The sequence below is a fragment of the Dryas octopetala genome, chromosome 9 (genome assembly GCF_963921425.1).
Source record: "Dryas octopetala chromosome 9, drDryOcto1.1, whole genome shotgun sequence".
Taxonomy (NCBI): domain Eukaryota; kingdom Viridiplantae; phylum Streptophyta; class Magnoliopsida; order Rosales; family Rosaceae; genus Dryas; species Dryas octopetala.
The window spans coordinates 17,789,865-18,029,226 of record NC_141374.1 but is presented as its reverse complement, the minus strand read 5'-3'; the positions used below and the strand labels follow the sequence as shown (position 1 = coordinate 18,029,226).

Here is a 239,362-nt window from a genome sequence, read left to right as displayed (position 1 = left end):
AAATTGAGATTCACTGTAAAATGTATGGATCATTGTTGTATTTAACCCTAATAATAAAAAAACTTTATGACAAACAAAAAATTGTTGGTCTCAAAAGTCTAATTGATATATATAGAACATATATAAACATGTAATTTGCACATTGATAGTGACACAATAATCATGATCAACATATATAGTCAATAATAATCAGAAATGTGTACAGTGGCAAGCTACCTTATTCCATATCAATTAGGACCGTTAATGTCCTTATAATTAGGTTTCATTTATTCTATAATATTAATCACATACCATATTAAATCATAATATTATCTTTTACTTTATCTCCAAGTTATCTAACAACAAACACAACTACCCCTTCCCATGATCATGCTGATCGGGTCCATCAAACAAATATGTATACTAAAAAGATGTTGACATGTCCTAAAAACGAGAACTCATATGAAATCACCCAACCACAAAAAAAAAAAAAAAAAAAAAAAAGAGAGAGAGAGAACTCATAAGTGTTTTCATTAATATTAGATTTTTGTTCATTATCCATTAAACCTTTAGTCCTATACAAAGAGATAATTATCTATTAGCGAGATTGGGTGATATTTAAAACCAATTGATTTTTAAAATGTTTGTGATATTTAAAATTAATACTAGATTGGGTCTTCATTTATAGCAAATAACTGAATAAGTGTCATATTGATGCAGAAAAAGAAAATAAAAGAAAATGCTGCTGAGCTACACCATGCTTGCTTTGTTTACTTTGAAAAAGATTATATCTTTAATGATTTCACCTTATAAAAGGGAGGGGGTTCCCCGTGGAATGTGAAACTTCCTAAGTGGACCCCACAGTTCTCTCCCTACCGGCTATTGAATCTGACAACATTTTTGACCGTTACATTAGATTATTCAAAATTTTCAAAAGCAATCACCTTAACAACCCTCCATTGATTGCTTCTTCCACACCTAATAACCCCAAAAATTCAAATCAAATCAATACTTTATGTGGAGTGCAACAAGCAGAATCTTGAGTGTAAGTAGTAACTAGCTTCAAAAAACTGACATTACCTACCGTTCATTTCCCTCCATCCAACGGCTCAAGACCCTCGCAAAGTAAATACACAAACCACAATCTTGATCTTCCCTCTCTTTCCCATTTCCACTGTGCACATATTCATTTTTCAGCAGAGGCTTTCAATTGAGTTTCACAGCAAACGTTTCAAACTTTCAGGCATTTCGAGCAGCTTATTCAAGTGGGCCGGTGTGAACATTTTCTGGGCATGTTTGGATAGTGAGAAAATCATCATAGAATGACTGTGTCAACTCGGTCCCAGACCATCAACAAAGGGCAAAATGAGCCAAACCCAGATGAGAGAGGCAAACCCAGGTCAGATCAAGAACAGAGCCGTGCGAATCTTCCGCTGAGAAACCCACACCATGGATTGAAAGAAAAGATGAAAGCTTTAACTCTCCTATATGAGCAGCAAAAACAAGCCTCAGCAGCTCTCAGGAACCAGTCTTCGAAACCCGATCAGGAGCTGCGGTTCACAACTCACCCAAGCGTCGAGCTTCTTGGTTCTTGTAAAAAAGAAGAGAAAGAATCGAAGCCGAACCAGGTGATGAGAGAGAACAACAACACAATGCACAATTCCACCATTACAAGAACTTATGTGCTTCCTCAGCCTCCAATCCACGACGCTAAGGAGAATGTGGTGGCTGGCAATGATCGCAATGATCGAATTCTCAGCTTTACTTCGTGCCCAAGAAAGGCCAGGGCTTCGACCACAGTGGCACGGAGGCTGTCATTGGGAGGAGGTCACGTGCCGCCGCAGCCGGAGACTAAAGTGACGGAGGGCACCAAAAATGTTCAAGAATCCGAGACTGTTTCGGAGAAACCCACAATAAGTGCGAGTCAGAGTCGGATTCTTGTGTTTGTGAGGCTTAGACCTATGGCCAAGAGGGAGAAGGAAGCGGGTTCGCGATGCTGTGTTAGAATTGTGAATAGGCGTGACGTTTATCTGACGGAGTTCGCGAACGAGAACGATTACTTGAGGCTCAAGAGGCTTCGTGGACGCCATTTCACCTTTGATGCTTCTTTCCCAGATACCACTTCTCAACAAGAAGTTTATTCCACTACGTGAGTTTAGGTTTATTAGATATCAATGATTTATTGGACCTTTTTATATAATTGTTATTTTTGGTTTTGTTTTGCATTGTTTATTTGTTTCTGCTGGAAAAGATTAGATCTTTGCACATAAACTGTTGTATGTTGCCTGAGACTTCAGCTTAAATTGTGTGTTCAAATTCTTCATTGCCATCTTAATTGTGATTGTTTTGTTTTGTTTTTCCTTCCTTGCTTGTTTGTTTGCCGAGGAAAAGTAAGGTTCTTGTTGTGTTTGGTTCACAAGAAATGGAAAACATAATACAACTATGTTAATGGAGTGTTAATTTTAACTTTCAATAGAGCTGTGGGTTTGGTTTCCTCGGTTTGTGAATAAATAAGTCGTTTTTTCCATGAAATTTCTCAGCAACCAAATAGAAAGAGCAATCATGCTGTGAAAGAAATGCTGCTGTTGTTTTTCTTTTTCTTTCTTTGTCTCAGTAGAGCTGAAATTTTCATCTCTGTGCGAATCATTGTGTGGTTTTGACTAACATTCACTTATTAATGAGAAAATTTTAACAGAAAAGGTCCCATCTGATTTTTCAGCACAGCAGAGCTTGTGGAAGCAGTTCTGCAAGGGAGGAATGGGTCTGTATTCTGCTATGGTGCCACGGGAGCTGGAAAAACATACACAATGCTAGGTACGCTGGAGAATCCGGGAGTGATGGTTTTGGCAATCAAGGACCTCTTCACCAAGATAAGGCAGAGGAGCTGTGATGGAAACCATGTGGTTCATCTGTCCTATCTTGAGGTTTATAATGAAACTGTCAGGGATTTGCTCTCCCCCGGAAGGCCTCTGGTCCTTAGAGAAGATAAACAGGTCTGCCTCCTTTCATGTATTTGACATTACTTTGCTTACAACAATTCACAATAAAAGCAAAATAAGACCAAATTTTCTGAAGAGTTATAATGCCATATATAGTATGTTTTAGAAATAGAAGTTAAACACTACCATGATTTTACCAACTTAGAAAAATGTGACTGGCTATCCAGAAATGGAAAGGTTTATCTCCAAAATTTACCAGTGTTTGTCAAAATGTGTTGAGTAAGTATAAGAGCAGTGTAGCTACTACTTTGAAACTAGCTTCATCATTTCGCCCAATCAATCATAGAAACATATATTTTATGTACCTTTTTTTCTAGATTAAGAGGTAGCTGAAAATCCTACAATCCATTTATTCTATGGTAAAACTTCTGATATATGGAAAGTTTACTTTTTAACACCAGTTAATTAAGTTACACTTTTAGTTAGAAATTAAAACTATTTTATTTAGTTTTGTTTTATAAAAATCTTAATGATATCTGTGAAAAAAATATTCGTTCAAATGTATTACAGGGGATGGTGGCAGCCGGTCTTACGCAATACAGAGCTTATTCCACTGATGAAGTAATTTTCTTACTCCCTTTTCTGGTGATTTGATACATTAGATAGTTTGTTTGGAAGGTAATGTAATATTTGGTCTTTCTTTGGGTTTGTGGCAGGTGATGGCATTGCTTCAGCAGGGGAACCAAAACCGAACTACTGAACCAACTCGCGCTAATGAAACTTCTTCGCGCTCCCATGCTATTTTGCAGGTAACAATAGAGAGTTATCAAAACTTACAAATTCATGACTCAATTTCTTTCTTTCTAATTTGCTCTCCTTCTATATCCAGGTTGTGGTTGAATACCGGGTCAAAGATGCTTCTATGAATGTTGTCAACCGAGTAGGAAAGCTCTCACTTATTGATCTTGCCGGGTCAGAGAGAGCCCTTGCCACGGATCAGAGAACAGTTAGATCTCTTGAGGGTGCCAATATAAATCGGTCACTCCTAGCACTGAGCAGCTGCATCAATGCACTTGTGGAGGGAAAGAAACACATACCTTACCGGAATTCAAAGTTGACCCAACTTCTCAAGGATTCTTTAGGAGGAGCTTGTAACACAGTGATGATTGCAAATATCAGCCCATGTAATCTCTCATTTGGCGAAACCCAAAACACCCTTCATTGGGCTGATCGAGCAAAGGAAATTAGGACCAAGGTCAATCCTCCTAACCTATCAATCTTTAACTTACTTTGTTTCATTGTATGTTTTAAATGTACTCATCCAATTTTGGAAGTGTCATAAGTTATGTGCAATTTTTCTGTCCTTGCATTGTGTATTATTATAGCCCCCTCTAAGAGAGTTGTTTCAGTATTTTGCAAGTTTTATTGAAATTTATTTTAAGTGTTGAAGTTCTGACTATTTGGGACTCATGGCATTATGTTGTGTGTCTTCCAATTAGCAGGCATTGGTTTCTATCTTCCTCAAAATTTCATGCTTCATTTCTTTCAGTTCCAAAAATTATGCTAAATTTCCATGCCAAGTCACTATGACAATTCTAAATAATATTTCTTTCCTTGCCGTCTTACACAATTGCAGGCATGTGAGGTAACCGAGGAAATATTGCAAGTGCCGGAATTTGAAACCGATCAGGCCAAGCTATTACTTGAACTACAGAAAGAGAATCGTGAACTGAGAGTACAACTGGCACGTCAGCAACAGAAGCTATTAGTTCTCCAAGCACAATCCTTGGCTGCAAATGGCTCTCCAACCCCTTCTTCAGTTACATCTCTCTTGACTCCTCCAACTTCTGCCCAACCAAATGACAAGCGGAAACCCAGATCATCTTTTTTGACTGGGAATTGTTTTACACCAGAATCCAAGAAAAAAGGGGGTGAGGAAGCAGTTAGAGACCTTCGCCGGACTGTAAAGGCATTAGAGGCAGAAATCGAGAGGATGAAGAAAGATCATACTTCACAGCTAAAGAAGAAGGATGATCTCATTCGTGAGTTTTCACGGAAAAGTGAAAAAACACCAGTAGTAGTGGGGAGAGAAGGGACAAATAGGGTAGTCACAAGGGCTAGCTTGAGACCAAAGGAACCAAGCACTGGTGAGTTGAAGAGCCCAAGTCACCGGTTTAGGTCACCAGTCCCAACAGCTAAAAAACGAAGCTATTGGGACATAACAACTGCAAACAGCCCATCAGTTGCTACACTAAATGGAAGAAAAACTCGAAGCCATGTCATTTCTGAACCTGCTGCTGCTCCCTCCATGCTTCTTCAGGTAATCTAATTGTTCTCGTTGTCTTTCTTTCACTTTTTTTTGAAAATATGTGTATGGTAGTAGAAAATAATCACACACGCATGTGAAACTTCTGTAAAATAGTTTTGAAGAACTCCTCACTAAAATCTCCTCCCCCTGAAAATCTTAAGGCATCCTCCCCCTGAAAATCTTTTATGTATGTGTGAGTTTCTTTGTTCATCAACTGATGCAGCTTGCATATCCATGTTTCTGGTTTGTGATATTTTTTGGACCACACATCATCAATTGCACCATTCAGCCAGGTTTTGCAAGACAAAAGCCCGAGCATTTGAAGTAACACAGGATGAAGATTGAAGAGGAAGAAAAAGAGAAAAAGCGACTGAGAGCTGTCTGGAAAATGGAAAGATTATGGCATTTTTGCTAAAGTGTTTCCTATCAACATTTTCTCTGCCCGAGCTGGTAGTTCCACATGGAAGAAAGATTTATTACTTGCAAGGTGGTGCTGCTGCTGAAGTGCTGTAGTGCTGTTACAGTGTTACTTGTACGTCATGTGATCAACCAACCCTCACAATGGAATCTGAGTTGTTTATTGCGTTATTCTTTCCTCATACAATTTCTTCTGTGGAGTCAGCAGAACATATTTCATTATTTCAATTTTCTTTTCAGTATTATGCATTATTTATTCGAAGCTCACTAATTAGTGGCATTTAGAGATCAATACAGACAAATTAATATCTATGTTTGTTCTTCTCTTAAGAATTTAGAAGTGGGTTCTTATTTATTTCCTCCTAGTATTTTGGAAAGTGGTCTATTACTTCAAAATCATGTAATTTGATTTGCTGTATATATCATAAAAATGGCGCAAGTCCTGATTTAGGGGTTCTATATGTTTTTATTCCAAATTGAGGGTATTGCCAAAAACAAGAGGCATGCATATACACCACCAGTTACATTACATCAGCTACTGATTCAACCAAATGAAAAACACCAGCTATTATTCTTTCTTTCTTTTTTTGGGCCATAACAACACACCAGCTATTCTACAGTGCATAAAATATGTTCTGCATCTCTTTTTTTTTTTTTGGCCACTATATGTTCTGCATCTCTAACAAACTAATACAATATACTTAGTAATAAACCCCAACAGGCTGGCACAACGCAACCATTGTTCTTCTAAAAGCTTAACATAGTATAAGCTGCAAGATAGCTCCAAATTTACCTTCAGGATTTATATGAATGACACAGAAATGAAGGCAAACTGATATTTACAGATGCCGGGCCTTTTGCTAGTGAAACAAACAGACCGACTCCAGCCTTACATACTTCATTGAATTTTTGATGAATACATTCCCACCATCTTCAAGGCAACAATGAAAAATTTCCCAGAAATTTTAGTGTATGAAAGTCTCAAGATTATCAAGACTAGAACTATGAAGTCTGTGATGATGATCCAACCCCATGGGCCATGGTGTATGAAATATCAAATAAGCTCACTCACTACTCTCACTAGTCACCACTACAGCACCACTTGCTCAAAAGCTAATCCACTTCTAGTCCGGCCCTGCAGTCTGCCTATATTATTAACCCCATTAACTTCTACTTTAAGGTATCAGATATTGCTTCCTCTTGTCCAATTAAGGAAAAGATTTATGGCTACTAAGAAAAAGTCTATCTGTGTTTCAGGCCCTGGACATAATAAGTGTCTGAGCACCTCTTCCAGCACGGGGCTCAAGTCTTTAACCTGGTCCCGCCTAAGAAGAGCAGCTGATCAAATATGTTATATGTATATAAAATGAGCTTTAACTTGGTAGTCAATGAATTCCTAAGGCCTTCTACAATAGTGATTTTCAAATACCTAATACCCAAATTAATTTTAGGTATCAAAAAGTGTAAAAATATAGATTTTGAGAATCACCAATACAATGGTGTTGAAGCTCAATATTAATATTTAACTCATTTATTTGTTGGTGGGGCAGCCATTTAATTTGGTGATGAGCAAGCCATTTAATAGTTTTTATTTGTTAGTGGGTCAACCATTTAATTTGGTTTTAGGTATAGTTTATACCCAAAACTGGGGATAGTTTTTGGGTCTCAAAAAATTATGGAGATCACATTCAGGCCCATTGTGGCTAAACTATACCTATTTTATACCCAAAAAATTAATTTGGAGATCAGATTCAAATTGCATTGTGGAATGCCTTAACTAAGCCAATAATGACGTGATGATTTTAGTTAATGTAAAATAATTAATGACTACTATTCAAGCAGCATAAATTATAATGTTAAAGTGACCACCAGCATGTTTTCTTCCAAATCCTGCATTTCCTTCTTCCACATACTGTAATTGGAAACCTTCCCAAATTGTCTGAGCAACTCATTTTCAACATCATTAATGTTTTTCTAAACTGGATCAAGACCTTGGACTTTCCCATAACTTTTCTACTGCTGCATTACTGTTTTGGAAGCTTCGACTAACACTCTAGTTAGCAAATGTGCTTCTCTTCTAGTATTTATCATTAATATAGACTTCTTTTTAGTAAGATATCATTAAAATAGGCATTTCATTAAACCTTTTTTCTTCCTTAGAAATATGATTGTTGTTCCCTTCATGCTTTTGATGCTATGCATCTGATAGTGTTGCTGGTTACATCAAATAAGTTTTCAGCATAGGTACATACAGTTATACTTTTCTTGACAATGCAAAGCCTCATGTTTCAGATTTCTCATTTACATTGAGAGACGCATATCCACCAACATGGTTACATGTACCTTTCCTACTCACAAAGACAAGGTACAGAGTTGGCCTACAATTATTGACAACACACAACTTGGGAGTTGGGATATGTATAATCATTGTACTCCTCATTAAATACAGGCTTCAAAGGCATGCACTACTACAGCTCTGGGCAACACGCAATTATTTAATGACCTACAGACAAAAATTCAATGCTCCACCATGTGTGTAGTGTTAGATTTTTCAACTTCAATCCTCCCATGTGTGTATGTGTAAGTTTCTTTTTTTGGGGTTTTATAATTATTATATGTACCTAGGTGCTAAGGAGTTTATAATAAGGTTGTATTTATTGGAATAATAATTGTATAAATCAGTGGCCTAACTTTATGTCCAGCCACCAACTTTTGAATCCTTTGAAGATTGATGAGTGGATAATCAAAATGAACCTCGATTTCTGTGATAAGATAATACTTGAGCTGTAACACATACCCTTTTACATGCCCTCTGGGCCTCTCCTTCCCCTTTTTTTCATTGCAGCTGCAGAGAGAAGAAAAAAAAGGCATACTTGAAAGCCTTGAAACTAGGAAAGAGAGCTAGACACTGACCAAATTAGCCTTCTAAGAATGTAATCTGCATTTTTTTTCTTGGGTTTAAGGATGTCATTTCATATACTCATTGAAATCCAGAATTGATGGTGGCTTATAGTTTGTGGCATAAATAAATATGAAAAGTCACATACTGAAGAGAATGTAACAGTGTGATTTAAATTCAGCAGGGAATCAAATGGCCAGGTGGAAAAGCAGTCAAAGATTATATTCAGAAAAAAATTAAAGAAACAAAAGGAAAAAGCAGTCTATCATAAGAAAGGCCAAATTCTGCTGTCAGGAATTGGATTTGGGTTTTCCTTTTATATTTTGCTTTTGATGACTTCTATGATTACTTTAGTAAGTTTATATTGGGATCATTTCTCACACAAAATTATATATCAAAAGCAATGATTGGAAATTGGAATAGCCTATACTTTTAGACCAAATGCTGAAATTTTATGGGAGGAATGTGTTTGAATGAACATTACTGCAAAAGGATCCAAGCTAAACAGGGAAAAGAAATTAATAGTAAAGCACAAAAGAGACACCAAACCTATCATTGAAGCTATCCCACAAAGGAGAGAGAGAGAGAGAAAGAGAGAGAGAGAGAGAGAGAGAGAGAGAGAGAGAGAGAGAGAGAGAGAGAGAGAGAGAGAGAGAGAGAGAGAGAGAGGAAAAAGAAAATTGCATCTTACATATTGATTTCATATATAATTACTAAAAAACATTCTCGGTTATGCAGGGAAGGCCTTCCAGATAGCAAAGAAATCAATATTACTGGCCTACTCTACATGTATGACATTTGAGTAATATGGCTAGTCAAGAAAACAGAATCATATAACCATCTGAGCCAAGTCAATTCTGAAAGTTAAATGTAGAAGGCACTTGAGGAGGAATGGACACATTTAATGGAGTCCAAGTGCAACCTACTCCAGGTTTAGATGAAACATCATCAAACAATAATAGTATGATGGATATTCAGACAAAATCCTACGAAAAATGGATTTACAAACTGATAAATAAATAAACAATATATATTTTATAACAAGGTCCCTCCTTTTGTTCTTGTCACTCTTGAAGAGAAATCCAATTTGAACATTTTTTCTTAGGGAAAAAACAAATTCGATATTAACTTGAGGTTGAGCAATATTAGCAAAGAAGAGGAAATGAACAAAAATGCAAAGACAGACAACCATGATTGCATTAGCATCCTTGTCTCATCATCACTTAATTAAGGATTGGAAAAAGATATACATATACTGTATACACCTTCATGACCCCACCTACCATCATGTTATAATGTATTGCCCATTTGCCCCCCACCTAAACTAACAAAATATGAAAATACAGTAAGCCCACTAACCATTTTCTCCAGATATTCCAAAAGAAAAAAAAAAAAAGTAAGGAAAAAAAAAGGGAAACCACTTGGAGAGAACTAGGCCTCCAATTTCTTGATTGAAGAGGTAAACAAGTATCATCATCAGCTTACTCTTCAAAAATTGAAGCACATAGTTGGTAGACCTTTGTGTAGCTGCTTAATTAGACTCGAAGCAAGTAGATACTAAGTTCAGGAGCTCCATTGCTATCTGGGTTCATCATGTAGAAAGCCTCAGAGTCTCTAGACCCAACAATTCTCTCAAACTTAGCTCTCATGTACATGAGTTCATCACCATCGGACCCAGCTTCAGCTTCATTCCCAGGCAAGACACCAGCACCCATTGAAATGGGCTCCACAGCTTTCAAGACCTTCCACTCCTTAGGCCCACATTCTCTTCTGGTAGCAAACCCATACTTCTTGCCATTGCAGTAAGTCCTCCACACAGGCTCTTCTAGCAATCTCAGAGGTGCTGCTCCTGCTTTCTTTTTTTCTTCTTTCTGATCTTTGTCACACTCCAAGGCAATTCTAACAAGCCCAGATGCCATTTCTCGGACCAGCCCACTGATTGGTGTGGCAAGCTCGATCAAGAAGGCTGGGTGTGAGGTTGGGTCCCTCTGGAATGCAAAATGTACATGCCCACGCCTAGAGCCAAAAAGGGTACCTACCACTCGGGGTCCAAGGCCGAGTGGTAGGCTCGAACGGTTCTTACCAAAGGCGGTAAGAACCGATCGGAACCTGGAAACTGCTGCTGCAGGCAGTTTCCTCCTTGGCAGTTGAGGCGCAGCCACATGTTGTGGTTTGTCATGCTGCTCTTTGTTCTCTTGCTGATCAGTTGTTTTTGAGGAAGAGGAGGATTTAAAGCTTGGAATTGGAACTGCATCATGATCATTTTCTTCATTACCAACCTTGTTGGTCCAGTGGAAGTGTCTCTTGGAGGAGGAGTCTTGCAAGCTCCTTGCCATGATCACTGCCTTCATATGAGAGAAAGCAATCAATGGGAGAGGGAAGTCCTTAAAGAAGGTGGGTAGAGAGAGAGTGATTCTGGTCTCTTCTCTTTTATTGATATGTGGGGCTTTCATTAGTTCTTTGTTTCTAGCCCTTTGGTGTAGCCCAAGAGAATCCTGACAAAAGAAACATTGGCTGCCCCACCAACTGAATTGGGAAATGAATGTGTGAGAGAGAGAGAGAGGAGTGATTTATTTTGAATAGAAAAGAAGGGAATCTGAGGAGACAATGTGTTTGTTATTTCACTTTCCAGTGGGGTAGGCAGGGATGAGGGAAAGGATTTTGCTTGACTGACTCTTTTTTGACTTAAATCCCCAAAACGGTAAAGAGATGGCAATCAAAGCCCACAAAACCAAAGCCATCACTATTCACACTAGACATGCTCACACAGGTCACAGGTCACAAGTCACAACACAGCCTTCCATGCCCATGTCGTCTTCTAGTGCAGAGAGGTGCACTACCGGGTTGATGTTTTTGTTGGGGGTCTCAACTCTCAACTCAAGCCCCTGAATCCTCATGCCCTATGTTGGGTGCAGAGTATACATTTCACCTACCTGCGAACTGACACCTCAATGTTTGTGGGGACCCCTACCAAGCCCTTTGCTTCATTAATCCATTTAAACAAATTGAAGCATCATTCTCTTAGTGAGAATGACTGAATGAGAGACCCACAAAACGACTAGTTCCACCAAGGTTATCTTATCCCGAGTAGAATCTATTTGGCACTTTGCCTAAATGACCACCAACATCAACATAGACTTGTAAACCCCTCAACGTGGCCTTACCACATCAGTTGGTAATTGGTATGAGTTCTATGAGTAATCATTTTTTGAGAGAAAATCATTTGCATTATGACACAACTCTCCACTGGGTGCAACGAAAGCATAAGAACAAGCTTGACGATCACCTTTCGAATGCTGTCAATAAGCATTTTCCATGTTTTTGCGAAAGCAAACAAAAAGCACAGATACAATACAGTCACCATGCTAAGCAAAAGGGAAGAGCGCGCACACACACACCTCTATCAATACCGAGAAACAGCACCAAAAGAACGCAACACAGCTCTTTTTCCAAAATATAACTAGATAAACCAAATAATTACATACAGTTCTAACACAAGGATTTGGACAAACTCGTACTAATTACATTAACTTATAGACATGGATCCAAAAGAGAATACAACTTAAAGTGCATGAGCAAACTAGTCAATGATTTTGTACATATTATAAGCGATATTAGAAGCACAAATGGACGAGTAATGGATGCTTGCCTACCGTTCAAGAAAAATAAAGATCCTAAAGTTAGCTATCTAAACTTTGGTCAGGGTCTGGTTGCTTGGGCGCAGTGGCTCCACCATTCATTCTGGCACGCGCCTCTGCAAACATCCTCTGCTGCTCAGCCAAGGCTTCTTCCTCTGTCATCTCTGCTCCGTTGCCCCATTTGACACTTTTTGATATGTCATGCTGGAAGGAATTTCCACTCTCATCAGTATATAGTTCACCATTACTTGACAATTTAATGACAGATGCATGCAGTAGTTGTAAGTGTGTTTGTGTGTGTGCATGTGTGCGCACATGTGAGAAAAGAGGGAGGGAGCGAGAGAGGTCGTTGTAAGAAGGAAAAATTAACAGTGCCTCAAGTACAATGGTTCTGTAAAACTGGCAGTTAAACCAACTACACAAAGGGTCAATCCGTAATTGTCACGGTTTCACCAAACTGCTGTTGTCCAGTTTTAACTTCAGTCTTGCAAAACTTGTATGGGCATAAAAAGGACAATGTGATGAACAATTACCACAGTCTCAAGCTTGTGCTGTTCATATGCTGCATAAACTTCTTCAATGTATTCACTAAACCCAAGAACCTGATAACAGAATAGAAGGAATGTCATTGCTCCTTGACGGAGAGACTAGCAGAATAGAAATGCATTGCTAGCTTTGATAAGTATAACGGGTTCAAGTTCTTTAAAATCAGAAAATGTTCAGATAAGTTGATTAGCACACAGGACCACACAAAAAACAAGAACTAAATTTAAACTTTAAAAAATATGTTCATATGGGTTGGTCAAAAACCTGTAAAGCCTTAAGTACATGCTCAGGTGCTATTGTTCTTTTCTCCTCTCTGCTACAAACTTCATTAGACTCCGATGAGATGAGATTTATAAACTCTGCAAAGGCATGAAAGAGTCTCAATTACTTGATAAAACACTTGCATGGAAACAAAGGCACAATGAAAATCATAAAGTTATGGAGCAACTGTTTCAATGTGGTGATAAATGCTTTAAATAGACTTGCAACTCACTTCTTCAAGGCAGTCTCAGAAGGGAGGGAGGGAGGGAGAGAGAAGGGGAGCACTTTGTATGTTCTTCCTCATTACCCTTGACTTGCAAACTCTTAATTATGTCACTCAAAGTTCAAAATTCATTCAACAACCCAAACTCAGAAAATAACCCTTAAACCTACTCGCTACTAGTGTTGTAGGTTAAAAATTCCTTTTTCCACAAGTCAAGATGTCTAAATTAATTTCCCTCAAACCCTAATGGTGGGAGCATAGTCTAGGCAGTAGCCACACTCTCCTCCAAATTTCCAAGTTCAAATCTCCCTCGGCCAAATGTCATAATGAATATAAAAAAACCCCTCAAAATCCTAAAAAGAACTTTTTTTTTTTGTTCGAACTTATTCCACTGAAACATGTCTATTCTAATAAACCTCACTATTGAATCCCCAATGCATCTTGATGTGTATTCATTGAAATTATTAGGTTTGACATGCAGGTAAGGCTTTGAACTAAGCAGAAACCAAGATACAAACATTAGTTGCTTTACCATTATAACAAAACTTAATCCAAATTGAACTAACACAGAAAAATAACAATATACCAGTACGGTTTACACACACACAACACATTTGAATAGCTGTCAATGTATGTGACCATGTGTATACATATGTACAAATGAAAAACGTAAACTAAAGATAAACTATTAAGTCCCAAAAAAAAAACTAAACTCCAAACTATTTATTTATTCTCACCTACACAACACTCGATCAGAAGATCTTGAGCATCTCTTGCAACACGTACATCTGGAGGCAACATCTCCTTAATGATTTTCGTCATAGTTGCTGAAAAACAAAAACCATAAATTTCATCATTAAGTATTCAAACTCTTCAAAGTGAACAAATAAAATATGTCATTTAGGCACTGACACTCTGATTTGAAATGAGGGGTAAAAGGTTATAATGATGTATAATTAGACACAGTGAGCAAAAAACTAGCTTTCACTTTACTCAGTGCCTTGGTGCAACTATTCTGCACAACTACATACACAGAATACATATAGGTGTAGGTTGTGATTCAACATAAATTAGCACAAAAAAGAAAGCTGACTATTCTCCATGAGGAAACGGTTCAAGCACCCAGCATAATGACTGACCTAAACACATAGTTTCAGCTCCTCCTAGTTCGGAAGCAGTGCCCATAACCAACGAGCAAACCCTGCATATTTACTTACATCCAGCTGAAATTACTCCGCAAACCCATCTAATTCAGTAAACAATTAGTCTACACCTTTTGTTCTGATTCTTTGTTTCTACAGTGATGCTCGCTATTAACTATTAAATGAATAAGCCCCTTGAAGTTTTTCATTCAATTTACAGAATTTAGTCAAATATTAATTTAAAAAAACTTAAAAAAATTAATTTACATAACCAACGTCACAAAGCAAAGTACAGCGGTAATCTCACTGAATAATCACTTATGAATTCATTAACAGTGATAACACCCCAAACCCTATGGCAACCGATTTTTCCAATCGTTCATACTAAGAAAATAGCTGAATCTCACCGACTAAAAGATAACAATAAATTACAAAAAAAAAAAAAAAATCATGGAATCGATAACCTAACAACAATAACCTTACAAATTATAACAAAAAATATATAAAATATGAATCTACCTTTTGGAAGCGAAGCGTCTTCCTTCGACTTCCCGATGATGTCCATCGGCTCCATCTTTAACCTGCGTAAACCGTAACAAGCCCAAAAATCAATATATACATATATGTATAACTATGAGAACTGTATAGATCGAAGAAAATATTATAGATCTGAAGCTTCTCGAGGAAATCGAGATTGGACTCACCGGGTTACTGAGTCGAATCGGGGACCGAGCGTGAATCTGAGCGTCTAGACGACGATTCAACCGATTGACGATCCGAGTTGCAGGAAGATCAGGAGGAGGGACATGGTTGATATATGGATTTATCAGACGAGGACTTTGTTCATTGGTTCTTCAGGATAAGAGGGCCAGATCTCGCTCGCAGGCGATTAGGGCAAACAATCCCCCTAAAGCGCGTTGATTTACGACTTCACCACGCGCTCATTTGACGCGTTGTTGAGGCGTTTCGACATCCGTGTTGTAACGGTCAAGTGGTTGGGGGGTGCAGTGCACGTGAGATAGGGGCGCGTCCTCGGACGTTAAGTTCGGACGGTTCTTTTAATAATGGGCGAGATGTGAGTTAGTGAAAGTTCTAGTTTCCATCTCCCAAGCGTTCGATGAAAAGAGAGCCAATGGCGTGTAGACCAATTGAGAAACACTCAAACAAGGGTGTGTTGTATTTACAAACTGTATTTTAAACTGGGCTAGGCCCGTTAGCATTGGCATCGGAGCAAGACTGAGTCAGGTTTGTCAATACCATTTCCTCAGCGCCGGCCCAAAACTTTAGGAGGCCCTATGCTTATGCTACAACCAAAGCCTTTTTATATATTTCTAAAAATAAACATTAAAATAATCATTGAACCAAGAGTGTCAAGCATTCAATATATATATATATTTATATATATATGGGAACTCCAAGGTGTTGGAGGAGTTGGTTCGGAGGTGTAGCTGTAAATCCAGGCATCCGAGTTTGAGTTTCCAGTTCAACCCTTGGAGCCAGGCAGCAAAGGAGGTAAAATCTCTTATGAATCCCATAGGCCCGGCATGGATTGTCTGCCTTTGACCGGCCCAAGGGACTAGTTTTGTGTGCGAAAGCTGGCCCATGACACAGTCGGTTACCAAAAAAAAAAATATATATATATATAGGGGGCTTCAAGTGAATCCCAATGTGGGGCCCACTTCACATTGTATTTCAATGATTCGAACAGTTTATTTTTAAGTCTATATTCAAAAATCATACTTGCAAAATATTAAGCAAATCGAAAACTATTAAGCTATCAAACTTTGATTAAATAAATAGATGAACAACATATTTTCAATAAACACTAGAAATGGTGATCATTTAATCAACGGTCAAATAGTTTCCAATAAACCTAATTTTTTGCAAGCACGATTCTTCAATGGAGACTAAAAAAGTAGACGGTTTCGATGATTATCGAAATACAATGTGGAGTGAGGTTCATGAAGGATACCACAAATAAGCCTAAATGTGAGATCTCACACCTGAATGGGCCTGTATATATAGATATATATATATATACATAACCATTTTGTTAAGGTACATTTTAATTTAAACATAATGAAAGTATGGCTTGTGAGACCCATTTTGCATTATAATTCGATGATCAAAACCTTCTATTTTCAAAGTATTTACACAAGAATAATCCTTGCAAAAAATTAAACAAATCGAAAATCATTTAACCATTTGGTCAAAGGACCATCATTTCAAGTATTTATGAAATCACTATGTTTATCTATTTGTTCAATCACAATTTGATGTCTTAATAGTTTATGATTTATCAAATTTTTTGCAAAAATGATTCTTATATAAAGACTTATAAATTAAATGACTTCAATCATCAAATTATAATATTGAGTAAATCCTACAAGTCATGTCTCATTATCATTAAAATAAAATATAGGGGATATATATATATACGCTACAGAAAATCTACGGTAAGACACTTAGTCCTTAAAGAACACTTCCATGTAAGTTTTTCTTCCGGAGATCATTGTCATTAAAAAGTGAGCTTGCTTCACATAACGGTCAAGCAAAACCCAAAATACAAAGGACATAAAATACCTTACAAGGCTCGGTCTATATAACCCAAAGTAACAAAACTCCACGTAGACACTGGTTACACATTTAGCAAAATAAAATAATGGAGACCCATTGGATGAGCTTGTACAGTGAAAAAAAAGTCTTAACAAAAACCTTTTTAATTGAAAAAAGACCAAAGCCCAAAATTAAGGGTGAGTTCGGTAAGCTAACCGTACCGAAACACCAATACCGAGTGTCGACTGATAGGGGCGGAGAGGGAGGTTTTGGGCTCCGACACCGTACCGACGGTGGACGATTACCGAGTACTTTGGTGTCGGACGGTACCCAGTCGGTACTCTACTGTATCGGTGGATGTGGGTTAGTGGTGGTTGTGGCTGTGGCTGTGGGTTAGTGGTGGTGGTAGTTGTGGTTGTGGGATGTTGGTGGTTGTGGTTGAGCTTTCAAGTCGGAGCTTGCAGCTTGCAGGAAGAAAGAAGAAGCTGCACTAAAAACTAGAGAAGCAAAAAGAAAAAGAAAAAGCATGGCTATGGTTGAGCTTGCAAGTCGGAGCTCTCAGGCCGGAGCTCGCAGCTCCAGGAAGAAGAAGAAGAAGAAGAAGCTGCACCAAAAACCAGAGAAGCAAAAAAGAAGAAGAAAAAAAAAAAAAAGCAAACTCAGAGCCGTATCGGTATGTCGGTACTTCGACGGTTTGAGATTTCTAAAACCGCCACCGCCACCGAAAAATGTAGGCTCGGAGAAGAACCACTGCCATGGGTTCGGCATACCGCATTTTCGGTTGTTTTTCGGCTCGGTGTCAAACAGTTCTCGGTAATTTTCGATTTCGCAGTACAAAAACCCAGCCCTATCCAAAATGGCCAAAACATAACAAGAAATAAGGCGTATTTGCTTATTTACGTAATGGCCATAAAATTTTTATTGGAGGCCCTAAAATGTGTTACGAATGCACTGCCCACACACCCAGAGCATATCTTAATAGCAGCATAATGGTTATACATAATAATTTAATTGATTTATTTTGTTGTATATGAATCCCTTAAGTTTGATCATCTTTTTCTGGTTACAATGTTGATTTTGATCTCTTAGAGCATCTTAAATCATTCTTCTATATTTTTCTCTAATTTGAGAATAAGTTAGGAAAAAAAAGTTAAATTTGGAGAAGGTCTCTCCAATGCTAAAATTGAAATTTTCCCTAAATATTTTTTTTTTATTTGGGTTTTTAGTTTAAAATATGACTATTGGAGATTTGGGGAGCCTCACCCATTTATCTTGATTTAGGAAAAATTTTAAGGAAATCACAAATTTGAAGAAATTTGTTAAGAAATGACTGGAGTTGTGTTTTATAACAATTTTTTCCCAAATTTAAAATTGAGGAAGTGTATTGGGAATGCTCTTACCAAATATCCCTAAACATTGTATTTTTGATCCAATCCAGCAGAAATACACTCTCAATACTTCGGCCCAAATATCGGGCCTCAAAGGATTGGGCTGACGAGCCTAAAAGCACATACAAGGCCCGACCCATGCTCAGTGGGTAGGCCGCCGAGTCCATTCCTCATGGGGTAACATTCATTCTCTCGTTTTCTTCTACCTTGCTCTCCCCGGAGGGCTTTTGCGTTGCTTGTTCTGCATTATTTCTGCAACAATACTCTGGAAACCCTAATTTTGGATTACAAAGCATTGCCCTTAATTTTCAAGACTTTTAAGTAATTAATTGAAAAATGGATTCGGACGAAGAAGATTTCTTGTTCTACGGAACACCGATAGAGCGTGAGGAAGACATCAACAGCCGCAAGAAGAAGGCCGTTGCCGAGGCCTCTGGTAACCTGCGTACTCTCGTTCCCTGGAAGCAAGAGGTATTTGCTCGCGTATTACTTTTTCCATTTCCCTCCTATTTCTTTTCTATCGTTTGTTTGGTTCGTGAGAAAGCTCGACACAGTGAAAGAAATCGAGAAATATGAGCGTTATGTTTTTGGAGTATGGCACTTGAGCTTTAGTATCACTTATGTTGAGCTTAGAAGTGGTGCTATGTCTTATTGAAGGGTTGGTTTCATAGGAAAATGAGATTAGGAAGAGTTTGGCATTGGTAATTCAAATACTCTGTTTGGTTAATGAGAAAGTCTGAGAAGGAATTTGAAATTATGGACTTATTTTGGAGAATGGAGTGCAGATTGAAATGGCATGTTTTCCCTTTCGTCGTTTAACATTAAAGTCGATAATTGGCTCAATACGTGCATTGCAATACTTCCAAGTAACCCACGTGGGATGTGGAATCATGCTATTTTGATGTGAACTTAATTTAAAGATCTCTAATGGCACATATAAATAGTAATTTACATGGAATTCAACCTTCATCAACTTTTCAATGGTTCTGCTCATTGATTGATAATAGGGATGGTATAATGGTATGTGTCTGATGATGTTTAAACGGGCAATTTTGGTTCACTATTCTGTTGATTTTTTGGTCTCCAGGTTAGAGATGAAGAAGGCAGACGAAGATTTCATGGGGCCTTTAGCGGAGGGTTTTCTGCTGGCTATTTCAATACAGTGGGCTCAAAAGAGGGTATTGCTACACTTTCCTTTTGAACTAGCTTGTGTTATTTCTTCCCTAAGAATCTTCAAGGGTAGCTAATGGTTTAAGCCATGTGAAACAAATGTGCAGGGTGGACACCACAATCCTTTGTGTCATCTAGGAAGAACAGAGCCGAAGTAAAAAAGCAGGACATTTTGAACTTTTTAGATGAAGATGAAAAAGCCGTATGTTTTATTTTCGTTTTCACCTGGATACTAGTTTTATTTCAAACAATTTTAGTTATATCTTTCAACTCTGTGAATATGTTACAAAATTGTCAATGTTGGCATTTTTTAATTGGTCAATTACATTTGTATATTTATTACGTGTTTAGATTTTAGAAGATCTAGTGGTCGGAAAAATCATACAACCTTTTCAAACTTTATGTGGTGTATTTCAAAATCTTAAATGGTGGTGAATGTATGAACAAAACTTACAAATTGAAAAGTGTGATTTGAAATTACAATTCTTGGGGAAACTTCCTTTTACTTTTGTGTCTCTTGTTATAAAGAAGTCAAGTGAACTGTGATTTGTATAAAAATCATCTTCAGTATGTTTTGCTCACTGCATATTTGTTTGAACAATGTTATATATTTCTCATACATTCATTTAGCAAAATAGTCTTCACATTTTGCGTCAAATGAGATTATGAAGTTATTGTGTCAGTAACTATGATTTTACTTAGAGATTCTAATTCAGCTTTGTAATTTTCCTCCTTATCACATTTAGGAACTGGAAGGTCAATCTTTAGGGACATCTTTGCAGTTTGATACATTCGGATTTACAACTGCAGAACATGCTCGGAAACAAGCTGAGAAGGAACAACAGAAAAGGTTTAGTGTTGATCATTTGTAATTCTGGGTTGATTACTATTCATGTCAAATTGTCAACTGAGTTGATGAATGATGACTAATAATACAATTTCATTTGGATGAAAATAATAAGGTTCTGCATGCTACTCTTCCTTGCAGCCTAACTTTAGGGTTGCATTGTAGTGATTTAGTTGCATTGCAGAACAAAATTAACTTTTATAAAGTTCTGTGGAGTCTTAACCTCCAGTCCCCCACTCTCTCCTGGAAATTTTGTGTTGAGAGTAGAATAATAAATGTTTTTTTAATTAGTTTTTCTGGTTAGAGGAATAAGATCTATTACCAAGTTCTCAACTGGGGCAAATAGTTGAACTCGGCATGCTTCTAGTGACAAATAATATTAAGATGCTTTTTTGTTGACCATTCTTAACTTTTTTTTTATGGAGATGTGATGTGCAGTATCTTATATTATGTGACGGAAAAAGATGTTGGATCTTGAATTGCATGTCAAACTAAAAAATACCTTAAGAAATTATATTTGTTTTTAGCACCTCTATACAGGCTCCACAGGCTTTTGCAGTATAGCAACTATGTTCTTTTTACTTTAGGTGGCTCATATGGTGAAGTTTTGCACTGCATTGTTCTTACATTTGTTTTCATGTTTGTAGCATTGAAACTCTTCTTCCTTGAATATCATGCATGGTTTTCTAACTTTTATCTCCTGTTCTCCATGTATTATAGGCCATCAGCTATTCCTGGACCTGTTCCTGATGAATTACTACTTCCGGCCACAGATTCTATAGGTTTGTTTTGGTACTTTTGGATTAGTAATTATTCAAATAGTGTTTTTTTTTTTTTTTTGGAGTTGGACATCTTTTAGCCTTTCTTTGCTGTTTTTGATTAGGTGTAAAGTTGCTGCTGAAGATGGGATGGCGGCATGGTCGCTCAATTAAGGATTCACATGCTAATTCAGCATACGGTATGTGTTGCAAATTCTAATTCAAATTCAAGATTGTTTTCAAATTAATTGCTCTTGCTTCTTTTCTGACATGTATTAATCTCTTGTTCATTAATATGAGGGGGCCTTTATTTTTTAACCTAGATCTTAGAACAGTCGTATGAGGTGCCATGCTGTAACCTTAGATATGGCATATCTGGCATATGTATAGCATGTATGGAATTAGCAGAATTTATCTTAGAAAACAATATTAGTATGTTTTATTAGCTCGCTTTGGTATCTGGCTGACCAGATTGTTTCGCTGTTGGTTTTTATGTTGATATTACACTCTTACTTTTACTTCTTAAAACATTATTCAATATGCCATTGTCCTCAAACGTTATTGCTTAACTGTAACAGTTTATTAATGGCAGAGGTGGTTGTCAACTTAGTTTTTCTCTTTAGTGTTCGAGTGGGAGGGATGGGACATGAGATAACTGGCTTCAGTTAAATAATGTCAAAAAATGTCAAAACATATGAAGATGTCAAAAAATGTTAAATTTCCATGATATATCCGGAGCACTTCCGTGGTGGGTTATTGCAAGCCTTGGCTCATTTTAGAGAAGCTTTCATGGAAACTTCAAGAAGTATTCTCCCAGTATAGGACGCATGTTTCCTCTATTGACTAACTCTAACTTTAGAAGTTTTCATGAAAAGAAATATTTACTCGTTTAGGAGTCCTATTTTTAATTTTTGAAGTTTGACTTTATAATTTACAAATATTTCATGATGGAACCTTCACATGAGCTTTTGTTAGGCTGTAAGTCCACACCACGCCAATTATGCAGTTCCATATGATTTCTCTTAGTTGAGGGTTTTATGTCATGTCTTAAACTTACTTCATGTCTTTACTTACAGATGCACGAAGGGAAGCTCGAAAAGCTTTCTTAGCATTTTCTTCCAACGATGCAAAAACATTGCTTGCAGACTCTGAGCCTGCTCATGGTGAACTTGAGAATTATATTGAGCAGCCTGCCAGTGATGATGTCCAATCTTCACAAAGCACACCTGTAAGTAAATTTTATTTTTCTTCTTCTTCCCCCTTGTAGTTTCATCCATATCTTTTCCCACCTTATATACTTACATTGGTGATCATATCTGCACTCAGTGTTTTTTAAATTTTAGTAAATCGAGTAGATATCTTCAGTTCTGGATGGATCTTCAGAAACTATATGTTTGATAGCAATAAAGCTTGTGGCTCACATCTTTCTCTTCAGGTTTATGTACTCTACCCAAAGCAGGACCTCTATGGATTAGGTTTTGATCCTTATAAGCATGCTCCTGAGTTTAGAGGTATTTTTTATTTTTTTTTCAAAGCAAACTGGGTGTCTGTGATTACTAGCTATCCAACATATCCTAACAACTATTCTTTCTTAATTGTTTATTTTCAGAGAAGAAAAGGTCACGCGTGTCTGAGAATAGGGGTCTTGGATATAAAAGTTCTCTTTCAATGAACAATAATCTTTTTGGTTTCAAGTGTAAGATTTATGATTCATTTAGTGGGCATTCGTTTTTGGCTTTATCATTTAAGGCTCTGTCCTCCTTTCATTGTTTATTTTATTTTATTTTATTGCATAGATTGTTGTCTCAACGTATGGTTGATTTGGCTTGTTATTCATCAGCAGGAAAGGTTGCTCCTGGTTTTGGAATTGGAGCACTTGAAGAACTTGATGCTGAAGATGAGGATGTCTATGCCTCTGGTTAGTGTTGGTGTCATGAATAATCAAATATAGGCAGTAATTTATAGGTGTTACAGAGGCGCATGGATTCATTGCATAAAATCACTCTACTGTCTTTCCCTATTATGCTTTGTGGAAGAAACTGCTCTGATGTGATTAATGGAGTGAATCAGTGCTTTCTCTTCCCTTTCAATTGGACCACATATTGCCTAGTTAGTTGAAATTTTTTTCTTGTTATGTGGTCTTTCCTTCAGTTCTTTTCTATACCTTCCCCCCACCTCCAATTTTGTAGGATATTATTTCTGAGAAGCTGCTTTTAATTTGTAGGCTTTTATGTAGTGAAGTTTCTCAAGTATATTATGACATGCTGGTTTAGATTATTTATTTATTTGTTTATTTCTTGTCTGGATAAGAAATAGTTCAACCCCCACCCCCCCAACCCTCCTGACAAAATCCACTATTGAAACTGATGCTTGGGGTAAATAGTTATAATTTTATTGTGATTAGATCTATCGGTGGAATTCATTTTCAGGCCTTTGATATGATGCAAACAGATTTAACCGTATGGCTGGCTGACACCTTTCATTTCAGCCTTCCTTATTGATGCTCTAGTTTTTTCAGTTGAAACTTACTGTTGACATATGATTCTTTGTTGATGCTCTAGGTTTTTCAATTGTACTTGTTCAGGTTATGACTTTGAGGAGACTTATATTGAAGATATTGATGAGCCTTCAAGATCAATCACGGATAGTAAGAAAAAGTCTGTTCGAAAGGAACCGGGTGTTCTCTCTGGATTTAGACTTGCATCAGATTCTGACTACCAGCTTGAAAGGTAATTGGAGGTTTTAGTTTTATGGTGCATACAAGTTCCCACTTATTTTTATTAGTTTATATACATGTGATATGCTGAAAATTTGAGCCTCCTGCATGTTTCTGGATGAGTCCATTCCAAAATAAAACTATGCTTTAAATAAATAAAAATATTCTTATTTCTCTATTTGTCCTATTCTTGCTGAATATATAACAGCTAACTATTACTCTGGGATTTGCCCCAGATTTGATCCTCCTGTAGTTCCAAAGGATTTTGTACCCCACCATAAATTTCCTGGGCCTCTTGAGACTGGCTACAAACTTGGAGATCCTGGTCCCCCAGAAGTCCCTCCTCCTGAGGATAATAATCTGAAACTCTTAATTGATGGGGTTGCAACTTTAGTAGCTCGATGTGGTAAACTATTTGAGGATCTCTCCAGAGAGAAAAATCAATCAAATCCATTGTTTAGTTTTCTTGTTGGAGGGAATGGCCATGATTATTACGCAAGGAAGCTGTGGGAGGAGCAACAGAAGCGAGGTGATCAAACTAAGCAGCAGTTGGGTGGTAGAATGTCTCCAAGCATGCAGAAGATGACAGCAGAGAGTCGTGGAAAAATTTTAGGGGAAAGGCCTTTGGAACGGAGCTCTAAAGATTCAAGTTCATCCATTGCTTCTGCAGATGCAATTCATCTTCAATATAATCTTTCAGATACATTTACTGAACCTGCATTATACGTGAGTACCATACATCTTGCTTCTCTGCTTTCTCAAATGTTTATGTTAACAAGCTATCTAAAAATTGCTTCGAGAAGTATGGCTTAACAAAAGTGGATTCTTCCGTCTGGGTCCGCTCCATTCCCCCCTTCCCTAGTCACACCTAAGATGGGATAGGTTGTTTATATTTCTCTAGAGAGTGGAAGTTGTAGATTTTCTTACTTTGTTTTATGTGTTGAATCTAGAGTGAGATGCTGGAAGTTGCAAAACCCTTCAAAGATGATCCTGCAAAGCAAGAAAGGTTTGAGCGGTTTCTCAAGGAAAAGTACGAAGGAGGGCTTCGATCTACTGAGTCTGGTGGATCAAGTCATATGTCAGAAGCAGCTCGTGCTCGTGAGAGATTGGACTTTGAGGCTACAGCTGAGGCAATACAGAAAGGGAAATGGAGTAAAGAAGGCAAACTCTCCACATCACAGTTATCTGCTGGAGGGGTGCAGTTTACTTATGGGGGATTAGTGGTATGGTTTCACTGGTGTAATTTTTGGTTTTGAGTTTGTATATGTGGATTCAGATTGGTTTCTTAATTTTTGAAAACAGCAAGCTAAAGATACTCAAGCTGAAGATACAATCACAAAGGAAGTTCGCTTAATACGGACAGAATATCAATGGCGTCCTTCACCTATTTTATGCAAACGCTTTGATCTCATTGATCCTTACATGGGGAAGGTAGTCATATACTTTCTTTTTAACTCCTGTTCTGTTTCATTATCTGCATTATCCACTTGGTAAATTCTTTCTCTCTCTCTCTCTCAACTCAAAATGGAGCCATGAAATACATTTCTTCATCATTCAGTTGATCCATTAGAAAAGCTGTACATAGTGCACAATTTTTTCCTCAACATCATACCTTAAATATGTTATTCCACTTGCAGCCACCACCAGCTCCACGGATGAAGACCAAAATGGAAAATCTCATTTTCACATCAGATTCTGTAAAAGCCACAAAAGAAGAAGAAAATGTAATTGTAAAGAGAGACTCATTCCTTGTGCCTCAATCTGACACCCAAGGAATACGCAAAGAAGTAGGTGACGAGGAAAGTGGAGTTGAGGTTGAAAATGTTGAGAGGCCAGTTGACCTTTACAAGGTATTCTAAACCCAACTTGTTATGGTTATTTTTAAAGTACTCCCCATAAATGGAGGTGCACTTCTTAGTTCATTTCTTGCTTAGTGCAGAGCTGCATGTATAAATCACACCAAAAGAAATTGCCTTATATTACCTATTATGTTGTAATTGGAAAATTCATCACTCTTCACCAATAATAGAGCTACATATTTGCCAGTTCTCATATACCTGTCAGACATGTGTGTGGTTTCTTTAATGCTTTGCTTATAAACACACAAAACCAAAAGTTACTTTTTTACATGTAATATGCTACATGCCTCATGACAATCTTCATTTCCGTGCAGGCTATCTTTTCTGATGATTCAGATGATGAAGAGAATACCTCTATTCGCAACGAAGTGGGTAATCTGGAGAAGAAGGTTGAAGCAGCTAATACAACATTAAACCGTTTGATCGCAGGTGACTTTTTGGAATCCTTGGGTAAAGAACTTGGCCTAGAGGTTCCCCCTGAGCTGCCCTCCTCAACAAACAAAGCCAGGAACTCTGCTCCTCCCAAAGATACCGCCAATGCCAGTTCAGGAAATTCCAATGTCCTGCCATTTGAAAATAAGCCTTCCACTCTTGAAGTTCCTCACAGCCAGCAGATTTCTCAAGATGGTACATGTGAAAAAAATGAACCTGTTAATGGTAGCTTGAAGGGTAGCTCAGCCAGAAGTAATAGCAAATACACGGAGATTGGTTCTTTTGGGAATCAACTTGATAAAAATACTTTGGAACAAACACCTCATGAGGATAGGAATGCTAAAACACCCTCAAGGAGGCACCAGAATTTGAGCAGCAGTTCATCATCAGAAGATGAAAGGAGTAAAAAGTGCTCTAGTAGACATCGGCATAGACGCAGTGATTCAGATAGTGATTCATCCAGTGGTCATCAAGACCGTGACCGTTCTAGGTCTAAAAGGAGAAAGAAAGGATCTTCTCGAGAAAAGAGCTGTAGTAGCAGAAAACACTCAAAACATCATAAGCATAGAAGCAGAGATTCCCTTAGTAGATCTGATTATGGCCATGAGAAGGAACGTTCAGAAACCAAGAGAGATAAGCACAAGAGGAGGGGCTGAACACGACTTTCTACTTAATATTGCAACTATAGTTGCCGCGGAAGAATCGCAAAATTTACAGAAGGAACATCATTAAGCTGGAATGTCAGTTTGCATAGGATTCGGGATGATGATGACTGGGTGAGAGCCTATGTTGTATTGCTCAGTTGATGGGAGAACCTTTGTTTTCTTGCTCCATTTCGAGGTTTTTCATTGAAATTAGATTTTGGTTGATGGCGAGTAGGATGCATCTTGCATTATCCGTACATCCACGATTGAAATCTTAAAGACTAAGAGGGAGGGATGCCAATAGGAACAGCTTGGGAGAAATACCAATATGATTATATGCTTGAAATATTACTGCAGTTTGATGTAAAGTTCGGACGTAATATATGTACAGTTAATGCCTTGGTGGGAATATATATTTACCACTAGGAGAAATTTTTGTTCCGTCACTCGGTTTAGAATTCCAGTTCCGATGCTTGCTTTCCTTATCAAGAGGTAGTTGTATAAGATTCCACAATCGTTTGGGCTGGATTGGGCTGATCCATTAAAACAGGGTAATAGGCCGTTCCTTGAGAGCCGTTGAATGAACGACATGTCGGGTTGATTGGGTAATGGTATGTCAAAACAATCTTTGTACAATAAGCTTTTTTTTAATTTCAAAATAGGTCATGCAATTATGCAATAAAATTCATACTCAGAAGTCTCAGAGTAAAAAGAAAGACGAGATTATTACTTGCTTTCTAGGACATGGGCAATTTCAGAGAAAACAGGGGGAAAAAAAAAGGGGTTTTGTCATAGAACCCCATTTATCCATGATACTTGGTATACGTCCACATAAAATAGACAGCAATACCTGATATTTTGACTTTTTCATTGAGACTGTACCACCTGTGAGTCAAACTAAACTGCTAAACTTTGATTAACAAAAAGAAAACAAAGACACTGGTGGACTTTAGATGGATTCAATTAATAACAAAGGAAGATGATCCTCTCATTCTCCTTTTTCTCATATTTTTATCTAGGAGGAAATTACCAATTTAGTCCATTTATTTGTTCTAAAGTCTCATCTTGGTCCACAAATTTTTTTTTTGGCCAACTTAATCCACTAACTGTTTGACGTTTGCCAACATAGTCCATTCCGTCAAAATTTCAATAACAGCCGTCAAATTTAGGGGCAAAATGGTGAATTTATATCCTTAAATGTACCATTGGTCCACTTACTTTCACGTTTTTCCCAAGTTGGTCCACTTTTTTTTTGACATTTACCTACTTGGTCCATTCTATCAATTTTGTTATAAATTCTGTTAAAATGAAGGACAAAATTGTCTTTTCATATTCGATAAATTTTTAATTCTATTTCTAATTTTAAAAATATTAGAACTAAAAAAAAAACCAATAATTAGATTTAAAAAATAAAAAACAAAGAAAAAACATCCATACCCTTAGATCGATCAACAAAGAAAAATAACAGCCCCCACAAATTTTTTTTCTTTTTTCTTGTTCTTTTTCTTTCTTCTTCTTGTTCTTCTTTTTCTTCTTCAATTCACACACAAAATCCAAAATTATGCAGTAAACCCAAAGTCCATTTAATTGCGGTAAACAAAGTTGCATACACCCAAAATCCATTAGCAATAAACCCAAATTCTTCTTGTTGTTTGATCACACCCATAGCCATTTCTTTTCCCTAATTCTTCTTCTTCTTCTTCCTTGATCACACCCATAGCCATTACTTTTTTTTTTCACCTTCTTTCTTATTCTACAACTTCCCATGATCTTCACTCATGCCCAACTATAAAAATAATTTAAAAAAAAAAACAAAAATAAAAGAAGAACAAGAAGCCTAGGTTCCACCCACAACCCGTAGCCCTTCCTCCCTCCCCACCATCTCCACCCTCACCTGCAGAAAACAAAAAAAAAATTGGAAAAAAAGAATATATAGGAAAAAAACAACAGAAAAAATCAAACCCACCATCACCTCCCCTCTCCAACCTATGCCCAGCCCATACCCACCACCCACAACCCTCTATCCACCATCGGCAACTCACCCACCCACCACCCACCACCCTCCACCCTTTCCTCCCTCTCACTGACCTTCTGCCCGGCCCTACCACCACACCTAGCCAGTGACCCCCTCTTCCCCCTCTCCTATTTTTTTTTCTCTCTCTTTCTCTCTATTTTCCCCTCTCTCTGAATGTGCAAATCCAGCTTCGTCTTCTTCATTTGCAGCCAAATCCATTTTCGATATGCCCTTTTTGCCAATCGTCGACTTCACCCCATCTCGATCTGCCTCTGCTTCTGCCATTGGAGCCTCGGGCGATGACACTAGGAGCTTCTACTTCCGCCATTGGAGATGAGAAAATGAGGTTTAGGGAAGGAAGATGGGTGGCTGGGGTTTGTGGGTTTGGCCGGGGATTTACGATGGGTTTTTTTTCTTTGTTTTTTGTTTTTTAAATTTAATTATTGGGTTTTTTTTTTAGTTCTAATATTTTTAAAATTAGAAATAGAATTACAAATTTATTAAATATGAAAAGACAATTTTGTCCTTCATTTTAACAGAATTTATAACAAAATTGATAGAATGGACCAAGTAGGTAAATGTCGAAAAGAAAGTGGACCAACTTGGGAAAAACGTGAAAGTAAGTGGACCAATAGTACATTTAAGGATATGAATTCACCATTTTGCCCCTAAATTTGACGGCCGTTATTGAAATTTTGACGGAATGGACTATGTTGGCAAACGTCAAACAGTTAGTGGATTAAGTTGGCCAAAAAAAAAAATCGTGGACCAAGATGAGACTTTAGAACAAATAAATGGACTAAATTGGTAATTTCCCCTTTTATCTAGTATCATTAATTCAAGATGATGTAGAATCCAACATATAATTTTTTTTTTTTTTCTGAATGAGTTGTGTTCCGTAGATTGCTTAAATTGATTTTTTTTTCCTTTCAATTAAATTAAATGTAAACTATTTAAAACACCCTATTTTGATATACATTAATTCAAAACCTCCAATCTTTATTAAACTATTTCAAAACCCCCTATTAACACTTAATATCTCTGTAAACCCCCTAGTCAACTTCTAATAAGAAACGTTTGACTTTAATTTTTTTAATTATACCAGGTTTACCCCTGTTTTGTTTTCCTACATCAACAACATTAATTACCTCACCGTTTTTTTAGTTACCCCTGTTCTTGCGCTTGCGATGTTCATCGTGAGCTTGAATCTTCATCATGAGCTTGAATCTTCATCATCGTGAGCTTGAATCTTCATCATATGCGATTCTCTTCGTGCGATTCGTGAGCTTGAGATCGGATTCTGCGGGGTTTAAGGAAAGAGAGAAATGAGGTTTTTTTTTTTTTTTTTGGAGATTTTCATCCAGGTCTTTTAATTTGAATGCCCATATTCTAACCCAACATTTTAATTACTAGACTCAATTTACTCTTTACACCCATATTTATTTTAAAAAATATTAAAAATTATTAATACACCCAACATCATTTTCTAAACTACCCTTACTAAAACCCAATAAGTAAACCCAACATAACACTCATCAATTCTATTTAATATACCCAACAAACACTCATCCATTAACCAAAAAAAAAAAAACACATCTCTATGCTACGGTTTCAGAAATCCTTCAAGCTCTTTTGTACCACTTCAATCAATTGCCAGACTGAAGCAAGGAATCCTAGAGTTAACAAAGCTTCGTTTAGGAGACCAACGAAAGTGACAATATCGACTTGAATCAAAGAGAGGCAGAAACGCTCCAAGAACAAAAGATTACGGCTTGCTAGTGGCCATTGGAAACTAATTCGCAAGGTTCTGAAAGAAAGGTCCCTAAGGCAAATCAAAAAGAAGAGGAAAGCAAGTCACAGGTGGTTGACCATAGAGAGAAGAGTCATTAATTAGTTTTTGAATTTTTTCATTAAATATTTGCCCTAAATAGTCAATTTACATTAAAGTAAAATTATAAATTAATAAATTATTAAATTGTTGGGGTTACTAATTAAAAAGTTAGGTCCGAATAGCGGCATCCTTTTAATTTTATAATTTATTGACTAAAATCTTATGACTTTTAAAATTATAACTAAAATTCAATAATATTGTAACTATTTCATGTTACATAATATTGGTATATTATATATATATATTTTTTTTTTCACACATACCAGACACTGAACACTTAGTAGTCATTTTCGAGTTTTCGGTAGTGTATTGAAGCACATGTTTGTCGGCTTTATATTACGTTTTAATTCTGAGATGTTGGACTCTACCTAAAATTCTAGAGTTAAAATCTAACATGCAGTCTCTACAAACCCTATTATATGGTATGAGGTGAACTTGTATCCTATACCTTAAAAAAAATAATGACATTTTTTTGACAGCGCAATGGTCAAAAAGCTTTATTTAAAAAAAAAAACAAGAATTTTATTTTAAAAAGAAAAAAAAGTCATGATTTTTTTTATATAAGAAATGTTAATTTTTTCTTTTTTTTTTGGCCGGAAAAGGAGAAATGAGATTGAGGAACAAAAAAGGAGAGAATTCATTAATAAAAATATAAAATGAGGATTAGAGCATGTGATCTGGTCTCGTTTGACTTGTCCACCACGCGGCCTCAACCTCCTCTTCAGTCCTCACTCCTCATCGATTCATCATTGACCAAAAAAAAAAAACTCGTCCTCATCACGTTTTTAATGTTATTCTAGGAACTTTACTCTCCCTCTCTCTTCCCTGGTAGGCTGGTACGTCATGTGTTAGCAACCCTCCACTTTCCTTAATTCCTTACATTATGGATATTACATATTTATTTATTAAAAAAAGCCTTGAAAGGAATATTTTTGGTGCCAATAATGTGTTTTCCGAGTTGTATATTCTTTATAGCCAAAGCTATTTATTGACCTTCTAGAAGACTTGGTCCGTACTCAAAGTTTTTACTCGCTTATAATTCAAATGAACTTCTTTCTTGGACGTGTCTTTTTTATATTTTGGCAAGTTGATGAAAAGCTCTATTTTCTTTTTTGTCCAAGATAAAAAGCCTGTTGAAGACTTGAAGTTTTCAATATTGTTCGACAATTGAGATATTTTTTAACGGGTTGAGATCATTCATTGATTTCTTCCTTCTCAAACTATTATTAAACAAGTGTGGTGCCAATTCCACGTTCAAGGTTTGGTGCTTCTAGTTCTAGCTACAAGTCAAAGCTGGGAAGGTAGTCATCTCTTTTGCTCTTACTTAAGAGAAAAAGAAACAAAGAAACAAAGAAAAAAACAACTGTAACAGTGTTCACTCTTAAAAATCTCCAAAGTGCACTACTTTGAGAATTTGGATTACAGGCTTCAGTTTCAAAGATCTTGTTTTGCGCTAATTGTTTTTTAGGACATATATATTTTGGGTCCAGGTTTTTTATTTCATTTTTCCAGATTATTTTATTTTTTGGTTGGTTCATCTTGGCCTTTCTGGGATATATAGTTGTTACTGGGCAGATTGAGCTCTGGATTGGGTCTCTTACTGAGATTAGTTAGTTCTCACCAGCTGGTCTTTGGTTCTAGAAGTTGAAGGCACTGAAGGTGAAAAACTGGTTCTTGAGAAGTGGGTTCCTTTTGGAGTAGCAAATTGTTCAACATAGTGGGATTGTATGTGTTTGTAAAATAGCTGCAGAAAATGGCTGGTGGAAGAAGAAAAAAGCAACATTTTGGTAGAATCCACGCCTTCTCATGTGGGAAAGCATCATTCAATGGTGAGCATTCGCGGATTGGAGGCCCTGGATTCTCAAGGGTAGTCTACTGCAATGGTCCTGACAGCTTGGAGGCCTCTGCTCACAATTATGAAGGAAATTATGTTAGAACCACAAAGTATACTCTTGCTACATTCTTACCCAAGGCTGTGTTTGAGCAATTCAGACGGGTTGCCAATATATATTTCCTCATGTGTGCAATATTGTCTTTTACACCACTGTCTCCTTACTCGGCTGTCAGCAATGTCGTCCCTCTTGTCGTTGTGATTGGAGTTACAATGGGGAAAGAAGCTCTTGAAGATTTTCGGCGCAAAAAACAGGTAAACTTACTTATAATCAAGACCATGTTTGCTGCATTTTCCTGGTTCGGCTGCACCGGTAGATTTACTTAAACATAATATGCATATTGGATTACTTAACATATATGCTAGAGGTTCGTGTGAAGACATCGTTGAAAAATTGATAGTTTATTTCATCCTTGTAATTCTAATTTCCATATTTAACTATATTTAGTGATATTCATAACCAAGGTCTGTAATCTAGTTTCTGAAACTGTTAACAGGATATTGAGGTGAACAACAGAAAAGTTAAGGTGCATCGTGGTGATGGCAATTTTGATAATACGAAGTGGAGGGATTTGAAAGTTGGGGATATAGTGAAGGTGGGAAAGGACGAATTTTTTCCTGCTGATCTTATCTTACTTTCATCAAGCTATGATGAAGCACTTTGCTATGTGGAGACCATGAACCTTGATGGGGAAACTAATTTGAAACTAAAACAAGCAGTGGAAGGAACTTCTAATCTGCATGAAGACTCAGGCTTTGGAGATTTCAAGGCTGTAATCAGATGTGAAGACCCAAATGCAAATTTGTACTCATTTGTAGGCAGTCTGGAGATTGGAGAGCAACCATACCCTCTTACACCTCAGCAGCTTCTGCTTAGGGACTCCAAGCTACGAAACACAGATTTTATATATGGGGTGGTTATCTTCACAGGTCATGATACAAAAGTTATGCAAAACTCAACAGATCCACCGTCCAAGAGAAGCAAAGTTGAGAAAAGGATGGATAAGATTGTCTACTTCTTGTTTTTCCTCTTAGTTGTGATGTCTTGTGTTGGAGCAATTTTCTTTGGAGTTGCAACTAGGAAAGACCTGCAAAATGGGAAAATGATAAGATGGTACCTTAGACCAGATGATACCACAATTTACTATGATCCAGCAAGGGCACCAGTTGCAGCAATTTTGCAATTTTTAACTGCTGTTATGTTGTACAGTTATTTGATTCCCATTTCCTTGTATGTGTCAATAGAAATTGTCAAGGTTCTTCAATGCATTTTCATCAACCAGGATCTGCACATGTACTATGAGGAAACTGACAAGCCAGCCCAAACCCGTACTTCAAACTTGAATGAAGAACTTGGCCAAGTTGATACTATACTTTCAGATAAAACGGGAACATTAACTTGCAACTCAATGGAATTTATCAAGTGTTCTATTGCTGGGACTGCTTTTGGGCGCGGAGTTACAGAAGTCGAGAGAGCTTTGTCCAGGAGTAAAGGCTCATCATTGTCTGAAGAGGTTACAGAAGATGAGGGCCATGTTGAAGATTTGACTGAAGACAAGCCATCGATAAAAGGCTTTAATTTTATGGATGAAAGGATCATGAATGGAAATTGGGTTAAAGAGCCTCGTGCAGATGTAATCCAGAAGTTTCTACAGTTACTAGCAGTCTGTCATACTGCAATACCTGACATTGAGGAAGAAACTGGAAAAGTGTCATATGAAGCTGAATCACCTGATGAGGCAGCTTTTTTGATTGCAGCAAGAGAGTTTGGGTTTGAATTTTATGGAAGGAATCAAACAAGCATTTCGCTGCACGAGTTAGATCCCATTTATGGAAGATTAGTTGAAAGGTATGCTTCTTGCCCTTGGTCTTTGACTATTTTTTAATATTTATGAAATAATTGAACTATTTCAAAATCTCTGTTATAACAAGTTTGGTTAATTTACTGCACTTTTAGCTTCTTGGTATCTGTTCTCAAGCTATTGTTGAAAATTTTGCCAAATATAGATTCTAAGTGCATGCAATTTCATTTTTTCAGAACATATAAACTTTTGAGTATATTGGAGTTTAGTAGCTCAAGAAAGCGGATGTCTGTGATTGTAAGAAATGAGGAGGGAAAGATACTATTGCTTAGTAAAGGTGCTGACAGGTTAGTAAAGTTATTCCTTTCTGTATGTGCTGACAGGTTTGTAAAATTCATTTCAAATGTTGATTAAACTTAAACAAACATTGATATTTAATTTGTATATTCAACAAGCAGTGTCATGTTTGAAAGACTTTCAAAGGATGGAAGAGAGTTTGAAGAAAAGACTAGGGAGCACATTAATGAGTATGCTGATGCTGGTTTGAGAACCTTGGTACTTGCATATCGTGAACTTGATGAAGAAGAATATGTTGAATTTAACAGAGAATATACTGAGGCCAAGAACTTGGTAAGTTCAGATCGGGAGGAAATTGTCGAGGAAGTGGCAGAGAAGATTGAGAGGGATTTGATTCTTCTTGGTGCTACTGCAGTTGAAGACAAACTTCAAAATGGGGTGAGTTTTAAGACATTACAGTGACAAAATGACTCAGATACCTGTGGAATGAAATACCTCCCCTTTTTCTCCCTAAAAGTTCATATCACATACCGTACAATTGTGTAAAATCCTTGTTGAAGAGCAAAAATATTACTGCATAATTGGAATTTCTTTTTATTACTACATTTCTTTTCCTCATGTTCAGTAGTGGATAAATTGAATGACTTGGTTAGAGATTTGTATAATATTTAAGACTAAATTCGTTTTCTCTCTGCTGAATAGGTTCCTGAATGCATTGACAAGCTTGCTCAGGCTGGAATTAAAATATGGGTTTTGACTGGAGATAAAATGGAGACAGCAATTAATATTGGGTATGATTAGTAAGTGACTTTGTATTAGTAGATGGATTTCAGCATACAACCATTTCTAACCATATACTTTTTCATGTTTTATTTCTCCTTCCAGATTTGCCTGTAGTTTGCTTAGACAAGGAATGAAACAAATAGTAATAAGCTCCGAGACTCCAGAAGTTAAAGCATTAGAGAAGGTGGAGGATAAGTCAGTGGTTGCCAAGGTAAACTAAATTTCTTATGCGATATGTATATATATATATATATATGTATGTATGTATATATTTTCCTTTTTGTTGTGCACCAAAGGTAGTTGATAGGAAGAGCCTGTGTAGGGCTATAAAATTTTAATCTCTTGGCTGATAAAATGTCACGGTATGAGAGTCTTATGGGACCTTGCTGTTTCTTTAGGCATTGAAGGAAAGTGTTGTCCATCAAATAAGTGAGGCAAAGGCATTGATTGCAGCACCCAGTGAGAACTCGGAGGCATTGGCTTTGATCATTGATGGGAATTCACTCGCTTATGCCTTAGAGAATGATGTCAAGGAACTCTTTCTAGAGCTTGCCATTGGCTGTGCATCTGTTATATGCTGCCGTTCGTCACCCAAGCAGAAAGCACTTGTAAGTTTTCCCCCTCCGCATTTTTTAATTTGATATAAACAGAGAGCACTTGTTAGTTATAATTCTTACAATAAGTACAACAAACTTAAAGGATGAAGCCTAACATCATTCGCTTACTTCTATGATTTCAAAAAATATTAAGTCCTAAAGAGTTGCTACTAAAAATAATGCAGGTTACAAGATTGGTAAAAAATAGAACTGGTAGCACAACTCTGGCAATTGGTGATGGGGCAAATGATGTCGGAATGCTTCAAGAAGCAGATATTGGAGTTGGTATCAGTGGTGTTGAAGGAATGCAGGTAACTCTTAACAAATTGCACTAATTGTTTCTGTTGCATTATGAGCGATGAATTACTCCTATTTGGAAATTTGCTTCGCTTTGTGAATTCTCAGTTATTCCTTGTGCCAACTGCTTTCCAAAATTTCAGGCAGTCATGTCAAGTGACATTGCAATTGCACAGTTCCGTTTTTTGGAACGCCTGCTACTCGTACATGGACATTGGTGTTACAGAAGAATCGCCTCAATGGTAAATTCTTATCTTTAAAAGATTCAAATCATTAGATTTTTTATGGAACATTTTGTATTAGTCTAATATATTTAGAAAATGTTGTGGATTTCTGACATCAGCATGAACTTTGATACATAAATATAATAAAATAGACGTGTGAAAATATTCCCCTCCAGAACCTGTCAGAGTATGATAATTCCTTGAACATGTGTAATCCAGAACCTGTCAGACATGTGTAACCCAAAACCTGCCAGTCATGTGTAACCCAGATATTGAAATGCCTGACATACTTCTTTTCTTGTTTGACAGATATGCTATTTCTTTTACAAAAACATTGCTTTTGGCTTCACCATCTTCTTCTTTGAGATCTATGCTTCATTCTCGGGTCAAGCTGCATATAATGATTGGTATCTGTCACTGTATAATGTCTTCTTCACATCACTTCCTGTAATTGCTTTGGGAGTGTTTGACCAGGATGTCTCAGCCAAGTTCTGTCTCAAGGTATGTAGGCTTTTGTTTTCTTCAGACCCAAAAAGATAAATAGAGAATACTTCATAGCATAGCAGTATAATTCACATAAGAAATAATTGGTTAAAATTGGATAAGTCCAAAACATAATACCATATGACCCTATGATGTATTTTAGTCTCTCTTGGTTTCATGTTGCAGTTCCCACTATTGTACCAAGAAGGTGCACAAAATGTCTTATTTAGCTGGCTCCGGATACTTGGATGGGCATTGAATGGGGTAGTGACTGCTACCCTAATCTTCTTCTTCTGCATCCTGGCAATGGATACTCAAGCCTTTCGTAGAGGTGGGCAAGTTATCGGCTTCGAAGTCTTTGGGGCCACAATGTACTCGTGCATCGTATGGGTTGTGAACTGTCAGATGGCGCTATCCATCAATTACTTCACTTATATACAACATCTCTTCATCTGGGGTGGCATTGTCTTCTGGTATATATTCCAGTTGGCATATGGAGCCATGGACCCCTACATATCAACCACCGCCTATAAGGTCTTCATTGAAGCCTGTGCACCAGCTCCATTTTATTGGCTTCTCACCCTCTTTGTTCTAGTCTCTTCCCTCCTACCATATTTCACTTACGCTGCCATCCAAATGCGGTTTTTCCCCATGTATCATCAGATGATACAGTGGATAAGAACAGATGGGCAGTCAGATGACCCTGAGTTCTGTCATATGGTGAGACAGAGATCCATAAGACCTACAACAGTAGGTTACACAGCCCGCATTGAAGCAACATCTAAACGCTTTGAAGGGAGTCAGAGGGGCATTAACTAATGCACATGTTAATTCCCACATTCTTATCGTAAAATAGTGTACATTATTTCCGAATTGAGATGATACAGTGGCACTCATGTCCTTCCCAGTTTTTGCTTAGGGTAGTTCGGTTTGTAGAATCTCCAACACAGTAGTTTTGATGTTCATGTAGAGAATAGAATGGTCAAATTAGTGTATCATGTCGATGTATCAAAAGTACCATAACTTTAATTCAATTCAATAAGATTTTTTTCTTCTTTTGTAAGGATAATAATAGTGGCATTGTCTGTTTTCCTTCATGTACTTCCATTATCAAAATTTCAGATATAACACAGACAGTATCCCAACACCTATTAGTCAAAAGCTGACATTCGTTCATTTGTTCAGACAGGGCTAGTGAAGAAGCTATCTGAGAACTGAAATGCCACAACCACCATAACTATTGATCCCAATTCTGCTCATCCCAGCATGCATAGTCTGTCCAATGCCATTGTCATTGAGCAGATTCTATTCTGAAAGTCATTTTTCTTTGGGCATCTTTGCAAATCCATGAAAGGCAACTTAAAACACACAAGTCAATTAAGGTTAAAACATAGATTAGATTAGAGCATCAATGTTTCTGCATTCTGTTTCTCTACAATAATGAAATATGATTGGATTTTTTTGCTAAGCAAAAAATGATAGCATTTAATGGTTTCAGGAGCCATTTCTCATTTTTTTTTTCCCCTCCAATTTACACATATATAGTTTTGTTCACTTTTGATTCTAGGCTCTACCCAATTATGCTTTGAACAGATTATTTCAGTAAAGAGAAGGATAATAAGAACCTCTCCTCATACCCCAGAAAAATTATGATTGACAAGGGACTCTTCTTCAATGATTTGTATATATAAAACTAATAGCAACAAAATTCTCCCATGATATGCATTGAACAAAAAAGGAAGAAAAGTACACATATTAAAATCTATATGGCCCCCAAAAGAAAAAAAAAAGTCTACAATCTAAATTAGTGAAGCAGATCAGAAAATCTTTGTTTTCTTTTGGTGATGCAATAGAGATATGAACTGATGAACATGTTATCTAGCATACACCATCATCAGCCCCAGGTCATGAAGGAGCAAGGCCTAGATAACCTGAGGCTGACTTTGCCATTATAGTGGCAAATTCATTAAAGCTAATGACACCATCACCATCTGTATCAGCCTCTTTGATCATCTCTGTGAGCTCCTTGTACGTTAGGGGTTGACCCATTTTGGCCATGGACCCTGCTAGCTCTGCTGCAGTTATGTAGCCATTGCCATCTCGGTCGAACGAGCGAAACACCTCCAGAAGTTGCTCTTGGTTTACCAATATCTCTTCATTCAAGTCAGGCAATATGGCACTGACCAACTCATCAAATTCCACAGAGCCATTGCCATTTGCATCCATGTTGGCCAGCAAGACATGGATTTGGTCCCCTGAGGGCTTGAGTCCCAGGGACCGGAGCAGCGCGGCGAGCTCTAGAATGGTGAGGCTGCCGTCTGAGTCCATGTCAAATCTTGCAAAGATGTCCCTTAATTGATTGAGTTGGTCAACTGGGAGTGCAGGCATTAGTGCTGCTATTATTATTATATCACAGCAATGAAAATACACAACGTATGCAGAGAATGAAAACAGAGATATTGTAAATAACACAATGATAACAATGGTGTTAGGAGGACTAGGAGGAGATGGTGGTGGTGGTGGTGGTGGTGGTAGTTGTTTCAGAGGAGGAGGTGTTTGTGGTTTTGTGTTTTGTGTTTTGGAAGGTCATTGTGAAATGTGAAGTTGAAGGCCAAATTTGGTTTGTGGAGACAACTAAGGACAGGAAAGCAAGTCGGTGGTTATTGTTTTTTGCCTTTTTTTGTCACATACATGAAATGGAATGGAAGGCTCTCTTTTCATGTGTGCTTTCTAGGAAGGTAGCTAAATTTTGGCATTTTGACTTCCATATGTTCTGGCATTGTCTACCGCAGTTGATTGGGGTTAGAATTAATTTTTTTTTTCCTTTTCCTATGGACAGCTCAGTTGAGATGGCTTGGTCTCTAAACGGTGAACATTGACAAGAAATTAGCTTTAGAGAGAACATTCCCATTTTTCAATTATCCAAATCCCATCTTAAATTTTGACTGATGACCAAACCAAATTAGCATAATCAATTAATCATCGTATCCTTCATTTTAGTCTTACTTGAAGTTCCTCTGAAGTCACGCCTATGATGCTGTAATTTGATATATGCTTAAGGAGAGGATGGAAATTAATGGATTTTACAAATAATAATGTCATCATTTTTGCTCACTAAATTTGGATATGAAATGATGTTTTAGTGCAACAAAATAGTATTCTAACTTTTTTTTTTTTTCCAATTTACATAAAATTCATACATTGGATATAAAAAAAAAAAAAAAATTAAACCTAAGAGTCTCGACTGTTTTTCCGTCGTTAGGGAAGAAAAAAAATTGGGATCCTAGCGGTACGTATATACCAAAGCAAACATGTCTGCAGTACTATCATGTCCGGCCCATTAATCTCGAACTGCAAAGCTTAATTACGACTGCAGATTAATTGCATAATGATCGATCAAGCCTATGGGGGAAGGAACAGGAACCTCACTGCCTTCTTTAGCTTTGGCAATATCATTTATTTCTTGGCGAAAACCCATCACCTTAATTTTGGGTCGAAATTCGACATCAGGATGATGACCAGCCATGCACTGCCTGCTTTTGCGGATCAACCACCCCAAACCCAAACAGCTTCTTCTTCTATCCCTGATACTCTGAAACGGCGTCGTCGCAGGCTGATCCCGGGTGATGAACATCCGGCCCAAAACGCATGAAAGAATTGCAAGGATTGTTAGGACAGAGATGACTGCAAGGAATGGGCCAATGGAACCAAAAGAAGAAGAGTTAGAAGTATGCCCTGGTACTGCTTCTGGATTACTACTCAAGGTTTGATCTCCTGATCCTGGCTGCTGCTGATCAGCCAATGTTTGTGATGTTGTTTCCATGGCTCTAGCTGTTTGTGTCTTGGAAGCAAAAACAACTTCATTAAATGGAGATATAAAAGCATTAATAAAGCAAGTGTTGGCATGCATGAGTGGAACACAACATGGAAAGGGCTAAAGCAATGGCTTTACTTTTTCTTTTACTTTCAGGATATACATACTTTGCTTTGCTTATTCATGGCCTCATGAGAAAAAAGCAGATTTTTTCTCATTTATTTAATATTGAGATTCTTATGTATGTTAAGTGAATCACATGTGATTAGTTTAGTCTATCTTTCTCTCTATGAGGAAAAAAACAAAAGCCAAAAGGAGAAAGATTTTTTCCTTTATCATTTTGTATGCTCTAATTCTCTTTATTCAAAAATCTTAGATAAGGTTAATCTTAATGCAAATTTTTTTTTAAAATTTATTAGATATAATCGATGATCATTTGGTATAATATATGATATTCAATCTTTTTTTGTCAAAATATGTTTTGAGTTTAAAATTTATAGACGTGAGTTAATTAATCTAAAAATTAGAAAATATTTATTAAATAAAACAATACACATCTTCATAAGACTCACCAATACGAATGAAATGGCCTCATGAAAATTTTGTGTTGGATTCGATTTAATTCAATCCAGGTGACTCCAACTAGATGGCATAATGTTATTTCTCTAATTCTCTTCAGTCTTCACCAAATGTATCGAGTTCGAATTCCAATCTCAAAAGAAAAAGAGAAAAAGACTCCAAATATTAGTTTAGATTGAGGCCCAATTCTTGGGAAAGACAAAATTAGGCTTGATTTAGCTCGATCCATTGGATGCTCTTGGGCTGGAGCCCATGCTCTGTGCTAGATTCAATCCACATGGACGATCAGTGCTGAAACAGCTGTGGGTCCCATGAAGGCTATGATTGGTTCAACAGTAATCGATGGTCGGGATCATTCGCATGAGGTTATGTGTAATTGAGACCAATTTTGCTCCCCTTCTTTAAATAATTAGGGTGTATGTTACTTTCCATCTTAAATTATTACATTTATTTAAAAAATTAACGTATTATATATTTATATATATATATATATATATTTTTTTTTACACAAAACTCTCTCTCACACATTCTCTCTTCAATAATGTTAATTGTCCCACATTTTTTTTTCCACATTTGTATCCCACTTGATGTGTCATTACTTTACTGAAAGGGTATTTTTTTTTTTTTCTTAGGTTTTATTTTTTAATTTTTAGTATCCAATGTATGAATGCCATGTAAGATGGTATGAAATTGTGGTATAAAAATGTAATAAGTGTAGCATTACTGTTCTCTCTTTCTCTTTCCCCCCGACTCATCTCTCTCCTCTCGCGTCTCTCATCTCTCTCATCTCGTGACAATTCCAGCTGATGCTTTCTTTTCAGTTTTGTACACTTGGATCTTGACCAAGCTTTTGTCTTACGTTTTGTGAGTGTAAATTTGAAGATAGAATATTGGTATGCAAGGAGTGAAATTTCAAAAATTTCGGCGAAATTTCATCGAAATTTTCGTTTTTTGGGGGTCCCGAAATTTTATACCATATCCGTTAATTTTCGTTAACTTTTCGGCGAAATTTTGAAGCAGTTTCACGTGCAATTTTGTAAAATGTCGGCGAAATTTCGCGACTGTCTCTACCCTTCGGTCGTCCACATCACCTTGGCGCCGAGAAAGTCGTCTTCGATGGTATGGCTGTTGAGGACGAGCTTGAAGACGATCTCGTTGTGCATTTTGCCGGTGACGAGGTGGGGGAGGAGGCGAGCGACGACGCGAGGTTGGCCGAGGAAGGAGGGATGAGGCGAGGGGGCTGGCTGGGGAAGGAGGGAGGAGGCAAGCCGCAGGCACGGGTGGCGCAAGGAGTGGGTTTTGATCGCAGGAGGTGGGCGCAGATCACTGGGCGTCTGGGCAAGGAGGGAGAAGGAAGGGAAGAGTGGAAGACCACTGGGCGTCTGAGCACTGGGGGAAGAAGAGGAAAAGGAAAAAAAAAAAAAGAGAAAAGAAAGGAAAAGAAAAAAAATAGAAAAAAAAAGAAGAGAAAAGAAAAAAAAAAAAGGAAAGAAAAAAAAAAGAAGAGAAAAAGGAAAGATTTTGTTTTTTTTAAGGTAGATTGAGATTTAGAGTCTTTAGACAATTGGAAAAAAAAAAAAAAGGTTTGAGATTTTTTGGGGTTTGATCTGGTCATTTTGGTGTTTCGTTTAGTTGTAACTTATAAACATAAATTATAAAAAAAAAAAATTTATCTCCTTATCACGAAGTTTCATTTTTTTAATGTTTTGGTTTTCCAATTTTGATAATTTGTAAAATTGAAATTTTAGGTAAACAGTTGTCGCCGCCGCTGCTGCCGCCATCAGATTGGTTCTATTTTAACATAATTCGGCTTAATTTAACTATTGAAGACCATTTCTAAGTCCCTTTGAGCAAACTTGTTACTTTCCGTTGCAGCATTGGTGAGTTATTCGTGTAATTTTATTATGTAATTATTAATTAGTGAAGTATTTTTTAACAGTAATGTCTCCGGCGCATATTATATTCATCACATATCACATGAAAATCTACTATATTATTTGATTTCTTTAATGTTTTTTAACAATGTAGTAAATAATATGTTAAATAAACATATGGTCAAGTTTTATTCAAAATTTTCATATTTTGATAGCAATTTTCGTCGTTTTTGTCTAATTTTATCGAAATTGAAATTTTAATCGAAATTTTCATCGAAAATTTCTTCAAAACCGAAATTTTACTCCTTGTTGGTATGTCATTAATTAATAAAAAAAAAAACTTCCTTTCCAAATTGATTTGTAGAACTAATGATCCGGATTTTGCTCAAAGCCTTTTTGTTTCTGGAATTGTTATGCTATGGTGTTTTCCTATTTGGGTATCCTATTCTGCAGTACATAGATGGAATCCTGTCTGGGTGCTCTTCGTTAACTATGTGCTGTCACGAAAGGGCAGAATGATACATACATACATATAGAGGCAGGGGAGATCGAGAGAGATGAGAGAGGCGAGAAGAGAGAGAATGTGTGTAAAAAAAATAAAAAATAATTAAATATATAATATATAATATGTTAACTCAGTTAATTTTTTAAATAAATGTCATAATTTAAGATGAAAAGTTGAAGAAAATGAGCAAAATTACTATATTTTAAATTATTTATTTTTGAATTTTTGGATATGCGTACGAAAATGGAATATAATAAAACGATATCCGATTCCGAATCCGATATGGTCATTTCGCAATCAACTGAGCTGGTTCTCAGACGACACGTCGTACCCGTACATCCTTTTGTCATCATAGCCTCATAGGTGGAAGGATTGCATTCGTCGCTAACACATCATCGGGGCTAAGATGATAAATTCATATAAAATCCATAAAAGCATAAACCGAGAATGCCCTTTGAAAAGTCGCTGTACGACTGTCCGTGTGTGACTTTACAAAGCAGAGAGAGAGAGAGAAATGTGAGCAATGATCGGTGATTCTTGAGATTCCTGGTTTAATCTGTTTATTTCTCTCTTTATAAATACATGCGTGAGCTTATGTGTGTGTATGTGTGTTATATATAATCATAATGCCATGAGATCTATTATTTCTTAGATCTGTGGTGGTTGATATGTTGTGCTGGATCTTTGGCTCTACTCATCTCTGATTTTTGTTGTTCTGGTTTTTGTTTTCTCTTATGAAATAATTGTGATGGGTATTTTTGTATATATTGTATGGGGTGGAGTCACTGGAGGCAGCGGTTCATCGATCTCTTCCTGGAGATTTGTTGTGAAAACACAAAGCATGAATCGGTCGATAAACCTCTGCATCCAGCGCTCACTCTCTCATTGTTATGTATATATGATCTTTTGTTACTATAACTAAACTTGCTCTGTTTGGTTTCTGAGAAAGTGTGGGAAAGCAATGGGAAAAATGAAATCTTGTATGAGCTTCGAATCGGGACCCTAAAAGGTAAAGAAACAGAATTTCTGAGTGTCTTATTTGTTCTCTGTTTTAGCAGCTACCAGAATGGTGGGTGACTTGTCTTTATTGTTTAGTTTATTTGCTATTGGTAGGTTTTTTTTTTTTTTTTTTTTTTTTTTTTTTTTTTTTTTTGTAGCAGCTTTTGTAGTTGACTGCAGGGAATCAAATGGGCAGCATATCATTTAATTGTTTTTGCTTTTTTTCCTTGATTTCTCAACTTGAACGCAGATGATTAGTCACATGCTTTTGTTACTGTTGTTATTGTCTATTTTTGTTGTGGGTTCATAGTTTTGCTTGCACTGGATGTTGAGTTTTTGGCACATTTATCTCGGGATGATTGAGTTTTTGGACTATAGGTCTACCTATCATGATGAACTTGTGTGTGTGTGTGGTTCTATGTGCCAGTATTGCCGATGTATTATGAGTATTGTGTTCATCATGATGATTTTGATAACATAGACTAACAATAATAACGTTGTAGTTTCAATTTCTGCATCTAGTAGTCAAATATTATCAAACAGATATGCTTCTCTCATCTTTGTTAACATTTGGTGTGAATTAGTTAGTGAGATTTCCTTTTTGAGGATAGAAATTTATCCACGAATAACTTGTTCTTTCCCTTTAGCTAGAATACTATGTGCCCTGTTAGATTCTCGTTCTTTCCCTTTTGCTATAGAATGATGTGTATCCTGTTATGTTCTTCAAACATTTTGCTTCCCTTTAAATTTTAATGCACTGATACATATGCTTATTTTGTTGTATTGTTTCCTAATTATGTATGCATGGATCATTAGAGAAAATCTTTTCTATTCACTGTAACTTTAATCTTATGTATTTAATACTTCCCTGACTCTTGTTCTTTTCTCGTTTAGTTAAAGAGAGCCGATGCATGGGCTGTAGACAATGGGAATTTTTCTTTTCCTTGTGGTTCTGGAACTTTGGTAGTCATGGTAATTAATTGGCTTCCAATTATTTGTCATTTTCTTGAGCAAATGGGCTAAAAGTTTGAACTTGTTTCTTTCTCTTTTAAGGGAAAAAGTGTCTTCGAAAGAAAGTTTCCAATTGGACAGTGTCATAACTGCATGAAAGTGAGAGGAAGTTGCAGTTATGGAGAACCCCAGTTGGTAGAGAATCTTCTATGCTTGATGTTACCTCTAGAATTTGTATCAAATTCCTTTGTACCAAAGATAGAATTTTAGTCCAATAAAGCAGAAACATCAGATTGTGGAAATTTGGGTAGAGTAGGACAATGTTAGTAAGCTGTGGATATTCTATTTGGTTCCCTTTACTGACTATTGTTCGCTTGTAATTCTAATGAAAATGGTGCCATTTTTGGTGAGAGAATATGTTCTAACATCTCTTGGTTCATTGTATGTATCTAGTTTTCCATCTGAGGAATAACATATCCTAATTTGGCTTGTAATTAATGCCCTGTTGTTTCTTCTTGCTTGTATTCAAAAGATTCGAGATGTAGATGCCCTTGGTTTGAGTGTTTGACAATCAGCCTCAGTAATTGTGGGATCTTGACTTACAAATGAGTGGCGATTTTTTGGTACCATCTATAAGTGGTAATTTTTTTGGTACAAATGAGTGGTAATTTTTTGCTTAGCCATGAAAGTGGTAGTTAGTTAACGAGGAGCAAAAGCTTTTTTGTACTTTCAGTTGACGCTTGTTATGTTTTAAATCTCAAGTATGTCCAATCGCTTGTAAATATTCGTGATAAATATAAGGATTTATAAAAGCACATTTGTATATAAATTAATATCTTGTATGGTAAGACTTGAGAGTAAATTTTTTATGTAATGGATGTATATATATACTGGTTGGGCCTATTTATTTCATCTTTCATTTTGTGAAATGAGTTTCATCTTGTGAAATGAGTTTCATCTTGTGAAATAAGGGAGATAGAGATAATGAATTATAGTTTTTATGGAAGAGAGTTAGAGACCTTTGTACCCAATAACATCAAACCTAATATAAAGATTTGATTTCTGAATTATTCAATATAGGGGCTATTGTTTGGTCTGTCATTACATCACTTCGTCCCCACAAAGGATGCTTTAATTTGACATATAGTTCTTGTGATAATGAAAATGACATTGACGATGGCAATGAATATTAATTATGACGATGGTGGGGGCTTTGACCATGTGGCTAATGTGTGCCATTGAAAGTGACCACCATGACATGTGGATTATTATGACAACGATTGCGAATTTGTCATGTATATGGTAGAAATAAGGGGCACTTACATGCACAGAGAATCGGTTGTATTATGCAACTAGTTTGTATCTTAGGCTATTCTATAAACAGAATATACTCCTGTATATCATGTGTTTCATGCATGAATTGGACATTTCAAATGTGGGAACCTCACATCATTAATTACAAATACAAAGAAAATTGTACCCAACGGGCAATTATCACATACAGACAGTATGATTATAAACTCATTCTTAACTCTTGGATCTTAAGGAGCTCACTTTTTCATTACCAGAACATAGATTTTTCTACCGTTACATCAATTAATTTGACTTATGCTTCTTTTCACAAGCCATCAAGTTGAGACAAGAAGGTTAAAAAGTTAGGTACCTATAGGCATTCGATAGCCAAAGTTGACGACAAGCTAAACTTTGTCCCATTATTCGATCAAAAAAAAAAAAACTTTGTCCTCATTTGTTCATTTAGTTTGCAAATCCTGATCTAGCTGATCATCACAGATCATATGCAATAGTATACTTCACTCACTAGATTATAAAGTGGAAAATGAAGAAATAGAAAGCAGCACTATTTACAAAAGATAAAAGGGAAGAAAAATAGAGAAAATTAAAATAAGAAGGGTCAAATTTATGCAATGGATAGATTGCTAAGCTAAAAGCTCATTGAGTAACCAGATGTAATCAAACCAGATTTTCATGGACTGAAAAGGCAAGGCTTGCTTACTTATGCCTTTTTTGTTTTTTGTTTTGAATGGTTTACGATGCTTGGACCAATTCTTTGTAAAAATTTTCTCTTTAAATTATTATTTGAATTATATGAAAATGATCTAGTAGATACTAGCTCATGAACATAGATTGTTTAGTAAAAAAAATAGAAGGTAGATTGTTGACCAATTTATTGAGAACTAAAGCTTTTAGTGATTGTTTAACATGATATGACTCAAAAATGTCATCTTTATTTCATACTTATCATTTATCATGTTAATCTGTAAGGTGAGATGTACTACAACACATGAGGACTTGATATATATTGTTAACTCATTTTCGAGAAAGTTATAATTAACTTGATATACATTATTGACTCATTTTTGAGAGAATTATGAATAGTTTAACATATATTGTTGACTCATTTATTAATCATTAACTGCTTAAGACTAACAATTGAATGAGTATGCATGCCCTTCAATCCTTCTGGTCATCTATCTACTTCACAGTCCAATTTTTAATATTTGTACCCAAAAATGATGAAGAAGAGGAAGAGGACTCTTTTATTTTATTGAAGTCTTGTCTCTCTTCACGCCTACACTAATTAATTACCTTCTCTATTTGCTACATACACGAGGCGCCTTTTGCGCTAACAATTGAATAATTGATATTTGATACCATAATGTGTGAGGCTCTAAGTCACCAAGAAACCTTTTGTTTTTGTCCTTTTCTTGCTTTGATGATTCGACCGTGTCCTTGTTGCGTAACATGTTAAAACTAGCTTTACATAGCTACAAGTACAAAAATGCTAATCCACATCTTCTCTGTATAAAGCTGGTTTTCTCACATATATAGTATTGAACACAGTACTGTCTATATGATATTATCACACATATTTTATACAAAATTCATGTTATTCTTAATCACATGAAATGAGCTAGCGATATCTGAAGGCAAGTTTTTCCTTAATTTGAAAATGGCAGCACAAAGCAGATATTATTTATTTTCCGAACCTGAAAAAGGAAACGGAATTTAATTAATTACAAGGAGTGCCTAGCTATAATTATTTTCTTGTTTTTCATATTTATCACAAATAAAATAGCGACCCTTTAACAACCCGGCCATTTGCATATAGCTTGCTTGGATATTTCAGCACACACCAAATTGATTGACTAAGCCTCTTGATAACCTTTTTCTTCAAGCTCCTGTTGACATTGAGAAGTAGTAGTAGCACTGAAAGAAGGAGCTACAACAACAGAAGAATAAACCTTACAACTACCAAATGACACCTTATTTCTATCCTGATGATCATGATCTTGATCTTGACGATCAGAACTTGATGAAGAACAAACTATAGTTTCTTCAACGAGCACTGTACTATCAAAATGAATTGAATCAAACTCTTTACACGACGAAGAAGACGATGATCTTGCATAATTAACTGCATGGCTATTGTTCTTCATTACTGCATGTTGAAGCAGCTGATAAAGCCTTGGATTCTTTCTCAATATGCTGCAATTTTCCTCATGGGTGTTGATGAACATTCCCTCATCACATGGAAAATTGGTCTTTGCATTCCTTCCTCTTAGAAGCCTTGCAGCCTTATCATAAGCCAATGCAGCCTCCTCTGCCATATCAAAAGTCCCCAACCACAACCTCAGCTTCTGTGATGAGTCCTTGATCTCAGCAACCCATCTTCCTGATGGCCTCTGTCTAACTCCCAAAAACCTTCTTCCATTGTTGTTCACTTTCTTTGGAAGCTGCTTCATGGTCATGGTTGTACTACTGCTTTCTTCTTTATTTTCCTGGAAAGTTTCTGTTTGGATGGGTGGGGATGGTGAGGTGTGTCTGTGATTTTTACAGAGGTTTTGGGGTTGATGATGATCAGCTGGGACTAATTTTGTGCTCTCTAAGTTGTCCATGAGAGTAGGAGATGAGAAGGGTTGGTTTGGGCATCTGTATTATTATAGAATATAGTGACTAGCGCGCTAGTATAAGAATGATTGTCTGATCTGGGTTTGTTTGTTTAAGAAGAAATAGCATGTATAAACAATCAATAATACAGGGACTACGAGAAAAATTCAGATTCTCATCAAGGAGAAACAAATGACACATATATATATATATATTTATATAAACATATTGATAAGTTAGTTTAGATAACGTCAAGAGAAGTGTTGATAAGCATTAATATTTTGTCTCTTTTAATTACTATATATTATAAAAGAGATTGAGTGTAGTGTATGGAAAGGCATGGATGAACGGTATATATATGTACTTCAGCATGTATTTGAAGATTTGAAAAGTAGATACCTGTAAATATATATTGGCCATCTGTTTGTACTTTATTTGACATACCAGACCAGCCTCTGTAGCTAATTTTTTATTAATTGATACGAGATTATAAAGGATGAGGGTGTCTTAAATCTTCTACTTAATAATTAACACAAGATTATAAGTTTTATTTATAAATTAGAACAATATTCTTTTATCCAAGTGTGAATCTCGATTACACATTTAATATTAATTTAAATTTCTAATTTGACAATATAAAATTTATCTAATAAGAGAATATTTTTTATATAAGCTAGAACATTTTCCATGATGGAGAACTTGAAAATAGGTCAAATCTTCTTGAGCTAGCTAAATATATATAGGGCCAAGTGAAGCACTAGCTAGCATGTTCCCTAGGGTTTGGCACAGCAGAAAAGGGTATTTTTTTTGGCACAGCAGAAAACGTTGAACAGATGATTTGGAATTCTCCGTCGTGTATGGGGAAGATCCATACAATAATTGATATATATGGGTCCAAATTAACTACACCATGCACATACAGGGGTAGATTAGTAATTTGACAACCTACTGCCGGGGTGATGATCTGGGATGGAATATTAGCAGAAGTAGTTGCAGATATGTCCAAATTGCAATGAGGTGTCATCAGGAGCTATGTTCGAATGATAATATTATTAAATTGCTCATTGTTTACCCCCAATTAATACTCCAAGTGGTATACCGCCAATTGCTTGGAAACAAAATTCACACCTCAAAAGCCCAAAAACAAACAGAGAACCACAGTGTTTTCTTTCTAACTTTATATTCACCTTCACGGTACTTCCAATTTAAAAGAACTAAAGTTTGGCATTTGTCACATAGTGCAAGTCTTTTTTAAGTCCTTAATGCAGAACATGCTCTCTGCTTTTTTGGTTTTACTTTCTATTCAATATTTGAATATATACATATCCCTGCAGAATTCTTGTCTTCTGAAAATTATCAGAACTTTTAAGCTTTTTTCTGTTGGATTCTTCATCATGCACTTTCTCATAGATGACCCCTTTATCATAAACTTGCTCTCTCTATAGCTTTCTCTCTGGTTTTTGCCCTGGTTCGTTTGGATTTGTAGACATGGTTTTTGTTGGATTCTCTTCATATAATTTCTCATAGTTACATTTTCCTATTTGCGCAGTTGGTAAAGCATCGAAACTTTCTGCCACAAAACTCTAATAATCTCAAGGTTCTCAATTAGATTTCGCATAAATTTTTTGCTATAATTAACTTAAAAGAAATTAGCTAGCTAGCCCAACCTAATCCTCCCAACTTGACACTAGCCTGCTCTAACCCTTTGTCCTGTTTTCATTCCCACCCTGTATGAGAACTAAAGAAGACCGTTGCTAATTAGCATACACTTCCATACAAAACTTATTTTATAAACATGGTAGTTGAAAGTGGCCAAAAAAAAAACATGGTAGTTGAGATGACATAATGCTACCTATATGATATCACACTAGTACCATACATGTCACACCAATTTATAAACAATTTTTGGGAAATTCTTTGTACTTTAGTCTCACATGTGAAAGTTCCTAATTAAGCTACATAGCCTACATGCATATAGACTGTCCGTTGTGGGTATGTGAGAGTGTCGGATTCGTTCGTTTTCTAAAAGTTTTATACATATTTGGAGTGTCTGGCAACCATGTCCAATTGCCCATGCCAATGTTGTGTCAGACAGTACACAGGTATGCCAAGTTGAAGAAGTTAAAGGGTCAATGTAACAAAGAAAATTTGATTATGTCACTGTGCGCTTAATACTTGCGAACTTCTTGATCCTAACACTCTTCAATCTTATGTTGCTTATGAAAGATTAGCTCTCATTTTGCATGGACCAAATGCTTGGGCAAACTTTTCTGCAGCAGAGGAAGGCTGCTCTGCATATGTATTCAGTTAAGAAAGACAGCTCTTGCTTGTTTAGGAAAGCTTTTTTTTTTTTTTTGGGGTGAAAGTAGGAAACTATTTAGCTGATGCAGCTACAAGAGTAAGATTACATAGTGGCTCTTGTCAAGAAAAGAAGCATCCTAAAATAGTGGCTCAAGTTTCTCCAGAGTATATAAAGGCTGCTTCTTTTGTCATTATATAAAAATGTGATCAGTTATAAACTTATAAAGAGCCCACAATGGATTAATTGGTGTGGGTAGCTCTATTAAATTAAAAATTAATGATGCCACATAGGACACCACAAGCCAATCATAGAAGGCCATTTTATCAATGGCCAAAAATTCCTTATCTTGGTCACTTATTTCTCATCACAAAAAATTATTCTGATCTATCAAAGACACTCAACTTCTGCCACTGAGAGGTGGCAAAGATGGCAGTGGAGATGGCCATCAGAGCCTCAGTCACTCCAAGACCTCATCTGCCTCCTTCTCCTTCACTATCACCCACACCCAAATCTTCTCTCAAACCCCAATTCAGACCCACCTCTGTATCACTACCAACCTCAACGACCATCTCTCTCTTGGCCCTCTTCACCTCTCCCTTTGAAGCCAAGGCTTTTAGCCTCTCCAAGGATCAGATAGTCTCTTCCCTTACTGAAGTAAGCACATTTATACATGCCCATTTGAAATGACAGCTGAGACAATGGAGTTTTAGTTGTTTTCCTTGATCTGGATTGAAACCCATTCTTAAGTTTCTCTTTTTTTAATGAACTGGTAGGTGGAGCAGACAATTGATCAAGTTCAGCAAGTGGGTTCGACTGTTTTGGATGGCACAGAGCGGGTTCTTGGAGCTATTTTCAATGCAGTGAAGCCCGGGATAGATGTGGCATTGCCAATTGCGAAGCAGGCTGGAGAACAGGCGCTGAAGATAGCTTCTCCTGCAATTTCTGAGGTTTCAAAGAAAGCCCAAGAAGCAATCCAAAGCTCAGGGTTTGATACACAGCCTGTTCTCAGTGCTGCAAAGGTTTTTACTTTGCTCCAAATTTCAAGCCAGTTAGTTGTGCAGTGTACATTGGCTAGGCACTCCATGGCTGCAATAATCAGCACACAATTTAAGTGAAATTAAGCCCAATATAATGCTTCATTTCAGTGCATAACTACATGCCATAGTAAGGAACTTGTTAATTTTGTGGATAATTTGTTTTGCCTTGAGATAAGTGGTTATTGTTCTTTGAATTGGGTGTTCAATTTCAATTACCTGACAACTAGAATAGTAATGAGAAAGAGTGTTCATTATAAAACTTAAATTGTTGTAAATGTAGATGTTTTGGGTTCACAATGTCAGTGAATGTTTTGTGAAATAAAATGGAGTTGGATTGGGTTTACTATGCAATGGACTCATTCATCGTTAGTGGAACATCCAATCACTTTCATATACTTTTATGTGGGGAAATTGAGATTGTAAATCCTTGAATAATGGAAAATGGATAATTATAAGGTGGATTTGTGTACTACACACCCTGTTTTCTAAAACTTAATACATTGATTGAATGATAAATTTGGTCTCAGACGGTAGCTGATGCAGCAGGGCAGACCACCAAAGTAATTGAAGAGGCCAAGCCCATTGCTTCATCAACTGTTCAGACCATCTCTTCAGCAGATCCTGTTGTGATTGCTGGAACTGCTGGAGTATTATTCCTCACATACCTCCTTCTTCCTCCCATCTGGTCTGCTATCTCTTTTAATCTCCGAGGTTACAAAGGTACATAAGCTTATTATGATATGGTATTGCTTCATGTCTGTAGAACTATAAACATATTTGAAACAAGAATAAACAATGATTTCTCCTGCTTTAATAGCATATAGAACTGCATAGTGATCAATTTGAAATTCAAGTACTGAATTTTAGAAGATATGAAGTGGGTAGAAGATTGCAAGTTTCGGGTTCTGCCTTCACATTTTATTGTTTTATCATCTCTTATGATACTAAATGCATGTAATGTGAAGATGTATTAAGGATGGACTAATGTGCACTGCATGGTTGTGTTATACTGTAGGTGCGCTTACTCCTGCTCAAACCCTTGATCTCATATCTGCAAAGAATTACCTTATGATCGATATTCGACCAGAGAAAGACAAGGACAAGGCTGGCATTCCCCGCCTACCATCTAGTGCCAAAAGCAAAATGATTGCTATTCCGTGAGCAATTTCACCTCCTTGATCAACTCTTTTGTACCTTTTGTGATCTGCATGCTAACGATGAATTCTGTTGTCTCCCTTTTTTCAGCTTGGAAGAACTACCAAGCAAATTGAAAGGCCTTGTCAGAAATGTGAAGAAAGTAGAGGCTGAGATAGTAGCTTTGAAAATTGCTTACCTCAAGAGAGTTAACAAAGGCTCCAAAATCGTGATCTTGGACTCGTGAGTTCTTTCATTGCCCACATTTATTATTACTACCTGATTTAGGTTCTTCATTATCCTTTTCCTTAATCAGATTCATGACGTTATTGTGTTATTGGTTTTGTTTCATGTACATGTATAGGTACTCGGATTCAGGAAAAATAGTTGCAAGGGCACTAACTAGTCTAGGCTTTAAGAACATCTGGATTGTAGCAGATGGGTTCTCTGGAGGCAAGGGATGGTTACAGAGTCGTTTAGGGACCGATTCTTACAATTTATCTTTTGCTGAGGTCCTTTCACCATCAAGAGTCATCAGAAGTTTTGGTACTACCAGCACAGCAGCAGCTCAGTCTGGTCGAAAGCTTCTTCCTGGATCTGAGTAACTTGCATTTGTTTTCTTTTTCTGAACTTTACATTGCTTGTAAAATGCTCATATTAATGTGCATACTTGGTTTAGAGTAGAGTCCTATGAAAAATCATTTCATGTAAATTGGTATATTTAGTAATTCATTTTTGTAATTCAAGGAAGGAGAGGCAAGGGATCATCCTATGCTCCATCTTATAAACAAAGTGCCTTCAACTATAGAATTTGTATGCCTGTAGACTGCAGTCAAAGCCTAAGTTGTGATCTATACTTGTCCAACAAAAAAATGTATTTGACCAACCAACTCAATGTTGTTCTCTATTAATTTGTGAGAAATGCTATTCACTTTCTCCACCGACATTGTTTTTATTATTTTCATTCCGTAAAGTAAATTTATGTTCAGAACTATTCAATTTTTAGATCATTTTACCAAATTTTCTCTGCAAAAAAATCAAATCGGATATCATTTGTTTATGTAACTATTACCAAATATATATAAAATTTTGGTAACAGTTTGACGATTTTTGATTTAATTAACTTTATAGAGATAATTTTTAAAGAACGTTTTAAAAAATGAATGATTTTAATCGTAAAAATACAATATGAAACAAAAATAATTCGTATAATGCTAAAAAGATGCGTACAAGCATCCTAAACCATGACGTGTTGGATAAGACCGCAGCATGGCATTACCTGTCACGGTGTGCCCATAAAACGCAGAAATTTCAGAAAGAAACGACAAAGTTAAAAAATACAAAATACAAAAAACAAAAAACAAAAAACAAAAACGAAAACAAAAACGAAAACAAAAACGAAAAATGAACCAACTACCTAGTACCTACCACTCTACCAGCCAAACCAAGCCGAAGCCGTTATCTTCCCTCGCATTCCCCAGCAAATCAAGCTCAGTAGCTCTCAATCTCTCTTATACATACACACAAATATAATATATACACTCCCTCTCTCTCTCGCTAATTATTGGCAACGACGGCCGGAGAGTAATGGCGTATAGAAGCCTAGACCGTATTACGGTCTCCGACATCGAAGCTCTGGGGATCGAATCAGAGGTCGCGAAGAGACTCCAAGGAAGTCTTACTGAAATCATCGCTGATTACGGAGCTACCACTCCGGACACGTGGCGCAACATCACTACGCATATCCTCAGCCCGGACCTTCCCTTCTCCTTCCACCAGATGTTGTACTATGGCTGCTATACAGACTTCGGACCCGACCCGCCCGCTTGGCTACCCCACCCGTAAGCTCTCTAGCTCCCGCTCTTTTAAAACCCTCTTGTGGTTTCTCCATTCAGAGTTGTTTGGATACTTGGTTTGACTGGGATTACGTTCTTTAAGGGAGTGCTTGTTTCCTTGGAAATTGGAATTGTCATTGTCATTTATGTGTGTGTTTATTTATGGCTGTTATGGATATGAATTTCCGAAATTGCATCTCTTGTTGTGTGGTAAGGGAGACTGCAATTTTAACAAATGTTGGCCAGCTACTGGAGAGGAGGGGAAAAGAGTTCTTGGGTTGTAGATATAAGGACCCCATTTCCAGCTTTTCTGATTTTCAGGAATTTTCGGTGTCAAACCCAGAGGTAGTAAAGTTGCTTATTTGTTTGGAAAATGAAAATTAAAAAAAAAATTAAATCAATTTTTTATATATCTGATTCCTGTCTTTTATTGGTCAGGTTTATTGGAAAACTGTACTAGATGAGATGAGTGCATTGTTTGACAAACCTCCCCAATGTATTCTACGTGAGAATCTGTCTGGAGATGGGCATTTGTCAGTTCCGGGAGGTCAATGGCTTCCTGGAGCGTTTGTGAATCCTGCAAAGAATTGCTTGAGTTTAAATTGTAAGAGGAGCTTGCATGATACAATGGTGATATGGCGCAACGAAGGAAACGATGATCTGCCTTTGAATAAGATGACACTTAAAGAATTGCGTGCAGAGGTTTGGTATGCTACTTCTGATCCTTTAAGCTTTGGCCTGTTGAAGTTATTTGCTATTTCTGATCCTTTAAAATATATATATATTATTTATTTGCAACTATTGCTAGAATTTATATGAATATATATGTATTTATGTGAACATAATAAGAGATTTTTCTTGCTGCTATAATTTGTAGGTTAGTTGCACATGCACTAAAAGCACTGGGTTTGGAGAAAGGATCTGCAATCGCAATTGATATGCCCATGCATGTGTATTCCGTAATTATCTACCTGGCTATTGTTCTGGCAGGTTATGTGGTTGTATCAATTGCTGATAGTTTTGCTCCTCCCGAAATATCAACAAGACTTAAAATATCGGAGGCAAAAGCCATATTTACCCAGGTTTGTACCCTTTTACTGGATAACCTAAAACATTGCAGGTTACATTTCAATTTTGAATGATTTATATGAAATTGTTAGTGAACTAGTACTATTTTTCATTTGTTTTTTTGGTGATTAGGATGTAATAGTTCGTGGTGAGAAGAGTCTGCCCTTGTATAGGTGAAGTACTCTAGCTATGATAGCTTTAATTGTGCAGTAAAATTATGCTGTAAAATTGTGCTTTTGTTTCCTACAGTGTGTCTCACATTATAGCTTTAATTGTGCAGTAAAATTGTGGAAGCTCAATCTCCTATGGCAATTGTTATCCTTGCAAGGGGTTCCAATTCTAGCATAAAATTGCGTGATGGTGATATTTCTTGGCATGATTTTCTAGAAACAGTAGAAGGATTCAAGTATGCACTCTTCTTTTTTTATCAGTAGCTAATTTAGTGAAGTTATTTCCTTTCTCATTTTTATCTATAGCTTGTTTTTAAGCATCATGTATTTTCCTTTAAAGAACCTGATTATCAGTGAGGCTGTGATGTCAATATGTTCGTATTTCTATCAATCCTGCAGAGAAGATGAATTTGCTGCGGTAGAACAACCTATAGAAGCATTTACAAATATCCTCTTCTCATCTGGAACTACTGGTAATTTGAATGTTGAAGCTCAACTTGAAGCTTTTTCTTTAGTAATCTCATGTTGTTTGACCTGGCTGCATTTGGTTAAAGAGTAGAAAAGAGGAAACCTTATCAACCAATTCCTAGCTTACCAAATTGTCACCACCTTCAAAACTTGCCAGAGGTTATATGACGTCCAGCAAAGTCTTAATTGGGTTTGATCTTTGCTGTAGGGGAGCCAAAGGCAATTCCCTGGACCCATGCAACTCCTTTCAAAGCTGCTGCTGATGCCTGGTGCCACATGGACATCCGTAAAGGTGATGTTGTCGCTTGGCCCACAAATCTTGGGTGGATGATGGGTCCTTGGCTGGTATATGCATCACTATTAAATGGAGCCTCCATTGCCCTATATAATGGATCTCCTCTTGGATCTGGTTTTTCCAAGTTTGTTCAGGTAGTTCTATTATATGCTGTGCAAAAACAAAAAATTGTAGGCTTCATAGAAAAATGTGCATTTATGATAAAATATTGTCATTATTTGTATATAAGTTTCTAGAATTTGTTGTTATTCATATTTATATTCAAATAGGCCTTGCCATTTGCTATGTCTACAGTCAGTGGGATAATTTTGCAATACAGTTTCACATGAGAATACTCTTGATCCTACTATTTATATCATTTTGATTGCTAATATTTGATTGCCAATTGTTACTGCCATTCCTCTACCTCATAAGCCAAGTGTCAGGGACTAGAGTTAGCAGCTTGTTAACTCTTTAAGTAGTTTGATCCTAAATAAAAACACCACAAGAACTTTGAAACAAATGTTTTGGAACAGGTAGGCTGTCTAAGTAACAATCGTTGCTACATGTTTATAATGCACATAAATTTTGACATTTAGGATCTTTAAGTTGTAAATGTTTTCTTACAGCTGAAATTCTTGCAATCTTTCTAGGATGCCAAAGTAACAATGCTTGGCGTAATCCCAAGTATTGTTCGGACGTGGAAAAGTACAAATTTAGTTTCTGGCCATGATTGGTCTGCTATTCGGTAAGTTTTTATTGTCTTTCTTGGTGTCTTGCTACTGATGTTGATTGTTTCAAGCCATAATTTTTTCTCTTTCCTTCACCCTGAAATCTGGAAGTTGCTTTGGCTCCACTGGTGAAGCATCAAATGTAGATGAATACCTATGGCTGATGGGGAGGGCTCACTACAAGCCTATAATTGAGTATTGTGGTGGTACAGAGATTGGTGGTGGTTTTGTTTCTGGGTCATTGTTGCAGGCTCAGTCGTTGGCTGCTTTTAGCACACCAGCTATGGGCTGCAGTTTGTTTATTCTTGGCAATGATGGTGTTCCTATTGTAAGCACCAAAGGACCTCTGACATTATGCTGTACAAGTGTCACCTTAATTTTTGTCAACTATTCAGTTTTGCATGTTCATATGAGTAATTGAGTAATTTCTTATGATATTTCCCCCTGTTCTGGAATTTCTTTTTGGCTAAAGTTAATTAAATTAATCTTCTATCTTCTTTTGCAGCCACAAAATGAACCAGGGGTTGGTGAATTGGCGCTTGGTCCCCTCATGTTTGGAGCTTCTAGTACATTGCTGAATGCTGATCATTATGATATTTATTTTAAGGGCATGCCATTTTGGAACGGGAAGGTAAACAACTTTCTTCTCCACTTTCATACTAGTATACCATCTACCCCTATAAGCCTCTTTCACTCAACTGCTACACTATACTCGACGGTGGCTCCATACCCTTAATGGTCGGGCAGTTCAAGAAATCAGGTCTTTCGAGGCTTCTTTTTCTTGGGTTGCCCATACCAAGGGGAGGTGAACCAGAAGAGGCAGGCAGCCCTCGTTATCAAATTTTCTATTTGACTTTCCGAAATGCAGGTTTTAAGGAGACATGGGGATGTGTTTGAGCGGACATCTAGAGGTTACTATCATGCACATGGTCGTGCAGATGATACAATGAATCTTGGAGGCATCAAGGTAGGCAATTTACTTTTGGAAACAAAACACATGATGGATTTCAATGTTAGGCAGATGCATGCACAGGAAATCTATCCTTCTGCCTGGAATAGGGAGATAGCATAGTTCTGAATTTCTGTTGACGAATAAGAGTATTCTGTATATGATATTATATAGAGTATGCATCCCCAGTTCATTAACCTTCTCACTATTGCTTCAATGTAAACAACGTACTCATTAACTTAATAACTTGCAAGTATACACAACCTCGTCCTAAATGAACTCATTGATTTTAATCAAGGTTGGTTCGCTCTAATGCACTCCATTTTGTTTGGGCAGGTTAGTTCCGTTGAGATTGAACGAATCTGTAATGCAGTTGATAGCAATGTCCTTGAGACGGCTGCCATTGGGGTGCCGCCTACTGGAGGCGGACCTGAGCTGCTGGTAATTGCAGTTGTATTTAAGAATTCAGATAACCCAACTGCAGATTTGAATCAGTTGAGAACATCCTTCAATTCAGCTGTGCAGAAGAAACTAAATCCCCTGTTCAAGGTATTAATTAATGTTCTGTTCACAATTACCTTTCTTTTAGAACAAGCTTTACACTTTGATATATACATATGATATGCTACTTTTTCCTTGGCTGTGCAGGTCTCTAGAGTTGTGCATTTCCCATCTCTTCCAAGGACAGCAACAAATAAGGTCATGAGAAGGATTTTGCGGCAGCAGCTTGCTCGGCTTGACAAAACTGCTAAGCTATGACAGAAATGTTATTTAATAAAGGCAATGCCAAGCACTAATCTTGATGTACAAGGAATGTTTCGGCCTTTTGATGTTTTTGTACAATAATAAATCTTTTACAGCATTGTCACAATTTGTCACTGAGGTTAATCGTTGATGGAAAGGATAAAATTGTTACAATTTACCAGCAGCACCACTCACTATTTTACCTTCATATTCACTATTTTACAATTGTAGAAACGATTGTTATTTGTGTAAAAAATATATATTAAGCACCAAAAGACTTCAGGTGAAAATAAATATTAAGCCGTTTGACAAAAGGAAAAATAGAAAAGAAAAAAACTTTTTGCTTATGAGCCTAAAAGGCATCAGAAAGAAAAAACAGACTGACAAAAAGACAACTACTGTAATTAAATTTGTTTTTTTATTTCCTAGTTCCTACATTATATTTAATATTTTAAAAAATAAAACAGAAAACCATGTAAAGGAGGGGTGCGTTATGCGCATTGTAGTACAAGATAAAATAGATTGGTTCGCCTGGTTCGGTTGAAAAACACCAAGGCAATAGATATTGTTTTTTCTCTTTGGCACCAGCCATCCCTGGCCTGCTTGACTTACAGCTCCAGAAGCTATTTTCATGGCTTCCAACATTCATTCCGATTAGGGTTTTCACTGCACACACAGTTCCTCAAAAATCATGGCCTCCCTTTCGGTCTCGGCCCCTAATTTCGCAAACCCTTTCCTCGGCCAAAAACTGTACTCTCTCTCTCTCTCTCTCTCTCTCTCTCTCTCTCTCTCTCTCTCTATATATATATCTATCTAGCTATCTGTCTATCTCTATGTGCAGACACGCATGTATATGTGTGTGATTATATTTATTGGCTTTTTTCTGTTTTTCTTACAGTACTTTCCGTGAAAATACAAAGAAGCTGCGAACATCTTGCTCTGTTTTACGAAGCCCTAGATGTGCTACTGATACATCTTATGGAGGTATTCATTTCAATTATATGTAATACGTTCGTTATGTATTTATGTATGTACGCAAGTGGATTGGGTTTATATACCCCAAATGAAAATTAGCTCTGTTTTGGTTGTACGGATAATAAATATTTTGAGGGAAATTGTTGTTATTGGGGCTGCAATTGTATTGTGGGTATGTACCTATGAATATATACATGTTGCCTGCATTAGCTGTTTGGACACCCAATATTTAGACTGTAGGACTCAGCATCTTGTAGTATCCAATTGTGCTAATTGACATTTAATTGATGGCATGTGCTCTTGAACATCAAGGACCAAGTAGTAGTGTCACTCTGCTCTTTTTCATCCCTCTTGTGAGTCATAACATGGGTTCGATTATGTATAATTTAAAACGCAAGCCCAGAGACTAAAAATGGTCTTGATTATGCCCTAGTCATAAAATTTATGTTGGATATTCCTTTGATGATTGGATATGTAGTATTAGTAGTTTCTTATGTCTACCTTGAAAGTTCCTCCTGCATAAGTAAATGCTAATGAGGTCAATATTGAGTAATTTCTCCTCCCCTCCATTCATTTCTTTTTGGCTCTATAGGTAATGTTCCAAGATTCCCTCGAATCAGTGTTTGGGATCCTTACAAACGTCTTGGTGTAAACTATGATGCTTCTGAGGAAGAAATTTGGGGATCACGCAATTTTCTCTTGCAACAGTATGCTGGAAATGAGAGAAGCGAAGAATCAATTGAATCCGCTTTTGAGAAAATATTGATGGCCAGCTTCAAACAGAGGAAGAAAACAAAAATTAATTTGAAGACCAGGTTGAAAAAGAAAGTAGAGGAGTCTCCACCTTGGGTTAAGAATTTGCTCGATTTTGTGGAACTTCCACCGATTGAAGTTATTTTTAGAAGATTGTTTCTCTTTGCGTTCATGGGTGGCTGGAGTATTATGAATTCAGCTGAAGGTGGACCTGCTTTTCAGGTATGTTCTGAATTTTATGTTATTGATTACTAATGTTCTTACCCAACCTTAAATTAGAAGAATTGCTATATAATTATATATTTAAAAAACTATTTGAAAACTCATCAATAGGGTGAAGTGATGAACATAAAATGAACTGGGCCAAAATTTAAATTTGTTTTATTTGTGACTGACTCGTACATATGAGGAGTGTTCATACTTCATATATCCATGGGATACTACCTTTCTGGTTAGACATGGATATATAACCTTTGGACCTTTCATGAGACATCTTAAACATGTTCCATACTGTCTTCATGTGATGTCTCCAAATGGATGAATAGAAAATAGCAGTGGCAGTCTCTTTGGGAACCATGGCTTTGCTGACACAAGAAGCATTAGGCTTTGAGATAGACCTTTCTGCACTTGGCAAACGCCTACATTCCATTCTAGGCTGAAGTCCAACATTGGAATATTAGGTTGTCTTTTCTGTGTTTTCTAGAGAGAGCAATCCTTATTTACCCCTGAGAGTGTCTTTCTCCTGTAAATAATAAGTGAACCTTAAATAAATGCACCCTTCCTCAATGTTACAGTTTGGGAATTCTGAATATAGATTGCAAAGTTGCAGCTCCTTATTTTCCTTATTAAATGAAATATTTGTTACTACAGGTGGCAATCTCCTTGGCAGCTTGCATATACTTCCTCAATGAGAAGACAAAGAGCTTGGCTAGAGCTTCCATTTTTGGGTAAGTTTGCAGTGAATGGTGACAGTAGCTGTTGCTCTCTGCTTTTCTCCCCCTCCTTACTTTCTCTTACTTACATATTTGCTCAAAATTGCAGATTTGGAGCGCTTGTTGCTGGCTGGGTTTGTGGTTCGATTTTGGTCCCAAACATTCCATCAGTGCTATTGCACCCAACTTGGACACTTGAACTTGTAACGTCACTAGTAGTATATGTGTTCCTGTTTCTGGCTTGCACTTTTCTCAAGTAAAACTCCAACAATATGTTTTGTCATCATTTAGAATTTACATTCTAGTTAACGTTGCGAACTGAACCAAGTCTTATGTTTCCATATTAATTGAAATATGAGATTCGCCACTCTACTATTCGTATTCTTTATCTATTGAGACTCGAGAGCTCCAAATTAAGTTAGGACAGTTTGCCATCCCAATTCCCCACTCCTAAGTGAATGCTTTCGCGACATTCGTTTCCTCAAAGGCTCTCTCACTCACGTTAACATTGTTCTTTTTGGATGGTGACTGGATTCCTTGATGTCGATGTTAATTTTTTTTTTTCCTTTCCATTTTCCTATTTTTCCACCTATTGTTTTCAACTTTTTCTTCACTAAAATTTGAAAGAGAAATCACGACACTGCTGTATGAGCTTAAAATATCTTAGTAGAAAGCCCAACTTTTGTCCTTGCGAGAGGTTCTGAGGTTCTGGTTGGACTGGCAAAGCCCAACTTGAGGTAAAGCCCATTAAGCCCACAATTAAATGGGTTTTTATAGCTAGCTCCATATGCACCATAATTAAATGTAAGATGTGGGGATTAACAGAGAAAAGTACGTAATTACAGAAAATTGCAAATTAATAAATAAACAACTTCAATCTAAATAAACAATATACACCGCTAAGAACAAGATAAAAGAAAAGAAAGCTAGATAATCATCAATTAATTAAATAAAAGAAGTCTTAGCTAGTGGATGGGGATGAAGATGGATGATGAATGATCAAGGGTTGCCTCTAGGTCCTCTATATTTATCGTAGTTGTCCCGAATAATGAAGCGATGATTGTTTTTGGTAGCGCAGCAGCCAATGCAGTAGATGATGGTGACGAGTCCGAGAACGCAGCAGTTGGCTATGGCCAGATGCCTCCACTCCTTGCGAATGTTGGCCAGCAATCCTGCTTTGCACGAGTTGCAGTCGTAGCATAGCTGCCGCTGCTCATTGCTCCATTTCTTGCAGTCCAAGTCTGCTACTGCGCCTCCTGATTTTGGGACTTCCCACAACGTTGCGTTCTTGTAATTAAATCCACAGTACGATGGTGGCTTGCAGCAACCGGACTGCACCACAACATCAGATCAATCAGTTAATAATTAACACACCAAATTAACCATAATTAACCCAACAAAACGATTAGTTTATACTTTATATACATATATATCTCTTTAATTTCACACAATAATAATGTGAATTAATTAGTACGTACGTAGTATATATATACATCTAAAAATAGACAAATCTCATAATAATAATGCATGCAGACATGAGACATTATATATATAGGCATGCCGCTCAAAATTTTTAAACGACATTTACTTTTAATTTTTTATAAAGGCTTAATTACGAAAAATAAAAAAATAAAAAAATCTGCATGTATTTAGGCTAATACGACAAATATAGTAATTAATATAGATCTAATTAATTTAGTGTGCAAGTCAAACTTTGTAACCTACAACTACAAGTATAGTACTGCAGACACAGACTGGCAAAAAGATCACTGGCAATAATAATCCAAAAACAATACGGAAACTCATGCATATAAAAAGAACTTGAATTCCAGTAGAGAAGAAAAAAACCAGAGAAATGAATTAACCTGTATTGGATTCAAGTTCTTCTTGTAAAAATCGGCCTGTGTCTGATGAACGTCGTTGCCGAGGCTACGGCAGACCTGCGCGTCAAGCAAGCAACTCTTGATCTGATCCCAGTTCTTCCCATTCACCACGTAACGCTGCAACCAGTGGTGGAAGTCCCCGATCTTGTACTCCTTGAACCTTCGCCCCGACACGGCCTGACCCAAACCCTTGTTCGTCACGAACAGCGCGAACAGTGTGAACACGATGAGCCCGATGATCAGCAGAAACATCACAGCCAAGTAAATGTACAGAAGACTGTTGTGCCCGCGGAAAGAGCCGGCCAGGCCGAGAAGGGAGACCAGGAAGAAGAATATTCCGACGATTAAGAGAGGATTCTGGAGCGCTTTCTGGCACTCGCTCCCGCCATGGACGTGGATGTAGATCGACGCGCCGATGGAGGCGAGTCCGACCAGGAGGAACAGGGAGTTCAGGACACCGATCACGGTGTTGCTTACGCGCAACATCAAGCCGGAGAGAGATTGATATCAATGTTGGGGCTTTTTTGTGGTTGAGAATCAAAACCCTAAAGTTTGTTTTGCAGAGCAGTTGTGAAAATCAGAGGAAGAGACTGTTTTATAGAACAAGTTTATAACTACGTAAACGGTTGCTGCATTGGTTTTTGAATCCTTCTGTGAATATGGGTCTGGGTTTCCTATTTATTTACGGAACTGGGGATTCTCGCGGTTTTATTTGGGTACGTGTCGTGGAGAGAGTGGCACACGTCTTGTTGACCGTTGGACTTGGAAGGTGAAAGTACCATAGTGGCCCTGGTGGCCGATTTGCATACGACGTGGGTAACTGAGTCATACACACGTAGTGAACGCCTTTTGTTTAGTGGGAAGCGGTTGGTTTGGTTGACGGGACTGAACCAACATATGCATGACGTACCCATCCATTCGTAACGTGGAATTTCATCGTTACATGGATTAATTTAGCACAGCATGTAGTTAGTTGATAATTACAGTCTTTTTATTTTTAATTTTTTGTAGTAATTCTAATTCAGTTGGAAAAACTTGATGTATTAGGGTTGGATCCGGTTACTTTCTTACAGGATGTCTCATTATTAATACATGGCTAGATATTGTATTGGATTTGCTTGCTTAATTAATTTTTTTTGTTGGATAAGTGTTGAAGAGAAAATTCCGAATGTAATTATACAATTTCATTCCTAATATAAGTACTCTTGTACTACTGCTTGTTAGTTTATTCCTAATGAATTTTGATTTCAATTTATATGCTAGCTTTTATATCAATCCATCACTAGAAGGAAGCACTAATTGTGCAACAACTAGAAGCTAGGGAAGGTTCCATATTAGGAATTTGAATGCTTTTTTAATCTTTAAATATAGTGAATTTACTTTTATCGGTAGATCGATCTAGACTTTACATTTGTGAATGTCGGCAAATTTATCTAATTTATCTTAATGACATACGTACAAGTTCTTATTATATATAAACTCTTAGGATGAAAAGAGAGTGGGTTGAAGAGGGAAAGTGATGATTACTTGATTAGAGGTAGTGAGAAGGGCTGGAGATAAGAGTGATTAATTTGGTATTGAGAGAGGGAGCGGATTAGAAGTGAACCAAAGAAGTCAAACAAAATACAGATATATTGATCAAGGCCCATATCCCACTCACCCGAGCCCAAAATGACCTTGGCCCAACCTAAACACAGATCTTTCCCAAACAAAGAGCACCCATCTCGGCCCACCCAAACCTTAACATATAAAGTTGATGGTGGTTGCAGTTCCCGAACAGTGGGACCCACATATTTAAAATAGTTAAAAGGGCCCCACAGGCAGGCAACCAGAGCATATATAAAAACACACATGACACAGCTACCTACTTAAGTGGCTGCTGCTTGAGTCTCAACGTCTCTCCAAGTCCAACAAGACTACCAACCAACAACAACAACAACAACAACTACACAAACACACATACACTCTTTATATTCATCGCCCCGCGGCGGACTTTCCCACTCTTTCTCACACTCTCTCTCCCCCTTTATATTTCTCAACGCCAAACTTTCTCTCCCTCCAAACACTCCCCTCTCTCTGTTTGTTTCAAAAATCAAAAAAGCATGGCCTTAGCTACTCATCCCACCACCAACCTCCTCCAAAACCCCTTCCTTTCCTCAAAGCCCCAAACAAGGCCCCAACTTTCCAGCTCGATCCCATGCCCGAGACGCCGTCGTTCTCTCTCCGCCCAATGCTCCGTCGCCGTCGCTCCGTCGGCGGCCACCAAGGCTTCCAAGGAGTACCGGGTTAAGTCGGTGAAGGCGAGGCAGATCATTGACAGTAGAGGCAATCCGACGGTGGAGGTTGATCTGATCACCGACGATCTGTACCGATCTGCCGTGCCCAGTGGGGCCTCCACTGGAATCTACGAGGCCTTGGAGCTCAGAGATGGCGATAAGGCCGTTTATGGAGGCAAAGGTGTGCTCAATGCTGTGAAGAACATCAATGAGATTTTGGGTCCCCAGCTCATTGGCGTCGATGTCAGGTTAAATTTGTTTCATTCGTGTTGTTTAGTTATTATTATAATTTTTTTTGGTAATTATTGTGTCACTATGCAATGAAAGAAGTGTCTTTCACTGTCTTTGTTATTGTAGGAATGGACTATGAATTTAAGATGGTTTAATAATAGACGGTAGGAAGCATTTTACTAATTTGGGCATGTAAAAGAATGCTTATATGATGGTTCCTATGAAAATTATAGGTGTGAAATTTAGGAGAGACAGTTTTAAGTGAAATTTTAGTACTTGTGAGCTTCTGTTTTTGGAGTTATCAATGATGAGGACTTGTGAATTGTATATTGGGTGTATATTGGTTATGAAGTTCTGACATGTTTGCTCTGTTTTTTTTTTTTTTTTAAAGAAACCAAAATGACGTTGATGCGGTTATGTTGGAAATTGATGGAACCCCAAACAAGTCAAAACTGGGGGCCAATGCCATATTGGGAGTATCTCTCAGCGTGTGTAGAGCAGGTGCAGGAGCAAAGGGAGTGCCATTGTACAAGCACATCCAGGAAGTGTCGGGAACAAAAGAGCTGGTTATGCCTGTTCCAGCTTTTAATGTGATCAATGGAGGCAGCCATGCTGGAAATAATCTGGCCATGCAAGAATTTATGATCTTGCCTGTAGGTGCAACCTCGTTCGCCGAGGCACTCTGCATGGGTAGTGAAGGTTAGAAAATCAATTCTATTTTTACATAAGTTATCTTTTTATAAAATGCAGTGTATTTTTCTTAAATTCATTTCAAAAACCATGCACTTGCTTTACTTCAATGGTTGATTGTGATTTGTGAATGAATTTCGGAATACACTACACTGGGTAAAGTTCAATATGTTATTCATTTTCCACAACATGGTTTAGGGTCATGAAGCATCTAGGGTTATATGCAGCAGAAGCGACTTGAATTGTTATCAACATATAGTCATTCTTTAGTATGTTTCCAGCTTCGTTTTTTTTTTTTCCCCATAGTTGGGTTTTCAAACTATTCGGCTTTGCTTGAAACAGTTTATCATATACTAAAGGGAATTATTAAGGCAAAATATGGACAAGATGCTTGCAATGTTGGAGATGAGGGAGGATTTGCTCCCAATGTACAGGACAATAGGGAAGGACTGGTTTTGCTCATTGATGCCATTGAAAAGGCTGGTTACACAGGCAAGGTAGGACCACAGTAGTGTCTGACATTATTCATCTCTTGCAAATTAATCTATACTAATGTGTTATGTGGATTCAAAAAAATGATACAGATCAAAATAGGAATGGATGTTGCAGCTTCGGAGTTTCTCACTAAAGATGGGAAATACGATCTTAACTTTAAGAAACAACCAAATGATGGGGCCCATGTGCTCTCACCTCCGAACCTTGGCGAGCTGTACAAGGAGTTTATAAGAGATTTCCCTATTGTGTCCATTGAAGATCCATTTGACCAAGATGATTGGAGCTCGTGGGCTTCACTTCAATCTTCAGTTGATATCCAACTTGTAGGAGATGACTTGTTGGTCACAAATCCAAAGAAAATTGCTGAAGCCATTCAGAAGAAGGCATGCAATGCTTTACTTTTAAAGGCAAGCATCTTTAACTGCATTTTAAATTCATTTGTTTTTCCATGCAATGGCAGCAACCATGTGGGTTGATTAACAAGATTGAGCTCGTTATCTTCCCTTGAATTGCAGGTTAACCAGATTGGCACTATAACTGAATCTATTCAGGCAGCATTTGACTCGAAAGCTGCGGGTTGGGGTGTGATGGTCAGCCACCGGAGTGGGGAAACTGAGGATAACTTTATTGCTGATCTTTCTGTTGGCTTGGCTAGTGGACAGGTTTATTAGCTAATTTCAACAACCCTGCTCTCCAGCATTTCATTTTGTTGGTGCTAGGAAGTTAATTATTGCATTTTCTTTTGTGTAGATAAAGACAGGAGCTCCCTGCCGAAGTGAGCGGTTGGCCAAGTATAATCAGGTAAACTGGAACATTTGTTTTTCCAAATGTGAACAATGCATTAAAATGTAAAATCAAAGTGGTGGAAATAATCTTTTTATCTAGCCTGTAATCTCTTTATTTCTGTTCCGATTTGGTTGCAGCTTCTGCGCATTGAAGAGGAAATTGGTAATGTGCGTTATGCTGGCGAAGCTTTCAGATCCCCTTAAGGGAAGAAATTTTTACATGTTTTAGGAATACATTCATCATTCATCGGGTTATCTGAGCTTCCACCCAACTAGGACTTTTGGGAAAATCTATAGAAATTTTGATAAAGCTTGTCAAGTTTGATGCCATCAGATAGTTCCTTATGCTGAATGCTTGGCTCAAGACACCAAGCGTCTTCATCTTCAGTAGAAACATGTGTAGTCAATAAAGTGCTGCTTTCAATTCTCTTCTGGAGTTTATATGAAACTGGTCAAATGCGACTGTCACCCAGTTCAAGTTTGTAGTTCATTTGTGATATTGTAATGCAATGTACTGTGTAGTTTGGACTATATATATTTCACCTCGTTATTTAATATTTTATTCTACTCGGCCAATCCTACAATGTTTTAAGGTAAGACATCAATTAGTTTATGTGTTTTCCAATTCCCAAATCTTGTGTTTTTGGGTGTGGATGTATGCATGTTTGCACGTCACAACATGAACTCTATGCCTGAAATAATAGGTAAGTACCACAATAACGTACCATTAAAAGCATAATAGCAAATTGTTGGTAATGTGCTTCTCCATTGAACTGTGGCACAACATGAACTCTACTTTATTAGTGGCTAATATAAGACATAAAAAGATGACACCACTGCCAATCAAAATCGTTGGGTGCATTCATAACAAACATTGCAACTATTGCAACTTTCGCAACTTTGTGAGTTAGTTAATGAAGAACGCCACACAAGTAAGAAGGAAAGTTATTCGTGCGGATGACTTGATATTATGATCAAACGACGAGCCTTTTTTCTTTCAGTTCATTTGTTGGTGAAAGAGAAACCTGGGAGGATCATTCTTAAAGCAGTTTTTATGCAAGCCTGAAGCGCTTAGTTAGCTCTCTGTTTAGGCTTCTGTAGTCAACCAAACTGAGATGCTTTCTAGGGTCCACAGCTGAACCAAACACAATAAGAAGCACAGGCTCATTTAATTATCGTTACTGATGACTGATGAGGGTTAAACCTGAATAGCTGGGCCGGTGTAATTTCCCTGGCGCATATAGAGATCTGGTGATTCTATCTCAGCAAGCCATGCATATTCCTCTTCTTTATCATCCTCTATCTTAGTTCCATTTACTGCGGCTGCAGTGTAATGTGTTCATCAGACCACTCTAATTATCAGTTTGTTTCACAAGGAGAGAAAACTATAAATAGAAATCAAAAGTTACTTACAGAAGGTAGTATATGGGTAGTCACGGTAGTAGGTACACTTTCTGCCTGCATCTTCTCTGTAAGGGGGAGTGAGAATGTCAAGAACAGCACAAGGGGTTACTGCGGTGAAAGAATGCAGATTTCCCCCACTCTTTGGGTACAAAACTGATGTTTCGCATGGTGCCGTTAAAACCTTGTCAACTGTCAGCCTTGCCAATCTTACTGTCTCAAGAGAGCAATTCCATCAGTTGTCCCATATTTTGACACTCAAAATATGAAAATTAAGGACAAGGAATACTGTATTCATAAGGGCATGAGTGTTACCAACCTCTCTGGTAATCAACTAGAGTGTCATCAATCTAACACAAATCTAGCTTCTTAAAATCACTAAAATAGCCATTCTATTCGACTAAACCATATAATCATATGAATATTTTTAATTGCTATTGGTTTTTTTTCCCCTAAATGTGTGTGTGTGTGTGTGTAAAACAACAGTGGCCAATCATATTATGAGACCAATACAATAATTGGAAAATTTTGATAATTCCAACAATAGAGGGACAATGTAAAGACAAATTCCAGCAAGCAGGCCAACTGTTTGAACTATGAAATCAGAAAGATTCCTAGAGTAAACAACTAATCATACTAGACAATCAGAAAAGATAGTAGAAAACTCTGATCATAATGTACATATCTGAGAAAGAAAAACCGTTGAACAAGTGCGTGAGTGTAAGCCTAAGGAAACTACAGAAGAGCAATATGACAAAGTGAAGCATATACTGTTGTAGTAAGCCTATTCACAAGCTGAGAATCATATGAGAAAGCAGACCTGGAAAGTAATTTGATCCCTTGCTTTCCTGGGCAGGCTCGACCCAATCATAAGCTCTCACATGCAAAGAGCCATAGAGAATTTTGCTAAAAACAGTCATCCCAGGATGGTCATGGAGTGGAATGACTGAGGAAGTAGGAAAACAGAATATGCACATCTGCATAAAATCATTTAATGATCAATGAGTATAATTTTCAGAGAGCTTTGGACATAAAAGAATCTCAATTCTTTATCTAAATTTTAGTAATAACTTATTTGAAGGCGGTTCAAACAGTCATTATTTGGGGGAGGGGGGAGAGAAAGGCTTACAGAATTTTCATTTGGAGCAGAAAAGATGGTAGAGCTTACTGTAAAAATATGTTTTTTTGGCTAAATGCATACCGTAAAACTATCACATTCATATATATCCAAGTACGTAATTGGTTGAGCCCATCGAGTAATTCTATTTAGTTGGTCAAGTCCAAAAAAACCATGCCCTCGATCATCATCCAGGTTTTCCTCTTTAAGCCCCACATCAGCAGGATACACTGTGTCTGTGAATTCCAACCAAGATCAGAAACATAAAGACAAGATATTGTCAGATTGTATATCCTTAAAGTATATGAATGATGAAAAATATATTTGAGCATACAAGTACACTTCTAGGTATCAGGAAGGAGCTGAAAGTTATAGTCTTTGTTTTTAGAGCAGAAAGCATGCTTCCAAAAGCAATAATGCATGTATTATATGATTAAAACATGCCCAGCGGACCAACCTTAAAACTTCCAGTCTCACATATTTCATTCTAAATCACTTCACTATTAAATTATATGTTAATGCAGGTTATTCAATTAAAAGGTTATATCCCTTCAAACCAAAACCAAGTAAAACAAGCAGTAAAACATAGAAATGCTAATTTTTAATTGTACTAACTACGAAGCATAGTCAGCTCTATCCTAACAATTTAACGAAACCCAATAACTATATCACTCAGCTCTTCAATCACACCACCGAAAACATGCAAACCCATTTCAAGTTTCAACATAATTTGCGAAACCCATATGCAGAATTGAGGCAAGCTTTTCATACATACACTTTTTGAGAATCACAAATTAGAAGAAACCATTTAAAAATGAATAGGAAAAATTAAACTAATAGAGAATTACCCAACAGAGAAGAGAGCTTATTGATAGCTTGAGAATGAGGGGGAGGAGGCCCTGATGGCGTGAGGGCCTTTCTGCAGAGTTCGTAGAGAGCCTGAACTTTGGAGCTCTTCCTCGCCATATTTGTGTGGCTGCGAAGCACAGTAAATTTGGCCCTGTTTTGTAAAAAGAACCGAAATTTATCAGATGCTTTTTGAAATTTTGGAAACATTTTGGTGGCCACTGAGAAATTAGACAAAATTATTTTTAGAGTGACAAAGTTAGAGCCTTGGATTTGTTCAACTCCTCAAGTTCAGTTCAATAGTTGTCAACCATTCTTTCCGGTATCTCTATTGACGACCGTCCGATCTAGATTAGACAGTCATCATCAACCATCAAATTATGGTCTGTTGACGTGGCACAATTTAATTGGTCCACCTACCCCATCGATTCTCTATTAAATTACACTGCTTTTATATTTCACTTTCAAAATTCAAGTCCTCCCCACTCCAGTCCAGACCTGTCAAAGTCCGCGAATTCACAGGGACATTTTGCGCGGGAAAATCCCCAATGCAAATGTGAAATTCGAGCAACTGAGCCTAAATCCGACAGAGCTTGAGTGGGGTGAGAATGGAAGGCAGTGAAAGCGAGGCATTATTCGATTCACTGAACCTAAATCCGCAGCTTTTCATCAACGGGGTCATCAACACCGTCGACGATTTGGCCGACGAAGCTTTCAATTACTTCCACCAGTAACTCTCTCTCTCTCTCTCTCTCTCTCTCTCTCTCTCTCTCTCTCTCTCTCTCTCTCTCTCTCTAACAACGTTCATATATTTTTAATTTGAAAATTTTATTTTTCTGATGATTTTCCTCCAGAGAAGCATCAACCTATCTAAAAATCGAGGGCACTGAGAGAGCCGAAGATCTATCCAAGGTTTAATTCCGTTCCTCTTTTTTCATTTTTTTTTTTTGGTTTAATTTTCATCATTTCAGTTTATCCCCTAATTCTAGGGTTTGCCCCTTATACAAATTTCATGAATTGCTGTGTGTTTGTGGATACATTTGTATAACATTTTTTGGGGTTGGTCCATATTATTAGTAAAATTGGTTTTTAGCTTTTTTTTTCCTAATTTTAAATTATTTTAGTGCTTGATGAATTGCATTGGATGATTACCTTAAGGTCAAATAACACAAACCATTTTGGCATAGAAGTTCAAAGAAAAGAAATGGTTGAGGATTAGAATTGTTCTCACTCTAACTTAACAAGGAAGGTGCAATGTATTCTTTTTAAATCCTTGCTGGGATCTAGATATTAATTTATCTTTTTGGTTCTTGTTCTTTAGGGCATTGATCTCATTCGAAAAATGGTTCAATCAAATCTTGATAAGCGGCTGGCTATGTGGGAGCAGTACTGCCTTAACCACTGTTTTGTAGTTCCTGAGGGGTTCGTGCTGCCCAAAAATGTATGTTTTTCTCAGTTTACTGATGTTTTTAGTCATCCTCGCTTTGCAAGATTGATGCTTTCAATTCAGTTTTCTCCACACTCCCATTGTAAGAGGAATAATTTGTATGTGGGTACTGTGTTGCAGAGTGTGTAGATTAGAAGAAATAAAGTGTGAAAGCACTATGCTGCTTGATGATTTAAGAACTAATTACTTTTCCATTCTATAAATCCTGTATAATATAATTATTAAAATCACTTTTTAGGATGAATCGCCTGTCGACAGTACTATATGTCAAAATGCAGTCTGTGATCCAGATCTGGATGCCCAGTTGGATTTGCTGAGGAGCAACCTTACTAAGGTAAATGCAAAACTACAAGTTGCAAGAATCTTCTGTTTGCATGAAATTGTAAATGTCTTGATTCTTGATAACTTATCTTTTAATGGAAGCATGATTACAGGTTGGTAAGGAGTCTGCTGCACTGAACCGAGAGCTCCAATCATTAGAACGACAGTCTGCTTCCAGTGACCGCTTTTCTGCGCTTGTCAATGAGACATTGCAATTATATGATCAAAACTCTTTTCATGAGATGTTCCAAGGTAAAAAACTGAGCAGGCCCTCCAAATATGTTTTCTTTAATTTTAGAGGGCTTTAGCATCCATTTGTAACGCTCAATATTAGCAAACTTGGATTCAGCTTTATGAAGGTATTTCTTTTCATATATTTTGTTGAATATCTTAAAAGACAAAACTTTGAGTAGCTTATTGTTTTATACAGAGATGGTGAAAACAGCCTCAGAACTTCGGATGAAAATAGGGAAGCTGAAGGCTGGAAAGAAGGAAGAAACCAAATGCAACAAAACAGATAGGATTTACAACCCACATAGAGATTCCTCTATGGCAGATTGTGGCAAGGGTAACAGTTATAGAATGTTCATGTTCACTTAGTGATCTTGCAAGTTGAATTAATTTGCAGTGTGTTGAATTTCTATGTTTGTTAAAAGACAATGTATTTTGCAGGCTTCTCTGATGCGAAGTTGGAAGATCTTCAAGAATTTGTGGCCAATATGAAACCATGTGAACTTTAGGCATGATTCCGTCAGTCTTGCAAATTGCAATACGCAAGTTGTGCTCTTAGGTAGTTGCGGGTCTTTTCCCATTCTATTCAGTCAAATTGACATTGTGGTTTTCTATTTAAATGATTAAAGTTTGATCTATCATCTCCTCTAGGCATCCCTATGGGGTTTTTTGAGAACCTAGTTAGTAAGTTCAATGTATTAGACAAATTATTATACGACTGCTGAAATTTGTACTTGGCACAAATTTTTATTTCATCAGCTACTGACATTTAAATTTACAAAACCAACATGCATGCATGAGGCCCTTCACATTGGAGGACTATAGCTACCATCAGAAGTACCCACATAGCTAGGGTCCTCCACCACCAGTTATTTCAAAACCAACATGCATGCATGTCAATATGTCACTGATTTGTTTGATGAAGAGCTATAAGAGTCTATTTACCAATTAAGGTATGCCCAGAATCGCGAGTATAGACTATAGTTGCCTGACCATTCTGTTCACCCCACTCCTTGGGGTTGAAGTACTTCTAGACTCACGAAGCTCAAGAGCTCCTACGGCAGCCCGGCCTTCATATCTATATATTTACTTATTTAGTTCCTAAACTCCAAATCGTTTGTTCATTAAAACAATACGACTCATGCTCAGAAGAGGCTCAATAGATCGTTGTAAGAAATAGCAAGGTGAGCGATCAATATGATAACTGCACTGGGTAAGCGATCGATAATTAAGGTAATCGCGTAAGTTATTCAAAACAAGCTTTTTCAACAACACATTCAGAGGACGAATGAGATGGGAGAGAATAAACCGCTGTAGGGTCACCAAAGATGGATCGTATGAGGTCTTCAAATAAATAAATATACACACAGACAGAGATGTTTAGTAAAAGAATGACAAATAATATGTAATAGATATTTAGTAAAAGAATGACAAATAATATGCAACACATAGGTAGAGCCAAAAAAAAAAAAAAAAAAAGAGATATGATTTGATTCTCATTTCACTTCTTTTTCCTTGTACAAATTCGAAGAAATGATGATGATGATGATCAATCAATCGAGCACAACCAGGTTTTGATACCCTGGACCAGAGATGTCAGCTTCCATTGTAAGATCGGGGCGAACTTCCCCATCATTATCCAAGAACAAGTTGAGCAAATTCTTTGCATGTTTATGAGTTATATTATGTGGACAAAACAAAAAGGGTGTGCATGTAGCTAGTATATATATGTATAGTTACTTATATATTATATGTGCACCCAACAACATCAACCTTGCTACCAAGCAATGATTAGCCACACACACTTTGACCATCAACTATGAATATTTGATAGCTTATTATACCTCTTGCTGAAGCAACATCAAGTTAATTTCCCAGTTCAACAAACCAAATGAAATTTGCTAAATTCTGTTCATTTGCAAAAGCCTATAAGGTGAGAAGGTCATGTGTGTTGGGTTAAAGGTACTTTGTGTGGATTTCACAATATATATGCTTTTGGCTTGGAATTTGTATCCACCCTACAGATAGTTACCATGTGCCTTCCCACATAACAACATAAACACAATTAGCCTGACTATTGGGACTCCAGAGCTAAATCATGCATATGAACCACTCATGCTAGATTAGGTTGTGAAAACTTGACTTTTGTTTCTAATTTTGCATTCAATATATATATATATATATATCTCTCTCTCTCTCTCTTCCCAACCTTGGGGCCTAATTCAATATAGGGTGAGTGCTTATAGATATGCATGCGTGTTTCTATATAGTCAGTTGGTTAAAATAATAATAAAAAAAATTTTCTTCAAATACGTCAAGAATCAAGATATCATCACTTTTGACTTGTGTATAGGAAAATTATTTAGAAATAGCATTTGATTTATTAAAAAATATAACAAAAATTTGTATTTGGCCTTACAAAATTTCCAAGTCCTATAATTTATTCATCAAGTAGTGAACACAGGTGTATTTACAGTTTCATTAAGTGGGTTCACAAATTCTTAGAATTTGTCGTTTGAGAATATATAAATAAGTTTGTAGTTTGCATTTTCCTTTTGTGTCTTTCAAAAGAGTAGAAGGATATGGAATAAGATAATTGTCTTTTGAAAGTATGAAAAGCTATCAAATTTGTGTAGCCTCAAAGTCTAAGGTGAATACAAAAACAAAGCCTTTCTTCAAGAAAGTTTTACTTTTGCACATTTACTTAAAACGTTCAAGATATTTGCAATCAAAAACTTTTTTTTTTTTCCCTAACAAGATGGAGCTCAACATCGTTAACAAGAACTAACTATTAATCTAGTAATATTTTGAGAGAGAGGCTTTAGTTCAAATTCCCCTCATCAAATAATTATCTTAAAACTATTATCAACATAATATATAGCAGGTCAGCCCATAAGGCAAGGATCAATCCATGGGCCGTAAGCAACTGAACCAAATCTGGGAAAAACTAAGGCCCAATCTTGACTCTCATAAGAGGGTCAAGTTGGGCTGGCTCATTGACGGACCTCTCCCAGGACGATGCGGTTAGGCTCAGTTCACCCCGAGAACCGTGCACCGTGCCAAAAGTGTTTTTTCGATGCGGTTTGATGCTGTGAACCGGAAAAAATGGAGAAAAACCAAACCAAATCAGACCATTGCAGGGACGGTTTGGTTCGGTGCAACATGCACGGTTTTGGGCCCAAAGGTTTGGGCCTAAGCCCAATTATTTTGTTGGTACTCACATTTGGTTTTTGAACTTTTTGGCCACACAATTGGGTTTTTGAATTACCATTCTACCAATTAAACAAATACAAATACAACTTTGAACTTTGATTAACCTGCTTAGTACTTAAAATTTTAAAATAAATACAACATGCTTAAGTTATAATTTATAACATATATAAGATTATATATAACTACTATAAAGTAATGAGTATAGTATATATATAACTATATACTACTATAGTTTATACTAGTATACTACTATAACTATATATTACTTATATAATTATATATAAATATATAACTACTGTAGTATGTATACAACTATATACTAAGTTAACAACTATATACTAAGTTACTAACTATATAGTTATTATATATAACTAACTATACTAAGTTTATATATAATTATATATATATATATAACATTATTATATAGACTATAGACTATAGAATATATAGAAATTGAATATACTAATTTTATTATATAAGATATAACTAAAATTGTATACTAAAACATTATTATATATATAATATTAAACTTATAGGGTTATATAAAATATATTTTAGGGTCTAAAATAAAAATGTATAAAATGTGTACAAAAATGTATAAAATGTGCATAAAAATATATAATTATATTTTTTAAAACTTACACGGTGCGGTTCGGGTTGGTTCGGGCAAAGTGAGCATGAAACCGGAACCGAAACCGTCCATATACGGTTTGGTTCGGTTTTCTTTACGGTGTTGACTTTTTTTGTCAACTCGGTGTATTTTCGGTTTTTATTCGGTTGGTTTGTTTTGGTCCACCGGTTATTATGCCCACCCCTACCTGGGGGTTAATTTCACAATTATGAAAAGTTTTGGGTAGATTTGCACTTTAGATTCCTTTACCAATTTTTTTTTTTTTTGGCTAAATTTTACCAAACACTATTGGAGGAGGGAGCGAACAACAGAAAACCGAAAAGCAAAGAAGAAGAAAGTAGCAGCTAGATCTGAGAAGGGCAAACAAAAACAGTTATATACAGCGGTAACTTGCATTTCAATCTTCCGTTTTTTTTTTTTTTTTCTTTTGAATTTTTCATCGTGTGTTCGGGATATTATTGGTGAGAGGGCAGATATGAAATGATTTGGAGTCTGATTATCATTGTACGTTATGGGACTCATAAAGAGCTTCCTACACGTGATCGATCTCATATATAAATATAGAATTAGCTTAATTATGATGGAGAATAAATTGAAAATTAATTCAATATCCTCTCCTTATATTATTATTGTTAACCGATCGAGTTAACTTGTAAAGCCTGCTGCATCAATTGATTCAATTCTTGGGATACCACCTGAAAATGCATGTGTTTGCCAATCAACTGGTGTTTGGAAGTTCTGGGGAGTTTCTGGATTTTGACAAAAATGAGCCCACTTCTAGGAGTGGAGGAAAAGCCACTGCAGTTCAACAAATAAGGAAGGTTGGTCTATATAGCCTTTAATTAGTTCGATGTTTTGCTTGCAAAGCTTATATATTAAACTGGTTTTCCAGGCTCATAATTACAAGAAAGTAATCATGATTAGGGATGGTGCGACTGATCTTGAGGTAAGTAAATTACTCAAACGCTATCTCACAACAAGATTTGTTTTGTGTTTGCTGTGGTTCACATACTAGCATGCAGCCATGCATGTGTATACAACTAAATGATAATCATGCATGCTCAACGGGCCTTGATTGAAACATGAAGAATTCTGTATCCTAAAACAACCTGATAAGTAGACTGATCCAATATTCTGGGGCAAAAGAAAGGAAGAGCCAAGAATCAGGATTCTTTCATGTTCTGTCAATTGAATGCAACTTTTTTAGGATGGTTGTCAAAATTGAAGTGTCATGTACATTTCTCTGATATCTAATTAATTAAGCATGATTTTTTTTTTGGCCAAGATATCTAAGCATGATTAATGTAATAATCTTTTCTTTAAGCTGACACATGAAGTTCTCCATCCAATATCGTTTCTCTCTATATCCAGGCCCGTCAACCTGGAGGTGCGGACTTGTTCATTTGTTATGCTGGTGTTTAACTTCGAGAGGCTGTTGCGAAAAAAGGCTGATGGCTAGTTTTTAATTTCGAAGACTTGATAAGTTCCTTGGAAGAGCCTGTACTCCTTTGAGCCCTAGTCATTCTTTATTTTGTGCTATTGTTTCTCTATTGGGCTGCCTGCATTGCTGCATTATATAGTTACATTATTCTTATTTTTCCAAGGTTGTGTATAAAACTCATAAGAAGATGAATAAGGAGTTTGATTCCAATCCATTGTTCATCCTTATTCATAAAGCAGAGGAGTAAAAATAATACTTTTTATGAAATTAAGGGTATTTATGTTATATTAAAATAGTCAATTTAGCAAAAATTAAAAAATTTAAATTTGTAAATAATAAATAAGATAACGGTGATTAACTGCTGCGAAATAGCCGCCCAAAAAAAACATGGAAACAAACGCCTGCTCTGTCAGCAGCCTCAAACCACGAGTCACCTTTCGTACTTACCACCTGTCTGTCACCTACCACTTGTCTTGAATCACGTACCACAATCTGCACAACTAATCGACGATTTTTTTTTGGTCAAATAACTAATCGACGATTAAGGACGAAAAAATCGACGATATCGGCTATATTTCGGCCGAGATATCGGTTTTTCTGAGTGTCGATATTTAATTGACCTGTAAGATGTTTCTTTCACGATGTCGGCGAGATATCGGCAATTTTGGCAAGATATCGGTGATTTCAGGGAGTTATCAGCGATTTTCGCTAGCTATTAGTTTACTGGAAGGCGGTGCGAGGCAGCTGCAATATTGCGAAGAAGACTACCTAATCAGTTTTTGTAAAATTTGGCCAAACGGTGCAGTTTTGAAGTGTTATTCTCTTTACTTATTGGCCCGAACTCATAAAGGCCCAGTATCTTAAAATACCCAACGTATTGAAGTACTAGTAGGTTTTTAATAATTTATTGCCTCAGCCTAAGCCCACGTGATAGTTAAAATTTCTAACTAAAATAGTAAAATCATATTCATTTTGTCTTTTTTTTTTTTTGGGCCAAATATTCATTTTGTCCAAGTTTGAAAAACTACCACTACTAAAAATAAAATACTGATAATACAATAATAAGTAAAATCTGAGTTTAAATACTGAAACACTTACAGTAAAAGACTAAAAATGTTACAAAAAGGTATAAAGGTATTGTATAGTGTATATTATATTTATAATTTAACAGTTTTATATTTGAATTGATGATAGATTCAATATTTTTTAGAATTTATTTAAAAATTATATGTTTTCATTAACTTATACAAATATGTTTTTATATCAATATATATGTAGATATATTTATAAATTAGAAAATTAAGATTAAATATCAAATCTCAATAATTTTTTGGTATAGCATGAAGACTATATAATATTTCAATTGAACTATCAAGGTTAAATATAGTTTTTTAGATTAGGTCACAAATATGTTGACCCCTTTGATTTGAGCGTTTTCCATTTGACATTTTTATCCTTTGACCCACATATGATGAGTGTTAGTTAAAATTTATAAGATTTTGACAAAATTGCCCTTGAGGCTTTTATATTATCTTGAAAATTTATTAATGTAATCTCAACTTCACATTTAGTTGTGACTGTATGACACTCACAACTTCAAATTTAGTTGTGACTGAACGACAATCACATTTAAGTTGTGAAACAGTCACAGTTAAGTTGTGACTTAATTAAATATTTTTTAGAAAAATTATACTACAATATTGTATAAATAGAGGTCAAAACAATATTTTTACTCAAAATAATATATAGTATAGTGGTGTGAGTTGTCTCTTTCAATTTGTCAAGACAGTCACAATTAAGTTGTGACTGAATTGATTTTTTTTTTAATACAATATAGTATAAATTAATGTAATATTTATGATGCAATATTATTTTTATTTTTTCATTGTAGTGGCATGTGATGTAATATTTATAAATTATAATACCTTTTACTTTATAAATTTGTTTGACTTTTCAACTAGTACCTAATCTAAAATGCTATTTAATTTTGGTAGCTAAACTAAAACGTTATTGAAATTTAGTAGTTAAAATCAATTGACCTTTTATAAATTTGAGTACCGGTATTTTTAACCTCGAGTACAACCAATCGAATATAGATTGTTGAATAATTTTAGCCTTTTAGGAGATGAGATTTAACCAAAGAAATAAGTGACAAATATATATATATGTATATATATTAAAATTATAAGTGCCGCTATTCGGACCCAATTTTTTGTTTTCTATCCTTAACACTTTAATAAAAATATAGAAAATTATGATTAAATATTAAATCCCAATAATTTTTTGGTATAGCATGAAGACCATATAATATTTCAATTGAACTACCAAATTTAAATGTAGTTTTTAGATTAGGTCACAAATATGTTGGCCCCTTTGATTTGAGCCTTTTCCATTTGACATTTTTATCCTTTGGCCCACATATGATGAGTGTTAGTTAAAATTTATAAGGTTTTGACAAAATTGCCCTTGATGCTTATATATTATTTTGAAAATTTGCTAATGTAATCTCAATTTCACATTTAGTTGTGATTGTATGACATTCACAACTTCAAATTTAGTTGTGACTAAACGACAGTCACATCTAAGTTATGAGATAGTCACAGTTAAGTTGTGACTTGATTGAATTTTTTTAGAGAAATTATACTACAATATAGTATAAATAGAGGTCAAAACAATACTTTTACTCAAAATAATATATAGTATAGTGGTGTGAGTTGTTTTTTTTTAATTTACCAAGACAGTCACAATTAAATTGTGACTGGATTGATTTTTTTATTTTTTATAATACAATATAGTATAAATTAATGTAATATTTGTGATGTAATATTATTTTTATTTTTTATTGTAGTGGCATGCGATGTAATATTTGTAAATTCTAATACTTTTTATTTTATTAATTTGTTTGACTTTTCAACTAGTACCTAATCTAAAATGCTATTTAATTTTGGTACCTAAACTAAAAAGTTATTAAAATTTAGTAGTTAAAATCAATGGACCTATAAAAATATAATTTTCAATTATACTCTAATGTAAATTGACCTTCAAGGACTTAAAAATTAAATTAAATTAAATTGAACTTATACCCCACATTTCTTAATACCCAACATCAATTCTATATCGTCACTCAACTCTCTATCAAAACCCTAAACACACTATAACATTCTCCATATTGATGCAAATAAGTTTAATATTGACGAATAAATGGTTAAATTGTGATTTGAAAGTCTTTAAATAAAGTATTTTCATCATTCATTTGAGTTTTAATAGACTAAGGGCTCGTTTAGCACTGATTCTTATAAACACTTTTATTTAGTAGCGCTTATGTTAAGAAGTACATATGAATTTTTATAAAACTTCTAAGTTGTTCATGCAAAAGCACTTGAAAGCGCTTATTGAGGCGTCAGGTGCTTCTCAAAAAACCCCTTAAAAGTGCTTTTATAACTCAGAAGCATTTCTATTTATTTTTGTCAAATGCAACCAAAAGTGTTTTTACTAATTTGAAAGCGCTTTTGACAATTCTAAAAGCAGTATCAAACGGGCTTTAAGTGCTCATTTTCAAAAACTGAAATCGCAACATATTCAACACATTAGAGCTGAACATGTTATGAGTTGTTCGGCAATAAAGCACTGAACATAGTGTTGTCCGTTCGGCCATAGGCTACCGAACACCTCTAAATTTTTTTGAAAAAAAGGTGTTCGGTGGTTGCTAACCGAACATCCTTCTACCCATTCGGTTGTGCGCCGCCAAACATCCTTCTATCCGTTCGGTTGTTTGCCGCCGTACATACTTATACTTGTTCGGTTAACTAGTGTTAAACAAAATTTGAATTATTTTTTCAAAACTCTCTCATTTGCATTCAAGTTTAATGTTAAATAACTCGAATTCAAACTATTGTAGTCCAAGGATAAATTTTTTGATGTAGAGGGTAATGGATGTTGGGTGGTTAGGTATTGGCGTTGGATGCCGGGTGGTGGTGATGGTGTTGGGTGTGTCATTTGGTATAAAGAGCAAAAATATATTAAGTTTGTTTGTTGAGTTTTAGTAAGGGTATTTTTGAAAAAAATATTGGGTGTACTACTAAGGTTTTAAACTTTTTAAAGTAAAGATAGGTGTAAAGAATGTGTTAAGGCTACAAATAAAAAAGTTATCTTTATCCCTTTTTTTAAGAGATGCCATATTACTACAATATAGAGATAAGTAAATTTTTTCCTTACTTAATATTTTTATTTTTATATGCTATTTACTTGAAGCCCTTGCGATCTGTTTAGACTTTTCTAGTTTTCTCATATTTTTTTGGACATATTTTGCCATTTTTGAACCTTTGATTTTACAAAAATATGACTTTAATGTTATTCATAGAGAATTCAGGGAGTTGTTTAAAAAAAATCAAGTGCTAATTAATATTGGGACGTTGTTTTCTATTGCATTTAATATAGTTTTTATAAGGGAAAAATTTACAAACAGGACATATACTTTAATGGTTGTTTCATTTCAGAACATTAATTTTGTTTTGTGTTAATGAAAGACACATACTTTCATTTGATGTCAATTAAGGACTATATTTTTTTTCAGTTTTTATCTCAACTTTAGCCCGATGTTAGACCTATCAAAACTCACCAAATTCAAAAAAATTATACTGGGTTTAAAAATATGCATCCCCTCTTTACAACCATATAAAGACCACCCAAATCGGATCTCTATAATTCCATATAATCGGCTCCAAAGTAGGATACTCGAAACTGTCCGATTTTTCAAATTTTTTCTCAAAGGTCCGATTGGATAATTTCGGGTACTCTACTTTTGAGCCAATTATTTGGAGTTATAGATGCCCAATTTGAGTAATCTTTATATGATTAGAAAAATGAGATGCATAACTTTAAATTAAGGATAAATTTATTAGATTTGATAGAGTTTTGATTGGTTTAATGTCAGACAAAAATTGAGATAAAAATTAAAAATAATATGATTTTTAATTAATACAAAATAAAAATATATCTTTTATTAACATAAATCAAACTTAATGTCGTAAAATAAAATAACTATCAAAATATCTCTTGTTCGTAAATTTTTCTCTTAGATCAATTGCATCAACGGCGTTCATCTGAATGTGATTCGACCTGGGCAATTGGATCAATATAACCATTGCTTGTGAATGTGATGCGACCTCTTTTGACGTGTAGCGCATGATATTAGCATAAGCCATTCTTCACGTGGGCTTCGGGGGTTCCACTTTTTTAGAGTTAATTACACTTACACATTCTGAGATTTATCATCTTTTCACATATACCCCCTGGAGTTTCAATAATTACACATACACCCCCTGAGGTTTCAAAACTATTACATATAACCCCTATAGTGAGACGAAAAATAATGAGAAATTATGAAAAAAAATATGCTAAGGGATAAAACGGCCTTATAAGATTACTCATGGTGTAAAGTCCAATCTCAATACAAATTTTTTTTTTTGTTTATTATTTTTTTTTTTTGTAGAGAGTTAGTTATATGCAATAGTTTTAAAACCTCAGGGGATATATGTGTAATTATTAAAATCCCAGAGAGTGTATGTGAAAAAACGATAAACCTCAGGGTGTAAGTGTAATTAACTCACTTTTTTAATCTATCTGCTAATTTTAGGTTTTTGCGCCCCTTTTAATTTTTTTTTAATAGAATTACCTTCATTTATTTAGATTTAAGGGTTACCAGCCATTGCGTGTAAGGTTCTTCACGTGGGCAAGCAAAAAACAAAAAACAATTAGCTGTTCTTCACGTGGGCTCAGGTCCCACTTGTATGTTCAGTCAAATCCTCTATCTATACACCTTGGATTGATCTAAGGGCTACCAGCCATTGCGTGTGTTGCTTGATAATCCAAGGTGGCAAGACTCAGAAAGTTTCTAGACATTATAAACATTTTTTTTTTTTGGACTATAACCATTAGCCCAACTACAATTGAATTAGGCCCAACAAGAAACCCTAAACATAATTACAAAAAACACCTTATACACTTATATAAGAAGATATTTTTCAGAACTGAAGGGATTGTCAACCACTTAAAACTCAAAGTACGGTTCTCTGAACTAGAAGCTCTAGACCTAACTGAACTAGGTCAGATCTCGGAGCGCATCCAAGGAGGATTGGTCAAATAAAAGTAGGCTCCTTCAAGCAAGGCTAGGGCGAGGAGGAGGTCCGACCTGATGGTTTAAGGTGTTGTTGAGAGGTTATCTCTTCAAGGAAAGATTATATGGCCTTATAGATCTCAGCACATGCACCAAGGAGAAGAGTTGTCAGATCTGAGCACATCATCCGTCTATCAATCCATCCATCAAGATGGAAGAGTTTTCAAGCAAAACAGAAAGAAAGCTTCGACTTTGGGCAGAGAGAGAGAGAAAGGCCATCAGATCTCAGATCCATCGAGAACGGAGAGTTATCAAGCAAAACAGAAAGCGAGCTTTGGCGAGGAGGTCCGACCTGATGGTTTTTTGGTGTTGTTGAGAGGTTAAGTCTGGCCTCAAAGATCTCAGCATATGCACCAAGGAGAAGAGTTGTCAGATCTGAGGCTCTTAGCACATCATCCTTCTATCATCCATCAAGATGGAAGAGTTGTCAAGCAAAACAGAAAGCGAGCTTTGGCGAGAGGAGGAGGTCCGACCTGATTGTTTTTTGGTGTTGTTGAGAGTTTCGAAACAGAAAGAAAAGCTTCGACTTTGGTTGGAGAGAGAGAGTCCATCAGATCTCAGATCCATCGAAGCAAAACATAAAGTGTGCTTTGGCTGGGTAGAGCATCAGATCCCAGCATGCATCAAGTAATCAACTACCCCCGTCAACCAAGTCTAGGCATGGTGACTCCATCAGATGGAGTTATTGTGAGTACCCGCCTAATCGGGAGGCAACGGGAGGACAGAAAGACAACTTAGGCCTGGATCCGGAGGACGGAAAGATGAACTCAGGCCTGGAAATTGAAGAACAGAGGGCGTTCATTTGAATTCAATCCAATATGAGAGGGTCAGCCCGGCCCAGCTGAATCTAGGCCGTTCAGTGCACAACCCAGCAGGTAGGCACAACATTCCCTTCATCTTGGGCCCAGTTTAACCAGCCCAACCCTCCCACCCGATCCTCTCCAAGCAAAAAAACCCACCCTTACTAACGCCCCGTTCATCTTGGGCCCTGTTGACCCAGCCCAACCCTCCCATCCCCTCTTCACTCTCTAGCCTCAAAACCCACCCTTACTATCGCCCCGTTCATCTTGTGCCTCGTTTACCCATCCCAACCCTCCAACCCGACCCACTCCTCAAAAACCCTAACTATAAAAATGCTTTTTCACTCTACCGCATGTAGGAGTCGAAAAAGGAAGCCGCAGATAACATTTTCTGATGAGAATCCTTTTGATGGTTTGGGCAACCCTGATACGCACTCTGGGGATGCAAAGGTTAGCTCACCAGAAGTAAGCCTAGATGACGAAACTAGCAAATTTCGCCCCTACCGCGGAGATGACGGCGACGACGGTGGTTCTGCTGCCGCATACTGAAGCTAGGGTATTAAATTTTTTTCTTTTTTATCTGGTGTTTGGTTGGTTTTTTTGATGATTATATTGTTTGGAAAATAAAGTAGGGAATGAGAATATGGTTAACATATTTCATGCTTAGTTGTTTCATAATATACCAATTCTATTTACCTTGCCTACATTTCTGTCATTTCGTCACTCTCCATGATGCAGAGCCTTGCACAGTGTGATGTCACAGTGTTTGTTAAGATCAGAAGACTAGAAGAAGTTTGTGTTCTCTGTTTATGTCTTGAGACATAAGTCAATGAATTGGTTGTTACATTGCATATGAGATGATGTAGTGAGAAGATTAGGTTAATTGTGTAGTCAATTTTAAGATTATTGTACCCAATCCATAATACACACCCATTGTTTTTGTAAGCTGTTCAAGGAGCCTTTTTGTTCTAGGTAGTGTTCTCGCTGTTAATATTTGGTCTGTCATGATATTTTTTTATTGGTTTGGTCTGTTGCGTATTTGTTACCCATCTGTAGTCATTTCGTATTTGATCTAATATTTGGTCTGTTTATTTTAAGGTTATTGCATAATCCATCCATTTTATTGTAATCTGTTCATGTTGCCATTTCATTCTAGGTAGTGTTCTTTTGCAGTTGATATTTGGAATCTATAGTTGTCAACTCTTGGAATTGGTATTTTATTTGTTGATTATTTGTGGGTAGTGTTGTCACTGTTAATATTTGGTTTGTCATGATATCTTTTTATTGGTTTGGTCCGTTGCGTATTTGTTACCCTTCTGTAGTCGTATACGTATTTGATCTAATATTTGGTCTATTAATTTTAAGGTTATTGCATAATCCATCCATTTTATTGTAATCTGTTCATGGAGCCATTTCATTCTAGGTAGTGTTCTTTTGCAGTTGGTGTTTGGAATCTATAGTTGTCAACTCTTAGAATTGGTATTTTATTTGTAATCATGTATTAAATTTCAGGTGATCAATTGCTCACGCAGGACATTGGGAATGCTAATCGGTGGATAAAGTCTGTTGCTCTGTTTTTTTGTTGTAGTTGGTTTAATGTTTATTTTGGATCTTGTTGCTAATATTGGATATTTTGGAGTGTTAGCATTTTGTTGACTAAATGGCTTTGTTGCTAATATTGGATATTTTGGAGTGTTAGCATTATGTTGACTATATGGCTGTGTCCATGGTCTTTGTTGGTTATGGTTTACTCGACATGAAGTTAACAAAAAGCGAGTTATTTGACTTTATGATCATGATATTACTTGCATTTAAATATTTAGTTGGTTTAATGTTTATTTAGGATCTTGTTGCTAGTGTTTGCCTTGTGTTCACTATTGTGGCTACGAGTACATGTTCTTTTTTGTTATGGTTTACTATTCAAAAAGCGTGTGATTTGACGTCGATGATTATGAAGTCGTTAGTATAAAGAGATACCATAGAAAAGCCAACCACCCATATCTTACAAAAAGTGTCGCTGAACATGGTGGTTGCCGTTTGGTTATTTTTAAATATTTTTGGTTGGCTTTGTGAAGTGCGATTTTATTTAAAGATATAGAGAATCCAACCCATTTCTTTCAAAGAATAGTGGGTAAAACATGTTGATTTTGCTTTTTTTTGTGTGGCTTTGCAAATGGCGATTATATCTAAGAGATGACATAAAACCCAACCCATTTCTTTTTAAGATTGTACCTACCTTGGAAAGCATGTAATAAATTTATGAGTGAAAAACCGAAATGTTATTTTTGAGGTGTTAGCGACCTACCCGCCAAAAGTGTAGAAATAAGGTTTATAAACATTCATTAGTCTGTTTGGAACTTAAACTTTTTCAAGTGTTTTTATTTTATGAAATTCAGTCAATATTCGATCATATTTTTTTACGTCTTAGAATTGTTCTTATTAAAAAAAAATCAGAAATTGTTTCTATTTGATTGAAAGGTTGTTTCAAGTGATTATCAAATCACTATAGTTGGCAATTAATTCATTTATTATTAAACTTCTTAATGATTTTTGCTTGATCTAATTTTTTTTAAAGATGAATTTTACATAGACTTAAAAACTAAATAAGTTGGATTATCAAATTATAGTATGGAGTGAAAAAGTACCATATTATGTTAATCTTTTATATATAAAAAGGTAGGAGGGTGAGTAAAGTTAAATTTTCAAATGAATAATGCTATATTTACCACATTTTTATACCATATTTTTATACCATCTTACGTGTCATTATTTTACTGGACAAAATTTTTCTTTTTCTTTTTGGATTTTTGTTTTTATTTTTTACTGTCCAATGCATGAATGCCATGTAAGTTGCCACATAAGGTGGTATGAAATTATGGTATAAAAATGTGGGATGTCTAGCACTACTGTTTTCAAATATCCAAAAATGCCCACTTAAAAAAATAGGTATTAATAATATTATTTATTAATTAAGAACAAAAAAGTAAAATAGATATAATTTAAATTTAAAAAGAAATGTAAAATTACATTTATTTTTAGCAACCCATTTTTAGGACAAAATAAACTTAAAAAAATTTTAATTGCATGTTAGAAAAGTCAATTGGCAAGTATACCTAATCGGAAGGTCCTCTAACATTCATAGAAATTTTTCCCATATATAGAGTTTCGGCAAGTGATCTAGTTATGTGTCCAAGTACAAGATAGGCGGAAACATGCCATACAATACAACAAGATTGGAAAAAAAAAAAAAATAAGATTATAAGTCTTTAATAGAGTGAAAAATTACATTATTTGTTGGTATAAATTCAATTTAGACACATAACTATATATGTCATTTCAACGGGGTCTACGAATTTTAAAATATTTTAAATATACACCAAATTTATTATCTAAATTAAAAAATAGACTTTCGTCCATCGATTTGTTGAGAGATCAATTAAATGCTAGCTTAGCTTTTGCTGACAAGGATTAATTGGCGACGTAGCGTCAACTCAGCATACCTTTCTCGCCAAATGAGCGACACATGTCCACCTAACACAGGCTTACACACCCATCACCTATTTCCTGTTCGTCGAACGCTCTCTTGACTATTTAGTCTCCCAAAAATATCACGTTTTTTCCCAAATTTGAATATAAATTCATCACATGTGTTCGACGAGTGAGAAAGAGATGATGAGTTTGTGGGCCCTTGTCAGGGGTTAGGTGGACATGTGTCACTGTGTCATTCATTTGGTGAGAAATGTTTGCTGAGATGGCGCTACGTCATCAAATAATTCTGGTCAGCAAAAACCAGGCTGACATTTAATTGATCTCTCAACGAATCAATAGACGGAAGTTCATTTTTCAATTTAAATAGTAGATCGGGTGTATATTTGAAATATTTTAAAGTTCGTAGATCCCGTTGAAATAACATATATAATTATGTGTCTAAATTGAATTTATACCATATTTGTTTGAGATGGACTTATATGTCTTGGGGATATCAACCAATAATGCTACTCTTACCATCTTTTTGTACCATAATTTTATACCATCTGATGTGGCTGCTTAGGTGGACAACCACATCACCAAATACAATTCACATTTTTATTCTTTTTATTAATTTTCAATTATTAAAATAAACTAAAGAAAACTGAATTTCAGTTTAACACAAATTCACGATTGACGTCGTTTCTTCTCCCTTCCCACCTGCGCTCCCCTTCTCCGTCGCTTTGCCCACCCGTGCTCTCTGGTGGGCAAACATCGATGGTCCAGTGGGGCACCTATCACTTGGTTAGTTTGGTCTATAATTGATTTTTTTATAAGTTTTTTTGTATTCTTTTCGGATCTCTGGTGTTGTAAACTAATCTCCTTTGTTGGTGCTTTTTTAATTTTATTTGATGACTGCGATTCTTTTTTGTCTCTGTCGTTGCTAATCATTTCGGTCGGATCACCTCTATGCTTTCATTTGTGTATGTCAATTGTTCATTGGTGGTATTGCAGACATACTTACGTATTTAATTAATGTTCAATTGAGTTAGGAGGGAAGACATTGATTACTCTTCCTACTAAGAAAGCAAAGTGGAGGCCAGGCGAGCATCTTTATTCATTTGCTATTCAGAGAACAAATTAGATTTAATTCATGGATTTCTGTTCTAAGATGTTCTAAAAAAGGTGAAATTAACTTATTGGTTAGGCAAAACATGTAGACGAATTAATTTGCTGGAGGATTATTATAATTATGTCTTTTTTTTATTAATCGGCCAGCAACAATTTTATTGATGATATATAAAATGCAAAAGGGAATACAGAGCATCCATAGAACAGGTGATTATAATCAGATTTTCAGTATATGTTTTGGTATGAAAGATTATTGTTTTTTCTATTATTCTTTTGAAGTAGAACCAGAGAACAAAACAAAAGATTATAATCAGGTTTTTTAGTTTTTCTAGTCGCACAAGATTTGTATTATTTAGTTAAGATTAAAGAACTACTAACTTACTCGATCTTTTGTTTGGTTTAAGTGTTTAAACAATGACAATGGGCACCGAGAAATCCCCTAAAGAATCAAAGGACACTCACATGAATATCAATGGTCCAAATTATCAAGGTAATTTGTTTACTGTGAAAAGAATTTGGAATTTTGTTTATAGTTCTCTTGAAAATTATGTCAATTTAATTTATAGAATTTTCAACTTTATGATTTGGCATGCACGTACTCTTGAAAATGAATTGTTATTATGTTTACATATATAGCATGTTGAATGATTTTAGGAAAGGGAGTATGTTCAAATAATTCTGCAAGTTTGGACATCATTCAAGAAGATGACATGGCTGAAATTCAATCTAATATGGTTAAAATAGAAAATAATGGGGATAAAATAGAAAATGATGAGACTGCAATGGAGGATATAATGAATGCAGAAGAAAAAATACAGGAGCCTTATGTTGGAAAGATGTTTAATAGTAGTGATGAGGTGTTTGAATATTATAAAGAATATGGAAGACAATCTGGGTTCGCAGTGATAAGGAGATCATCAACGAAGGGAGATGATGGTGAAGTGAAATATATTACTTTTTCATGTGCTCGATCAGGCAATTCAGAAAGTAGTTCAAGTAATATTCTAAAGCCACGTCCAAGTATAAAGAATAATTGTGAGGCTAAGATTAGAACAGGTTTAAGCTTGGGTGGGAGATGGCGTGTAAACTCTATCAAGCTTGATCATAATCATGAGTTAATTCCAGATAAATCTCGTTATTGGAGGTGCAATCGGGAGATAAGCTCACATGTAAGAAGGAAGCTTGAAGTGAATGATAGAGCTGGAATAAGGTTAAACAAAAATTATAATTCAGTTGTTGTTGAAGTGGGGGGCCATGAGAATATGTCATTTTTGGAAAAGGATTGTAGAAACTATATTGAAAAGGTTAGGAGATTACGGCTTGGGGAAGGAGATGCTACTGCAATTCAGAACTATTTTATAAATATGCAAGCTCATAATGCAAATTTCTTCTATGCAATTGATTTAGATGACGATGGTCGTTTAAGAAATGTGTTTTGGGCAGATGCAAGGAGTAGGGCGGCATATGAGGAATTTGGAGACGTTGTTACATTTGACACAACTTATTTGACCAATAAGTATGACATGCCATTTGCTCCATTTGTGGGAGTCAATCATCATGGTCTATCGATTTTGCTCGGATGTGGCTTGATTTCACATGAAGATACTAACACCTTTATTTGGTTGTTTCAATCTTGGCTGGCATGTATGTCTGGGCGTGCTCCAATTGGAATAATTACAGATCAAGCCAAAGCCATGAAAAAAGCGATTGAGTTTGTCTTTCCTAAAACTAGACATCGTTGGTGCTTATGGCATATAATGAAGAAGATTCCTGAAAAATTAAAAAGTTACAAGCAATATGAGTCTATTAGATTTGACTTGCAAAATATTGTATATGACTCAATGACTCATGATGAGTTTGAAGAACGTTGGTGTGAGATGGTTGAAAAATATAAGTTACACAACAATGATTGGTTAAATAGTATATATAATGAGAGGTATTGTTGGGTGCCAAGATTTGTGAAAAACAGTTTTTGGGCAGGAATGTCTACCACACAACGTAGTGAGAGTATGAATGCTTTTTTTGATGGCTATGTAAATTCTAAAACTACTTTAAAACAGTTTGTGGAGCAATATGAGAATGCATTGAGGAGTAAGGTGGAAAAAGAGACTCATGCAGATTTCAAGTCTTCCTCTTCACGTGTTCATTGTGCTACCCATTATGAGATGGAAAAGCAAGCTCAAGATGTTTACACAATTTCAAAATTTAAGGAGTTTCAGCATGAATTAACAAGTAAGATGTATTGTGATTTGGTTTCAGTTAAAGTTGATGGCCCAATTTTGGAGTATGAAATATCTGAAGATATCTTGATCGGGGACAGAAAAAAAAGTATTAATTTCAAGGTTTGTTTTAGTGAATGTGACAAGGAAGTTAAGTGCAATTGTTGCATGTTTGAGTTTAAAGGTATATTATGCAGACATGCAATTTATGTTTTAATTCGCCATAAGATACACTTAATTCCGGATAAATATATCATGCGAAGATGGAGGAAGGATGTGATGAGATATCACACAAGGGTTAAAATCAATTATGATGATTGGAATGCTACACCTGAAGCACATCGATCTGATAAGATGCAAAAGGTTTTTAATGACATAAAGGAATTAGCAAATGATTCGGATGATAAATGCATGATTGTGATAAATTGGATGCATAAAATAAAGGAGGAAATATGCAAACATGAAGAAGTTTGTACAGGCAGTCAACCAACTCCTGAGTCGCCTGTTCACATTCCGAATCCAAGTCAACGTATACTTACTCCATTAGCAGTTAGACGAAAAGGTCGTCCACCGTTTAAAAGGAAGCAATCTACAATAGAGAAAGTTATTAAAAGAAAACAAAGAAGTGAAAAGAAGAACAAAGCTAATAAAAACAATATTGACGAAGGAGAAGGAATGAATAAGGTAAATAAAATGACAATTTCTATCTTTTACATATAAAGCCAATAAAATGTTACATCTTGTGCTTGTATTGTTTTTTGTAGGATTTTCAACCGATGCAAAGTGATTCCATTTGTCATGTACATGGTCCAGTTCCCACTTTCAAAACTGGTTATGTAGTCGGAACACAAGAGAGTAATATTGTTGTGAAGGTATGGCATGAATATATTGTTCTTGTTTGTCTAAGTTAAAATCATTTTTTTATAATTACTTACACACTTTTTAATTCAGGATTCTCAAGTACCACAAGGTATTCATGTTGACATGGGTCACAAACAATATCCTACAGGTCGTGGTTGTAATGTGAGTTATGAAATTTGATTGTTATTGCCCTATTTCATTTTTATTTTTTTTGAAGTATTTATTTATTTACTAAACATATATATATATATGTTGTAGGAAAATATGAACATGTCATTGGGGGTCACTCAAGGTGGTCATGCAAACGACCTGTACAGTGGATATGAGAGAGGAAATTTAACTTGTCCTACTCTCCAGGAAAATCAATTTCAGGTAATATTAAGATGCTTGTTTTTAAAAATTTTGGTGTTCTTTTTATTTATTTACATGTTATATTACAATGCTCTGTTTATGATTTTCCTTTTTAATTTTTTTCTTAGGGTCACCAGCATCAATATTGGGATGAAGGTTACAGTATAGACAATATGCCTAGCTCTAGTTCGAGGCGAAAGGATGACCAAGAACTTAACTGATAGATGGAAGCAAAAAGTTTTGTTTGAGTTGTAACATTTTCTTACAATGCTCTTTCTTTGAGACCTCAGATAAAAAGGAATTATTTTAAACTGAGTGTTTATGGAGCATAAATTTCTTATTTAGTTTGGTCTAGTCAAATATCTACAGTTTCAGATTTTTGTTTCATGTATCAAACGAAATTCACGGTTTAGTAAAATGGAATAATTTGAAATGAAATTTTGATATGTATGCAAGCTGATCTCTTTATAATTTTAGTCCTTTGAGATTTCCTTGGTTGTTTATTTGTGTATCAATGAAGACGAGAGGTTTGGAAGGACCTGTTCCAATTTTTATTAGCTAAGCGTGCACCATGGTAAACAAACTTTGTGCTTCTGCAAGGCAATTTGCCTTCAAAGTGGGTACCTCTCTGGCATCTTTGAGATTTAGCTGGTAACTCACAAGTATGTATGCTACATTATTGTCTGACTGTTTCACAGTGGATTCACCTTATCAATCATCATTCCCTCATATTGATTAATGATAAATGCAAGGAAATCTTTTGAAACTACTGGGGCACATGGAGAACAAGTTGACAAGAAATTGAAAGATAAACCACTTTAATTATAAAATTTGTCTTCAATATGTTACAAACTTACAATATGATCCGATGGTATAAGGAAAAGCAAAAAAAACTGAAACATAAAGAAAATGAAATTAAAAGCATTTGAACCTCCAGTAATCATACGTAAAGTGGCTCATTAGACCTCAGAAAAGTCTCAGACCCAAAAAGAAAGAAAGACATCAAGAAATTCATGGTACATACTACATAGCCAGTGCCTTGTGAGTCAGTTGTGACCACTGATTGGAATTGGTGTCAATTGTTCTTGCGAGAAGGCGCTTATGGCTGGTATTTTTCATAAATTCTCATAATTAATTTCCTTCACATTAATGTGGAAGTTCATGGCTAGCCAGGCTTGCATTGAACAACATCCATCAACCCTTCTACATGTTTCAGGGGCTCTCACAATCATGGTAAGCTTTCCCAACAATTAGACCTTGTAAATTGTTGTGCCAACATATCTGGAGCAGTAATGAAAAAGTTAGAAGCCTAGAATGAGAGGATAGATACCTTTTGACATATATAGTTGGTGATGAATGAACTATGATGACCATTTGGATACTAAACTTCATTGCTTATCAGATAATCTAGTGCAAATATTAAAATTGCTGAATTGAATGATGAACATCAAGTTTCAACATTATCATACCATTTAAGCTCACTGACCAAAGAGGCAACAAGCTTAGCAACTATTCCTTAGAAAAATTGATAGTCTCTCTACTCTAAAAATATGCGATTCTTTATGTGTTTCTAGAAAAGCCTAACAAAGATGTATAATTTACACATAAGACTGCATATACACTTAGATTCCTATTAGCAAAAAACCACAATAGAAGAAGAAATCTATTAGGCAGAACATCTTAGAATAGAAATCCATGAATTAAATCTAATTTGTTCTCTGAATAGCAAATGAATAAAGATGCTCGCCTGGCCTCCACTTTGCTTTCTTAGTAGGAAGAGTAATCAATGTCTTCCCTCCTAACTCAATTGAACATTAATTAAATACGTAAGTATGTCTGCAATACCACCAATGAACAATTGACATACACAAATGAAAGCATAGAGGTGATCCGACCGAAATGATTAGCAACGACAGAGATAAAAAAGACTCGCAGTCATCAAATAAAATTAAAAAAGCACCAACAAAGGAGATTAGTTTACAACACCAGAGATCCGAAAAGAATACAAAAAAATTTATTAAAAAATCAATTATAGACCAAACTAACCAAGTGATAGGCGCCCCACTGGACCATCGATGTTTGCCCACCAGAGAGCACGAGTGGGCAAAGCGACGGAGAAGGGGAGCGCAGGTGAGAAGGGAGAAGAAACGACGTCAATCGTGGATTTGTGTTAAACTGAAATTCAGTTTTCTTTGGTTTATTTTAATAATTGAAAATTAATAAAAAGAATAAAAATGTGAATTGTATTTGGTGATGTGGTTGTCCACCTAAGCAGCCACATCAGATGGTATAAAATTATGGTACAAAAAGATGGTAAAAGTAGCATTATTGGGATATCAACATGTGGTATGGTATATGGATCCTCCCATCTCTCTCTATCTCTCTTCTCTCTCTCTTTTTCTTTTTTTCTCTCTCTCATGGTACAACACTGTCAACACATATATAGTATTTTTCGGAATAATGCTATACTTACCACATTCTTATACCACATTTTTATACCATCTGACGTGTCATTACTTTATTGGACAAACTTTTTCTTTTCTTTTTTGGGTTTTTGTTTTTATTTTTTAGTATCCAATGTATGAATGCCATGTAAGTTGCCACATAAGGTGGTATAAAATTATGGTATAAAAATGTGGTATATGTAGCACTACTCTATTTTTCGAGATAAGTAAGTTTTATTCTATTTGCGAGAGATAATATTCTATTCTTTATAATATTATTGCGAGAGATAATATTTTAAATATCGCAAATGTTAAACCAATTTCATTTTTTTTTTTTTTGAGAAAACCAATTTCACATTTTAAATAGAGTTATCATTTCTTTTTCTTTCTTTTATTTTTCTATAGAGACGATAGCAACACGCCAACACTTACTAGAATTTGTATTTTTCTTAAAAAAACTTCGTTTATTTGTGGGGTTGTTTGGCAAAAAAACAGTTGTGGGGTTGTATACCTTTGTGGATAACAGGGCAACGAGCGTTGTTACTCTGAGGAATCCAATTCTTCAAGATTCAGCAAAATCGTCTTGGAAAGTTGGGTTTCTCGTAGATTTGCTTTACAGATTCTCTTAAGCTTATTTTACTTTTTATTTTTTCGTTTGCCATCTCTCTTATCAATCGTCTAGCTCAGCCACTTTCACATTCTTGGCAATGGTTATTATTCAAATGAGTTTGAGTTGCTGATGGGTTTTTGTGGCCAAGAGACTGCTTTCAAATGGGAATAGCTTAGATTTTCGATATCTATGCAGCAGTGGTCTTTTTACTGCGGTTGTGGCCAGGGGTGGATCTACAATGGGGTCAATGGGGTCACTTGACCCCATGAACCCAGAAATGCTAAGCTTAAGGAAAAATCTTGACCCTATGAATGAAGCTTGGGTGTTGGTGGCAGCCATGGCTGGTAAGGGCAAGATTGCAGATTTGCAGGAAGAACCAGAACAGAGGAAGCAGGGAGCAGGGGCGACCGCCATGGCTGGTAGGGGCAAGATTGCAGATGGATTCAGACCAGACCTCCTGCGCACAATGACAAAAATGAAGAAACTCGATCACCCAGACCAGACCATCGCCCCAACTTGCTTGAACTGCTGAAGGCGACACGCCGACGCCCCTGCACAGCTGCGCGCCTGTCGCCGTCGCCCCTGCTCCCTCACCGTCGCCCGTCGCCCCCTGCTCCGCTGCTCGCTCAGTCACTCGCATCCGCCCCTGCTGCCTCTACTCTCTGCCTCTTAATCTTGCCCCCACAAGAGTTGAGTTCTGGATCCGCCACTGGTTGTGGCTGCGTGAAGCAGTTTTCTGAGGAAATGGGTTCTTCTTTGATGGGTTTAGTGTATGTCGGTTGCTATCAAGTGGGTAGAGTTCAGATTTTTGGCATTCCTTGGAAAATGGTTCGTTTTTCCAATATGCTGCTTTTCTTGTAGCTCGTGGTTGATTTCTTTTGTGAGTTTGAGGAATTTAGCTCTGCAATCGTTTCTTGCTGCATAAAATTTGAGGCTTTTGCATAGGAAATTATGAGAGTTGACAGAGGAAATTCTGTTTTGTTGAATTGGGCAGCGTGTTATGCTTCTACATAATTGGCTTTTAGTTCAAGTTTGCATTTCTATGATCAATTACTGGCTTTACTTCCCTGAATTGAAAGGGTTTCTGATTCCTAAGTTCAAAGATCTTTTTTCCTTCAAATTTTGCTTAATGAAAGGAAGAGGAAAGCTTGCAAGGTGGAATCCAGCTGGCGCTTTCTCCGTGGAAGTGAGAGCAGATATGGATTTGTGGGTTGTTGCAGCAGTGCCGGAGCTGGATATTTGACTAAAGTATTGGCAGAAGTAAATCTTGAGATGCAAATCTTGAGAAATCGGAGTCCCCAAGCTATTCCTTTCGCAGATAGGCACAGAGAAAGAAAGTGGTTTTGGGACAGAGGTGGTTTCTCCAAGTGGGTATGATGATGAAAAGCTGGGAAGCTTGGTGAATTACCAAGACTGCAATGAAATAAATCACCAGTATGCTCAGCAAACAGAAATGAAATTGGGGATGGACGTAGGCTAAGTAATGATATTGATGACAATACTGGTGCCCTATTGCCTAAATCTTTGAATGGAGAAAGGGATTCTTTTCATGTTCCTCTGAGGAACAGAAGCCCTTTTAGAACTGAGCGGTCATATGGGCATGATGTGAAGCCGCTAAGTTCCTTAGAGAGTTGCCTTACGGCTCAATTATATAAAGAACATGCTGAAATGGAAGAGTATATGCTTACCCTTCCATCACCAGCCACTCCAAGTATGAGGCCATTGTGTATGACTGATGGAAGCCAAATAATCAGCAGGGCAATGGTGATCATGTCAGTGCACAGATTGGAATTGAGGAAAATAAGCTGCATAAGGAAGCCTTTAAAAAAAAACAAATGAAAATGTCTGAGGGTGCCTCCACTACCAAAACTTTGTTATTTGGATCTCCCGAAGAAGATGAAAATTAAGACAGGAAAAGGGTGGAATGGAAGATTAAGTGGTCACATTAAAATGGTCAATGGAAAACACATCCATTCTGAAGGTGATACTCTTCTCATATTTTGGGCTAATTTTATTTTTGGTATAATTCTCAATATTATCCAGATGTTTCTAGACTAGAAATTCCACTTCCTAAGAGGAACATGTATGTTTGTTTTAGAGGCTATTCAAGTCTGTCTCTTTGCTTAAAACTTTTTGCGTCCTGTCCTTGCCTCTGCATTTTCTATTTCTTAGAAGGTATGTTATATCTTGAAAGCAGGGAAAATCAAGTTATGTATACTGTTATACAGGAAGGGGGTACATATTCTCCAACACTAAGTGTTATGCTTGTTCTTTATTAAGTTGCCAAGTCCAAGACACTAATAAACAGGTCCTAAAAGCATATCTGACTAAACCCAACTATTATGAAAAGTTCTTGGGTAGATTTTTACTTTAATATTCCTTTACCAAACATTGTTTGTTTTTTTTGTTTTGCTAAAATTTACCATACATCATAGGGAGCGAGCAACAGAAAACCAAAAAGCAAAGAGAAAGCAGCAGGTAGATCTGAGAGAAGGGAAAACAAAAACAATTGTATACAGCGGTAACTTGCATTTCAATCTTCTGTTTTTTTTACTTCTTTTGAATTTTTCATTTTGTGTTCTTCTCGATTTTTGTTTGGTATCCCTTTGCAAGTTTCATTCATGAATATTTAAGTTTGAGACTTCTTATGACATTTTGCTTTCAGACAGATTTGTCTGAGACAGATATAAATGGAAGGGTTGCTGGGTTTGTCACGAATCACCCCAATTCGTACTCATTTTAGGCAAAATCACCTTCCTTCTGTTCAAACACTCTCATTGCAATTTACGAAAAGTTTGTATAGAAATAGAAGTCAAGTTGGGTTGGAACAAAATTCCAAATTATTTAACCCAGTTGCTGCTTCAATTCAACCATTAGAAGATTCCTACACATTGAGCCACTTTGACAACAGGCTACCGCCCAAAGGTAATCTGATTGATTGAATCTAGGAATTTGTATCTGCATCTGCATCCGTGGTTTAAAATTGGTCTTAGGAAAAAGATGGGTTTACTGTGAATTTAGTATGGTATTTTGATTCATTGGAGCTTAAAACCTAGTTTTGTAAAATAGATTTATATTTAGTTGGTAGAAAGTATGGCACTATTGCTTGTTGAGCATCAAACTGATGCACAGAAATGACGTATGGAGTTGATGTTCAAAGACTAAAAGAACAGTTTCCCCACCTAGGCATAAGAGTATGAGCTTATGGATTGGGTTGTTGAAACTAAAAAAAAATAAAAAAAAATAGAAAGAAGATAAATAAAGATAAGTCTTGAAACTTTCAGAACCATATGGACTTGGTTGATGGTTTTATTTTAATGCTTATAGAGGTCCTTGATGTATGGAGAAGTGCTGATGCGGTGTGCTTCGATGTGGATATCATGGTTTGCCTTGATGAGGGCATTGATGAACTTGCAGAGTTTTGTGGAGCTGGAAAGGCTGTTGCAATGGACTGCTAGGTTGGAGTCAGTTATTGGAATTGCTTTCGTTTTTCATTGTAGATTTTTTAGCTCTAATTGCAGTTCGCATTCTTGCCAGGGCAATGTATGGTTCAGTACTTTTTGAGGATGCTTTGGCTGCCAGACTAAATTTGTTCAATCCTTCCCGTTCTCAAGTCCAAGATTTTCTTGAAAAGAGGCCCCCAAGGTAGGAGTGCTTCGTTTACTGTCCCTGAATTCTGAAGTCTCAGGGCCAAGATTTTGGAGTACCTCTTTCAATCAAAGCCATTGAGTAATGGTTATTATTATAATGGCCTGATTTCCTGATATAATGGTTCTTCTACACAGTTGAGCCAAAATAATGATCTTCCAATATTTATATATGCTTTCCTTTAAGGGATATTGGTGAGAGGGCAGATATGAAATGATTTGGAGTCTGATTATCATTGTTATGGGACTCATAAAGAGCTTCCTACACGTGATCTCACATATAAATATAGAATTAGCTTATGATGGAGAATAAATTGAAAATTCAATATTCTCTCCTTATATTATTATTGTTAACCGAGTTAACTTCTTCTAAAGCCTGCTGCATCAATTCTTGGGATACCACCTGAAAATGTGTTTGCCAATCAACTTCTGTTTAGAAGTTCTGGGGAGTTTCTGGGTTTTGACAAAAATGAGTACACTTCTAGGAGTGGAGGAAAAGCCACTGCAGTTCAACAAATAATATGGAAGGTTGGACTATAGCTTTTTGTTCGATGTTTTAGTTGCCAAGTGTGTTGCTTGCAAAGCTTATATATTAAACTGGTTTTCCAGGCTCATAGTTACAAGAAAGTAATCATGATTGGGAATGGTGCGACTGATCTTGAGGTTAGTAAATTACTCAAATGCTATCTCACAATAAGATTTGTTTTGTGTTTGCTGTGGTTCACACACTAGCATGCAGCCATGTATATACAACTAATTGATAATCATGCTCAACGGGCCTTGATTGAAATGAAGAATTCTGTATCCTAAAACAACCTGATAAGTAGATTGATCCAATATTCTGGGGCAAAAGAAAGGAAGAGCCAAGAATCAGGATTCTTTCATGTTCTGTCAATTGAAGTCAACTTTTTTAGGATGGTTGTCAAAATTGAAGTGTCATGTACATTTCTCTGATATCTAAGCATGATTTTTTTTTTTTGGCCAAGATATCTAAGCATGATTAATGTAATAATCTTTTCTTTAAGCTGACACATGAAGTTCTCCATCCAATATCGTTTTCTCTATATCCAGGCCCGTCAACCTGGAGGTGCGGACTTGTTCATTTGTTATGCTGGTGTTTAACTTCGAGAGGCTGTTTCGAAAAAAGGCTGATGGCTAGTTTTTAATTTCGAAGACTTGATAAGTTCCTTGGAAGAGCCTGTACTCCTTTGAGCCCTAGTCATTCTTTATTTTGTGCTATTGTTTCTCTTTTGGGCTGCCTGCATTGCTGCATTATATAGTTACATTATTCTTATTTTTACAAGGTTGTGTATAAAACTCATAAGAAGATGAATAAGGAGTTTGATTCCAATCTATTGTTCATCCTTATTCATAAAGGAGAGGAGTAGATTGTTTGCTTGTAAGTATATCTAATTGATTGACAATCTTAGATAGCTGGAAACAATGAGTCACTGAGTATATCAGACAGAGTCACAGACGTGAGACGACCAAATTTTAATTTTTAGCCACTGTGAGACGTCCAATTACAGTTATTGATATACTTAGTATTACAATCTAAGACAAAATCTAATATGGAATAATCTTAGGCCCCGTTTGTTTGACCGGAATGTTATAATGAGAATGTAAATTGTATTCCATTTCTGACTATCCTGGAATGAAATGGTTTTATAAATTCCTATTCTAGTGTTTAGCATAAGTTAGGAATTAAGACAAAGGAATTGAAACCCTACACCAAATTTTTAACAATTTTCCTGGAATACCCATTTTTTCTTTAAAAGCCAAAAAAAAATATTGAAAGAAATTATAATCCATCTTTCTGTTTTTTAGTTTCAAAAAATATCATTCTTATATATGTATATATACAAGAATGCTCTAAAACTAACTAGTTAGTAAGTTAATACAAAACTAACCACCCTGTTGGGCCCACTGCACAATGTAATTTCAAAATCCAAACCGTTTATTTTGTAGGCCATACTTTAAAGATCATTCATGTAAAAAATCTTCAAAATCGGAAGTCATTTAGCTATTTGATTATAATAACAACTATTTCTATGCTTTTATCGAAAATACTGATCGTCTATTTATTTGATCTCAATTAGATGACTACATGATTTTCGATTTAGTTGATTTTTTGCAATGATGATCTTTGAAGTATGGCCTAAATAATTGATGGTTCGGATTATGAAATTACTGATGTGGTGGGCCCAAAAGCATGGTTAGCTTCGTATTAACTTGCTAACTGGTTAGCTTTAGAGCACTCCTCTGTATATATATATATATATACATATATACATATATACATGCTCCTTCTATTGAGGTATACATCAACTTATTTATGTTGAGGTATATCATATTAGGGTCCACATGAGTCGTTTTGCATTGATCTGAACTGTTTATTTTTAACATCTCCATTGATAGATCATCCTTGCAAAAAATTAGCCAAATTGGAAATCATTTGACTATCTAACTTTAATCAAATAAATGGACGAACCAAATATTTTCGATGAAATTGTTCATTTGTTTTATCAAAGTTAGATAGGCAAATGATTTCCGATTTGACTAATTTTTTGCAAGGAAGATCTATCAATGAAAATGATCCTTGCGAACGGTTCGGATCGACATAAAACGACTCGTGTGGGCCTCAATAAGGTCATACCTCAATAGAAGGAGCCTCTATATATATATATCGTTTTATGTCGATCTGAACCGTTCGCAAGGATCATCTTCATTGATAGATCTTCTTTACAAAAAATTAGTCAAATCGGAAATCATTTGTCTATCTAACTTTGATTAAACAAATGAACGGTTTCATCGAAAATATTTAGTTCGTCTATTTATTTGATCAAAGTTAGATAGGCAAATGATTTTCAATTTGACTAAGTTTTTGCAAGGATGATCTATCAATGGAGATGTAAAAAATAAACGGTTTAGATCAACGCAAAACGACTCGTGTGTGCCTTAATAGGGTCATACCTCAACATAAATAAGTTGAGGTATACCTCAATAGAAGAAGGCTCTATATATATATATAGGCTCAATTTTGTGTCGATTCAAACCGTTCAATTTTTACATATCCATTGATAGATCATCCATGCAAAAAATTAGCCAAAATGAAAATCATTTGTCTATCTAACTTTGATAAAATAAATAGACGAACTAAATATTTTCGATGAAACCGTTCATTTGTTTAATCAAAATTAGATAGGCAAATGATTTCCGATTTGGCTAATTTTTTGCAAGGAGAATCTATCAATGAAGATGATCCTTGCGAACGGTTCGGATCAACACAAAACGACTTGTATGGAACCCAACAAAGTCATACCTCAATAGAAGGAGCCTCTATATATATATTAATACAATATATTCATGATTGTTTGTCTCTGCAACTTTTTCTGCGTTCTTTTTTAGTAGCCAATCAGACTAAGAAATTTTTTGAAAGGTTTCTCAATGAAACATTGTCCGACAATTACAAATTATATATCAATACAATTTTGTCACAATTAGAAATAATGAGAATGTAAATTGTATTCCATTTCTGATATAATGAGAATGTAAATTGATATAATGAGAATGTAAATTGAAAGATACATGTATTTTTTTTTTAATAAATGATATATCATTACTGAAAAATGAAAGGAAAATTTTTAAAAAAATTGGATAATTATATTTTTAGACAATTACAATACATAAATGTACACAAGTATTAGACCATAGCGGCGCTTCAAATGAGGTATATCCCATATTAGCCATAATGAGGTATGTTTTGTGAGACTAACTTTATATTGTAATTCAATGATGGAAGCTTTATATTTTATAAGTCTTTATTGAAGAATCATCTTGACGCAGCGTAACACGCAAATAAAGGAGACTAGGAAAAAACAGCGTTAACCCTAAGAAAGAATTTGGAGTCCACCAAAGAAATGAGAGAAATCTCAAGATTTTCTGATTGAAAAATGATAATAATAAATAATACAAACAACCAAAAAGGTTGTTTAAATACGTTCAGAACCCTAGACGTTCGAAATTCAAAACGGAAATAAAAATGGAAATAAAGTGCAATTTAGGAAATTTATTCAAAAATACTAAATTGTTTATTTGAAGCCCTAAACGAAGGAATTTGGCCAAAATAAGCCCTCGGTTAGAATCGTTATATCATGGGCCCATTTCTGACACTGGGCCGAGCTGAAGTTTGTTCCTTTTCTTGGCCTTCTTGCAGTCGAGTTGTTGCATGAACTGTTCTGCCATTTGTTCTACATCACATCTCTTATAAAAATTAGACAAATCGAAAACTGTTTAATCATTTGGTAAATGGTCATCATTTCAAGTGTTTATTAAAATCACTATATTCGTCTATTTATTCGATCAAAATTTAATTTTTTACATGGATAATTTTTGAATAGAGACTTAATAAATAGAATGTTTGGTGAAACTAATAGGTCCCACATGTTATATCTCACGACCAAAATGAGGTAAATTTGGCCCTCATTGGACAATTATATCAATGTAATTCCTCATTTTTTTTTGGCCCGGAATGTAATTCCGTATTTTAATTGTCTAATATTATACACTATTTTGTAATCGTAAATAATACTATAATAGATACTATGACTAATTTTCTTGGTCAATTGATATTTTACATAAGAGAATACCATTCAACGCAACTCAATTGGTTTTTTTGGGTCGGAGCCTTTCTTTCTGATTCTGCGTTCTAGGGATTCCAAACCTGAAACAAAACCAAGCAACAATGGAGAAAAATGAGGGCACAAAGGATATTTACATCAAAGACCATGAAAATGGCACACTCAAAGTCACCTTGTTCAACGAAGATGGGACGTTTAAAGTCACATCTTTCTCTATCTGCTACGACGACGATGAAGAGGATGGTACATCTTAATTCCTCTCTAATTCTCCTTTGTTTATTAGGCTGCTCAGAAATTGTGAGAAATTATTTATTTATTTTTTTTAATTTTCTTTTAAGTTTTAGGTATGATTAGGAGATTTTGGATGAAAGTTTGATTGGCTTAGTCTGAGTGTACCACCGTACCGGTCTATATCATCTATATGCCACATTTTTTTTTGTCATGAGAACTTATTCCATGCTTGAGCCTCTGCATTGTTTTTTGCAGCAATAGATTTGCAAGAAGGTTGGGCGGCGGTGGAATCTGCTTTAGAAGAGCATGGTATTTCATGTGAACTGAATTCCGTATGTCATGTAAACTTAATGCTGTTTTTTAAAAGTCACTCTTATGTTGAATTTGTAAATATGAGTTTGATTGATCTTTGTGAAATCAACTCTATTTTTGATCAGTGGATTATTTCAAATTATGCATGTGTGATTTTATATATGCACATATATGTTAAATTGTTGTATTTATAATTATGTTCAGGATGACTTTTCCATGACCATCTCAACAACCAAAAAGACTAGATCCTTTGTAAGGGCTGAGCATCTTGTTAAACTCTTGTCTGTAGGTTTTCCTCCAGATCGGGTAAGATTTTTCTTTTTTACTTGAAAAACTCCAAGTATATATTTTTTCATGGAACTGATTTTTTATTTGAGCTATCTTGTATTAATCTTCTGATTTAAGTGCAGAACGTTTTGATTACAGGCAATACAAATACTGAATGGCAAAATGCAATGTGAAGTCATCGAGGCTTACCCTCCTAAAGATGGCCGGGCTTGCGGAGAATGTGGGACTTGCGAAGAATGTGAGAACAAGGAGGTAGGTATTGATTAAAATTCCTTCCACCTGTTCTTCAAACAAATGTAAGTTATGAACCTTTTATCATTTATGTTTCTGGAAGCATTCTCTGTAGTTGTGATGCAGCTAGGATGTTTTCAGTTCAAGCTTCAGCAATGTAACTGCATTGTGATTAATTAGAGCTTTTGTTTGATGTTAGAAAGGTTTAGCCTTTAGAGTTGGTTAGGGTTTAGTACTTTAGTGATAGCCTGGGTGTCCTACTACCTGTTCCATGAAGAGTCAGACCCAATCCCTCTTTCTAATGCTGGAGATTGCAAAAGCTCACTGTTTAATTAGCTTGTGCTAATCTCGACTATTGTGTGCAGTACGAATTTTGTGAATGGGTGGATCGCTTAGCAGGCCCCGAGGATTCCATCATAAAGGTGCATAAAGTGATCTGAATCATGTTTTGCTGCTTTTATTCTTTTTGCTGGTTGCTTCTCTGATTTTTCACTATATATAATTGGGAAGCAGGCACTTCGTAGAGTGACAGAATGTGATATTGTGGTTTCTGTAAGTGTTACTGTTTTTTTGTGATTTTGGTGGTTGTATTCTACATTTCTTTTTCTGGTCCTCCAACCTCCAGGTGAAGTGAGAATTACAAATTTAATGATTTTCAAGTTGCCTGTAAATGAATAGGGACCCAAGGTGTCTGTTATTGGTCCAGTTCAAGGAATAAAGACAGTCAGGAATATTGTGGTGGGCTGTATTAAGGATAAACGGTCTCCTCGATCTGAGGTCGCGACGCTTCTAAATAATCAAGCGGTGAATACTTTTGATGCATTGCATGTCTGAGTTGATATATATCATATATACATTGCATGCATGAGGTAGACGTAAGAAGTTAAGTCTTTTGCTTTGTAAGGTATTGCTGAGCTGATACTTTTCTTATGTGGGCATACAGCATCTTAAAGAAACTGTCGAGAAGCTAGAAAACCAAACTGGAATTACATCTATCATGGAGGTTGGTTGTTAGCTAACTACCCTTGTTTGTTGCTTCTGGTATTTGAAACTTGTTCACTGTTTTAAGCTTATACAACAGTAATTGGCATCTTGAACTTTTGATTATTAAACCGTACTGTAAGAGATAACTTTATGATTGTGGGCTATTAAATATTGGTGTGCTTTTTATTGGTTGTGCTCAATTAGGCAGTGCGGTTCATGAAAACCCAAATTATTTTTTGTGAACGTATTTATACAAAGTTTATGGAAGCACTGCACCGGATACAAGATACAGATGTGCTAGAGATGATTGCAGACAAGTTCAGGTCTTCAGTAAGTAACTATTTTACATATAGGCTATATTCATGCAATGCCCAATGGGCTTCTTGGGGTTTTTTGCCCCCTACATATTCAAACTGATAGTTTGTGTGAATTTTTTGGAGAAAAGAGATAGAACCATGATCTTGCTAATGCCTTCTGAATGGAACGTTGTGCTACAATCTATTGCTTACTAAAAGAGGCTGTGCATTTTCGATTTGCCTGTAGGAAAATTGCATAGTTCCTTTCAGCTATATGTCTATTACTAGTCTCAATAGAAGGATGATTTATTTGCTGTTAATGAGCAAATTCTTATGAGCATGATTTCTATAGGATTCTCCTGAAGTGCATGGTGATGCATCAGAGACGCTTTGTGCTATAACAAGGTTTGCTCCACCTGGACTTTCTACTAAAATCTCCAGCCCAAGGTAGCATTTGTTTTCTTCTTACATGTACTAAAAATTCTTATTCACTCATTTCTGCTCTAGCTTCTGTGCTGAAGTTCGTATGTACATGTATGTTATGCAGTTTTATACGAAGATTATTTCGACATGCTTTGGAGGACTCACGACCAAAATCTGTTCTCATTAACTCTTTGTCAGTATGCATCTCTTTGTTAGACCCAAGGAAGATAAAATTCGGAACGTGCGAATATAGGTATGGACGTCAAATTACTCATGGATCTAGAGTTACTGCTAATCCCGAGACTATTGTGTGCATGCTGGAGAGCCTAGGTAAAAAATTTATCTCCTTAATTTGGTGCATGGTACTTGCATTAAGTTAAGTTGGTGTTAATTCTGGACATCCATATTAATTAAAAAAAAAAAAAATCTGGTTGCATAATTTTAGTCGTTGGATGTTTGTTGATTATGCACAGAACAATTGAGCTGCTAACCTAACATCTAACCTCTACAAGCTAGCGAACTATGAAGGACAAAATTTTGTTCTTTGAAGGAGAATAAAAACTAAATACTGATAATCAGGCTACTATCCTGCAGGTAATTTGCTGAAGATTTTGGATGTTCCTTCGGTGGACAATGTGTTGTTAACTACATATGGCAAATTACAGCCACCTATTGGGAAACATCGTGTAAAGATATTAGAGTTCATTTCAGTATTACTGACGGTTGGCAGTGAAGCTGTTGAGAAGGAACTGATTTGTCTTGGAGCAGTACAAAGAATTTTAGACTTATTTTTTAAGTAGGTTCAGAGTTTTAATTTCTTGTTTTATAAAAAGTGAAATGATACAATTAAATACATGTTTATTCCCCAATTTTGTTCTGAGTATTCCAGGTACCCATTTAACAACTGTGCACATCACCAGATAGAGAACATAATAGTATCATGTTTGGAAAGCAAGAGTGCTACTCTTGTACAACATCTTCTTTGCGAGTGTGATCTAGTTGGAAAAATACTTCAAGCAGAAAAGAATTTCACATTGGCAGCTCATTCAAACAAGCCAACAATTCCTGCTGAGGGTAGATCCCCACCTAGGATAGGGAATATTGGACATTTAACACGCATATCCAACAAAATCATTCAACTGGGAAATAGCAATAGCGAGATTCAGACGTATCTGCAGGTTTTTATTTCTATTTTTTCACATTTATATATGTTTCTTTGTCTTTTAAGTTTAGTATTTATGAAATAAATATTTACAAGTGAATTCAAGTATTCGTTTATGGATTGAAGCCCAGTCTTCAAGATGTTTGTTTGAGTGGTCAGCTGACTCTTTCCACTTCTTGTCTTCTGGTGTTGATTCTTTGCATCCTCTACTCTTCTTTTTATTAATTTTACTCAATTATAAAAAGGTATAATATTCTTGGAAATTTTGTTGGTGTTTTCGCACTGTTGTTGAAGTTAGAAAAATCATGGAACTTAAATCTTTTGTTTGTTTGTTTTTTTTCTTCAGTAAACTACTTCTTACATTTTAACTTCAACTCCATTTTAATACTAGTTCAATTTGATTTCCTGTAGGGTTTATAAATTTATCCATCCCCATTTTTTGTTGTTGCTTTTGTATGTTTATGCAGTTATTACCAACTAAATGTGATTATCTTAACAGAATAGTACAAAACATGCTGCTATCATGTGATGAGAGGGATGTACACATAGGGTGTATACACCCTGTGGAAGTTTCTTTTCCAAGAAAAAGGTGTATAGCCTACTGTTTGCACTGTTCAGTCATTTTTAGAGTTCTAATTCTTTTGACAGGAAAACTGTGAGTGGACTGTTTGGCATACAAGTATTCTATCAAAGCGGAACCCAGTGGAGAATGTCTGGGCATGTGGGTATGTTTTTCCCCTAAAAGTAGTTGGTTTGCTTCTCTCACACAGAGTTGATTTCCAATTGAATATTCTTAGTCAAAAACTAGAAAAAGAATGAAAAACTTGGTTGATCTAAGTTGTCAAAATTTCGCATAACTAATCTATCAATTGGCCTCCTTCACAAATTAATTGGGCTTAGGCAGAAATGAATGGGATCCTGCACACATCAAAATATATGCTTGCTTTCTTTTATGGTGAAATATTACCTTGGTAAACAGCCCTCTTTTTCTTTGTTTTGTTATTAGAAACAAGAGTTCATTAATTAAAATGAAAAAGTTTAATGGTCTCTGTATACAGAAAACACATTACAACTAACAAAAATATAATGAAAACATAGTAAATAGCACTGATCACCCAAGATAACAACAGCCCTCCAATCTGAAAAAAAGTTGATGAAAAGGTATTTCGTGAAATTGTGAAAATACTGAAGCCCACAGTAATGCCCTTTGTCCCATAAAATTCCACCTCCTCTTCACTAGAGGTATCAAATTTGTTACTTCATCTGTCCAACGAAACTATTAAAAACACAACAATCCTTTGAATCTTATTGACTTATTTGTCGGTCTGTTTTATTCTTATTTATGTTGTTTTACTAATCTTATGCGTCCAGCTATCTAATCATGGTGTAATCAATTGTAACAGAGGACCAAACAGTGGCAAACGCAAAAGAAAAGAAGCAATTCGAAGTAGCAGCCCACCCCATTCCATCGAGTCCTCACCCCCATCCTCCCCACTCCCAAGGCCAAGCCTGGACCTGCGACCAACTATAATCATTACAGGAACGGACTTTGGATGGCATGTTAAAGTATATGGACCAGAAGAAGAAGACAATAATTAAGTGGACGCTTTTTCATATTTGAGTTTGTGTACTTTGCTTATGTCTTGAGACGCAAGTCAATGAGTTGGATATTGCATTGCATATGAGACAATAATCTGTAATGCACCCATTCAATGAGCCATTCCGTTAAATGTGAAGTCAATTTGTAACTGCATATTAATTTCTCTTACAGTGACGGCCATTGTTGCCTCAAAAATCTAATATCACATCTTTCAGTGTGAACTAAGTATACGGTTTGAGACGAGTGGGACTAGATACACATGTGCTCAGCGCACTAACACAACAGCGCTAATTTGCTTAAGCTCAAGCTTGGACTAGCCAAACTTTAAATTGGCCTCGTTTGGTATGGCTCATCTGTAGGACGAGCTGAGCTTCGACCTGGATTATTATAAAAGTAGGTCCAATTTTGGAGTGGACTAAAACCATATAGAAATTTAGATTTGTATTTGTACTTAAATTTAATTTTTTAGGCTAAGGTCCAAAAAATTAACTTTTAAAAAATTTTGACTTATTATCTAGTTTTTATGTTTTATAATTTAAAGTAATAAAAGAAAATATCCGTTTAAATTATACAAATATAAAAAAAATACATTAACCCACAAAATCGAAAAATAATCAAACAAGTAAAAAAAAAGCATATATATGTATATTTTAATTGTAATAATACCTAGGTTTATGTATATATATAGGTACATTTTAATTGTACCAATACCTAGGTTGATATATATATATATATTCGATTAGATGTGCACTTGATTTGAACGCTTGGTTTCAGCCACTGATCGCTCTGCCATGCTGCTTCATTTCCCGAGAAAGGTAAATCCCCATCTTTTCACCTCATTCCCTTCTAGGGTATAGAATGAGCTTGGTGGAGGCGTTGTGTTACGATTTAGCTCTGAGATTTTGAGCGCCCAAAATTCTAGAGTTAAACCATAACATAAACACCGACAACCATCGATCAATTGGTACAATTGAAATGTACCCATAAAATTTTTTTTTTCCTTATTTGATTATTTTCTATTTTTTAGGATGATGCATTTTTATTAGATTAATATAATTTAAATCCTACAATTAATTTTAGAATAATATGATAATATTATAATATTAAGATAATATAAAACTAGAATAATATTATGATAATATTAAGATTTAAATATTATTAATTTTAGAATAATATTAGACATTTTTGAAATTAAAAAAATCTAGACAATATTTTTGGACCTCAGTCAAAAATTAAAAAACATTAAGGTATTAGTCTAAGAGAGGAAATAAAATTAGACCGGCCTGTAAATGGCTCTTATTATAATATATAAAGGGATTAAAGGTCATATATTCTCACAAGTTGTGCTGGTTTGCACATACCAACTAGTAAACAAAAGATGAATCAAAGCCATAAATGTGATCTAGTTCAGCAACATATTATATAGGGTAATGGAAAAGGATTTATAGCATCTTATTTTTGACACAAGTTTTCAATGGGGCCTATTTCATATAGGAGTTTAACAATCTGAACCATTTATTTTGTAGGTCTCTATTAAAATATCATTTTTCCAAAAAATTAGGTAAATCGGAAACCATTTACCTACAAAGATTAAATGTTAAACATTTCAAGTGTTTATTTTGTTAACCACTTAATCTTTGTAAGTAAACGGTTTCTAATTTATCTAATTTTTTTGCAAAGATGATCATTTAATGAAGACTTAAAAAATAGACAGTTTGGATCATTGAAATCCTATATGGAATGGGCCTCATTGAAAACTTGTGTTAAAATTTGTATCAAAAATAGGATGCTATGGATCTGCCCCCTGGGGTAATAAGGGTTAATAATACATTATGTCTATTTTAGTAATTATAAACAGTCACATCAATTTTACATTAAAATTTAACAAACACTTTGATACTGTTTTTTGCACTCACATCACTTTTGAAAATATAGTTTATCAAACACTCAATTGCTTTACTTTACAGCTGACTTTACTTCACATCTGTTTTACTTCACAACAGTTTTTTCTCACAACAATACTAAACTAAGTCTAAGGGGGCACTTCAAATGAGGTATACCTCATTTTAGCCATAATGAGATATGTCTTGTGGTACTCACTTTACATTGTAATTCAATGATGAGAACTGTGTATTTTCTAAGTCTCTATTGAAGGATAATTTCTTATAAAAATTAAACAAATCAAAAACTGTTTAAGCATTTGGTTAATGATTATCATTTTAAGTGTTTATTGAAACCATTATGTTTGTTTATTTATTCGATCACAATTAGATGACTTAATGGTTTCCGATTAATCTAATTTTTTGTAGTGATTCTTGAATGGAGTGAGGAAAGCAAATTGGGGGTGACAATTTTTTTTTGGACTATTTACAAAAAGTCAATAAAATATTTCAAAATTACAAATAGGTCAATAAATATTTCTTAAATCTCAAAATAGTTACCATTGACTAAAATAAATTAAATAAAATTATACATTATACAAAAAATGACATAACAAATACTAGAAATTACAGTCACTGCCAATACCATAGAAGTTCCAAAAAATTACAAAAAAGTCAAAACTAATCAAAAGCTGACACGTGTTCAAATAAAAACAATGGATTAGGGCAAAAAGATAAAACAAACTTAAAGAAAAATTAGTAATAGGCTGGGGCTGTATTGATCAAAATATAATTTATGATTGACTAAAATATAATAGAAAATTTAGTATTCAACGTTTTGTAATTTTGAAAGATTTCATTACTCATTTGTAATTATATTTTTTCGGTCGGAGGGGTAGCCTTTTTTTCTGTTTCTACGTTCTATGGATTCCAAACCTGAAACAAAACCAAGCGACAATGGAGAACACCAAGGATATATACATCGAAGACGATGAAAACGGCACACTTGAAGTTACCTTGTTCAACGATGATGGCACGCTTAGAGTCACCTCTTTCTCTATCTACTACGATGAAGATGAAGAGGATGGTACACCTTAATTCTTCTCTAGTTCTAATTCTCCTTTGTTTGTTAGGCTGCTCAGAAATTGTGGCAAACTATATATATATATATATATATATATATATTTTTTTTTTTTTTTTAAGTTTAGGTGAAATTAATCTATATCATCCTTCTGCCATATTTTCAATTTTTCATGAGAACTTATTCCATTATTGAGATTTTTTAAATTGTTATTATCGTAATTATTTAAAAGAACAAATCGCTAATTTCTGCATTTATTTTGTTTTTGCAAAAATAGGTTTGCAAAAAGGTTGGCCGGCTGTGGAATCTGCTCTAGAAGAACATGGTATTTCATGTGAATTGAATTTGGTATGTCATGCTAAATATAATGTTGTTTTTTCAATTGAAAACTCTCTTATGTTGAATTTGTAAATATGAATTTGTGAAATCCACTCTATATTTTGACCAGTGGATTATTTCAGATGATGCATGTGTGATTTGATGATATGTGCACATATTAAATTTGTATTTCTAATTATATATGGTCAGGATGAGCGTTCCATGACAGTCTCAACAACCAAAAGGACTAAATCCTTTATAAGGGCTAAGCATCTTCTTAAACTCTTGTCTGTAAGGTTTCCTCCACATCGGGTACATTCAAATGGCAGATCCTTTGTTATTGCTTTTTTATCTGTTGTGTATAAGCTATGAGCTATCTAAAGTTAAATTGATTTGGTGCTGAACATTTTGATTACAGGCAATCACTACTAGGAAGTACCCCATTAGATATCACTACATAGATATCAGTTTTAACAAAATTGATATAGTAGAAGTTTTTTATATCAGTTAGATTTTTAGTTTTTTAAAACTGATTTCTAAATACATTTATATATCGCCACATTTTTAAATCTGATATCTAATTTTTCGGTATAAGTTATTATTCTGTAAAAACCGATATCTAAATCCTTACTGATATCTTTGTTTCAGCTAAAAAAAATAAAATAAAAATTTGAAGACTATTACTTAAATTTTTGGACTAATTTCCAAATACTTGAACCCGATACCCTCCTCTCTCAAACACAAACACTCTCAAACTTTACTCACCCCAAGCTCTCTCTCTCTCACACCCTCACTGATCGAGACCACACTCACCACCCTCGTTCTCTTCAACCTCCGAATCCAATCGCAGAGACAGAGATCGACATAGACAGATGGAGAGAGAGAAGAATAGCCATGGACGATAGCTGTGCGGTGTGCGGTCTGCTCCCCCTGCGTCGCTCGCCTTCGCTTCATCTGCCAAGACCGCCGATGCTGCATCTTCAAGTCCGAGCCAGCGAAAGAGAAAGAGAGAGCGCGCGGGAGGGAGGGAGAGAGAGAGAGAGCGCGCGCGACAAGGAAGGTCAGGTTAGGGTTTTGAAAATCTCAGAAATTGATGGATTGATTGCACAAGGTTAATGAGCAGTGGGTAAATTGAAGAAATTTTATGCCCTAGTTTTCGCTTTTCTTTACTTATAATCCTCCAATTTTGTTTAAGCTACAGCCGAATTAAAAACTATTAAGTTTCTATTCTAATAGCACTCTTTCTTCTTGCTCATATAGTAATTTGGGCCAGAATTACCTTAGTGGTTCAATACCACGTGAATGGAATTCTACAGAGTTGGAAATTCTGTAAGTGCCTTCTAGACTTATGCTTGATGTTGCCAATAAATTCTCATGTCAATAGTTGAACTAATGTAATGTCCCAGAGCAGGGTTCTCAGTGTGAACAACTTATCAGGACCTATCCCTGGCTATTTGGGAAGCATAACTACTCTCCGAGCCTTGTATGTTTTGAATCTTTCTTACATTGCTTTGATCTTGATGTACCAATTGGTTTGGGTTGGCTGTGACCTTCACTAGGCTACGCTTTCAGGGCCTTGGAGAGCAACTTATTAATTCATGCCTGTAAGATTCACTGAATTGTCACTTGATAAACTTTCTTCCGTGTTCCCAATATCATATGAATCAATGACTTCTAATTTTACCTTTTTTTCCTCTCTTGCAGAGATCTTAGCTTCAACAGACTGGAAGGGAGCATTCCAAATCTTGCAAATATAATGAAATTGGCCACAATGTAAGGAATGTAAATTCATAATGGTAGCTAGCTCACATAGGGATATATAGGGGCCTTTCCCTTGGTTTCTACATGTATCACAATCAAATTTTGAAGTTTTCCTATTGATTCTAATATGGCAGCCTAGTTTTGGATAGTGAGACATTCTAACCAAATGAGAATATGAGTACAATATTTTTTCATGTACCAAGAAAAAAAGAGAATATGGTTACAATTAGGATTCATCTAGACTCTCTCCCTAGGAATCATAGCTGTACCAAGGATGGGCCTATAGTTTCCACACTTGAGAGCTTGGATGGTGCATTGTGACATTAAATTATTTTTTGGAATTTTAAATTTCCCCTCTTTCTGTGTAACCTTTTGAATCAGTATTTATATAGATAAATGTTTATTCACGTCTGTTTATATTGCTCACTGATCAGATATCTGACACGTAACTTGCTTAGTGGGCTTCCAGAGTGGATAAAAAATAGAGACAGTCGCTAGTATGTTTCTTCATCCTAAAACCTTACACATATTTTCTGCTTCAGCTTTTTCATTTACTCGGATCGTATGCATACTATTGTCATTTACTTGGAATTCCTGTTAATGTGGAACTTCATGTTTGTGTGCAGCAATATAGATCTTTCTTACAATAATTTTTCTGGGAGCTCTGTTCCAACAACTTGTCGAGAGACCTTGTAAGAGTTGACTCTTTCTCTATTTCCTCTTCTTTTTCTTAACCTTCTTGAGATAAACTTACTTTACTTTCTTTGACTAACTAGATATATGAAAGTAACTAGTTTTGTTGTTTCATCAGCAATTTGTTCAGAAGTTTTTCCAGACAGAACAACACGTAAGCTTCTAACTTAATGAATTATATTCCACTTTTCACTTCTCCTCATTAATTTTGCATGAGCTAATGCCTTTTTTTTTTTTGTTTTTTTTTTTTTGTATAATGTAGTATACTTAGCAATTGCCTCAGTTCATGTTCAAAAGGTAATTAAATCTGTTGTAGAATCAAACCTCAGTGTACACTTTTGTGCCCATATAATATGAAAGGGCTATAAAATATTGTCTTAAGTTAATTTGTCTTATACTTTTTGTATGCTGTTTCATTGATTGTCCCATTGGTAAGTGCTGCTATGCATTGCATTGGAGTAATCTGGTCTTCTGTTGTGCTCTCATTGATTTTGTTGCATGGCACAGAGCACTATGCAGGCAATCCACTTTCAGCTATTGCATGCCCCACCTTTTGTCATCAACTTTTCTGGCGACTTGAAATATGGTATGCTTCACAATGAAAACGTATATATAAACATTTTTGGCTTAACATGTTGGCCAGTATATGCAAATGAAGCTCTTGTTTTATTCTGATACCTTTTGCAAGTCAATTGGAAAGTCTAAATGTTATGCTTTGTATCTTGATTCATTTTATAATTATATTTATAGCAACTCTTGAAGAATGTGATAATCTAGCCTAATCCAGGATTATTCATTTTCTGTCCAGTGGTTGAAGAGTTTGACCTTTCTGAGGGAGAGATCAGAAGTATAGCAGATTTGGAAGTACAACTTGGCCACAGGCAGGTTTGGATGGCTTCTTCCATACATAAGGGGGAAGAAGAAGGTAAGTTCCTGCTACTTAGCCTTGAGTCCTGGACTGCGTATAAGGTGTCATCTCATTTTGAGACTTCACCTGCATCATATAGCGTCATATTGCCTCATCATTGACAGTTGTTTGTTTTTGAAAGTGTCATATGGCTATAAGTGCTTCTTGGTTGTGTTATGCAACTACTACTTCTATAAAACTGGCACATGGTTCCAGTTTGGTGCCACTGAGGCTTGCAACTTAACTAAAAGTTGTTGCTTTTTATTCAAGTAATGTCATTGCAATGTCATCGTGAACATTAACTTTTTATTCAACTTAACTAAAAGTTGTTCCCAGTATTCGTTGCATCTTAATTGTGGTGGAAAACCAACTACCATTGGACGCATCAAGTATGATGGAGATGAAACCTCAGGAGGTGCAGCAAAATTTGTTCAGAGCTCAGCAAATTGGGGATTTAGTAGTACTGGTGATTTTTCGGATATTTGGAGTTCTACCAAAGACTATATAGCGAATAATATTTCCACACTCAAAATGAACAACTCTGAACTGTACAGAACTGCCCGACTTTCTCCTCTTTCTCTCACATATTATGCCCGTTGCTTAGCAAATGGAAATTACACTGTGAAACTACACTTTGCGGAAATAGTCCTCAGAGACAACAGGTCTTATTATGGTGTTGGAAGACGAATGTTTGATGTTTATATCCAGGTAGTAATTTTTATGTTCACCATGGATGAGATAAATTGGAAATTTTATGTTTACTTACTTTTTCCCTTTTAAATCATTTGGATAAATTTAACTGTTCTCCAGTTTTTTTATTTTGTCTCGCAAAACATAACCACCTATCCACGTAGACTTTCTTCCTCTAATTTCCTTATATATTTCGTGATCATTCCCCTTCTTTCTTATTTTTCCACTCAAATAATTAATTATAGTTATTTATTACAGGAAAAACGGGTATTGAAGGATTTTGATATTGAAAATGAAGCACAAGGGGTTGATAAGGAAGAAATTCAGGTATTTAAAGCAGTTGTTACTGTTAAGACTTTAGAGATCCGCTTTCAGTGGGCTGGGAAAGGGACAACTAATGTTCCAACAAGAGGAACATATGGTTCTCTTATATCAGCTATCTCTGTGGAGTCTGGTAAGTAAGTTATAAGTTTTCTTTTTATACTATGCTATAGTAATACATGGTTTTCTTATGACCACTGTTCTTGGATCTTATTTCACTTCTAGATTTCAAGCCGCCTGATGATAGCAAAAAGAAGATATTCATTGTGATTGGAGTTGTTTTAGCGTTATGCCTTATTTTAATGACTTTTGGCATTCTTTGGTTGAAAGGCTGTTTGGGAAGCAAGTCATCTAGGGAACAAGGTACAGTTAACCTGTTTGGTTTAAAGGGGCTTAATGTCGATCCTTGATGTAAACCTGTTATAAATAGAAATTCATTTTTTGTTCTACAACTAGTGCTGCACTAGTTACCCCACTTACTCCTTTCTTTTCTAAGAACTCTTCATAAACTATTTCTTATTTGAATTGTCTCTTCTAGTTGCTTAATCTTTCCTAGTGTTATTCTTTCCAATGTTGTTTAACAAGCCAAAAGGCCACCAAACTCCCAGTTAAGAAGCAGTTCAATATACTAACCTTGTAACATGCATGGACAGATCTGAAAGGATTAGATCTGCAAACTGGTTTCTTTAGATATAAACAAATTAAAGCTGCCACTAACAACTTTGATGCTGCAAACAAGCTTGGGGAAGGCGGCTTTGGAGCTGTTTACAAGGTATGCTATAACTCCTTTTTGTTTCCCTATATTTGTAAGTACTTTTCTTCTTGTTTTTGTTTTTGTTTTTTCTATGCTTTGGTCTATGGTACTTATGGATGCCCACATTCATCAAATGTATTATATTACAAATTGCAGGGCGAATTATTAGATGGTACTATAATCGCAGTTAAGAAACTTTCTTCAAAATCAAAGCAAGGAAATCGTGAATTTGTGAATGAGATAGGCATGATTTCTGCTTTACAGCACCCAAATCTTGTTAAACTGTACGGATGTTGCATTGAAGGAAATCAGTTATTGTTGGTGTATGAATACATGGAGAACAACAGCCTTGCACATACTTTGTTTGGTAAGATCTTCAACACATATGTTCAGTACATGCAAAAGTACAAGTGGAAACTCGATTTCATTTTTTGGGACTATTCTCCACTCGACATGGTCATCTAGCTTTGTCTACATTTGATCAGGAAAATGAATTTAATTATTTAGAATCACATTGTTTGGCTAGGGGAATGATTTGTCTACATGGTCATCGTTTGGACCTTTTGTTTAGGGGAATGATTTTTAATATGTGATGTAATGGAGATGGCAGGCTGATAGGTCTAGTATGTTTTGGTCAACAAGTTTGGAACACTTGAGTATTTTATGGTATGTAATGGTTGACTTACAATATATAAATATGCAATTGGTTGTGGTTAGAAGTTTTTTTAGTGTTGCTAGCTGCTTTGGTCCTATGACAATTTTCAACTATGTGTGGATAATGTGCCAATGTGATGAGTTCTTTTAATAATTGCAGGCTTTTGAGGAAGTTGAGCTCCCTAGGCTAAAGAAAGAGACCCCAAGTATTACACTCTCAATAAAAGGACATGATATGGAAACTGTGGAAGTAATCTTCAGAATTTTATGGACTAAGGAATATTACTGTATAGTTAGGTAACTTTTATCTATGTAAATGAATCCTTTTAATTTTGCTTATATTAAATCTGTATTGGTTTTGGATAATAATTATCTATTAGTCATAGGTGTGCATAATTTAGAACTAGTCATATATGCCTTGTATTTTGTGTAGATTTTTGAAGTTGCTTAGGGGGTTATATATGGATTATGGTTATCCCTACTTGTAGAGGGATTTGTAATTCTTTTTTGTTAACTTGAATATGGGTTGAAATTGGATGTTGGAAATGTATGAGAATGTTGGATGAAATTTATGGAAGCATTTAAATTGCACAAATTGGCAGGAAAAATTAATATCTAACAACCCATTTTATTTTATTTTTTTTAATTCAAAAACATTTACAATATCAGTTAAACACTGATATCTAATGTATATTAAATCTGATATTTATACAGGTATATACATCGAAATAACAAATAACACCGATATATAATGTTATTTTTATTTCACATTCTAACTCAAATATGATGTTTAAGAGACTTATAATATCTAAAACAACGAACAAACAGATATCTAATGTGTACATATATATCGGTTTTAGTTACAAATTCGATGTGTTAAAAATATTATATATCGCTTTGATAAAAAAAGTGATGTAACAACCTACCAAATATAGCTTTTTATGAGTTTATAATATCGAAAAATATAACCAAACAGATATGTAATATACCTTTTAATGTCAGTTCTTGAAAAAATAATGATATTGAAAGTATATTACATATCGGAATCCGTTCATTTAGAAATCGAAAACTTGAAAAATCGATATATATTATTTATTAACAATATCGGATATTTAACAAATAGGATGTCTAATTTGATATAGACATCGGCCCAAAACTGATATTGAAAATAGGGTACATTAGATATCACGTCTGCCCTTATCGGTCGCAAACCTAATAGACATCGGTGTTCCACTGATATCTAATGGGGTACTTCCTAGTAGTGAATAAATATACTGAATGACAAAATGCAATGTGAAGTCATCGAGGCTTACCCTCCTAAAGATGGCCGGGCTTGCGGAGAATGTGGGACTTGCGAAGAATGTGAGAACAAGGAGGTAGGTATTGATTAAAATTCCTTCCACCTGTCAATTTTTCTTCAAGCAAATGTAAGTTATGAACCTTTTATCATTTATGTTTCTGGAAGCATTCTCTGTAGTTGTGATGCAGCTAGGATATTTTCAGTTCAGGCTTCAGCAATGTCTGGGTGTCCCACTACCTATTCCATGAAGAGTCAGACCCAATACCTCTTTCTAATGCTGGAGATTGCAAAAGCTCACTGTTTAGCTTGTTCTAATCTCTACTATTGTGTGCAGGAGGAATTTAATAAATGGGTGGATAGCCTCATAGGCCCTGGGGGATCCACCATAAAGGTGCATTAAGCCCACAATTAAATGGGCTTTTATAGCTAGCTCCATATGGACCGTATTTAAATGTAAGACGTTGGGATTAACAGAGAAAAGTACGTAATTACAGAAAATTGCAAATTAATAAATAAACAACTTCAATCTAAATAAACAATATACAACGCTAAGAACAAGATAAAAGAAAAGAAAACTAGATAATCATCAATTAATTAAATAAAAGAAGTCTTAGCTAGTGGATGGGGATGAAGATGGATGATGAATGATCAAGGGTTGCCTCTAGGCCCTCTATATTGTCTTTAAGCTGACACATGAAGTTCTCCATCCAATATCGTTTTTGGCATAGAAGTTCAAAGAAAAGAAATGGTTGAGGATTATAATTGTTCTCACTCTAACTTAACAAGGAAGGTGCAATGTATTCTTTTTAAATCCTTGCTCGGATCTAGATATTAATTTACTTTTTTGGTTCTTGTTCTTTAGGGCATTGATCTCATTCGAAAAATGGTTCAATCAAATCTTGATAAGCGGCTGGCTATGTGGGAGCAGTACTGCCTTAACCACTGTTTTGTAGTTCCTGAGGGGTTCGTGCTGCCCAAAAATGTATGTTTTTCTCAGATTACTGATGTTTTTAGTCATCCTCGCTTTGCAAGATTGATGCTTTCAATTCAGTTTTCTCCACACTCCCATTGTAAGAGGAATAATTTGTATGTGCGTACTGTGTTGCAGAGTGTGTAGATTAGAAGAAATAAAGTGTGAAAGCACTATGCTGCTTGATGATTTAAGAACTAATTACTTTTCCATTCTATAAATCCTGTATAATATAATTATTAAAATCACTTTTTAGGATGAATCGCCTGTCGACAGTACTATATGTCAAAATGCAGTCTGTGATCCAGATCTGGATGCCCAGTTGGATTTGCTGAGGAGCAACCTTACTAAGGTAAATGCAAAACTACAAGTTGCAAGAATCTTCTGTTTGCATGAAATTGTAAATGTCTTGATTCTTGATAACTTATCTTTTAATGGAAGCATGATTACAGGTTGGTAAGGAGTCTGCTGCACTGAACCGAGAGCTCCAATCATTAGAACGACAGTCTGCTTCCAGTGATCGCTTTTCTGCGCTTGTCAATGAGACATTGCAATTATATGACCAAAACTCTTTTCATGAGATGTTCCAAGGTAAAAAACTGAACAGGCCCTCCAAATAGGTTTTCTTTAATTTTAGAGGGCTTTAGCATCCATTTGTAACGCTCAATATTAGCAAACTTGGATTCAGCTTTATGAAGGTATTTCTTTTCATATATTTTGTTGAATATCTTAAAAGACAAAACTTTGAGTAGCTTATTGTTTTATACAGAGATGGTGAAAACAGCCTCAGAACTTCGGATGAAAATAGGGAAGCTGAAGGCTGGAAAGAAGGAAGAAACCAAATGCAACAAAACAGATAGGATTTACAACCCACACAGAGATTCCTCTATGGCAGATTGTGGCAAGGGTAACAGTTATAGAATGTTCATGTTCAATTAGTGATCTTGCAAGTTAAATTAATCTGCGGTGTGTTGAATTTCTATGTTTGTTAAAAGACAATGTATTTTGCAGGCTTCTCTGATGTGAAGTTGGAAGATCTTCAAGAATTTGTAGCCAATATGAAACCATGTGAACTTTAGGTATGATTCCGTCAGTCTTGCAATACACAAGTTGTGCTCTTAGGTAGTTGCGGGTCTTTTCCCATTCTATTCAGTCAAATTGACATTGTGGTTGTCTATTTAAATGATTAAAGTTTGACCTATCATCTCCTATAGGCATCCCTATGGGGCTTTGCTGAGAACCTAGTTAGTAAGTTCAATGTATTAGACATTATAATTATACGACTGCTGAAATTTGTACTTGGCACAAACTTAGTGCTAGATATACCACATTTTTATATCATAATTTCATACCATCTTATGTGGCAACTTACATGGCATTCATACATTGGATACTAAAAAATAAAAATAAAAACCCAAAAAAGAAAACAAAAACTCTATCCAATAAAATAATGACACGTGAGATGGTATAACAATGTGGTAAGTATAGCATTATTCTGGCACAAATTTTTATTTCATCAGTTACTGACATTTAAATTTACAAAACCAACATGCATGCATGAGGACCTTCACATTGGAGGACTATAGCTACCATCAAAAGTACCCACATAGCTAGGGTCCTCCACCACCAGTTTTTTCAAAACCAACATGCATGTCAATATGTCACTGATTTGTTTGATGAAGAGCTATAAGAGTGTATTTACCAATTAAGGTATGCCCAGAATCGCGAGTATAGACTATAGTTGCCTGACCATTCTGTTCACCCCACTCCTTGGGGTTGAAGTACTTGTAGACTCACGAAGCTCAAGAGCTCCTACAGCAGCCCCGCCTTCATATCTATATATTTAGTTCCTAAACTCCAAATCGTTTGTTCATTAAAACAATACGACTCATGCTCAGAAGAGGCTCAATAGATCGTTGTAAGAAATAGCAAGGTAAGCGATCAATATGATAACTACACTGGGTAAGCGATCGATAATTAAGGTAATCGCGTAAGTTATTCAAAACAAGCTTTTTCAACTACACATTCAGAGGACGAATGAGATGAGAGAGAATAAACCGCTGTCAACAATGTACCTAAGATTGAGAGCGGTGGAGTGGGGATCTTAGAAATTTTTGTTTAAATTTCAAAAGACAACAAAGGTTAATGAGGGTCACCGAAGATGGATCGTATGAGGTCTTCAAATAAATAAATATACACACACAGACAGAGATGTTTAGTAAAAGAATGACAAATGATATGTAACAGATATTTAGTAAAAGAATGGCAAATAATATGCAACAGATAGGTAGAGCCAAAAAAAAAAAAAAAAGGATATGATTTGATTTTCATTTCACTTATTTTTCCTTGTACAAATTGGAAGAACAGAAATTAAGTTCAGGGCCTAGCTTAAAAAGAAGTACAACTAAATCCTATTCATACTTTGTTTTTAAAAAAAACATGAAAGAAGAAGAATTAAGACAGATGAATGATGATGATCAATCAATCGAGCACAATGAGCTTGTGATACTCTGGACCAGAGATGGCAGCTTCCATTGTAAGGTCGGGGCGAACTTCCCCATCATTATCCAAGAACAACTTGAGCAAATTCTTGGAGAAGCCACTGAGCAGCGCCACCCCTGGTTGTGTTTGAGGCGCCGGCGTAGACCTGGAGTCCCTCAGATTCCAAAACACAATCTGTGGCACCACATCCCCATACCCCTTCTCCTTAAACTTCCTCTGTATAGCCTCATAATCAGTCTCCCAGCTATTCTCCGAAGCAGAGTCCCAAGCATTTCTCCCCGAAGCCTCATCAAACTCCATGTCGCTGAACACAAACACCCTCTTTATCATATTCTCTGGCTTCAATTTCCCATTCACCGCCACATTAAGAATCAAATCAAATACCTTTTGAAAATCAGTGTTGCCGCCCCATTCCATTCTCTTCACAAACTCGCACTTGGACTCAAGATCATCGCCTTCAATCAAGTGCAGCTCAGGCCTCTCACTGAAAGTTATGACCTTTCCCTTCCACGGCTCTTCACTCAGTTCAGACACCAACAGCCCCAAAGCCACACACACGTCCATGGGGGTCCCGTCCATGCTTCCTGACACGTCACACACAGCCAAGCAGTTGTTCATCTTCCCTTCCTTCAACATGTCATCCACCATTCTCTTCCACTGAAGCTCAGCCACTTGCCCACCATCCCCATCTTCCAGAGAGTGTATGATCTCATGCGGAAGCAGAGCACCAGCAGCAATTGTGGACTTGCCGGCTTCCACGTCCTCCAAATACTTGTTAAACCTCTCTTGATCGTGCTTCAAGAACTTGTCTTTGTAAAGCTTCATGGCCACAGAGGCCACCCGGTTGTACGGAATCAAACCCCACTGTTGGGCACTCATATAAACCTCAGGCAACTCCAGCACCTTCCTCAACGGCACCAAAACCTCCTTCCTCAGCCGGTCTCGAACTCTGTACGCGTAATGCGCGTCCTCAACGCCCTCATATTCCGGGTACGATTCTCGCGGATAAACCTTCCTCGCAATGCTTTCACATAACAGAGTGGCCCGATCGAACGAGGAGTCGAGCGAAGGGCACCACTTCGCCACCAGGCTTATTTTCTTGAGCTTACTAGACCTCAAGTTCTCCATATCGGACTTCAAGCACTCCGAAAAAAGATCCGAAACCCGCTCGTGCAGGAATCGGTAATCCGGATCAAGCGTATACCTCCCAAGAGCCTTCTTCGCCATCGCAATCCTCGTCTCCAACCTCGCCGCGCTGGCCTTTTCCTTTTCCAATTTTGCCCTCTCCGCTGCCTTCATTACCCGAACCTTTCTCGACTCCTTCCAATAGATTTTCGTTTTGGTTTTCGGGTCACGGGCCACCCTTCCGTCCCTTTTACGTTTCTGTCCAATTTCTCGTGGCCGAGGACCCGCCCTCCTACGCTTCAATCGTCCCATGTCGCCTTTTCTGCTTAACCACTCGCTCTTTTGGTTCTTCCTGACGTCTTGGCCTTCCAGAAGCCGGTACAGAAGCTCCGGCAGGTCCTTGAAGTACCCGAATTCGGCAAAGGACGCGAGGTTGCAGGCAAGGGTTTTGGGGTGGTTCTTGTGGAGCCAAATCGCCGCCGTATAGAAGCCTTCCTTGTCGGACTTTCCGGTGCCACGTACGCCGCGTAGGTTGCAGATGAGCTTGAGGGTGGTTAGGGGGTTGTGGGCCCAGGCCTTGAGGAGCTGTTCGTTGATATAGTCGGCCTTAGTGTCCGGTACCACGTGGAAGAAAAAGTCCAGGCAGGGGTTACCGGAGGAGAGGAAGGTGGCTGAAGAGTTCTCGGTGAATCCCATTGGGGGTCGACTCATTGTTGTGTCATCAAAGAATGGGTCGCTGGAAGCGGGTGCGGGTTTGGGTTGGGGTGGTGGGGCGGGCTGGTTGAGCTCTGGAGGACCAAGAAGACTTGGAGGAGCCATTGTTGTTCAGAGTTAAAAACTTGTGAAGAATTGGGTTTGATTTGAGAAGCGATGAGTGAGAGGGCTTGCAGTGGTTCGATCTGATGGAATAGTGAGGTGTGAAGGGGCGTTACATACTTACATGCTCATTTATATGAGCTCGTTACTTGGGCACCAAGATTCCTTTTTCTTTTACGATTAATGATTTTAATTTTATTCTTGGGTTGGGCTTGGTAATTCCACCGACTATTAGCTAGGAATTATATTTGTTTTCTCTATTTTTTTTGTCGGAATTAAGAATTGTATTTGTAAATTGTAATTGACTCAAAGATTTTTCTCTGCATTTTTTTTTTCTAATTTTTCTTATTTTGTATAAAATTGGCAACCCACCTAGAGATTCATGTATGGCGGATTGTGATTTGTGGCAAGGGTGACAGCTATAGCATGTTCATGTTCAAGTAGTGATCTTCCGAGTTGAATTTAATATTTCTATGTTTGTGTTACAGGATAATATGTATTTTTGCAGGCTTTTCTCATGCGAAATTGGATGATTTCAAGAATTAGTAGCCAATATGAAAACAATGTGAACTCCATGTATGATTCAATCAGTTTTGCAGCTGTGCACAAGTCATGCTTTTAGGTAGTTCCAAATCTTTTCCCATTCTACTCAGTCAAATTGACATTGTTGTTTTTTCAACGGCATAATTTTAGTAACTTTCTGGCTCCACAGTTAGTACCTCTCCTTTTTTTTCCTTGGGGTAAGGGAGATAACAAATTAATCCTACCCCTTACCACTTCTTTAGTATGAACTCTCTGAATGCAAGTAGAATTTGTCTGGAATGGTTTTCAAGCACATTGCAAAAGTTCTCGCTTCTGTTAAATCTAGGAAGCATGCATGTTCATTTCAAGATTGACTGAAAACAACAAACATGAGCAAGATTTCATTTTGATCTGGTTTGCAAGAACATTTTTCCATATATGTAATTATGTACCTAGGAAAGGACTAAGAGCAAGTTCAACATCCTAGTATTAATTTGAATGATCCACTTGCTGCAGCAAGGAAGATCTGCCTCCTCTGTTCTTCTTGCTCTTATGTCCTAATGTAATGTTTGATCGACACCTGTCCTATCAATTATCTTATCTGTATATTAGTTAGCACCTGATCCTAAAAATCCGGAGAAAATGAGAGAAAAATTCATTGACAACATATCAAACTTAAACTATGTGGAATGTTTGCTTCTCTTGACAATGACATAAACAAACTATGTGAAGGATAGAGAAACATCATATTTACTTGTGTTCCCACACACATCTGTATGATTTCATTCTGATAAAACATAGACAACCAAATGGCAGAAATCAACAGAGATGGAGCAAAAACACATGATTTCAATAAAAACAGATCATGCATGAATCATGATTATTGTCAATCCAGCCCAACCAACGTATGATACTCTTTGCCAGAGATGGCTGCTTCCTTGACAAGGTCCGGTACCACCTTTTGTATCCCTTCTCTTTAACTGTGGCAGGCATCCTAGAGCGGAGCTGGTGGAGCATCTCACCATTGATTGAATTTTTGCATCAACACTAAAAAAGATAGAGAGGAAAGACTGTAGGTGGCAAGGTGCAAACAAGTTGTAGTTCAATAAAAATGGAGGTTCTTTGGTGAGTTGAGAGAGAAACAAGAAAAGCAAACCAGAAAAATTTGAAACTGCAGTAAGATGAGTTACAGTTAGTCTGCAACTGAACAGAACAAGACAATGTCATCATATTCAACTCCTACACATGGACAGGTTCCAATTGCAAAACCTAGACGATTTGTATAAGTGGCCCTATATCAGCAAATTTTACAACATTTGACAACCCCAGACAGTATATATCATGGAAATAGTAGAAACCGGAGTGCACTATCAATGGAGGAACAGAACACTAGATACATCAGACCTATGGAAACAGGATATCCAAAAGTCAGGAAACACATTACTTTATTTTTTTCATGAGAGGGTTCTACTACAGATATCAAAGATGATGCCCTCTCGTGAAACTTTAACATCTGAAAAGCTCAGTAATGAAGGAAGGGCAGGCAATTATAGTATTTTCATGGATGTACCATTCATTGAACTAGTGGATTGTGATTGAGGTGTTCATACTAAGAAATTGATATATAAGAAAAATGAAGAAAGGAGACAGCAGAAACACTCATTTTCTGCTGCTTTTTTTTATTTATCCTTTTGACAAGTTCTAAATTCAAGCAATAAAATTTCTTTATGACACCAAGACAGCATAGCCAAAAGCAACATAACCAGATAAAGGTTATGCTTAGTTTCATAGCGGCAGCAATATACTTGAGATAGAATTCACAGAAACCCTGCAATATAGGTCAAATTATAAATTCACTTAACAAGCAATATGTATTTTAAAGATTGAAAATTCTAAGTTACTAAGGAAGGGCTTTTCTATTTTCCAAGTATGATCGGAAAGACCATACAATTAATGATTGCAGCAGCATGGACCTTTACATACAATGAAAAATTATTAAGTATCATCCAATTGCACAAAAGACAATGAAATTGTACCACAGCAGCTATAAATAATCAACATCGAAAGCACCTGATGTCAGTCCGTATGATTTCATTTTAAACAGAAACAGACAACCATAATGAAGAAATCAATAGAGCGAGATGGAGGAAAGACATATGATGTCAATTTCATTTCAATTTCTTTTTCCTTCTACAAAATGGGAAAAGGGAAATAAACTTGAGGTCCTAGCATAAATTTAACTACAACTTATTCCTATTCATACTGTTTTTTTGAATTTGAATTTGAATTTTTACATTAAATAGACAGAAGATGAATATGATGATGATGATCCATCAATCCAGCACAAGCAGCTTCTGATACTCTGGGCCAGAGATGGCAGCTTCCATGGTAAGGTCTGGGCGAATTTCCCCACCATTGTCCAAGAACAAGTTGAGCAAATTCTTGGAGAATCCAGTCAACAGAGCCACCCCTGGTTGTGTTTGAGGCACCGGCGCAGACCTCGAGTGCCTCAGATTCCAAAACACAATCTGTGGCACCGCACTCTCATACCCCATCTCCCTAAACTTCCTCTGTATTGCCTCGTAATCAGTCTCCCAGCTATTCACCGAAGCTTGATCAAACTCCATGTCACTGAACACAAACACCCTCTTTATCATATTCTCTGGCTTCAATTGCCCATTCACCGCCACTTTAAGAATCAAATCAAACACCTTTTGAAAATTTGTTTTCATGCCCCATTGCATTGTCCTCACAAAACTGCACTTGGACCAAAGAGAATCGCCTTGTATCAAGTGCAGCTGAGGATTCTGACTGAAAGTAATGACCTTTTCTTTCCATGGCTCATCACTGAGTTCAGACACCAACAGCCCCAAAGCCACACACACGTCCATGGGGGTCCCGTCCATGCTTCCTGACACGTCACACACAGCCAAGCAGTTGTTCATCTTCCCTTCCTTCAACAAGTCATCGACCATTCGCTTCCACTGAAGCTCAGCCACATCACTACCATCCCAGTTATCCAGAGAGGCTATGATCTCATGCGGAAGCAGAGCACCAGCAGCAATCGTGGACTTTCCGGCTTTCAAGAACTTGTCTTTGTAAAGCTTCATGGCCACAGAGGCCACTCGGTTGTACGGAATCAAACCCCAGTGTTGGGCACCCATATAAACCTCAGGCAACTCCAAGGCCTTCCTCAACGGCACCAAAACCTCCTTCCTCAGCCGGTCTCGGACTCTGTACGCGTAATGGGCCTCCTCGACACCCTCATACTCGGGGTACGATTCTCGCGGGAAAACCTTCCTGGCAATGCTTTCACAGAGCAGAGTGGCGCGATCGAATGACGAGTCGAGCGAAGGGCAGCACTTGGCCGCCAGGCTTATCTTCTTGTGCTGTTCATTAGAACACAAGCTCTCCATATCGGACTTGAAGCACTCCGCGAAAATATCCGAAACACGCTCGTGCAGGAACTGGTAATCCGGGTCACCCGAGGACAACCCGAGCTTTGCCTTGTTCCTATTGATAATCCGAATCTCCTTCGGCTCCCTCCGGTTTACGGTCCTTGCATGTTTCTGGCCCATTCCTACTTTGAGTCCTAGTTTCAGTGTCCGTCCTCGGCGAATCGCGCTCCTCCTACGCAATCTTCCCACGCTTAACCACTCGGTCTTTTGGTTCTTTCCTAGAATCCGGTACAGAATCTCGGGGAGGTCCTTGAAATACCCCAACTCGGCAAAGGAGGCGAGGTTGCAGGCGAGGGTTTTGGGGTGGTGCTGGTGGAGCCACAGCGCATGCAGCAGTGTAGAAGCCTTCCTTGTCGGACTTGCCAGTGCCACGTACGTCCCGTAGGTTGCAGATGAGCTTGAGGGTGGTTAGGGCATCGTGGGCCCAGGCCTTGGGGAGCTGTTCGTTGATATAGTGGGCCGGGCTGTCTGGTACTACGTGGAAGAAGAAGTCGAGGCAGGTGGCTGAAGAGTTTTCGGTGAAGCCCATTGGGGGTCGACTAAATGGGTAAGCGGGTGCGGGTCGGGGTAGGACTGGTACTGGTAGGAGTGGGCGAATCTTTAGGTTTACAGGTGGTGGGGTATGGAAAGCTCTTTGGGGTATATTTAAGGGTGGTGGGTTGTAGTAAGGGATCATTTGGGGTATGTTTAGGGGTGGTGGGTTGTAGTATGTGTAGCTTTGGAGTGGGTTGTAGTAAGCGCTTTGGGTTGGGAGTGGGTTTAGAGTTGGTGGGGCTTTGTAAGCGCTTTGGGGTAGGGGTGGTGGGGGTAGGGGGAAAGCAGGTGCAGGTTGGGGTGGTGGAGCGGGGAGTTTGAGCTCTGGAGGAGCCATCTTTGCTGTGAGTGAGGTTTGAAGGGGAGTCATATGACTCATTTATAGGAGTTCGTTCCTTGTGCAGCAAGGATTTCTGTTTTTTTCTTTTTCTTTTTCGGAATTAATAATGGTTTTGTTACTTGGGCTTGGGCTTGAATCCAACTAATAGAATAGATTAATGTTTTATACAAAGATAGTGAAAACTAGAAACATCGATCAGAACTTCAGATGAAAATAGGAAAGCTCAAGGTCCCAAAGAAGGAAAAAACCAAATGCAATAGAACAGAGGATTGACAACCCACACAGAAATTCATCTACGGCGGGCTGTGGCAAGGGTAACGCTATAAAATTATAATAATAAAGACAATCGATCTTTTTTATAAGCATAATAATAACAATTGTGGAGATTGACTTGTGCATCTTCTATGCTGTCAAGTTCCATGGGACTTTAATTGAAGATTTCAAGACAAATTAGTTATTAATTGCTTCACTGATTTATTGAGGCAGTAAGTGAGAATAAGGTGTAACTACAATGCAACAGTTTGGCTCAAATAGCTGAGTATAGAACACATAAAATTATTTGAGATCTGGAGATCAACATATATGTAGGTTCCACACTAGAATAAAATTCTGATAATATAGTGAGACAAAATATATTCATATAAATAGAGAAGGAAGGAGTTACTAGCCTAAGCTCTAATCTAGTTAAGTTTGTTCAAAATAAAATTAAAAGTAATAGAGATGGAGGAAGCTAGGTAGCACTTAGCACAGCCCATTAAATGATGGTGTAACCCAAACAGCAGGTGCCATGCGCTCACGCTTAGAATATTTATGAGAGTAAATTTGTGTAGTGGTTCCATCATCTAAATTGAAAACTCGGGCCATTTGACATGGACCTGGTGGTACTTTGCGAAAATAATTGTCGATGTAATATATGGAATTTGGTTGACAGCCAAAAATACTCGAAGCCAAAACAGACATCGAATAACTATGATCACTTACGAAAATCGCCTCATCTCCAATGTTTTTTATCTCAACATGTTTCACAATGGATCTGTCTGTTTGGTCGTCGAACACCAACTTATAAACCTTGAAGTAGAAGGTATTAGTAGTCATCTGATATGGTTCAGTTGAAAATTTTCGAACATGCAATATATCTCCCTTGGTTGATTCCACAAGATATGCACGCATACAATTTTTATCCGTATAATCAGTTATACACTCTACCTTTGCTTTGTGCTTCTTATACGTATAATCAGTTGTACACTCTACCTTTGCTTTGTGCTTCCGTTCGCTGCTGTTTTTGGCATTCAACGACACAATTTTTCCCATCTCTCTTACAACTATGTAGGCTTGGTCTTTATAAAAAATAGCATCTAAAACACCTTCATATGAACAATAAACACCTTTATCTATTACACTAATTCGAGTCCAACTCTTTTGTCCTCCTCTAATGAAAGCAAATTCTTTATATTCAGCGAAGAATGCTATGACCACATAATTGTCTGGATTCAAAGTGGGATCGGCAGATAAGATAACCTTGATGTCACCTTCTAGACGATTGAGGCATTTCAGGAGAGGGAGACGAATGGCTACTTGTTTTTGGTAAGGATAGAGGAGAGTTATTCTACATTGAACACATTTAAATTTTTCTACTTTGGCCAACCAACCATGGCCACAGCTACAACAATACCTCGTGGTGATCAAGGTATCACTATAATGAGAGATTGGTAACTGAATGTCGTCGTAAGTTTTATTTTCAGGAATGCTGTGCAATAATCTTTTTTGCTTTTCCTTTCTTCCGTTAGTATTAGCTTCTTCTAATTTAGGAATCATGAGCATGGGAAGTAGCTGACGCCAACGTTGCGTTGAATGGTTATAGTACTTTGTAAGGGAATGCCATTCCTTGCAAACAGCAGCAAATCGAACATGGTCAATGGGTTCCAACAATTTATCCAGGATAAGAAACACAAGAGGTAAAGACCATTGTGAAGTAACAGCCACCATCTTCTTACGGGAGGCCATTATGAAAGAACCATATATGGTAATCCAAAGAGGAGGGGCCTTCTTATATAAACAATCTAGCTAAAACAAATCCTTTAGGAATTAGGAAATCATAATTCCAAAGGAAATCATAATCCCAAAGGAAAAAGAAAAAAGGAAATTATAATCCCAAAATAGACTCATTAACCAAGTACTCAGGGCCAGTCCTCAAGGAGAATACCATTAATTAAACTCATATATAGGTAGTTTTACCAGTGGTTAAACTCCTAAAATTAATTAAACTGCCGCTAAAAGTTCATCAGAAATTAGACATAGATTTGGAAACGGGAGCCTGATTTTGTATAAAAGATGTATCCTCTTCCGTTTCATCTGAATTTACGAAAATATTCTCTAGTCTGATTCAAGTTTCTTTTTTTTTTTTTTTTTTTTTTTTGAGAAGATATTCTCTAGTAGAATATTATAATAACATTATCCTATAAAGATTAATATACATAACAAAGTATACGACTACCGAATACGATATATTTGATTTTTTGGAATTTTTTTTTTTGGTCTGAAACATATTTCATAAAACGAAACAAAAGAGCATTAAAAATAATTTAAATGCACATGATCTCTGAATCTACAAGTGAAGATTAAAAAAAAAAAAACACATAGTTGATCCGCACAGTATGTACGTAGGATTTTTTGAAAAAAAATTTAAAAGTTCCAAACTATTTGAATAAAGAATTGGAATTCCACTAGGAGAAAGCAGGATTCAACTCTCTTTGTTTTTAATTTGGAAATTTTCTTTTCTGATAATACTATTAAAACTGTCATTTAATCTCTGGCACTCCAAAGTCCAAACTCAATATTTTATAATTCTTTCTAAATTCACAATGTGGGTCATATACTATTAACCAATAAACAAACAAAATTATATGAATAAATTAAGGGTGCCAGACCCAACTTTTTAATCTTTAGCCCCTACAATTTAATCAATTATGAATTTACAATTTTGTCTTAATGTAAATTGACTATTAAGGACAAATATTTAATTTAATAATTTTAAAAATAAATAACCTAAGAAGAAATTACAGATTTAGTTCAGTTATTTTATATTTAGTTTAATTTTGATTCACAATCTTTTTTAATTAATTAAATTCTGTTTTGATCCACTAATTGTTCCACTTGTTCAATAAAGGTCTAGATTTGTTTTCTCAAATTTGGCATGTCTTTTACCTTATTAAATCTCACTCAAATTTAGAAAACATTTTAAAGTTATACATTTCTTCTTTACAACCATATAAAGATCATTCAAATTGGAGTTCTAAAACTCAAGATAATTAACCCCAAAGTAGGGTACAAATTTTTCAAACTTCACCCAATCTCAATTTTCTTAGATTCTAATACTCCAAATTTATTTTTATGACTAAGAAATGATGAAATATAACTTATACTTCAGTTATAATTGAAGAAAATACAACCCAAAGAATTTAAAGTCACAAATTTAAATCTTTATTAAACAAATGAAACAATTAAAACAATTAGTGTACCAAAACAGTTATAATTTTAAGACGCACGTCTCATTGGTCATCTAGTGTCTTGTAGTTAGCTGGTAGCCATCTTCCAATTTCAGCAAATTCATGATTATTCGTTAGTTACCATTTTCCCATGGGGTGGTGTGATGTTGCTCCAGCTACTTTTCACATGCCTTTTTTATCTTTCTTTTTGCATATTTAATATGTTTGATGGTGTGCCCACTTGTGAACCTTCTGCAAGCCTTCTGAACCAGTGGAAATTCTAGATATTCTGCTGCTAGATCACAATTTCGTGTGTTATTAGCTTTCTCAAGTCTTTCATGGGATGCATAATTTAGAAAATGACTTTTGTATGTTGCCTGTTCTTTTTCAGAATCCCACAAGCCTGAAAGTGAAGTTGTTTTAATGCAAGAAGATGAAGAACCCAAAGCTTCCTATGAAGAAAGAATGGACGAGCGTGGTGGATGACTGAAGTTAAAGATACAGTGTGCTACTGGGGATAAGGAGCAGATAAGTCCAATTGAAACCATCCATGAAGTTGCTGTCAGAAAGACTTAGCAGGTGTGCTGAAGGCTTGAAGCTGCTTAAAGAACAAGGAAACCTCAAAGAAATAATGGATGAGGCTGGTGGACGGATTGAAGTTAAAAGTATGGATGAGCACGAATACCCTGCCACTGAAGATAAGGAGGGGATAGTTTCCGATGGAACTATCCATGAATTTAGAGTCAGGGGAGCCTTATTATGTGTGCTGAAGCTGCTTAAAGAGCGAGGAGCCCTCAGAGAAGGTATTGAAAGGGATGAAATGGAAGAAACATGCACTAAGAGAAAAAGCAAACTTTTAGGAATTGTAGATGATGAGGAGCCAAAGGAGACCCATGCATTATGTCAAAAAGAGGATGGACAGAAGGATACTCGTCGGATACTCGTCCACCTAATGTCTCTCAGGAAGAGGATATTCGCATTGAGAGAACTGTTGCATTTGGCCAAACTGTAAGTATTCCAGTCCAGTTCCTTTACAGTATATATGTTACATGTTTATATGGTTTAACATTGTTACATTGGAGTGATTAGGGTCGTAAAATTGTATTATGCATAATCGATTGAAAGTATTTTTATGTTTATTCCACATTTCCACGGGCCAAATTGTTTGGGGTTGAACGGGTAGTTCTTTAAAAGCTGTGAATCAAGCAAGAATATTATTTTAGACATAGTGTAGTTTTTCTAGGCTGTGGTGCAGGCAAGAATATATATCTATTATATGTGTGTTTTTTCATCTTTGCTTCATCAATGATTTATGTTATATAATTTCTGCTATATATGTTGACTTATTTCCTTGTTTTCGATCACCAGTTGACACCAGAGGAAGACTTACGGATACTTTCTCATAAGTGTAATGGGAGGGGCTGAAGCCTTTTCAAGTGACTGTGAGGAAGGAGACTGGAGCCGTCTGCCTATTTACTTACAGGCATTGATCTGTATGAGGTTTGTACAAATATCATTAATCTAACATCTCTTATATATAAAAGTAATATGATATCTGAAAACACTAGGAGCTGATACTTTGTCTATTTGAATTCATCAATCAGTTGGAAAGTCAGGCACCAACAAATGACCACCAAAAGGAAAGTCGCGTATGGTTTTTCATATATTCAAGTAGCTCTTCTTGCACCTATATTAAGCTGGCTGTATAAAACTTCAAGGAAATTAAATTGCTCTTTTATAAAGCAAAAAGGAAAATAGAGATCGCGAGTGAAAGACGTAATCTGCTACCGTTACTAGGTCCTTTAGAGCCCATATATATGTTAATGTCATGAGGTATCTTGACCACGTCCCATATATGAGGGTTGAGTTGGGATCTGGTGTGGCTATAGAGGTCGCTCGTAGCATTAACTGAGCCCAACAGCCACACATGGCTGTTAACTGAAAGAAGTCTTGAATTAGCGGTTCTTAAGTAGAAAACAACAAAAAGTTGTTTCATCATTTCAATCAGAAACACAATGACTTGTTAAACAAAAAAGCTTTTTATTTTCGTTGTTTTAAACATTATTATTTTGTATTCGACCAAAGAGAACATTATTATTTTGTCTTGTATGTAACATATCGTAAAGGAACTGGACCGGAGTACTTACAGTTTGGCCAAATTCAACAGTCCTCATCCGCATATATCAACAGTTGAAATTGCCCCATGTGTGTGCTCAAATATAATAAAATGCACAAAAAGTAAAGAACCAATTCAAAATCCTGTTGATGCCAAATTAACATCCCTTCAATCATGTAGCTTCTATTAAGCAATTTTTCTTTAAAAAAATCTCAAGTGGTATCTTGGGTTTTAACTTCATCTTCACTTTCTCCTTGACCATATGATCATTCCTCTTCTCCTCGATCTTCGGACTCCTACTAACCCATGCTAAAACCTCAAAAACGACTTCTGCTTTCTTCTTTATCTTGTTTCTAATAGCAAAAAGCAAAACCCAAACAATTATATAGTCGTGTTACATTACATATGTACGTAATTGTCCGGGAAAAAGGTGTTTACATACAGCTATGTATAAACATAGAAGGACATTATACATTACCACAACTCAATAATATAACTATAAAAAAAAAAAGGCACGTGTACTTGCAAACGTACAAGAATAATATCCATTTGGGCCCGCAAAGATTGGAAATCAAGAGAAAAACAATTATACTTATAAAATAGCTCCCTAGGAAACTGCATGCAAAATCAGGATATAGTTAATGGGTATGCAACTAGAATCCCAGGCCGGCATGACATTTCAATAGAAAATCACAAAATGTCATAAGGTAAAGTTGTAGAACAATCAATTGTCAGATGAATCATTCAGACATAATAGTTGGGAAGATCGAGCAAGAGAAAGGAAACACAACAATATTACTCTCTTCAATTTCTGTGTTATTTGGATGGAAACACAACAATCGGGAATGAAAGAAGCGAAGTAATAGATGGGAAAGGCCGTGAAAGATGGGAAAGGCCGTGAAAACCAGTGAAGAGGTTGCATGGATTTTTGCTTGCTTGGGTCCCAAAACGGGGAACTAACTGCAAACCACGATCTAGTTGAACCAAGGAGACTTGCTTCTTTGTTGAACACGAAAAAGCCATAAGAAACTTGAGTCCCAAGTAAACTTGGAATCCCACTAAACTTGGAAACCGAGTCCTAAATAACTTGGAAAGTTGTCCACCAAAAAAAAACATTATAAGAACGAAGATGAATTCGTGTTGTTCCTTCACAGTCTCCAATTCCATCGTTTCACTGTTTCTATTTGTTCTCTCTTTGGAATCAAATTCACCGTCTTCATGGCGCAGAACTTGGGCGGTGGTGCGGAGGCACATGCCCGATTGAAGCAATACGAGTATCGAGCCAACTCGAGCCTGGTACTGACCACCGACTCTCGCCTACCTGACACTCACGAGCCCAGTGGCGAACCTGAATCCCTCTGGGGCAAGATTGTTCCCAAAAGCTTTGGTGACAGGGCTTACAGGGGAAGACCCTCAGAGCTGGATGACAAGCTTAACAAGTCCAAGAAGAAGAAGAAAGAGCGCGACTCCAATTATGAACCTGCCCTCATATTTGGCCAACGCAAAAGGCGCCGCCTTTGGGAAGAGAGCGTCCTCACTGCCGTGGAGGAGGGAGAAGGTGTTTACCGGCCTAAGACCAAGGAAACCCGGGCTGCCTATGAGGGAATGCTTAGCTTCATTCAGCAACAGTTGGGTGGCCAGCCTCTCAGTATAGTCAGTGGTGCCGCGGATGAGATTTTGGCCATCCTTAAAAACGAGACCTTTAAGAACCCTGAGAAGAAAAAGGAGATCGACAAGTTGTTGAACCCTATACCCAACCAAATGTTTGATCAGTTGGTTTCATTTGGGAGGCTGATCACGGACTACCAAGATGGGGGTGATGCTGCGGCTAATGGGGATGAAGCTCTTGATGATCATGCGGGCGTTGCGGTTCAGTTTGAAGAGAAGGATGATGATGAGGAGGAGGAGGAGAGTGATCTTGATATGGTGCCGGAGGATGAGGAAGAGGATGATGTGGCCGAACCAAACACTTCTGGGGCAATGCCAATGGGCAGTGGGATTGATGATGAGGGTGATGATCAAATTCAGGATGCGAATGAGGGTACAAGCCTTAATGTTCAGGAAATTGATGCTTATTGGCTTCAGAGGAGGATCTCCGAAGCTTATGAGAAACAGATTGATCCACAGCAGTGCCACAAGCTTTCTGAAGAGGTGCTCAAGATACTTGCTGAAGGTGATGACAGGAAAGTTGAAACCAAGCTGTTGTTGCACCTTCAGTTTGACAAATTCAGCCTTATTAAGTTTCTGTTGCCAAACCGGCTGAAGATTGTCTGGTGCACCCGTTTAGCAAGAGCGGAAGGCCAAGATGAGAGGAAGAAAATCGAAGAGGAAATGTTGCGTTTAGGTCCAGATTTGGCAGCACTTTTAGAACAGTTGCATGCCACAAGGGCTAGCGCAAAAGAGAGGCAAAAGTACTTGGAGAAGAGTATTAGAGAAGAGGCTCGCAGGTTGAAGGATGAGACTGGTGGAAACAGGCTTGTTGATAGAGATGCAGAGAGTGGTTGGTTGAAAGGCCAGGCTCAGCTGCTTGATCTTGACAACCTTGCGCAAGAACAAAGTAGACACTTGGTGTCAAAGAAGTGTGAGCTTCCAGATGGGTCTTACAGGCATCCCAACAAGGGATATGAAGAAATTCATGTGCCGGCATTGAAGCCTAGACCATTTGGTCGTGATGAGAAACTTGTAAATATATCTGCCATGCCAGAGTGGGCTCAACCGGCTTTCAAAGGAATGACCCAGTTGAACAGGATACAAAGTAGAGTCTATGAGACTGCCCTTTTTAAAGCGGACAATATCCTCTTATGTGCTCCCACTGGGGCAGGGAAAACTAATGTTGCAGTACTCACTATACTTCATCAGATTGGGCTGAACATGAATAAGAAGGATGGCTCCATAAACCACAGGGATTATAAGATTGTATATGTTGCACCTATGAAAGCTCTGGTCGCTGAAGTTGTTGGAAATTTGTCTAATCGTTTGCAGGACTATGGTGTCACAGTGGGGGAGCTAAGTGGTGACCTGACATTGACTCGCCAACAAATTGAAGAGACTCAAATTATTGTCACAACTCCAGAGAAGTGGGATATCATTACCAGAAAGTCAGGAGATCGTACATATTCGCAGCTTGTGAAACTTCTAATTATTGATGAAATTCATCTTCTTCATGATAATAGAGGTCCTGTTCTTGAAAGTATTGTTGCTAGAACTGTTAGGCAGATTGAGACCACGAAAGAGCATATCCGGTTGGTGGGATTATCTGCTACACTCCCCAACCATGAAGATGTTGCGAAGTTCTTGCGTGTCGATCTTACAAAGGGGCTGTTTCATTTTGACAATAGTTACAGACCTGTCCCTCTTTCTCAACAGTATATCGGAATCTTGGTAAGGAAGCCATTGCAGAGGTTCCAGTTGATGAATGATCTCTGCTATGAAAAGGTGATGGCTAGGGCTGGAAAGCATCAAGTTCTTATCTTTGTCCACTCAAGGAAAGAAACAGCTAAGACAGCTTGTGCTATACGAGATACTGCCCTGGCTAATGACCTCGTTGGTAGGTTTCTGAAAGAAGACAGTGCCAGCCGTGAGATTCTTCGTACTCATACAGATTTGGTCAAGAGCAATGATCTCAAAGATCTTCTGCCATATGGTTTTGCTATTCATCATGCTGGGTTGAACAGGGCTGACCGTCAACTAGTTGAGGAACTTTTTGGTGATGGACATGTACAAGTTTTGGTTTCTACTGCAACACTTGCTTGGGGTGTGAATCTGCCCGCTCACACTGTGATAATCAAAGGGACCCAAATCTATGATCCAGAAAAAGGAGCATGGACTGAACTAAGTCCTCTTGATGTTATGCAGATGTTGGGTCGTGCAGGAAGGCCTCAGTATGATTCACATGGAGAAGGGATAATCATTACTGGTCACAATGAACTACGATGCTATCTTTCTTTGATGAACCAACAACTTCCTATTGAAAGTCAATTTGTGTGCAGATTGGCTGATCAATTGAATGCGGAAATCGTTCTTGGAACTGTTCAAAATGCTAGAGAAGCTTCAGATTGGTTAACATACACTTACCTGTATGTTCGCATGTTACAAGATCCTGCCCTGCATGGTTTGGAAGCTGATGTTCTCACAAGAGATAGTAAGTTGGAGGAGAGGCGAGCTGATTTGGTGAGCATCACTTTACTTTAGCCATTTTCTTTTTTGGTCTTGTCTGGACCATGTTTATTTTCAATCTTATTGTTTTTAGCCATATTAGTACTAATAGTAAATCACCATCGTCTTTAATCACATAGGACAATGAAACAAGTACATGCCAATCAAGCGGGCCTATGAAAGGGGTCACTGATGAGAAAAGAAAGATTAGGGGGCTCTGCCATTTAGTAATGTGAAAAATAGTACTAGTCATAGGAATTTGTTCCATCATATTCTGTTAGATGGTATTTTTGCCGATGTGGGTTGACCAGTTCGATGGTTTTCGGTCTTTGTTATATATGTTTTTTCTAGATTTTTGCTGCTTGTTAAGTTTAATTCAATCTTAGTAGGAGTTTTATTTATTCTGTTCCTGCTGGTTTTATATCTGTTTTCCCTTGGCTGTGAGACTCATTTGGTTCTTTGTCCATGCTGTTCTTATTCCTGTTGATGTATAAACTCTCTTAGCTGATTATTTAACTCATAAGCTACTGTTTCTTTCCTTTTCTTCTTTTACTTAGTCATTAAGTGTTGCTTAAGCACATTGAAATGTAAGGTCCAGATTACATTCTGGAAATGAGCTCATAGGCTTAGATGCTGACATGTGTCACAGCACATGCCAGGCATGTCTGAAAATATCTGCTGTTTGTTTTGTGATATGAATGAAATGCACAGCTGCTGTACCTGTGTGTCGGCATATTCATCAATCAATACATCTCTCTCCCTAAAAATCCAATTCTCCCAAAATAATCCAAAAATAGCAGAGAAATATACTCTGCTTTAATCAACATGGTATCAGAGCGTGAGTTCTGATCGGAGTGTGTTTGGGCGTTTTTTTTTTCTTTTTTCATTTCTGTGGTTAAATTCAGTCTCATATGGCTGAGTCCTCTGGAAACGAGCTACGAGCTCCCATCTTCAACGGCGAGAACTACGAATTCTGGCGGATTCGCATGAGAACGATATTTAAATCTCATGGAATCTGGGATCTTGTTGAAAGAGGCTATGAGACTCCAAAGGTGAAGAAGAAGGTTAATGAAAAGGAGATAGAGGAAGACGATGAACTTCTTCTAGAATCTCTGATGATGAAGGATGCGAAAGCCTTGGGTATCATTCAAGGTGCTGTGTCAATCTCTATCTTCCCCAGAATCGCAAACGAGGAGACTTCGAAAGGGGCCTGGGACGTTCTACAACAAGAATTTCATGGAGATAAGCAGGTTAGATCTGTGAAATTGCAAGGTCTCAGGAGAGATTTCGAATACACTCGTATGAAGGATGATGAATCGTTTACTGCTTATTCTACTAGACTATTTGATATTATTAATCAAATGAAGAGTTTTGGGGAAGAACTACCTCGACAGAGAATTGTACAGAAATTACTCATCAGTCTGACTAAAGAATATGATCCGATGTGTGCTGTTGTTGAGAATACCAGAGATTTGGATACTATTGATGCTCAAGAAGTTGTTGCAATTCTTAAAGGTTTTGAGCAACGGCTTGACAGACATTCTGATGGTACAATAGAAAATGTTTTTGCTAGTATGACAATGGGCTCGAAGGGAGCTAAGAGCAGCTTAATCAGTAATCCAAAGAACAAGAAGAATGTGAAACAAAAGTATAAGCAGACAGACACCAAGGCACAGAATTCAGAAAAGCAGAAAAATGTGAATGAGCAGTCGAAGGAGACTTGTAAAACTTGTGGCAAATTGCATTATGGTGAATGTTGGTTCAAAGGGAAATCAAAATGCAATAAGTGTGGTCGTTTTGGGCATATAGCAAGGGACTGTCATTCACAGCAGAACAAAGGAGGACAGATTGTGAATTATGCTAATCAAGTGGAGGAGACTGCAAACATGTTTTATGCTTGTCACTCGGCCACTGTAGTGAAGAACCTAGGTGTTTGGTACATTGATTCAGGCTGCAGCAACCACATGACCTCACAAGAGTCATTACTGGTTGATGTGGTTAAGAATGTTAAGTGCAGGATTAAAATGGGAACTGGTGAGATTGTTCAAGCTGTTGGAAAAGGCACTTTGCAAGTTGAGACAAAGGGTGGAACCAGATACATTAAAGAGGTGATGTTAGTACCTGGTTTGGATGAGAATTTGTTAAGTGTTGGTCAAATGGTTGAACACGGTTATTGGTTGTTGTTTGGTGATCTTATGGTCGACATATTTGAAGACAGAAATATGGAACAGCTAGTAGCTAGTGTGCCAATGAAAGGAAACAGATGCTTCCCACTGACACTTGATTATGTAAAGCCAATGGTAGCTAACAAAGCCATTGTAGAAGGTTCAGCCTGGAAGTGGCACAGGAGGTTCGGACATTTGAATTTCACAAGTCTGAAAATGCTTCAAGACAAAGAAATGGTACTAGGTTTACCTGAGTTAAGAAAATGTGAGTCAGTTTGTGAGGGGTGTGCAACTGGAAAGGCTCACAGGGAAGCATTTGATAAGGAGAAGGCTTGGAGAGCTTCAAATCCTCTTGAACTAATACATTCAGACGTCTGTGGTCCTATGCAAATCACAACAATTGGAGGAAATAGATATTTCCTGCTATTTATTGATGATTACAGCAGAATGTGTTGGGTGTATTTCTTGAAACATAAGTCTGAAGTGTTTTCAGTTTTCAAGAAGTTTAAAGCTATGGTTGAACTGCAAAGTGGTTATCAAATTAAAAAGCTGAGAAGTGATAGAGGAGGTGAATACACTTCAACAGAATTCACCAAGTTCTGTGAAGTCATTGGACTAGAGAGACAGTTAACAGTAGCTTACTCTCCACAGCAGAATGGAGTAGCTGAGAGGAAAAATAGAACAGTTGTGGAAATGGCTAGGACAATGTTGTACGAAAAGAAGATGCCTCTGAAATTTTGGGGAGAAGCAGTAAATACTGCAGTGTACTTACTCAACAGATGTCCCACTAATGCTCTTACAAATGTTACTCCATTCGAAGCTTTTAGTGGAAGGAAACCAGGAGTGAAACACTTCAAGATCTTTGGTTGCCTCTGTTACACACATGTCCCATCTCAACAAAGGCACAAACTTGAGGAAACTGGTCAGAAGGGAGTGTTTGTTGGATATGGCAGTTGTGAGAAGGGTTATAGGGTCTACAACTTGAAGACTCAGAAAATCATTGTATCAAGAAGTGTGATTTTCGATGAAGAAGCTAGATGGAACTGGGAAACAAGTGAAGAGGTGAACATAACAGTCCCAATTGACATTGAAGAGCATCCCAGAATTACAGAAGCTGAAGAAGAACCTGCCACACCAATTCAACTAGTTCAGTCCCCTCAATCATCTCAAGCTACAAGGTCAGTTTCTAACCTATCTGGTTCAACAACTGGTAGTGTTAGTTCTGATAGATATGATAATACACCTTTAAAATGGAGAAATCTAGAAGAAATTTATGCCCACTGCAACATTAGTACTGTAGAACCCGAGTATTTTAATGAGGCAGCTAGAGAGAAAGTGTGGCAGAAGGCTATGGAGGAAGAAATAGCTATGATTGAGAAGAACTCTACATGGGAATTGGTTAATAGACCTACAGGAAAACCAGTAGTAGGTGTTAAGTGGGTTTATAAGACTAAGTTGAATCTAGATGGTTCAGTACAGAAGCACAAGGCAAGACTTGTTGCTAAAGGCTACTCACAGAAACCTGGGGTTGATTTCAATGAAACTTTTGCTCCAGTTGCAAGACTAGACACTATTAGGACTTTGATTGCATTGGCTGCACAGAAGGGATGGAAGTTGTATCAATTAGATGTCAAGTCTGCATTTTTGAATGGTGTTCTAGAAGAGGAAGTCTATGTTGAGCAACCTGAAGGTTTTGTAGTTAAAAGTCAAGAAGCCAAAGTTTACAGACTTAAGAAGGCTCTCTATGGGTTAAAACAAGCTCCGAGAGCATGGTATGGAGAAATTGATGCCTATTTGATTCACTGTGGCTTTCACAGAAGTAGCAGTGAAGCAACTCTTTATACTCGAACTCAAACAGATCAAGGCACACTCATAGTCTCTATTTATGTAGATGACATAGTGTATACAGGGAGTAGTATGCAGATGATTGAAGAATTTAAGACTGAGATGAAGAACAGATATGAGATGTCCGACTTGGGATTGCTGCATCACTTTCTAGGCATGGGAGTGATCCAAACAGAGAAAGGTATATTCATACATCAAAAGAAATATGCCTTGACTCTGTTGGAAAAATTTGGTCTGAAAGATTGCAAACCTGTTGGAACACCTCTCGCCACAACTGACAAGTTAAGAAAGGAAGATGGAAGTGAGGCTGCAGAAGAAGAGTTGTACAGAAAAATTGTGGGTAGTTTATTATACTTAACAGCCACAAGACCTGATATTATGTATGCTGCTAGTCTACTATCTAGATTTATGCACAATCCAACAAGAAAGCATCTCGGGACAGCAAAGAGAGTGTTGAGGTACATTCAGGGCACAGTAGATTTTGGGATTGAATATAAAGCTGGAGAATCAACTGTGTTAGTTGGATATTGTGACAGTGACTGGGGAGGTTCTGAAGACGACATGAAGAGCACCTCTGGCTATGCCTTTACATTTGGGGAAGGTATATTCTCATGGGCCTCAGTGAAACAACACAGTGTTGCTCTGTCAACTGCAGAAGCAGAATATGTTGCAGCTGCTGAAGCAACAGCTCAAGCCACATGGCTCAGATTTGTACTGCAGGATTTTGGAGAAGAACAAGCAGAAGCAACTACTTTAATGTGTGATAATACTTCAGCGATAGCTATATCAAAAAATCCAGTCTTTCATCAAAGAACCAAGCATATCAAGAGAAAGTTTCATTTTATTAGAGAAGCAATTCAAGATGGAACAATTGATCTAGTCTACTGCAAAAGTGAGGAACAACGGGCAGATATTTTCACTAAGGCTTTGGCAAAGGATCGTTTCTGCTATTTAAGAAACTTACTTGGTGTTAAATCAGCTAAGGGTTTAGAAGGGAGTGTTGATGTATAAACTCTCTTAGCTGATTATTTAACTCATAAGCTACTGTTTCTTTCCTTTTCTTCTTTTACTTAGTCATTAAGTGTTGCTTAAGCACATTGAAATGTAAGGTCCAGATTACATTCTGGAAATGAGCTCATAGGCTTAGATGCTGACATGTGTCACAGCACATGCCAGGCATGTCTGAAAATATCTGCTGTTTGTTTTGTGATATGAATGAAATGCACAGCTGCTGTACCTGTGTGTCGGCATATTCATCAATCAATACATCTCTCTCCCTAAAAATCCAATTCTCCCAAAATAATCCAAAAATAGCAGAGAAATATACTCTGCTTTAATCAACAATTCCTTGATGTTTTACTTCTCGCAGTGTTTATTTGTATTCGTATGTTCTGTATCTGTTATGGATGTCTCATATTGTCTTCAACATCTTGTTTACGCAGATCCATTCCGCTGCAACCATCTTGGACAAGAACAATTTGATTAAGTATGATAGAAAAACTGGATACTTCCAGGTTACAGACTTAGGTCGCATTTCTAGTTATTATTATATAACTCATGGAACAATATCCACTTATAATGAGCATTTGAAGGCAACGATGAGTGATATTGAGCTTTTCCATTTGTTCTCTCTTAGTGAAGAATTTAAGCATGCCACTGTGCGGCAGGATGAAAAAATAGAACTGGCAAAGCTTTTGGATCGTGTTCCCATTCCGGTCAAGGAAGGCCTGGAAGAGCCCAGTGTCAAGATTAATGTTTTGCTGCAAGCATATATTTCACAGCTGAAGCTTGAAGGGCTTTCATTGACATCTGATATGGTTTTCATTACTCAGGTTTGTATTATTATTGTCTTGCTCTTTTCTGATTGTTTGTTTGTTGTTTGAGTTACAGATGGGAGACCACTGCAGCTTGTTCTAGTCCTTGTTTTGATTTTGTTGCTTTTATGTCTGCATAAATTTACACTAATGGTTTGATTTCATTTGTCTCTTTCCTCTCCCCTAATTGGGCAGAGTGCTGGGCGTCTTCTACGAGCTGTTTTTGAGATTGTCTTGAAACGAGGATGGGCTCGACTAGCAGAAAAGGCATTGAACCTGTGTAAAATGGTTAACATGAGGATGTGGAGTGTCCAAACACCCCTTCGCCAATTCAGTGGACTAAGAAATGATATTTTGACGAAGCTGGAGAAGAAGGATTTGGCCTGGGAAAGGTATTATGACCTCTCTTCACAAGAGCTAGGGGAGCTTATACGTATGCCAAAGATGGGAAGAACACTTCATAAGTTCATCCACCAGTTCCCCAAATTGAACCTTGCAGCCCATGTGCAGCCGATTACTCGCACTGTATTGAGGGTTGAGCTCACTATAACACCAGACTTTCAATGGGAGGACAAAGTTCATGGATATGTGGAGCCATTTTGGTTAATTATTGAGGATAATGATGGCCAGTATATTCTTCATCATGAATATTTTCTGCTGAAAAAGCAGTACAGTGAGGAGGATCATACGTTGAACTTTACAGTGCCAATTTATGAACCTCTTCCGCCTCAATACTTCATTCGTGTTGTGTCTGATAGGTGGTTTGGGTCTGAGACTGTTTTACCTGTTACTTTCAGACACCTCATTTTACCTGAAAGGTATCCTCCGCCGACAGAGTTATTGGACTTGCAACCACTTCCTGTGGCTGCATTGAGGAATCCGTTATACGAAGCTCTGTATCAAGATTTTATGCATTTCAATCCTGTCCAGACTCAGGTCTTCACTGTTTTGTATAATTCAGATGACAATGTCTTAGTTGCTGCACCTACAGGGAGTGGGAAGACCATATGTGCAGAGTTTGCCATATTGAGGAATCATCAAATGGGCACTAAATCAGATAGTCATATCCTGCGTGTTGTGTATATTGCCGCTTTTGAAGCTCTTGCTAATGAACGTTATAGTGACTGGGAGGGGAAGTTTGGAAAGGGTCTCAACCTGCGTGTTGAAAAATTAACGGGGGAAACAGCCACTGACTTGAAACGGCTTGAGAGAGGTCATATTATCATAAGCACTCCAGAGATATGGGATGCTTTATCCCGCCGCTGGAAACACAGGAAGCATGTTCAAAAGGTTACTCTTTTTATTGTAGATGAACTTCACTTGATTGGTGGTGAGGGTGGTCCAATCTTGGAGGCAATAGTCTCTAGGATGAGATACATAGCAAGTCAATCTGAGAACAGAATTCGTATTGTGGCTCTGTCAACTTCTCTTGCAAATGCAAAGGACCTTGGAGAATGGATAGGGGCTACCTCTCATGGGCTTTTCAATTTTCCTCCTGGTGTGCGTCCAGTTCCCCTGGAAATACACATCCAGGGGGTGGATTTAACAAATTTTGAAGCCAGGATGCAAGCAATGGAGAAGCCAACATATACTGCAATTGTCCAACATGCTAAGAAAGGAAAACCAGCTCTTGTGTATGTTCCTACAAGGAAACATGTCCGACTAACTGCTCTGAATCTGGTGGCGTACTCAAATGCAGACTGTGGTGAGAAACCGTCATTTTTATTGGGGTCTTTAGAAGATATGGAGTCTGATATTGGAAGACTTAGTGATGAAATATTGCAATGCACTTTGCGCTGTGGCGTGGGCTACTTGCATGAGGGCTTAACCAGTTTGGACCAACAAGTTGTGTCAAAGCTTTTTAAATCTGGGTGGATTCAAGTGTGTGTCATGAGCAGTTCAATGTGTTGGGGAGTACCGTTATCAGCCCATTTGGTAGTTGTGATGGGAACCCAATATTATGATGGCAGGGAAAATGTTCACACTGATTACCCTATTAGTGATCTGTTGCAGATGATGGGTCATGCCAGTCGCCCTCTGCTGGATGATTCTGGGAAATGTGTCATCTTCTGCCACACACCTCGTAAAGAATACTACAAGAAGTTCTTGTACGAAGCATTCCCTGTTGAAAGCCATTTTCACCATTACCTTCATGATAATCTAAATGCGGAAATTGTTGCTGGAATTATTCAGAGCAAGGAAGATGCTGTTGATTACCTTACATGGACCTTCATGTACAGGAGGCTCACACAAAATCCCAACTATTATAATCTCCTAGGAGTTACTCAGCGGCATCTTTCTGAACACCTCTCGGAGCTTGTTGAAACTACACTGAGTGATTTGGAAGCAAGCGAGTGTGTTGCTATCGAGGATGACATGGACCTTTCTCCTTTGAGTCTTGGTATGATAGCTTCATATTATTACATCAGTTATACTACCATAGAGCGTTTCAGTTCTCTCTTAACTTCCAAAACAAAGATGAAGGGCCTTCTAGAGATTCTAACTCAAGCTTCAGAGTATTCACAACTTCCTATACGAACAGGGGAGGAAGAGGCGGTTCAAAGATTAATTAACCACCAGAGGTTTTCCTTTGAGAATCCCAAATGCACAGATCCTCATGTTAAAGCAAATGCTCTGCTTCAAGCCCATTTCTCAAGACAACCTGTGGGTGGGAACCTAAAATTGGACCAGCAAGAGGTGCTCCTTTCTGCAAGTAGGTTGGTTCATGCAATGGTTGATGTCATTTGCAGCAATGGCTGGCTAAGCCTTGCACTCCTAGCAATGGAAGTCAGCCAGATGGTGACTCAGGGAATGTGGGAGCGTGACTCAGTGCTTCTACAGCTTCCTCACTTCACGAAGGAGTTGGCAACGAGATGCCATGAAAATCATGGAAAGAGTATAGAGACGGTATTTGATTTGGCAGAGATGGAGGATGATGAGAGGCGCGAACTACTTAAAATGTCAGATACACAGTTGGTGGATATTAAACGATTTTGCAACCGGTTTCCCAAGATTTATATGAGTTTTGAAGTGCTGGAGAGTGAGAATGTAAGGGCTGGGGAAGATATGATCAGTCTGCAAGTCTCTCTTGAGCGTGACCTTGAAGGGAGGACAGAGGTGGGCCCTATTGATGCTCGGAGGTATCCCAAGGACAAAGAAGAGGGGTGGTGGCTTGTAGTTGGCGATACCAAGAAAAACTCATTGCTTGCCATCAAGAGAGTTCCCCTGCAAAGGAAGTCAAAAGTCAAGCTTGAATTTGCTGCTCCTGCAGACGCCGGAAAGAAGACTTATACTCTTTATTTCATGTCTGATTCATATATGGGATGTGATCAGGAATATGACTTCCATGGTGATACTAATTAAAGAAATGGTAGGTCCTTAAGAAGGCAGTGGTAGATAATAAAAAGTTAGAGATTATTCTTCTAAATATTTTGCTTCTGTTCTTTTTAATTCACTGTTCTATTTTCAGTTCCCACTGTTTCTACAACATGACTCATTCTATTATATTTTTGAGCATACAAGGGTCCTTCTAGTTACTTTGAAGGAACTGAAACTTTCATCACCCTTTAGAGCTAAAAGGTATAGGCTTTCTTTTTAGAGCTGAAAACATGCTTCCAAAAGCAATAATGCATGTATTATATGATTAAAACATGCCCTACCAGACCAACCTTATAAGTTATAACTTCCTGTTTCACATATTTCATTCTAAACCAAAACCAAGCTACACAAGGAGTAAATATAGAAAATGCTACTTTTTAATTGTACAAAAGTATACTCAGCTCTATTAAATTAATGATCAATATTAAAGTTTCAAGTGTCATATGCATATATTGATATAGAATATGCAGGGCATGATATGCATTGATTTTAGGCCTACGGATGCAGGGAATTTAATTTCTGCGAATAATAAGGACCCTGGAATTCAAGAATTGGTCGACAACCATTTATTCACCCTTAATTATTAGACTTTATATATGTTTATGTGAGATACCTATTAATGGTGGCATGTAAAATATATAGCTTGGTCATTAATTCTAGGTAACCTAATGGAACTTTCAAGAAGAAAAGAGGAAGCATAGAGTTAATTAACTTGTTTGGAATGAAGTAATGGATTACATACCTTAAAGTTCAGCAAAAGGGGAAATTTAAAAAAAAGAAATTAAGGAGCTGGGTTTTAGACCCTTCTATCGTCTTAAAAAGAAAGTTGAAGTTCTTATTCATTTGTTTTATTTTGGTCAAGAAATCTTAAATTTATGCGCTGTAATTTCCTCTCCACCCTGCAGGCAACAATAAGGGGGTGTACGTATTGGTCCTATTGGATATGGAATTCGGTGGAATTTTAGCCACTCATCACAGCTTTGAATAAACATTGAGTGCCAATGAAAAAGAAAGATAAATTCTATATATACTAAACGCGCAGATGAGGATTACTGTAGCTAGACTGTAGCTGGAAAATTCTATTTGGCCCTTGGGTTTTTTTTGCTGTGTTGGTGGGGGTTGTAATTTTCGAGGTAAGTTTGGCCTATGTTTGTCTTTTCATCACTTTTTAGTTCCTGCCCTTTGTTTTTCCGTTTTTTTACGTCCCGTGCCATTGCTTTCTTTTTCTTCTGTTTCCCCTCTCAGTCTTTTTTTTTTTTGATCTGCGTGCCATTCTGTGAATACTTGAGTTGGGTCTGCCCTGTTTGGTCATTCACACCACTGGGCTTTTGCCAAAAAGGGTTCGCGTCTCCCTCTCTCTCCTCACTCACTCTGACTTATCTCTTCCCTCTCCCGACACTGTCTCTCTCTCTCTTCCCTCTCAGTCTCTCTCCATCGCCGTCACTGTCTCCGGCGGCGGATGCGGGTGGTCTTTGGCCAATCTTCTTCGTCTCTTCATCCTCTTCCTCCTCATACCCTTCGTTTTCCCCAGAACCCAGCCAACCCGAGAACCCAGTTCATACCAATTTGGGTTCATCGGCGTTGACTCGCCGTTCCCGGTGGTGTCATGAGGCCGGACCACCTGGGCTTCGTTCTCCTCGCCTCGGGGAGTCTCTCTGTGCTACTCACTTGGGCCGACGATGCTTCACGACAGCCTCCAAAGGCCAGCGGCTTTCCCGTTATTCTCCTCTTGGCGTGGGTTTTCTGCTGATGTGTTCGATTCAGACTCCAGAGCAGAAATGAAGGTATACTATTTTGCAACTGGTTTGGTTAGCATCAATCTTCCCTCACATGGCTTGGTATGGTTTTCATGGGTTCAGAGTTCTATGCTTTTTTTATGAGGAATTATTGTTGGGATTTTGTTAGTTATTTTGTTCACTCATTGAGATGTGTAGGGTTGAGAAAAATGGGGTTTCGTTGAGGTGTTGTGACCTTCATGTTTTTTCTGGATTTGCGTTGTATTCTGCCATGTTTATTTGGCAAAACCAGTACATGTTGGATGATGCACAGGTTGTTGAAAAGCGACTTTATAGAAATCTCATTGTTAGAAAAATTTTACAGGGATTTGCTGCTGAAGTACAAGTTTATGTATTTTTCTAATTCTGTAACCACTATGTTAAAAAGCAGACTTTTGAGTATATAATGTGTGTACAGGTAAATTAAAATGCAGACTTTAAGTATATAATAAACAGTGAGCATGAGCACATTAAAATTCACCAATGTTTCTATGATTTGTCAGATCGACTAGCAACACTTCTAGCCAAGGAACGAACACATTCACAAGCCTACATTGGATGCATGAAGAAAGGACCAGTGATCACTTACCCCAAAATGAAATGGTAAATGGGTTTTCATATTATCGTTGCAGAGCTTTAACCTGTGAGATTGATGGTTTATTTTTCCTAATTAATCTGTCCATGATTTATTTTTTTTATGCCATTAACTGATGTTGTGGTTGATTTTATGTTGCTCTATCTTTTTTAATAAATGAGCTCAGTGCCTGATTGATTGAGCTCAATGTAACTATTTTGATCTGGGTTTTTAAATGCAGGCCAGTTCCAGTTTGGTTATTGAGAAAACGAATGATAATAAATAAATAAATGCATATAACATAAATTTTTGAGTTTTTGTTTTAGACTTGGAATCTGGGATAGCTCAAAATTATAATGGGTTGATTTTGCCTCTCAAATTTTTGGAGATATTGATTGTGGAAAAGCTTGGAATACTATTTCTTCGTTATTTACAAGCAGACTGAGAATCAATTCAATTTTCATTACTGAATTTATAGCTTAGTCTCTCACATACAGTGTGGATTTGACTCTATAACTACATTTACATTCTCAATATCTATTTGAGGGTTCAAGTTTCGTCTTCATGAAAATCATGTTATCTTTTGTTGTTAGTCAATGACATGGTACTTTGCAGTTTAATTACTGGGAAGGGAAGCAATCATAGTTAATTATTTCCTGTGCTTTTTCAGGTCTTACTACATAGTCCAACTAAAGTTGAAGATCAGGTGAAAAACATTGTAAGTGGTACTTCTGAAATTATGAACTCTGATACCACAGAAGCACTGAAACACAAAAATGAAGTTGTTCCTGCAAAGGCTGTGCAAAATCCCCGTGAGCGAAGACCAGCCTTGGGTTATTCTATTTTTTTTTTTCCTATAAGAAGCACTTTGTTACATCCATATATGGCATGTCTTAATAAGCACTTTGGGGGAAAAGAAATAGACTGGATTTATTATCTTGATTACATTGTATATTAAATATAAATCACAGCCCTATTTCTCACCTTTGCACATGTCTTCTCTCCTAACCATAAAACAATTAAAGCCTTCTAGGTGTGTGAGAAGTTGTTATTTATGTTTGAGAATTTCACATTTATAGTTTCATGCTTGAAAATGACTTACTCATTTATTATACTGAGTGCATTGTATCAGAGATATGCAAAGCAGTCAAATCTTTTGGTTTTGTTGAAGTTGAAACTCCAGTTCTGCAGGTTTGTCAATAACTTCACAGTTTCATAGTTGCATGGAGTTCTAGCACAGTTGATTTGATAGACTGTTTGGCCATTTTCTGATTAGAAGTAATTTGTTTATTTATTGCCTGAAATAGTTAATTTATGCTTATTTTTATGATTTTATTCTGATGCCATATGTGAATTGCACAAGGATTATATATACCTGAAACTTGGTTTTTAATTAATTTGATCAACTAGGGAGCAGCTGGTGGAGTGGAAGCTAGCCCATTTGTTACGTACATTCACTTGGAAGGGAGCTGTATTTGTGAATAGCGACTGAGCTCCACTTAAAGAGAATGTTGGTGAGTGTTTTTTCTTTTTTATAAAATTCATACATTTCTCAAATTAAAATGAGAGAATGTTGGTGAGTGTTACATACATTTCTCATATTTTCCAGGAGAGCAACAGAGAAGTTTACATAAATAGAGGCAGTTTGTAAAATTTAAATAATATATAAAAATTAATACATCTTAAAAAATGTATGTAACATCTTCAATTAAAAAATGTTTGTACAAAATTTACATTTATGATGTACTGTACATTTAAACAGTTGTTCTCTGTATATATGTATTCATCCATCTTTTTCTTGGGCTGGCCCATTTATTCCGATTTTTTGTGTTATGTATAGCAGCCTCTAAATATCATTAATTGATTCGAACCATCCAATATGAAATCACTGCATCTTAGCTTGCCATGATATGTTAGATATTAATTGAATCATTGGATAATTTAGAAATGTTAATGGTCATGTTGTTGGTGATTTGTGATGGCTGTGATGATTTTGATTGTTGATGAGTTGGCTTGAGTTGCCAAAATAGTTTTCATATTATCTGTCAAAGGCTCACCATTTCTTAAGCTACAGGGACAGAACCGGACAGAAACGGTGAGCTGTCAATTTCTGTTTTTTGTTTCTTTCCCTCTTTTACTTGGTCTTTTGTTGGCAGCAAACAGAGGCCAAGCCAATTAAATTCCAATTGACTATTTGATCGCAACATTTTATTTTAACTGGGTGTTCATTTTGTGAGCTTTTGATTTTCTTGATGTTTAAGATCTGAATTTCATTTGCTATTGATGTCAATGTTTACATACATATTTAGATTTTCATATTGGTGTTGCCCACAAGCAGCTTTGTCTTCAATGTCTGTAATCCTCAGGCTCAAGGTAAAGTCTCCACTTTTTTCTCTCCTCTGATCTTTCTACAATTTGTGTAGATTAATTGGTACTGTCTCTGTTCCTAATTTCTCTTGCTCTTTTAAAACCATTTTAGGAAGCTGTTTTGATCAATTAGGGTGACTAAATCTTCTACTATTTGATAAAGATTTGGATTTAGCAATCTAACAGAAAATTGTGAGATGCCAATTTATGTTTTTTTGTTTCTTTCTCTCTTTTACTTGGCCTTTTCTTGGCCGCCAAACATCGGCCAAGCCAATTAAATTCCAATTGACTATTTGATCCCATGTATTCTTGGGACTTTATAGCATTAAGGGGTCAGAAAACTAACTTCAGTAGTATGGAATGCAGGCATTTCATTAGAGAAGGATGGGAGGAAAAATTCCACACCCGCGGCACCGCACAGGCACATTTACTAGGTATAGATTGATAAGGAAGAAAATATTATAGCCTACTATGTGTTTAGAATTTTTCTTAAACTACTTTTATTGTGGCTGAGTATGCGATGTTTATTTCGCTTACGTCTTGATCTGAAATAATTTGAGTTATTTTTCCATCACAAAATAATATAATAAACTATATTTTCATCTATATATATATATGTCACCAATTTTATATACTCAATCACAATTATCTTTTCACTTTTCTCACCTGCAACAACACACAGGCACAATAAATTGTTTCTCTTATAAATTGCAACACCTCAAAGACATGCTTTATACTTCTTAAAAAATTGCATATACGACTATAAAAATTATGAACCAAACTTTGAAAACTAATTTCCAACTTCCTCTGTTTATACTTCTCATCCTCTATCTCCAGCTTACTGTCCCTCATTTATTGTGAGATCTTACATTAATGTCATTTTTAGCAATAGGTTAACTTCTCCTGTTGTGCAAAGCTTCTTTTCATTGGTTAACTTCTCATTCTCTCTTTCTCTCTCTCCAAATCTTTATGCCTTGGTTGAAAATTCTCTTCTTTTTTTTTTTTTCTTTTTTTTCTTTTTTTTTTCTAAGGCTTCCTTACCTTGCATTATTGTGAGATTTTTAGTTGAACTTTATTTTTATGCATGAATTAACTTCTACTGTTATGTAAAACTACTTTCAATTCGTTAAAGGTGTTCCTTCTGATTCAATGGCTTAAATTGCTAGAATCATTTTTGCCAGCCTCTTTCGATCTTGCATCTTATCAATCTCATTCAAATAAAGTTTTTACATTCATATGTGTTTTTATTACACGTTAAAGAATATGTCTGCACTTTTAAATTACATGGACTGAAATTTTACCATTATACACACTAACAAATTTTTCCATTATACACACTCAAATTTTACATAGACTCAACTATCTGCTTTAGCTCAAACATTGCACAATTTATTTTGTTAATTAAGTGGTTTAATGATACTACTTACATTCATTCATTTATGTTTTACTGTTACTTACTCTATCATCAGTTTCCAAGAGTCAATTCTTAATGTATTATGCAAAAACAAACTATATACTTTGCTGGGCAAATTATTTTTAGGCCAACATTGTTTTCAAAAAAAAGCATGTACTCCACATCATTTTCACAAAATGTGTACGTGGAAACTTTGCATATATTTTTTAATACCACTCGGCCCATTCAATTCCTATTCAAAAATATCATAATGTTAGTTAAAATTAAATTGAATTGATACTACTTTCAACTACCAACTATTGTTCAGTTCAGAGACTAATCTCAACTGATTAAACAGTCTATATGCATTTTACAATTTGACAATTCATATACACATACTCTAATTTTCCACCAATACAGAGAAGCATCCACCTGCAGGAGACACAACAAAGAGGATGATCAGCCCAGCAACACTGAACAAAAATCTTCTCAAACCCATACATCCACCCCTGCAGATCCATAAAACAACTTTTCAACAGTGAATCTTGCTCTTTTGTTATGTATCACATACAATTATATAACCAAGTGTTGTAATATTTTTAGCATGTTTGCTTTATTAAGATATCAACTATCTTAATATGACAACCAGCATAAAAAACATACTATCAACCACCATTTTGTAACTTTAAATGCATCAGCAACATTGATGCTACTGTTTAGAAACATGTTTGTTAAATTTTGTTAATTTAATTGAAGTTAAAACTCCAGTTCTGCAGGTTTGTCAATATCTTCACAATTCCATACTTGCACGGACTTCTAATTTAGAAGTAATTTCTTTATTTATTGCTTGAAATAGTTAATTTCTGTTTATTTTTATGATTGTATTCTGATGCCATATGTGAATTGCACAAGCATAGCTATAACTTGGATAGATAGAATATGAATTTTACAAACCTTAACAACATTTCCAAAATTTTCAACTTAAATTTTATAACGCTCAAACAGATTTTATAATTTTTTCAGACCAGCAGCATCGCGCGGGCAAGAATACTAGTAAATAACTAAAGAAGCTCCCTTGGTAAGTTAGTTGAGCCCAAGATTAACTTTTATAACCAAGCATTAATTTTGGGACATATAGATTGCATAGTAATATTGCTTATATATAGTAGTATGTAATAACATAGTTGTACGTTCACCAAACAAATGGCTACCATATTTGGCCTCAAAAGTATAGGCATGCTGCCAGTGCTTGTCTTTCTCTTCTCTTCTACTTGTATGGTTCTTTCACATCCTTTTCACAAGCTACACTTGCCATCACACGCCAGAGGTCCTGTGTCCCTTGCCTTTGACAAAACTGGTGGAGGACCCTATGTGGGTACTTCGGATGGTAGAGTTCTTAAGTATGAAGGACCTCATGCTGGTTTTGTAAACTTTGCTACCACTTCATTGAGAAGGTAACCTTTTTGTGGAAAGAAAGAAAGAAACCCTCTAAAGCCAAAATGAAAAACATTGTATACAAATCTCACAGTGGAAATTCTATAGCAGGAATTCGATCCATATGCCATTCGAACCCTTTTTTTAGCCCTGAATATGATTACGGGTTCATTTTTTACAAGTAGAGTTTAAATTTATGAATCACCATTCATATAACATACAAATTTCTGTTATAGATGAAATCATCTCACATTGTCAAAACAAAGCTTGAATTGTGTCCACAACTGTGTTTGCTGTTTTTGTTTCAGCTTCACTAAAATGTGCAGAAGGACTAAAAACACAACTGTCTGGAATCTGCAGACTTCGACTGTTACAGCCACTAGGCTGACCAAAACAACTAGGCCAGGTTTTTTGGGCCATGTATGTGGAAGGCCACTAGGCTTGGGTTTTAACAATTTGGGGAACAAACTCTACATTGCTGATGCCTATAAAGGACTCTTAGTCGTACCCCTCCGAAACCACACGAGAAAGACTACAGAGTTTGCAACCAAACTTGCCACCAGTGCAGAGGGGGTGCCATTCGGCTTCCTCAATGCTTTGGATGTCGACCCTACAACTGGAACCGTTTATTTCACGGATGCTAGTTCTGTCTACGGTCCAATGTATATATCTAATCATATATGTGTACTTAATTTGCTATTCCTTGGTTAAGAAAAAAAGGAAGAAGAAAAGGTTCATCCATCTAATATGTTCTTATAAAAATTTGCACTGGCTCATTAACATTATATACTAGAAGCTTCTTCTATGCATATGTATACTGGTTCATTCATCCCCTTATATATAAACTGCTAATAATATGATTTTCATATATTCATCTTGTAGGGATCTTCTTAAGCCAGAGCTTCACTACGATGCAACAGGAAGGTTTCTGAAATATGATCCCAAGACAAAACAAGTGGAAGTGTTGTTAACAGGGCTTTGTTTGGCATTTGGGGTTGCGGTTAGTAAGGATGGTTCATTTGTCCTAGTCTCTGAACACACAGCCAATCGAATCCAGAAGTATTGGCTCAAAGGTCCAAAAGCTAATACAACAGATATGATTGACTTTAGTACCGGACCTCTGGTCAACATAAAGAGAATCGTAACCGGAGATCATTTTTGGGTGGCAGTGAACCCTCGTCGTTACAAGAAAATATGGGAAAATAAGATGTCAACCACATGATGATGAACAGAACGGAGCCTACTGCAGTTCAAATAGATTCAGTTGGAAATGTGATGAAGCAGTTTACTCTTGGGGATCAATACGACCAATCCATCAGTGAAGTTCAAGAGGTCAATGGGGCACGCTATTTAGGATCTCCTTATAAGAATTATGTTGGTGTTTTCAAGATTTAAGAGGTGACCCTGCAGGTTCTACCAAAGTGAAAGGCACACAGCATCAATAGCAGTAGGCAGTAGCAATTAAGTATATGTTGGTGTTTATGATTATAATATATAGTCATTATATATCATGTTGAGTTTTGCTTCCCTAAGTGGCCACCCGCTACATTTGCCTCGTGATGTTAATTTGTTAGGGTCATCAATCATCATGTTCCTATTTTGTATCCATGTATGTTCTGCTCTAATGAGAGTGTCCTTATTTATATGGATGTCGATTGTCAAATTAGGTGACTAATGTTGCTTTAACTAGCTAGCTTCTGCAATTCAATTCCCTAGCATTCTCTAGTAGAAGCTACAGTTGGATTTCCTTTTCAAGAACACAAGCCAAACTTGCTTCTAGCTAGAGGAGGCAAATAGCTTGTTCCATAATCTTTGATTAATCCAGGGCCCACATTTAAAATAGTAATAATAATATTAATAATTACAATTAAATAGAGTGGACTCCACAGTTTGGGGCTGCATGCAGCGCCTTGAGCATGACGATGATGGGGCGTCATCCCTTCCCTTTGGTAAGGGAAGGGACGGTTGCAGCCCCATCCTCCTTCCAACAATTTAAGCTACTTCAAAGGACAAAAACACCAAAAAAATTTCCAGAAGATTCAATCCCCAGAATTTTCAACATTGTGATTTGCCCTCACAGTCTGTCTTTTACCTTTGTTAAGTTATGACTCATAGGCCAATCATATATATTTAACTAAATAGGAGTCCCATTAACGCAATGAAACTTTAAAGAACAACAGAGTAGTTAATTTATAGGTAGCACAGAGTAAATTATTAATAAAAATAAAGGACAAAGTCCAACCCTTCCTAATGTCTTTTAAAGAGCGTTGAACTTTACTCACTTGTTTTATGGGGTACAATTCATTACTTAACTTCTTTTATTTTCGTCTAGAAATGTGAACTAAAATTTATGTGCCGCAATTTCTTCTCTACCAACAGTAGTATTAGATTTTTAACCAATCACTTACCATAACTTCCTTTTTCTGGCCTGAAATCATTTTTCATAACTTGGACTACCGTTTGGTGCTAATGAAAGGGAAAGAAAAGAAGCTCCCTTGGTAAGTTGGTTGAGCCCAAGATTTAATTTTTACAACCAATCGGTAATTTGGAATCTTGAGAAATATTGGTAATTATGTTCCTCCTCATCCCCCTTTGAGAGTGAGATTATGTATAAACACTTCCTATATATACTAGTCTGTATTTATTATAGCTCTTCATTAAAAAAAAAAATGGCTACTATATTTGGCCTCAAAAGTATGTGCATGCTATCAATGCTTGTGTTTCTCTCGGCTTTTACCTCTATGGTTCTTTCAGAGTCCTTTTACAAGCTACCCTTGCCATTACACACTAGAGGTCCTGTGTCCCTTGCCTTTGAAAAAGCTGGTGGAGGACCCTATGTGGGTACATCTGATGGTAGAGTCCTCAAATATGAAGGACCTGGTGTTGGTTTTGTAGATTTTGCTGCCACTACACCTAAAAGGTATTCTTAACATTGTTGTATGAAAAGGAAGCTTTTAATTTCTAGTTTCTAACCACACTGTATTTTTCAGCTTCACTTCAAGGTGTCAAAAGAACCAAAGCATAACTGTTGTTTCAGCTAAAGGAGATATGGACCCTATATGTGGAAGGCCGCTGGGGATGGAGTTTAACAAGTTAGGGAACAAACTTTACATTGCTGATGCCTACAATGGACTCTTAGTTGTGGGATGTAATAGACTCTTTCTAACTCTCGAAAACCACAAGAGAAAGGCTAGAATGGTAGCAACTACACTTGTCACCAGTGCAGAGGGGGTGCCGTTCCGCTTGCTTAATGCTTCGGATGTTGATCCCCAAACTGGAATGGTTTATTTCACAGATGCTAGTTCCGTCTATGAGCTAAGGTATGTATCTTCTTTTTCTGCATACATATTCTGCTATTAACCATAATTTGTTCCAAAATAGAAGAAAAAGCTCATCTTATTATACTTTTATAAAACTTGTATTGTCTCATGCATTTTTATATCTTCATCTTGAAGAGATCTGCTTAAGCCAGTTGCTCGCCACGATGCAACGGGAAGGTTGATGAGATATGACCCGCAGACAAAAGAATTAACAGTGTTGTTAAGAGGGCTTTCTTTGGCAACTGGGACTGCAGTTAGTATGGATGGCTCATTTGTCCTAGTCTCAGAATTCACAGCCAATAGAATCAAGAAGTTTTGGCTCAAAGGTCCAAAAGCTAATACATCAGAAATTATTAACTTCAGTAAGGGGCCTCCGGTTAACATTAAAAGGACCATAAACGGCGACTTTTGGATAGCAGTGAACCGTTTTGAAACTAGGATGAGGCATAACAAGGTAGTCCCCTTCCCTGTGCCTATTGCAGTTCAAATCGATTCAGTTGGGACTGTGCTGAAGAAGGAGGTAAATATTTATAATCAATACAACTATACATCCATCAGTGAAGTTCAAGAGGTCAGTGGGGAACGCTATGTAGGATCTCCGTCTGCGGATTTTGTTGGTGTTTACAAGATATAAGCTGTCCTGGTTCTACCAAAATGAAAGGCACATATATATATATATATATATAGCAGCAGTAGCAACTATATATATGTAAAATAACCAATTACAACTTGCTAAAAGTTGGGTTGTAGAGTTTTCAACTAGATTATATATATTTTGATGTTAAGGTCATCATCTTGGCATGTTGCCTTTTTGCCTATGTTTCAATTTAACTAGCTTCTGCAGTTCAATCCCATAATCATTCTATGAAGAAGTTCATATGGACTTCTTTTTCAAGTACATAAGTCAAACTTGCTTCTACAAGAAACATTGGCTTGTTCTGTTCTTTGTCAAAATCAGGGAACAATTTTTTATTTATTTTTTTATGTCTATTCTTACAAAAACAAAATGATATATATTACAATGAAGATCTAATAGCTTGTGTGTAATATACTTCGCAGAATTAAAACTAGATATCAGATAGTTTGGGTCTTAGTTACTGAGTAACTGCGGCTAACTCCAAGGAGTGAAATAAAATACTTGGGGATGCCAATCATTCAAGCGACACCTATGATACGCACTTTTGGGGTTTGGCCTCTTTCCCATTTCACGCTTCTTCAAAGGCTGAGACTCTTTTTCAGCCTCCAACACCATTTTATGAAACTCAGTTGGTCCACCAGATAGAGCTCTAGCAATTCTCATAGGATGCTTACCCAGAACTCTTTTCTTGTCATTGATTTCTGCAGCCACCCGGTCTGGTACAATGAATGAAATTCCAAACCTACGTGGTATGGTTCTTACACTGCAAAAATTCAGCCTTTTCTCCATAATAGGCTTTGGTGGTATCTGTGGAATACCCAATTGTTGCCTTATGGAACTCTGCTTGGCTGCAAAGACACGAGCCACAGCTCTCGTTGAGTCTCGCTTTCTCCTCCTTTCTTGTTGTTGTGTGTTCCTGTTCTTGTCCATGGTAGTATGGTACAAGTTGGTTCATGGGACTGCGAAATAGAAGCTAGCTCTGTTTGGTCAGATGAATTGCCATTAATATATTTCACAGAGTCCACTTAAAATAACAAGAAAGTTGTTTTAACAATCAAAAGTTGAAACTATGGATTTTCAAAAGCCAATGGTTTCTTTTGTGTGATCCAACTGCTGCTAGTGGTATGTGGGGTTTTGACTTTTGATGCTCATTACATTATTGCTTCATTCTTGTTTGTGTGCTTAAACTAAATAAAGATATTCAAAGTGAATTTAACATGGACATATTCAATGAGAACTTATACATGCTATGCATATCAAACATTCACACTGCTTTGCTTTGATTTTTTTTTTTTTTTTTTAAAGGGACCTACTAAATCACAAAAGGAAATTGAAGAGAAATATAATTAAGTAGAGAAAATAATTAAAATAGTTGATGACTAGCTATCAGGAAAAGTTTGTTAGTATGAAGTATCTTACTTACCTGATCAACTTTGCATATGATGAGTATCAGTATATTGGAGAAATGCATAGAAGGATCAAAGTGAGATAAATATCTGTATAGCAATTGCAAAGATATATAGACACAGAGAAATACAAAAAGTTGGATATATATATTGAAAAAGGGAAGTCTTCTCAAAGAAGCTAGCTAACCATTGACCAAACTTTCTCTTTGGATTAATTAATACTATCATTTATGACTATCATGTATCAGTAATTTGTAATTACATACAGGATAAGAAATATATGTATATATATAATTTGGCAGATTTAATTAAACTGTGTCCAACAATTTGTTAATAATATGTTATGAAAAATAATTAGCCTCCTGTTTCTGTGGGCTATTTCTTGAGGATTTATGGGGTCTTTGGACGAAGACACCTTATCTGGGCCCATAAATAATACCCAATTGTGGCCCTATGAAAACTCCATTTGGCAGCAAAGGCACGTGCCAGAGATCGCGTAGAGTATTGCTTTCTCTTCCTTTCTTGGTGGTGTATACGTGATTCATTGGACTGCAAAACAGAAGCTCTCTTTGGTCTCATGACTCGCCATTTATTTCAAGGAGTGAACATATCAGAAAGAAAATCAAAATCAAAATGTTTGACTTGAGGAGAAAAAACAAAGACTATAGGTTGCATGTCTCACTTAATTTGAGCTTGTTATAAACTTCAACCAATCAAACCCTTGTATTTGATAAGCACCAAGAGGTCCAACACAATCGATTTCTACTCTGTAGATAATTAAAGCACTGCATCTACTACAGGCATACAAATTTTATTGTTGAAGGAACTTTAATTTCTCTTAGAGCATGTGCATTGTTAGGCTAAATGCAAGGCTAAAGGCAAGATTTAGCCCAAAATGTGAAAAAATATCTACATTACTGGGTCAAATGCAAGACAATTCTTGCAATGGGAAGATTTTTTGCTAAATTTGGCCCAAAATCTTGCTATTGCCTTTTGCTTTACCAAGACAAATAGAGCCCACAAGAGAGAAAAGCAACTGATAGTGAAATAGTGGAGTCTACGTGTCGGTGCGCGATTGGAGAGAAGAGAAGATAATGTCTTCTTGTGGGAACAATGATATAATTATTAAACTATATTAATTTATAAATTTTAATTTATATAATATATATGAATATACTTAATAAATTAAATATCTTGTCTTTTGCTTTTAGCCTTTAACAACGTACAAATTTGTGCATTTAGCCAAATGCAATAGCTAAAATCTTGCCTAGCCTTGCCTTTTGCCTTTAACAATGTACATGCTCTTAGGCTGGTGCATAGCATGATATCTTGTCTTTCGTTCCTCCTCGATCTCCCACTCACAAGGATAATTACACCAACGTTGGAAAGGACCAATAACAATTTTCTCGAGTGCAACAGCATTTTTTATTAAGTACATCACATATTGAACAGCATCCTTACGACCACGTACGAGACCCTTTTTTTTCTGCTACCTTGAGATAGTGATGGGGGACTTTGGAAGCGTTCTCGATCTATTTGTTCTGCTCTGTCAGTCAAGAATACAAACTGCACCAAGAAAACAACTTAATTATTAGTTTACATGCAACAAGTTTCACAAAAGGTGTAATCTTGAAAATTTTTATTGATTAATTTGTAAATGACTCTAACCATTAATGGCTAGCACACTGCCAATTGCAAATTAAGTGAGTTCATGTCGTCTTTGTGGAAGTGGGAGTGTGAAAAGGTGCAAATATGTGTCTGGAAATCATTCCAAGTGAAGTGATGGGCAAATAGTACGTGTAAACCCAGATTCATAGACAACATAATGGAACATGTCTAGCTATTACCCGAAAGCTAGATCGAGTTATAATATTCCTCTCTACTTTTCTAACACCTCAAGTAACACTAAATATGGGAACTAGGTACAACAATTACCATTGTGAGAAAAAGAGTACTGAGCGACCAAGTAGTTGGTGAGAACTTAACTAGAAACAATACACTGAGTTACAATCAAAGAAAACGGCTACTACCTTCTAGCAACAATAAAAAACTCATGTTTTGAATGGATAGAATCTGCATATTAAAGCTGGAGAGACAGAGATTTGCTCTTGTACGTTGAGCTATCTTGGAGGAGGAAAGACAACCCTTGTAAAACGTACAACTTCTTAGGCTTTATGATCCTTATATCTCGTGAGCTCTTCTAAACGTACTATATATGATTGTCTGGCCTCCCTTCTAGCTACCAATTGCTCGCTTTCCTCAAAGACAATTGTGGCATTGGAAATTCTCTTGCTTTTATTTACCTCCTTTATAGCATCAGATTCCTCGGGTGTATAAACAATCGTCATGTTCTTCAAGTTGTTAGCATGCTCAAGGATATACCTTACAAACTCGATTGCATCATTACCCCCATGTACATGTATTTTCACCTCCTCAAGCTTATGAACAAAAGCAAGGTTTTGTGATTTCCAATATTCCATATTAAACCTAGAACAACCCTAGAAAGGCAAAAAGGCAAAATGCAACAAGGAAATGATCAATTGAAATTAAGTTTCCAGACAAACAAAAATTACAAGAAATTAATAATTTGCAATATATAAATTAAGGGCAATGCGTCATTATTAACCATATATGGCCAAGATTCCAAAAATGACAAATGGAAAATCACAGAGGGAGGGAGGTAAGACATTTACTTACATTGGCTGCCCAATTAATCGACAAAGCACTCAAATTAGGCATTCCTCTAAAAAGAGAGACAATTGCCGGGACTACGACATCAAGCAAGCCCTTAATATGCATAAAAAAACAACAAACATTCTCAAATATTGCTGGCATGGAACCACCCTGGAACAGGACCTGCAAGTTATAAACACAAAACCGAAATAGATCGAATAAGAAAGAAATTAACCCAAACAATCTCTAAAAAGAGTAATCAAGGACAGTATATATGCAAATATATACCATGGCGATCTCTTGACTTAGACTGAGACCTTTAACCCTGCGCATATTGTGAAGAACCTCAAACACGACCTGAAAGTCATCTACTTGAGGATGCAGATCAAGCACAACTACATCTAAACAATTTGGTATCTCCAGATTTTGGGGAATCAACCAACCCGCCGACCATTCCAAACATTTAAGATTCGGAGCAACAATATCTAGATGAGAGCGGTCTTTATAATCGCTCACGTACTGAAATGTTTCCAAGGAGGAGCTTTGGATGGCAATATTATTTTTTATCCCACGACAACTGAAAAGACATAATTCCTTAATGCATTTGCAGGAACATGAGACCCATTTGAGAAACCCCTCACGTAGCTCAACATTTATCAGTTTCAAGAATACGAGATTAGAGGAAAAAGTAGGGGGAATATTAAGAATTACTGGAATACCCAAGCCCAAGACTAGAACCCTCAAAGATGCACAAAGAAGAACACACGACGGTACTAAAGGAGTCTTGTCACATTCTTCATCTATATCTAAATCAAGATGAAGCACTTCAACATTGCACCTTACTGCATTCTCAACCCATGTGAGCATTTGAAAATGTTCATTCCTACATATGCATGGTGTTCTTCTTTCCCTGTCTTCCCCTACAGAATGACTCTCCCAAAGAACACGAAAGCACTGTATCTTATTATCCCCACGAAGAAACAGAAACCTATCCAGAGAATGCAACAGCCGTATCCGCTTTTCACATGTGGATGCACAAACATAGTCATCGTCATAAAGATCCAAATCCAATGACGGAGTTGATAGATAAAGTTGTCTGCTTCTTTTGGACACACAGCCGAAACGAGTAAGGTCTTTTATAGAAAGGAACGAAAGAATGTGATGGGAAATATCACATGGAAGATTACCAAATATGTCTGTCTCAGTAAAACCTCCTTCACATTCACAACTTGCAGTAGCCATAACACCAGATTGGAAAATCAAAAACTAAACGAAGAGGAGAAATACCTGGGGTCAGTGGGTGAGTGAGGCTGTGAGGCATGGAAAAAGAATGGGACAGCAACAAAACCTAAATGAAGCTTGGAACCCACGAAAACCTTCGAGTGGAGAGCGAGAAGGTGAGGATTTATACAAGGGGTTGGTAGTTGAGGTGGGCTGAAGTTTGGGCTAAAGGTAAGCCCAATTGGGAAAGCCCACATTCCTTTTAATCTGAACACACTGTCACCGGTGGAAATTCTGAAAGGACCCACTATTTACTTCCTAGACCCCACAAACTCACTATTGTTTGCTTTTTAAAACCGCTCATGTGGGGTTAATTTGGTTACATTAATTTGTTAATTTACGAGTTCTTTTCTATTTGGGCTTTCTTTTCTTTCTCCAATGAGGAACCAAATATAGGGTATGTGCTGCCGTGCTGGAATATGAATGATATTGACTTACTAGATTGCAGATGCCCAAATGCTTAGTTTTTGGGCATGTCAGACAAATGGACAATGACATGGATATATAATATGAGATACTTGAAATGGACTTAATGAGCTTGGCCAAAAAAAAAAAAAAGAAATGGACTTAAATGAGAACATTATGTTATTATGTACCATGCCAGTAGAATACAAGGACCCAACTTGAACATAATAGAACTTTTTTTTAGTTAATAACATGAACCAGTTTCATACATATGTGTGTGCATACATATCCGTATCTTGTGATGACCAACTGAAATCCATGTTTCTTCAGCCGTTGAGTTAAGGCCTGAGACTGAGAATACCGCCATAGGATACATGCTGAGACCCGGCATACAATGACATATTAAACTCCTGAACTTCACTGATTCCCTCAGTACCATAAGCTCGAGCAAACGACACCACTGACAAAATCAGACCCTGCTCACTAATTCTAACTCCAAGAGGCAAAATGGGAGGTTTTGGTGGGGGTGGGGGTCCTAATAGAGTGTTCACTGCCACCCAAAACTGCCCTCTGGAATTCCTTCTTATGTTATGTGGTCTTCCCCGAAGTAAACGAAATATATCTGCCCTATTAGCTCTTGGACCGGTGAGCCAAAACCTTATAATCCTGTTAGCCAGTAACTCAGTCACAAGCACAAATGAGCCATCTCTGCTTACTGCCACCCCTGCTGGTACAGAGAGATTTCTTAGCAACACCCTCACTTGTTTGCTTGTTGGGTCGTACTGGAATAGGCTTCCTGAACTGTCTCTGCTGGCAACTAATGCTTGCCAATCTCTGCAAAAACATGTGCAAGATGTTAATCAAATGGCAATCTAGAGTGCATGTGTGTGTCTCAGACATAAATAGAGAGTACCTTAATCTGAAATTAGAGCTAGCTTCTGTGAAATAAATGGTCCCAGTTGTTTGATCCACATCCAAACCCGATAGGAAATTGAAGGGAACACAATCAGCAGCTGTTACAAGTTGTTTTGCAGGCCCTCCATTTGGACCCACAACCATGAGTCCATTGTGAGCATCAGCTACAAAGAGCTCCCCCGTCCGGTAGTAAAAACTCAATCCTAATGGCCTGCCACAAGTGGCCTGAAGTCCTGGATCACTAGTGCCATCACACCTTGCCTTGGTCCTGAACCAGTTTCAAAAAGAATGCAATGACAGTTAAAGTAGGTCTAGATAAGCAAAAATTCTTGCAATGGATGTATGCAAAGTGTTTCTCACATTTTACCCCACAAGTCATGTGAGAGGACATTGTATACATCCATTGTATGCAAGAATTTTTCATAGATATGATCATATGAGCACTTTGCCTAAAACTTTTACCTATTTGGTCAAGTGTATACAAAGTCTCCCTCACATTCACCCTGACGTCGGTCAAGTGAGAGTGACATTGTATGCACCCGTTTTGTCTAAAATATTTACCTATTTGGTCCCGTGTATGCAAAATCTGTGAAACGATCAGTGGTCTGTTGATATTTGAGAATTCTACCATCGGAAACGCCAGTATATGGTCCTCTACCATTCAAATCAAAGGCTAGAGACACAGGCCCCATAAGTGGTGATGGCAGTTGGAGCCTTCTAAAAACATTTGACACAACATTAGAGGGGAAATAGGTGAGAAAGATGAAGATGGAGAGCACGGCTATTTTTCGGTGACAAAACATGATTGCTATGGTTGAATGATGCTCATAACCAAATCATATGAAGTATTTAAAGACAGAACAAACACTTCAATCCTCCCACCTCTCTCTTTTTTCTGTTTTTCTGCCAGAGAAGCTGCGGAAGTTTGAGAAAAAGCAAGAAATTATGCTAGAAAGTGGTGCGAGTTGTTACTTCCGACTCTTTAAATTTGGCCTGCTCTATGCATTAAACTCAATGTTAATGATCACAATTTTCCCCAAAAGTGAATAACATGCAAACAAAGTGATAAAAGTTTGGAAATTTTGGCAGCTACTATAGAGTCTAGACAACTAACAACCTTTTATACACATTTCAGTGCTTGGTGCACATGGACCATGGAGGGACAGCTCTAACCAGACAAGCAAAACTTGAAACATACGTGATATGCATGAACTTCACTTAATTTCTTGTCAAAGCATGCAGAAAGAGTAATTAGTGATATGAATTAAAATACGATGATAACAGTGCCAACCTGAATCGATTTGAATTGCAGAAAGTCTCCTGATATGGTACCTTTTACGTTGACCGGATATTCACTAAAGTTGATGATAATTTCAGTATAAACAAAAAAAATAAAGTTGATTTGCCTATTCTGCTACGCATTTGAGGCAACTTGCTCTCTGCACAATTTATATGGACCCCCCACCAGGGAGACCTTGGCAATCTCTACAGTTATCTCAAAAAAAATAATTTTGAATGCTTAGGTAATTAGCAGAACTGGGCTATGGTGGAAAGATTGCCCTAATAATATATAGTGAAGCATCAGGCACATTCACACAAAGTTTGAAGCCGACTGGGAACCAAACAAGCTTTGGGGATCAGATTATTAATCGGTAAAAATGGAATACCATATCTCTGTTGAATGTTTATGATTTGGCAACAAATATTAGTATATCTTTCAATAACATGTTTTTTGTTCTTTTTTTTGTTCTTAGAAAAGACCAATTCAATACTCAATAATTTCGTAAAAAACCCAAATCAAGGGCACAAAAATGACATTTTCTTCCCCCGTCTAATGGTTCCATAATTTGATTATGTAGGCCTGACACTATTTTCTTCATTTCATCTCTTTTACATCAGTTAGCTGCTAAAATCAGTCTCTGAGAACCTGCAACACAGCTCCATGCGTAGCAAACAAATGTACCTGCAAGTCCAACATAATAGACAGTAAAATGAGCATCAGCAAAGCTCATACAAGCTACCATTTTCCATTTTTGTGTGCGTTTGTGTACAGAAGAGAGAGAGAGAGAGTAAAATCTTCAAATTAAAAGAGTAAGAACACATCGCAAGAGCAACAACAGAAGTGGAAAAGAATAACCTTGGAGATACATTTGCTGTTACAGAATAGGCACTACAAAAGACTCTCTATGTTGAGTTCTACAAAGGAGCAAGGATAAGTGATGTTGAAGTTGTTTAAGACCTGAAAAGTCATGACAATACATTTTAATTAATATGCAAGAAACCGATCTAGAGTAGTATGAGCATTTTGCTTCAAATGGAACAAATATAAACTATATGAACCAATAGTGTGTATATTATGGTACTTTGAGAAACTACATTGCATGAAAAACAGTCAAAAGTTCATTGCTCAACTGATGAATAACCTAAAGCAAGAATCGAAATATTTAAAGGGCAGCGTCTAATCTGTATCTATAATCTTATCACAAAATTAACTGATGATATATATACCTCAGGGTGCACAATGCCAAAAGTTCCAATGTTCTTCTCTTTATGAAAGAAGCTCTCTTTATAAATGATGCTTGCTTGCCTACCCGGAAGAAACTCAGGCTCCTTCAGTAGATGTCAAAATGGTGAGTGCATCATTCATACCAAACTCCAAGCAATTGAAAGAAAACTGCAAGTTAAAGAAAATACTCACATCTGATGGCTCTATCAAGTATTTCTTCTTCAGCTCAGGCTCCTCCTGTAGATTTCAAAATGGTGAGTGCATCATTCATACAAACCTCCTAGCAATTGAAAGAAAACTGAAAGTAAAAGAATATACTCACATCTGATGGTGGCTTTGTCAACTCCTCTCTACTTGTAACAAAAGAACTCCCTGTCACTTCCATAATCCTGTCCACCAGGCCATGAATCAACTGCAGATCAGAAACCAAAGGTAAGAAATAGGTAATTTTTTCACCAATACCCACTTGAACAGTCAAGTCACTGGAGAGAACACTCACATATCTTAGAGCTATCCAATATACCGGTAAAGTAAATTATATACAGTAAATATCATTTATAATAATTGAGAAAAATAAGTGAGACAAAACTGTGTACACCAGGAATTTTTCTATTGTACCTCAAACCCAGAGGTGGTATCACAGTAAAGAGCTGCTAGTTGGCGATGATTTATTGCACCCACATCTTTCTTCTCGTCCAATAGTGTCACATCACCCACTTCGAAGATCTATAATATAGTGAAAATGACATGAAATTTTTAAATAAGCGTATAACAAAAAGAAAAGCATAAATAAATATTATTAAGCATGATGAAATTTTTATTTTTTAATACAGACAGAGAGAGAGAGACAAACAAACAGACAGACATAAAGAGTTGAATAATTTTATACTATGTAGCGTAAGTTATGCAACCATGCTACAACTCTTTCTATAATTTATCAGAAAAAATGAAGAAGTGGCAAACCCCAGTATAATTTTACAATAAAACCTCCTTTAAAAAGATGGAGAAAATATGTAAAAATTCAGGCAAGAGATCAACAATCAATAAATTCCAAAAGAGAAGATATCTTGTAGAAGCAAGATGACATTCTAACATATACCTTTATGGGAACTGGATGTTCCTTGTTCTGGCCAATAGTTTTCAGTAATCCAGGCATCAGACTGGTCCGTACAAGCTCAAAATCAGAGGAGCGAGGATTTCCAACAACCACCGCCTTGGATTTGTCATCTTTACGATTTAACATTGCAAAATTTTCTCTCCATGATCCCAATATAAAAGTCAAGACTTCCGTATACCCATTCATCGCAATCTAAGACAAAAGTTTGAAGCATCAGAAAAGAAGTTAGAATAATATGTATTGCAAAATCACACATCCATTAAGTAAACTATGGATGGGTGTAACTTGAAACTGCTATTTATCAACTGACAATTCTTTGTTCCACACCTCCGATCTGATAAGATCACTGAACTCATTCAAGGATAGTGGCTTCAAAGATGCAGGCTTTCTCTTTGGAATATTATTATATCCATAAGCAATTGCAACATCCTAAACAAGAAAGAACATGCTTTGTCAAGAAAACACGGAAAAGGGTTGGTGTACTAAGCCAGTACGATCACTCTGAATAATTAGAGTTGAACCTCCACAATGTCACAAGGGTGAAGTATGTCACTTCTGGTTGGAGGTACAAATACAGTGATATCACCCTGGTTATTGCCTGATACAGATTGCTCAGCACGCAATTGCATCCGATTCAACAAATCAGTCACCTACATGGCAACATTCTAACTAAATCAGCTATACATAATAGTTCATACTCTAGACAAGTAGTCTTTAAGTAAACTAGCATAACACTCTGGTGGAACAAATATCATATAAATAATATTAATCACATGACAAGGAAAATCAAATGATATCAACCACGTGACAAGGAATATCATGCAATTCATGACAATATTAACCTTAAAAACAATCATTAGGCAATAATAACCTCTTCTGCCTATTAAAGAATAAAGTAGGAATAGGTAAAATGCAGCTATTGATATACCTTTTCCGTCTCCAAAGAGACTCCAATTGTACCATTAATATATGATAGGGAAACATCCATGTTGTAGACTGATAAATCAGGATAGACATATGACTTTTCATCAGAATATATCACTTCAACGGGTTCAATCTCAAACTTTCTTTCACAATATGATGAAAATGCTGTCACCTAAAAAAAATAATAATAATAAAAAGCTTACTCCATCATCCACCAATAAGTGAGAACCAAAAACTAGCAAATAAATGCATCCGAAAATTTCACTTTCTTACTATTGTGTTCAGAACAATCTTGGCCTTCGTCAAATCAGTAGCTGTACATTCTATGAAAACATTCTTCGTCTCTAAAGTGATTGCTGAATGTGCACCATTAATAATTGGGGGTAAAGACAAAACAGTTCTGCGAAAATAAACTTATGGTCACCTATCAATATTTAAAAAGAAATGCAAAGCCTAATATAAAGAGGCAACAAGAATATAATACACATGCACTCATTCAAAACAATCCTTTTTTTTTTTTTTTTTTGATACCCAGAAATCCCCCAAACTAGCTTGGCAGACCCGGGCTTGAAACTGGGGCCTCCTGCCAAACCCTACAATCTTTAGGAGGCAGGAAACTCTAGCAAATAGCTAGCTAGGTACCTGGAGGGGGATTGACCACATGGGAGCAAACCATGGGCCTGATCATTCCAACCAAATCCTCGTTGGTATTCAAAACAATCCTCAAATCGTAACAATAAAAGGATATACACAGAAAGAGTGGAAATTGATAATTCAAAATTACCATAATAATCAATGTATGAGAAAAAAATTATCATACCTTTTGTCATCATATAAAACAGGAAAGACCGGTGAGTTCTCTATTATGTGCAAGAACTTCTTCAGCTTCAAATCTGACTGCAAGAATACAGTGGTAAAAATATGGATCAAGATACAATACTTTCTTAATTTCTTTAAGAGTCTCATAACTACTATCTGATACAAAACAGGAGATTCATGAAAAGATGTGCACAAAGTCACTATTATCACAATGGTTTCTAAAATGACAAATCCTTGTTCGGTCTGGATGACAGAACGATAAACCTTCCCCAGAAAGGGGGGAAAAGGGAAAAATAAAGATGAAAAGAATAAAAAGCACCCGGTTGAGAACTCACTTTGTAATATTCCATCAGCTCATCAGCTCTGAAGTTTTTCACCTAACACAGAAATCAAAATAACATGATATCAGTACTAGAAATATCCAATAATAAGTATCTTCAAACTATACACAGACATAGAGATATTGCAAAATCATATTCATATAAACTACTATATTGGAAATAAGATAAAATGTCCTAGTGAGACAGAACTCATTGAAGCGAAACCATATATTAAAAACAATTTCAGCCTTGACCAAAGTGAACTCATCTTGACATAATAAAAACTTGGGTTGATTATATTACTTGCGCTAACAAATGAAATTCAGATACAACTACCTTCTTTTCGACAAGAAAAAAAAAAACTAGATATAGTTACCTCTTTCAGCGGCACAAAACTTATACTTGAAGGTGGCAAAGCCTGAACATGGAAAGATAAATGTAAGTCACCAGTAACATGTCTTAGTATATGAGAAGTAGAATTTACTAATGGAAGAAGAACATGAAAAATTCTTTGTTAAAACAAAATGTATAGAGAATCTTGAAGAAAAAAAAAAGGGTGATTATCAAATATAAAATCTTCCAAATGCACTGTTCTACCATTGCAGATAAAACCACTGCTAGCCCACCAAACAATTAATATGGGAAACATATGGTTTCTTAGCTAATACACATGCTGTATTATGAGAGATTTGCCCAAGACAGAAATTTCCACCTTTCATTCCTAGATCTGAAAAGTTGAATTCAACATAGAATCTAACACATTGGCATAAATTTAGCAGAAACTTCCCCCTAAATTCGATAGTACATGATCCCAAATACAAAAAAGAATGCTAATTACAATCTGTAGGAAAGATAACAAGTACTACAAAACCCAACCTCATATGTGAAAGGGGCTTGCAATGTATCCAAGTCATGAGTCCCAATGGCGACTAGGGTTCTTCGCCTATAAAGCAAATGATGGATGTAAGAACTTCAGCTGAATAACCACAGGAAAGCTTTGGGAATAAAAGCAAGCATTAACTCTTATCATAATTCCATGCATTCATTCTGATTTGTCATGCTATTCTTACCCTTCTAATATTTAAAAAACTATTCTGGTTTGTTTTGATATTCTTACCGTTATCTAGTTTAAATGACCAATACATACCGTATAAATTACTTTCAAATTTATTACAGAGAAATTGGAGCCTAATTGGCTAACACACTCCTTTACAAAATAAAATGACGAGACGAAAAAAAAATATTCATCAAAGGATCTTCTAGATCGGATGACTTGTCCTATTGCAATGCAGATGTACGGAACAGAAAATGTATACAGTTGGGGCAATGAACAGAATGCCAAACTAAAATTGTTAATCAAAGCTATGAGTTATAAAACATCACCGGCAGATATTTTGATGGAGCTTGTCTTGGAGATCAATAAAGCTGTTATAACTTGTTTGATTGAAAGTTATGCCTCTTAAAACAGCACAAACAACATGAGGGCGAATCAAAGATGTCTGCAAATGAAAAAAACAAAGGCCGTTGTGAACTAAACAGTAGCACTATAAACAAAAGGCACCCATAATAATCCTTTTCAACTCTAAGATATCTACCTCTGGTTTTACATGCATTTTAATCATCGCCTCCTTACTAACGTTCGCCAAGTTATATGTAGGAACCTCCTCTTGCCTATTGAAAACACGGAGCGCTTGGGCAATCCCTTCAAGGCAAAGTAAATCGTATCTGCATATAAATCAAATAGCAAAGTTGTCACTGTTCTCTATATATTGTGTGAAAATTAGATAACAATTATTCATTCCTGCAAGTAGTCCTTGATACTCTATATCGAGCCTACCCCATTAATCAAACAAGAGTAGTATGTTATTTATTACTTTTGGCCTAATGGATTATGTTAATATTAAAATCTCAAACCAACCCATTAAAAGGAATACTTAACCCATAAATAAAAAACGTATTATAACAAAAAATCAAGTTGCAAAACAAACCCAATTGAGTAAACCCTCATTGAAAAAAATAAAAGTAAAAAAAAAATAAAAAATAAAGTCAGTTAAATAGTAGGAATTTAATTCTACATACATTGGAAAAAGAAGATGAAAAAGAAAAGGTACCTATTCGCGGGAACTTCGATTTTGTAAATAATTTCTTCATCATTGTCAGCTTCTTCGTCCTGATGCTTTTCTTTTCTAATAATTGCTTTCTCAGTTGTCTAGAATACGAATTAATCATTAGCAGTTTGGCGTTTTAAAGATATATCAGAGAATATTAGAAAAGAAAGAGAAAGCAAACTACGTACGACGTCGTCTAGCTCGATGCCGAAATTGAAGCATAAATCTTCAAACTCCTTTTGAGCTGTCAGATTCAATTCAACAAGAAAGAGTGACTTCAATTTTTTCAGATAAATACATTGATGAAATTATGAGTAAGACTGGGAAGTTGAGAGCTCACTGTAAGTTCTTCCTAGGGCTTCGAACAGACGATCCCGTCCCACGCTGACTGTAGGCATGGCGGACTCAGACTCTCTCCGATAGCACACACACTGCCACTACGAGAGAGAAACCAAAACCCTACTCTCCGTTTCGATGGTCTTTTTGCAAAGAATAGTTTTAGCGTAAGTATTTTCAGACAAAAGGGTATCTATATATTTACATTCCTAAACCCACAAGGAATTAAAAAATTACAAATAAGGCAACCCAATTACCGACTAATTACACAGTTGAATTCCTTAACACACTAGGGGCATGTTTACTAATATTGAGAATGTGAATAAGAATGATTTTCATTTTTGTGTTTAATAATATTTGAGAATCATTCTCATTCTCATTCTTGTGTTTACTGAACCGTTGGAAATGAAAATAGAATTTTATTCCCCTGTTTACCAAACTTAAAGGAGAAATGGAATGCACGTGGGGCATTCATGATTTTGGGTGAATAAGATTCTTTAGAAGGGTCTGGAATGAGGAAGGGGATCGTAATGAAATTTTCATGTCCAAAATACCCCACATTTTTTATGAAAAACTAAAAATACCTTTTATTTTATCATTTAAAAGGAATATTAAATAGTTGATAGAAATAAATTGTAAAAAATATTAAAATTTTAAGTATAAATAGTTAATAAATGGATTAATAAATAAAAATATTAAAATTGTAAAAAATATAATGGATTAATAAATAGTTGATAGAAATATAAATAGTAACAAAATAAATATTTATCATTTAAGCAATTATGATTAATAAATAGCATCTAAGAAATATAATAGATGTTGTATAAGAGTATTTTAGTAATCAAATTCATTTTGATTCTGATTTTTACTAGTTAATAAACACGTTTATGGATATCAATTTTATTTTCATTTTCATTTATGACGGTTAGTAAATACATTAATGAGAATTGATGATTCTGATTCATGTTATTTCTTCTCATTCTAATTTCTCTTCATTTCAATTTTTGTTCATTCCGATTTCAGTTTAGTAAATATGTCCAAGCTCATGCTAACACTTTTGCTTTTTTTTTTTTTTTGGTCAGTTTAGTAAACATGTCCTAACTCATGCTAACACTTTTGCTTTTACTTTTTTATTTGGGCCGGAGGTTGGGCTGGGCCCAAATAATGTATCCATTCATCAAGCCCATCCCAGAGCCCACAATTCCTTAAACCCTTGTGATAAAAAACCCTAATTTTCAGTAGTGTTGGTGTGGGACTTTGGGAGAGAGTGAAAAACCCTAGTCTCCAGCCAGCGAGAAAGAAGAGGAAGAGAGAGATGGGAAGCGATAGCGAAGTAGAGAAGTCGCAGCAGAAGGAGAGAGAGAGGAAGAAGATTCAGGCTCTTGCTCCCATAGCCAAACCCCTTGCTGGGAAGAAGCTCTGCAAGCGAACGCTCAAGCTTGTTCGGAGAGGTATATACATATAGATTTACATATACATAGAAGTACATGTACAAATATATATATATTTATATGTCTGTAATTACGTATGTATGTGTGTGAAATTTGATGTTTATTGTTGTATTTTGTAGCTGCTGAGCACAAATGCTTGAAGAGAGGAGTGAAGGAAGTAGTCAAAAGCATAAGGCGAGGTCAAAAAGGGTCAGTTTTTTGTCAAGTTCCTCTTTTTATTTTCAATTTTTATTGGGGAAATTCATTTGCTTCTATAAAAGATAGAACGGAAAGAACCCAACTTATATTGATTTTTGTTTGATTATTGAAACACAATCAGATATATGAGTTATCATTAATTCAATTGATCTTCAATTATGAATAGAGTTAGAATGGAGTACAGAAACATGTTTTAATAAGGCATAACTTGATGGTAGGTTGGATGGTTAGCTCATTTAATCTTGACTAATATGACTTGGAGAGCGATAACATTATTAGAATCAGGGAAGTGTTTTGAAGTAGAATCACATACTGAGAGAAGGAACTTAATTTGACAGTCTCGGTGCTATGGATGTAGTGCAATTAATGTAGTAATGTACTCATCAGATGCAGAAGGTGGTCTTAACCTGCTAACTCTAGTTCTTATGTTCCATAGGTCTGAGATTGCCGCAGAAATGGAAGCATTAGTTTATTTGTTTCCTGGGATGAAAAGGATTTAGCATAAAGATTGTGTTGGAGTTACTTTTATAAATTTTTTTAATGATTTTTGTATCCTTGTTTTTCTGTGAGTGCAGAATATGTATTATAGCTGGGAACATTTCTCCTATTGATGTGATCACTCATGTTCCAATCTTATGTGAAGAGGCTGAAATTCCATATGTTTATGTGACATCGAAAGAAGTAAGTTTGCAATGTAAAAAAATTATTGCATGACCATTGTTCTGTCGCCCTACATTGTGGTTGAGACATTTGTTTGTGTGGACACATGTGAGAAACAAAAACCAACAACTAATTAGCCAAACATAATCTAAAGAAACTTTTATTTCACTCATCTTTTTAAGTTCCTTATAATTCTGGGTATTTTCTTTATAAAAGTTTTCAATATTGTTCAATAGGAAAGCATTCGTTTATGTTTAGCTGCACCACTGATTAGAAAACTAGTAACCTTAGTATTGTAAATGTCTTCTTCAGGATCTTGCAAATGCAGGGGCCACCAAGAGGCCGACTTGCTGTGTTCTGGTGACAACCAAGCCTACCAAGGGGGAATTAGCCGCAGAGGAACAAGGAAAACTAAAGGCAGATTATGATCAAGTTGCAGAAGATATTTCTGAACTTCAATCCTCCCTTTTCTGAAGACTGGAAAAAAAATTACTTCCCCTTGTACTGGTTATCTTATGTTAGGTTCTTTTTTTTTTTTTTTTTTTTTCTGCCTCTAAGTGCTGGACGTTGTACTTTGTATTGGCAAATATCAATGTGTTCGATTGTGTAACTATTGAAGTGAAACATTTGGCAGAGTCGGTTTATTTTTGGAACATGACTGTTTTTCTAAATGGTTGTCCCGTGAAGCTTGGACCTTGGGCTTCTTACCATGATGACATGATGTGATGAGCCTTTTTCTCTTTTTGGGTACACGTAAACGGTGATGTTGGAGCAAGATCACCACAAGTTGGCCGGCTAATGGGTTCTGAATTAACCTATAGTTCTCTCAATTTGCAGTGTGGCGTTCAAATTGGATTTTTAGCAATTAGCATTTTCTATGTGACGTTCCCCTCAATTTATACTCTTTCATTTACCCAAATAAAAGATAAATTAAACTCTTTCTGCCAAGTCTAAGGTGACTTACCAAATGCATAGTGCAAAGCCAAGTACCAAATGAAATTAAGAATTGCCAAATCTTCCATTTCTATGCAGATTAAGTAGTATATGTCACATAAGAGCAAATCTGGATCTGACTGGCTCATCTGCAACACTTTCCACTTGTATTTTGAAAGATATCAAAAAGTTGAGTACAACGACAAAAGATATATAATTTTACTCATTTTTAACTTATGTATGCTAAATATTTACAATATGGCCTGACCACACTAGTACAAACCTAGAAATGGATATTTGCCTCCTTCCATCACGAAGGCAGGTTACCCTTATTTGGAACACCAGAAATCCTGTATCTTCCTCCCCCTTGAGGGTTGTATGCTGGGAAGTTAGCTGCTTGCCATGAAATTATTTCTGGGAAGTCAGACTCCTGAAAAGCAAAACACCTAAGCCACCAATTGCCAAAGTAAGAATAAGTGGGACACCAATTGAGTCAATATCAGTCATTCTTCTGTTACTATCTGTTCTTCCTTGGCGACACCTCTCTCCTGAATACTCTCGCAGAAGATTGCTCAAATTGTCTATTTGGTGCATGACCTGACGTTGCCCCCGTGTGATGGCTACTATCTGTTGAGTGGTCCAAATAAGGAAATAAGCATATCAGAAAGGAAGAAGAAAAGAAAATGCAAATCAAAGACCTTTGGCAATCATCCTCTTTTCACCTTTTTCATTGTATGACTTCAAACGGTTAATTGCATTTGTAACAGAAAAAGAAACTCAGAAACAGGACATTGGCAGTTTGGTATGACATCGTGACTTCAGTCCCAAAGAGTGTTACTACCAGATTCATAAGAAATAAACTTCATGCAACATGTTTCTACCAATTATTCAAAATTAAGAGAAAATTCTTAATTTCTCACCAGTCTTCCAAAGGAGGAAAAGTTAACTACAGTTACATGTAAAGATCTCGTGTTCATTGTTGATACACTGCCTTGAAGGTATGTCCACCAGTCATCTTTCCACTAATATCATTGCCTAACCAAATCTTACAAGCTTTTCCTTTCTTTCTTTTTCTTTTTTCTAAAAATAATTTTAGGATTTATATGTAGAAGGGAGGGAAATGTGTGAACATAAACAAAATCGATCTATCACCACAAGTTTATTTATTACAAAATACCTCTTCCATCAGTGGGGACTCCTTGGCCAATTGAGAAGAAGATGAAGAAGTGGGCAGAAGTGATCCTGCCAATGCACCATTACTTAAGCTAGTAACAAAAAGAGAAGTAGGTCCAGATCCATTGCAGGCTTCAGCCTGCAATGCCAAGTTTTGCTGGCTAGCTGAAGCTTTTCTGACTGAGAACTTGGTGTTCAGTTCTTCAACACGAGATGTAAACTCATCCATCCTCTCATTCAGCGTAGAAATTTGTTCTGAAAGTTGAGTAATAATTCCCTGAAATAATACAAGACAAAATTATTGGTGAAAAAAATTTCATATTTAGGTGCCATGCAGACACAGAAAAGGAGCAAATAAGCAGAAGCTAACATTCTAATGATGGGTTAGAGATAGTAATACTACTCTATTAAAAAGGGGGAGGGAGTGGGGGGTACAGTGTCAGCATTCCCTATTTCCCTCTCTCTCTGTTTTCTCAGAAACCCAATACAAGAAGCGGAGTTTCTGCGCAGTGAGAAAACAAAATATCATAGCCATACACGAGGAACCGTTAGCTCACCTGGTTTGAAAGTGCTGCAGGTGATTCCAGTGTTCTTCCATCAAACCTTCCATTGTTAACAGCAAGTCTTGTTAGCTTGGACAGAGTCTTGTCCCTTTGATTTGAGTAAGAGTGTGATATACCACTGCCCAAAATAGAGAATATGATGTTAAAGGCACTAATCAGTGCATAAAAAGCATGATCAGCTGGATTATAGTTTATTGGTTATGAAAAACTAAAACAGTAGTTTGATTCAAACAAGCTAACCAACAAATGGGTGATGATATCCAGTGGCCTTCCTTTTCCTTTTCGTAATTTTGAATTCTTCTTTTACCTCATTTTCCCTTCCCCCCCTTTTCATTTTAATATCCTTTCAATTCTTGGCAAATAGCTGAAAATGAAAAGTACCGGTTGAGATACTTGCTTCTCCTATCTGCTGAGGCTCGGGAAAGGGCTTCTTTAGGGCTTGAAAGAAAATCATCATCTATGCTGAGCTTCGTCTTCAAATCATCTGGCAAGGCCTGTAGATTGATCACATCAGGACCATGTATGAGCAAGACAATGCATGATCAGTTGGAAGAGTCATACCATGACATCATTTACAAGTTTCTCCAGCTGGATTTGTTCGATGTAAGTACGCGGAACATATGAACCATCAAGGCCAAGCTGCTCCCCAACAAATTTAACATATAACCGATCCCTTCCTTGCACCTTCGTACCCAGTTCAGCAAGTTAGTGCTAAGCTTTACGAATTTCACCTAAAAAGCAAATGCTAACAGTCTTGTTTTCCTTTTTGGTAATGTACTAATAGTCCATTTATATTTTACAGACTGATTCATCAAGTATTATTTATATATATATATATATCAATTAGTTTAGTATAAATAAAATAGTCAGCACGCAATTAGGAAATAAAAATGTGTCGCAAACAAAAATGCATAAAATGGCATGATACCTGAACATATTGTCGATTAAGTTGCTCCAACCAATCAGTTTTCACGCAAACCTTATCATCACAGAAGACATGGCTGCTTCTTTTCAGGATGGATGCAATTGTATACCCTAAGGCCATGAGACCTCCAAGAAGACGCACAGTAACTTCAAAAGTTATTCTAGGTGATATTATGAAGGGACTATCTGTAACCCACTCCTGTGAGAGAGAGAGAGAGAGTAGTCAGAAATCCTTCTCTAGAACAAACTATGATATTTAGACACACAATGATCAAAGATGTAAACACCTTTGATATACAAGTAGGCAAGGACACTGGTAGGATCAACTCAAATGCATATATTAGCTTGAAGAATCTTTAGTTTACAGATGTCTAACCTCAAACATGAGATTGTATTTGCCATCCCTGTTCCTCATCCTTAGATACGATTGACATGCTTCAGGATCTTCACCTGGTGGTAAAAGATATATGTCATAAGTTTCTTCTGTGGTTTCTTTGTGATCTTCAGAAATAACAGCCTTGATTTGATCCACTGTCACTGCCTTAGTTGACTGCAACAAAAAAAAAAATGGCCCAGTAAAACAGTCAGAAAAAATAAACAATTTTTTTTAATTGAAGCATACAAACTGACAGAGAAAAAGACCTGAAAATAAAATCTAGTATTCAACCTTTAAAATATATGTAGGGTTCTGAAAACCAGTGAAAGGATTAAACTTGTTGGTGATTTTTATATGTGCTGTCTGGAGATCTGGCTCAATAAAGGCCTTGTACATAGGATACACCTGTATCAAAATTGTAGATGAGAACCACCACCATAAATCCTTTGTATGCCTAATAATTACATGTTATAGAGGCCACTCTGTAAATAAATTCTAACACGGGATAAAGGGGTAACCGTTTCAGATATTTGATGGATAATTTCTTGAGGCTCTTGGCCGGCACGTTGGATGTCCCGTAAAACCCGTTTTACAAGATCAAAGTGAACTCCACCAGTAATAGATACACGAAGATCTAGCAAAGGTCGCAATTTCTCACTTAAGGCATATATGCCCTCAATGATCACAATACGGGAGCTAGGGACCTCTACTGTCCTGGTAGAAGCACAGGCAAGCATATACAGCAGAATCAGAAGACAACCAAAGCTATTAAATTATCTAAAAGGTACTCAAAAGAAGGCCAGACATGATGAGCCTCCTCTAGATTTTAGATTCAATTACGTATCACAACAATAATAACAGAAACAAGTCTCTGCTCCCAAAAAAAAAATTAGTTAGCACAATCATAATTTTATCTTATTTCTTTCATCCCCACCCCTCCTCAATTCAAATGGAATTAGTGAGGATGGCAAGTTAATGTTTTCCACATCATGCAGAGATGCACTACCTGTAACCTGTGCGTGAGCTAGACTTGAAATCATATACTGGAACCTCAACAGGCTTCCCTGCTTTTAAGCCATGTATGTTTTCAAGCAATGTGTCATAATCTGTCAGGCGAGGATCTGTTTCAAAACACAACTATTAGAGTTCAGCCATGACTCCTGTGATCTATAATCAATTATTGTAATGCTTGATAATTTAAAAATAGATGTAGAGATGGCAATGGAGGAAGAAATAGAAGTACACTTTCATGAAAACTATAAACAAGGAAGTGAACAATATTGAAAGATGCAAAACATAATGACATTATTTTATTGTGAATCCTGCCTTCGCCCTTTTGAAGGATATTCCATTAGTAATGAAAAAGGGGTTGAGGGGATCCAAAAGTGTTGGAAGAACGCAGTCTGAACTTCATAGAAGTTCCACAGGGACTCCTTCCTGATGCGGATGACTGCATCCTATTTTTAAAAAAATCAACCGGTGTTATAAAATTCAAAGGCCCTCAACCCATTTTGCAGAGCCTCAGGCATCCAAGCGTCGTTTCCGGCAATGCCCCCCTTAAAATGACAAATATGCTGCCTAGGACTATAAAACAAATTTACTGAAAAGATGTGACATTTCAATAACTGGAGAAATTAACGGTGGTTCCAAGTGAGAGTGCTTGGCTATTAACAATATTTACAGAACAAAGAAAAATTTGAAGGCTGAAAAAGAAAATGCAAGCATTGCAGAGGTTGACACACCAAAATAATTCTAAATCAAGTTAGAGGAACTCTAAATGACCTAGGCGATATGATGAAGATGAGAGTGTTTACCGTCAAAGTTGCCATCAATGATACGACTAGCGTCATTGTAGTTGTCCATTGCAATGACAGCAATGCTGGGCATAAAGCTGAGCACTTTCTCTGTGAAAACAGTCTTACCAGCTCCAGAGGGGCCTGCTACTCCAACCAGTACTATGCCATCATTCTTTTGAGCCAACAACTGGCATGCCCGAATTACTATAAAGAAACCTTTCTCAAATGACAGTACATCTTGAATTGGGGCAATCTCATATCGATCGCAATCCTTCCTTTTAACAAGTTGGACCTGATCTCGCAAAAGACCGGAACGCGGCCTAGGAGATTCAACACCAGAAATTGTATCTTGAGCCATTTAGAGTTGAAAAATGTATAATATTCCCTGTATGCTGCATAAACAAATAGCAAAAGCAACCCTTTTGAATGTGCTTATATAGAGAACAATCAAACAGCAAAGAATTGCACAACTTTACACTGTGAAATTCATTATATGGCTTGGAGGTAGAACTCCATGCTAAAACATCAAGTAGGCATACTAATAACTAAATTGAAATAACAAATTAGCATTCAAGAAACTCCTTCAACCCCCCCACCCCCCCCAAAAAAAAAAAAAAATTTAAAGACCAGCTTGTATCATTCTAACTGTAATAAATGAAAATGGAGATACCCAGAAGAAGAAATCATCAAGAAACAGTGACCCATAAATTACCAAGAGGGCATTTCCCCACAAAGCATAAATAGATATTTTGTTAGATTGATTGAGTCAAAGTCATCAAACCTTTTTCAATGAAAGAAAAAGAAGTCACAGTTGCAACTATTCCTCAGAATTCCTAGAGTTACTTGGAGACGTACTGGCTAGTAGGTTCTGAGAAATTTCATGGGTTCCTATGATTTCTTGATCTTGTCATCTTGTGTGGATGGTTGAAGTAGAGAGAGATGACAGATGGTGGGGGCTGGTTGGTCAAGTACTTCAGTTTGAGAGGTACACACAATAAAAATTCAGATGCAAAAATTCCTCAGAGAGATGGATCATGGATGGCATATATTCGGCTGTAAGTCTGTAACTGTGATTCGTGAAAGTGTTGTTTTCTTTTTTCGTGACAATATGGAGTGGAAGTTATTAAGACGAGAGTCTTGAATGAGTTAGAACATTGTACTGGGCCTCTAAGGGGACCACGGCTGATTTGGACTTTTTTTGTTTTTGGTCAATGTTGATTTGGACTGAACCACTACAAGTTGGCATAGATTGAAAGATTTTTTTTCTATTTTGGCTGAAAAGTGGTAAAGATTTTTTTCAAGTTATCTACTGTGCATAGAAATGTAAGAACTTGTATTTCTCATAGAAATAATTCACCAGAAGGAGGAATTAGTATGTAATATATCAAATAATGTAAGAACTTGGAGGAGAAAGGAGTGTGGGAAGTTTATTTTGAAGTGCAACTAACAATTTTTATTATGAATATAGAGATTTTTTTCTCAATGAGAATCTCAATAACGGATCACATACTACCAAAAATAAAAAGATAAAAGACATATCAATTATTTAAAAAGCCGCAAAGAATAAAGAGATAAAAAATATATTAATCATTCATACAGTATTGAGATATCGTAACGTGTTAAAAAAAATTTATTTTGTTCACATCAAAAAATAATAAAGCTTATCAATCATTCATACAGCATGAGATATCATAAAGGTGTCAAAAAAAATTATTTTGTTACATAAAAAACCAATGAAGCTTAAATTGCATCAAGTGCTTTGTTTGTGTTTTACTTACCATCTTTTATTTTGTTCACATAAAAAAACAATGAAGCTTAAATTGCATCAGGTGCTTTGTTTGTGTTTAACTTACCATCTTGTTATGTTATGTTGTAAATTTTTTATTTTTCTAATTATAATGATCACTGTGTATTTATTGCCTAAGTGCACATACGTTGCTCATTTTTATGCTTTAAATTTGTTTATGGTGAAATATTGGTGAAACATGTACCAAATTTTGCACCATTGAACCTTATCTCATGTCTCGAGAAGCTGAAAACTTGAAAAGATTTCCGTGGGCTTCCGTTTTAGGTTGAACCTGGACCAGTACAGAGTGTGACTTGCCCTGCATATTTTAAGTTGCGGAGATAACCCGATTTGGCCATGGCAGCCTTTCAGTTCTTCTTTGTTTAAGCTCTCTCTCATTGTTTTCTGGACATGCTAACACCCATCACTCATAAGATGAAAACAGCACCACCTGAGAGGCTGAGATAACGTACCACTTTCCCTTTGACACGCAGACACCGCATACAATGCAGGTGTATTTCTTTTTTTTTTTGGTCGAAATGCAGGTGTATTTCTAATCTTTAAATTTAACAGATTCATTTTTTCTATTCTTTATAAATTCTGAGCCATTAAATTTAGACGTACAGTGTGCACTGTGCAGTGTCTTATAGACTTATAGTTGGTCCCTAAAATTACCGACTAAAATAATGGATGTAAATTCTAAATAGTGGTTACGCATTTTCCTTGTTTTTTTTTAGTCAATCAAATCAATGAGCCAAAAAGTTGGAACCCTGACAAGTGACATCTGCAGCTAACAGTACCTACTTTTAGCCCCCACCAGTCCACTATATATGTTAAAGTAGCCCCCACTTGTTCTGTACAAGGCCAGTTCAGAAGGTCTCAGATTCCTTGTCCTTCAGCTCATCTTCTTCAATCAAACAAAAACTACTAGAGTTCTCACTTGTAAGTCTTAGTTTTTGTCAGATAGAGAGGGCAAGCCATGAATATGGAAGGCACGCCGGTTGTCCATGGATACTACATGCCTGCAGAGTGGGAACCCCATTCACAGTGTTGGATGGGATGGCCTGTAAGTACCTCTTCTCATCGATTTGCCTCACGTGCCTTACTGGGTATCATCAATTTTGCATGTTTTTGTGGTAGAATTGGATTATTCTGGCTGATGGGTCTTTGAGAATCTGTGTCTTATGTGCCTATTTTATGTTCTTGATGTTCTTGAAGATTAAATTTTCTGTTATTGCCTAGTTGCATGTCAACCCTGCCAATTTGATATGTTCTTTTGTTTTTTACCCTTTTGTACAGTGTATGTATATCTCTGTAATAATAAAGCTCTTATAACTTATATGTGATAATAAGACCTCTCTGGTATTCTGTGTCTTTCAAATAGGGATATGGCAAACTGCTTAGCTTATGCTCGATCATATTCCTTTATTAAATTAGCTAATCCTCTCATTGTTGTCTATTTGGTTTTTCTGGAATCTTATAGTGCAGCATATGATATATTGATTGGTTGTCAAATTCTAACCCCCTTATGATTTGAATGTCCACGAGCAAATTTGGCCCTCATTAGTGGACACTTCAAGTTGATGTATAATCATGAATTACAAATTACTGGAAGAGTTGGGTTTTTAATATAGATTTTGCCTTCCGTGACATCATATTAGATTACTGATCTCTGAAAAACTTAAGCTATTAGAGAAAAGATAGATTTGTTTCTACATTTCTTATGTAATCCTCAGTTGTAATCCCCTCTATGTCTAGCCTCTCTATTCACTTGGGTGTTGGGACTTACACTGCTCTGTATCCCAATCAAAAACATTTAATTTCCTGCTTCTGTGAGCGAAAAAAATTAGATGGTCATATGAGGTTTAATCTATTTCACCACCATCACCATCACCATCATCCTCATCTTTGTCTCAGTTAAGGGGGTCGACCACATGAATTTTCGTATTGCATTTTTTTTCTGTCTTATGCAGTGTTTTATTATATTTGCTTTTGCTAGTTCTTTTCATGTTAGTCTTGGTTGACCTCTTAGTTTCATACCTTGTATTTTAACTAATCTTCCTTTGATTATAGGTGCATCTAGTGATCTATGTTGTATATGTCCATACCATTTAAGGATAGTTTTTCTTATATGGGTGTCACTCTCAAGATTTCTCTAATACAATAGTTTTTAATCTTATCTTTTCTAGTCACTCCTATCATCAATCTTAGCATTTCTCATTTCATGGATGCATTGTTCTTACTTTTTCTTTAATTCCTAGCATTCTGTCCCCTAAATGTATAATCTACTTAGTCCAGCCTTTTATGACAACCAATCATCATTCTGTCTTATAGGAACGCCTAGATAACTGGAGAGACAATGCAGTGCCTGCTCAACGTGTGTTTGCCAAGGTAGCATCTGCAATCTCAAAGTTTGAGCCTGTGACTGTCTGCGCAAGTGCCACTCAGGTTGGTATTCGTAAGACATGAAAGTCCTTAATCTCTAATAGTCTTTGATACTATTCTCAGCGTATTTAAATTTGAATTCATTACACTTTCAGTGGGCAAATGCACAAAGTCAGCTACCACAAAATGTCAGGGTTATTGAGATGAGTTTGAATGATTCTTGGTTCCGTGATACAGGGCCAACAGTGAGCTTCTTCGTTTGACTTTTTCTTTTTGAAGTTCTGATAAGATTTTCTCTAGTAGGATACTATGATTCTTATGTTAACCTTTAAAACATTTTATTTCTTCTAATATCAATATTATTTTTCTTAGTTTGTCGTTGGAAGAAGTGCATCCTATTCTTGTACCCCAGAGCACCAGGTTGCTGGTATTGATTGGAAATTTAACAGTTGGGGAGGTAGGCTTGATAATTATTCAAAGCTCATGTCCATTATGAAGCGGTAGAATTTTCTATGGATGCCATTGTATAATCATTATTTCAAGCAACAGAACACTAGAATCCTTTCTTGATACATACAAAAGACTTCTAGAACTTTGATGTCTTATGGGTATAATTTCAGCATTTTAATGTTTACTCATGGTCGCATTTTATCATGGACCTATTCTTGGATTTACAGGTATTGATGATGGTTGTTATCGAGATTGGAGTCATGACCTTCTTGTTGCGCGGAAGGTTAGATCATTGTTTGATTGTACATGATCTGTAGCTTTGTTTTATTGAGACACTGCTTAATTATTTTTCTAACACTCATAATCTACTGTTAGATTCTGGCAATCGAGAAGGTTCCAAGGTTTCCGCACTCTATGATTCTTGAAGGTGGAAGCATCCATGTAGATGGAGAAGGTAACTATCTGTAAACTTGTCAGTTAGTATATGAAACTCATTCTCTCTTCCAGTATAGGTGTCATCATTATGATTCAATTGGAACTTGTTTCCTTCCTTCAGGGACTTGCCTCACCACTGAGGAGTGCCTCTTAAATAAAAATAGGAACCCAGATTTGACCAAGGAGCAAATAGAGGATCAACTTAAGACATATCTTGGACTGAGGAAAGTTATTTGGTTGCCTCGTGGATTATATGGTAAGAAGTCTACTTGGTTGCAATCTTACATCGTATTAGATTAATTTTCTTTCATACTGAGATGCTCTTTGCTCTTGATCCTCTTTTCTTTATTGCTCATGCATACACTACTTTAAGAAAACAAACCAGAAACCAGGTAGAATAAATGGATTTCTTTTGTGCACAATTTTCTAACAGTTCATGTTCCCCTTCCTTAATATTCTCTCCACTGCACTTCTAGTTTGTCTGAAGTCGGTTGGTGAACTTTTTTCATTTAGGCTGCTTGCAGTGATGCTCTCTCTCTGTGGACCGATTTATGTTGATGTTGTCAATGTTATTTGAATCAGTACTTTTCCAGAAATGATTTATGTCCACATGTGCATATAGTAGATAGCATTTGGTTCACTTATTAAGTTATTATTATTCAAACCTAAACTATCTATAAAAATGCTTGACAGGAGATGATGATACCAATGGTCACATCGACAATATGTGCTGTTTTGCGAAGCCTGGTGTGGTTTTGCTGTCCTGGACTGATGATGAAGCAGACCCTCAGTATGAACGAGCTGCAGAAGCCTTTTCTGTTTTCTGCAATACTACTGATGCTAATGGTAGGAAGTTAGAAGTAATCAAACTTCATGTACCGGGGCCACTATACATGACAGATGAAGAGGCTGCAGGACTTTTTCAGGTAAACATTGTACAGGACCAGGGTTTGACTTTCATGCTGCTTCAATTAACTCTTCTCTACATACAACTGAAGGCTAATTTAACATCTAAAAATATTGAGCCAGTAATTTAATCTGAGTGTTAAAATGCATGAACTTTTCTTCTTTTACATGCCACTGCTGCCCATATTTATCTCGATGGCATATCTCAAATGAAACTGCAAACAGGCAATGATACAACTATGTAGTCCAACATTGCCACTAATTACTTTTTAATTTTTAAATTTGCCAGCAAATGAATATCAAAATTTTATAGTGCATTGCCAATGTTTCTGCAACAGGACGGTGAAGCTAAATCAAGACTTGCAGGCACGAGACTTGCTGCTTCATACGTAAATTTCTACATTGCCAATGGTGCAGTCATTGTACCACAATTTGGGGACCAGAAATGGGATGATGAGGCTGTTCGCGTCATATCTCAAGCCTTTCCAAACCATGAAGTAAGCTGAATTTAGTTATTCCATTTCACTAGCTCAAAACAAATTTCAATAACTGTTCATAAAGCATTTGTCGACATAGGATTGCAAGTGCAAGGGAAATTAATGTGAAGTAAATACAAAATTGCAGTCATGACCACTTACCATGTCATATAATTTGTAGATTAATATGAATCCATTTTCTTTTATCTTTATTGATTGCATTTCTGCCACTTTTTCTGCTGCTGAACAAGCCTATTTTGATGTTGGATTGGCTCAGGTGGTGAAAATTGAAGGTGCAAGAGAGATTGTTCTAGGGGGTGGAAATATACACTGCATTACTCAGCAACAACCCCGCATTCCGCGTGGTATTGTCAACCATGATTGATTTCATACATAGACAAGTGCAGATAGCATTTGTATGGGATTAAAGCTAAAAGAAAAATTACATGGCTTTCCAATTCCATTTGTTTTGGGTCCAGGGAACTCTCAGAAGTATTAAGGTAATGAAGTGCCTAGAGACCAGAAAGGATTATGGTGCTTATTAATTGTGTTTTGGTGTACTAACTGCTAGACAGATTGAGCAGGTTATCTTTGAAATTCAATTCAAATCCTTTTCACTTTCTTATTAAATCTAAGTATCTGGTTTACCCTACTTACTACTCTAAATTTGGCTAACATCAGTAACTAGTTCCAAAGTGATGTAGTTCTTAAGTGATGTGAACTTCACAATAAATCCATTTGTTACTGGATTTAACAATGATATTCATTGTTGAACTAGACAACTTTGGAAGAACGCAGATTTATCTCCAATTTTTTTGCAATACGGTTGGTTATAACTTATAACTTATATGTTGCCATGATTCAAAATTGTAGTAGTGGACAAAGCGAGCCCACCCCCATTAAGTATTAAATGCTTTAATACCAAATCTCGACATAGGCTGATCAATGGATGGTTGAGAGTTCAGAATCTTCATATCAAGGACTACTACACAACCATTTTATAGTTAGGTTATTTAGGTTATGATTTTTCATAAATCACATATAAAACTATCGTTTTTCTCTAATACAGGACGAGAGATACTCCTGAATGTGAGAGAGCGTTCAAATGTGTTCGAACCTTTTCTCACATCCGATGTTGACCCTCCGCAACTGCATTACTCAAATTCTAAAAATTACTATAAAATTATACTGTTAATGTTGCATTCAATTGCAACGAGCCCAAACTAAATTTAGCTAGATAACCAGCAGCACTGTTGTAGGCTTGTAGCGTCTGAATCTGGAACACGCCCATTAAAGATTAAGTAAAAATCTTTGGCCCATCAAAAGAAAAATTAAAAATAATAATCTTTTGGGGTGTTCGTCTCTGTGTAAACAACTTGAAAATGACCTACTTTAATTTAATTCCCCTTTGAAATTAGTACGCAACATTAACATAGTCACTCTAAAAGGACTTTTGAAAAAGACAAAAAGTCTCAATCCATCTTGGTTCAATTTTAAGTTTTTTTTTTTTTTTTTTTGGGATTTCAAATTACAATTTTTCTATAAATAAAACAACTACTAATTCACTAAACAGTAATTCAAATAATTAAATCATAGCACTGCTTATTGGACAAATTAAGATTAAATAATAAATACAATTATACAACTTATTTTTTTGTATACATAACAGTAAACAATTTTTTTTTTTAATTTAGGTACTAAATAGGAGGAAATGAATTAGTTCAAGGTTAAAAACCTCATTCATTATCCAAATGTCATTCGAATAGAGGTTGTAACTTGTAACACTTAATTAATAATAGAAAAATTGCTTCACACGCTATCAATTTAAAGTGTACATTATACTCTTTAAACTTAGTATTATTTGAATGAACCGCCCACAAACTTCACGAATGAAATTATTATGGATGAAAATTTGTTTCACTTTTTAAAGGTATTTAATTTATATAAAAGAATTTTACAATATTGATGTACGAAATGCCAACTTAAATTAATAAATTGTATGTTATACACTTATACGCAAATAATAGAACTAAGTTAACTAAGAGTCTAAGACGAAAATATTTCTCTTAAATAACCAAAATATTTTGAAATTCGGAATGGTGGTTTTACTTTTACATCTTCACTAAAAAAAACCCCAAAAAATGGAGGGGAAGTGAGAGAGTGAGTAACGAAAAACTGCAGTGATCCATGTGTTTGGCTGACATTTATTATTTGAGAGATCCAACACCAAAACATAACATAAATTAAAATCGAAGGCCACAATCACACTCAAACTCTCTCATTCACCTCATAACACTCATTGACATGAGCTCAGGTATTCACAATCCGTCTTCGCAAACCTGATTTCACTTCTTTCCTTGTTCTTTATTTGAGAGAAGAGAAGAGGAACAAGTACTACGAGATGGGGTGTACATTCTCTGGTTTGGGCGCTCTGTACGACGCCGTAAATGGGGGAGGTGACGTGTGGATCAATGAGAACCGGTTCAAGATCGTGAGGCAGCTCGGGGAAGGTGGCTTCGCCTATGTGTATCTGGTCAAGGAGGTGGTATCAGACTCGACCGCTGGTGGTGGTATCGCCAAGAAATTCAAGGACCCCTCTCATGTCTCTGGTTTGTTTTTTCTCTCCTTCACCTTGATCCAATTTCTGGGATTTTGTTAACTTTGGTTATGCTTATGGGATTGTGGGATCTGGGTCCTTTGGATATGAATCTGAAATGGTAATTTGGTTTAATATGAGTATGGAAGTGATCTGTTTGGAATTTGGTGATCTGGTTACACTGATGTGAATTTTAAAAAAGTTGATGCTTGAAGTTTGATCTATGAGCATAGGAGTGGTTTACTTTGGTAGTTAGTGATCTGGGTAATTAAATATGAATCTGAAATGTGGTTTTGATTCTCTGAGCTGGGAAGCGAGACTGATTCCCATTGAATTTGATAAGTTTGAGTTTAAAATGTTATCGCTTTTCTTTTTTTTTTTGGTAGCAACTTCAATCTTCGAATAGTGCCAGGTGGTAGTGTGCATCAATTTTTTGGTGATATGAATGTGTGATCTATGAATCTTTGTTGAAACTATGACATTGTTTTAATGATTCTTATTTCTCAGAATGTGGTAGCCTTTGTCAAGACGTTCAGGAATCTTGCTCTTGTCTGTGGTTGGGCTCTATAATTTCCTAGGCTTGTTTATGTTTCTTCTCTCAGAATTTGGGATTTATGTTGGGAACATTGTCTTTCAAAAATATTTGTGGGTATTTTATTTTAATCTTTGATAAGTACATACAAAAGTATACTTGCATCACTTACATAAATGCATGTGTGTGTATTTATAATTGTCGATGCATTGAGAATGGCATTCACGTTCTTCCTTTTGTGCATTATTGATGCTCCAGTGACTGGTTTGGGCCAGTTTGCAATTCAGTCATGGCAATGATTTCAGCATGCTTCTACTCTATTCTCTTGCAGATGATGGAACTTATGCTATGAAAAAAGTTCTCATTCAGAATAGTGAACAGTTGGAGTTGGTGAAAGAGGAGATCCGAGTTTCATCACTGTTCAGTCATCCTAATCTACTTCCACTTCTTGATCATGCCATTATTTCAGTTAAGGTTAGGATCTGGAATACGTACTTTCATATGGCTTATAGATTGCTGTAGGTGTTTTCTTCTCATCAAATGTTTACTTCTAAGCTTTCTTAGAACGGATGGTTTCTGGCTGCTGCTTCGGGTCAAGATGCTTTATATAAAACTACTGCCATCGAGCTACATATTTGCCCTAGACTTTTTCTGGAACTACATAAGTGGATACATTTTGTTAAAGGAAAGTAGGAAACATAGGAAAACATTGAAAGTTATTAGTTCGTGAGTTACTATTTATAGTTGTTTTCATTTTCATTGGCATGCAGAATAACATAATGTTCTCAGATTGATTTTGCAAGTTTCAAATCATTACTACCCAGGCTCCTCAATTTTCAGTAGTACTATCCATTTCTCTTACAGTAGCATGTTTTGTGCATGAACTACTAATTTAGGATGGTAGCCTTGTGTTAACTTCCGTTATTTCATGTATCATGTGGTTTTTCTTAATACTCTTCATGCCATTGATTCATTTATAATATTTCCTTTGGTTGGCAGCCTACACAAGAAAGCTCTTGGAACCATGAAGCATACTTGTTATTTCCAGTTCATCTGGATGGAACATTACTGGACAATGCCAAGGCTATGAAAGCTAAAAAGGAATTCTTTTCTACATCAGATGTCCTTCAAATATTCCGGCAGGTGAACGAAGATCTCATCCCTTTTCTAATTTGACACTATTTCTCTTCCAAAGAAGGGACACTTTCTTTCCACAGTTCAGTTTTCTTACTTTTCTGATTCCTCAGTTATAGTGTTTACTGTAAACAACCTTACAATATTCCAACTTTATAAAAAGCAATATATATAAGCTGTTATAAGCCTTCAGCAATGCTACCATGAACTGATGTAACTGTTCATCATGTTCTAGTTGCTTTTCCATGTCCAACAATGATTTACTTTGTAAGTAAGACCGGCTTAGAAGCATCAAAAGCATTTTAACTTAGCAAAATCAATGCCACAGCTTTGTGCAGGACTCAAGCATATGCACAATTTTGATCCACCATATGCACATAATGATATCAAACCTGGCAACGTTCTGATAACTCATAGAAAAGGACAACCACCTCTTGCCATATTGATGGATTTTGGCAGTGCTCGACCTGCAAGAAAAGAAATTCGCTCTCGTACAGAGGCACTGCAGTTGCAGGTTTTTTTCTTTCCATATTTTAGTTTCTAAATAGTTGTTGCCTTTTATTTTCTGTAATAACTGTAAAAATTTTCAGTATGCTTAATGTATACAAGCGAATGTTGCTTATATGTATCTATTAATGTCTTAAAAGATGAAACCTTTGCTTGTTAATTACACTATTTGAGAATGTTCGCAACCAATTATAGGGGCTTGAGGTTTGGATTCTTCTCTTGATGTCAAATTGTTTGAAAGAAAAAACTATTCAAGGATTGATTTTTCATGCTTTTTATATAGGAATGGGCGTCTGAGCATTGTTCAGCACCGTTTCGAGCACCAGAGTTATGGGATTGCCCAAGCCATTCAGACATCGACGAGAGAAGTGATATTTGGTCCTTGGGTTGCACTTTATATGCCATACTGTGAGTACTGGTCCTACCTTTTTCCACTCATTAATTTGTTATTATAGTTCTGATGTTTGAGTATCATATTGATTGCACCTTTCTCACTAGTGAATGTTTTCTGTTACATTGTTCGAGAATCTGTTCGATTGCTTATATGTGTGTGTATAGATACATACATATGTGCATCTGTATCAGGAGACACCAATGGTTTATAGAGCATGCAAGCGCTACAGAGAGATACTGAATGCATATCTTTTTGCTCTCATGTATTAATGGCATGCTGCCATATACTCAATCAGTACCATTATCAGCATCATTATCGTCCTCATCATCATCATCTTAGAAAGTAGACTATCCCATTGAAGCAAAACTGTGCCTTTAGTAAACTGCTATAACTATATTTCCCCAGTACTTTGCCTGATTTTTTTTTTTATTTAGGTATGGAGTATCTCCATTTGAATATGCACTTGGCGAATCTGGAGGAAGCCTACAATTGGCAATAGTCAATGTGCAGATAAAGTGGCCAGCTGGACCTAAGCCTCCATATCCAGAAGCTCTTCACCAGTTTATAACATGGATGCTTCAGCCGCAGGCTGCAGTCCGTCCTCGCATTGACGACATCATAATACACGTGGACAAGTTGATCTCAAAATTCTCGCATTGAGATAATATAGAATGAAATGAAGTTTGTTTGCATGTGTTGACTTTGCACATTTCAGCAAAGCTCCTAAATGTCAGTCATCATGCCATTTCTTTTGTACTTCAGGGTCAATAGGGCAATTGAATTAATAGCAGTTCCTTCTGCAGTATTACATATTACTTTTTGGAGTAGGTTGGCAGTTTGTGCATCGTTTCATTTAAAAATGTGTTATTCTGCCTCAACTGTTTGATTTTGTTATATTTGTAATTTATGAAATTGAGTCTCCTCCTGGCTTGGATTCTTTCAAATAGTTAAAATACAATAATTGTGATACTAAGCCTTCGTCTTTCATTCCAAGAGTTTGTAAAAGTTGGCATCATTTTATAAAGTAGTTCATTGTGTCCACATTAAATTTCAATTTTTATTTTATTGCACTGCAGAGTACGGTAGTACCAATTCTTCATTCATTCCATCCAAATGCCAGCTGAGCTAAGAAAAAGCTCTTGGTTTTCTTTCGCTTCCCTTTTGCTAAGCATATAGGGGCATGCCAATGGAAAGTAGCGGATTTATAATAAGCTGAGTGTATATGGTGCCCTGCCTTTTCATTCTACGGCAGGAGAAATCTTGTCGTTTTGTGAAGAGAACAGGCAAGGAAAAGACAACAATAATCAAAGGGTAGTGCTAGGGAGACATCTCTTTGTACCATCTAATGTATGATCTTTTTAATAAGAGGGTTGCTATTTGCACACCCCTAAATTTCTTTTTGCACACCCTTTCTGAAAAAAAAAAAAAAAAAAATTCAAGAAAAAAGACCATTTGGCCCTTCCCTCACCCACACACCCCCATCCCCATCTCCCCCCCTTGCTCTGTTTTTTTTCCCTCCGCCCGATCACCACCTTCCTCGCACCAGCACCAGCACCACCTTCCTCGCACCAGCAGCACCACATTCCTCGCACCACCACCACCGCGCGCCACCACCTTCCTCGCACCACCACCCAAAACAGCCACCATAACCAGCCCGGCAGCCCCTCCTCGGCTCCTCCCTTTCTCCTCTCTCTCTCTCTCTATCTCTCTCTCTCTCCTTCCCTCTCTCCTCTCACCCAAGCAGACAGCCAAACAAATTTAAAAAAAAAAAAAAATTGCAGCGGGTTCGGCAGACCAGTGCTGAACCCGGTGGTTTCGTTCGACAGGTACCCGCCGAATAGAATAGGATTGTTCGGTGGGTACCTACCGAACGAAACCATTGGGTTCGGCACTGGTCCACCGAACCCGATCCAATTTTTTTTTTTTTTAAGTTTTCTTCTCCGGCGCGCGACGGTGAGCTTGCTGGAGGAAGGGAGGTGGTCGGGGTAGGGGGAAGAAAAAGAAGAGAGGGTGGGGTGGTCGCCGGTGGTGGTAGGCTGCTCGGGGATGGGTGTGTGCCGGAGAGAGGAGAGGTGGGAAGGAAAGGGGGTGTGTACGGGGGGGGGGGGGGAGGAGGGGGGGAGATGGGGATGGGGTGTGTGATTTTTGAGTGTGTTTTTTTTTTTTGTTTAGGAAGGGTGTGCAAAAAGAAAAATTGATGGGGTATAAGGTCTTTTCCTTTAAGGTTTTTTTTTTTTTTTAATAAATGGTGTGCAAAGAGAATAAAAAAGTGTGCAAATAGCAGCACTCTTTAATAAAAGTGAGATCCATCAATACAAGTAGGGCCCACCTCTATTAAAAAGATGGTACACTAATGGTACAAATAGATTATCTCCCTAACATTTCTCATAGAATAATGCTATACTTACCACATTCTTATACCACATTTTTATTTTTTAGTATCCAATGTATGAATGACATGTAAATTGCCACATAAGGTGGTATGAAATTATGATATAAAAATGTGGTATATGTAGCACTACTGTCTCATAATCAAAATTAGTATGTATATATTCAGTAACTATGATTATTAGAATGAGTGCGGTAGTCACCTTCCTCAATTAGTACAAATAAAGGCTCAGTTTAATTACACCGAGCAGTAAATCAATAATAATGTTCATATTACAATATTTTATGATCTAGGGAGATGAAAACTATGGTGGTGTTCAATGCTTGTCCAAAAGAAAAATTAAAAAAGAAAAAGAAGCTTGGACCATGAATAAAGTCCCTCTGCCACATCGCAACTGTGTAACGGATGTCAATAAAATGTGAACATACAGATTGCTTTGCTTTGCTGCTTAAAGGTCCATCTGCATGAATAAAGAAACAAGGCATTATATATAGATCTCATAAAAGGCTTAAAAGGCTGTTAATCATGGTTTCAATATAACCTTATGTATACATAGGCAGCTCACGTTTGACACGATCTTTTTATTGTCAATCATTGTGTTCGTCATCATCACCTTCAGAATCTGCGGTGCACACAAAAATCGTGTAATTAGTGGGGGGAAAAACATATGATGTTAAGAAATGATTTCTTTCAGTAACTTTTCCTTCAAGTTGGTGGCAAAAAGTGAAAAAAGAAAAAAGAAAAACATGGAAAGCTACTTTCCATGATGACATCAATGTGAAAGATGCATACAGCATTTTAATCCAATTGATATTGGCCCAAGGTAAACATATAATAAGCCAATTTACAAGTGAAAACCTTCATTTTAGCCTTGCAATACATAAATAAATTATCCATTTCCTAATTACCCTTTTCCCCTTCATGCATGTTCATGCAAATGTATAGGTATCATCAGTAGAAATTAACTTGTTACCTGATCGAATATCTTCATCAAGTTTCCCTCTTGCGCGAATTTGCCTTATGAGCATCGCAACCATCAACTTCCACCAATAAATATGACAAATGAGCAAGCAAATTAAAAGAGTATTAAACAAGTAATAGCATATAGATCCATCCACCATGTGCTTCTCCTTGTCCAAGGTCAAAAGAGCTTCATAGCTGCCAAATAATTAATTGAAGCAAAAATTAATTTGATTGTTATATGGTTTCTAAATAACAGAAAAAGGGGGAGGGGGGGGGGGGGGGGGGGGGGGGGCGGAAGAAACAGGATCAGGGACGAGATAATACACTAGCCAAGGTGCTCATGTACTAATAATACAAAGAAAATAAAGAAGAAGCTGTTGCTTATTTTCATTTATAATAGAGATAATTCATTTGTATTTGAGTTAGTTTAGAAAAGAAAATACTGAAATGCATTGAGATTTAAGGAGGAAATTCAACAAGTATATGATATATGCTCTCTGCACATTTAACTCACCTGGTACTCCAAATTATCCAGAATGGAAAGTAAATAAGACGTAGTACTGTCCAAGAAAGAGCAAAGCTAACAAAAGAACAGCTGGCAAGCTGTTCATAGCCACAATATTTTGACATTTTTGCAATTTCTACAAACACATCACATCCTTCATGGAGGGCTAAAACAATTGAACCAACACGAGAAAACCTGCAAGGAGGGCAAAACAGATAATTAAGATACATAAAAGATACAGGGCATCTTGTTTAACCAAAATTGAAGAAACCTTTATTTGAGAATCATAAGCATGACCATGGAAAATTCTCTCAGAACCAGATTTCACTATATTTTGCAAATGTATTCATATATATTATACTTCACTAGAGCAAATGGACACCAAGAAACAAGCTGAAACCCTTTAAAACTTACCTGAATATGTAAGACAACACAAGTAAAAGTGTGGTTGCTATATGATGAGCCATTGACACCCAAAAGTCAGAACGCCTTGTTTCCCAAAATACCAAAGCAAAGATGGAGTAAATGTAGAATCCAGCAGAGTACATGTACAGTCCCTTCAATTTTAATCTGACAATCAGGGATAAAAATTGTCAATTATGTCTTGCCAGAAGAAATGCAAAAAGCAATTCTTTGTAGAACAAAATTACACATAAGATCAGACATCAAAGTAGAACAACTCTACTACTCTTTGACATGAGACATTGATTTGTATGACGAGTAAAGGAACAAACTTAGTTTTCTGGTCTGGCCAAATCTGATCGCCAGGCCCTACCCAAAAGTAGCTGGTCTTCGTGAACCAAGGCTCATTGTATGTAACATAAAGGGCCAAAAGCTCTGCAGATGAAAAATAAATAAATTTCCATGCTGACTCTTTGAATTTAGTAACTTTCTTTCGCTTCTCAGGTGTCTCAACAATCTTCAAAGAATCCTCCTTTCCAAACATAAGGCGTCTAGATAATCTCTGCAAAAAAAAAAAAAAAAAAATATGTAATTGGATCTAAATGAGACTAGACACAGAACAGAAAGAAAACTCAACATAATCAAGACACTGCAGACAACTTAAATTGATGAGGGCCACTGTTTTCAAGGGTAACAAATTATAGGCCCTTTCAAAGCATGTAATGTAGATCAACATTATATCAAAGAAAGGCATCAGATGGTGAGCTTTGCATTCCTCATAGTTGGTGCGAATCATGCGACCAGCAATTAGTCGTTTTTGCAATAGAAGAAGTTTCATATCTCAGCATTCCCATATGACTACTCAGTTGGGCATGATATTTATCTTTGCACAAAATTGGAACGTGGATTGCATACGTGTGGTCATTCTAACAGTAACCTTGTATGCCGTTCAAAGGCACAGGACAGAGCCCAGAATAAACACCAACCAAAGCAGAGTGAGTAAGACCACTCCTGTACTATTCTCCATGGAGTTCCCATGAGACCCAATTCTCATCGAACCATTTTCTCCAATAATTTCAACATCATGTGAAATTGGACATCATACAGTTTTTACATTTTCTTACAATTAGAAGGTTGACTTAGCTTCATTCATATAAAGACAGGACAGGTAATCTAATATTTTGCAAGCTTAGAGAATGAATAGGTCATGTAATGCAATCCATCATGGGATCGACAACATATGGATCCCTCAATCAATTATAGAGCATGTAGAACTAGTTCAATACTAAAATGAATTATGTGATTATACAATAAACAAAAACCCAATAAAGTGGTGATAAAGAGCAGCAGAAAAATAATGAAAAGTGCAAGAGTGGTACCTCAAAGACAAAAATGTCAAGGAAGAGCCTAAGTGAAGGGAAAAGGAGAGCAAAGAAGGGAAGGACCAAGAAGTCTTTTACCACTGGGTATGACTCCTCCTCCCAATCCCAGTTGACCCAACCACTGCTTCCAAATACACCCATCTCCATGTCGATGAACCCAACTCCAGAATTTGGAGAGGAGGAAGATCAGTAATAATGCTGGTGGAAGGTGTCGTGTGGAAAACTGGAACTTACGCTTAAGCGATTGACTTTTGGGAAGCAGAAGAAACTTAATGCTGGGCTTTCAACGTTTTTTTACCGTTTTTCATATCCAGGTTGTGAAGATTTGGTATGACCGGTTTTGACTTTTGAGTCCATTCAATCATTCACAACTCCCTTTGTGGATTTGGGCCCCATGGGCCCATTTCAGTATCAATTCAATTGGCCCAAATTATTTTTATTGTGTGTACCCAACTACCCATTTAATCCAAGGTAAAGCCTACGGCCCATGGTTCTTAGAGTAGAGTTGGCTGCTACTTCCCTTTTTAAAGAAGAAATTGACCAAGGGCCAGGCCAGTGGTGATAGTATGTCCTATAATTATATATCATAATAATATTCGATGGAAAATAATTGTTAGACGTGTAATCTAATACGTTATATTGTTAAATTATTAATTTAAATAAATAAAATAATGAATTTTTTAATATAATATATCATCTAAATTAACACTCTTATAACATATTAAATATTTGGTTCCATAAAAATTAGGATCAAAATACTAAAAAGAATAGATGAACATGAAATTAAACCACACCTTGAGGTTGAGGGTATTTAGAATGCAGTCAGTCATATCATGTTTGCATGGGATCTTGACAAGCTAAGCAGCCTAAGCTAAACTAGGTTTTTCATGATTAAGTTGGAGTAATCACACTATGAAACAAAACAATTTAACATTTTTTTTTTTGGAGTGACAGCTAGTACTGTTGGCTGGCATGCTTGCATTTATTAGGGACTACATCAAATTGCTGTAGACCATTTGTAACACCCCCCCTTCACTCCTTCAGTCTATGAGGTCAAAAAGTTTGGATGCTGCAAAAGACATACCAATAATACTATATACTACTAGATAGAAAAGAATATCGATTGACTTCAATGCCACTGTCCCCAAATTGTGTCCACGTGAATTGGGAACACATTTTTAATGCCATAGAAATTAAATGAAATGAATACAAGGTTATAAGTAAAAGAAGAGAATCAGATCTGTTCCTCCTCCAGCTTTGAAAACATTGTCCCATTTCCAAACCATATCTTGAATGCTCACGTGGGAAGACAAGAGAGAAGCAAATCAGGATGTGATCACCCCAAAAAGACAAGCAGCAAGAATAATGCATGGGCCTCACCTCTGTCTCCAATATTATATAATAGGCCATGGAGAAAAATGGAAAGTGGGAAACAGCCAAAAATCATGCTTAAAAGTATTGGGGCAATGTGTGACCAAACCACCTGGACTTAAACTCATAAGTTCGTTTTGTTCGTGCCCTTACCAATCAAAGGAAGGTCCACCACACGAAGTGTCAATTATCATGTTACAGTTTAATGTTTTATATTATGTCCTTTAACTGTTAATTTAAATATTCAAACAATATAATATATCATCTAATAATATAATAAATCAATTTTTTTTTTTATCCCAAATGCTAGAATAGAATGCATGTTCAGGAATGTGAATAGTGCAAACTAGCTCCACTAACAGCAGCAAGGACTATTGAATAGTTGAAGGGTAATTACTTTGCCTTACCAAATACTTGAGGGCTTTGCAAATTCATAATGAGACCAGCTAGCTCAAGCATTGGAACACTGGCAGAAGCGATAGTAATAATTGTAAAATGTAAAAGATGTCCTTTCAAAAAGTTATTACAGAAGTAAATTCTGGAAGATATCTGTCTGATCAAACTACAATTTCAGCCATCAAAACATCTCCTTGAAAAAGCAGGACTCAGCAGTGAGCAATAAATAAGGCAAGTAGCTACATTTCACTACTTAGGCCATCATAAACCATGCTTTTTCTGATCAGCTCCTGATACCAAATTCAATATTGACGGCAACATGCATACATTCATACACACACATATATATATTATCAATATTATATAGACACGAGTCATATGACTAATTAGCTAGCAATAAGCTGGATTGCATATTGTAATAAAGCATTTAGAAGCTAGTAATGAAGCAAATAATTGGGTTGTTGTTTTAGGACCCTTGTTCTTCCCCCAATAACATAAAAGTATTAATCTTGCTTTGGGGAGACAGACATCATCAAATTGGTGGAGAGCAGAGTAGCACAAGCAGACAGAGCTTTGTTCATAACTTTGACAAGTTCCTATCTCATAAGCCTAAACTCCAGTTGGGTCCTATGCAAATTGCATCCTTTATTTACAGGTAAAAATTATTAAAGCTTGCTCATTTTTTGAATGACAAGATAGGGATTTAAAGGATGGGTATGAAAGCTCAATGAGATAGTGAAGAGGTCCTGTTGCATCCTATTATAAGACATATGGGTCTTGTTATATTCTCTCTAGTTGTGTAGCAGCTGTAGCTATAGAGCCCTGAGCCCCAGTCTGTCTTTGCATTTAAAGCTTGGTTTCTTGATAATTATGACATGTGCAGAGAGAAATAAAGATGACTGTATCTTTCTCTTATGAAAGCCAATGAGGCAGTGAACAACCCCATGTCCTTTCAAATTCAAGAAAACTTCTTTGGTATGTATGCCTTGATAAGCTGGGCTATAGCTTCTGCTGCGGGATGGATTTCACTTTCATTGACTGCAAGCTTCTAGCTGTCTCCTGCTCTGCTCAGTAGAAAAGTCAGAGAATTTATGGGTATTTAGATTTCCAGGCGGTGTATGGTTAGAGACTGTGAGAGTTATTGTAGCTAATAGCTAATAGCTATTAAAGATCAGATTGTGGGTTTTGTGTGTAGCTTTCAAAGGTGTGAAATCAGATAGATAAGGCTGGTTTCCTCAGGTGTCTCAATTTAGCTTTTGATCTGTTTGCTATTTAAGATCATTCTAACTCTAACTCTGTTATATATGATCTGCTAGTTGCTACTTAATTTATTCTTGGGTAATATTCTCTCATTCTGTTGTTCTTGGTTGTGTAGTAGTTATGGAGTCTTCTTCCCAAGTATTTGGAGGTCATGCAGAGGAATGTCATAGCAGTGAATCAGGGTGGACAATGTACATTGGTTCCCACATAGATGGTGAAAATGATCCCCATGGACATCATAGTGATGATGGAGAAAATTATGGTCATCATCATCATAAGGATGACAGTGATGATTCTATGGTTTCTGATGCTTCTTCTGCTCCAACTCCAAGTCATCACCAGGGACATGGTCTACGTGGCAAAGGAGAGCGAGGCAAGTTTGAGGAGGAGGATGAGGTCGCATATTGCTTGGACAAAAAGGCTAAGAAACCAAAGGAGAAGCAAAGAGCAGCTGGGAGGAGATCAAAGGAGGCTGAGAAGAAAGAGAAGAAGGCATTAGTTCATGGCAAGAAACGCTAAGGTTAATTGGGATAAATGCAAATTAAAATAGTTATGTTTTTCATGTTCTTCATCAGCTTAAATATTGTTCTGTAGGTAGTTAGGTAGCAATGGGCTGAATTGTATCACATCAGTTAAAAAAAAACTGGGCTACAGTTTAATTATGACTATATATGGTTTTGTTATCAAACTTTTTGGTGTAAGGATAATATAATATATATTCAAGACATAATTGTCAGATTAGCTAGCTACCTAGAACATGCGTGTATGAATCCATGAGTTAATTTGCTCGTGCATATGTCTCTTTGTGGTTTTGTTATTTTTCTGAAACACGCAGTCAGAGATAGAGTACTACGGCTGCATATTGGTTAGATATAAATTAACACTGTATCTTATAGCATGCACCTTAAAGTAATCAAGCTGGTGGAGAAGATGACTAGATGAGTCGTACCACCTTAAATTAATATAGCATTTTTGAACACGCACAGTGTGAATCCAACATAGAAACAAAGTGAGTTAGTGAAAACACCATGCTAAAATTGTTCACATAATTAATGCTATATATATGCAAATTGACATCTTTTTACTTTTAACATTAATTACATATATTGTTGGTCTAAATAAGACCTTATGAGCTTGGATATAATGGATATGAGTTTGTGTGCATTGATGACTAGTAAGAAATGTGCATATTAATTATTAAACATAGTAGGCTCTGACCACCATAGTTTATACTTTATAGTAGTGTCTGACCGAAAAATAGAATATGGTAAGGAAGTTCATACTTCCTAGTATAAGGAACACCATTCATTCACTTGGATCATAGAAGTTGAGGAGGGAATGTTGAGAGACATGCTGTACTGTTTAGTAGTTCAGAATCCAGGCCCAAATTGTTGTATGGTAAGCCCAAACCCACCAACCTCTCAATCATAGGGCTCTGGCCCTTACAGGAGCTTCCCATCTAACAATATCTAATGTAGAGTTATAATATATCAAATATTTTAAGTGATATGACAATCCACATTACTACCAGATCAAGTGCAACCTTAGAGGTAACATGTACATCACCCAATCGTTCATTAGCTTACTAGCTAGCATAAAACTGCAAACCAAAATTAAAATTGCAAATCCGGATCTTGCACCATCATCCTTAGAGCATGGAACCTTGTATCGAGATCAATGTGCGGCACAACAAGTTGACAGTAAGTCCAATCTATTAACTGGAACTGGCTGGCTGTTGTACTACTAGCTGTGGCTTCAGAGAACTCACTTCCACTCTGTATTGCAGCATTTGAAGGGGAAGTCGTGGACTCCGCGGTCTTCTTCCTTTTGTGATTTGGAAAATCTTGGGTTGGTTTCTCAGTTGGGAGAATTTGCCTTCGTTCAAGGGTCCTGACATCATAATCACCATAAAAAATGTCGGTCTCCAACACGATCATAAACCAAAATTAAAACGTGCATGTTATCAACAGAATTTATAGTACCAGAATCGTTTGTAGAACCTCCAAGCAGCCCCATATTAAACATTTCTCCTATCTCAAGCCACAAGGTGCACAGGTGGTGTCAGAAAAAGAAAACAAAAAAGGTATTCACAGGCTTGCCCTTGATTCTTGCAAGCCATTAGTCCATTATTTATGGCATGCTATAGCAAAGGCAAACTCGAAAGGAAACAAACAACAACAGTACTAAAAAGAAATTAACATGTAAATTTGTTCCAACAGAGGCACAAAAGCTAGCAAAGTAGAAATCTTGAAAAGAGAAAATTCAGATTAGCAAAAACTGAAACAAACCCCAATTGATGAAGAGCTGCAGAGAAAGAATGGAAATGTTCTGTAGCCTTGACAAAAGATTTAAGTTGCTGCCTTACCCTAAAAGATTTTAGCTTTACGCTTAATTTGGGTCATACTGTAGCTCTTTAATATATAGACAGGGGTGATGAATGAAGGAGTTGATCAAGTGACAGATACCATCTGGACATCTTTACATTTAAGCCATTTTCTGCTTGAAAAAATAAATAGTGATTATTACTGATACTATGTTTCGAAAAACCAAACGTTTTATGCTAAAATGACTCTCTCACCCGTTTTATCTTCCCAAAAACTGGCTTTCGATAAATAGAAGACAGTCTTTATAAGTTTTAAAATTTAAAAATTATTGTGAAATCCCACCAAAAGGCAATTATTTCAAAATGTAATTAAATGGAGATATGTAGTTGCTATAAGAGTGCTCCGGCTCTCAGCAGCTTCACTACCAATCGTCAGTAATATTGAAATGAACTCTAATATCTTTAAACGATATTTTCCAAGAGGTGACTGTAACTTGTCATATGTAGTTATCATAACATTGTCCACCGAAGAATCATCCAAAGCTTCAGCAAATCACCTGCAGGATAGAAGCCTGATGATTAGTATGTAGCTTTTACTCCTTAAAAATTAAGAACAAATTTTTTTTTTTTTTTTTTAGCCATTAAAGAACAAAATTTTCTCTTTCAAAAATTCCCAAACTACATGGACCCAAATGATCATTTTCCCTTAAGTTTCTAACCCCGTGTTGTTACTTAGAGTTTCTATCACGATTTCATATACATTGAAATAATAAGTGAAAGGACATCATCACTTAACTTAATGCAGGAGTACCATGCACCAAATTAAGGAGATAATTTTACCTAGGCTCTCCAGCATGCCCACAACAGTCTCAGGATTAACAATAACTCTATATGTCCACGACGAATTATACATTGATACTCATGTTCAATTGCTCCCAATGATATCCTCCTTGGATCTAACAAAGAGATGCATACCAACAATGAGTTAACGAGAACATATATATTTTGGTCATGAGTCCTCCAAAGCATGCTGAAATAATCTTCGTATAAAACTGCATAAAATTGCGCGTACATATATTTGAATCCAATACGTACAGAAGCTAGAGCTAGCAGAAATGCGTGTATAAGAATTTCTAGTATATGTAAGAAGAATAAAATGCTACCTTGGGCTGGAGATTTTAGCAGAAAGTCCAGGTGGAGCAAACCTTGTTATAGCACAAAGTGTATCTGATGCATCACCATGCAGTTCAGAAAAATCCTGTAGAAATCAGCATGCATGCTCATTAACAGCATATAAATTATTCCTTCTATTGAAACTAGTAATAGAAAAAACATTTATAGCAGAAAGTAACTATGCAAGGCAATTTTATTAGTTTCAATTTTCTATTGAAAGTAGCTAGCTAGTAATAGAAAAATCATAATTGCATAGCCTTCTTTTAGTAAGCAATAGATTGCGGCACCATCTTCCATTAACAAGGCATTAGCAAGATCATGGTTCTAACTCTCTTCTCCAAAAACTTCACACAAACTATCATTTCGAATATAGCTTATATGTAAAATTACTATCATTTGTTTGAAGAAAAATTGACAGACACCTGCATGCTACAAATAAATGGAAGGAATTTGAATCAATACCTACCTCTTTGATCCCACATTCTTCGCAATCCCCACATTCATTAGGAGGCCGGGTAAGCCTCGATGACTTCACATTGCAATATTATGTCATTCAGTATTTTTCTTGCCTGTAATCAAAACGCTCTGCACTCAAAATCGTCATAAATATCACATCTTAATTAAATTAAGATAAAATTGAGCCTGATTTTCACTAAGATGTAAATATTAATTCTAACAAAAAATTAGATGCATGTGGGTTTAATATTCATACTGCAAGCAATCTTAGTGGCATGACGCTGTTGCGCTAAAGAATTACATTGAAACAACAACCTTAGATAATAATAAGTTTAAACAAAAAAAAATCTCAAGAATGGAATAAGTTGTCATGAAAAATTAAAAGTATGACATAAAGATTGTACCATTCACTCCATAGTAGTAGATAGAGAAAGAGGTGAGTTTAAGCGTGCCATCTTTGTTGAACGAGGTGACTTCAAGCGTGCCATATTCATGGTCTTCGATGTAATTATTTTTTGTCTCCTCATTAATTGTTCGACACCTCCAAGGTGTTGGTGTCCTCATTGTTCTCCAAGGCATTGGTCTCCTTAATATTGTTATCCAAGGTGTTGGTGTTCTCTTTGTTCTCCAAGGTATTGGTGTCCTCACTGTTCTCCATATTGTCGGTTGTTTTTGTTTGATCAGGTTTTGAAACCCGGCCTAGAAACAGAAAAACAAAGAACGTAAGGTTTGACATCGACGCCTTTTATATTAAAGCAAAAAAAAAAACACAAAAAAGAAGGTACGTATGTACGGATGGCAATCGGGCGGGTCTGAGTCGAGTCGTCCACTAGGTAATCCGGTCATCATCGGATATTTAGAGCCTATATTATTTTAAAAAAAATTAATTTTTTTAATAATAACATACTAAATCAACATAAATACATAATATAGTATGAAATAGATGCATGAAACACATTAAAATTCTATTACAATAACACTGAATATATCATAAAAATAACACTATTAAATTTTAAAGACGACAAAAATTAAGATAAAAAATCAAAATATAATTATATAATATACTTTTTTTATTAAATGAGTATGCAAGTTTTTATTAAACCGATATACTGGCGGGGTAGGACGAGACGGGGATGGTATTGCCATACCCACTTAATCAGGACAGATCCCCGCAGAGATTTTCGGAGATGAAAATTTTGCCATCCCTATACATACATTGTGGTTGTCGTGTTTTATGAGTACTATATAAATGTAGCTATCGAGGGAACCAGAAAAAAAAAAAAAAAATTGTACCTATGGGGACACATTTTCGTCTTCTTTTTTTCCTTTCCATTTTAAAATTTTCTTTTTCTATCGCACACATAAAATGAGCAAATCCGAATTGCAGGCAGGTCTCTCCTCTTCAATTCCTATTCAAATTGGCACCCTTCACATTCAAATATGAATCCAATCATTGCAAATAAATTAGTTTAAACATCAACCGTTATTAATTTTACATACGTGAAAACACTACATGCATCATTTGAAAATCAGAAAATTTGATTTGTAAAGAAAGAACAACAAAATAGAGATTCACATTCACAAAAATAGAAAGAGTGAGAAGTGTGGATAGAGATGAGAAACAATCTGGAATAGGAAAACCTGATAATGGAACTGATGGAAAACATAAATTCTTTGGAGGTACTTTTGTAAAATAGTATAATTTACTACTATTTAGTTACAATTTTATCATTGGATGTAAAACAAAAAGAAAAAAGCGTGCGCGAGGATATGACACGTGGACAAGCAAAAAATGGTGACGTGGACAAAGTTAAACCTTGTCATCCTCTTCCCCTTGCCTTCCCCGTCGTGGCTTCTTCAACGTTCATTTGTCTGTTCCCTTTACGAACTTACAGTGAGTGTGAGGAGCGAGGAATGTCGAAGCTGATTCTTCTTCACACTTCCCACCATCTCACCCCAATCCACCGCCGAGTCTTCAACGCCGTCGTTTCGCCCTCTCTCTCTAAGCCACTCATCATTCCCTTCTCGCAATGCCGCTCTCACTTCTCTCCCTCTCGCCCTCTCTCTCTCCGAACCGTCTCGACTCGCGCCTTCGACTCATCCGAGACCAAAGAACAAGAATCCAAGGAAAACGAAACCGAGTCTGGGCCTCAGCAGGCTAAGATTAACAGTGAGACTAGCGTGAAAGGTCCAGACAAGGACTATCCCAGCGGCGATTTTCAGTTTCAGAAGATGAGCGCCTGGAAGAGCTTCATCGTCAAACTTCGTATGCTCATTGCGTTCCCTTGGGAGCGCGTTAGAAAAGGCAGCGTGTTGACCATGAAATTGCGCGGCCAGGTTTGTCCTTCGCTTTTCTATTTTGGTATTTGTATGTTTGTAACTTTGTATGTATGTGAATGTTTGGTGCTGGAGTTGAAAAAGGGTTTGATTTTTTTGGCGTTCAGATATCTGATCAGATAAAGAGTCGATTCTCTAGTGGACTATCACTGCCTCAAATTTGTGAGAATTTGGTGAAAGCAGCCTATGATCCTCGAATTGCTGGTGTCTATCTCGAAATTGAGAGCTTGAATTGTGGATGGGGTAAAGTCGAAGAAATTCGAAGGCATATATTGGATTTCAAGAAATCAGGTACTACTTGTTGTGATTTTGCCTTTGTAAAGTTCTAATCTTTCTGTAGAGATCCAGCAAAGCTTTGCATTTTAACTTGTATAGACTGTTGTAGGTAAGTTCATTGTGGCCTATGTACCTGCTTGTGGAGAGAAAGAATATTACCTTGCTTGTACATGCCAAGAGATATATGCCCCTCCAAGTGCTTATTTTTCTTTGTTTGGTCTTACTGTTCAGGCATCATTCATAAGAGGTAAGCTCCCCTGAAATCCTTTTATCTCTATTTGCAAGAAATCCCTTTAACCAATAACATGTCAAATCTTGAAATATGAATGTTATGGTCTTGGTGATTTGATCATGTGCTTTTTTGTTTTCATAGATGCTTGTAAGAGATACTTGCTAGTTATTACCTTGTCCTGTTTAGCTTTATCTGTGATTTGATCATTCATTAGCTGATGTTGGCCCGGAATGCATATTTGTTTTCAGGTGTTCTTGAGAAAGTTGGAATTGAGCCACAAGTGGAAAGGATTGGTAAATACAAAAGTGCTGGTGATCAACTTGCACGCAAAACAATGTCTGAAGAAAATTGTGAGATGCTGACAGCGTTGCTTGATAACATATATGTGAATTGGCTGGATATTATTTCTTCTACGAGAGGTACTTTGAAATTTGATGTTTGGCCGACCTTCAAGTTATTGAATAACTTATGGACTTTTGAAAAATTTCTACAGGAAAGAAAAGAGAAGATATTGAGAATTTTATTAATGAAGGAGTGTACCAAGTAGAAACGTTGAAAGAAGAGGGATGGATCACAAACATACATTATGATGATGAGGTACGAAATCGTGGTCCCTGTTTGCTTTGGGGTTAATGTTTGATGCATGTTAAGAAAGAATCAGCACATGCTACTGTAGTTCAGAAATTTTAGATACATTGAGAGTGAGAAGGCTGTTTTGATGTGTTCTGGATCCAGATATCTTAATAAGTATTATATTTCCAGCAAGTTAAGAGTGTTTTCTAAGGTTCACATTCCCTCCATGCTCTTCAAATTTGTCAGAGTATATTGAAGTTCTATGGCATGGTAATTACTTAGTCTAAATTTATTTCAATATGCAAAGATACATATTTTAGTGTTCTCAAAGTGGTCTGTTTTGTGATTTGTTACCCACATTTATTATGCTGTCTAAATGTTGGTATGAAAGTCCTCAGTATGGGGAGTGGTTTGTGTCTGTAAAACTTTATTCATCAATATGATAGTATTCAGGTAGCTTTTAAAAATATGTAGCTTTGCAGGTTATTTCAATGTTGAAGGAAAGATTAGGAGTACAAAAAGAAAAAAATCTTCCTATGATTGACTACAGGTAGTTAACTTTTATATAGGTCGTCTTTAATTATTACGATGTTGAGGTCCACTAGGCTCTCTCTGGTTCTGTGTGTGTGTTCATCTCTATTTAATCATATTCTGTTTCTTTATTTTTCATTATTGCAACAGGAAATACTCTAGAGTCCGGAAATGGACTGTTGGCTTATCAGGCGGTAAAGACAAGATAGCCATTATTAGAGCCTCAGGCAGCATTAGTCGTGTACGAGGCTCTTTTAGTCTTCCTGGTTCGGGTATTATTGGGGAACAGTTCATTGAGAAGATTCGTAGTGTGAGAGGTATGGTCTGTCTTATATAAGCTCATTTGCTTAATGTAGTGTCCTCTTTTTTCTTTTAAGTTATGGTCTATCTTATATCTTTTTTCCCACTCCAGAATCAAAAAGATATAAGGCTGCTATCATCCGAATTGACAGCCCTGGAGGTGATGCCCTTGCTTCTGATTTGTAAGTGCTAGTATATTTAGCATAATTTTATGTGTAACAAATCCATTATTGATGCATCAAACTAGGAAAGTTAACAATTTTTAAGCTACTTCTTATCATAATTAATTATTTCCATTTTTTTTTTCAATTTTTTCAATACTTGATATTTGCTCTCTTAAATAAACTTTTGATAAATAGTGTGTGCATATGATTTTGGCATTCTTTGAATCTTATAAAGCCCTTGCTTCTGTCATGATGAATTTATGATGGAAGTTTCGACTTTTAATGCATGGTCTTTGATGCCCGTTTAATGGCATAAATTATAGCTGGCACCTTATAATTAGTGTAATGGGGCAACTCCTGTATATATGCCCTAGTCAAAGAGACACTGACCAGAAAAAAGAAAACCTAGTCAAATAGACAGACTTTTCATCCTAATGAGCAAGGAAATTTTCCTCTACATAGCTTAGAGCTTGGTTTCCAAGCATGGCTTGTAATAGGATCTGGCAGCAGTAAGGGGCTCATATTCAGGGAAACGGATGTACTGCATCCATTTATCCAAATATTTGGAAATTTTCTGCTTATGATGAATGACCCCGATAAAGAAGATGAATATCTTGATAGATTATTAAAAATATGATATCAGAAAACTGAAGCCTTTCCTCTGACATGCTTGGATACATAAGGTGGTGAAGTTATTGTTGTATCACCTACATAAAGCTCTGCATGTTAGATTTTTCCCTCTTAATTTATAGTTTGTTGATATGTTTTCAAGTACTGTCATACAGATGAAAATGTGTGTTTGTCTGTCTATGTGTACTCACAATTAATTGGTTACCCTTTATGATGTGCAGAATGTGGAGGGAAATCAGACTTTTAGCTGCATCAAAACCTGTCATTGCATCAATGTCTGATGTAGCTGCAAGTGGAGGATACTATATGGCAATGGCCGCAGAGACCATTGTTGCAGAAAATCTAACCTTAACTGGTTCCATTGGAGTTGTGACAGGTGAGTGCAACTATGTATACGTATATAAATTAAATAAAAAAATAGATAAAAATTGAAGTTGGTAAAGAGGATTGGGCAGTACCAAAGTGACCTATATCCACGTTGGTCAAAAATACATAAGACACACATCTAAATACATGATAAATATTTGTTATAATTATGTGGATCTTTTTTTATCTATTTGCACTTTTGCAGTTAAAAGCTTTTCTCACCCTTTAGTGGGTATTCAGATAAGACTTTTGGATTATGTAAGTTGTAGTTAGCTTTTGAATTTCTGTTTGTAGGGAAGTTTAACCTGGGAAAACTGTATGAGAAGATTGGCTTCAACAAGGAAATCATATCAAGGGGAAGATATGCAGAGGTTCTTGCAGCCGAACAACGATCCTTCAGGTACTTACTCGGCTTTGTTGCATTGTTAGGTATATGGTTCCTTGTGAATTCGGAAAATAGTGTTCACCATGCTTTATGATTTCATCCTCAAGTTGAAACCTGATATTGGGGGTAGCATTCTCCAAAACATTCCAAAAAAGAAATGAGAAAAGATTTTGGATGCTTCCAGCATTGTATGATTTTGTTTCCTTGTTATGCCAATGCATCAGTAATAAATAAAAAGATAAATTATCCCATAGCATAGGTCCCACATTAGTGTTTTTCTGTGTGATTCTCTCCTATATTCCTACAATGAAAAAAAATTACAAGTGTTCATTTTCTTTCCAAATACAGACCAGATGAAGCCGAACTCTTTGCTAAGTCCGCACAGAATGCATATAAGCAATTTCGGGACAAGGCAGCTTTTTCCAGATCAATGACTGTATGTTGGTTAAATCAATTTTCATTTTGGTTTCAGGCACTTTCTCTTCACTTCTTTTGTACTTGAAATTCTATAAAAATTCCTATCAATCTGTTGGCAGGTAGATAAAATGGAGGAGGTTGCACAAGGGAGGGTTTGGACTGGAAAGGATGCAGCGTCACGGGGCTTAGTTGATGCTATTGGTGGACTTTCTCGGGCTGTCGCAATAGCAAAACTCAGGGCAAATATACCCCAAGACACACAGGTATGGTGATAAAATTCTTATTTCATTGGCTATGAATTATACACTAGTGTTATTAATCTTTGAGTAGTGCTAGTTTACTCCATATCTTTTATTAATTTCCATGATTGTGTTCTGACCTTCTTGTGTTGATTGTTCATACGTATATTATATATGTTCTGCAAATTGTAATTTGTTTAGTGTTTGTGTGTACCTGTTACTACCTTTCTGTAAGAAGTTCTCTAACGAGACAGGGTGTGCTATATATATATGGTGCCAGGTTACACTCGTCGAGCTCGCAAGACCCTCCCCTACACTGCCAGAAATTTTAAGTGGCATAGGGAGTACTCTGGTGGGAGTGGATAGAACGATGAAGGAAGTGATGCAAGACTTGACATTTTCGGATGGAGTTCAAGCCCGGATGGATGGAATCCTGTTTCAGAGACTGGAGGGAGCTTCTCATTCCAACCCCATCTTTGGTTTGATAAAAGATTACCTCAGTTCCCTCTAATACATATAGGGTTAAATTTGCCTTTTGTTGTAAAGTTATATAGAAAGGTTCCTTAAATCATGTGGTGATAGAGGATCGGTCCCTTAATTGTTAGGGAGTGGTGCCTATCTCTTCCATTGTATACCGGCAAGAGGAAGTGAGTCATTTTTCCTTAGAACCCTTTGGTTTTTGAGTCTTCTCTAAGCAACTGTACATGCATATATTCAACTTACATAATAGTATAATACATACTATCACCATGTTATAGTTTCGAACTATACAAATTCAAGAGTTTTGCAACTGACAACTGGTCCAAGGCTTTTGTTAGACCAGAATCCTATTTTTTTTTTTTTGTGGCCGGGACCAGAATCCTTTAAACACGAAGAAATTCAAATAGAAATTACAGTTTACATATAAAGAATCTAAAGCTTGAAGTGCAACTGATAACGAAAAACATAATGATAGGAACGCAAAAAACATAAGGATACAAATGGTTCGAGATTCTAATTTATAACGAGAATATTCCGGCCACAAAAAATGAACTTTCAAATATTACAATTAGGTGATAAAACAAAGCGAACCACGAGCGGTTGGCTCTTATATAACGTTTGACCTGTTCCCATGTATGAACCTTGTCCCCTTGGCCGCTTAATTATTTCGCACGCGGTTTTCTTTGGGGTAATTATTTAATTTGTTGCTAAGTAATTAAGCATAGCGATAATGACAAAATAGGATTGCAAGCCAGGAGAGAGCATAGATGAAGCAGGTAATGCATTTGAACCACACAGGAAATGGTATCGTGATGGTTATGAAGAAGGCAGTGACCCCAAAGAATATGCCACATCCATGAAGCATGTGATGAACTATTTCGGGAGTGAATAAAGTTTCTTACGAAGAAACAAGTAAATGAAAATGCTTATGATTAAATTGGACTTAAAATAAGAGGAGAAAATCTTCTCGTATTGACTAAAATCTCTCTCTAAAAACCACATCTCGGTAGTTCTTTCTCTATCTTCATATTTGGAACAAACTCAGAGAATTTAAAATTGGCATTCTTGAGGTTGGAGCATGATGGAGGCAGCGGCAAACCAGAGAGAAATGGAGGAGGAGGAGGAGGTGTGGGTCAAATGGGTCTGGATTCGGGAGACGACGAGGTCAGAGAAGTTAACAGTAAAATTTTTTTATTTTTATCATGTGTCCCAAAGATTTAACACTGTTAATTCTCTGTTAAGTGTGAGGACACATGTCATTAGATTAGCTAATGACAACTAAGGACTGTTATATGTGACAATTAATAACTTCAACAGTCTTATCACAATTTAGTATAGAAAAAGGCTATTCAATTCAAAATTAATCAATATAGATAATTGAGTCCAAAACTTGAGATATTATCAGCTTAATAACTCCCGAGGGAGAAGTGTATATTGGGTCTAATTTTTTTTTTCTGCCTAATAAGTCCCAAAATAAAAAATATATTGATTGAATTGATTTGAGAGAAAATTGTTGGACATGATAATTATTTTCAATTGGATTGGACCCCAAAATCTAAATAAATTTGAACTTAAGGGTTGTTCCTAAATATGAGATCCTAGACTGGGGGAGGTGGCTTCATCTGCCTAATGGATGGGTCGTCCCTAATCTAACACAGTAATTGACTAATTGATGCATTGAAGTTGTGACAGATCAAATATGTTTGGTTAAGTGAGGGCCCAAGGCCCAAACAATAGCTAAACAACTAACCGAAAAAGCCCAATGGCCATGTACATACATGTTTCTCTGAACACAGGTAGGTCTGTTATCAGATGTAATGAGTTATGGAGTCACATCCATTGGGGTTATTAATTTTTGTTATCGTTTTGACTGTCAGCTGCAAGCCTGCGACAGAAGTGCTAAGACTTTAGACACCTGGCGAGCTACCTTAATTTTAGTCCAGTTTGGCTTTAATCCTTACAACTATTCTTTTCACTGTCACAATTACAGCAATTTTAACTTTGCGCCCCTGTGAATTTGATGGAGGTCTCAAAGTCAACGCGACGTGGTCTGATAGAAATAGCAATTAACAAAATGGACTGTTCTAAAACTTGATTCATTCATTCCCAAAAATATGATGAGGGGTGAAAAACAATAACAACAACATTGACAGAAAAGTTAAGTTGCAGTAGTAGAAGTAGGAGCTTACATGCATTATATATACTCCTCTATTCTATATATTTGACCAATTTCCCATGAACCTTGGGGAGTTAGGTTTTTCTAATAGTAATTTTGTTGCTAATTAATTATTAGCATACAAGTAATTGCAAAGTAGGATTGCAAACCAGGACACTACATAGATGAAGAAGGTAGTACATTTGAACCACAAGGGAAATGGAATTGCAATGGATACGAAGAAGGCGGTGACCCCAAAGAAGATGCCAAATCGGTGAAGCATGGCATGGACTATTTCCGGACACTCGGAGTGAATAAAGTTTCTTACAAAGAAACAAGTAAAAAAAAATATGATGGTGAATGCGAGCAAGAATAAGGTTGGAAAGTGAGGAGAGTGAATTTGGAGGGAAAACAGAGCTATATCAATGGCTGATGCCAAGCAAAACACAACCATTATCTTTGCCCAATCTAAGTTCTGGTATTTAGCTGCTGCTGCTTCTGGTTGAGTTACTTGTTCGTGGTCACGAGTACCATGAAGCCAGCCAATTTTTGTAATAAGTTGAGAGAAAATAGCCTTGAAATCATTTGCAGCAAACTTCATTGTTCTTATTTGGTTGGAGAAAAAAAAAAAACAGAAAAGGAAAAGAGATGTAGAAGTTGTTGTGTGTTTATCGGAAGAATACTTGCTTATATATATGGGAAATTTATGGGAGCCTTTTCCTTTAGTCAAAGTGGAAGATGAGTTTCTTTATCACAAAAAAAATCGGAACATGACTTAGATGAGTTTCTTAATAAATAAAAAAGAGCGGAATTAAAGATGAGTTTGTGAAGAATTGAAGATGTAGTTTCCTCGCATTGTAAAACATATGACTCGCAATTGTAAACAATAAGACAAATGCTTTCACTCCAAAGTATCAAATGCATTCACTACAAAGTCTCCACTGCACACTTGTGTGCTCGTACTATTTTTTAAGATTCTATAAGTCATTTTTTTTTAGGTCCGTTGATTTTAAGTATCAAATTATAATATTTTTTTATTTTAACTATCAAAATATTTATGTCATTTTACTTTAGGTACTAAATTTTATTTTAGGTACCAATTTTAAAAAATATGGTTATATCAAGCTGTGACTGTTTAACAGTCATAACTTTTTTATTGATTTGTTATTTTTTTAATATTTGCAAGGCTTAAATTTTAATGTTTAGTATTTAGTTATATGACTTCATCCCCTAAGCCTAAATCAAAAGTATTAAACTCTTAAAAATTTTGAATTTTTATAAATTTGAAACAGTCACAGTTCAATCACATGAACAGTCGCAGTTCAATCACACGAATAATCACAACTATATAATAAACTGATTTGTGACTTAATCCAAAATGTCTTACTCTAAGTTAATACCTAAACTAAAAAAAAATTAGTGTCTTACTATTTTACTGAAAAATTATTAATATTTGATATTTAATCATAATTTTTTATTCTTTCAGTCGTTCTGTATTTAGCTGATTAGTTTCTTTTTTTCTCTGGGCCTTTGGCCCTCCCTCCCACTAAAAAAAACAAAAGTCTCCAATGCACGTCGGTTGTTTATGGGACGAATGGATGATACTTGATTACTTGGTAACACTCGGGTTGTGTATGTGGGTCCTCCAATTGACATGAACTAATAAAATGCATACTAAGTGTATAAACTCTTGAAGAAATACAAGAGTGCAGGGGATTTGGACGTACGCGATCACTCCTCAATCCTTATGTCACTTTCATTTTTCAGAAGGATTATTATTTACTAGTTTACTTTTGGACGTACTCGATCCCTCCTCAATCCTTATGTCATTTTCATTTTTCAGAAGGATTATTATTTTCTAGTTAGTTTATTTTGTATCACATTACTCCCTAAAATTAATTTTCATGTATCACTTTGTTTATTTTTATTTTTACAAACTTTAAAAATTAATTAAAAATAACTTCGGATTCAAAAAAATACACGAAAAATTTTTATGGACTCCTTTTGACTAATTCTAATTTACTATGGATCAAATTACCAATTTGCCTTATGAGAGTTTCCAGAAAATTTGATAAGTCTAAATTTATTTTTAAAAAATTAAAACAAATTTCCCCCTATAAAAATTTTAAAATTTCCGTTAAGTCTCAGATGAATTCTAAAAAATATTTTGAAAATTACCAAAAACCTGTTTTAGAGAATTCTTTCGAGACTTTACAGAAATTCTAGAATTTATTTTATAGGAAAAGTCTTTTAGGTAGCAAGTGTTCACAAGAGAGGTAGTGTTATTGTTTAGAACACCAACGGTGCAAACCTCGTATTTTTTGGAGTTCGGGAGATTATCCTATGAATTTCCAAAGAGTCTAGAGTATTTTAATTTTTTGGAAATAATCGGATAGAAAATTGGTAATTTAACCCTATAGTAAATTAGTCTAGTCTAGACGAGTCCGTAAGAATTTTTCGTATATTTTTCTGAGTCCAGAGCTATTTTTAATTAGTTTTCAAAGTTTGTAAAAATAGGAAGTGGACAAAGTGATACATAAGAGTTAGTTTCAGGAGGTGAAATAGTAAATAAGTCTTTTCAGAAATAAAAACACATACGTACATTGTTCTAGGCTTATTATTTGGTTTACCCCCTGATAGTAATTCGAATTCTCACATTACCCTCTGATTTTTTTTCTTCTCACTCTACTTCCTAAAACTAATTTTTGTATATCACTTTACACCTTGTTTACTATTTTTCTCTTATTACAAATTTTGAAAATTAATTAAAAATAGCTTTGAACTCAGAAAAATACACGAAAAGTTCATACGGACTCGTCAAAGGCCTAACCCATTTTAGTCACTAAGCTCAATTCACTTGATGGTGTCATGTATTTTGGTGCTTTGAAAAATACCAATTTGCTCATCTTTTTTTTTTCATTACTTATAAGCGTAAAATTATGACGTTGCCATTAATTTAGTTTAAGGTATAGAAATGAAGTGCATAGTATATAAATGAGATTTAAAGTTTAAAAATGAGGTTTATGGTTTAGAATTAAGGTTCCAGAGCTTATGGCTTAGGGTTTAGGTCTCGAATTTTGGGCAGGGCCAAAACCCGAGAACTAAAGCTTAAACCGTTTTGCTGCGTAACAGTCAAATACAAACTAATACAAATCTAAATATGAATAGTAATGTATGTTTATTAATTAATTATAATTCATATTTTTTTCATTTTGGTCAATAATAACTAAATAAAATTATGAAAAAAGCATTTATTAAAATATAATTGTGAAAAGTTTTATTGACTTATTTGTAATTAGTCTAATTAATTAACCTTGTAATTTTCTATGCTTGCAATAATAATATTTTGTTGTAAAGAAATTAAAAGCACGTATTGTATTCATAGTACAACTTTATTTTCTCTCTAAATTCTCCTTAGCACCTCATTTCGTTTGTAAGATTACTTTTTGTTACCTGTTATTTCTTTGGAATTATTTGAACCTTAGACAATTCTACATCTGTTTTCCTTTTGTTTAATCAATTCTACATCTGTTTACAAACTTTAAAGTTTACAAGGACTTTACATAATTTTCCTTTTGTTTAATCAAAAGACTTGTAGAATTGTTTAACAGTTGTAGAATTGGTAAACAAAACCAGAATCGTCTAAGGTTCAAATAATTCCAAAGATGTAGAATTGATTAAACAAAAGGAAAATTATGTAAAGTCCTTGTAAACTTTAAAGTTCGACCAGAATTGCTTAAAAATGAGAACAAAGAAGTTCATATCATTCTATAGAAATAGCAATTAGGGAAATTATTCATAACCACACCTTTGTCTTTTTTAAGACAAAGTGGAATATATTATAACAGCCCAAAAGGCAAGGTTACAAACAAAGATGCCCAAAAAGTCCATCAAACAATAACAAAAGGAAGGCCCAATAAATTAGAGCCCAAACATAAAACACTAGAACTAGATCGAAATACAGAAAAAGACCGCAAGGACGGTCAGAAATTGGACTGCTAGCTTTCCATGCATGAACCCTGGAAGTTCATTTTGCGCGCCGTTTTCTTTTTTGTAATTATATCATCAATTAACGTGTTGCTAATTCAGCATAGAGGTAATTACAAAAGAGGATGACAAGCCAGGAGAGGGCATAGATGAAGCAGGTAATACATGCATGTGAACCATACTGGAAATGGAATTGTGATGGATATGAAGAAGGCGGTGACCCCAAAGAAGATGCCAAATCCATGAAGCATGTGATGAAGTATTGGGGGACTGTTGGAGTGAATAAAGCTTCTTACAAAGAAAGAAGCAAAAGAAAATATGATAGTGAATGCGAGCAAGTATAAGGTTGGAGGGATGAGGTGATGAGAGTGAATTTGGAGGGATAGGAGAGCAATAGCAAAGGATGATGCCAGGCAAAACACAACAAATATCTTTGCCCAATCTAAGTTTTCGTATCTACCTGCTGCTGCTGCTGCTTCTGGTGGAGTCACTTCTTCCTGGTCAGGACCATCATTATGAACCCTCCACCCAATTTTTGTAACAACTTGAAATAAAAATGCCTTGAAATCGTTTGCAGTAAACTTCATTTTTCATGAGAGGTTGGACAAGTAATGAACGTTGTTGTTGTGGGCTTTTAGGGGAAGGAATGCTCTATTCTTATATCCACCTGGTCCACCTCCTCCCAAATGCTTTTGCAAATATGTGGGATTGTCACTGTTGCCGAAGACACTTTTTTCCATCATTGTCTATTCTTGTCTATTTTTAAACAAAAGTTAGGGATAATATATTTACTAAAAAAAATTATATTTTAATTATTTTATTTATATGTTTAAAATTATAAAAAAAACATAACAATTTCCCCACCCACCCCTGACCCCACAGACCCCGCCCCTTTTCTTCATCTTCTTTCTTCTTATTCTTCTTCAAAGGAATGCGAGAGAGGGATCTTCTTTCTTCTTTTTCTTCTTCAAAGGAATGCGAGGGAGGGAGGGAGGGAATTGGTTTGCTGCGTGGGGATATATGTGGGATATATGTGGGTGCGCGGTGCGCCTGCATGTGGTGGTTTTTTTTTTTTTTTAATTAAAAAAATTTTAAACATATAAAATAAAATAATTAAAATATAATTTTTTTGAAGTGATTATATTGTCTTTAACTTTTTTTCATAATTTTAACAGAAATTTATTTTGGTTTCTATTAGATACAAAATAAAAATTTAAGTACTCAATTGGGACAAATAAAAATTTAGATACCACATTAAAATAAGAGTCAAAGTTTAAATACTAAATATGAAAAAAAAAAAAACCCCTTTTATATATATATATATGAATAATGCTATATTTACCACATTTTTATACCATATTTTTATACCATCTTAAGTGTCATTATTTTATTGGACAAAATTTTTCTTTTTCTTTTTGAATTTTTGTTTTTATTTTTTAGTGTCCAATGCATGAATGCCATGTAAGTTGCCACATAAGGTGGTATGAAATTATGGTATATAAATGTGGGATGTCTAGCACTACATATGTCTTAACTTGTGTGGGACGTGCAACACGCAATCACAGATAGCGATAGAAGGGAAAGAAATGCCGATAGGGAAGGATACGCCGAGTTTCCTACTTCACAGCAACTTCCAAGTTCCTATATGTCTATATTTCCTTCTTTATCCCCAAAAAGTTCCAATGCAAAACAAGGGTCGAAGAGTAATTGTAAATGTCATATAGCCGACATAGTTGAGATTTTAAGGGACGGGTGGGTCAATGGTTTATCATTTTTTTGTTATATTTCAATAATACTAGCGACCTTAAATTTATATCTTAAATTTAGATTTCAAATATACATGTAAGTGTTTTATTTGTTATAAAATTAAGGCTTAATTATCGATTTACTACCCAAAACTGTAACTCATTCTCACTTTACCACCTAAAAGTTTTTTTGTCCCAGATTATCACCTGTAACTTACATCCGTGTCTCATTTTACTTTGTTCCGTCAACAATTCCGTTAATGCTGACGATCTGGCCGTTAATACTGACGTAGCGCGCTAGATGTGCGCCATGTGTCACATCTTTTTTTATTTTTCGCATTTTTTTATTTTTATAAACTTTGAAAATTAATTAAAAATAGCTCCGAACTCAGAAAAATACATGAAAAATTTCTACGGACTCGTTTTGACTAGCACGAATTTACTATAAGGTTAAATTACCAATTTGCCCTCTAAAAATTTCCAAAAAAATTAGAAAGTCCAAATTTATTTCTAAAAAATTAAAATAAATTTTCCTATATTAAATAAATTCTAGAATTTTCGTAAACTCTTGGACAAATTCTCAAAAATATTTTGAAAAATTACCAAAAGCCTGTTTTAGAGAATTATTTTGAGACTTTACAGAAATTCTAGAATTTTTCTAGAATTTATTTTATAGGGAATTTTATTTTCCTCTAAGACCGAGAGGTCTTTTGGGTAGCAAGTGTTCACGAGAAAGGTATTGTTAGTTTTTAGAAGACTAACGGTGCAGACCTCATATTTTTTTGAGTTCGGGAGATTATTTTATGAATTTCCAAAGAGTCTAGAGTATTTTAATTTTCTAGAAATAAATTTAGACTTTCCAAATTTTTTGGAAATTTTTAGAGGGAAAATTGGCATTTGACCCCATAGTAAATTAGTACTAGTCAAGACAAGTCAGTAGGAATTTTCTGTATATTTTTCTAAGCTCGGAGCTATTTTTAATTAATTTTCAAAGTTTATAAAAATAGAAAAATCAAAAAAATCAAAAAATACAAAAAAAGATGTGACACATGGCGCACATCCAGCGCGCCACGTCAGCATTAACGGAATTGTTGACGGAACAAGGTAAAATGGGACACGGGTGTAAGTTACAGGTGGTAATCTGGGACAAAAAAACTTTCAGGTGGTAAAGTGGGAATGAGTTATAGTTTTGGTAAATCGATAATTAAGCCTAAAATTAATAATCATTTAGGTGGACCATGTATGAATCAATAAAATAATGACATATCATTTGAAATCTAAAATTGGGATACAAATTTAGGATCTCTAGTACTGTTCTTATTTTTATTTATTTTTTAAATAGTACCCTATGACATTCTAGGGTCTGACCGTCTGATGGAATTCAAATAAAAAAAATTCCAAATCTCCTCTCACACTCATAAAAACCCGTGGTACAAATTGATGAAACCATACGGAATATAACACAAACCTGGCCTAAACAAAGAAAAGGACATCATAATTATGTAATTTCAGATCATAGTGCTTGTTGTATTAATAAACATATATAGTGGTTATTGTATTAGTAATGCTACGATGTGCTGATGGTTTCAAAACCCCCATAAGGCCTAAACACAGTGCTTGTTCTTCACTTTTTTTAATTTTTTTATTCTTACATTATTTTAATCTCTCATCATAATAATAGATTAATATATTATTTTTAAACATTTAACTAGAGTTAAGCATAATTACTACATATGTCATGTGGCAATCACTGAATGTAGTAATGTGGTGAGCATATTTGCACAAGTCAATGACATATAGTAATGTAGTAATGTAGTAATGTAGTAATGTAGTATAGTAATGTAGTATAGTAATATAGTAATGTAGTAATATAGTAATGACATATATAGTAATGTAGTAATATAGTAATGACATATAATTCATCTAATGACATATAGTAATATAGTAATGTAGTAATGTAGTAATGTGGTGAGCATAATTACTACATAAATTACACTTGTTAGCAGCTACAAGTCAATGACATATATTGTCATCATCACCACATTACTACATAAATTACACTTGTTAGCAGCTACAAGTCAATGACATATATTGTCATCAATCATCTTAACAATTAAGAAGCAGTACTTAATAAATCTGTAACAATTAGTAACTTCAACAATCTTATCAAAATTCAGTTTAAAACAAGGCAATTCAAAACTAGAGATATTATCAGCTTAATAACTCCCCAAGAGAGAAGTGTATTGGGTCTAAATGTTTTTTTGTCTACTAAGTCCCAAAATAAAAAATATATTGATTGAATTGATTTGAGAGGAATTGGATTGGACCACAAAATCTAAAATAAATTTGAATTTAACGGTTTTTCCTAAATATGAGATCCTAGGCGTGGGGTGGTTGCTTCATCTCCCTAAGAAAATAACTTACCTGCCCCGGTGTTTAGGGGACAGGTGAGAGAAAGAAAGAGAGAGAGAGAGAGAAAAAAAAAAAAAAAAAAAAAAAAGAAAGAAGAGAGAGAGAGAAGGAGGGATGGGGATGCCAGCTGGTGTAATGGGGGGTGTTGGCAAGTTCTTCTCTCTGCGTAATAGATGGGTTGTCCACTTGTCCCTAATCCAACAGTAAATGGTTGCATTGGAATTGACAGATCAATTTCTTTGGTTAAATCGAGGCCCAAGGCCCAAACAAGAACAAAACAACTACCTGAACAAGCCCAATGGGCCAGTACATATATCCATGTTTCGGAAAACAAGTAACTCTGTCATTAGATGAATTATAGAGTCACATAATCTCTTATCGCTTTCATTACAGTAGTGCTACGACTTTAGGCACCTGGCGACCTACCTATCTCCTTAAATTGTTTTCACAATCACAGCCATTTTTTTTTGGACCATTTATTTTTCGAGTCTTCTCGAAGCAATTACACATCCGTGATCCGTGTATTATACAACATGCATACTATCACAATGCTATAGACTCAAGTCATACAAATTGACCCCTCCCCTATTACTCTTCTCCTACTCTTGCTCTCTCTTTCTCAACACAGAGGAATATAAAGCTTGAACATTATTTGATTCCCGAAAACATGTGGATATGGGGTACGCGAAAAAAGTATGCTAACAATGATACGAGATTCTAACTAATTATAAGGAGAATATTCCTGAAAAAAAAATTGAACTTCTAATTAAGAGAATATATATAATGCTTCAGGGTGAAAAAGCAAAGTAAACGACGGCCACAAATTCAGTAAGAAAGTTGTTGTAGCACTAGTACGTAGACTGTAGGCGAGCTCTTAATCTCATCTCCCTTCCACCACATGGATGACACTTGGCAGCTTTTTTTGTTTTCGTAATTATTCAAATTGTTGCCAATTCGATCAGCATAGAGATAATGACAAAATAGCTAGGATTGCAACTTTGCAAGCCAGTAGAGAGCATAGATGAAGCAGGTAATGCAGTTAAACCACACTTTAGGAAATGGTATTGTGATATATGGTTATGAAGAAGGCTGTGACCCCAAAGAAGACCCCAAACCGATGAAGCATGCTGTGGACTATTCCGGCCGGGACTGTTGGAGTGAATAAAGTTTCTCACAAAGAAACAAGTAAAAGACAATGTGATGGTGAATGCGAGCAAGTATAAGATTGTAGTGTGGTGATGGGATAAAGGGGGGAATTGGAAGGACTGTAGAGCTATATCAATGGCGGAGTCCAAGCAAAACACAAAAAATATCTTTGCCCAATCCAAGTTCTGATATGTACCAGCTGGTGGTGGTTGATTATCAGTCACTTGAGCACGAACCCAGCCTATGAGTTTTGTAACTACTAGAAAGAAAAGTGCCTTGCAAGTTGCAATCATTTGCAGTAAACCTCATTTTTCTGATTTGATGGAGAACATTGAAAAAAAAAGGTATAAGGTTGTTGCGTTGTCTGGCTTACAGGGAGCAAATTAAGAGAGTGGTCATGTAATTTATAGGGTGGTGGTGGAAGGTGAACACCTTTGTGAATGTGAAGGTTTCGCAGCAAGTCCCTAATTATCAATCCGGCTCTCTGCCATGTGTGTATTACTGTATATATGGACACTTCGTCTTGCACAAAATATATAGCTGCATACATGTAACTTTCGAAAACACACATGCCATTGAGGGGTCGACCAATTCTTTTTCCGATCTGCTCCAGAATCAGTAACTCCTGACATGCAATTATGCAGACAACTTTGTTTCTTTTTTTTTTAATTTTACTTCAGCGTCTTCTTTGCAGAGACATTACAACTCCATTTTCTGTATGGTTCAAATAATGTACGTACTAACTGCAGATCGAACTGCTTCATACATGTAGTTTCTGGCGTACAATGATATATGTAGTTTGTAATTAAGAAAGAAATTAATGAAAAAAAGAGCCCATGAAAGTGACAATAACATGAGCGCTATTTATTGTCAACTTCTTTTTTCCCTCTCGATCTGGATATGACTTTGTCAAGATTCAATATTTTTGTCAATTGCTACTTCTCCGGAATCATTTGAACCTGATACAATTCCGATTAAACAAAAGACTTTTATCCCTTTTTCTTTTTCCAGTGAACAAATATTTAGTAATGTGAAAAACAAAGTACACACACAAAAACAGAGGCAAAGGCAAACTAGGTAGGGAGAAAAGTTTCCACATACAAAAGAGGTTTTTGTGGTACTGTGGTTCATGGGCCACTGCTTCAAATGGGTTCATTTTCTGAAGTAATTGGACCGATTTTGTAATGACTGCTTTTAAGTATTTGCGGCGAAGGCCATTTTCTTCACTATGTGGTGGCACAAATATAAGATGGCAGGAAAGAGTGCTAACTGGTGGTTGAGTCACTTGACCTTCTTGGTCATGATGAGGACCACGAACCCAGCCAAATTTCTTAACAAGTTGAAAGAAAAATGCCTTTAAATCATTTGTAGTAAACTTCATTTTTGTTATTTGATGCATGGGAGACAAAGGTCTACTGTTGTTGCATGCTGGCTTACGAGGAGAGAAAGAGTGATGTAATATATAGGGCGCGGTCGGTGCTGTACTCTTAATTAGAAGAGTAGAGCAGCTTCCACGCGCCGCAAATCCCACTCTGGCGCCCGCGTTGTTACTGTGAGAGGAATCAGTCAACTAATCAAAAACTATATATATCTAAAGTAATTAAATCATCATAAAGTCCACTTTTAGACTTCTATTTGCTCTTAGACCTCCTCATTGTTTTATTTTTTAGTTTTCTATTAAAGGATCATCATTTGAGTTATTTACACTTATATCTCTTAAAGTTTATCGTTTTTTCACATATATCATGAGATTTCAAAAATTATACATACACTCCCTAAGGTTTCAAAATTATTGTATATAATTTCCTATAGTAAGACGAAAAATGATGAAAAAGTATACAAAAATACATGTTAAAGGGTGAAATGGCCTAATAAGATTACTCAAGGTGTAAGGTCCAACCTCAATACAAATATCTTCTTTTTTGTTTATTTATTGTTTTCTCTTGTAGGGGGTTATATACAACAGTTTTGAAACCTTAGGGAGTGTGTGTAATTTTTGAAACCCCAGGAATGTATGTGAAAAGACGACAACCTTAAGGGGTGTAAGTATAAATAATTCATCATCCTTGCAACAAATTAGGTAAATCGAAAACCGTTTACCTATAAATATTAAGTGGTCAACAAAATAAACACTTAAAATATTGATCATTTAATCTTTGTAAGTAAATGGTTTCTGATTTACCTAATTTTTTGCAAGGATGATATTTTAATGGAGACCTACAAAATAGACAGTTTAGATCGTTAAACTCCTATATGGAGTGGACTCTTTTAAAAATTTATGTAAAAAATATAATGTCATTGATCTTTCTCCATTAATAAATAAAAGGGAGTCTTACAAAGAATATCAGAGTCTCAGAGATATGAGAATGCGGCCAGAAGAAAAAGAACAAGAAAAAAAAAAAAAGTGCGCTACTAGCCTACTAGTATTAATATTTGTCGAGTTGCCAAATAAATGAACCTTAATTGGCTTATAATTTTACATACATATCGGAAAAACTTGAGGTACAGATGTACGGACTTGCCCATTTGAAGCCTGCCTATGTGGGTGATGTTTTGTTGGAAATTAAGCATAGAAGTAGTTACAAATTATGATTGTGAGCCAGGAGAGTGCATAGACGAGACAGATAGTAGATTTGAACCATACACCTGGAAATGGGATTGTAATCGATATGAAGAATGCGGTCACCCCAAAAAAGAGGCCAAATCGGTGGAGCAGCTGAGCCACTGATGGAAAGGTGGCATGAATAAACTTGCTTACAAAGAAACAAGTGAAGGCAAATAAGATGGCAAGCACGAGAAAGTAGAAGATTAGAGGAAGCTGTGAGTGAATGAGTTGGACAGAGACGAGGGCTATGTTAATGCCTGATCCTAAACAAAACACCACTATTATGTTGGCCCAGTCCAAGTTGTGGTTCTGTGCTGGACCATCAAATGGGCCGATTTTCTCAAGTAATTGGACCGTTTTTGTAATGACTGCGTTTAAAGTATCTGCAATCAACTTCATTTTGTTTCTCTGGATTCAATTTTTGGGAGGGTATGAAAGGAAACAAAAATTGATTCGGAGGTGAATTAAACAAGTGGTAACAGAAGGAAAATAAGAAGAAAAATTAAGCAAATGAAAGTGAGAGAGGATTGATTGAATAATTGATGTGGGGATGGGAAAGAAGAGTGCTTAATTGTTGCCCTTTTATAAGGTGCAGGTCAGTTGAAGAAAGAAAGTGGACTAGGCAACAAGTTTTTAGTAGTGTTTTTGGCCCTTTTGAATTTCCGCTAATGATTCTGGCTAGAAAATGTGGAACTAATAAATTAATAATTAATAATGTTGAAAATAATAATTAAAAAAAATTGAAGTCGTATTGTTGGGTTTGAGAAATGATGTGGACCCTGAACTTGTGTGGGGCTTATGAACTGTGCGCGCCAAGCACACGATTTTCTCAGATGGCGGATGGAGATACTCAGATACATTCCCACTAGGATTGGATGATTAGGATTGGATATGATGACTTACAATTTAGTTGGGAATGATGATTAGGATTGGCTATCCAGAAGACTTTGGGGACCAATTACAGTTGGACACGTACATTGTTTCGTCCAAAAGGCTATGTACGTGACGTGATGAGCCAACGTATGCAAATACGTCAATTCATTTTTTTTATTCCTGGCTGTATTATCTTTCAATTTCTGAAAATTGACAAATATATTAAGCTGCACTTCTTTTTTTTTTTTTTTTGGCCAGGATATTAAACTGCACTTTGTTTATGAGTTCAGTGTAGCAAAAAGAAAAGTGTCACAATATGAAATATCGGCATGAAACTATAACAACATTAAAACTATAAAAAGTGTCACAGTATAGCAAACTTATTTGTCATAGACCAAAAAAAAAAAACAAACTTAATTGTCAAAATTCAGTTGAAAATTAGGCAATTTAATCCAAATTTAATAAAAATATACATAGATAATTTGATTATTAATAAAGTGATAGATCGCAAATACTCAAGAGAACCAAATAAGATGGATCTGGCCTAGAAACATCCAAATATATTGTTATCAAAATATTTGTTATGCATATGAAATGAAGAGATCATATATATATACAACTTAATTTATCAATCCATTCGAATAATTAAAACTCTGATCTATCAAGTACTTTCACTTGTAACTGCAGTAATTCAAGGCAAAGTACGTTTCGCCCTACAAATAATAAAAACTTTAAAGGCTTTTTGTTTGACCAGATGGAATCGTTTAAAAAGCAGGACAATTCACATCATTTAAAAGAGATAGCAATTAACAAAATGGAATACTCTTTCGACCAAAAAACAAAAAAACAAAACAAAATGGAATACTCTAAAACTTGATTCATTCCCAAAAATATGATGAGGCTGAAAAAGACATATATACAAAGGGTAATCCAGAAGAAAAAAACAACGCTCTTATAATTACATTGACCGATTTACCACCATGAACATTGGGGAGTTGAAGGGTGACAGTGAAAGACCATAGCTGTTGAGAATATAAATTCCACATTGGATATTTGAAATATTGTATGATAATATATAAGATTTTATACCTATTAATTAATTCATTATTAATTGATTTTAAATTGTATGCTCTAATCTTATAGCTGCTTGGATTGTTGCTTGTACGTAGTCGCTAAAGACTATGGTCAATAACTTTAGGGCAAGATATATAAGCTTTGTAAATGGAGACATATATTGTCAAGAAAGAGAGATAACTTTGTGAGGTGAAGGAGACAAATAACTTAATGAAAATATAACTTTGTATTGTAAAGGGCTGAGACAGATAGCTTTATATAGGGCTAATTACAAAATACCTCTCCCAAATTTATTGTTATTCTCAATTTTCTGTATAAAATTTCAATTTTTTCAATGTAATTCATATGAATTTTAATTTAAGTCTATGTACTACATTGGCATCCTTCTGTTAAGTTTGACCGTTTGGTCAAATATTAGTGGGCTATGTGGCACTTTGTGGGCCCACATTTCAGCTTAAGTGGGTGAACAGCTAGTTGAATTTTGAATGTTGGGTGAACAGTGAATCTTACTGTTGTCTTGTTTCCAAACCCCCTTCTCTGACAACAATCTGGGAAATTCCACCCATCTGCTTCTTCCTCTTTATAAAGCCTTAAAATATAGACAAGATTTGGGTTCAAAAAAGAGAGAAACTTGGAGCGACGGCAAAGACCTCCTTCGACCTTCTTCTTCGAGTGAGATTTGACCTGAAGCTGCTGTGTTCTAAAATGGAGGGGACGCCTCTGTGCTTCTGTGCACTAAAGGTGATTGGTCCACTCAAAGAGGTTGGGGTTGGTGCACTAAATGCCACAGGTGCTGTTGGTGCAAGAGTTCTTGGTGGATTAGCTGAGTTTGACTGCAAGTTCACCCTCATTGCTCTTGCTTTCTTCCTTTTAGGATTGGGACCAGTAGTTGTTTGAGATGCAGACCCAGTTGGTGTGCAGGCAGTCCTTATAGTCTGCAATGATCACCAACATTAAGGTACAGTCATTTTCAGGATGGAACAAAGAATTTCAGATGGGGTTAAAATTTCATTACCCGGCTATCAGAAACTTGCACAGAAACTTGGCCAACTGCTTGCTCAGATCCTTGTCCAGAAGCTTGCATGGAGGCTTGGCCAGCTGCAGACTTAGAAGATTGCCCAGAAGTCATTCTCTTCCTCTTAACAGTAGGCTTCTTTTTGGTTGGTAGATGCCTTTGGCAAGTTCTGGCATTATAACCTTTCCTTTCACAGTGGCTACACTTAAGTGAATTTTGAAATGCCCTAAAAGATGTGCCAACGTGCTTAATTACAATAATATTGTAATTACAATATTACAATAATATTGTTGTATATCTCATAATTACAAAGTCCATATATAAACACACAGATTGATCAAAGGCTTTGGGACCACGTACATACAAGAACAAAAGGCAAATTCCATAAACATTTGAAACATTGAACATAAACTATTGACTGTACTCGCACTTGGGCATTATTAAAGTCGAGCATTGAAGGCACACGGCAAAAACAATTCATATTTATCACCATTCCACAACCCTTTTTGTTATAAAATTACTCCACTGACACAAAATCCACCAACAATACATATTTATCACAAAGCACAACAGTACCAAATAGCTATGGATCCATGATAACCAAATTTGTTCTCTTTAAAATAAGGCAATGCAATTCAAAATTATTAGATGTATGTGGTTGAGACTAAAAGTAGAAATGTTACATGTATCATAATCGAATCTATTGATCCTCCCGAATGATACTATGAGTATAACTTGTTAACTGGATTGATCCACTCACTATAATTATAATAATATAATCATGAGGATTTTGTTTTACCAGATTGTTTAAAAAGGAAACAATCATGTGACATCATTTTTTTATTGTTGAGTGACGTCATTTACCAAAAATTAATAGCATGTAATAAAACGGAATATAAAATAATGTATATATAAGTATATAACCGACTGAAAATTCTACAATACCGTCACAATATATTATATAGTTAAATTTGTACTCTTTATGTTGTTGGGTACATCCTTTCCTGTTAGAGTATAAAACTTAATGAGAGAAAAAATAAATTTATTCTTAATTAATTAGTAACCGATATAAACCACGGGTTATAGTGGAACAATTAAAACCATAAGTAATATTAAAAAATTATCAATACACATAGGCTAAGGGGGGTGTATTCAATTAAGATTTTAATGGACTTTTGTAGAGTTTTTAAAAGTCATTAATTTTGGTAGAGTTGATGAATTTTTAATTACTTTCATAAACTCTACATAGACTTTGACAAAATTCTATTTAGAGTTTCCCTGACTTTTCTCATAGAATTTGAGGGATTTTGATAGACTTTTAATAACTTTGATATAATTTTTAATTACTTATTTTAGGATTTCTCCAATATGTTTTTTATTTTTTTGTCCTACATGAGTGAGTGGAATGTGGATGAGCTTCAAGACCGAGATGCATGTGTTATAAATTGTCCTAATATTGCAAACAATATAAAAAGTTGGGGCTAGAATTGTAGGGACCAAAATTATTTTGTTCCATAATTTATTATAAGTGTTATGAATTTTATGTTTTTATGTTGTTAAACTATCAAATATTGTGTTTTAACGAGTTGTTAGAATTTGTCTAATTGAATTGACAAGTTGAGAACATGATATGATGTGGTGGTAACATTATTTCTCAAATTATGAATATATAATCTTGTGATTTTGTTGAGTACTTAAAGACTGTGAAGTGGTTGGTTTGAATATCTTGCTGTTACATTGCATTGTGGCAACGCTGTTGGTTCTAACACAGGATGAGGAGTTAATTAAATATAAGAGAAAAAGAAAATTAATATAAGAGGATATAGTAATTAGAAAAAAATAAATTAAGAGGTGAGTGAAAAAATAAGATTAGGGGGTTTAGCATCACTCTTTAAAAAATAAATAAATACCACTTTTTTAATAGCTTTTTAATATTTGAAATCCTTTGAAATCTGCAGGGAGAACGCTGGAGAATTATTGACTTTGATATAACATAATTTACACTACAAAGTCCATGAAAGTCTTTTAAAGTCTATTATTTAATAAAGTCAATGACTTTTTGAATACCATGTCACTTTTATAGACTCTCTAAATGTCTTAATTGAATACCATAGACTTTTTAAAAGTATTGATTGAATACCACCAGACTTTTATAAACTCTTTAAAAGTTTTGATTGAATACCACCAGACTTTTTAATTCCACCAAAGTCATTTAAAATCCTAATTGAATACACCCTCCTAATTGTGTAATTTAGACAGAAGAATATATCAAATTGAATACAGATGAGAAGAAGAAAAACAATGGCTCCAGAAATCTAATTAACAAGATAGCTAGGATGAAATTAATGGGAGGACGAAAGCATATATAGGAATGAAAGAAAACGTGAATAAGAAGAAGATGAAGAAGAAGAAATTAAGTGTAAAACCTATCGTATATTTTGCTGCTGGAAAGGGAAAGAAATTAAGTGTAAACCCTAGAAGCTAAAAATGAAGCAGGAGTTAATTGACCCTTGTCCAAGTCGATCTGACCTTGTTTTGAGCTATGGGAGGTTGATAATAACACTACGAAAGAGTAAAGAGATTGATAACTGTTCACTGCAAACTCACTGAACTCCCTTCTTTAAACACCCACAACGTTAGCAATGTTTCCAGAAAAGAAAAATAACACTAGTGATTCCTCAGTCGATGGAAAATATGGCGCAATTAATTAACATATATATATATAAAGGAGTCAGCAGCTTCAACATTTATATATATACACATGCTGAGATCGATACATGCACTGATGCACGTGAAAAGTTAATATATACAATTACACAAAGGAGATAGATATTATGATCGAGATTCGATTCTGGGACTTTTAAGGATCATAAACCAAGAGATGGAACAACGGCGTGGGCAAAGAGCTTGAGTTGTAGTACGTGGTAGTAGTTGGTGGTGCATAGGCTACGCTTTTCGCATCATGAAGTTTCCCATGAAGCTTGGCAGGTTAATTACAGAGATGTAAGTGTATATATATTGGCACACCGCACCCTCTAGCTTAACTTTATGTTGGTACGTAATTTTGTTGCTAATTAATTATTAATTAGCATGATGTAGAGAAGTAATTGCAAAAAAGGATTGCAAGCCAGGTGAGGGCATAGATGAAGCAAATGGTAGATCTGAACCACAGAGGATATGGAATGGTAATGGATATGAAGAAGGCGGTGGCCCCAAAAAAGATGCCAAATCGCTCCAGCACCTGAGCCACTAGTGGACGGTTTATTTGAACTAATTTGGCTACAAGGAATGAGGAGAAGGAAAATGTGATGGTGAATGAGAGAAAGTAAAAGATGAGAGGCAGAGGTTGAGAGTGGATTTGGATTTGGACGGATATCAGAGCTATATCAATGGCGGATGTCAAGCAAAACACAACAAATATCTTGGTCCAATCAAAGTTGCCCACGTTGTCGTATCTACCACTAGCATGCACAGCAGGCTGATCAGCAGCTGCTGCTTCAGCCACTACTACATGGTCTGGACCATTCTCCACTAGTACTAGTCGTTGCATTTTTGTAAACATTGGCTGAAAAACTGCCTTCAATTCATTTGTACTAAGCTTCATTTTGCTTGTTTGGATTGGTGGGAAGAAGAAAAGGCCAAACCAGAAAGCTTGGGCTGCCCTGAATTGGACTGATGGAGAAGAGGGGCCGGCCTGTAGCTTTATAATGTGAATATGGGAGTTGGTGACAGCCAATCAAGATAATATATCTTTAAAAAAGAGAAGTTTCCTCATAACTTCTCTTCAGGTTTCATTGAGCGGAGTTAGGTGCCCAAATATAAAATACAAGCATGGAATTATTGGAAAATTACATGCTACTTAAATATATATCTTTCATTATACCATAAAATACATATTTAATGCAGAGTAATCATGGTGTTCGGAATTTTTCTGGAATTTGCTCCAATGGATCCAAAGGAATAGTGCGCACAGCTTGGGCGTGCTCTGAATGAGGAGGTTGATATCCACCATATATGATATTAATTGGATATCTAGATTCTCTGGGCCCTACATGTGCATGGCCATCGTGTCTTCACTGACTCGCGCCGTCATTTAATGATGTGTAGGCTGTGTAGCCGTATAGCAATAAATATATATTATACAAACAAATTTAAAGGTGCAATGAAATACTTCATAAGAAATAAAAATAAAAAATTTAAATTTGAGACATCTAATACTAGAGATTTTAAATTTATATCTTAAATTTATATTTTAAATACACATATTAGTATTTTATTTGTTATAAAATTGTTAATTATTTTAATAAATCATGTATGAATTAATAAAATAGAGGAAATTACAGATTTGGTCCACTTATTTTATACCTAGTTCAATTTTGGTCCACGATCTTTTTTAAGTTCTGTTTTGGTCCACTAATTGTTTCATTTGTTCAATAAAGGTCCAGATTTGTGACTTTAAATCTTTTGGGTTGTGTTTTCTTCAATTATAATTGAAGTATAAGTTATATTTCATCATTTCTTAGTCATAAAAACAAATTTGGAGTATTATAATCTAAGAGAATTGAGATTTGGTGAAATTTGAAAAATTGGCAGTTTTGGGTACCCTACTTTAGGGTCAATTATCTTGAGTTTTAGAACTCCAATTTGAATGATCTTTATATGGTTGTAAAGAAGAAATGCATAGCTTTAAAACAAGTATATATTTGCTGAATTTGGGTGAGATTTGATAGGGTAAAAAGCAGGCCAAATTTGAGAAAACAAATCTGGACCTTTATTGAACAAGTGAAACAATTAATGGACCAAAACAGAACTTGAAAAAAATTGTGGACCAAAATTGAACTAGGTATAAAATAACTGGACTAAATCTGTAATTTCCTCTAATAAAATATTAACACATCATTTGAAATCTAAAATTAGGATATAAAATGTCTAACACTACTCTATACTAAAAAAAAAAAATCACTAGGGTTAATAACTACTTGATAATTAAAATAGAATACTTATAAGTTATAGACTTATAGTTATATCTAAGCAATAAAACTAAAAGAATCTTCTGACCTCTAACCAGTTCTTACATTCGTGCATCCAGCGTTGCTTTTTCTTGGCTGCCTCGGGTACTGTTCCACATTGCTTGGATGACACATGAATCAGAGGTGATGGAACTCACCTATTATCATGGCATACATGTCCATTTTATTTTCCTTAGGTTTTTAGTTAGGAAAAAACTTACCAAATAGGTTGATTTAGGCTTTAGCATGAAATAGTTTTATTTTGAAATTTAAAAAAGTTTTATGTGTTGAAGTATAAGATTACGTGTGTCATCATATTATTAGATTAAGATACTAAA

At 36.2% G+C, this 239,362-nt stretch overlaps 32 protein-coding genes, 2 long non-coding RNA genes and 4 pseudogenes across 55 annotated transcripts; 23 read left to right on the top strand and 15 right to left on the bottom strand.

Moving 5' to 3' along the window:
- Positions 1 to 1,234: 1,234 nt before the first annotated feature.
- On the top strand, positions 1,235 to 5,891 carry LOC147275151 (ATP binding microtubule motor family protein). Of its 2 annotated transcripts, none has more exons than XM_086256646.1 (7): positions 1,235 to 2,128; positions 2,699 to 2,972; positions 3,489 to 3,539; positions 3,635 to 3,727; positions 3,808 to 4,173; positions 4,555 to 5,238; positions 5,516 to 5,891. In XM_086256646.1, the coding sequence occupies exons 1-7, from the start codon at positions 1,302 to 1,304 to the stop codon at positions 5,552 to 5,554; spliced, it is 2,334 nt and encodes a 777-aa protein (XP_086112772.1). In that variant the 5' UTR covers positions 1,235 to 1,301; the 3' UTR covers positions 5,555 to 5,891. The 2 variants fall into 2 exon arrangements, with proteins under 2 accessions (XP_086112772.1, XP_086112771.1); XM_086256645.1 differs by having other exon boundaries at positions 5,450 to 5,554.
- A 3,999-nt stretch (positions 5,892 to 9,890) lies between these two features.
- On the bottom strand, positions 9,891 to 11,694 carry LOC147275150 (MIZU-KUSSEI-like protein (Protein of unknown function, DUF617)). Its single transcript, XM_086256647.1, has one exon. It carries the CDS (start codon positions 10,993 to 10,995, stop codon positions 10,078 to 10,080), a length of 918 nt encoding a protein of 305 aa, XP_086112773.1. The 5' UTR covers positions 10,996 to 11,694; the 3' UTR covers positions 9,891 to 10,077.
- Positions 11,695 to 11,986: 292 nt separating this feature from the next.
- NF-YB13 (nuclear factor Y, subunit B13) lies at positions 11,987 to 15,359 on the bottom strand. Its single transcript, XM_086256648.1, has 6 exons — positions 15,057 to 15,359; positions 14,872 to 14,933; positions 13,948 to 14,037; positions 12,991 to 13,085; positions 12,714 to 12,782; positions 11,987 to 12,384 (listed from the first exon to the last, which is right to left on the bottom strand). The coding sequence occupies exons 2-6, from the start codon at positions 14,924 to 14,926 to the stop codon at positions 12,223 to 12,225; spliced, it is 471 nt and encodes a 156-aa protein (XP_086112774.1). The 5' UTR covers positions 14,927 to 14,933; positions 15,057 to 15,359; the 3' UTR covers positions 11,987 to 12,222.
- A 3,141-nt stretch (positions 15,360 to 18,500) lies between these two features.
- On the top strand, positions 18,501 to 27,202 carry TGH (SWAP (Suppressor-of-White-APricot)/surp domain-containing protein). The gene is made up of 16 exons (XM_086227992.1): positions 18,501 to 18,767; positions 19,384 to 19,474; positions 19,574 to 19,668; positions 20,213 to 20,316; positions 21,034 to 21,095; positions 21,197 to 21,271; positions 22,148 to 22,299; positions 22,507 to 22,582; positions 22,681 to 22,767; positions 22,912 to 22,989; positions 23,656 to 23,800; positions 24,024 to 24,513; positions 24,738 to 25,010; positions 25,090 to 25,218; positions 25,425 to 25,637; positions 25,961 to 27,202. Exons 1-16 carry the CDS (start codon positions 18,633 to 18,635, stop codon positions 26,732 to 26,734), a joined length of 2,979 nt encoding a protein of 992 aa, XP_086084118.1. The 5' UTR covers positions 18,501 to 18,632; the 3' UTR covers positions 26,735 to 27,202.
- A 4,511-nt stretch (positions 27,203 to 31,713) lies between these two features.
- On the top strand, positions 31,714 to 38,072 carry LOC147275147 (putative phospholipid-transporting ATPase 9). The gene is made up of 11 exons (XM_086255937.1): positions 31,714 to 32,773; positions 33,016 to 34,367; positions 34,557 to 34,667; positions 34,779 to 35,055; positions 35,320 to 35,408; positions 35,503 to 35,611; positions 35,799 to 36,008; positions 36,182 to 36,307; positions 36,437 to 36,535; positions 36,827 to 37,018; positions 37,187 to 38,072. The coding sequence occupies exons 1-11, from the start codon at positions 32,381 to 32,383 to the stop codon at positions 37,817 to 37,819; spliced, it is 3,591 nt and encodes a 1,196-aa protein (XP_086112063.1). The 5' UTR covers positions 31,714 to 32,380; the 3' UTR covers positions 37,820 to 38,072.
- An 833-nt stretch (positions 38,073 to 38,905) lies between these two features.
- Positions 38,906 to 39,388, bottom strand: LOC147275146 (EF hand calcium-binding protein family). Its single transcript, XM_086227857.1, has one exon. The coding sequence runs from the start codon at positions 39,386 to 39,388 to the stop codon at positions 38,906 to 38,908; it is 483 nt and encodes a 160-aa protein (XP_086083983.1).
- Positions 39,389 to 40,215: 827 nt separating this feature from the next.
- Positions 40,216 to 40,957, bottom strand: LOC147275145 (uncharacterized). Its single transcript, XM_086228151.1, has one exon. The coding sequence runs from the start codon at positions 40,908 to 40,910 to the stop codon at positions 40,365 to 40,367; it is 546 nt and encodes a 181-aa protein (XP_086084277.1). The 5' UTR covers positions 40,911 to 40,957; the 3' UTR covers positions 40,216 to 40,364.
- Positions 40,958 to 48,731: 7,774 nt separating this feature from the next.
- On the bottom strand, positions 48,732 to 49,646 carry LOC147275144 (ethylene-responsive transcription factor ERN3-like). The gene has a single exon (XM_086227610.1). The coding sequence runs from the start codon at positions 49,637 to 49,639 to the stop codon at positions 48,890 to 48,892; it is 750 nt and encodes a 249-aa protein (XP_086083736.1). The 5' UTR covers positions 49,640 to 49,646; the 3' UTR covers positions 48,732 to 48,889.
- A 2,652-nt stretch (positions 49,647 to 52,298) lies between these two features.
- Positions 52,299 to 55,062, top strand: CAS (calcium sensing receptor). The gene is made up of 6 exons (XM_086227608.1): positions 52,299 to 52,587; positions 52,707 to 52,952; positions 53,498 to 53,690; positions 53,986 to 54,127; positions 54,216 to 54,347; positions 54,469 to 55,062. The coding sequence occupies exons 1-6, from the start codon at positions 52,360 to 52,362 to the stop codon at positions 54,707 to 54,709; spliced, it is 1,182 nt and encodes a 393-aa protein (XP_086083734.1). The 5' UTR covers positions 52,299 to 52,359; the 3' UTR covers positions 54,710 to 55,062.
- A 450-nt stretch (positions 55,063 to 55,512) lies between these two features.
- On the top strand, positions 55,513 to 60,521 carry AAE17 (acyl-activating enzyme 17). The gene is made up of 14 exons (XM_086227753.1): positions 55,513 to 55,945; positions 56,155 to 56,284; positions 56,378 to 56,646; positions 56,817 to 57,021; positions 57,140 to 57,180; positions 57,288 to 57,413; positions 57,577 to 57,650; positions 57,854 to 58,074; positions 58,573 to 58,667; positions 58,762 to 58,978; positions 59,156 to 59,281; positions 59,519 to 59,617; positions 59,936 to 60,148; positions 60,248 to 60,521. Exons 1-14 carry the CDS (start codon positions 55,692 to 55,694, stop codon positions 60,356 to 60,358), a joined length of 2,181 nt encoding a protein of 726 aa, XP_086083879.1. The 5' UTR covers positions 55,513 to 55,691; the 3' UTR covers positions 60,359 to 60,521.
- A 333-nt stretch (positions 60,522 to 60,854) lies between these two features.
- Positions 60,855 to 63,391, top strand: CDF1 (cell growth defect factor-like protein (DUF3353)). The gene is made up of 5 exons (XM_086227756.1): positions 60,855 to 61,093; positions 61,242 to 61,327; positions 61,911 to 62,293; positions 62,942 to 63,018; positions 63,113 to 63,391. Exons 1-5 carry the CDS (start codon positions 61,035 to 61,037, stop codon positions 63,261 to 63,263), a joined length of 756 nt encoding a protein of 251 aa, XP_086083882.1. The 5' UTR covers positions 60,855 to 61,034; the 3' UTR covers positions 63,264 to 63,391.
- A 611-nt stretch (positions 63,392 to 64,002) lies between these two features.
- On the bottom strand, positions 64,003 to 65,372 carry TET12 (tetraspanin12). The gene is made up of 2 exons (XM_086228546.1): positions 64,869 to 65,372; positions 64,003 to 64,335 (listed from the first exon to the last, which is right to left on the bottom strand). The coding sequence occupies exons 1-2, from the start codon at positions 65,370 to 65,372 to the stop codon at positions 64,003 to 64,005; spliced, it is 837 nt and encodes a 278-aa protein (XP_086084672.1).
- Positions 65,373 to 66,781: 1,409 nt separating this feature from the next.
- ENO1 (enolase 1) lies at positions 66,782 to 69,925 on the top strand. Its single transcript, XM_086227754.1, has 7 exons — positions 66,782 to 67,410; positions 67,785 to 68,092; positions 68,426 to 68,580; positions 68,668 to 68,985; positions 69,094 to 69,240; positions 69,329 to 69,379; positions 69,502 to 69,925. The coding sequence occupies exons 1-7, from the start codon at positions 66,989 to 66,991 to the stop codon at positions 69,565 to 69,567; spliced, it is 1,467 nt and encodes a 488-aa protein (XP_086083880.1). The 5' UTR covers positions 66,782 to 66,988; the 3' UTR covers positions 69,568 to 69,925.
- A 162-nt stretch (positions 69,926 to 70,087) lies between these two features.
- Positions 70,088 to 72,976, bottom strand: LOC147275138 (plant cysteine oxidase 3-like). The gene is made up of 5 exons (XM_086227755.1): positions 72,730 to 72,976; positions 71,966 to 72,117; positions 71,585 to 71,741; positions 70,777 to 70,977; positions 70,088 to 70,686 (listed from the first exon to the last, which is right to left on the bottom strand). Exons 1-5 carry the CDS (start codon positions 72,935 to 72,937, stop codon positions 70,562 to 70,564), a joined length of 843 nt encoding a protein of 280 aa, XP_086083881.1. The 5' UTR covers positions 72,938 to 72,976; the 3' UTR covers positions 70,088 to 70,561.
- A 243-nt stretch (positions 72,977 to 73,219) lies between these two features.
- Positions 73,220 to 75,469, top strand: MIS12 (minichromosome instability 12 (mis12)-like protein). The gene is made up of 7 exons (XM_086227989.1): positions 73,220 to 73,457; positions 73,582 to 73,639; positions 74,049 to 74,168; positions 74,413 to 74,508; positions 74,609 to 74,747; positions 74,926 to 75,063; positions 75,168 to 75,469. The coding sequence occupies exons 1-7, from the start codon at positions 73,336 to 73,338 to the stop codon at positions 75,233 to 75,235; spliced, it is 741 nt and encodes a 246-aa protein (XP_086084115.1). The 5' UTR covers positions 73,220 to 73,335; the 3' UTR covers positions 75,236 to 75,469.
- A 10,596-nt stretch (positions 75,470 to 86,065) lies between these two features.
- LOC147275136 (uncharacterized) lies at positions 86,066 to 88,630 on the top strand. Its single transcript, XR_015119606.1, has 2 exons — positions 86,066 to 87,542; positions 88,499 to 88,630. It is a non-coding gene; the product is annotated as an uncharacterized LOC147275136 (long non-coding RNA).
- Positions 88,631 to 91,141: 2,511 nt separating this feature from the next.
- Positions 91,142 to 95,429, top strand: LOC147275135 (protein FAR1-RELATED SEQUENCE 5-like). 3 transcript variants are annotated; one of them, XM_086227980.1, is made up of 7 exons: positions 91,142 to 91,258; positions 91,990 to 92,075; positions 92,240 to 94,488; positions 94,569 to 94,676; positions 94,756 to 94,827; positions 94,924 to 95,037; positions 95,145 to 95,429. In XM_086227980.1, the coding sequence occupies exons 2-7, from the start codon at positions 92,000 to 92,002 to the stop codon at positions 95,235 to 95,237; spliced, it is 2,712 nt and encodes a 903-aa protein (XP_086084106.1). In that variant the 5' UTR covers positions 91,142 to 91,258; positions 91,990 to 91,999; the 3' UTR covers positions 95,238 to 95,429. The 3 variants fall into 3 exon arrangements, with proteins under 3 accessions (XP_086084106.1, XP_086084104.1, XP_086084105.1); XM_086227978.1 differs by having other exon boundaries at positions 91,159 to 91,792; XM_086227979.1 differs by having other exon boundaries at positions 91,192 to 91,258; positions 91,507 to 92,075.
- Positions 95,430 to 97,975: 2,546 nt separating this feature from the next.
- Positions 97,976 to 103,068, top strand: LOC147275134 (phosphoserine phosphatase, chloroplastic-like; annotated as a pseudogene). The gene is made up of 8 exons (XR_015119673.1): positions 97,976 to 100,051; positions 100,506 to 100,591; positions 100,740 to 100,995; positions 101,398 to 101,528; positions 101,608 to 101,715; positions 102,093 to 102,245; positions 102,327 to 102,380; positions 102,789 to 103,068. The product of XR_015119673.1 is annotated as a phosphoserine phosphatase, chloroplastic-like (transcript).
- A 3,305-nt stretch (positions 103,069 to 106,373) lies between these two features.
- On the top strand, positions 106,374 to 112,084 carry LOC147275133 (uncharacterized). Of its 5 annotated transcripts, none has more exons than XM_086257300.1 (15): positions 106,374 to 106,600; positions 106,844 to 106,920; positions 107,105 to 107,206; positions 107,327 to 107,440; positions 107,785 to 107,841; positions 107,933 to 107,971; positions 108,098 to 108,196; positions 108,363 to 108,422; positions 108,608 to 108,733; positions 109,052 to 109,146; positions 109,247 to 109,452; positions 109,717 to 109,918; positions 110,012 to 110,300; positions 110,933 to 111,009; positions 111,688 to 112,084. In XM_086257300.1, the coding sequence occupies exons 1-15, from the start codon at positions 106,462 to 106,464 to the stop codon at positions 111,881 to 111,883; spliced, it is 1,878 nt and encodes a 625-aa protein (XP_086113426.1). In that variant the 5' UTR covers positions 106,374 to 106,461; the 3' UTR covers positions 111,884 to 112,084. The 5 variants fall into 5 exon arrangements, with proteins under 5 accessions (XP_086113426.1, XP_086113425.1, XP_086113428.1 ...); XM_086257299.1 differs by having other exon boundaries at positions 108,098 to 108,223; positions 111,688 to 112,083; XM_086257302.1 differs by having other exon boundaries at positions 108,098 to 108,223; positions 110,933 to 111,005; positions 111,688 to 111,824.
- Positions 112,085 to 115,887: 3,803 nt separating this feature from the next.
- Positions 115,888 to 121,491, top strand: LOC147275132 (putative leucine-rich repeat receptor-like serine/threonine-protein kinase At3g14840; annotated as a pseudogene).
- Positions 121,492 to 122,266: 775 nt separating this feature from the next.
- On the top strand, positions 122,267 to 124,346 carry LOC147275131 (protein MIS12 homolog). The gene is made up of 7 exons (XM_086228392.1): positions 122,267 to 122,319; positions 122,421 to 122,634; positions 123,106 to 123,225; positions 123,470 to 123,565; positions 123,666 to 123,804; positions 123,983 to 124,120; positions 124,225 to 124,346. Exons 1-7 carry the CDS (start codon positions 122,267 to 122,269, stop codon positions 124,290 to 124,292), a joined length of 828 nt encoding a protein of 275 aa, XP_086084518.1. The 3' UTR covers positions 124,293 to 124,346.
- Positions 124,347 to 125,694: 1,348 nt separating this feature from the next.
- Positions 125,695 to 127,659, bottom strand: LOC147275130 (uncharacterized). Of its 4 annotated transcripts, none has more exons than XM_086227958.1 (2): positions 127,078 to 127,659; positions 125,695 to 127,032 (listed from the first exon to the last, which is right to left on the bottom strand). In XM_086227958.1, exons 1-2 carry the CDS (start codon positions 127,657 to 127,659, stop codon positions 125,695 to 125,697), a joined length of 1,920 nt encoding a protein of 639 aa, XP_086084084.1. The 4 variants fall into 4 exon arrangements, with proteins under 4 accessions (XP_086084084.1, XP_086084085.1, XP_086084086.1 ...); XM_086227959.1 differs by having other exon boundaries at positions 125,695 to 127,023; XM_086227960.1 differs by having other exon boundaries at positions 125,695 to 127,087; positions 127,172 to 127,659.
- A 2,852-nt stretch (positions 127,660 to 130,511) lies between these two features.
- On the bottom strand, positions 130,512 to 132,507 carry LOC147275129 (uncharacterized; annotated as a pseudogene).
- Positions 132,508 to 133,251: 744 nt separating this feature from the next.
- On the bottom strand, positions 133,252 to 134,514 carry LOC147275128 (uncharacterized). Its single transcript, XM_086228390.1, has one exon. It carries the CDS (start codon positions 134,512 to 134,514, stop codon positions 133,252 to 133,254), a length of 1,263 nt encoding a protein of 420 aa, XP_086084516.1.
- Positions 134,515 to 139,329: 4,815 nt separating this feature from the next.
- LOC147275127 (DExH-box ATP-dependent RNA helicase DExH12-like) lies at positions 139,330 to 151,477 on the top strand. The gene is made up of 3 exons (XM_086228435.1): positions 139,330 to 142,281; positions 147,719 to 148,108; positions 148,286 to 151,477. The coding sequence occupies exons 1-3, from the start codon at positions 139,330 to 139,332 to the stop codon at positions 151,451 to 151,453; spliced, it is 6,510 nt and encodes a 2,169-aa protein (XP_086084561.1). The 3' UTR covers positions 151,454 to 151,477.
- A 1,376-nt stretch (positions 151,478 to 152,853) lies between these two features.
- LOC147275126 (uncharacterized) lies at positions 152,854 to 158,344 on the top strand. Of its 9 annotated transcripts, none has more exons than XR_015119747.1 (8): positions 152,854 to 153,252; positions 153,747 to 153,846; positions 154,488 to 154,535; positions 154,950 to 155,008; positions 155,235 to 155,331; positions 156,127 to 156,190; positions 156,551 to 156,618; positions 157,998 to 158,344. It is a non-coding gene; the product is annotated as an uncharacterized LOC147275126 (long non-coding RNA). The 9 variants fall into 9 exon arrangements; XR_015119743.1 differs by having other exon boundaries at positions 155,228 to 155,331; XR_015119748.1 differs by having other exon boundaries at positions 155,228 to 155,912.
- A 436-nt stretch (positions 158,345 to 158,780) lies between these two features.
- Positions 158,781 to 160,233, top strand: LOC147275125 (protein STRICTOSIDINE SYNTHASE-LIKE 11-like). The gene is made up of 3 exons (XM_086228389.1): positions 158,781 to 159,031; positions 159,320 to 159,673; positions 159,894 to 160,233. Exons 1-3 carry the CDS (start codon positions 158,781 to 158,783, stop codon positions 160,231 to 160,233), a joined length of 945 nt encoding a protein of 314 aa, XP_086084515.1.
- Positions 160,234 to 161,752: 1,519 nt separating this feature from the next.
- LOC147275124 (protein STRICTOSIDINE SYNTHASE-LIKE 12 pseudogene) lies at positions 161,753 to 162,965 on the top strand (annotated as a pseudogene).
- Positions 162,966 to 165,811: 2,846 nt separating this feature from the next.
- LOC147275123 (putative F-box/FBD/LRR-repeat protein At1g78760) lies at positions 165,812 to 168,289 on the bottom strand. The gene is made up of 4 exons (XM_086228388.1): positions 167,336 to 168,289; positions 167,072 to 167,230; positions 166,678 to 166,872; positions 165,812 to 165,940 (listed from the first exon to the last, which is right to left on the bottom strand). Exons 1-4 carry the CDS (start codon positions 168,287 to 168,289, stop codon positions 165,812 to 165,814), a joined length of 1,437 nt encoding a protein of 478 aa, XP_086084514.1.
- A 782-nt stretch (positions 168,290 to 169,071) lies between these two features.
- LOC147275122 (protein STRICTOSIDINE SYNTHASE-LIKE 11-like) lies at positions 169,072 to 170,451 on the bottom strand. The gene is made up of 3 exons (XM_086228387.1): positions 170,210 to 170,451; positions 169,647 to 169,916; positions 169,072 to 169,567 (listed from the first exon to the last, which is right to left on the bottom strand). Exons 1-3 carry the CDS (start codon positions 170,449 to 170,451, stop codon positions 169,072 to 169,074), a joined length of 1,008 nt encoding a protein of 335 aa, XP_086084513.1.
- Positions 170,452 to 171,290: 839 nt separating this feature from the next.
- Positions 171,291 to 177,939, bottom strand: LOC147275121 (tRNA synthetase beta subunit family protein). The gene is made up of 20 exons (XM_086256498.1): positions 177,783 to 177,939; positions 177,631 to 177,686; positions 177,446 to 177,543; positions 176,930 to 177,059; positions 176,718 to 176,833; positions 176,211 to 176,277; positions 175,711 to 175,752; positions 175,350 to 175,391; positions 175,016 to 175,092; positions 174,469 to 174,595; positions 174,200 to 174,367; positions 173,793 to 173,921; positions 173,599 to 173,700; positions 173,254 to 173,463; positions 172,773 to 172,880; positions 172,477 to 172,566; positions 172,347 to 172,391; positions 172,157 to 172,258; positions 171,786 to 171,887; positions 171,291 to 171,611 (listed from the first exon to the last, which is right to left on the bottom strand). Exons 1-19 carry the CDS (start codon positions 177,838 to 177,840, stop codon positions 171,819 to 171,821), a joined length of 1,836 nt encoding a protein of 611 aa, XP_086112624.1. The 5' UTR covers positions 177,841 to 177,939; the 3' UTR covers positions 171,291 to 171,611; positions 171,786 to 171,818.
- A 1,102-nt stretch (positions 177,940 to 179,041) lies between these two features.
- Positions 179,042 to 180,800, top strand: LOC147275120 (Ribosomal protein L7Ae/L30e/S12e/Gadd45 family protein). Its single transcript, XM_086256623.1, has 4 exons — positions 179,042 to 179,229; positions 179,349 to 179,418; positions 180,003 to 180,108; positions 180,400 to 180,800. Exons 1-4 carry the CDS (start codon positions 179,094 to 179,096, stop codon positions 180,559 to 180,561), a joined length of 474 nt encoding a protein of 157 aa, XP_086112749.1. The 5' UTR covers positions 179,042 to 179,093; the 3' UTR covers positions 180,562 to 180,800.
- Positions 180,801 to 181,081: 281 nt separating this feature from the next.
- Positions 181,082 to 186,911, bottom strand: LOC147275119 (Phosphoribulokinase / Uridine kinase family). Of its 2 annotated transcripts, none has more exons than XM_086256621.1 (12): positions 186,634 to 186,911; positions 185,871 to 186,244; positions 185,063 to 185,177; positions 184,575 to 184,770; positions 184,348 to 184,461; positions 184,057 to 184,230; positions 183,685 to 183,879; positions 183,318 to 183,440; positions 183,138 to 183,250; positions 182,751 to 182,874; positions 182,198 to 182,470; positions 181,082 to 181,647 (listed from the first exon to the last, which is right to left on the bottom strand). In XM_086256621.1, exons 2-12 carry the CDS (start codon positions 186,208 to 186,210, stop codon positions 181,429 to 181,431), a joined length of 1,986 nt encoding a protein of 661 aa, XP_086112747.1. In that variant the 5' UTR covers positions 186,211 to 186,244; positions 186,634 to 186,911; the 3' UTR covers positions 181,082 to 181,428. The 2 variants fall into 2 exon arrangements, with proteins under 2 accessions (XP_086112747.1, XP_086112748.1); XM_086256622.1 differs by lacking the exon at positions 186,634 to 186,911 and adding an exon at positions 186,523 to 186,546.
- A 1,585-nt stretch (positions 186,912 to 188,496) lies between these two features.
- EMB1873 (porphyromonas-type peptidyl-arginine deiminase family protein) lies at positions 188,497 to 192,920 on the top strand. The gene is made up of 10 exons (XM_086257001.1): positions 188,497 to 188,704; positions 189,973 to 190,086; positions 190,179 to 190,268; positions 190,396 to 190,480; positions 190,701 to 190,756; positions 190,849 to 190,927; positions 191,030 to 191,164; positions 191,602 to 191,834; positions 192,153 to 192,311; positions 192,568 to 192,920. The coding sequence occupies exons 1-10, from the start codon at positions 188,618 to 188,620 to the stop codon at positions 192,673 to 192,675; spliced, it is 1,146 nt and encodes a 381-aa protein (XP_086113127.1). The 5' UTR covers positions 188,497 to 188,617; the 3' UTR covers positions 192,676 to 192,920.
- A 1,567-nt stretch (positions 192,921 to 194,487) lies between these two features.
- Positions 194,488 to 198,438, top strand: PK3 (serine/threonine protein kinase 3). The gene is made up of 6 exons (XM_086256913.1): positions 194,488 to 194,899; positions 195,750 to 195,892; positions 196,418 to 196,561; positions 196,881 to 197,066; positions 197,343 to 197,467; positions 197,888 to 198,438. Exons 1-6 carry the CDS (start codon positions 194,692 to 194,694, stop codon positions 198,111 to 198,113), a joined length of 1,032 nt encoding a protein of 343 aa, XP_086113039.1. The 5' UTR covers positions 194,488 to 194,691; the 3' UTR covers positions 198,114 to 198,438.
- A 1,544-nt stretch (positions 198,439 to 199,982) lies between these two features.
- Positions 199,983 to 203,360, bottom strand: LOC147275116 (ceramide synthase 1 LOH3-like). 2 transcript variants are annotated; one of them, XM_086256603.1, is made up of 7 exons: positions 203,092 to 203,360; positions 202,045 to 202,274; positions 201,725 to 201,880; positions 201,320 to 201,505; positions 200,816 to 201,000; positions 200,408 to 200,464; positions 199,983 to 200,302 (listed from the first exon to the last, which is right to left on the bottom strand). In XM_086256603.1, exons 1-6 carry the CDS (start codon positions 203,239 to 203,241, stop codon positions 200,430 to 200,432), a joined length of 942 nt encoding a protein of 313 aa, XP_086112729.1. In that variant the 5' UTR covers positions 203,242 to 203,360; the 3' UTR covers positions 199,983 to 200,302; positions 200,408 to 200,429. The 2 variants fall into 2 exon arrangements, with proteins under 2 accessions (XP_086112729.1, XP_086112728.1); XM_086256602.1 differs by having other exon boundaries at positions 200,384 to 200,464; positions 203,092 to 203,359.
- A 2,020-nt stretch (positions 203,361 to 205,380) lies between these two features.
- Positions 205,381 to 206,788, top strand: SOB5 (suppressor of phytochrome b 5). Its single transcript, XM_086256604.1, has 2 exons — positions 205,381 to 205,516; positions 206,240 to 206,788. The coding sequence occupies exon 2, from the start codon at positions 206,242 to 206,244 to the stop codon at positions 206,638 to 206,640; it is 399 nt and encodes a 132-aa protein (XP_086112730.1). The 5' UTR covers positions 205,381 to 205,516; positions 206,240 to 206,241; the 3' UTR covers positions 206,641 to 206,788.
- Positions 206,789 to 211,933: 5,145 nt separating this feature from the next.
- On the top strand, positions 211,934 to 217,288 carry SPPA (signal peptide peptidase). The gene is made up of 13 exons (XM_086228109.1): positions 211,934 to 212,410; positions 212,518 to 212,701; positions 212,796 to 212,933; positions 213,167 to 213,337; positions 213,412 to 213,515; positions 213,974 to 214,041; positions 214,173 to 214,339; positions 214,435 to 214,504; positions 215,338 to 215,492; positions 215,777 to 215,882; positions 216,216 to 216,303; positions 216,404 to 216,547; positions 216,804 to 217,288. Exons 1-13 carry the CDS (start codon positions 211,988 to 211,990, stop codon positions 217,032 to 217,034), a joined length of 2,049 nt encoding a protein of 682 aa, XP_086084235.1. The 5' UTR covers positions 211,934 to 211,987; the 3' UTR covers positions 217,035 to 217,288.
- Positions 217,289 to 239,362: the final 22,074 nt, after the last annotated feature.

What these genes read in the sequence shown, in the direction of transcription:
- SPPA (XM_086228109.1), top strand. Translation starts at nt 211,988, where the DNA reads ATGTCGAAGCTGATTCTTCTTCACACTTCCCACCATCTCACCCCAATC. An exon ending in ACATACATTATGATGATGAG is followed by an intron (nt 213,516 to 213,973) that starts GTACGAAATCGT and finishes GTAGCTTTGCAG; the next exon opens with GTTATTTCAATGTTGAAGGA. An exon ending in ATATACCCCAAGACACACAG is followed by an intron (nt 216,548 to 216,803) that starts GTATGGTGATAA and finishes ATATGGTGCCAG; the next exon opens with GTTACACTCGTCGAGCTCGC.
- LOC147275138 (XM_086227755.1), bottom strand. Translation starts at nt 72,937, where the DNA reads ATGTTTCCAAAATTTCAAAAAGCATCTGATAAATTTCGGTTCTTTTTA. An exon ending in TAAGCTCTCTTCTCTGTTGG is followed by an intron (nt 72,118 to 72,729) that starts GTAATTCTCTAT and finishes TGGAATTCACAG; the next exon opens with ACACAGTGTATCCTGCTGAT. An exon ending in ATGAATGTGATAGTTTTACG is followed by an intron (nt 71,742 to 71,965) that starts GTATGCATTTAG and finishes GATTTTATGCAG; the next exon opens with ATGTGCATATTCTGTTTTCC.
- LOC147275125 (XM_086228389.1), top strand. Translation starts at nt 158,781, where the DNA reads ATGGCTACCATATTTGGCCTCAAAAGTATAGGCATGCTGCCAGTGCTT. An exon ending in GCTACCACTTCATTGAGAAG is followed by an intron (nt 159,032 to 159,319) that starts GTAACCTTTTTG and finishes TTTTTGTTTCAG; the next exon opens with CTTCACTAAAATGTGCAGAA. An exon ending in AGTTCTGTCTACGGTCCAAT is followed by an intron (nt 159,674 to 159,893) that starts GTATATATCTAA and finishes TTCATCTTGTAG; the next exon opens with GGATCTTCTTAAGCCAGAGC.
- LOC147275122 (XM_086228387.1), bottom strand. Translation starts at nt 170,451, where the DNA reads ATGTTTTGTCACCGAAAAATAGCCGTGCTCTCCATCTTCATCTTTCTC. An exon ending in GCATACACGGGACCAAATAG is followed by an intron (nt 169,917 to 170,209) that starts GTAAATATTTTA and finishes AAACTGGTTCAG; the next exon opens with GACCAAGGCAAGGTGTGATG. An exon ending in AGCTCTAATTTCAGATTAAG is followed by an intron (nt 169,568 to 169,646) that starts GTACTCTCTATT and finishes ATGTTTTTGCAG; the next exon opens with AGATTGGCAAGCATTAGTTG.
- CAS (XM_086227608.1), top strand. Translation starts at nt 52,360, where the DNA reads ATGGCAGTGGAGATGGCCATCAGAGCCTCAGTCACTCCAAGACCTCAT. An exon ending in AGCAAAATGATTGCTATTCC is followed by an intron (nt 54,128 to 54,215) that starts GTGAGCAATTTC and finishes CCCTTTTTTCAG; the next exon opens with CTTGGAAGAACTACCAAGCA. An exon ending in AAAATCGTGATCTTGGACTC is followed by an intron (nt 54,348 to 54,468) that starts GTGAGTTCTTTC and finishes GTACATGTATAG; the next exon opens with GTACTCGGATTCAGGAAAAA.
- TGH (XM_086227992.1), top strand. Translation starts at nt 18,633, where the DNA reads ATGGATTCGGACGAAGAAGATTTCTTGTTCTACGGAACACCGATAGAG. An exon ending in TGAGGATGTCTATGCCTCTG is followed by an intron (nt 22,990 to 23,655) that starts GTTAGTGTTGGT and finishes GTACTTGTTCAG; the next exon opens with GTTATGACTTTGAGGAGACT. An exon ending in TTGATCCTTACATGGGGAAG is followed by an intron (nt 25,219 to 25,424) that starts GTAGTCATATAC and finishes TTCCACTTGCAG; the next exon opens with CCACCACCAGCTCCACGGAT.
- ENO1 (XM_086227754.1), top strand. Translation starts at nt 66,989, where the DNA reads ATGGCCTTAGCTACTCATCCCACCACCAACCTCCTCCAAAACCCCTTC. An exon ending in CTCATTGGCGTCGATGTCAG is followed by an intron (nt 67,411 to 67,784) that starts GTTAAATTTGTT and finishes TTTTTTTTAAAG; the next exon opens with AAACCAAAATGACGTTGATG. An exon ending in TTGGCTTGGCTAGTGGACAG is followed by an intron (nt 69,241 to 69,328) that starts GTTTATTAGCTA and finishes TCTTTTGTGTAG; the next exon opens with ATAAAGACAGGAGCTCCCTG.
- LOC147275121 (XM_086256498.1), bottom strand. Translation starts at nt 177,840, where the DNA reads ATGCCTACAGTCAGCGTGGGACGGGATCGTCTGTTCGAAGCCCTAGGA. An exon ending in AGCCCTAGGAAGAACTTACA is followed by an intron (nt 177,687 to 177,782) that starts GTGAGCTCTCAA and finishes TGAATCTGACAG; the next exon opens with CTCAAAAGGAGTTTGAAGAT. An exon ending in TGACAAAGCCACCATCAGAT is followed by an intron (nt 172,392 to 172,476) that starts GTGAGTATATTC and finishes TGAAATCTACAG; the next exon opens with GAGGAGCCTGAGCTGAAGAA.
- SOB5 (XM_086256604.1), top strand. Translation starts at nt 206,242, where the DNA reads ATGGAGTCTTCTTCCCAAGTATTTGGAGGTCATGCAGAGGAATGTCAT.
- LOC147275150 (XM_086256647.1), bottom strand. Translation starts at nt 10,995, where the DNA reads ATGAAAGCCCCACATATCAATAAAAGAGAAGAGACCAGAATCACTCTC.
- PK3 (XM_086256913.1), top strand. Translation starts at nt 194,692, where the DNA reads ATGGGGTGTACATTCTCTGGTTTGGGCGCTCTGTACGACGCCGTAAAT. An exon ending in GGACCCCTCTCATGTCTCTG is followed by an intron (nt 194,900 to 195,749) that starts GTTTGTTTTTTC and finishes ATTCTCTTGCAG; the next exon opens with ATGATGGAACTTATGCTATG. An exon ending in ATGCCATTATTTCAGTTAAG is followed by an intron (nt 195,893 to 196,417) that starts GTTAGGATCTGG and finishes TTTGGTTGGCAG; the next exon opens with CCTACACAAGAAAGCTCTTG.
- NF-YB13 (XM_086256648.1), bottom strand. Translation starts at nt 14,926, where the DNA reads ATGGAGCCGATGGACATCATCGGGAAGTCGAAGGAAGACGCTTCGCTT. An exon ending in TCTGATCGAGTGTTGTGTAG is followed by an intron (nt 13,086 to 13,947) that starts GTGAGAATAAAT and finishes ATGCCTTTGCAG; the next exon opens with AGTTTATAAATCTCATCTCA. An exon ending in ATGTACTTAAGGCTTTACAG is followed by an intron (nt 12,783 to 12,990) that starts GTTTTTGACCAA and finishes TTCTGTTATCAG; the next exon opens with GTTCTTGGGTTTAGTGAATA.
- EMB1873 (XM_086257001.1), top strand. Translation starts at nt 188,618, where the DNA reads ATGAATATGGAAGGCACGCCGGTTGTCCATGGATACTACATGCCTGCA. An exon ending in TCTGCGCAAGTGCCACTCAG is followed by an intron (nt 190,087 to 190,178) that starts GTTGGTATTCGT and finishes TTACACTTTCAG; the next exon opens with TGGGCAAATGCACAAAGTCA. An exon ending in TCCGTGATACAGGGCCAACA is followed by an intron (nt 190,269 to 190,395) that starts GTGAGCTTCTTC and finishes TATTTTTCTTAG; the next exon opens with TTTGTCGTTGGAAGAAGTGC.
- LOC147275131 (XM_086228392.1), top strand. Translation starts at nt 122,267, where the DNA reads ATGGCCGGGCTTGCGGAGAATGTGGGACTTGCGAAGAATGTGAGAACA. An exon ending in GGTTCGTGCTGCCCAAAAAT is followed by an intron (nt 123,226 to 123,469) that starts GTATGTTTTTCT and finishes ATCACTTTTTAG; the next exon opens with GATGAATCGCCTGTCGACAG. An exon ending in TGAGGAGCAACCTTACTAAG is followed by an intron (nt 123,566 to 123,665) that starts GTAAATGCAAAA and finishes GCATGATTACAG; the next exon opens with GTTGGTAAGGAGTCTGCTGC.
- AAE17 (XM_086227753.1), top strand. Translation starts at nt 55,692, where the DNA reads ATGGCGTATAGAAGCCTAGACCGTATTACGGTCTCCGACATCGAAGCT. An exon ending in TTTCGGTGTCAAACCCAGAG is followed by an intron (nt 56,285 to 56,377) that starts GTAGTAAAGTTG and finishes TTTATTGGTCAG; the next exon opens with GTTTATTGGAAAACTGTACT. An exon ending in GAATTGCGTGCAGAGGTTTG is followed by an intron (nt 56,647 to 56,816) that starts GTATGCTACTTC and finishes TATAATTTGTAG; the next exon opens with GTTAGTTGCACATGCACTAA.
- LOC147275123 (XM_086228388.1), bottom strand. Translation starts at nt 168,289, where the DNA reads ATGGCTACTGCAAGTTGTGAATGTGAAGGAGGTTTTACTGAGACAGAC. An exon ending in CGATTAATTGGGCAGCCAAT is followed by an intron (nt 166,873 to 167,071) that starts GTAAGTAAATGT and finishes TTGCCTTTCTAG; the next exon opens with GGTTGTTCTAGGTTTAATAT. An exon ending in AATCTGATGCTATAAAGGAG is followed by an intron (nt 165,941 to 166,677) that starts GTAAATAAAAGC and finishes TTCTTGGTGCAG; the next exon opens with TTTGTATTCTTGACTGACAG.
- LOC147275133 (XM_086257299.1), top strand. Translation starts at nt 106,462, where the DNA reads ATGGAGAAAAATGAGGGCACAAAGGATATTTACATCAAAGACCATGAA. An exon ending in CCGAGGATTCCATCATAAAG is followed by an intron (nt 107,842 to 107,932) that starts GTGCATAAAGTG and finishes ATTGGGAAGCAG; the next exon opens with GCACTTCGTAGAGTGACAGA. An exon ending in GAATTACATCTATCATGGAG is followed by an intron (nt 108,423 to 108,607) that starts GTTGGTTGTTAG and finishes GTGCTCAATTAG; the next exon opens with GCAGTGCGGTTCATGAAAAC.
- LOC147275127 (XM_086228435.1), top strand. Translation starts at nt 139,330, where the DNA reads ATGGCGCAGAACTTGGGCGGTGGTGCGGAGGCACATGCCCGATTGAAG. An exon ending in AGGAGAGGCGAGCTGATTTG is followed by an intron (nt 142,282 to 147,718) that starts GTGAGCATCACT and finishes TTGTTTACGCAG; the next exon opens with ATCCATTCCGCTGCAACCAT. An exon ending in ATATGGTTTTCATTACTCAG is followed by an intron (nt 148,109 to 148,285) that starts GTTTGTATTATT and finishes CTAATTGGGCAG; the next exon opens with AGTGCTGGGCGTCTTCTACG.
- LOC147275151 (XM_086256645.1), top strand. Translation starts at nt 1,302, where the DNA reads ATGACTGTGTCAACTCGGTCCCAGACCATCAACAAAGGGCAAAATGAG. An exon ending in CAAGAAGTTTATTCCACTAC is followed by an intron (nt 2,129 to 2,698) that starts GTGAGTTTAGGT and finishes CTGATTTTTCAG; the next exon opens with CACAGCAGAGCTTGTGGAAG. An exon ending in GAGCTTATTCCACTGATGAA is followed by an intron (nt 3,540 to 3,634) that starts GTAATTTTCTTA and finishes GGTTTGTGGCAG; the next exon opens with GTGATGGCATTGCTTCAGCA.
- LOC147275144 (XM_086227610.1), bottom strand. Translation starts at nt 49,639, where the DNA reads ATGGACAACTTAGAGAGCACAAAATTAGTCCCAGCTGATCATCATCAA.
- LOC147275119 (XM_086256621.1), bottom strand. Translation starts at nt 186,210, where the DNA reads ATGGCTCAAGATACAATTTCTGGTGTTGAATCTCCTAGGCCGCGTTCC. An exon ending in TTAATCGACAATATGTTCAG is followed by an intron (nt 183,441 to 183,684) that starts GTATCATGCCAT and finishes CTGGGTACGAAG; the next exon opens with GTGCAAGGAAGGGATCGGTT. An exon ending in AGAAGCAAGTATCTCAACCG is followed by an intron (nt 182,875 to 183,137) that starts GTACTTTTCATT and finishes TATTTTGGGCAG; the next exon opens with TGGTATATCACACTCTTACT.
- LOC147275145 (XM_086228151.1), bottom strand. Translation starts at nt 40,910, where the DNA reads ATGCATGCCAACACTTGCTTTATTAATGCTTTTATATCTCCATTTAAT.
- LOC147275128 (XM_086228390.1), bottom strand. Translation starts at nt 134,514, where the DNA reads ATGGCCTCCCGTAAGAAGATGGTGGCTGTTACTTCACAATGGTCTTTA.
- LOC147275146 (XM_086227857.1), bottom strand. Translation starts at nt 39,388, where the DNA reads ATGCCTGCACTCCCAGTTGACCAACTCAATCAATTAAGGGACATCTTT.
- LOC147275147 (XM_086255937.1), top strand. Translation starts at nt 32,381, where the DNA reads ATGGCTGGTGGAAGAAGAAAAAAGCAACATTTTGGTAGAATCCACGCC. An exon ending in ATTTTCGGCGCAAAAAACAG is followed by an intron (nt 32,774 to 33,015) that starts GTAAACTTACTT and finishes AACTGTTAACAG; the next exon opens with GATATTGAGGTGAACAACAG. An exon ending in AAGACAAACTTCAAAATGGG is followed by an intron (nt 35,056 to 35,319) that starts GTGAGTTTTAAG and finishes TCTGCTGAATAG; the next exon opens with GTTCCTGAATGCATTGACAA.
- LOC147275116 (XM_086256603.1), bottom strand. Translation starts at nt 203,241, where the DNA reads ATGGAGATGGGTGTATTTGGAAGCAGTGGTTGGGTCAACTGGGATTGG. An exon ending in GTGTTGTCTTACATATTCAG is followed by an intron (nt 201,506 to 201,724) that starts GTAAGTTTTAAA and finishes CCCTCCTTGCAG; the next exon opens with GTTTTCTCGTGTTGGTTCAA. An exon ending in TGGATAATTTGGAGTACCAG is followed by an intron (nt 201,001 to 201,319) that starts GTGAGTTAAATG and finishes ATTATTTGGCAG; the next exon opens with CTATGAAGCTCTTTTGACCT.
- CDF1 (XM_086227756.1), top strand. Translation starts at nt 61,035, where the DNA reads ATGGCCTCCCTTTCGGTCTCGGCCCCTAATTTCGCAAACCCTTTCCTC. An exon ending in TACTGATACATCTTATGGAG is followed by an intron (nt 61,328 to 61,910) that starts GTATTCATTTCA and finishes TTGGCTCTATAG; the next exon opens with GTAATGTTCCAAGATTCCCT. An exon ending in AAGGTGGACCTGCTTTTCAG is followed by an intron (nt 62,294 to 62,941) that starts GTATGTTCTGAA and finishes TTGTTACTACAG; the next exon opens with GTGGCAATCTCCTTGGCAGC.
- MIS12 (XM_086227989.1), top strand. Translation starts at nt 73,336, where the DNA reads ATGGAAGGCAGTGAAAGCGAGGCATTATTCGATTCACTGAACCTAAAT. An exon ending in GAGCCGAAGATCTATCCAAG is followed by an intron (nt 73,640 to 74,048) that starts GTTTAATTCCGT and finishes CTTGTTCTTTAG; the next exon opens with GGCATTGATCTCATTCGAAA. An exon ending in TTTTCATGAGATGTTCCAAG is followed by an intron (nt 74,748 to 74,925) that starts GTAAAAAACTGA and finishes TGTTTTATACAG; the next exon opens with AGATGGTGAAAACAGCCTCA.
- TET12 (XM_086228546.1), bottom strand. Translation starts at nt 65,372, where the DNA reads ATGTTGCGCGTAAGCAACACCGTGATCGGTGTCCTGAACTCCCTGTTC. An exon ending in AGAACTTGAATCCAATACAG is followed by an intron (nt 64,336 to 64,868) that starts GTTAATTCATTT and finishes GTTGTGGTGCAG; the next exon opens with TCCGGTTGCTGCAAGCCACC.
- LOC147275120 (XM_086256623.1), top strand. Translation starts at nt 179,094, where the DNA reads ATGGGAAGCGATAGCGAAGTAGAGAAGTCGCAGCAGAAGGAGAGAGAG. An exon ending in GCTCAAGCTTGTTCGGAGAG is followed by an intron (nt 179,230 to 179,348) that starts GTATATACATAT and finishes TGTATTTTGTAG; the next exon opens with CTGCTGAGCACAAATGCTTG. An exon ending in ATAAGGCGAGGTCAAAAAGG is followed by an intron (nt 179,419 to 180,002) that starts GTCAGTTTTTTG and finishes CTGTGAGTGCAG; the next exon opens with AATATGTATTATAGCTGGGA.
- LOC147275135 (XM_086227980.1), top strand. Translation starts at nt 92,000, where the DNA reads ATGACAATGGGCACCGAGAAATCCCCTAAAGAATCAAAGGACACTCAC. An exon ending in AAGGAGAAGGAATGAATAAG is followed by an intron (nt 94,489 to 94,568) that starts GTAAATAAAATG and finishes TGTTTTTTGTAG; the next exon opens with GATTTTCAACCGATGCAAAG. An exon ending in TCCAGGAAAATCAATTTCAG is followed by an intron (nt 95,038 to 95,144) that starts GTAATATTAAGA and finishes TTTTTTTCTTAG; the next exon opens with GGTCACCAGCATCAATATTG.
- LOC147275130 (XM_086227957.1), bottom strand. Translation starts at nt 127,659, where the DNA reads ATGGCTCCTCCAAGTCTTCTTGGTCCTCCAGAGCTCAACCAGCCCGCC.